General features: G+C 40.5%; 2 protein-coding genes and 1 long non-coding RNA gene across 11 annotated transcripts; all 3 read right to left on the bottom strand.

The window, feature by feature from the left end:
* Window positions 1-111,344: 111,344 nt before the first annotated feature.
* Window positions 111,345-124,467, bottom strand: LOC306866003 (uncharacterized protein). 7 transcript variants are annotated; one of them, XM_079410938.1, is made up of 16 exons: window positions 124,337-124,467; window positions 123,573-123,612; window positions 117,500-117,692; window positions 116,834-116,952; window positions 116,638-116,703; window positions 116,406-116,450; window positions 116,264-116,318; window positions 115,570-115,716; window positions 115,397-115,444; window positions 115,076-115,181; window positions 114,704-114,799; window positions 114,306-114,424; window positions 113,712-113,872; window positions 113,025-113,041; window positions 111,925-112,019; window positions 111,378-111,570 (listed from the first exon to the last, which is right to left on the bottom strand). In XM_079410938.1, exons 8-16 carry the CDS (start codon window positions 115,685-115,687, stop codon window positions 111,461-111,463), a joined length of 870 nt encoding a protein of 289 aa, XP_079267064.1. In that variant the 5' UTR covers window positions 115,688-115,716; window positions 116,264-116,318; window positions 116,406-116,450; window positions 116,638-116,703; window positions 116,834-116,952; window positions 117,500-117,692; window positions 123,573-123,612; window positions 124,337-124,467; the 3' UTR covers window positions 111,378-111,460. The 7 variants fall into 7 exon arrangements, 3 of the variants coding, with proteins under 3 accessions (XP_079267064.1, XP_079267065.1, XP_079267063.1); XR_013783917.1 differs by having other exon boundaries at window positions 111,345-111,570; window positions 112,973-113,041; window positions 115,076-115,166; window positions 115,570-116,318; XR_013783918.1 differs by lacking the exon at window positions 124,337-124,467 and having other exon boundaries at window positions 111,345-111,570; window positions 112,973-113,041; window positions 115,076-115,166; window positions 123,573-124,155.
* A 4,101-nt stretch (window positions 124,468-128,568) lies between these two features.
* Window positions 128,569-133,886, bottom strand: LOC306865933. The gene is made up of 3 exons (XR_013783906.1): window positions 130,295-133,886; window positions 130,112-130,222; window positions 128,569-129,969 (listed from the first exon to the last, which is right to left on the bottom strand). It is a non-coding gene; the product is annotated as an uncharacterized lncRNA (long non-coding RNA).
* Window positions 133,887-165,688: 31,802 nt separating this feature from the next.
* On the bottom strand, window positions 165,689-280,665 carry LOC306866001 (cytolytic toxin-alpha-like). 3 transcript variants are annotated; one of them, XM_079410933.1, is made up of 8 exons: window positions 280,527-280,665; window positions 252,554-252,670; window positions 252,346-252,418; window positions 208,228-208,320; window positions 206,358-208,073; window positions 188,726-188,826; window positions 185,586-185,645; window positions 165,689-166,611 (listed from the first exon to the last, which is right to left on the bottom strand). In XM_079410933.1, exons 2-8 carry the CDS (start codon window positions 252,644-252,646, stop codon window positions 166,267-166,269), a joined length of 2,481 nt encoding a protein of 826 aa, XP_079267059.1. In that variant the 5' UTR covers window positions 252,647-252,670; window positions 280,527-280,665; the 3' UTR covers window positions 165,689-166,266. The 3 variants fall into 3 exon arrangements, with proteins under 3 accessions (XP_079267059.1, XP_079267060.1, XP_079267061.1); XM_079410934.1 differs by lacking the exon at window positions 165,689-166,611 and adding an exon at window positions 170,281-170,695; XM_079410935.1 differs by lacking the exon at window positions 165,689-166,611 and adding an exon at window positions 174,191-174,342.
* Between the last annotated feature and the right edge of the window lie 7,693 nt (window positions 280,666-288,358).

Below are 288,358 nucleotides of genomic sequence, written 5' to 3'. Positions count from 1 at the left end.
ACTAAACCATATCAGTTCTCCCTCTGCCCATTGGTGCCGACAAGCAGAACTAAAAAGAGCGGCGGAACCAATGCAATGGTCCTTTAGATTCCCGGAACACCCAATGGAAGCTTGAGGACTTCCGCAGAGCCCACTGTCCGGTAACCTCAACTCAAGGAAAACAGTATTAACAAAAATACACAGAACAGCGAACTAAATGGTGTGCACTCCCAATTAGACGCGAAGCACTGTGATTATAATAAAGTGTGAAAATGACATCAAAATTTGTGTCCTATTTGAAAAACAAAATTAAAGTGATATAAAAGAAACATGTGTATAGGTCCATGTATGTGCATGAGAGAGAGACATTACCGCTTACTGATGTGTGGCCACACCATGGGCCATCACATACTCCCTCCCTTCGGAAATGTCACTGGCACAACGGGAAAGATAATCTGCAGTAAGATTCTCTTTGCCAGGGACATGTTGGATGGAGAAACGAAAGGGTTGCATGGCTAGGTACCAGCGAGTAATTCGGCTGTTGGCATCCTTCATTCTTTGGAGCCACTGTAAAGCTTTATGATCCGTTTCCAGTATGAATTCCCTTCCCAAGAGATAGTATTTCAGGGAGTCCAAAGCCCACTTGACGGCCAAGCATTCCTTTTCTACAATGGAATAACAGACTTCCCTGGGAAAGAGTTTACGACTAAGGAAAGCAACAGGGCGCCGAGCATTAGGACCTCCCTGCAACAGCACTGCTCCTAGGCCTCGGTCCGAAGCATCGGTTTGGAGAATGAAAGATTGATTGAAATCGGGATTATGTAAAACAGAATCCTTACTCAAAGCTGTTCTGATGTCCTGGAATGCTGCTTCCGCCTCATCTGTCCATCGGAGCTGATTGGGACTCCTTGAGCCCACCATATCAGTCAACACTGCAGCCCTGCTGGAGAAGTTGGGAATAAACTTGTGATAAAATCCAGCCATACCCAGAAAGGATCTTAGCCCCTTGCGAGTCCGTGGCTGTGGGCAGCCTTCAATGGCCCGAACCTTCTCTACCTGAGGCCTTATTACCCCCTTGCCAATGACAAACCCCAGGTATTCGGTCTCAGTCTTTGCAATAGCACACTTCCGTGAATTAACAGTCAGACCGGCTTGTTGAAGACGTTGCAGAACCTCCCAGATATGCTGCAAATGCTGTTCCCACGTGTCGCTGTAAATCACAATATCCTCCAAATAGGCAGCTGTAAAAGTCAGGCCTTTCAGTACTTGGTCCATGAGTCTTTGAAAGCTGGCCGGTGCCCCGTGCAGCCCAAAAGCCAGAACCTTAAAATGAAATAACCCCCATTGGGTTTTGAAAGCTGTCAGTTCTCTGGATTGCCGGGTCAACGGGATCTGCCAGTAACCCTTTGAAAGATCAATAGTGGTTAAAAACTTTGAGGCACCCAGACGATCCGTAAGGTCCCCAATCCGAGGAGTGGGATAAGCATCAAACTTAGTCACAGAATTAAGATAACGAAAGTCTATACAAAACCGTATGGTACCATCTTTTTTGGGCACCAGGACCACAGGGTGACACCACTCGCTTTTAGAGGGTTCTATGATCCCCAACCTCAGCATCAGATCAATTTCCCCTTTCAGTGACTCTTGAAGACGTTCTGGAACTCTGTAACTCATTCTCCTGACAACAGCATCGGGTTTCAACACAATGTCATGCTCTATTAACGTAGTGTAGCCAGGATACTCTGAAAAAACCCCAGGTAAACAAATATCTCTCACCTCCTGCTGATGCTGTAATGATAGGTGGCTCAGATCAACTTCTCCTAGAACAGGCTGGGGTAAGTATTGATCCTCCGATTCCTCCTCCTCCATCACTTGTTTAATCATCAAGCTTTGGGCCGGCTTATCGGAACGGGGGACCCATTGCTTAAGGAGATTAATGTGCAGGGCTCGTGTAGGGCGATTATGATCAGACATTGTTACTTCGTAAGTGGTAGCTCCCAATTTCCTTTTGACTTCATACGGACCCTGCCATTTTGCCAGCAGTTTACTTTCATGACTTGGCAGCATCACCAGTACCTTCTGACCCGGTTCAAACTGTCGCTCACGAGCAGATCGATCATACCATGTTTTCTGGCATGTTTGAGCCTCCGCCAAATGAGATTGAGCCAGTGCAGTCATCTTCTCCAAACGTTCTCGCATCTGCACCACATAAGACATCACATTTGTCGGTTCACCTCTGCTTGAGTCTCCCTCCCCCATCTCTCGAAGCAAAGCAAGAGGACCTCTCACTTCATGCCCATACAACAGTTCAAAAGGGGAGAAGCCAGTGGAGGATTGTGGTACTTCTCTATAGGCGAACAGCAGGTACGGGAGCCATTGATCCCAATCAGTGCCTGAGTCACAAACAAACTTGCATAGCATCTGCTTCAGGGTTTGGTTAAATCTTTCAGTAAGCCCGTCTGTCTGGGGATGATATGGAGTGGTTCTTAAACTCTTGATACCCAGCAACTTGTATACCTGTTTCAGGAGGGTTGACATGAAATTAGTTCCTTGATCTGTTAGAATCTCACTCGGAAACCCAACTCTGGAAAACAGCTGAACTAGAGAGGTGGCCACATACTTTGCCTTGATGGACTTTAACGGAAACACTTCCGGATACCTGGTAGCATAGTCTGTCACAACAAGCATATATCGGTTACCTGAACGACTTCTCTCCACAGGCCCAACAACATCCATCCCTAGTCTTTCAAATGGAGTGCCTATAAGTGGGAGCGGTTGGAGAGGGACCCGACACGGGCCTTGCATAGAAACCTTCTGACATTCTGGACAACTTTTACAATACTGGGTTACCTCTGAATTCAATCCGGGCCAATAGAAGTATTTCCTAATCCGGGCGATGGTTTTACATTTCCCCAGGTGGCCAGCCCAAGGAATCGAATTACCCAGAGCCAGAATAACTTCCCGGACACACTGTGGTACCACCAGTTGCATAACTGGCCCTAGCTGACGATAGAGTATCCCCTGTTGAATGCAGTATCTCTCTTTTATTTTACTGTCAGACATCTTTACATCCTCCCACTTTGCTCTCTCCATATAAGGGACAAGACTGGCATCCTCCTGTTGTAGCTGAGTAATGTTGACAGGCAACTCAAAGTCTGGGGAAAAGTCAGAGAATGCGTCAACATGCATTTTAGAAGCATTATATTGAATTTTTTCCAACCTTTTTTGTCGTCGAGACTTCCTGGGCTTAACAGAGCCACCAAGCTCCACATCAAAGAATGGTAGGGTACCAAGTAACTGTTCATTTTCCTCCTCCCTTCTTGCTTGGGCTCGAGTAACCACTGTGGTACATGTGGGTACCAACCGCAACAAGTCCCAGAGCACTGGCAGATCATGACCCAAAACTACAGGGAATGGTAGGTTGTCTGCTATGCCCACCTCCAAAAGATAGGTTTGCCCTCTCACCTTTCATGTATACCTCTGCAGCAGGTACCAGCTTTTCATCACCATGCACACAGCGAACAACCTTCTTGTCAGTAAACCGGAGGCAAGCTGGAGAAACAAATTTAGGATGCACTAAGGTCTGATCACTCCCCGTATCAATAAGGGCTGCCAACCTCCTTCCATTCACCTCCACAGTGGTCATCGGCGGTGCCCTCTCAGCTTCCCCTGATGAACCCATTTTACCCCTGGGCACATAACACAGGTGAGTAGTCTTGACTGCAACTTTAGGACACATGGGTTTCGTATGACCCTCCTGACCACACAGGTAGCAAATCGGCACTTTCCTATGACTCTTAGCAGCCGTTACAAAAGCAGGCCCTCCTCTTGGAGGCTTACCAGCACTAGGAACGTGTCTTTCAGACTGCTGGGGAAAATTTGACCTACGATCATCCCTACCGGACTTCCAACACCACGGCTGATTCCCCTTACGTGCTACCACAAATACATCCGCCAGTGTCGCCACACTGTCACAACAAGCATATGACACGCCACACATCACAGTGTCGTGTGAAGCAGACTGTGGATCATGCTCCCGCACCCAAACCTGGAGCTCAGGGGAAAGCATTCTCAGATATTGTTCAAGAATTATGACTTCACCAACTTAATCAACTGATTTACTTTTTGGCTGAATCCACTTTCCATATAATTCTTTTAGTCGCACATACAATTCTTTGGGACTCTCAAAGGGTTCAACATCAAGAGAACGAAACCTTTGTCTATAAGTTTCTCGATTAATGTCATATTTTCTTACAATAGCAGATTTAAGTTCCTCATAGTCAAGAGAGTCATCAACATCCATGTGAACATAAGCAGCTCTGGCCTTACCCGTCAGAAGGGGAATCAGCCGGAAGGCCCAATCCTCCTTTGGCCACCGGCAAGCTGCTGCAATTCTCTCAAAAGTGATTAAAAATTTTTCAATGTCATCAGAATCAGCTAACTTCTCCAGTTTAGGCTCTTTAAATTGACACTGACCTGCATCACGGACTTCAGAAATATCTTTCCGACTGGCAGTAGACTGAGACAGTGGCCGGCTAGGGACAGCTTCCTCCTCATCTGGGCCATCCAAAGTATCTTGAGCCATCAGCAATGGGTTATGGATCGGAGTTGTGCGAGCCTGCACCTCTAGCTGCAATAAACTAAACTGGTGTTGCAGGGTTTTAAACCGTCGTTCCTGCTGAGCATACTCTACATTCCTTTGGGCTTCCTGGGCATCCATTTTTGCCATATGTGCTCGAAACAACCCAGTCAAGTCAGTAAGAGTTGGCTCTCTACTTTCAGACTCCCTATCCACATCGCCAACATCCTGTGCCACTCCATCCTCCAACTCCTTTGTAACTTCTTCAGGTTGCTCTACTGTTCCAGTCTTTGGGGCTCCTTTCCGACCTCCCCGGTTCATGGCTCAACAACAACAAAAAAAATATATAGATTTTTTTTTTTTTCTTGGGAAACTATGCCCTTCTAGCTTCGATCCCACCGCTGCCACCACTTGTGAGGACCGGACTGAAGTAAAACGAAAGGCATAAAAAAGAATAAGTTTCCCAAAAATTAGATCACTTTAGTAAGTCCAAAACCAGTTCACATTTGGAAAGAAAACAAAAAAAAACTCTAAATTCACAAATAATCAAATCAAATAACTAAGCCTATTAACAGAATGGTCAAAACAAAACTAAACTTAAATAACCAAACACGTGCTACCCAAACGAACTGACTCCAAATAACACAACAGATCCACATTTATACAATTGGACTAGTCCATATTACACACAGAAGGGGGAAACAAAACCAACAATTTACAGAATACAACATTCAAACCATCCAACTACTTAAAAGCTTTACCGACAGATCAAATATACCGACAGATCAAATATACATTTTAACTAGATCCAAAATCAAATACCACTAAAGTAGTAAAGAATTAAACACAATCTTAAACTAAACCATATCAGTTCTCCCTCTGCCCATTGGTGCCGACAAGCAGAACTAAAAAGAGCGGCGGAACCAATGCAATGGTCCTTTAGATTCCCGGAACACCCAATGGAAGCTTGAGGACCTCCGCAGAGCCCACTGTCCGGTAACCTCAACTCAAGGAAAACAGTATTAACAAAAATACACAGAACAGCGAACTAAATGGTGTGCACTCCCAATTAGACGCGAAGCACTGTGATTATAATAAAGTGTGAAAATGACATCAAAATTTGTGTCCTATTTGAAAAACTAAATTAAAGTGATATAAAAGAAACATGTGTATAGGTCCATGTATGTGCATGAGAGAGAGACATTACCGCTTACTGATGTGTGGCCACACCATGGGCCATCACAGAAAGCTACAATCGATGCTGCGCTGCTCAGCGCATTGGGAACGCCTTTAGTCGTGACCAGCTGTGAATATTGTGTGTAACACGTCGATAGAATTGACCCGGAGGTAATATAGCCTCGGTCGATGACGTCATCGGCACGCACCCGCAACACGAGGCTATAAATAGATGAGCCACAGGTGCATCATCAGGTCTTTTGTCTTCAGACCATTCTGTGCATGTGTGCGTCGAAGAAACATTCTGGCAGGTTTGCAAATCTTTTTCTCTCACGTTACAACAAAGAGTTTAAAAAGTAAAAGAAGAGAAATGAGCCAACAAATCAGTAAGCGTTGTGTTCCTCCATGCTCCCGTCCCATGTCTGAGCTGGATACACACGATTACTGTTTTGTTTGTTTGGGGGAAGAGCACGCGGTTCTGGCTATAGAGAAAGGCGGGTGCGAGCATTGCGACCAGTTCACAGTTAAGATGCTTCGCTCCCGTCTGAACTATTTCCAGTCCGCACCCGCATTACCATCGTGGGGCTCTCGTATGGATCTGCATGACGAGCAAGAGATGGGTCCGTCCCTTTCGCTTGCTGCGTCATCAGATCCTAACATCCCTTCTCGTGATCTCGAAGCGCGCTCCGGTGCTTCTTCGGTTCAGGAGGGGTATGATATATCTCTTGGTTCTTCAGATCACGAGCAGCCAACCTCTGAGCATTCCTCTCGCGAAAAGAAATCTGTCGTATAACATCATCACTAGTAACTAAAAATCAAGTCAGAAATCTTGGGGTGATTCTGGAGACAGACCTTAGTTTCAGTAGTCATGTCAAAGCAATAACTAAATCAGCATACTATCATCTCAAAAATATTGCAAGAATTAGATGTTTTGTTTCCAATCAAGACTTGGAGAAACTTGTTCATGCCTTTATCACCAGCAGGGTGAATTACTGTAATGGTCTCCTCACCGGCCTTCCCAAGAAGACCATTAGACAACTGCAGCTCATCCAGAATGCTGCTCCCAGGATTCTGACTAGAACCAGAAAATCTGAGCATATCACACCAGTCCTCAGGTCCTTACACTGGCTTCCAGTTACATTTAGGATTGATTTTAAAGTACTTTTTCTCATGTATAAGTCATTCAATGGCCTAGGACCTAAATATATTGCTGATATGCTCACTGAATATAAACCTAACAGACCACTCAGATCATTAGGATCGAGTCAGTTAGAAATACCAAGGGTTCACACAAAACAAGGGGAGTCTGCGTTTAGCTATTATGCGGCCCGCAGTTGGAACCAGCTTCCAGAAGAGATCAGATGTGCTAAAACATTAGCCACATTTAAATCAAGACTCAAAACTCATCTATTTAGCTGTGCATTTGTTGAATGAGCACTGTGCTATATGTCCGAACTGACTGCAATAAATTTTATGTATAATCATTTTCTTTAAATTTATTTTAAATCATTTTCTATATCATTTTAAAATTCCTTGTTTTTATTATTTTTATTTCCATGTTTTTATTGATTTTAATGTCTATTTCACTTTCTTTTATGTAAAGCACTTTGAATTACCACTGTGTATGAAATGTGCTATATAAATAAACTTGCCTTGCCTTGCCTTGCCTTGACTAGTAAAGTAAAGCTTTCCAAGCTGCAGGTCAGGCTGGTGCTGCGCTGCATACTATGGCAGTGTTACAGGCATACCAGGCTGACCTGTTGAAGGATTTGAGTATGGGCAGTACCATCGACGAGGAAGCGTTCTCTGAGCTTCGTCGAGCCACAGATCTGTCTCTCCGTGCGACCAAGCAAACGGCTCGTGCCATCGGCCGTTCAATGAGTGCTTTAGTCAGCACGGAGAGGCACCTGTGGCTGAATCTGACAGGTATTAAAGAGAAAGATCGTTTGTTTCTGTTAGACTCCGGTCCTTCAAAAGCTAGGGAGGTTAAAAAGCAGAGCGTGCTCCCCCTTGTAGAGACTGGGGACAGGCTCGCCACGCTCAGCAACTTCCCAAGCCAGACCTCAGGACTATTATTAACAAGAAGCGGAAGTCCTGATGGTCTGGCGCCCAATCTGGTGGGGGTAGTCCCCTGCGGGATGGGGCGCGTTCAAGATCTCTTCGCCCCTTCCCGCTACCCTCACAAAACCACTCCATCCCCGCCACTTCTCGTGCTTCGGGGGGCAGCGGTTTCCAGCGAAATGTTAGATGTTCCGTTGTTTCCGGCTGTCATTCCGGACGCTAACATCCCCTCAAAAGGAAGTATTAAAATTAATACCACTCTCAGAGAGTCTGGCAGCATGGAAACTTCTGCCAGGCATTTCTGCGTGGGTATTAAGCAAGATAGGATACAGAATCCAATTTATTCGTCGTCCTCCGCGTTTCCACGGCGTGGTTTTCACTTCCGTGAAACCGGAGCTGATGCACGTACTGTCACAAGAGCTGCAAACTCTTCTGAGCAAAGAGGCCATAGAACATGTTCCTCTTCCAGAGAGAGAGTCGGGCTATTACAGCAGATACTTCCTGGTTCCCAAAAAGAATGGGGGGTGCGTCCAATCTTGGATCTTCGAGGCTTAAACCGTGCAGTCAAAGCGCTCGAGTTCAAGATGTTAACCGTCAAGACGGTCGTGACGCAAATTCAACATCACGATTGGTTCGTCACGATCGATCTGAAGGACGCATATTTTCGCATAGAAATATTGCCACAACACAGGAAATTTCGGGGCGAAGCGTACCAATTTCGGGTTATTCCATTCGGCCTAGCCTTGTCACCCCGCACATACACAAAATGCATGGATGCAGCACTGGCTCCATTATGACTCCAGGGCATTCGCATTTTGAATTACATCGATGATTGGTTAATATTAGCACAATCGCGAGAGATGGCGCTCCAACACAGAGACATCGTGTTAGCTCATCTAGTTTCTCTACTCAACACCAAGAAAAGTGTTCTTTCTCCTGCCCAGAGAACAACTTATCTCGGGATCATTTGGGATTCGATCACGATGCGGGCACAACTTTCTCCCGCTCGTATCGAGACCATTCGGCAGACCATGAGCAAAGTCAGGCTAGGCCAAGATCGCACTGTTCGTCAGTACCAAAAGATGTTAGGTTACATGGCTTCAGCATCCACGGTGATTCCTCTGGGGCTGTTGCACATGAGACCGTTTCAGTTGTGGCTGAAAGCCAGAGGATTTCATCCAAGAGCCAATCCTCAAAGGCAAATAAAAGTGACGCGATGTGGGCCCAGGACAAGTTCCTGTCACTCAGGGCAGTTTACATTCCAGGGCATTTGAATGTGGGAGCAGATTTACTGTCCAGGCAGACACTACCGACGGGGAAATGGAAACTCCACCCGGAAGTAGTGAAACAGATTTGGACCAAATTTTACAAAGCGGAGGTGGACCTCTTCGCCTCACTACAGACACATGGCCCAAGATGCGCCTGTATGCGTTTAATAACTTCCTTGAAGAGAATTGGGGATATGCAGGCTTTGTCTATCTCTCCATCCTGCTTAGACTTTGCCCCAGGAATGGTGAAAGTTATTTTGCATCCACATCCTGATTACCTGCCTAAGGTTCCATTTTCGGCTGTACATCCGGTCATTCTAGAGGCCTTCTGCCCTCCACCGTTTACAACGCCGGAGCAGGAGAAATCTCATAGACTGTGTCCAGTCCGTGCTCTTCAGGCTTACATCCATCGCACTAGCCAGTGGCGTAAGTCAGAGCAACTGTTCGTCTGTTATGGTGGTAGTAACAGAGGAGCAGCTGCCACCAAGCAGACCATGTCTCATTGGGTCAGGGATGCTATTGCTCTTGCTTATGAGGCGCGCTGTCAAGCTTCGCCTATAGGGCTCACTCCACCAGGGGGGTCGCCTCCTCTAGTGCTTTGGCAAGGGGTGCCCCCTTACAACAGGTTTGTGATGCTGCAGGTTGGTCCTCTCCGCACACATTCATAAGATTTTATAGTTTGGATGTTCGTGCCACTCCGGGCTCTCATGTCCTTGAGTCAACATCACAAGCTAATGTCTGAGGCCTTCTTGCGTTCTTGTGGGCACACCTGCACAACCGTGGGGTCCAGACATTTCCAAGCACGACGGCGTGGGTATTCTCGTTCCCATTGCGCTGAGCAGCGCAGCATCGATTGTAGCTTTCGAAAGGGAACGTTCCGGTTACTTAACTGTAACCTTGTTCCCTGAGAATGCTGTGCTGCTTTGCCGTGCTGAAGATGTCCCAGGACTGCTCTTCAGACAAAATATCCTGATGATGCACCTGTGGCTCATCTATTTATAGCCTCGTGTTGCGGGTGCGCGCCGATGACGTCAGCGACCGAGGCTATATTACCTCCGGGTCAATTCTATCGACGTGTTACACACAATATTCACAGCTGGTCACGACTAAAGGCGTTCCCAATGCGCTGAGCAGCGCAGCATCTTGTTCCGCTTTCTCAGGGAACAAGGTTACAGTTAAGTAACCAGAACGTTTTATGTGTAGTAAAAGCATGGCTAATTACAGTCAAACACAGAGAAAGCATTTTGTTACCCACAATCCATTTCAAAGTTCAAACATCAAGAAACATATTACAGACAATGAACAAGAACGCTTTATCCATCTGCAAATGATTTGATTTCAACCTCTTAGTTGAGTAAACTTGCTGGAAAACAGTTTCACACATTTAATCTCACTCAGTCTCTCTCTCTCTCTCTCTGATAATATGAGTGGTTGAGAGGTGGCTTCTTGAGTGTTGCTAGATGGTTGCTATGGTGTTCGGAGTGACCCTGGACCACAAAACCAGTCATGAGTCTCAATGTTTCGAAATTTAGATTTATAGATCATCTGAAAGCTGAATAAATAATCTTTCCATTGATGTATGGTTTGTTAAGATCAGACAATATTTGGCTGAGATGCAACTACCCTAATAGCACACATACGTCGGGCTGACGTCGACCCGATGTACAAAATTCCGTCGGCACGATGTCGCTCAGGGAGCGTTTGCTAATCGGCAATAGATCGCCGCGACGTCGGCCCTTGATCGGAAATGCCTTCCGGCCGATGCAGCTGTGGTTTATCTATGACTGTTGCAGTAAAACCATAGTAAGTACAAAATAACCGTTACTACAGCATTTGCAGTAAAACCATAGTTACAACATTTACCATGATTTCAAAAACTATGGTTACTATAGTCATAGTCACCACAGTTTTACTGAAGTATTACTGCAATATTACTATAGTAGAATATGCATCAAAACCATGATTTAAAAAAAACCCCACATGGTTACTATAATCATGCTTGCTACAGTTTTACTATAGTAAAACCATGGTTAAATACGTATAGAACTTTTCACAATACTTATCATTTCAAAGTAGGTTTACAGAATATGCATATTTCAAGGTTACAATTTAAAAATATCCTTTAATCAGCCAGAGGTGACTGAGACTCACTGGGAAGACCATCTTCTGGCAACAAAATAATCTCCATAGGACAGTAGTTCATAAAACAAGTCATGTGTTCAGTGCTGTCAGCATCTTCATGAGTTACAATAATACAACAGTTACATAAACACACAATAAAAAGCAGGCAAACAATAATTAAGCAGTTAAAATGTTTTAAATTGCATGATATAAATTCAAAAATATTTTCTGATAAAATCTTACTAAAGTCTCTATTTTTGTGTTCAGTTAAACACTATTCTTCAACATTATTAAAGGGTAAGTTCAACAATTTTCAGTCAATTTTGTTACAATGTTGGTAATATATGTAAAAGAACAATGTTCATTCTTTCTCTGAGATACCCAGTGTATTTGCCAGCAAAAAGTATGCAAAATAGCATTTTTTCATTTAGAAACAACAAAAAGAGTTTGTCATTTTGTCAAAACTCGTCATTTCATTTTGCGTCATCCTGTGGAGTGCTGCTTGCAAATAAAAGAGGGCATATAGATACACATAACTCAGAGAAAGAGTAAATATGGTTCATTTACAGATATTAGAGACGTTGCAATAATACAAAGTGGGTTGAAAATAGTCAAACTTACCCTTATAGACAATATAAGGATAGTATTTGTTTTGTGTGTCCAATGTTGTGTGTGTCCATGTACAGTTGCCGTCATCTGAAGTCTTTGTAAGCGTTGGTATCATCTGAAGTCTGTACAAGTGAGTTTGGATTCAGTCTGGAGCTGGTGTAATCTCTAATAATCTTGGGATGGGCATCCTGAGATAGAAACAGGAAATCAAAAGAAGAAAGTTTAGCATAGCTACTGTTCATATTATTTCAGACAAAAGATTATTTATTTCATCACGTATAACTGGAGTGCAAGGTTATTAGGTGTGTTGTGTGAATACTTGGCTAAAATATGTATTTTAATCTAATTTAAACTAAAAGAGTGTGTCCAAGCCCCAAATATTATCAGGAAGGCTATTTCAATGTAAAATGTATTGTGACATTGAAGTGTTTCATGTGATCCCTTAGTAATTGTATTATTTTGTCCTCATTATTTGAGGAACAGGCAGTCTCTTTAGAATGGACAACACATGCTACACAGTATCATTTAAGTGGGTGGAACATCATATTTGTAATTTACACTACTCTTAAATGTTTGAGGTCAGTAAGATTTTTATATGTCTTTGAAAGAAGTCTCTTCTGCTCACAAAGGCTGCATTTATTTGATCAAAATGAAGTAAAAATAGTAATATTGTGAAATATTACTATAATTTAACAACAGATTTCTATGTGAATGTAGCATGTCTGGACCCGTCACTCGTCGCACAATAACCACACAACCACTCAACAAGGAGATCCAGTGACTTTTAATCTGAGAGAAATGAAGAGAGATCATCAGTGGATCGACAGTGCATCGGCTTCTCTCACTCTGGTCACACACAGAGGTATTCACGGAGAGAAGCGATCAACCCACGCGCTCGTCAGCTTCACATATATCAGACTGACGATATCGCACGCACACACGCAAGGGGAAACTCAAGAAGTGTTCCACTAATGACGCTCCCTCAGGAAACCAAACATCCAAAGTAAAGTTTGGCTACATTAATACTTATAACTTGTGAATATTAACGGGAACAAAGTTTTGTGAAGATCATTAACTCACTCCTATTACAAAACACAATAGAATTACAACATAATATAATAAAAACAAATAATACAATATAAAAGAAAAAAACGATTTCTGTGATCTAAGCTAATTTGTATTATTCCAGTCTTCAGTGTCACACGATCCTTCAGAAATCAAACTGATATGCTGATTTGCTGCTAAAGAAACATTTCTGATTATTATCAGTCTTATCAGTTATCAAAAGTTAGAGCAAACATTTGTTTCAAATAAACACTGTACTGTTTTAAAACTTTATTCATCTTAGAATCCTGACAAAATGAAGCAGCACAGCTGTTTTCAACACTGATAATAATCAGAAATATTTCTTCAGAAGCAAATCAGTATATTAGAATGATATTTCTGAAGGATCAGTGACACTGAAGACTGGAGTAATGATGCTAAAAAATCAGCTCTATCAAGAGAATAACTGAGAAAGGAAAACCAACACCCAAACTGAATTTGCAAAGGCCAGCAAAGTTTTTATGCACCATTTCAAAGATTTCAGCTATGAGTGGCAACTAACAGCTAGCACCAAGCACAAGTTATTTTGTTGGCGTGTTTATTTTTTAATCCGAGTAAAGGGACATGGGATGATAGACCCAGGGACTTTAAATTTTATATGTTTATAGATTGACCGCTCAACAGTAACAACAATGGAGGACAACACATTGGAGAGATTCCTGCCAGCCCCTGGTGATAGGGTTGCGCCAAGGCACTACTGTGATAACAGCAACCACGTTAAGCAATCTAGAAAACTAAATCTTCTAGAAAAATTAAGGAAGAAAATGAAACTCGGACATGCCTCAAACTTCTCAGAGGACGCCGGTGAAGAGGAGGAATGTGGGAGCACTAGAAAGTCAATGATTGGAAACAAAAATGCTTACAAAGACACAAGACGGATTGAACTTGGATGGATACACAATGGAAAACAGGTTCGAACAAAATGTGGTGGTGGGACAAGAAAGCTGTCTGTTCCGAAAAATGCTGGTTATGATGATCTCATCAAGCTGGCAAAGGAGATTTTTTTTCCTCAAGGTCAGTCTAAGAAAGGTCCTGAAGAATGTTTCTCTTTCAAAATATTTGATTTTCAAGAGTGTGAAATGCCACATGATCTCTCTGTAGGAGAGCTGTACGAATCGGTTAAACTGGGAATGCTGAGATTTTACTTAGTATCATTTGATCTCGAAGAATCTGAAGCTTCTTCAGAGGATCTTCAAACTTCAGACACACCATCAGAAAAAAATGATGACTGCTACATAACAGGCGAGACCCATTTGTCAACTGATGATGAAATACAGTTTGGTCCAGTGGAGGATCCTGACTACACCTCTGATGATACTCTTTCCATAGAGGCACCTCAAGAAGAGATACCATCCCTGTCAAGAGAGGTAGCACATGTGGTAATAGATCTAGAAGAGATACCATCCCAGTCAAGAGAGGTACCACATGTGGTAACAGATCTAGAAAAGATACCATCCCAGTCAAGAGAGGTACCACATGTGGTAACAGATCTAGAAGAGATACCATCCCAGTCAAGAGAGGTAGCACATATAATAGCAAATTTTTGTTGATGAATGTGGCATTGATGCATCAGGTGTTGCCCGGGATGCATATTCAGGTTTTTGGGAAGCTTTTTTCCTGAATTGTGCAGATGGGGGAATTGAGTATGTCCCAGCACTTCAGCCTGAGTATGGAAAAGAAAAATGGGAGGCAGTAGGTAGAATTCTGCTAAAAGGATACCAGGATCATGGATTCTTTCCAGTAAAGCTGTCGTTGGCCTTTGCAGTCTGTCTCCTTCATGGGGAGAACAAAGTGATTGAACAAAGTCATGCTGATTGAATCTTTTCTGAGGTATGTACTGTAATTATATTGCCAAATGTACAATTGAATGGTGCAGCATGCTAAATGAGCCATTGAATAGTATGGCAGGTATTTACCACTATGTAGTGTAATTGATCTGTTTTATACATTGTTTTATTCAAGGTTTGTCATGCCATTTGAGAAAGACATCATCAGCTCTGTGCTGGAAGGAAGAGAGTATGACAGGGATGACCTTCTCGACATGTTTTCCAGAATGATGGAGATCCCATAAAGGACACTATCATACAGACTGCACACAAACAACTAAGACAGGAGCCAATGTATGCTCTTAAAATGATCCCAGATAGCACACATACGTCTGCAAGATGTCTGTTAAAGATCTCTTGATCTGGAAAGCATCTACTGTCTACAAACGGCTGACAGATGTCTTTAAGATGTCAGTTCTACGTACATTCTAAATCATAAACATCTTAAAGACATCTAATAGACATCTATTTGACATCTAAAAGGAAACGTCCTATAGACGTATTGCAGATGAGCAAACACCCTAAAAAATACGTCTTGCAGATGTAAATGCAGACGTCAAATAGATGTCTCCAAGATGTATGTGTGCTATCAGGGGGCTGCTAGTGCTCAGTGTACTTTAAAGAGTCTGCTTCCAACTGTGTCTGCAGTTTTAGCACTTTATGAATCCAAAATTCCAACAGCAAAAGGCATTATTGCATTGCTTAAACCAAATGAGAAACAACCTTCTCACAGCAAAACAATGCAGGTTTTAAAGCTGTTACCATGATAGCACACGTACATCTCCGAGACGTCTATTTCATGTCAGCATTTACATCTGCAAGACGTATTATTTAGGGTGTTTGCTCATCTGCAATACGTCTATAGGACGTTTCCTTTTAGATGTCAAATAGACGTCTATTAGATGTCTTTAAGATGCTTATGATTTAGAATGTATGTAAAACTGACATCTGAAAGACGTCTGCCAGACGTTTGTAGACAGCAGATGCTTTCCAGATCAAGAGATCTTTAACAGACATCTTGCAGACGTACATGTGCTATCTGGGTTAGATCACTTGACAAAGATAAACTGCACAAATTTCTGCGGTTTAGCACTGGGGCTGATGTTATCTGTGTTTCACACATTGATGTTGAGTTTACAGATGTCAGGGGTTTACAAAGGTGTCCAGTGGCACATACATATGGTCCACTGTTGTAGATACCCTGCACTTACAGTACCTACTCTGAATTTCGAAGAGAGTTTGGAAGTGTCTTAGATGCCAACTACTTGAAAATGGATCTATTGTAAAGCTGATAATAGCCTGTAAGGTAAAGTATGTCCAGCTAAACTACATTTTGAAGATGTTCTCTGTGTATGGCAGTGGTAAAAATAATCAGGCTTCCCTTCATATACTGCGTTCATTTGTATTGCCTGGGACAAACCTGAAGACATCATAGGTCAAACTGGACATTTCAGTTTTGAAAACCATACATTGTCATACATTTCTTTTTGTTGGCCTTACAGATTTAAGTATTAACTAATTATGAATCCCAGAAATTCATGTTACAGTCCCACTAGCTAAATTACACTTTGAAGATGTTCTCTGTGTATGGCAGTGGTGAAATAACCAGGCTTCTTTTCATACACTGTGTTCATTTGTATTTCCTGGGACAAACTTAAAGACATCATAGGTCTAATAAGACATTTCAGTTTTGGAAACCATACAGTCATACATTTCTTTTTTGTTGGCCTAACACATTTACGTGATACCTAAATACGAGTCCCGGAACTTCAGAGTCCCACTAGTGTTGTCATATGTATCAGTTGTGTTATTATAAGGCAGTTTTAGAATTTATTTGAACTAGAAATACAAATGGCCAACCTGCAATACAATTTAATCTTGTGTTATATGACCTCATGTCAGTACCTCTTGGTACGCATTCTCATGTCCTGTAACTATATTTGCAAGAACAAACCAGTCCCTGACTGAATGAGAAAAGTGTTCAGTGCTCACAGAGCATGTTGGTTAAATAAATTCTAAAGTAGGCTGTCATTCAAGCTGTCTTTTATTTTCTTATACTGTATGCATTATACATTGACAGATCTGTAAGTAAAGACTTTAAAACAAAAGTGATTTAAAATTTACAATTTACCATACCATGTCCAAGTGTTGTAAAATATGGCTACATAATCCTAGAATTGAAATCACAGGGTTCTACTCAACTAGATACAGTTTTTATACAACTTACAATTCTATAAAAATGATAAAATTTATTAACTTACCAGATTACACTACATGTCTTTTCTTCCAAAAACATTGTAAAGACAAATCACAAAACACATATTATCTCTTGCCTAAGCCTAATGTACAGGGCTCTGGCACTCTCTGCATCCTCTGGGACACTGAGATGAAGTTCGTCCATTATCAGACAACAAGTTCAAAAACTGTCATCACAAGGGTGCGTTGGTGTTACACACTCCTCTGGGCAGTTTAGAACATCAGCAGGGTCACACCGAAAGATATGATCTACTGACCCATAAAGATGAGGAGCCATGTACATTACGGCCGGTCGTCCATGCGGTGCAGTAATATTAAGTTGTGTTCGTATGCAGTGTGCATTCCACATCTGAGCAAAATCGTTGAGCTCCTCCTAAGAAAAGAACAGTCAAGAGACAAATATTGTTATAAGATATAGTTCATAAAGGTACTTGTTATAGACTATACAAATGCAAACAGAACAGTTTAGTACTGTCACTACAAAATAGTGTCTGGTTGGTAGCTGTAAGGCTTGTGAAACGAGTTTGGTGAATACAGACCTATTGTGCGTGTATTAATTAATTAATTAATTTATTTGGCTGGGATGTACTTGTCCTGACTATTAACTATTCGATAAGTATGCTATTAAAAAAGTTTAACTTACCTGCAGAATCGTCATGAAGCAAAACTGCACAAGTGATCGATCAAGGAAATCCCCAGTAAAGTCGCCATCTTCTTTCAGAGTTTGTGTCACGAATCCTGGCCACGCACTTCCGTTCACTCGCCACCAGAGGTCACTCGCTCACCACAGGGACTCATACACCACACCACCACTGGCACATCACATTGAACTACATTTCCCATCACCCACTGCACTGACAGCTGTTCGCACTGATCACGCGTACACCTGAGAACCATCTCACAATCACGATCACCAATCACACACACTATTTAAGCTTGGGACTTCCTCTGGCTCATCGCCGAGTATTGTTTAGCCTAGCTACTCTACCAAGCATGCCTAGTCTTTAGTTTACCTCGGTGTCTTCCCGTGTTCTGATTCCTGCCCGTGTTACCTGGATTATCTCTCTGCCTTGCCCAGTTGGATACTGCTTCCTGATCGTCGACCCACGCTTGATCTAACCAGTGGGGATTTCTTTAAGACTGCAAGGGAAGCTCGGCTTCCCCTATAATGTCAAAAAATTAATGGTCAAATATGTACTATTGTGTTAACATTTCATTGATTAAAAATGCGTTAGAACCATAGACTGTAAAAAAGGTTAGAACACGTTCATCTCAGAGACGAGTTCGTTCAGAATCAGCTACATATAACAGCTGACTCGATTTCCTTCTCATATATTCCCGTAGCGTCACAGTGTATTTCAATGCTGAAGCCCAGCGTCCATTGACTGCTATGGGGCTGCTTTGAACAGTTTTTTTCAGTGCTTCAAAACTAGACGGTCATTGGATAAATGCTGCGATTATGTCCCGCCCCCGGACGCTCAGCGTCTCTGGGGGTGAATGGAGGAGTGGGCGGGGCTGGACTCCGGGCTTCTGCGTGATGATTGGAGGGTCTGTCGAAAGACTGCATCTCCTTTTGATTGACAGCGATTTTGTCCTATAAGAAGTCATTGAAGCTATTCGAGCTCAGTCCCATAGCGGATTTTTGCAAGTGTAGTCGAAAGACAAACTGCTGCAACCTATTTCTTGGTATTTGCTTGGCGAAATTGCCAGTTTTCATCATAACAGGAGAAAGCTGTGTGATTACTTGGTGTTCCTTAACCCACCGGTGCGGGCTGTGTCGTTTTTTCTTTGACGCGAAACTAACTAAAATACTCCACGAGTTTTGATGCTGTTCTTCTGGACTTTCTATTCATTAAAAAAAAAAAAATCTTCTTAGCTCTTTTCAACAACAATAATAATAAGAATAATAATATTTTTTAGCAGCAAATCAGAATAGAATGATTTCTGAAGCATCATGTGACTGGAGTAATGATGCTAAAAGTCAGCTTTGAAAGACAGTTTTGATTGTTCCTAATAAAATGTTTAACTGCGCTCACAAGTGAATCTCAAGTTATTTTGTGTGATAGCTAAATATCACATAGCCTTCTCGCATAGACCCTTTTTACTCAAAAAGTGTCTAAGGAAATTTAAATCAATATATTGTTTTCTGTGAGCAAATAAACAAGATGATTTTCACGTTATTTTGAAGCAAAAATGCTAGGCTACAAGATGCAGTTCTCACAAATGTTCTGTATGTGATTTATGGCCTTATTTCAGTGACTTCAAAAATTTAGTTTTTCACTAACCACACATAAACGTTGCTTTCTCGAAAACAAAATCAAGTACATAAATGCTGCTAACATATTATTGTAGCCCAGTTTGTGCTGTTTACAGTGTTATTAGACTTTAGCCATTTATATATTTATAAGCAACTGAAAAAAGCACAAATGTCAGGGCATGTCAAAAAATCTCCAGGTCCCCAAAACACCCTCAGACCCCAGGGGGTTAAGACACGGAGCTGTTGTCATTAGTGGCAACAATTGGAGCTACATCTGCAGGTGTAAAAAGGAGCTTCTCCTGTTTAAAGTGGCTCAAGTCCTACACCCGTAACACAATGGGCCAAGACCGTTTAAGCAGCCTAGCTCTGCTGGCCATTGAGAGGACACTGGTCAAGTCACTGGAAAAGACGCCTAGTTGGTACGACAGCGTCACAGAGCATTTTCATGAAAAGGAATGTAGGGCAGAATTTACGTATAAATAAATGGACAATTTGTATGATGTAGGCCGAAAATGAGCTTCCCCTCTTTGAAAGACCAGCAGCCGCCACTGGTTCTAACCCATTGGTGTCGGCTGTATCGCCAGCGATACGAACTCGTTTTTTTTAAGATAAGTGCAAAAGACACTAAAAATGCTCTGTTGATTTTGGTCACACAAATAAGTGTTATACATCAATCGAAACTGTTAAGTGTCTACTTTTTTTTGAGTACACTCACGATTACAACAAAACTTTGTGGTTTTGGGGAAAAAATAAAACAAACAGGGTGCGCTCTCTGTCTTCTCCGTCTCTGCGATCTGTTTATAGTAACGCGTCACTAAAATGAAGTGTAACTCAGCGAATACTCAACACAGAAACATGAGAGTTATATCTATAGAAAGCCTAAAGTGTCTGCTTTTAACTGAAGTAAGTGTTGTCGAAAACAAATGTTCTGTGATAAAGTAATCCGTATGAAACCGACACGATGTTCAGTCTGTCCAGTCTAACTCATTATTTCTAATGTGATCCCGCCCCCTCGCGTTCACATGTAAATAACCACGTGACCCGCGCGCGCTTGGAGACGCCCAACAACATAAACAAACAGTCACGAGACTCTGTTCATCTCTGCTACTGTTCGTTTCTGGAAGAAGACGCGCTGAGTAAAGGCTGGATTTACCTCAGAATAAGAGCAAGAGTTCATCCAGAAGACATCGATTGATCTGATGAGTAAGTAATGCTTGTTTTTTGCATTAGTTAGCGTGTTATTGTGACAAACCTGAACGCGTTTAGTTGGGTTTTTCCCAAACGACAACATGATGAATGCTACGCATCTAAGAATGTTTAATGTTCACAAATAGATTTAATATCGTGCTAAACAATAACAATTAGTTTCTCAGATATAAAATATCCTTTTTTTAATGGTACAAAGTACATCCTTTTGTAGTTCACAGCATACGTGAGTCTATGGCTGCAGAATCATAACAGCTTCTATAAAATCATATATACTAGACTATATGACTTCAAAATGATAGTTGTTTTTCTCCCAAACTGTAATTCCAGACTACAGTGTTTGAATATGATGGAAAATTCATTGTATTTAAATTTATTACGGCACGATGATGTTTTCATGCTCTATATAAAACAATAAAAGTAATATGAGAGTACATTGTAACATGATGAATGCTACGAGTCTAAGTATGTTTACAACATGTTTATTATTAATAGTCTTCTCTGTTCAAAAATAGATTTAAATAACGTGCTAAACAATAATAAATAGTTTCTCAGATATAAAATATTTTTTATAGTACAAATTACATCCTTTTGTGGTTCACAGCATACATGAGTCTATGGCTGCAGAATCATAACAGCTACTATAAAATCATGCATACTAGGCTATATGACTACAAAATCATAGTTGTTTTTTTTTCTTTTTTTTCCCCAAACTGTTGTTTTCATGCTCTATATAAAACAATAAAAGTAATATGAGAGTACATTGTAACATGATGAATGCTATGAGTCTAAGTATGTTTACAACATGTTTATTATTAATAGTCTTCTCTGTTCAAAAATAGATTTTAATAACGTACTAAACAATAATTCGTTTCTCAGATATAAAATGTCTTTTTTTGTGTACGATAGTACAAAGCATGCATGAGTCTATGCTCACAAATGTTTTTTTTTTTTTTTTGGTTGTTTGTATTTTATTGAATCAGGTACCTGAACCACAGATGAATCCTGATGACTTTCTTCAAGATGTTTTCCTCTGAGAGCGCTGTACCAACATCAGATGGTCAACTACACTGATATTCTATGGTAAAACAAGATCCTTGACTACTGATTGTTTTTTTTCTTCTTCTTGAATCCATGGAAATAAGTAAATGTCAGGTACTTGTTTCACTTGTTGAACAGAATCTGTTGCAGGAATGACTCAAAGTCTGTTCACATCTCTGTGGTTAGATCAGTGTGCACAATAATGTGTCTTTGACCTTCATTATGTATGTTTTGATTATACTGTGTTGTAAATAAAATACAAATAATTTAAAAACCCCATTTTTTCAGTCTCCTCACACTCTCTGGCTTACCTGCCTCAGTCACAGTCACACTGATGGGCCATTAGCAGCTTTAGGGGAGGGTCCTTTGTCTCTCAGGTGAGAAGCACTTAATATTCAAGGCTATTACCACTCCCTCGCATATTGGCTTTCGATCACAAAACATGTATTTTAAAAATTTAAATCAATATATTGTTTTCTGTGAATGAGTAAGCTGAATGATTTTCACATAATTGTGAAGTAAATATTCTAGCCTAGAAGACTGATTACACAAAAGTCTTATTCAGGACGATTTAGTGTGGCTTTTATGGCCTTATTTCAGCTACATTTTTTCCCCCCAAAACTTACTAACCACGCATAATATTTGTTTTCTAACAAATGCAAACATGTACATCCACCTTGGTCACATATTATTGTAGCATAGTTTGTGCTGAATACAAAAAAAATACATGTTGCTCAATAGTATTTTATAAGTAGCTGAAATAAGCACAAATATCAGGGCATGTCAACACATCTCAAGGGCCCCAAAATTACCTCAGGCCCCAGAGTCACCAGAAATCACCAGAGGCCCCACAAGGACTACTCTTGTGTCTTGCCCTTGCCATACCTATTTGCTGTCTTCTGACCATGCCTGAATATGACCATGTTTTATAATAAAGCTCTGCAAATGGATCCGCACGCCTCACGTCTTGTTCGCCCCGTTACAGAATACTCGGCCACACGAGGATCCAGCAGCTTTTCTAAGGAACTCTGGCCAGGTATGGACACTACATGTTTTGTTTTGATGGAGGTGTTCTGCGATGGCATCAATCAACCCTTACGGTCTAGGCTTAGACTCAGTCAGTTTTTGGACTATGCATTATTGACTGTTGGCTCAACGCTCACTGTGGGGGTCGCGGAGGAACGAGACACCGCACCCAATTGTGTGTTCACAGCCGCGCTAGAGCACGCTCACAAAATGGCGGCCACAACCACACCCTGCAGCGTCATTGCTACCAGTCAAGAGCCAAGTCAAGCCACTGCTATTGTTAAAAAGCCAAGTCACATCACCGCTCTTCAACCAGAATCACACCACGTCTCAGCTCCTCAGCCAGAGTCTCTTCACGTCTCAGCTCCTCAGCCAGAGTCTCTTCACGTCTCAGCTCCTCAGCCAGAGTCTCTTCACGTCTCAGCTCCTCAGCCAGACTCTCTCCGCGCCTCAGCTCTCCAGCCAGAGCCTCGTCACGTCTCAGCTGAACAGCCAGAATCTGTTACACCCAGAGATTTAAGGTCAGTCCTTCGAGTTCCCTGTCTGGTGTCCAGCGTGAGGGATGCACCGCTGGTGTCTGCACGCGCAGCTTGTATCCCCAAATCCACTCACTTTGGCCCTCTTGTCCCTGAACTTATTCCCCTGTTCGAAGCACTTCCCATGATGAGGATTGCTTTGTGTTGCGTTTGGGCTGCGTACACCACCACAGAACTGTCCGCGGTGGCGACGTCCACTGTAATGTCTCCAGAGGTGGCGGCTGATGCTGCAGAACCTCAAGGAGTAGTAACACTCGCTGCTGTGCTCTCTGAAACAATGGCACTTGCTGCAGCTTCTTCAGAGGTGGTGGCACATGCTGCAGAACCTCCTGAAGCGGCGGTGCTAGTTTCAGCTCCTTGTATGGTGGTGGCGCCCAGTGATGTACTCTCAGTCTGCCATGTTGCGGTCAAAAAGACAGTTTCTGATCACTGCCTATCTCCTGGTGTTGCCACTGTAGAACCTCCAGAGGTGGCAGCGTTTGCTGCAGAACCTCCAGAGGTGTCAGTGGCGCTCTCCTGTGAATCCTTGTCCTGCCCTGTCACGGCTATGGAGGCCATCTGCGAACCCTTGTCCTGCCCTGTCACGGCTATGGAGGCCGTCTGCGAACCCTTGTCCTGTCCTGTCACGGCTATGGAGGCCGTCTGCGAATCCTTGTCCTGCCCTGACACAGCTATGGAGGCTGTCTATGAACCCTCGACCTGCCTTGCCACGACCCCTGAGACCATGAAGGCTCTCTCTGTGTTGTATGTCTCTGCTCTCACTGTGTTGTTTGTCCTTGTTCTCCTCAGATCCCAGATTCTGTCATGGTTTCCTGCCCAGTGTGCTTCCCTGCGGTGGTCTTCCGCTTCGGTCTGGTGGTCTGCTGCTCTCCCGTGGCGGTCTGTCACTCAGGTCTGGTGGTCTTCTGCTCGGGTCTGGGGATCTCCTGCTCTGCCCTGGTGGGCTCTGGCCTCGTCTGCCCCGCCCTGGTGGGCTCCAGTTCCATCGTCTCTGCCCTGGCTTGCACATGGACCTGGCCCTTCGTCCCTCCCCCTGTTCCGCCTCCAATCCACCGCCCTCCTGGATCACATGAGAGCGTCTGGAAGCCGCTCCTTGGGGGGGGGCTATGTCACGAATCCTGGCCACGCACTTCCGTTCACTCGCCACCAGAGGTCACTCGCTCACCACAGGGACTCATACACCACACCACCACTGGCACATCACATTGAACTACATTTTCCATCACTCACTGCACTGACAGCTGTTCGCACTGATCACGCGTACACCTGAGAACCATCTCACAATCACGATCACCAATCACACACACTATTTAAGCTTGGGACTTCCTCTGGCTCATCGCAGAGTATTGTTTAGCCTAGCTACTCTACCAAGCATTCCTAGTCTTTAGTTTACCTCGTTGTCTTCCCATGTTCTGATTCCTGCCCGTGTTACCTGGATTATCTCTCTGCATTGCCCACTTGGATACTGTTTGCTGATCGTCGACCCACGCTTGTTCTAAGGACTACTCTTGTGTCTTGCCCTTGCCATACCTATTTGCTGTCTTCTGACCATGACTGAATATGACCATGTTTTATAATAAAGCTCTGCAAATGGATCCGCACGCCTCACGTCTTGTTCGCCCTGTTACATTTTGAAAGAAATTCATCCAAAACTGAACATTTTCCTTGCGCAGTATACTCCACATGCTTTCAATCCTTTGGTTGTGATTACTCGAACCGTATATGAAACTGCGGTGGTAGGCGACGTTATCTGTAGCAGCACGTCGAAGGAACATCTGCATCTGTTCAACAGCGATGTTCTCTGTTCATCTAACACGTCAGTAAAGTCCTTCCTCCGGCAAAGCCTATTCTTCCTCAATATGGTTTGGAGGGTTCTAAAACACATTATTATGCCATGCTGATGGCTAAGAACTTCGAGAATCTCTCGGTATTGCAAACCCAAATAGAAATAAAAACCTACAATCCGATTTAGATCCATAACAGGTTAGCAATCTCTTTATCTCCACATACCTGATTTCTCTAGACCTACATAGGACCTCAAATGTTTGTCCTATATATTTGCCCGACGTAAATTAATAAGCGGCTATTGCAAGAATACAGTGCAAGCCAAGACTATAGAATAATGAGTTTCTGATCAGGCCAATAAAGGTCATAAAGCACAAGAGACCATCAACAATGAAATATCGGAAGTGCTAAGCCCAGTGGCGTAGCCAGAATTTTATTTTTTGGGCGGGCCTGGGCAAAAGTGAGCGGGCACTAGTCCAGTGGCGTTGCGCAAATCCGCGGCCCCCAACCGCGAACTCAAGGGTGGGTGAGTGGGGTGGCTGTTTATCACAATATTGTAAATATTTGTTTTAAACCAGGAAGGTGAGCCAATATCACACAAGCAACGTGCAAACTTTGCGCAAGAATTATGCGGTGAACCTCTTAATCTCAGTCGATTCACTAGAAATTGAAAGTGGGGGAGTGGCTATGGCGCGGAGCTGAACGGTCGCATTCTCGATCTCTCCGCAGGAATCGGCTAAATTTACTTATCCTGAGTTAAAAGCGAACACACTCCTTCATCAAACTTAAGTTTAGTACATCTGTAATCTAAGACATGTCGACCAAACAATCTAAATCCAATTTGGGCCACCAAAAAAAGGCTCAGAACAAAGCCGATCGGTTAGAAGAAACAGGAGAAGATGTTAGCACGCTAACCGCTGATGTACATGCTTCTGGAGCCGCGGGGATTTTAGAGGCTATTGCATCCCTGAAAAATGACTTCAGCTCCAAATTTGACGGAGTTCTGACCGCAATCAACGAGATTAAGTCAGACTTTAAAGACTTTTCAGGGAGATTGGAACAAGCAGAGAACCGTATTGGTGACATGGAAGATGATATTGCCAATGAGAAAACCAGAATCACGATACTGGAGAAACAGGTGTCTGAGCTCACCTCTAAGGTGGATGACTTGGAAAACAGGAGCCGTCGTTCAAATCTCAGACTGGTGAATCTTCCGGAGAAAGTTGAAAAGGGCGATGCAGCTGCTTTCCTGGAAAAATGGCTACCCGATGTCCTGGGATCTGAGACTTTTCCTGCCCCGCTGATTATCGAAAGAGCTCATAGACTACCAGGTGCGCCACAATCCTCTGCTCCGCGAGTCATGATACTGAAGTTTTTAAACTTCAGAGACAAGATCCGAGTCATGCAGGCAGCCAGAAAAAAGGGCAAGATCATGTATGAGGGCCACCATGTCATGCTTTTCCAAGACATCTCTACTGATCTGCACAGGAAAAGAAAGCGATTCGATGATGTGAAAAAAAGACTACGGGACTTGAAGATAGACTACGGCATAATTTATCCTGCCAAACTCAAGCTGCTCCACGGAGGGAAATCTCGCGTGTTTGATGATCCTGCAGGTGTGGAGTCGTTTATTAAAGAATTGGACACCTAGCAAGTTGACCACGACTGGCTAACGGGATTACACTGTGAGGACCTCTGACAGTGACGGGACTTTTTAACGGCAGCAGACGATGTGATCATTTATTCTGAACTTTGCTTTTTCCACCTAACGATACTAAGAAAAGGTAACTGTAACGATGCTTTGCCAGGCTGCACCCAACTGTCACTATACGCAGACGTGGTTTTAATCCCACACAGACAGATATGCGTTTGCATATATTGTATATTTTGTTCGTTCATTCTATTAAGCCGATTGTGAGCGGGGGTGGGGTTTAGTGTGTGACTTATCGGTTTATAACTGCTCCTCGTTGTTAGTGGATCAGTTGAGCGCCTAGCTCGCTCTTAATGCTACCAGGGAAGGTAAGCCGTCTCGTTTGGGGAGATAGTGCTGGGATTAAGTTTAGGGGTTATAAATGTATATTTATTTTGCAGTTCGGGTTAACGACATACACTCCAATTGTTTTAAGAACGAAATTACAGTTTACATCACTTCTTCCTACTGCATATGTGACCTGGTTGAAACTGTTTATGCTTGATTTTATTTTATGTCTTCTAATCTAAATTTGAAGTTTACATCCTGGAATGTTAGAGGTATGGGGAAGTTGGCTAAAATTAAGCAAGTCCTCAGTAGGGTTAGACAACTCAAATCATTAGTTGTATATCTCCAAGAAACCCATTTACTGTCAGATGAAGTGATAAAGATAAAAAGGAGACGGCTAGGGCAAGTAATATCAGCCTCCTACTTGACACATACCCGAGGGGTGATGATCCTGATCCATAAATTGATTCCCTTTAAAGTGGACAACATCATCCGTGACATAGGGGGTAGGTACCTGATTGTCCAGGGTACATTGATAAATGAGAAGATAAATATGATTAATGTATACGCCCCAAACGAAGACAATCCCAAATTCTTTGAAAATTTATTTTTATTAATTGCTTCTCTCCCAGGGAAGGCTATTATAGCAGGTGATTTCAACTGTACTTTAGATCCTAAATTGGATCGGTCAACTGAGATGGACTCCTCTCATATACAAAGTAGGAAGAAATTGTTACAGTATATAAATGATCTGAATTTGTGTGACCCCTGGAGGAGACTGAACCCAGATAAATTAGAATTCTCCTGTTATTCTCCCCGATTTAAGTCATACTCAAGAACAGATTTTTTCCTGATTTCCAACTCTATGTTCTCCTCTGTGATAGAATGTAACTATAATAGTATACTGCTGTCAGACCATTCCCCTACTTCACTTGTATATAGAGCCCAAGGGGTAGTTAAAGGGACTCTTAGATGGAGATTTCATCCCAGATGGCTTTCTGATTCGAACTTCTTGCAATTTTTAGATGCACAAATTGAGCTGTTCTTCAATAAAAATACAGATGAGACATCTGCTACTGTCAGATGGGAGGCCTTTAAGGCATATATAAGAGGCATGATCATATTTTACACTAGTTCAAAAACAAACAAACTCAAGTTGAAAATGAATGAGCTTGATCACAAAATTAGACAATTGGAAAGTGAGGCCTTTTTGGACAGCTCCACAAAAATAAAACAAGAATTAAAGCTACTTAAAGCCCAATACGAGGAAATTTCCACATAAAAAGCAGAAAACAGTTTAATCCGGCTCAAACAGAGTTTCTATGATTAAGGTGAAAAACCGGGGAGACTGTTAGCCTGGCGAATAAAGAAATTAGACGCAGATAGGGCAATTACTGCTATTCAAACTCAGAGTGGAGTAATAACAACAGACCCACAAGAAATTAATGATACTTTCACCACCTACTATAAAACATTATATTCATCCGAATCCCCGGAGAGCCTGGAAACACAATCTGAGTTCTTTGATGATCTTTATATTCCTCCCATATCAGAAGATTTTAAAGAACAATTGGATAAGAAACTAGATGCCTCAGAAATCGCTGACGCCATTACTAATATGAGAGGAGGTAAGGCCGCAGGCCCTGACGGTCTTCCAGTTGATATCTATAAGATATTTAAAGATAAATTAATTGAACCCCTTTTAGCTATGTACGATGAGGCCTTTCAGCAGGGTTGTCTTCCGGATTCCCTGAGGAGCGCGCTGATAACACTTACAGTTGTGGTCAGAATTATTGGAACCCTTGGTAAATATGATCAAAGAAGACTGTGAAAATTAACCTGCTTTGTTAATCCTTTTGATCTTTTATTTAAAAAATTCACAAAAAGCTAACCTTTTATTGGATAATAAGAATTTAAAATGGGGGGGGGGGTATCATTATGAAATAAATGTTTTTCTCAAACACACGTTGGACACAATTATTGGCACCCCTAGAAATTCTTAAGAGTAAAATATCTCTGAAGTATACTCCCATTCATATTCACAATTTTGAGCACTCTAGGGTGATTATGAACATGAAATTATCCAGCCATGGCTTCCTGTTTCACAGAAATATAAATAGGAGGGAAAACAAAGCCCAAATTCCCTTAATCATCCATCACAATGAGAAAAAACAAAGAATATATTTCTGATGTGCAGCAAAAGATAATTGAGCTTCACAAATTAGTGAAGAAGCTTTAAGAAAAGAGCTAGAGCAGTGAAAATCCCCATTTCCACCATCAGGGCAATAATTAAGCATTCCCAATCAACAGAAAATGTAATGAAACTGCCTGGAAGAGGACGTGTGTCTATATCGTCCTAATGCACGGTGAGAAGGAGCGTTTGAGTGGCTAAAGACTCTTCAAGGATCACAGCTGGAGAATTGCAGAAAATAGTTGAGTCTCGGGGTCAGAAAACCTTAAAAAAAAATTGTCAAACAGCCCCTACATCACCACCAGAAAAATTCTCTTCACTCATCCAAAAACAATCTCCAGCATATTCAGTTATCAGACAGGACTGGCACTTCAAATGGAACTGGCTTCTATGGTCAGATGAAACTAAAAAATGAGCTTTTTAGCAGCAAACACTCAAGATGGGTTTGGTGAACACAGGGATAAAAAGTACCCCATGTGTACAATGAAATATACTGCTGTATTTGTGATGTTGTGGGCCTATATTTCTGCTGGAAGTCCTGGACATCTTGTTCAGACACATGGCATCGTGGATTCTATCAAATACCAACAGATAAAAAATCAATAAGTGACTGATTCTATTAGAAATCTTATAATAGGCCATGTTTGGATCTTCCAACCGTACAATAATCCAAACACAAACCTCAAAAACAACACAAAAATGGGTCACTGAGCACAAAACCAAGCTTCTGCTGGCCATTCCAGTCCTCTGACCTGAACTCTGTAGAAAATGAGTGAGGTGAACTGAAGAGAAGAAGCACCAACATGGAGCTGTGAATCTAAAGGATCTGGAGTGATTCTGGATGAAGGAATGGTCTCTGATCTCTTGTCAGGTGTTCTCTAACCTCATCAGGCATTATAGGAGAAGATTTAGAGCTGTTAAACTGACAAATGGAGGTTTCAAAAAGTATTGAATAAAAAGGTGTCGTTAATTGTGACCAATGTGTATCAGAGAAAAACATTTATTTCATAATGATATTTCCCCCCATTTTAAATTCTTATTATCCAATGAAAGGTTAGCTTTTTGTGATTTTTTTAAATAAAAGATCAAAAGGATTAACAAAGCAGGTTAATTTTCACAGTCTTCTTTGATCATATTTACCAAGGGTTCCAATAATTCTGACCACAACTGTATATTGAAACCCAATAAGTCCCCTACCAATTGCACATCGTATAGACCTATTTCTCTGCTTAACACAGATGCTAAGATTATTGCTAAAGTAATGGCTAGAAGACTAGAACCAGTGCTCCCGACGGTGATCAACCCGGATCAGAATGGTTTTGTGAAAAACCGTCAAGCATTCCATAATGTCAGAAGGGTGCTGAATTTGATACACGCGAGGGAGGGAGCCCCTGACACTGCTATTCTGTCTTTAGATGCTGAAAAAGCATTCGACAGAGTGGAGTGGAGCTATTTATTCATTGTGCTATTTCGCCTTGGCTTTGGTAATTACTTTAGAAAATGGATTGAGACACTTTATACTGACCCAATGGCAGAGGTCTCCACCAACTATATAATATCATCTCCTTTCAAACTCACAAGAGGTACTCGTCAGGGGTGCCCTGTCTCGCCAATGTTATTTGTTTTGGCAATGGAACCGCTTGCAATAGCGGTGAGATCGCACCCCTCAATTTCAGGTATAAAAATATCAGATACAGAACATCGCATTGTAATGTATGCTGATGACACCCTCTTGCTTCTAACAGACCTAAGTAATTCAATTCTCAATCTGACTAATTTAATTGACACATTCGGGAAATTCTCAGGCTTTAATTGTGATGATTTAGGCTCACATTTAACAAAAACCCACCAATTCACATCTCAACAAATTAGAATACTTCATAAGATTATTCATAAGAATAAAAAAAAAAAACATTTTTAGTGAATTTTTGGACTTCTGGAAAGTATGTTCATTGTACTCAGTGCTTGGTAGGGGCTCCTCAGGTATAAAAGGAATGAATCAATCATCATTTCATCTGTGACTGAATGCTCTCCAAAAATGAGTGCCACTGTGAAAGCTGTAGTCAGACAAGTTGGAAAATATCCTTGGTCTTTGTATCCTTTACCCAAAATTCTTACAGTTGACTTCCAGTCTTCCTCCTGCCATTTTGGAGAGAGTGATGGCTCCCCTTCAGCTGCACGATCCAAAAATTCAGACCAGAAGCCTGAGTACACATCTCTGGACACACCATCTTCATCAGCTTCCATTTCATCTATGATACTGTACTTCAATTTGTACGTTATGAGCCATGGATCTTTAAACTGGCCAATCGTTTCATCCAAAAGAGTGATCCTATGCAATTTTATGGTTACATGCAGGACCTCATATTCAAAAGCTGAAGAGTTGACTGCATGAGCTGCATCATCCACTTGATCTGTGACAGGACTGAACGCCTCCTCTGTCAAACTCAAATCAATCATACTGACTGCATCGCTTGTAGATGGATAAATGAAGTTGGTGATTGCTAAGTCAGAGTCTTGTGTGACAGGCAAGTGCATTGGTTCATAGAGCAAAGTGTCATCCAGTTGGCTTACCATAGATTCACCTGTGTATGGGCCTATAATAACTTCAGATGACTGAGATATGGAGTCAGTTGAATCAACAGAAATGATAGGAGTTTCACATTGTTCTTCTGGTTTATGCATTTGTGCTTGTGTCTCAGTATCACTCACATTAAGTTCATCATCAGGTGGGATGCACTTTGTACTCAGGTAAAATCTTAGCATTCCCATTTTAAGTACTGTGTAGAGTTCTCCCACAGTAATCACATCTTCAAGCTCTGATTCTTGGAAATCAAAAACACCATGACTAAAGTTCTCCCATGGACCTTTTTTGGACACTCCTCTTGGGAAGAAAAGTTATTTTGCTTGACTTAAAATATCAGATTTCTTTGCATTTTTAGAGATATCAATGGTTCTAGTTCCTCCACCCGAGAGCTTCCTTACTAGTTTACCCTCGTGAAACCATCCTATCTCAATTTTTCTTGACTCAGCCATCTTGTTGTTCTTCAAGTGTCGTCTGCGTTTAGGTTCGAAGTGCTAAGAATTTTGAAGAATCTTCAACAGCTTCTGTTCTGTTGTTTATTCCCATCTTCTGTCTTAGCTTTTCAAGCAGAGTCTATCTTTATCAGCAAGAGCTGATAAAATGTAGAAACTGTAACTTGAATGCAATGTAAGTCGCTTTGGATAAAAGCGTCTGCTAAATGCATAAATGTAAATGTAAATGTAAATCTTGTAGCATGTTATTCACTCTTGTTGCCATTTTTCTTACAGAAGCTCCTTGCAGCAATCCTATCACCATAGATGGGAATGTACCTTGACAAGCTGTCATCATCAAGCTCTACTATAGTGGTAAGAGAGGAAGTAGTGTACGTTATGTCAAAAAATTTATGGCAATGTGTGTGGGGGCCATTGTTATGTGCTTTAAACTTTAAATGGTGAAATTGTGTTAAATGGGATAAAAGGAAGTTTTTATTAAAGTGTTTTCACATACATATCAAGAAAAAATATCAAACATGCATGTAAAACGTACAAAGACTGTTTTTTCCCTACAAGTCGAGACGTGCTAGTGTTGTTGAAACAGGAAAAACATAGAAAATAAAAAAAAGCATTAGCTACACTAGTTTTTTCTATCATTAGAATTTAAAACTAGTTTGTTTGACAAAGTTAAATGAAAACAAGAGTTGACCGCGTTTGTTCATCTAAAACAAAAGAGCATCGGACTCGTTAGTTAAAACAATAAGATGTATTTGTAAAAATCTATGTCATACTTTTTTAAAAAGTATGAGTTTATAACAGATACAAAGTTAAAGAAAATGGAGTTGACTTCTCTTACCGTGATGTGAAATAAAAATATCAGACCGTTAAAACAATAGTATAAGATACAATTTAAAACTAATTGCCACAACGGTAGAAAAGTTAAACATGTGTATCTTACGGCGATCGTTAAAACACCAGCATAAGATACTTGTCGAAATCTATCTTGTAGTCTATCATTAGCTACACTGACAGGAAGTTAAACAAAAAGAAAAAGCCCTGACCATCTTACATTGAAACACCTGTGCTCCGCGCTGTCAAAACTGACAAAACTGGTCAGCGCTGTAGGAAAACGTTGTTTAATTTAGTTCCTTTTACTTAGTTTTGTTATTTCTTTTTTCATTCATATATTTTTTAACCCTCAACACAATACACTGCAAATGCAAATACACACACACACACACACACACACACACACGCACACAAACACAAACACTCAACACAACTACACAAACATGCACATAAACAGCCATACAGTTAAATATTTAGACTTTTATGATGTCTCATACAAACCTTTTATAAATAAAAACTTTTAGAATCACGCTGGGTATCTTTACAAGGTGATGAAAAGCAGCATGATTAAACAATGATATAACTTTTGTTTTAACAAATAAGTTTTTAGATCTTTAAAACCTAAAACCATGATCCTCTAGAGCAAGGATTAGAAACAGTCAAACAATCCTCTGATTAACGCAAGACACTTACGGAGATTTTTCTTTATGAATTGGATTTAAATTAGATAAAGAAGGTTGGAATTAGATAGATAAATTAAAACACACACACACACACAAATCTGAGTATGCTAAATTTTAAATACGAGCAAAATCGTATATGTTGTTTTTACTTTTTGTTGTTATTTAAGAAATGTTTTCATTTTAATCTAGACTGTAGATAGTATGTGTACTGTAAAAGAACAAATACACATTTCACAAAACTTCTCAGTAAAATAATTACACCTACAGTTTTTAAACACATCGTGTGTCACTAAAGTAAGTCATGATGTCTATTGTCTTTAAATTAAACTTTAGTTCTATTCAATTTCTTTAAGATAGACTGATGATAATGCACCCAAGTGGTTCTCTCACATGAGTAGATAACTCTTTGGATGTCTTTGTGACAAACACATCATTTTTAATTCAGAAAAGTTTTTGAAATGTATGACTGAACTTTTCTCGTTTGACAGACCTACGTTTCAAATTATTCACCCGAGGTATTTAACAGCCAGAGGTAATACATGTTGTTTTCTAATGTTCATGGGAACCTTTATTGGTGTGAATTTCTCACCTAGAGCACAAGACTTGTACATTTTGACTCTTTGAGTCTTTTGTAGGTATCACGTCATTTGAAATGGTTTACTAAAAGATTAAAGCTTCAGCATCTGTGTTTTCAGCATAAAAGAGATGTACAAGGATGTTTCAACTATTATCGTCATTTTCTTTTTGAGCCTAATAAACTGGTAATGAATTTTATATGGCAAGTGATACAATGTACAGTTCTCATACTATGTGCTTAAATAGCTTTGCTAAAACATTTATGAGTATTTTTCCATGCCAACAGATTCTAAGAATAACAATCTTTTGTAAATGACATTTTTCTTACACCACTACTTTTAGTCATATCAAGATTTCAGATGACCGTTCACAATTTGTTTGTTGGACTGTGTATGTTTTTAGGTGAAGACGGCTCTTTGTGAGCTGTCATCATAATAGGAATCAATTAAAATCAAGAAATTAAGTAACAGTCTTTTCTCTTTGAGATATTTATTTTAGTCCAGCTTTGTGTCTGTCCACGATGTGCGAACACGTGAAGCATCAACACAAAAATTAAGTCTTGCTGTTTTAACCTTAAAACTATCACAACTGAAACAAATCAAACTATTGCACTGAAAGCTACACATTCATTTAAGTTTGAGCATGTTAAAATCTCCACTCTCTTGTAAAGAGTATCGATAAATTTCATCCATAACCTTTCATACATTCAAGAGACAAAATCACTAAGAAAGAGACTATAGCAAGACAAGAAAATGTTTATAATGCAGATAGAATTCAGAAAAACTGTTTCATAAACAATTGTTTATTAATCGCGGATTTGTAAACAATGTTTTTATCACTCCGCTGGATTTAGTCATCTTGCTCAGATAGCAGATGAAACAATTCACATTTCGTTTGTTTGTCTGTATTTGTTTTAAGACTCATCCACAAGTTCATGCTAATCCTTGAAAGTGTACATACTTATTCATTTAAGAACATTATTGAACATTTGACTGAACTTTTTATTTTGACAAACCTCCACTTCAAATTATTTCCCTTGAGGCGTTTGTCCACAGAATCTTTTTCAACACAACGACATTAAACATTAAAGAGTGTTATCGGTCACTATCGCCATCTTCTGTGACTCAAATAAAGCAACACGTGCTAAACATCTTTGTTTCTCCACTTCTGTCATATTTGTTAGATGTAATGCAAACAATATTTTGAGAACTATGATATTCCACGCTTTTGTAAAGGTTATAGAAAGAATTCAAACATAATTTTTTACATAGGAATTATCTTTGCGCAAAGCTGATTGACTAAAAAAATCATTGAATTACAAAATGCAAAACTGTATACACCATTTAAGAAAAATTGCTATAATGCATACAGAATATAGAAAGCCTCCTCTTGATCTATTGTGACTGACATTTTACTAAGTCAGACGATCGGGATTACGGATGACGCGGCTCGCATTTTGTTTGCTGGACTGTATATGTCATTACTAGACTGTACTGTAGGTGAGGCCCTCCCTCTGAGAACCATCAGCATTCGGTGTTTATAGAAATAAATGAAAATTAAGAAAAAAATATTGTGAGTGTTTGACTAAGTCGGTATTTCTTTTTTAGGACAATTATACATCTATTTGATGTGAGACTTCATTAAGGCGTGCTGTTTTACACTTACAGCTGCAACATATCTCACCATTATACTCAAAGCTACACATTCAGTAACGTCTGAAGTTGTAAGCGATCTTGAAAAGGCTACAGACGCAAAATATTAAAGTTTTTTTTTTTTGTGCTCCATATGTAACTCAAGAGTCCGAGTCACTAAGAAAATTATCTTACGAATACAGAGAACCCACTCATAATCATCTGGGTATATTTTTGTAAATGTTGTTTTAAATTACTTTTTTCTTATAACAAACAACTAATACTGAAATCCTCTCTTCTAAATATATTGATACCACTCTATACTTTTCATTGTTTTTAGATGAAGACTATTCTCAGAATCCGGGCAATCACGTTGCGAGTGTTTGGTGGAAAACATGCACAAATACATTGTAAGATAATAAAAGGATAATCCTTCTACAAGAGTTTGTTTAAACTGAGATTGTGATGTACTGCAGATCTTTTTCTGCTCTGTCTACAAAGCAGCCATGAGACGCAAGTGTCCCCCTATCTTACCGTTTCTCCGTTACATGTACATCTATGTCATTTAGAACACAAAGTTGCACATTACAAGTTGAAGATAGTGTGGAAACACTATTGTCTTTGTACGCGTGTCTAAACATGTCTTTAATGAATAAATCACAGATGTCATGTAGTTAATTCATTGAAAGGTGCGCGTTTTTGGCTGTTTTAGGCGGACTGCTCCAGCACACAGACACGTTTTAGGTATTCATCTGACCAAAAGGTTGTCTTCATAATTGATCCGCTTTTATTAAAACAATGCGGCGCGAAGTTACTGTATTCAACAGCACGGTCCCTTGAAATATTGTAGTATCTTTCCCAAAAGATATATCAATATATCGTTTTATATATTGTTTGTTAAGTGTTTACAAAGTTGTCATGCCTGTTGTTGAATTTTATAAAATGTTTCACCAAAGCTAAAGGACTGAAAATAGGTTTAGTATAAGTCCGCATTTCAGCTGTTAGCCTGAAAATGCAAGCGAACTGAGATTTCTTCACTGAGATAATCTACAGAATGTGAAACAAACTCAGTTACATTAGAGTTTTTAATGTGTTTGTGTTTTCTATCGTATGTTGAATATTGTTTGTTACTGTTTCACAGGTTTAACGCCTCATTATTTGAAGACTCATAGGCTACTGTATAAATCACAAAGTTTTCCACTGTAGTAGGTCGACTCTGAAACCAGACCAAAAAATAAATAAATTAGCTTGAGACTTCGTCGTAGCAGTATGAAAATTGTTGTTTTTATCTTTCTATGATTTGTTTATGTTGTTCTGAACCACGGTTTCATTTTTAACATCACAATGTGTGATTGTAAAAGTTTTCAAGTCAAGTCAGCTTTATTGTCAATTCTTCTACATGTACAGCACATACATACAGAGAATTGAAATTGCGTTACTCTCAGACCCTTGGTGCATACAGTTAACATTAAACACGTTCAGATACAGATAAATACAGTTTAAACATATGTACATACAACTATACAAATGAGGATATTGTAGAAAAAAATAAGAATTAGATCGATAAAGTGGCATAAGGCGCATGGCAGATAGAGTGCAAAACCAGTTAAATAAAAACAACACTGTGTAGATATATTTGTAGTGCAAAAGAGCTTATCAGTCTGAGGACATTGTAGAAAAATAAAAAAAGAGAGATAGATAAAGTGCATAAGGCACATGGCAGAATAGATGGAGTGCAAACCAGTTGAATGTACAAAAACAAAACTGTGCAGATTTGTTTTGTTATGAGTGTAGTGCAAGAAGAGCTTATCAGTCTGTTAAAGTGACAAGTCGAAGTGACTGTTCGGATAGTTTTTTGTCAGACTATCCGAAGAGGTCATTTGCAGTTAATGTTGGATGGGTAGTGATCAGCCAATGCTGCACAAGTGACAGGTGCCGGTCACAGTTTGTTGGTCGGTGGGGGGGGGGGGGGGTCACAGAGTCAGAGTTCCTAGTGTGTTGCTGTGTTAAATGGGGGTGAAAGAGGGGAGGGGGGGCAAGGACGGGAGGGAGTTCAGCTTCCTGACAGCCTGATGTATGAAGCTGTCCTTCAGTCTGCTGGTCCTCGCCTGGAGACTCCGCAGTCTCCTCCCTGATGGCAGCAGACTGAAGAAGCTGTGTGTCGGGTGGGTGGGATCACCTGCAATGCGGAGGGCTCTGCGGGTGAGACGGGTGTTGTAAATGTCCTGGAGGGAGGGGAGAGAGACACCAACGATCTTCTCAGCTGCTCTCACTATGCGCTGAAGTGACTTGCGGCAGGATGCGTTGCAAGCGCCATACCACACAGTGATGCAGCTAGTTAGGATGCTCTCGATGGTGCCTCTGTAGAAGGTGCACATGATGGGGGCCGGGGCTCTGGCTCTTCTGAGTTTGCGGAGGAAGTAGAGACTCTGCTGTGCTTTCTTGGCCAGTGCTACAGTGTTGTTAGTCCAGGAGAGGTCCTCAGAGATGTGCACACCCAGGAACTTGGTGCTGCTCACTCTCTCCACAGTCGCACCGTTGATGGTCAGAGGGGCATGCTGAGTGTGTACTCTCCTGAAGTCAACAACAATCTCCTTCATCTTCTTCACATTCAGAGAGAGATTGTTGTCACTGCACCACCCGGCCAGGCGGCTCACCTCGCTCCTGTAGTTTGTCTCATCTCTGTTGCTGATGAGACCCACCACAGTCGTGTCATCCGCAAACTAAATGAAAATGTTGGAGTTGTGTGATGGTGTGCAGTCGTGGGTCAGCAGAGTGAAGAGGAGGGGGCTCAGCACACATCCTTGGGGGGCCCCAGTGTTCAGTGTGATGGTGCTGGATGTGTTACTGCCGACCCGTACTGCTTGAGGTCTCCCGGTCAGGAAGTCCAACAGCCAGTTGCACAGAGAGGTATTGAGCCCCAGCTGGGCCAGTTTGTGAGTGAGCTGTTGAGGGATGATTGTGTTGAATGCTGAACTGAAGTCTATGAACAGCATCCTGACATATGTGTCTTTTTTCTCCAGATGTGTGAGGGCTGGGTGGAGGGCAGTGGTGATGGCATCATCGGTCGAGCGGTTGGACCTATATGCAAACTGGAAGGGGTCCAGGGAGGGGGGAGGACAGACTTGATGTGGTGCAAGACTAGCCGTTCAAAGCACTTCATGAGGATGGGAGTGAGTGCTATTGGACGGTAGTCATTGAAGCAGGATGGAGATGACTTCTTAGGGACTGGAATGATGGTGGTAGCTTTGAAGCATGTGGGGACAACAGCCTGATTTAATGAGATGTTGAAGATGTCTGTGAAGACCTCAGTGAGTTCCACTGCACAGTCTCTCAGTACACGCCCAGGAATGTTGTCAGGACCCGGAGCTTTGCGTGCGTTGATCCTGCTGAGGGATCTCCTCACACTGTCCGGGGACAGCGTCATCACCTGGTCGCCGGGAGGAGGTGGAGTCTTCTGTGCAGTGGTGCTGTTTTGTGCCTCAAAGCGAGCAAAGAAGGCATTCAGCTCGTTCAGCAGGGGGATGGTGTTGTCACAGGTCTGTGGTGGGGGCTTGTAATCCGTAATGGTCTGTATCCCCTGCCACAGGCTCCGCGTGTCTCTGCTGTCGCTGAAACGATGGGCTATCCTCCTGGAGTACTGTCTCTTGGCCCTAGCTGTCTTCAGGCCCTCCTCATCTCCAGCTCTAAAGGCAGCGTTCCGAGCCTTCAGAAGTCTGTAGACCTCCCCTGTCATCCACGGCTTCTGGTTGGCCCGGACAGTGATGGACTTTGTGACTGTTACATCATCAATGCACTTGGAGATGTAGGCAGTAACAGTCTCTGAGTACTCTTGGAGGTCTGTAGTGTTGTTGTATGTGGCAGCCTGTTTAAACATATTCCAGTCAGTGGTGTCAAAGCAGTCTTGAAGTGCCTCTGACGACCCTTCCGGCCACACTTGAATCGGTTTGTGAACTGGTTTGGTGACTTTAACGAGCGGTCTTTATGCAGGCATTAGCATGACAGTGATGTGGTCTGAGGCTCCGAGGTGGGGGAGGGGGAGGGCCTTGTAAGCTCCTCTCTGGGTGGTGTAAACAAAGTCCAGAGTGTTTTTTCCCCTTGTTGGAAAGTCTATGTGTTGGTGAATTTTTGGGAACACACTCTAAGTCTGCGTGGTTGAAATCCTCAGCCAAGATAAGAAAAGCATCTGGGTGGGCTGTCTGCTGCTCACTGGTGTGCTGGTACAGATCATTTAGTGCCTCACTCCTGTTGTTGTTGCTGGAGCTGGGAGGGATGTATACGGCTACGAGCAGTATAGCTGTATATTCCCTCGGTAGATAGAACGGCCGGCACTTAATAATCATAAACTCCACCAGGGGTGAGCAGTGTTTGCAGACCACAACAGCGTCGCGACACCATGCATCATTGATGTAAACACAGAGACCGCCGCCGCGGATCTTACCTCCCTCGACGAGAGCTCTGTCAGCTCGATAGCATGTTAGCTGGTCGAGCTGTATGGCGCAGTCCGGTACGCTGTTGTTAAGCCATGTTTCCGTAAACACAAAAACACAACAGTCTCTTACAGTCCTCTGAGCAGAGCGGAGTAGTCGGATGTAGTCCAGTTTATTGTCCAAAGAGCGTACATTCGCCAGTATGATGGTGGGGATAGCTGGATTGTGTGGGTTGGCCGCTAGCCTAGCTCGGATACCTCCGCGCTTACCCCTCTTCTGCTTCCTCTCACGCCGCTTGTAGCGCCTCCGCTGTGGGCGAGATGCAGTAGTGGGGGTCGGTGATGGAGTAGGCATTCGGAGCAGACCGAGGTCCCGCAGCTCTTCAGCGTGCGCGGAGTTTAACTCTAAAAATGTGGTTCTGCCGACATCGAGCAGAAACTCACGACTGTATGCGCGCTTAAAGACAGGTAGACGAGACGAAGATGTGCAAAAACATTGCGACTTACAAGACAAAAAACACGAAAACACCGATTTGTCGGGAGAGAGAGAAGCCGCTGCGACTGCGCGCGCCGCCATCTTAGGATCCAACATTACTGCTGTAATGTTAGCGAACTCTTTGTGTTCGTCAATATTTATGTGAATTTGCTTGATTAAATAAAATATTGCTTTAATCCGTCATCTTCACCTCGAGACATTTACGTTATATCATTAATGCTATCCTAGTTTATATCAGATATAAGATACAAGATCATTTCTTTATAACTATCTCCATCTACATTCGTACATTCTATTCAGCTACTCCCAAACTTTTTGTCTCAAAGCAGCGATGAGTCTGACTCTGATGTGTATGAGCAAAGAGACGTACTTGTGTTAAACACCATTTTTTTCCAATGATAGACGAACTGTTTCAGTTAAATTTGTTTAAACTGTTAAAGTTAAATTTGTTTAAACTGAATAATCAGTCTGTGTATTCAGTTTAATCGTGTATTCGGTATAACAAACCTGAACAATGATATTGAAATGTTTCTTTTTCTGCGTTTACTCATCCATCTATGTGTTCTTTGCTGTATGTTTAATTGTTTAATAATTGGCTATTGGATTAAGTTTTCCAAGCCACAATACATTACCGTTACTTGAAACAAACTACCGCGTCTTAACAAAAATCCTAATAAATGGCCAAGTTATCTCATAATCTTTAATCAAAATATCTCTCGGTGAAAACGACAGAATTCTCTTTGGTGACATATGCGAGGCTTTGCTGGTCAAAGCAAATTCCTAACCAGGCCCCTTAACCCTCCTCCGCTATTGAGTGCAACACCCCCGTCTCAACAACAACCAACCAACATCTGAAAAGTACAAGACCTTTCCCCCAACAATTTATTTCGCACGAATGTACAGAAGATCTACCGCTACTTCCTCGTGACTACAGCCACGCTGCATCTCTGTGAGCAAAGAGCGTCTGTCCTCATAAACTCTGCAGTTATCGCAGGCTTTCCTAGATCTTGACAGCATGGTCAACGGAGCTGCTGCAACATCAAAATATGAACTACATTGATCGACAGAATCAGCTTCAACAATCTAATTTGGCTGAGCCTGACACACTCTGCAATTTTCAGTTATCAGACGGATCTGAACCATAAACCGGAAATTGAAGCTGAAATTGAAATTCCAAAGGACCGTCGCGGATTAAAACTGTCAGTCCAGATTCTAGGAAACGGCAACGACGTTCTATATCAATAAAGGAAACAAAGTGTATCTCTTGGAGAAAATTGAATTCTGAAAAGAATGTCTGATGCTGCGCAAAAGCTGATGGAGCGTGACCGGAGTTCTGGAGCAGCTAAGGACGATCAGCTGAAGTGTGGTTGCCCCGCGGGGAAAACGTGTCATGTAATTGGCTTCATAAACACTACGTTCAAACCGCATTACCGAGGACAGATGATCAAACTGATGTAAACGGTCATCGAGCATGCTTGCGATCTGAATCATGATTGTACGGGGGATACCGAGCGTGTAAAAAATCTCAAGAATGAAATGGACGTTGTAAGAAGCCTGAAAAATAACCCATGGCCTGATTTGACTAGCATGTTTCTCACCAGCAGGGAAGTCTGCCTGTGTAATAGCCAGAAAGATTCTGGATGTAATGTCTGAATGTGAGGATGAAATGGATATTAATGAGGTTCTCTGTCTGTGTACGTGTGTAACAGATTTATGCACGTTGTTGGCTGCAAAAAATTGTGATTCTATAACGTGTGAAATTGTTGAATCGCTGGTTGATTTTATACTTGAACAAAACATGTTTGTCTGCAGAGATTTTCTTTTCTGGCTAGACCACCGGTTTAATGTCGTTACTACTGCTTGTTTGTAAATTTGATAATTTTCTTCACTACTTCAATTTATGATTGTATATTCTTCAATATATTGTTAAAAATAAAAGGTTGAATCAAAGTTATCCTTTACAAGTTTTTTATTTTTTTATTTCAATCAATTGAATAAAAAGAAAACGAGTAGCTGAACAGAATGTACGAATGTAGATGGAGATAGTTATAAAGAAACGATCTTGTATCTTATATCTGATATAAACTAGGATAGTATTAATAATATAACGTAAATGTCTCGAGGTGAAGATGACGGATTAAAGCAATATTTTATTTAATCAAGCAAATTCACATAAATATTGACGAACACAAAGAGTTTGCTAACATTACAGCAGTAATGTTTGCAAAAAAACAAGACACACACAAAACTTTTACAATCACACATTGTGATGTTAAAAATGAAACCGTGGTTCAGAACAACATAAACAAATCATAGAAAGATAAAAACAACAATTTTCATACTGCTACGACGAAGTCTCAAGCTAATTTATTTATTTTTTGGTCTGGTTTCAGAGTCGACCTACTACAGTGGAAAACTTTGTGATTTATACAGTAGCCTATGAGTCTTCAAATAATGAGGCGTTAAACCTGTGAAACAGTAACAAACAATATTCAACATACGATAGAAAACACAAACACATTAAAAACTCTGATGTAACTGAGTTTGTTTCACATTCTGTAGATTATCTCAGTGAAGAAATCTCAGTTCGCTTGCATTTTCAGGCTAACAGTTGAAACGCGGACTTATACTAAACCTATTTTCAGTCCTTTAGCTTTGGTGAAACATTTTATAAAATTCAACAACAGGCATGACAACTTTGTAAACACTTAACAAACAATATATAAAAAGATATATTGATATATCTTTTGGGAAAGATACTACAATATTTCAAGGGACCGTGCTGTTGAATACAGTAACTTCGCGCCGCATTGTTTTAATAAAAGCAGATCAATTATGAAGACAATCGTGACAAAACACAGCCGCTGTTGTGCGTGTTTCCCCAGGATCAAACCTTTTGGTCAGATGAATACCTAAAACGTGTCTGTGTGCTGGAGCAGTCCGCCTAAAACAGCCAAAAACGCGCACCTTTCAATGAATTAACTACATGACGTCTGTGATTTATTCATTAAAGACATGTTTAGACACGCGTACAAAGACAATAGTGTTTCCACACTATCTTCAACTTGTAATGTGCAACTTTGTGTTCTAAATGACATAGATGTACATGTAACGGAGAAGCGGTAAGATAGGGGGATGTTTGCGTCTCATGGCCGCTTTGTAGACAGAGCAGAAAAAGATCTGCAGTACATCACAATCTCAGTTTAAACAAACTCTTGTAGAAAGATTATCCTTTTATTATCTTACAACGTATTTGTTCATGTTTTCCACCAAACACTCGCGACGTGATTGCCCGGATTCTGAGAATAGTCTTCATCTAAAAACAATGAAAAGTATAGAGTGTATAATATATCAATATATTTAGAAGAGAGGATTTCAGTATTAGGTGTTTGTTATAAGAAAAAAGTAATTTAAAACAACATTTACAAAAATATACCCAGATGATCATGAGTGGGTTCTCTGTATTCGTAAGATAATTTTCTTAGTGACTCGGACTCTTGAGTTACATATGGAGCACAAAAAAAAAAAAAACCTTTAATATTTTGCGTCTGTAGCCTTTTCAAGATCGCTTACAACTTCAGACGTTACTGAATGTGTAGCTTTGAGTATAATGGTGAGATATGTTGCAGCTGTAAGTGTAAAATAGCACGCCTTAATGAAGTCTCACATCAAATAGATGTATAATTGTCCTAAAAAAGAAATACCGACTTAGTCAAACACTCACAATATTTTTTTCTTAATTTTCATTTATTTCTATAAACACCGAATGCTGATGGTTCTCAGAGGGAGGGCCTCACCTACAGTACAGTCTAGTAATGACATATACAGTCCAGCAAACAAAATGCGAGCCGCGTCATCCGTAATCCCGATCGTCTGACTTAGTAAAATGTCAGTCACAATAGATCAAGAGGAGGCTTTCTATATTCTGTATGCATTATAGCAATTTTTCTTAAATGGTGTATACAGTTTTGCATTTTGTAATTCAATGATTTTTTAGTCAATCAGCTTTGCGCAAAGATAATTCCTATGTAAAAACTATGTCTGAATTCTTTCTATAACCTTTACAAAAGCGTGGAATATCATAGTTCTCAAAATATTGTTTGCATTACATCTAACAAATATGACAGAAGTGGAGAAACAAAGATGTTTAGCACGTGTTGCTTTATTTGAGTCACAGAAGATGGCGATAGTGACCGATAACACTCTTTAATGTTTAATGTCGTTGTGTTGAAAAAGATTCTGTGGACAAACGCCTCAAGGGAAATAATTTGAAGTGGAGGTTTGTCAAAATAAAAAGTTCAGTCAAATGTTCAATAATGTTCTTAAATGAATAAGTATGTACACTTTCAAGGATTAGCATGAACTTGTGGATGAGTCTTAAAACAAATACAGACAAACAAACGAAATGTGAATTGTTTCATCTGCTATCTGAGCAAGATGACTAAATCCAGCGGAGTGATAAAAACATTGTTTACAAATCCGCGATTAATAAACAATTGTTTATGAAACAGTTTTTCTGAATTCTATCTGCATTATAAACATTTTCTTGTCTTGCTATAGTCTCTTTCTTAGTGATTTTGTCTCTTGAATGTATGAAAGGTTATGGATGAAATTTATCGATACTCTTTACAAGAGAGTGGAGATTTTAACATGCTCAAACTTAAATGAATGTGTAGCTTTCAGTGCAATAGTTTGATTTGTTTCAGTTGTGATAGTTTTAAGGTTAAAACAGCAAGACTTAATTTTTGTGTTGATGCTTCACGTGTTCGCACATCGTGGACAGACACAAAGCTGGACTAAAATAAATATCTCAAAGAGAAAAGACTGTTACTTAATTTCTTGATTTTAATTGATTCCTATTATGATGACAGCTCACAAAGAGCCGTCTTCACCTAAAAACATACACAGTCCAACAAACAAATTGTTAACGGTCATCTGAAATCTTGATATGACTAAAAGTAGTGGTGTAAGAAAAATGTCATTTACAAATGATTGTTATTCTTAGAATCTGTTGGCATGGAAAAATACTCATAAATGTTTTAGCAAAGCTATTTAAGCACATAGTATGAGAACTGTACATTGTATCACTTGCCATATAAAATTCATTACCAGTTTATTAGGCTCAAAAAGAAAATGACGATAATAGTTGAAACATCCTTGTACATCTCTTTTGTGCTGAAAACACAGATGCTGGTGCTTTAATCTTTTAGTAAACCATTTCAAATGACGTGATACCTACAAAAGAGTCAAAGAGTCAAAATGTACAAGTTTTGTGCTCTAGGTGAGAAATTCACACCAATAAAGGTTCCCATGAACATTAGAAAACAACATGTATTACCTCTGGCTGTTAAATACCTCGGGTGAATAATTTGAAACGTAGGTCTGTCAAACGAGAAAAGTTCAGTCATACATTTCAAAAACTTTTCTGAATTAAAAATGATGTGTTTGTCACAAAGACATCCAAAGAGTTATCTACTCATGTGAGAGAACCACTTGGGTGCATTATCATCAGTCTATCTTAAAGAAATTGAATAGAACTAAAGTTTAATTTAAAGACAATAGACATCATGACTTACTTTAGTGACACACGATGTGTTTAAAAACTGTAGGTGTAATTATTTTACTGAGAAGTTTTGTGAAATGTGTATTTGTTCTTTTACAGTACACATACTATCTACAGTCTAGATTAAAATGAAAACATTTCTTAAATAACAACAAAAAGTAAAAACAACATATACGATTTTGCTCGTATTTAAAATTTAGCATACTCAGATTTGTGTGTGTGTGTGTGTGTTTTAATTTATCTATCTAATTCCAACCTTCTTTATCTAATTTAAATCCAATTCATAAAGAAAAATCTCCGTAAGTGTCTTGCGTTAATCAGAGGATTGTTTGACTGCTTCTAATCCTTGCTCTAGAGGATCATGGTTTTAGGTTTTAAAGATCTAAAAACTTATTTGTTAAAACAAAAGTTATATCATTGTTTAATCATGCTGCTTTTCATCACCTTGTAAAGATACCCAGCGTGATTCTAAAAGTTTTTATTTATAAAAGGTTTGTATGAGACATCATAAAAGTCTAAATATTGAACTGTATGGCTGTTTATGTGCATGTTTGTGTAGTTGTGTTGAGTGTTTGTGTGCGTGTGTGTGTGTGTGTGTGTGTGTGTGTGTGTGTGTGTGTTTGCATTTGCAGTGTATTGTGTTGAGGGTTAAAAAATATATGAATGAAAAAAGAAATAACAAAACTAAGTAAAATGAACTAAATTAAACAACGTTTTCCTACAGCGCTGACCATCTTATTAAAACCATCATCTTTGGGGGTCCTCTATTTATTTAAGTTTGTGATTATCTTCTTTATCTCATCTCGTCTGAACAGTTTACGCTCAGTTTACCCACAGAGTTCACGCTCCCAGGTGCGAGTCATAAAATGGTTAACACAGATGTCCTTTGATCGTTGAACATCTTAGAAAGATGCTCTGTTTTGATCAATTAACTTTTTACCTCACGTTCTAACAAAGTTTACAACGCCAGATCCCCTCAAAAACTAAAAAAATGAGTTGAATCCCCAGAAACTTTAGATGTTTTACAACGGGCCTCTTGATCAGATAAGAATGTTTCACTGAACATACGGCCAGACGCACTGCACCCTTCTCATTTCACACCACTGCGTGAAAGAAAATATTTACATTTCGTAAGATTTTGTAGAAAGTTTAGTCATCTAATTATGACTGAAATCCAAAGACGACCGCCAAAACATTCGCTTTCATTCCAGTTTACGTGCACATACATACGTTTTAACTGATGTAGCGCACTAGAACTTTTAAGATTGACAAAATCAAAGGCCTATTAAAGGAATTAAGTGTGAATAACTAAATAAAATAAAATAAAACAACACTTTCCTGCAGGGTAGAGGTGGATGTTTAAAAGAAAACTTGTGTAACCTTTTTTTTTAAGTGAAAAAAAGCCTGGGTTATATAGCACGGCAGAAGTCTTAAGCTTGACAAAAATCAAAGGCCTATTAAAGGAATTATGGTACTTAAATAAAATAAGACAAAACAAACAACTTTTTTTCCCCCTGCGGGCATTTGTTTAAAAGAAAACTTGTGTAACCTAATTTTAAAGTGAAAAGCTTTAGGATGAATGCTGAAGGGTTTCGTTCATTAAGAAATGCTAAAAATTTATTAAAAACAACTTAAGTTCTAATGTTAAAACATTTGATCCTCTCTTATTTCACCACTTTTTATCCTGATATTTGCTCGTACAACCGATAGGTTAGCCTATAGTACAGTGTCACGGATTCTGCACATCTTCAAACCTTCTCTCGTTTCAATGCAGTGCTTGAGTTTAGACGTTGTACGTCTGTTTCAACTGATATCAAGTCTTACGGCAAGAAAATCAAAGAGGAGTCCAGTCTTGATTTTATGAAGCAGTATGAAACAAAAACGTTCGCTTTCATTCCAGTTAGATATTTGTGCACGCATTTGTGTATTTTAACTGATGTAGCACACTAGAAGTTAAGATTGACAGAAATCAAAGGCCTATTAAAGGAATTAAGTGCGAATAACTAAATAAAATAAAACAACATTTTCCTGTGTCCTAGAGGTGATTGTTTAGAAAAAAACTTCTATAGATTAACCTAATTTCAAAAGTGAAAAGCTTTAGGATGAATGGTGAATGCTTTCATCCATTAAGAAATGTAAAATATTTATTAAAAATAACTTTGTTCTAATGTTAAAACATTACTTTAATTCTTTTAACAATTAAATCTTCAGGCCGGTCTCTCCTGCGGCGTTAGAGGGCGGTTAGTGGGTGTGGTCTGACCGCAGCGCTCGTAAGCTCATTCTCAGTTTTGACAGCGCAGAGCACAGGTGTTTCAACGTAAGATGGTCAGGGCTTTTTCTTTTTGTTTAACTTCCTGTCAGTGTAGCTAATGATAGACTACAAGATAGATTTCGACAAGTATCTTATGCTGGTGTTTTAACGATCGCCGTAAGATACACATGTTTAACTTTTCTACCGTTGTGACAATTAGTTTTAAATTGTATCTTATACTATCTTATACTATTGTTTTAACGGTCTGATATTTTTATTTCACATCACGGTAAGATAAGTCAACTCTATTTTCTTTAACTTTGTATCTGTTATAAACCTAAATTAGACGGGGGGTGGGGGTGTACAAAACAGGTGTCCAAACAGGTGTCCAGTTATGGGTGGGGGGATGGAATTTAATGGCAATGGCAATAAATAATTTTTTTGACATAACGTACACTACTTCCTCTCTGTGGTATCATTTATCTGTTAAAAGACATTAAAGACATTAAATCTAAAAACAATAAGATTTAGTAGATCCACAAAAGGAAATGTATCATAGACAACATTAATAACTTAACATTATTATGAGTAAAGTAAAATAAAAGTATAATTAGTAATCAAATCAATAAAAAATACATGCAGCAAAAGATAAATTAAGGGGTGGGGGAGTAATACGAAGAATACATTCAAGATTAAATATTATTAAAAATGAACTACATTTGTTCGAGGAATGTATTCTTTCATCTATTTCCTGTTATTACTATGATTAGGTTTCATTATGTATTATTATGCATTTTTATGTCATGTTTTTGCTGTAGTTTGCAAATAAAAACAGTTCCAATTAAAGTCACAGCAGAACTGTACATGTATAAGCAACACACAGCAGTGTCTTTTAACTGAATAAATCCATGGTATTTAAATTCGGTAATCTATTCATGAAAAACAGTCATTTAGCTTTTTCCTGTAGTACCACATGAACAAATCTGTTTAATGAACGACTGAATCAATCACTCATTAAGACAGTGACATGCGGCCTCCTACTGGCGGCTTTAGTTTCATGAGTATCATTTCACTTAAAAATAATAATAATAATAATAATAATTTCAATTAACGGATTAATACCATTTAGAAATATTTAAAGTGAAGTGAAGTGACATTCAGCCAAGTATGGTGACCCATACTCGGAATTCGTGCTCTGCATTTAACCCATCCAACATGCACACACACAGCAGTGAACACACACACACACACACACACACACACAGCAGTGAACACACACACACACACACACACACACACAGCAGTGAACACACACACACACCGTGAACACACACACCGTGAACACACACACACAGCAGTGAATACACACACACACCGTGAACACACACACACCGTGAACATACACCCGGAGCAGTGGGCAGCCATTTTATGCTGCAGCGTCCGGGGAGCAGTTGGGGGTTCGGTGCCTTGCTCAAGGGCAACTCAGTCGTGGTATTGAGGGTGGAGAGAGCGCTGTACATTCACTCCCCCCACCTACAATTCCTGCCGGCCCGAGACTCGAACCCGCAACCTTCAGATTACAAGTCCGACTCTCTAACCATTAGGCCACGACTTCCCGCGTGTAATTTAATCTTTATCACTATTTATTTATTCATTTTATTATATAAATGTATTGTAGTAGGCTACTAGTTACACAAGATATGAACTGGCAAACACATTTATTAAAAGTATACATTGCGTGCAACGAACATATTGTAGTTTTTTAAATCATATTCTTAGTTAATGTAGGCTACTGTGTAGGCCACAGGTGTCAGCACTGCAGAGTCTAGTTCCAACCTTGCTCCACTACGCATAAAGTTTTCAAATTCAAATAAGCCTGGAGGACGTGATTAGATGGATCAGGTGCGTATAATTAGGGTTTAATCTAAACTCTGCAGGGCTGTGGCTCTCCAGGAAATGATGTTTTACACCCCTGATCCAAACCTGTTTAAGTTTGCATTAGCGGATTCAGTAACTTACCTTGTCCAGCTGCATTTTTTGAATATCTTCCTCTGAAACCCCACGATTTAGAAGAAAACTCCGAAATTCCATATTGACGTTATTACAGTTGACTTGACTGATAACTGTTGATTTTAATGGGCCGCCTTCATAAATGGCTGAATTAGGCTTAATGTTACGTTGTCACGTCACATACAAAATACATTGTTTTAACGAGAAAAGATGTCGTTATTACGACATAATTGGATGAAAAAATATGTAATAAATTAAATATTATTAAATATTATGACTTAATATCTCTAAATAACGAGTTAATATCTCTAAATAACGACTTATTAACTCGTTATTTTGAGATATTAAGTTGAAATAATGACTTAATATCTCGAAATAACGAGCTATTATGTCGAAATAATGAGTTAATATGTCAAAATAATGAGAAGTTTATTATGACTTATATCCCCCCGCCCCACCCCACCCACAGTTCTTTTTTTTTTTTTTTTCACCTTGCGGTTCAGGGCTTCGGTAATGAAACAGCATAGGACAAGTCCAATTTTTATTTGTCAACTACCCATATACACACGAACATTTGATTAAAAGCCCAAAGTTTTGTAAACAAGAGCTCAGTCTATGGAGTTAGCCTACCTGAAAACTGCTAAAGCCTGGCTCACACTACAGGATTTTTAGCCCGATTTAGCCCCTCCTGAGAATCGGAGGAAAAATCTTGTGGAGCACCTCGATCGGTCCCGATGTTGTCCCGGCGTGGATTGTCTGGTAATGTGAGGCGTTCACAGATCGAACCTTGTACCTCCCGATCTGCTCGCACACAAATCAGGGCCTCCCCGATCATATCAAACATGTTTGGTGGAATAATCTCCCCCCCCCTTTCCAGAATGCTGGTTCCTTGTCAATCTTCAAGCAACAACTGAAAACTCATCTCTTTCGGCACTACTTGACTTCATCCTAAGAAAAAAAACAAAAAAAACAAAACAAAAATCTTTCTCTCCTTCCCTTGCTAGCTTGTACTTATTTGAACAATGACTGAGACTTGGTGTTATGAGCACTTCCTCTGTCTGTTTGCCTCTTCAAGTTGAATCGCTTTTTGTATTCCCCAATTGTAAGTCGCTTTGGATAAAAGCGTCTGCCAAATGACTAAATGTAAATGAAATGTAAATGTTTGATATTTAGGATTTAAATCGGGATGATGACAGCTGATTACGTCATGTGCTTTCACAATAGCCAATTCGCATCCGCAAAACAGCTGCTGCACAGGTCTGCTGGATAAACGGCTTCTTGAAGTTTAGTAGCAACACTGTATAATGTGTCAAAACCGTATCACAGCCATGAGGAGAAAGAAGCGCCGGGTGAAATCGTCTCAGTTTTGAACGTACTGGGTGAGGGCAGAAAGCTGCTAGCACACTAGATAACATATGTAAACATTGCTGACGAGCTGCTGCATCTGGCATGATAATCTTAATAATATTTTGTAGTGTGTGATGCGCCACGATATTCAAATCTTATAGTGTGTGCCTGTTTAAGATTTGAGGGAAGAAAATCTGCGAAGATTCTCCTTGTGTGTGTGTGCTGCAGCCAGATTTCATAATCGCTTAGGATTTTAAAACTCCTGTAGTGTGAGCCAGGCATAATATGCTAACAGACTTGTTCGAAGACACTAAACCATTTCTATAAAATAAATATTTAATTGAAACCTGTCAATAAGAAGTAAGAAACACGTCAGGAACGTTTGTATGTAATATTTGTGTGATGTTAGGGACTAAATTTACCTGAAAACAGTGAAACCCGCAGCGAGAGAGAGTTTACTGCTTGCCAGTAGTTGTGTTGACGCCCCGTTTCCATAGCAACTCTGCTCCCCGCTCGCGCAGAGCTCAACGCACACACAGCATTCACACAAACAAACACCTAGCATTAAAACATTAAATTAATAAATTACAGTCTCGTTCAATTAATATTCAATAATGAATTTAAAACTCAATTTGGAGTTCAAAAAGCAACAGAAACAATAGCTCACCGTATAGAGATGTTAATCCCGTGGCAGAAACAGAGAAGCAAATAGAGACATAATTAGCGTAGCTGCTGTTCCATCTATGCAAAAATGATTTGTTCAACCCAAGCTAAAGAATAATAATAATGTACATTTGATCAGATATAACTGCAGTACAAGATTATAAGATGGTGAATGCTAAAGAGATGTGTCTTTAATCTAGATTTAAACAGAAAGAGTGTGTCTGAACCCCGAACGTTATCAGGAAGGCCAGAGTTTGGGAGCCAAATGTGAAAAAGTGAAGTGAAGTGACATTCAGCCAAGTATGGTGACCCATACTCGGAATTCGTGCTCTGCATTTAACCCATCCAACGTGCACACACACAGCAGTGAACACACACACACACACACAGCAGTGAACACACACACACACACACACAGCAGTGAACACACACACACACACACACACACACACACACACACACAGCAGTGAACACACACACACACACACAGCAGTGAACACACACACACACACACACACACACACACACACACAGCAGTGAACACACACACACACACACAGCAGTGAACACACACACACACACACACACACACACACACAGCGAACACACACACACACAGCAGTGAACACACACACACCGTGAACATACACCCGGAGCAGTGGGCAGCCATTTTATGCTCTCTAGCCGCTGCATTTTGGACTATCTGTAGCTTGTTTATTGAAGATACAGGACAACCACCTAGCAGTGCATTACAATAGTCCAGTCTAGAGGTCATGAATGCATGAACTAGCTTTTCTGCATCAGAAACAGGTAGCATGTTCCAAAGCTTGGCAATGTTTCTAAGATGGAAGAATGCTGTTTTTGTAACATGGGAAATATGATTTTCAAAGGACAAGTTGCTGTCTAATATAACTTAAAAATATAGATTTTTGACTTTAGAGGACGTGACAGTGCATCCATCTAGTTGTAAAATTGTAAATTGTAATTCAAGAGATTCTGTGTACTGTTTTTTGGTCCAATAAGTAATATCTCTGTCTTATCTGTATTTAATAGGAGGAAATTATTGGTCACATTTTTTACAAAATCTATTAGCTTAGATACTTTAGAAGATTCATCAGGTTTTGTTGAGATATATAGTTGAGTATCATCAGCATAACAATGAAAACTAATCCCGTATTTTCTAATAATATTACCAAGGGGCAAAATGTATATTATAAAATAGCAGAGGACAGATCCTTGTGGTACGCCATACTTTACTGGTGATAATTGTGATGACTCTCCATTTAAATGAACAAAGTGGTAGCGATCGGACAGGTAGGATCTAAACCATCTTAAAGCCTGCCCTTGAATACCAGTATAGTTTTGTAATCGATCTATGAGTGTGTCATGGTCTATAGTGTTGAACGCAGCACTAAGATCAAGTAATACTAGCAATGAAATGCAGCCTTGATCTGAAGCAAGAAGCAAGTCATTTGTAATTTTAACAAGTGCAGATTCTGTACTATGGTGAGGCCTGAAACCTGACTGAAATTCTTCATAGAGATAATTTTTTTGCAAGAAGGAGCACAATTGAGCAGACACAACTTTTTCTAAATTTTTAGACATAAACGGAAGATTTGAAATGGGTCTGTAATTTGCCAGTTCATTAGAATCTAGTTGTGGTTTCTTAATAAGAGGCTTAATAACCGCCAGCTTGAATGGTTTTGGGACGTGACCTAAAGATAAAGATGAGTTAATAATATTGAGAAGCGGTTCTGCTGCTACAGGTAATAACTCTTTCAGTAGTTTAGTGGGTACAGGATCTAATAAACACGTTGTTGATTTAGATGCACTGATAAGTTTATTTAGCTCTTCCTGACCTATAGTTGTAAAGCACTGCAGTTTTTCTTTGGGTGCGATGAATGAAGCTGAAATACTAGACGCAGTAGAATCTACATCTGTTATTGTATTTCTGATGTTATCTATTTTATCAGTAAAGAAATTCATAAAAGTCATTACTGTTAAACTGTGAGGGAATATTTAGATCGGGTGGCGTCTATTTATTTGTTAATCTAGCCACTGTGCTAAATAAGAACCTTGGATTGTTTTGGTTATTATCTATGAGTTTGCGGATATGCTCTGCCCTGGCAGCTTTAAGAGCCTGTCTATAGCTGGACATACTGTTTTTCCACGCAATTCTAAAAACTTCCAAGTTAGTTTTTCTCCATTTGCGCTCAAGATTACGAGTTTCTTTCTTGAGAGAATGGGTATAACTGTTGTACCATGGCGCAGTACGTTTTTCTCTAACCTTTTTCAATTTGAGGTGGGCAACAGCTTCTAATGTATTAGAGAAGATAGTACCCATGTTGCTAGTCATTTCGTCTAGTTCATGTGTATTTATGGGTACACAGAGCAGTTGAGATAAATCAGGCAGGTTATTTGTGAATCTGTCTTTGGTGGCTGGAACAATAGTTCTGCCCGGACGATAACACGGAGCCATATAATTAATATCAGCAATACGCAGCATGCGCGATACAAGGAAATGATCAGTAACATCATCACTTTGAGGTATGATATCTATATCGGTAAGATCAATTCCATGTGATATAATTAAATCTAGCGTGTGATTAAAACGATGAGTGGGCCCGGTGACGTTTTGCTTGACTCCAAAAGAGTTCATTAGGTCAGTAAACGAAAGTCCTAACGCATCATTTGTATTATCAACGTGAATGTTAAAATCTCCGACAATAAGCAGTTTATCAACATTAACCAATAGATCTGAGAGGAAATCTGCAGATTCTTTTAGGAAATCTGTATATGGCCCTGGCGGTCTATACACAGTAGCCAGAGCAAGAGATAGGAGAGATTTCATTTGCATATCTAACAGTGTAACATTAAGCAGAAGTATTTCGAATGAGTTGAACCTTCTGTATCCTGTTTTCTGAGTAACATTGAGAATATCACTATATATTGTTGCCACACCGCCGCCACGACCAGTCTGACGGGGCTCATGTTTATAACAGTAGCTTTGTGGAGTAGACTCATTTAGACCAATATATTCATTTGGTTTAAGCCAAGTTTCAGTCAGGCAGAGTACATCAAAATTATTATCTGTGATCATTTCATTTACAATAACTGCTTTGGGTGCGAGTGATCTAATATTTAGGAGCCCAAGCTTTAAAAATTGTTTTTGATAATTTATTTTGCGTTTTTCTGGTTTAATCATGATCAGATTTTTTCTAGATCCTGCATTAAATTTATATTTTGACCTTGCTATTCTGGGAACAGACACAGTCAGTATAGATTGGACAATGCAAGTACTTCTATCTTTTAAGTGGGTAGAACAAAAGTCATCATAGCAGTTATTTGAGAATTGTCTTACTACTCAGATGGAGCGTAGCATCCTGGAGATGTTGTCCGACAGGAGTTCCACTCCAACTCGATCAAGGATGTAAGGTCCGCCCACTGGTCCAACGACGGCAGCCAATGGCACGGCAGAAGGGTTCTTGCGTGATGCTGTCTTTCCTTTTACGCATCATAATAACATAAAAATAAATATACTTTCTCATAGGTATTACCTCCTTAATTCATCTGACTCCAAAAATTAACTCAAGGTGTATCACGCCGGCCGATGTACATGTATCCCATAATCACAAACTCGTCGGTCTATTCATTAGTCAGAGGTTATGGCTAATACTATTTAATAGGTCTCCTATGCTCACCATTCTTTTAATAGTAGTTCTGTTTAGCCCCCTACAGTCACCTATGTACAACTTAGTTAAAGCTCAAACAGTAATCCGAGGTTATGCTAATACTATTTTGTCTAGCCCCCAATAATTATATAACTATGTACAACTTAATTTTAGCCGAGACCATAATCAGTGGTTATGCTAGTAGTATGAAATATATTATCTCATTAGTATTTTTACCTAGCCCCCGATAGTTAGGATAACTACGTACAACTTAATTAAAGCTCAAACCATAATCAGAGGTTATGCTAGTATTATTTCGTCTAGCCCCCAATAGTTATATAACTACGTACAATTTAATTAAAACTGAGACAGTAACCAGCGGTTATGACCAGTATTATAACTAGCCCCCCATAGTTAACGCAACTGAGTACAATTTAACTAAAGTCAAACACTTATTAACCCTAGACGCAGATTTGCAGCGACATACATCTTCACATACTTTACTTGTAAATTACTTGTAGAGTAATGAGAATAAATTCAAACAATTTATTCCTCAGGTAATCAAGATAATAATTCATAGTTCAATTTAAACGTTAGACACACATTGATCAATCATATAAAGCATTCAATAATACTGAAAGGAGAGAAATATTACCTGAGAACAAAAGGCTACACACAGCAAGTATGTGGGAGATCTGTCTACAGATTCCTTGAGCTCTTTGTCACTCTCCCTTAAATATCCAGAACAACCCCGAAGTTACCAAATGGTCACTTCTGGGGGTTTCAAGTAAATAACTTTGATTTCTGCGGGAAGCTGCACTTCATTTACATACAGGAGGTAATTTGTGTGAAAGACCTGGGAGGATTCTGTGATCAATATTCAAGGCTATTACTGTTAAGAGAATGAGACCCCTTTACCAGACACACAGGTGCCTTTCAAATGACATCACACATGCATTGTTATAAACTCTAATTAAGAAAGATGGATATTTGTGATCTCTGCAGTCCTGTATTTAAATGGAAATGAGGTGAGAGAGGGGGAGAGTGAGTAGAGGAAGTGGAGGTGGAGAGTCATGTATCAGGTGTGGAACTTTTGCCTCTCTCAGTTGGGTGTGTTGTCTTAGGCTTGCGAGACGGAGTTCAGGTGTTGGTTCACATAAGGGTTCTTTGTCTTTTCAGGCTGTGGTCTCTTCCAGACAAATGGCATCAATAATCTTACATGGAAAAGCCTAGGACGCTCCCAGAAAAGATTCCAATTATTAACAAAAAGCAGTTTCTGTTCTTTACACCATGACAATAACCATTAGTTTAAAGCAAACAGTCTACAGAACCTTTCGTGTCCTCGTCGATACGTGGGAAGCGATCCTGACATGATGATCGTTGTCGCGGGCGATGTGCTGCATACCGTCTCGATCAGGCTCCTGAAGTCCCTCTTCAGTGACTCCATCTGCCGCAGCTTGGTGTCGTTAACCCCCGCGTGCAGCACGACAGCGCCGATGCTCTCGTCGCCCTTCAGGATCGTGGGTATTATTGTGTAATTTAGTAGTAAAATATAGAAATGTTATTGTCTTATTAACATTACTAAAAAGAGAATGTAAAATCATGGAAGCAATCAATATATTGGATAATGTGTTAAATTAGTCTAAAACTGAATATCTGAATATAGACTGTGAGTTTACATGAGCAGTAGTGGAAAATTCCAGGACAAAATGTCAGGTGAGGACATCAAGGACATTGAGAAGAATGAAATCACCTCCAACCAATGGGAGGCCATATATTTTAAAAAGGGCAGCTTCAGCAATATTCCACCATTAGATAACGGACTAGGAGGGCTGCAAAATAATGGTGGCAGGCCAAATAAGATATGGCCAATAAAAAAAATAGAAAGTGCCAACCTTGATACATTGTTGATAGTTAGAGTGTATAAAATGTGGCATCTGAACAAACAAAGACGAGGGAGACGGTGGATGTGGCGGCTGTCTTTCTCGGCTTTGTTACTCTGTAATAAAGTCTTCCTTTGGCACCTGAAACTCTGCTGTTTTGAGCCTCTCTGACTGCAATGACTGCGACCCAGATGAACAACAACCTCTGTGGGCCACGACATAGACTTGGCATCACGAACAGGATTGGACTGGGGCCTGGCGTCCTGGAGGGCCGTTGCGGGCGAGGGGCCTGGTTAACACGCAAACTAATCAGAAATTAAAGGCGCCTAAGGTAAGCAATTTTTGCTTATATATATTGGATATAAGATTGTTTGCGTGGGTGACTAGGGTAGCGCCTGTCATGGTAATCAAGGAAAGGGGCTCACCAATCAACGAATTTAAGAATGTTTAACATAAAATAAGTGAGTATAGATTGAGTTTCAGATGTCAAAGGATACGCCCATTAGTAGAGTAGAAGAAAAACACAAGAGGTGTTAAGTAGATTAGAAAACCCGTAGGGACGGGTATTGAAGTAGTAGGTGTCCAAGAAGGGCACAAAACCCGTAGGGACGGGTATTGAAGTAGTAGGTGTCCAAGAAGGGCACAAAACCCGTAGGGACAGGTATTGAAGTAGTAGGTGTCCAAGAAGGGCACAAAACCCGTAGGGACGGGTATTGAAGTAGTAGATGTCCAAGAAGGGCATAAAACCCGTAGGGACGGGTGTCTGCAGATTTAACTGTTAGTCTTTGTTTGTTATCTGTGAGTGTTGATACACTGAAGCTTTGAATGTTTGCTTGAATCACTAACCCTGCTAGCAATATTGTGCTGTTATTGCTGGAAACATATAAATATGTAAATACTCTTTGGTAGAACTAGAAAGAAAGAACCAGTGTAAATAATTGTAAATGTGTTGAGGAAGACAGTATACTGAATGGAGTATGTTAATGGAATTATAAGAGTTGAAAGAACAAAAAATACTCCAAGAAATTGGCTGTGTCGATTGTTTGGACATTCTCCAAAGTGTCAACGCTGTGACCCAAACCGTGAAATTTGTTATTACAAAAGAAAGAAGAATTGGTTGTTTCTTGTAAAAAGAGAAGAGACAGATTGAGCGTTTGACTTCTCTCTGTTGAGCGAGTGAAACAGAAGGAGAGAAAAGGTGGGGGCCGGCTGTGTGCATGTGTGATATGTGGGAGTTGTATGAGCTTATTGTGTGTGAAAAGATACATGAACTGACTGTGTGTGTGTATGTGCTCGAGCAGAGTGTAAGGCTGTGTGAAAGTAGTGGAAAGGGAAGCAAGGAGAGCGAAGGAGGGAGGAATAAAAGGGAGATTTGCCATTATTTTGTGCCTGTCTCATCCAAAATAGAATGAAACGAACAGAGAAAAAGGGAAAACCAAATGAATGGGACCGTGAAAGAGAAAAACAATTTCAGGAGGTTTTGATTCAAACAAAAGGGATCCACAACCATTTTTGGTTAGAATCAAGTTTTGTTGATTTGGATGGGCAGGTACAAAAGTTGACAGAATTCAAGAAAAAAAAAATTCTTAGAAAATTGATTAAAATTACAAATTTGAGAGAAAAATCAATTGAATGGCCAGGAATACCTTGGGAAGATGTGGTGTACAAACATATAACAATTCGACAAGTGACAACTAATTTGTTTGGGCTTTGTGCTCCAACATCTTCCCAATTGGAAAATACATTAAGTGTAATTGATATCCCAGTCGAACCAGTTGTGGCACCCTATCTTAAGACCAACTGTACAAGCCAGTGGGCAGTGCTCGAAAGAGGTATTACAGTTCTTGGTGATGTCCATCTTAGAGTGTCGGCTGACACAAGAGAAGTAAATTGGACATCTAGAGTTCTGTTCACATTACAAGAGACAGGAAATGCACAGCCACTCCGTGTGACTGGCAGAACCTTGAGACGTTTACTGCTGACAATTGAGCAAAAATGTCAGCCTCAGTATACACAGCATGTGTGGGTGGAAATTCATTAGGATCAGGAAATCGCAGTTTGAAATGTTAAGAACGATAGTCAATTAATTTTGAGATAAGAAAAGATAAGAAAGAAAAGTAAAATGACAGAGGTTGAAGTAAAGAGGGAAAAGAAAAGGGGAAAAAGGGGTAGAAAACTTCTAACAATGCAGGAAAAAAATTTATTGATTGATTATATGGAACCCTTAAACCCAATGTGGTGTACAAGAGACGAATTGAGCATCAGTATATTCAAGATAAAAGAGTTTTGTATAGAATTAATGCCATCTCTCACTTACTCAATTTGGGCAGGAGGACTGATGGCTACAGGTCACAAATTTCATGAGAAGAGACTGTGGAGTTTTGAAGCTTTCGGCTTGGGGGAAAGCATCATTTGGACAAAAAACAATCTTCAGATAAAAGAACCAAAAGGCCTTGTGTTACCCTTTAAATTATTAACCAGAAAACACATTGTGATTATTTTGAAATATCTGAGACAAACCAACCAGATTCTATAAATAAGGTGATAAGTCCTCAACCCAGTAAAAGTCCAGGTGTAATCAGGGGTCGGACACTTTTAGTGGTCCTCGTCTGATGAGCTTGGTGAAGACTAGCTATTAAATTTAAATCACTGGGATTAGAGAGGTAAATCACCTAATAAGAAGAGAAATAATTAAATTAAAACAATTTACCAAGAAAATTGATAATTGAAATTTCACAATGTCTACTTCAGTAGAGGCATTGGCCTCTGAGAATCCAGTAAGTAAAGAAACAATAAGGGAGCTCTCAAAGAGATGGGCAGAGAGAACAAATAAATTTGCTACTAAGTGGCCGATGGAGGGAACATTTAATGTGGCTATGTGTAGAGAAATGGAGGTTTTGATTAAAAATCACAAGACCAATAATAAATCCAAAAAGGGAAATGACAAAAGAGAACAAGAATTAGGGGTGTTGACTTTATTTAAACAACATGGGATCAAATTATTAAAATTGGAGAGGGAAAATAAAAAGAATGAAGTAAAAGAAGAAAGACCACCTCCGTATGCTCCTAGCTGTGACCAGGTTGTTAACCAGATGCCTTTATTACAGGGAAAAATAGATATAAAGGGACCCATAGAATTTGAGCGGTATGTACATGACACGAATCCAGAAGAAGAAATAAAAGAGCAGAGCTGCACAGAACCATTTCCATTAGACAATAGGGAGGGAAAACATGCTCACAGGGCCGTGGAGGGGCTGGAGCCACAGGAGGAGGGGTGGTGGACATCCACATCATTGCCACAATCCAGACGAGAGAAAGAGAAAACAACCTACAGAGAGGAGCCAAGGATTGAAAGAAGGGGGACCAGGAACTACAAAGAGAAAAAGAAATCAGGTGAGCCTCTCACACATCGTCATCTTTCAGCAATGCTAGAAGAATTGGAAGAATGCCACAGACAAGTGACATCAGCTGGTAGAGGCAGGGAGAGCTGTGAAGAAGAAGAGTCTGATGAATCATCTGAAGGAGGAGTGCCCTCTGCTGACTCAATCCAGGAAGAACTGGCACAGATGGAGGAAAGATGCAACAGGACAAGAGAAAAAAATTCAAGCAAGCTATCGACATGACAAGAGAAGAATATGACCAAGTAGAGAGATCACTACAACAAGACCTGGATGAATTGCTGCACCTTCAATCAATGCAACCTCACTCAAGTCTACATTACCCTGTCCAGCGGAAGCAGTACAAGCAAGTAGCTGGGACACGGATCATGCAAGATATAGAGCCTTCATGTAACCAACTTCAAGAACAAAGACAGAGAAAAGAAGAAGAATACAGATCAACAAGAACAGCAAGAGGAGCTGAGAATGCTGAAGCAAGGTATGAGTGTCCTATCCTCATCAAACAAGGGCATGCTCAATACATACCTTGGGCAGGACAAGACTTCGCCTCTTTAGTCTCGCGCCTCCCAGATATCCATGAAGGAGCTGGAAAATGGATCAAAACAGTGGAAGGAGAAACAACAGGAAAGCTTTTGGCCCTAGGTGACATCAAAGCCTTGCTTGCAAAGTGCCTAGGAGCCTCCAAGATGAATGACATCCTCAAGCAGTCTGGCCTTCTTCATGCAGTGGACAGGCCTGGAGCAGATGGAATTTCTTTTGACAAACATCGACATGACATTTGGAGGGTACTGAGAGCTGAATACCCGATGCAAACTGACCCAAGCTGCCTGAAGGGGGAGCCAATGGGGGAAGCTGAGAACCCCACCACTTACATCCAGAAACAACTGAGACGATGGAAAGTCAAGTCAAGTCACCTTTATTTATATAGCGCTTTTAACAATGTACAATGAAGGCAAGGCAAGTTTATTTATATAGCACATTTCATACACAGTGGTAATTCAAAGTGCTTTACATAAAAGAAAGTGAAATAGACATTAAAATCAATAAAAACATGGAAATAAAAATAACAAAAACAAGGAATTTTAAAATGATATAGAAAATGATTTAAAATAAATTTAAAGAAAATGATTGTACATAAAATTTATTGCAGTCAGTTCGGACGTATAGCACAGTGCTCATTCAACAAATGCACAGTTAAACAGATGAGTTTTGAGTCTTGATTTAAATGTGGCTAATGTTTTAGCACATCTGATCTCTTCTGGAAGCTGGTTCCAACTGCGGGTTGCATAATAGCTAAAAGCAGACTCCCCTTGTTTTGTGTGAACCCTTGGTATTTCTAACTGACTCGATCCTAATGATCTGAGTGGTCTGTTTGGTTTATATTCAGTGAGCATATCAGCAATATATTTAGGTCCTAGGCCATTGAGTGACTTATAAACGAGTAAAAGTACTTTAAAATCAATCCTAAATGTAACTGGAAGCCAGTGTAAGGACCTGAGGACTGGTGTGATATGCTCAGATTTTCTGGTTCTAGTCAGAATCCTGGCAGCAGTGTTCTGGATGAGCTGCAGTTGTCTAATGGTCTTCTTGGGAAGGCCGGTGAGGAGACCATTACAGTAATCCACCCTGCTGGTGATTGGAAACAAAACATCTAATTCTTGCAATATTTTTGAGATTATATTATGCTGATTTAGTTACTGCTTTGACATGACTACTAAAACTAAGGTCTGTCTCCAGAATCACCCCAAGATTTCTGACTTGATTTTTAGTTGTTTGACCCCTAGAGTCAAGGTATGCATTCACCTTGAGAACTTCATCTTTGTTTCCAAATGCAATGATTTCAGTTTTCTCCTTGTTTAACTGAAGAAAGTTCTGGCACATCCAACTGTTAATTTCATCAATGCATTGGCAGAGGGAGTCAATGGGGCTGTAGTCATTTGGAGATAAGGCTAGGTAAATCTGGGTATCATCAAAAGAAGAAGAACTGGAAAGAGATCCTGAGCAAGATAGAGTACTGACAGCACTCTTCAGAACTGCAATTGTGGAAGCTATGCCTGTAACAGTAAAACTGAAACTGGAAGATGTGGTAGGTCTGAATTCAAAGTCACACAAAGAATTCAGAGACCATGTGGTTCATGCTGTGGAACAATACAGAAAGCAAGAATTAAAGATGAGACACTAAGAAAAAGAGCTGCAAAGAAAACTGACTCAGATGCAACTTGAAGAACTACTCAACAAGAAGAAAAAGATTCAACCAGTACAAAAAGAAGATGCCTCAGCTGTTATGGCGCCTGTCAATACTTCAGTGCCTGTCAATCCACCAACACCAATGAATGTGGCTGCACCAGCAAATCAGATTGTGACAGCACAGGCGCCACCTGCTGGGCCAAGCAATGTACCACAAGGACAACCATCAGTGGTCATATATCTCAAGCCAGAGCAAGCAAACAACCTGAACTGGAACAAACAACAACAAGGAGGACGTGGCAGAGGCACGTTCAACAACAATCAACAGAAACCAGGAATATGTTGGGGGTGCAATCAGCCTGGGCACCTCAGAAACGAGTGTCACATCAATCCTTGGCCACAAAACCTGCCACTGACACCAGGAGTGAATTATGGACAACAACCAGTGCAGACATAAGCTCAGGGCCCTGTCAACCCGTGGCGTGGTCCTGATCAAGGTTACTAGGGCTGCCCAGAGAATCCTGAGGGGAGGAATCAGCTTCCAATGATATCTTCTGATGCCGATCAAGAACCAATGTTGCAAGTTAATATCGAAGGATAGCCAATAACTCATGCTTGACATAGGGCCTCATATTCCTGTTTAAATCCAAGATATGCCTCGCACCTCCCCATGTCTGGAAAATATATAAAGACAGTAAGATTCTCGGGGGTAACTCAGCTACTTCCTATGACGGCCCCTGTGAGCATAAGCTTAGAAGATACTGAAATAAGATTACCAATTTTAGTTTCAGAATATACACCTGTCAATTTGTTAGGTAGGGATGCTATATGTAAATTCAGAATGCAAATATGGTGTACTCCAGATGGAATTTATATAAATGATAGGGCAGTGAGACAAATGAATCTTACAGAATTACAACAAACACAAGAGCCATGTGCTAACATATATTGGTTAGGAGAGTTGAAAGAAGATGTAGAAAAAACACTTAGCAAATGGGGAAGATACATAAGAGAACAACTTTGTGCACCAAGTCTACCAAAAACTGAATTTCATTGTACTATGAAGTATGATGAAAGCAAAGACCCAGATTTTGAAAAAAGATGGTTAAAAGACACAAAAGGACTAACAATCTCTATGATGTCAAAATATATAGTGATAGGACCAAAAGGCGCAGCTCTGCAGATAGATAGAGAAAAATTCATTGATGAATGGTTTGAGGTATCCAATTCAGTTCCCCATGTTACTTTATATGTAAATAAAGATTGTGTTTCTAAAGACTTAGGCCCCATGATGCAAGAAGCAGAAAAAAGCGAATGCGAAGCTACAGAGAATCCTCTAATATTTCAATCAGCAGATAACATGTATCTTAAGATTTTATGTGCTACTCCAATGATGGAAATTCCGAGAATGGTTGTAAATACAAAAAATAAATCAAAAGTTGAGGAACATCAAACAAAGCAGACTGAATTAATAAAAGAAATGGAGAAACAAGTGCCATTAGAATTATGGTCACAACATGATACAGATGTAGGGTTAGTAAAATCAGCTAATCCAATAAGAATAACACTTAGACCTGGAGCTAAAATACCCAGAAAAATACAGTACCCTCTGAAGCCAGAAGCAATAGAGGGAGTAAGAAAGACAATTGAGGGATTAATGACAGCAGGAGTGCTAATTGAAACTAATAGCCATAGTAGCACTCCAATATTCCCAGTAGCTAAAGCAGATAAATCAAAATGGCGTCTGGTGCATGATCTGAGAGCAGTGAATGAGATCGTGGAGGACTGGCCTGTTGAAGTTCCAAATCCACATACGCTGCTCACCAATGTTCCATCTACTGCTAATTATTATACTGTGATTGATCTCTGTTCTGCCTTTTTCAGTGTTCCCTTATCAGAAGAAAGCAGACCATTGTTTGCATTCACCTACCAAGGTAAAACATTTACATACACGAGAATGCCACAAGGCTTCAAATATTCGCCTCACATATTCAATCAAGTGTTGAAAGCGGATCTAGAAGACCTCAGACTTGATAGTACATTGATACAATACGTGGATGATTTATTGATTTCTTCTATGACTTTGGAACAGTGCCATATAGATTCAATTAAGGTTCTTACTAAATTAGCTAAGGGGGGGGGGGCATAAGCCATATCACCTAGTCAATTAGAGGGCATTAGCAAAGTGCCCCAACCTCAAACAGTAGGGCAAATTATGACTTTTTTGGGGATGACAGGTTTTAGTACAGATTGGATTGAAGACTATGCCATTAAGACAGCCCCATTAAGAGCCTTAATGAAACAGATGGGTCATCAAAATCTTAGGGCACCACTGACATGGACTACGGATGCATTAATAGCATTTGAATCATTGAAAGGAGAATTACAGACTGCACCTGCATTAGCAACGCCCACCTATGACAAACCATTTCATTTGTACGTTGCAAAAAGAAAAGATGGATATGCATCTGCAGTACTGATGCAAGAAACTTGTAGTGGAAGGAAAAAACAACCCATTGCCTATTATAGCACAAAATTAGACAATGTGACTGAGGGATATCCACCATGTTACCAGCAAGGGTTAGCGGCAGTATACTTTGCATATGAAAAAGCCTCTACAATAACTATGGGATATCCAGACTTAATCTATACACACCATAAAATAGTAGAACTGCTGGAACAAGGCAAATTTGTTCTTACCCCTTCCAGATGTATGGCATATTCAACATTACTGACCTTCCCAGATGTAACAATAAAGAGATGCACAACAGTCAATCTAGCTAACCTCATTCCCTTACAAGATGAGGGCATACCTCATGAATGTGTAGCTGACTCTCTAGCGTTCACTATATTAAGACCAGACTTAGAGTCAATACCACTCACTGAAGCACAGGTTGATTACTTTGTAGATGGATCATGTTTCAGAGACCATTTGGGTAATCATGCTGGATTTGCAATTGTCAGGTGTAACAACGATGAATTTATTCCAGTGGTGGTGCAGCATTGTAAACAACCATGCTCAGCACAACTGGCAGAGTTGAAAGCTCTCACTGAAGCCTGTAAATTAGCTAAAAATCTCACTGTGAATATTTACACAGATTCTGCATATGTACATGGTGTATGCCATCTTTTTGGAGCAGTTTGTAAACAAAGGGGATTCAAGAAAAGTGATGGCACACCAATCCACCATGGTGACCAGATAATTGACTTAACCTGTTAACCTTCACTGCCATTTGTGGCCTCGCAGGTGAAAATAACCTACCTAAATTAAAATGGTAACAGTTTGTGACAAAGTGTGCTTACACAAACAAATTAGGTATCTTTGGAAAGAAGAGACTCTGGGCTTTACTATCTATCATCCAGAGTTGATAATGCTCAAAAAGATAAAAAGTTATAGGTACTGACGTGCCTTGAAAAATATTTTTCCACACTGAATGTTTTTTTATTTCATATACAAATACATGAAATAAGTCCTGGAGCAATCCAGAAAAGTAATGGATCGAAAGCCACATGTCTCATGAGTTCATATTTCAAATTTGAAGAAGATACCATGAAAAATGAGATTCCTGCAATATTTTTTCTGAAACTATTTATAGTGCCCCCCACCCCCCTGTTTGAGGAAAAATAACCACCAAATGGATTGCAGAATTATACAAGCTATTTTAGTCATTATACATGTTCCTGCATAGTTTTTCAATTATAAAATAATAGACAGATTTATTTGAGCACTAAAAAATACAAAAATAATTATTTGAGTAATAAAAAGGAAAAAAAAAATAGAAAAAAATGCTTTGTATATAGTATGTATACTGAAGTATTCTTCGTTATTCGTTATTACAATGATAAATATCACTGCCAGACGTGAAGTGATATTGCCAGACATGGTCATAGAGTCAGTAAACACACGCTGATGTGCTTCCATTCAGATGATGATCATACAGATGGGCCATATAATCAATAATAGCTGATCAATGAATCACAATGATAGCCGTCATAGAGTCGCTAATAAACACGCTGATGTGCGTCCATACATATTATAATCATGCAGACACGGCCACATTCCCCACACAATACACACACACACATATAAAAAATGTAGAAGAAAAAAAAAACAGTTTTTTTATGGATAAAGCAGATCGCTAAGTTACACCCCGCTCAGATGACAGCGTGCGTGTCACAGCGTGCGTCATGGCTGGCTGGAGGGAGCGCCAAATTCAAATAATCTATATTCCGCTTTTCTGAGACTTTTTTTTCCCGTAGACGGTCTCATTATGTTTGTAAAACCGTATGCTGTAACATCGTTTTGTTTTTTTACCACCAAGACGCTGTTTTTGAGCCTAATTTATTCCATAACGGACGCGAACAATAACTCTCTGAAGAAATGAAACGTAAACAAAGGAATATTCATCCTTATTACAGCGTTATTGTTTCGCTGGACTAAAAGTGCTCGCTGGGATGTTGTTCTGTGGAGCCTTACCTCTCTAACTAAACTGGGATTTCAGCAGTGGACGCGTTTGTGGCTCGTTATTACAATGATAAAGGTACGTACTGCTTTTTTACTCTGCGTGTTTGGATGTGTACTGCTTACACAAATGTAGCAAATTTGTGCCACTAATTCCTTATAAGCTTTCCATCGAAAAACAGCGATCTGTCGTCGATGCTTGAGGCTTAGACCCTCAGAATGATATATAGTTTGACAAGATTAACTTTGTCCCGTTTCATTTATTCTATTAAAAAACAATGACACATGCAAACAAAGAGCGTTCAGTGCGAGGTCGCTCTGGTGAACGCTAACAGGTTAATATCAGCCATGATGTATCCCAAGAAATTGGCCATCATCAAATGTCAAGCACACAAAAAGGGCAATGATTTTGTGATTAGGGGCAATAATGAAGCAGATAAATATGCTAGACAAGCGTCTGGTTGCACTACAGCAATAATGGCTCCTTCTGTTCTAATTCAGCCTCAGCCCCAATTAGCAGATGTAGCACGAATGCAACAACAAGCTACTCCATAAGAACTTTATGTGTGGCAACAAAGAGGAGCAACAAGAGATGCGAATGTGCTTTGGCGTTCACACGAAGGACAGATGATAGCTCCTACACCATTGCTTACAATCCTGATCTCTGACGCGCATGGTTTTGACCATTGCGCGAGGGGGGGAAGTGATTAGAAAGGTAAAGCGCCAAGGTTTTTGGTCTCCATATTTACAGGCAATGGTGGATGAGTATCTGTCTGAATGTGATGTTTGTGCCCAAAATAATGTAAGAAGAGGAACATCAGCTCCAATTGGCCATATACCAGTCCCAGAAGGTCTGTTTAAACATCTGGTTATGGACTATGCAGACATGATAAAAACCGTCAGAGGTAAAAGATATTTACTGGTGATAATTGACAGATTTAGCAGATGGGTGGAAGCAGTTCCGTCAGCAGATCAAGGAGCCCAAACAGTGATTAAATTCCTAACTACAGAAGTAATCCCCAGATTTGGAATACCATCCCAAATTAGTTCAGACAATGGATCAGCCTTTATTCAAAGAACAGTAAAGACAGTAATACAGCAGTTAAGGATAAAACAACGACTAGGGTGCATTTACCATCCACAATCTCAAGGCTTGGTTGAACGGGCAAACGGGACTCTTAAGGCAAAATTGAACAAAATGTGCGCAGACACAAAGTTGAATTGGGTAAATGCGTTGCCTTTGGCGTTAATGAGTTATCGTATGCAAACAAATAGGATAACAAACCTGACTCCACGTGAAATGTTGACAGGTAGACCAATGGCAGTCCCATATTTGAGGGGTCCATATGAAGGACCGCCTCTCAAACAGTTACAAATGGAATTAAAAGCATATATGAAACAACTAACAAGAATTCATGAAGCCATTCATACACAAGAGCAGAAAAGAGGTCCAAGAGAGGAAGATGAAACACCTGGTGCTATTCAACCTGGAGATCAGGTATATTTGAGGGTCTTTAGGCGAAAATGGAATGAACCAAGAAGGGAAGGTCCATATACAGTTGAAAGAGCAACTCCAACAGCAGTACAGGTAGAAGGTAGTACAACTTTGTATCATTTAAATCACTGCACTAGAGTACCCAGACTGAGACCCAGAAGACGAGAAGAACAGATAGAAGGAAATGAGCAAGTAGGAGAAGGAAATGAGCAAGTAGAACCTCCTGCGTCCTGAAGTTTATGAGTCTGTGGAGGGAGAAGATAGTAATGTTGATGAACCTCATTTCAGGGAAACAGAGCGCGCTGAGGCAGCGGCACTGACTGAAGATGGGGTGTGGCCTCCAGAAGTGGAAGGTGAAGGTCAGGGTGAAACTGATCCTGATCTTGGTGCTGATATATCTGTTGCAGAGATTGCCCAAGACTCGGGGCAATCTGCAGGACCATTTGAAGCACAGCCATCAACTAGTGCCCAATCCAGATATCAGCCTGACGAATTCCTCACACTCGATCCAGACACCATCGCTGAACTATTCTCTTAAAGTGACTGATCAGATACCAGGTATTTATGCAAGCGAACATGCTAGAAAGAGGTCAGCAAGGTGGACTTACAATAATGAGAATGACACCCTAATGTATGAAATAGAATCAAATCTACGAAAAGAGGGATTGTTGGAAGCAGCTCGTCATAATGAATGGTTTAAATGGGTAGAATATACTACAAAAGGAGCAGAAATGTCTAGCTGTGTTCTTTACTCCTCATCCCCCCTCAAAAAGTTAACAGTTGTACCAAGTCCCTATGATTACATGCACTGTGGTAGATTTTACACCCAATATTGCAAAGGTAACGATAGTGATCTCATGTATTGCCCAGCAGAATGTTTGACTATGCTGGGAAATAAAGATTTATACAGTTATTTTAAACAAACAAGGTGGGGGAATGAATGCAGACGAATGAACATCAGAATTGCTGAAGGAAAGAGAGAGACTCCATTAGCTTATGACATTGATTACACCTTAGACTTTGAATGTTTTAACAGGACACAAGGGAAACAGGATATGGAAAAATTCAAGGGAAACTGTGCAGTTGTATGGCACTTAGACAGAGCAATGTTTCGAGATCCAAATGTACTCAAAAACGATGACATAATGTATGCTACATGAACGAACATGACAATCATAAAGCTGAAAGATAATTGTTCAGAGACTACCATTCACTTTCCCATTAGCAATTTCATGTATAGCCAAACGGAGGCAGTGGCAGATTACTATTGGGTGTGTGGAGGGAAGAAGTTGCACTCCGTACTTCCTAAAGATTTGAAGGGTATCTGTACTAGAGTAAGATTGATGCAAGGAATAACAATAATTGAAGAAGACATGGATGGGGTAAAGGACTCCCAACTAAAAAGAAATAGGGTAAAAAGAGCTTACAAAACAGACCCAAATGTGTATTTGGATGCAATTGGCCAACCTAGAGGGATACCAGAAAAATTTAAAGCAAGAAATGAGATAAAATCTGGTTTTGATTCTATATTCGTATGGACAACCCCAAATAAGAACGCAGAATGGATTAATTATATTTTCTACAATCAGCAGAGATTCATCAGTTACACTGATGATGCCTTAAGGACTTTAGGAGAGCAATTGGAACCCACAAGTAAAATGTCTTGGCAAAACAGACAAGCTCTGAATTGGCTCTTACCCGAAAAAGGAGGAGTTTGTGTAATGTTTGGTTCTGACTGTTGTACCTATATCCCAAATAATACAGCACCGGATGGACCATTCACCCAAGCAATGGAGAAACTGAAAAATCTGAGAGAGGAAGTGACCAAGAATGCTGGAGCAGATAAGCAGATTGGAGACTGGTTAAATTCAAATTTTGGGTCTTAGGGGGAGTGGTTGATTAGAGTGGGTATCAAAATAGCCATTGCTATTGTTGTGTTTCCTATACTGTTCTGTTGTGTTGTGCCTTTCATCAGATCCATGCTGGCCGATGCTGCAGCCAAACAGATGCTTAACATATCGATAAAACCAACTGGAATTGACATTGGGTATACCCACGAACACACTGTGGGACCTGGACTGGACGAATTGGATGACTTTGACCTGGACGATGCTGTGTAAAACCTTCCTGAATAACAACGGAGTGGTAGGGAAGGGGTGCCTTTTAATTTTTTATAATTTTTTATTTTAATCTTTCATAGAAATATTAGCGAATTTGGATAGTGTTGTAAGAGAACTGTTGTGTGTGTGTCATGTGTTCCTGCCTCTTGTGCCCATATTTGGTTTGTTTCCTGTTCTCGTTTCATGTAATCAGTAGTTTATTCGGTTCCAGGTGTGTTTGAGTTAATTTACCTGTGTATTTATAGTCCTGTCTGTGTTGTGCCATTTTGTCTGGTCTACTCGTTACTTCCCGGTGTTTGATGTCTGTGTCTGCCTTGCCTTGTCCTGCCCTGACCTTGATGTCTTTAAGTAAAGTATTATTTGAGTTTACATCCTCGTATGCGTGTTCCTTGTTCCTCCCTCGTGTGTACACCGTGACAAGTGTAAGGAAAAAGGTAGGGGTACCATGTATTTTTCTTTGGCATATGCCCCTTCCTGAAGTCATTCACTCCTTATATCATTTATTTTGAAATTATTAATTTACTAACCTTAAATGTATAATGTGATTAATGAAAGAAAAAGGGGATGATAAGGGTCTTAAGCAGGTCATTGTCCATGTTATGAGATACTGCAACCAGAAAAAGGGCATGATAAAGGAAGATTATGTATTTTTTTCTATTTAGTTCATTATATATGATTACGTTGATTAAAATTTCATTGATTACTATAACGATGATTGCTTTATACACTGGAAAATGTCATCAGAAAGAAAGAAGGAAAGAAAGGATCGACGAGCACTTCAGTGCTTTGCAACATGAGTAGATTCAACTGGAGGTTTAAAAACCCATCATCTACTCCAACACCAGAGAGGGCTGGAGAAAGCTCCTCTGGCAACGAGGGATAACATCACCAGATAGTGCTCTAGGCTACCGGACATGCCTAGAGTTCCTCTGGCTACATGGGACAAACCAGTGTTTTATTTTTAATTAGATGTGTTAATTAATCATTCATATATTCTACATAACCATGATACCCATGGGCAAGGCTCGAACATTTTGTGCACACGCTTTCATACACAATGATGATTGAATTATTGACCCCCAAAAGAGTGTATAGATAGGAAGACAGATTCTTTTACTCTTCTCTAGTCAAGGGTGAGGAGAGATGTTTGGGTCTGGCTTCCTCTGGAGTGCAGTATCATGAAGAAACCAATTGTTAAGAAGTAATGAGGGACCATTATTGGTTCATAGAAAGAATAGAAGGATGGGTGGACTTATGTAATTGCACTCCGGGTGAAGGAGTTGATGTTGAGACTTAGTAAAGTCTCAAAGGGGGGAATATATTGTGTAATTTAGTAGTAAAATATAGAAATGTTATTGTCTTATTAACATTACTAAAAAGAGAATGTAAAATCATGGAAGCAATCAATATATTGGATAATGTGTTAAATTAGTCTAAAACTGAATATCTGAATATAGACTGTGAGTTTACATGAGCAGTAGTGGAAAATTCCAGGACAAAATGTCAGGTGAGGACATCAAGGACATTGAGAAGAATGAAATCACCTCCAAACAATGGGAGTCCATATATTTTAAAAAGGGCAGCTTCAGCAATATTCCACCATTAGATAACGGACTAGGAGGGCTGCAAAATAATGGTGGCAGGCCAAATAAGATATGGCCAATAAAAAAAATAGAAAGCGCCAACCTTGATACATTGTTGATAGTTAGAGTGTATAAAATGTGGCATCTGAACAAACAAGACGAGGGAGACGGTGGATGTGGCGGCGGTCTTTCTCGGCTTTGTTACTATGTAATAAAGTCTTCCTTTGGCATCTGAAACTCTGCTGTTTTGAGCCTCTCTGACTGCAATGACTGCGACCCAGATGAACAACAACCTCTGTGGACCACGACAGTATCTGCGCAGAAACATCGAGAACACGAGCACCGGGGAAACAGTGAGTGTGCACTTTACCTTCAGCTAACGTAGCACGGACATGCCGGATGATGGAGTCTCCGACGATCACAGCGTCGCGTTCCGTCTCGCAGAGGGGAGTGACGTGGTTCCGGGTGGAGATCTCGAAGACCGGAGGGGGAGAGGTCGTCGCCTGGGGCCTAGCTCTCGTCTTCCGCTGATGGTGCACCCAGGGTCCGTGGCGTCCTGGTGCCGGAGTGAAGGACATCTGGGAAGGTCGCGTCCTGGGTGCACAGGGTCTGTGCAGAGAAACGCACGGAGTAGAGGTGGTGGGAGTGTTAGCAGCGTGCTGTATACTTACCCCGGACTTGTGAGTGTCAGCCCGGGATTTTTCCAGCTCGGCTCTCCGCTCTCTCAGCTGGGCCTGCTTCTCCACCAGGTCGTGGATCTGCTTCTCCACTGCCTCCAGCTCCAGCTGCACCGAATGCAGCTCGAATGTTTCCTCACCTGCACTCAAAGGTAGACACAAATCCGCCATTTAAGCAAGTAACAGTGAAACAGTGGTAATGTGTGTGAATAGAGTATTAGTGGCAGCCACGCTGCCAATGCTAACGGGCTATAAGCTAATAGCAGACTCGAGAAATCTAAATAAAACTAGTGATAACAAGGCGCTCTGATTGGTTTTGTTTTAGAATGCTATAGGGGACATATTCACACGTTATAGAAACGAAAATGATAGTGTATAAAATTGTTTTTAAGATAGAAAATAGACAATAAAGAATCTACTTGACGGAGCTCAAACTCAAAACACGCAGTCACAAGTCAGCGCATGCGCAGTATTTTTCAGCAGCCTGTAAAAGAGAGAAAAACACTGTGAAAAAGCAGTTAGGTCTTCTCTATTACTGTCACAGGAATAACAATAATATAAAATTGTTATTATTATTATTATTATTCTATTTTAATTTGTTTGGCTTGTAAAATACCAGTGTGAATGTAATTTAGACTAAGACAGTACGCCATAACTAAAAAGAGGGTTGAGTACCCTTTAAAGTACAGGCACAAGTCCATTCACTGACTTTTCTCCTGACTTAAGTTTTCTTAGGAACATGGGCTGGAGTTTTTAATTTTGAACTCTCAAAGTGCATTATGTAGAAGTAATTAATTTTAAAATGTACAAAATTTGTCTTCATTTGTCTTTATAAATATTGTAATAAATATTGTATCGTGGACTTCTGAGAGTTGTCATGAACTGTTTTTAGCAGCAAATCAGAATCAGAATCAGAATCAGAAAGAGCTTTATTGCCAAGTGTGTTTGCACACACAAGGAATTTGTCTTGGTGTTAGGAGCTTCCAGTACAGAAAGTACAACATAGTGCAGACAACATATAATTAAGGTGATAAAGAACACTAATGAAGAGAATATACAATAATTAAGGATAACAATAGTAATAAAAATAAAAATATACAGAAAAGAGACTTGGCCATAGACAGAACTGTGAATGTGCATGTGTCCTATGTACAGATGAAGGTTTGATGGGTTATTTATAGATGTACAGTACCGGGGTGTGTTATGTGTTGTTCAGGTGGGATACGGCCTGGGGGAAAAAACTGTTCTTGTGTCTGGCTGTTCTGGTGCTCAGTGATCTGTAGCGCCGGCCAGAGGGCAACAGTACAAAGAGAGAGTGAGCTGGGTGTGAGGGGTCCAGAGTGACTTTCTTAGCCCTTTTCCTCACTCTGGAGGTGTAAAGTTCTTGGAGGCTGGGCAGAGGGGCACCGATAATTCTCTCAGCAGTCCTAACTGTCCGTTGTAGTCTTCTGATGTCTGTTTTGGTAGCTGAACCAAACCAAACAGTTATAGAAGAACATAGGACAGACTCGATGATTGCAGAGTAGAACTGTTTCAGCAGCTCTTGAGGCAGGTTGAACTTCCTTAGCTGGCGGAGGAAATACAGCCTCTGCTGGGCCTTTTTCGCAATAGAGTCAATGTGATTGTCCCACTTCAGGTCCTGAGAGATGGTGGTGCCCAGGAATCTGAATGACTCTACTGAAGTCACAGTGCTGTTCATGATGGTGAGTGGGGGGAGAGCAGGGGGGTTTCTCCTGAAGTCCACTATCATCTCCACAGTTTTGAGCGTGTTCAGCTCCAGGTTGTTAAGACTGCACCAGACAGCCAGCTGCTCAACTTCCTGTCTGTAAGCAGACTCGTCACCGTCCTTGATGAGGCCTATGACTGTAGTGTCGTCCGCAAACTTCAGGAGCTTGACAGAGGGGTCCTTTGATGTGCAGTCATTCGTGTAGAGGGAGAAGAGCAGTGGGGAGAGAACGCAACCCTGAGGGGCGCCAGTGCTGATGGTGAGAGTCCTGGATGTGAGTTTGCCCAGCCTCACTAGCTGCTGCCTGTCTGTCAGGAAGCTGGTGATCCACTGACAGATGGAGGAGGGCACAGAGAGCTGTCTCAGTTTGTCTGAGAGAAGGTCAGGTATGATGGTATTGAAGGCCGAGCTGAAGTCCACAAATAAGATCCTTGCATAATTCCCAGGTTTGTCGAGGTGTTGCAGGATGTAATGCAGTCCCATATTGACAGCGTCATCCACAGACCTGTTTGCTCTATAGGCAAACTGAAGAGGATCCAGCAAGGGTCTAGTGATGTCCTTCAGGTAGGCCAGGACCAGTCTCTCAAGTGACTTCATGACCACAGACGTGAGTGCGACAGGTCTGTAGTCATTAAGTCCAGTGATTTTGGGCTTTTTGGGGACGGGAATGATGGTGGAGCGTTTGAAGCAGCAGGGAACTTCACACAGCTCCAGAGATCTGTTGAAGATTTGTGTAAAGATGGGGGCCAATTGGTCAGCACAGACTTTTAGACAGGCAGGTGAAATACCGTCTGGTCCTGAAGCTTTCCTAGATTTCTGTTTTCTGAAGACCCGGTTCACATCCTCTACACAGACTTTAAACGCAGGTAGAATGGTGGGGGAGGGAGTAAGGGGGGTTGCAGGGGGGGAAGGTGAATGTGTGAAGTGCAGATCAGAGCGGGTGCTGGGTGTCAGTCTGGCCTTTTCAAATCTGCAGTAGAACACATTGAGATCGTCAGCCAGTTGTTGATTCTCCACAGACTGTGGGGGTGGTGTCTTGTACATGGTGATGTTCCTCAGACCAGTCCATACCGACGCCGGATCGTTGGCTGAAAGTTCTTTTTTCAACTTCTCAGAGTAGTTCTTTTTAGCCACTCTGATCTCCTTTGTTAGTCTGTTCCTGGCCTGGTTATACAAGATTTTATCCCCACTTCTGTAAGCGTCCTCTTTGGCCTGACGAAGTTGTTTGAGTTTCCCAGTAAACCACGGTTTATCATTATTGAATGATAAGAATGTCCTGGTGGGGATGCATATATCCTCACAGAAACTGATATATGATGTTACAGTCTCTGTGAGTTCATCCAGATCGGTGGCAGCGGCTTCAAAAACACTCCAATCAGTGAGGTCAAAACAAGCTTTTAAATCTTGCTCTGCTTCATTAGTCCATCTCTTAACAGTTCTTAATACAGGCTTAGAAGATCTGAGTTTTTGCCTATAGGTCGGTATGAGATGAACCAAACAGTGATCAGAGAGCCCCAGAGCTGCCCGTGGGACAGAGTGATATGCATCTTTAATTATTGTGTAACAATGATCCAATATATTACTGTCTCTGGTGGGACATGTAACGTGCTGTCTGTATTTTGGCAGTTCGCGGGAGAGATTTGCTTTATTAAAATCTCCAAGAATGATTAAAAAAGAGTCCGGGTACCTTTGCTCTGTTTCAGATATTTGTTCAGCCAGCTGTTGCATCGCGGCGCTCACGCACGCGTCCGGAGGCACGTACACATTCACGAGAATGAAGGATGAAAACTCGCGGGGTGAATAGAACGGCTTACAGTTTATGAAGAAGGCCTCCAAATTAGGAGAACACATCTTCTTCAGAGTTGTTACATCTGAACACCAACCTTCATTTATGTAGAAACATAGTCCACCACCTCTCGTTTTCCCCGTTAGCTCTGTGATGCGGTCTGATCTGAACAGCTGATATCCAGGCAAATGAAGCATGTTATCCGGGATGTTTTCACTCAGCCAGGTTTCAGTGAAGCACAATGCAGCAGAGTTTGTAAAGTCCTTATTTGTGTGGGTGAGGAGAAGTAGTTCATCCATTTTGTTAGGAAGGGATCGGAGATTCGCTAGATGAATGCTTGGGAGCGCAGTTCGGAAGCCGCGTTCGCGGAGTTTAACCAGCGCGCTTCCCTCTTTTCCGTCTGAGCGCGCGTTTGACTAGGACCGCTGCCCCTCCGACCAAAACATCCAACAAAGCGTCTGAATAATCAAAAACCGGAAAAAAATTGTCCGGTGTGTGTTGCCTTATGTCCAGTAGTTCGTCTCTGGTAAAACTGACAGTAGGAGAATGACTAAACACAGAACAAACAAACAAAAACAACAAAAGTACGGGAGCGTTCCACACCACAGCAGCCATACTCGGCGCCATCTTGAGTAGGAACCATTTTAAATCATCACATTAAAATGATTTCTGAAGGATTACGTGACATTGAGACTGGAGTAATGATGCTGAAATTTCAGCTTTATCATCACAGTAATAAATTACTACCCTAAGTTGTCAGTTAAAACATATACTTACAAAACCAAAGATGTGCTCTGTTCTGTTAAATAAGCCTTTGGTTTGTATTTAGCAGCTGTTGAGACACAAGCAGAGGGGCGAAAAATAAGAAACATGACAATGTGAATGAGCCTCTAAAAGGTATCATACCATCAACATTACTTAAGCAATTAAAGTAAATAATCAAACTGTCTAATATACAGTCAAAACATACTTACAAAGCCCAAAATCCGCTCTGTTCTGTGGCTCTGAAAAATGCCTTTGGAGTGTATTTAGCAGCTGTTGAGAGTGAGACACAAGTAAAGGGGAGAAAAAGAAGAAACATGACATTATGAGTGGGATATTACACGTCTGTAGGAATAATTTTTAATTTATCTTTATTGACTAATCAGTATTGCAAATCAGAAATGTAGGATGACTACTATTGATCATTTACAAAAATCAGTCACGCAGACATAACGGCATTTAACGGCATTTAACAGCAGCAACATAACAGTGTACGGCGAAGACGGGTTGTTAGATAGCACGGAAAAAGACAGAAAGACAGTTTATGTGAGAAGAAAATGTATATTTACTGAAAAAGTCAATCCGAATAATTTATGACAATTTATTGTTAAAGCGACCGTTAAGAGAAAAACAAAGTGTCCCCCTCAGTTCCCTTATCTACTTCGATTTTATTATTATCCTCTCTTTATATTTTGTTGTCTTGTTTTGTTGAGGGGTTATGTATTTATTTATATTTTACTGAATCTAAATCAAACAGTTAAGTAAAAAGACCTTTACTTCAAGGAAAATTTACAGTAATGTAGTAGCCTTTGTGTGGTCCACTCGGAAGTGAGTCCAGCTGTGTGCGCGGTGGGCACAGACCCCAGCTTATATACCCACTGCCAGGTTCGCGTGCCATGCCCACGAAATCTGGCGGGCTTTGCACGTGACTAATTTGTGACCAAAAATAAATAAGTAAATATAATTTATTTATTTTGAAACCGTAACGTACATTTATGTAATGCATTATAGTGCTACTAATTGTGTTAAATTACTAGACAAAAAAAACAAAAAACAACTGTGACGGGGTTCCCTAATTAACTGGTGTATATTGTAATCAACTTTGTGCACACTGCCCTCCAAAAAGTTTGGAAACGCCCTAGAAAAGTGGGGTCTTGGACAATATTGGCATGAATCCTTTTTTAATTTGTGACAATTTTGCACTGATAAGGGACAACACAAACTACGAAAACATAGCGTATTTTATTACATAAACAGTTTATACTTAGAAAAAAACTTACATTTTCGATTAATCAAAATTTAGCAGCTATTACAGCTCTGCATAATCTGTGCATCTGAGCTGTCAGTTTATTCAAACATTGACTTTGAATTGGCAATCAATTGTTGAAGCTACAGTATTAAGGTGTCCTGACCCAAAAATCTTTTAAAAACCTGGGCCAAGTTTAAATCAGTAACCAGGCATCACAGCTGTCAAAGGGGCATGTCTTACTTTGACGTCTATATATTGCCATTATTATGTTTTATTGCTGGTCTTCAATAATAATGTCAAGTTACTTTAATGTATTTGCACCAAAAAATGATAAGGATTTATGCTGATATTGTCCAAAACCACACTTTGCCAGGGGTGTTTCCAAACTTTTGGAGGACAGTGTATATTAATTACTGTGTGTGTGAGTGTGTTTTGAACATTACACCTGTTCTTGAACCATGCAGTGTGTTACCAAGTCATGAGCACAGAAAATTAAACATATCAATTCATAGATTATGCAGTATAATTAACTGAAAAAGCTAAAGTGTCACATTGAGGATGGGTATAGATAATTTTTACTGATAACATTATTTATCAATAATTATCACTGTTATTGATACAGCACCCCATAATTTGGTGCAAATACTAAAATAAAGACATGATAAAAAGATATGAAACAATTCAGTAGATAATTCATTATTACTTATTTGCCAAAATAAGTTAAATTGTTTCCTGAGTGTCCTATATGAGGCACCTGCTACAGATGTCTGGAGATGATGTGCTTTAATACTGCTTCACTATCAGAAGATAAACCTAAACAATTACAATCACCAAAGAACCATAGTTCTTGAGCTTCTCAGAATATAAAAGAAATAAAGAAAACATTCATAAAGGGTAAAGATCTGTCAAATGTTGAAGTCCTGGCAACTAAGGTTCACAAAGTAGGAACTAAAGGTTTTTTCCAACTTGAGAACTATAGTCACCAAGAATTATTTACTACACAGTTATGGTCTGTGATATTGGTACAGATTCTATGTCAGCATCACTTGGCCTCCGAGTGTAGTTTGGGCTCCTCATCAAAGTATCCTATAAATGTTGTGTCTTGAGCATATCCAGTCTGTTTTTCTTCATTAGTAACATGCATTTATATAGGAGTTGAATTTTATCTTTAGCTTCAGCATTCTTTTATCATGTAAAAATACGAATATGCAATATGGAGCATGAATCTATCAAAATGGTTCTCTTTATAATTTTTTCTAGCTGACTGATGAACGTTGAATGTTATGCTGAGGTAAATGTATTGATACATTGTTTACAATCTTTACACGTTTTTCACAGTTTGAACCCTGAATGAGCGATTACATGAGAGATTTCAGTAGGCTCTTTTATAAAATAGCCTACCTTTTGATGTTCATTCATGTTCATTTTGTACTATAGTAGTAATTGTAGTATTTTTTTATTTAATGCCATGTCAGCATCTTAGGCTATTTTCATAGCAAAAACTTTCATACTAAAGAGAAAGATACTGGTTCATGTGCCACTTGAAATAAGGCACTAAAGCAATCACTCGTGCCGCATTAAGGAGAACCAAAACCATATTTATTGTTTGAATTTGGCAAAATTTTAAACCTGACAAACTAGGCTACTTTCTTTATTAAAACATAACAAAGCACAGTCTGGAGCCCTGTATCTAGCTATGGGTAACTGATTTGTGAAATCCAACCTTGTGGATTACCTGTCTCTCCTCCTGAGCCTTTAGTTGTGTCGGTCCAGGAAAGTTGCTTATATGTCTGGATACTGCTGCACAAATCTTTCAACCATGAGAAATGCAGTTCCAGCATGTCTTCAAATCCAGGACAACAGAATGGTCAGGATGATCTGAAACATATAACCAACTGAAATCATCTTAAATGTATTTAGTCTTGCCTGAGTGATGCTGAAACAACCAGGTTTAGTTTTTCACCCAGGATTCACTGCATCCTATGGAACGGTCTTCATAATGAATGATCTCTTGATCCTGGATCCTTGCTGCCATCCCCTGGACCTTTTTCACAGGTTTCTCAGCAGCGGAAGTCGTCATAGTTGGGTTCACTTGAAGAACAGTGAATGAGAGTACCACAAATATATTTTTGCATTCCCATTTGCTCAAATAGCAAAATAAAAACTCTATGATAGTGTTTTCATGACTTTCAATAAAAGGAAAAGAAATTGATAAAGTCTGATAATGGCAGTCAGAAGGGCAAATTATAACAAATTTACCGTCCCTCCCAGAGACGCTGTATTAGAAACACCCTTGCATTAGCGTAATTTTTTTTTTGTAATTTGATGCAAAAGGTAATATAATACAAAGAATAGTGTTATAAATGTACATACATTAAAAAAAAAAAAAAAATACACATGAAAAACTTAAGGATTTACGATGCTGATGACCGTTAAACGTGTCATCACAGTCTTGTGAAAAGGGTCCCTTGGAGATGATTTGGGTGATGTGGTTGTGTCTAAATGAAGCAATGTTACAAAAATACTGATAGCAGCACCATTGATCCTGTAGCTTATATCAATTTTTTAGTACTGAAAAAGTGAGGAACCAAAACAGTACCAGTTCTTGAAACCCCTCTCTTGTAAATATTGCAGCTGCCCAGACTGTCTCTCCACCTGCTTAAAAAAAAGAAGAAGAAAGTTTGAAGTTTTACAGCAATGAAACTACAAACATTTAAACTACTGGGTGGTAGCAGATGAGCATCTTTTCTTATAAGAAACTCAGTGAATCATTGACTCAATTGGTGGTAGCCAGGACCTAAAAAAAGAACAATTTATTCATTAAAGATTTGTTCAAACTAAAGTATCAGATCTAGTTGTTAATGAAACGTCACTAGCATAAAAAAACGTCATGTAAAAAAAATACAATTAACTCAATAACGAGCAGATGACACAATTTACAGGCCTGTCTCTTGAAGGAGAAAGGTGCAAATTATTAATCCCACATAAACTGAACGTAATTTCGGCAACCTCTGTCTAATTAAACAGTGCTACAGCGGTTTATTCAATGTTATGGCTAGTTAGCATGAGCTCCGTCAAGCGGAAGTGGACGGCAGTCAAACAAACTACGGTTGAAGTTTAAAGTGAATACTGTATATAGTTTATCGTGTTAAATTTCAAATAACTACATCTATGATCTTCTAAAAGTCATATTTGACGATTCCACCTTTGAAATAAGAGGTTATTTTGACAGCTGATGCAATATAGACATGATCTGCGCGTCGGTAGTATTTTTTATTTATTTTTTTTTTACCTCAAGCCAAAACTTATATATATATAGACCCTTCACAGCCGCTGTATAAAACACATTCTGACAAGAAATAAACTAGTATTAGATTATATATAATAGACTGTTCACAGCCGCCGTATAAAACACATTCTGACAAGAACTAAACTAGTGTTAGATTATATATATAGACTGTTCACAGCCGCTGTATAAAACACATTCTGACAAGAACTAAAATGGTGTTAGATTATATATATATATATATATATATATATATATATATATATATATATTGTGACGAGTCGGCTGCCTCCCCCCTGTCCATCATCACCACCCCGTCCCGTATTCGCCGCCCTTCACCAGGCTCCCGACGGGAGTGGGTGTGTGAGAGAGGAGGGGCGCTGAACACCTAGGGCTGGCGGCGTGTGATGAGGCGCACCTGATGTGAATAGAGCCTCATCACCGCCGCCGTTTAAACGCCGAGCGCGCCTCTCCTCGAGAGACCGGTCTCTTCCCCGTGCATGCACGCTGGTGTCCTCGTGGGTCCAGGAAGGGTGCGTCGAGCAGGACTGCCGCACCCGTTAGGCGGCTGACGGGCCAGGATGCCGGGCCGTCGAGTCCCCCAGAAGCGCCGGGAACCAAGGAGATGGAAGGAGCCGCGCACGAGACGCCGCCGCCACTCGCTCCCGGCCCCGAGAGGGGAGCGCGTGCGGCCACCGGACTCCGCCCCTTCCCTGGACCCTTCCCTGATGAACACTACCCTCCTTCACTAGCCCCGCGGCACAGCGAGGACACCAGGTTCCCTGTTTATTTGGACACTTTTCCCCTTGGACACTTTATTTTATCCCTTTTTATTGTTTAATAAAAACCTCTCCGAGGCTTGACGCCACGCCCACTGTGTCTGTTGTTTGCTCCTCCCGCCACAATATATATATATAGACCCTTCACAGCCGCTGTATAAAACACATTCTGACAAGAACTAAAATGGTGTTAGATTATATATATATATATATATATATATATAGACCCTTCACAGCCGCTGTATAAAACACATTCTGACAAGAACTAAAATGGTGTTAGATTATATATATATACAGGTCCTTTTCAAAAAATTAGCATATTGTGATAAAGTTCATTATTTTCTGTAATGTACTGATAAACATTAGACTTTCATATATTTTAAATTCATTACAACACAACTGAAGTAGTTCAAGCCTTTTATTGTTTTAATATTGATGATTTTGGCATACAGCTCATGAAAACCCAAAATTCCTATCTCAAAAAATTAGCATATCATGAAAAGGTTCTCTAAACGAGCTATTAACCTAATCATCTGAATCAACTAATTAACTCTAAACACCTGCAAAAGATTCCTGAGGCTTTTAAAAACTCCCAGCCTGGTTCATTACTCAAAACCGCAATCATGGGTAAGACTGCCGACCTGACTGCTGTCCAGAAGGCCATCATTGACACCCTCAAGCAAGAGGGTAAGACACAGAAAGAAATTTCTGAACGAATAGGCTGTTCCCAGAGTGCTGTATCAAGGCACCTCAGTGGGAAGTCTGTGGGAAGGAAAAAGTGTGGCAGAAAACGCAGCACAACGAGAAGAGGTGACCGGACCCTGAGGAAGATTGTGGAGAAGGACCGATTCCAGACCTTGGGGGACCTGCGGAAGCAGTGGACTGAGTCTGGAGTAGAAACATCCAGAGCCACCGTGTACAGGCGTGTCCAGGAAATGGGCTACAGGTGCCGCATTCCCCAGGTCAAGCCTACAGAGAAGCAGCACTGGACTGTTGCTCAGTGGTCCAAAGTACTTTTTTCGGATGAAAGCAAATTTTGCATGTCATTCGGAAATCAAGGTGCCAGAGTCTGGAGGAAGACTGGGGAGAGGGAAATGCCAAAATGCCTGAAGTCCAGTGTCAAGTACCCACAGTCAGTGATGGTCTGGGGTGCCATGTCAGCTGCTGGTGTTGGTCCACTGTGTTTTATCAAGGGCAGGGTCAATGCAGCTAGCTATCAGGAGATTTTGGAGCACTTCATGCTTCCATCTGCTGAAAAGCTTTATGGAGATGAAGATTTCATTTTTCAGCACGAACTGGCACCTGCTCACAGTGCCAAAACCACTGGTAAATGGTTTACTGACCATGGTATTACTGTGCTCAATTGGCCTGCCAACTCTCCTGACCTGAACCCCATAGAGAATCTGTGGGATATTGTGAAGAGAAAGTTGAGAGACGCAAGACCCAACACTCTGGATGAGCTTAAGGCCGCTATCGAAGCATCCTGGGCCTCCATAACACCTCAGCAGTGCCACAGGCTGATTGCCTCCATGCCACGCCGCATTGAAGCAGTCATTTCTGCAAAAGGATTCCCGACCAAGTATTGAGTGCATAACTGAACATAATTATTTGAAGGTTGACTTTTTTTGTATTAAAAACACTTTTCTTTTATTGGTCGGATGAAATATGCTAATTTTTTGAGATAGGAATTTTGGGTTTTCATGAGCTGTATGCCAAAATCATCAATATTAAAACAATAAAAGGCTTGAACTACTTCAGTTGTGTTGTAATGAATCTAAAATATATGAAAGTCTAATGTTTATCAGTACATTACAGAAAATAATGAACTTTATCACAATATGCTAATTTTTTGAAAAGGACCTGTATATGTATATATATATATATATATATATATATATATATATAGACCCTTCACAGCCGCTGTATAAAACACATTCTGACAAGAAATAAACTAGTATTAGATTATATATAATAGACTGTTCACAGCCGCCGAATAAAACACATTCTGACAAGAACTAAACTAGTATTAGATTATATATAATAGACTGTTCACAGCCGCCGTATAAAACACATTCTGACAAGAACTAAACTAGTGTTAGATTATATCTAATAGACCGTTCACAGCTGCTGTATAAAACACATTCTGACAAGAACTAACCTAATGTGTTACAGAAGCAGATGGTACACTCAGGATATAAAAAGGTAAGGTTTATTTGACAGATGAGCAATAGCAGGAGAAAGTAGCGGTGAGTATCTGATGCAGAGATGTTGGATGATGAGATGAGAATGTTACTGAACCGTGGTGTTTTCTGGCAGAAGCTTGTGGATGAACGGGAACCACACACCTCGAGGCTTCATCGCAAAGCTCCAGGGAGGACAAACAGGGATCCAGGACAAAGATGGACACAACACTTGGAGAGAACACAAGAGGTAAGTTCACAGGCAGGTAAGTAACAGGTAGGTCGTTGATATACCATTCAGGAGTCCACTTCATACGAACGAGACCGGACGTTTGACTGTGTTGAGGTGTGTGGTTATATGGAGTGTCTTGATGAGGTAATGATGATGTGCAGGTGTGCTAATTAGAACTCGGGTGAGGGTGCTCGTTGTGATTGGCTGGGGTGAGAGCCTGGTCGATCTGTGACATTACCCCCCTCTCCACGGCCCGCTCCAGAGGGCCAAAAGCCCCGACGTCGTGGTGGCCTACCCCTTCCTCTGGGAGCTGGACAGTCAGGATGGGTCGCATAGAATTCCTCCAGTATTGGGAGAGGGGGTTCCTCACTCGGACCAGGCTCTGTGGAGGGAGAAACAGGAGAGTGGTAAGGTTTCAGGAGTGACACATGAAACATGGAATTGATACGATACTGTGGGGATAACTGCAACTGAAAGGTGACTGGGTTGACTTGTTTTAAAATGGTGAAGGGACCAACATATCTTGGACTCAGCTTCTTGCAGGGCAGGTGCAGCTTGATGTCCCTCGTTGACAGCCAGACCTTCTGTCCCGGTTGGTACTGCGGGGCTTCGGACCTGCGAAGGTCCGCTGTCATTTTGCGCCTGCGTACTGCTCGCTGGAACTGATGGTGAGCATCGTCCCAGACCCTCTCGCTCTCCCGGAACCAGTAATCCACTGCAGGCACTTCCGAAGGTTCCCCTGACCAAGGGAATAAGGGTGGCTGGTAGCCGAGCACGCACTGGAAGGGAGTGAGTCCAGTAGCAGCTTGACGTAATGAGTTCTGGGCGTACTCGACCCAGCCAATGAACTGGTTCCAGGAGTCCTGGTGGCTGTGGCAGAAGGTTCGCAGGAAGCGGCCGATCTCCTGGATCTTCCTCTCCGTCTGCCCGTTGGTCTGAGGATGGTAACCTGACGACAGACTCACGGTCACATCTAGGAGTTTAAAGAAGCCCCTCCATACTCTGGAGACAAATTGTGAACCACGATCCGACACAATGTCTTCGGGAATGCCAAAATACCTGAATACATGATTGAAGAGAAGTTCCGCCGTCTCCATGGCAGTGGGCAGACCCTTACGGGGAAGCAGTCAACAGGACTTGGAGAATCTATCCACAATCACTAAAATACAAGTGTTTCCGTCCGATGCTGGTAGGTCTGTGACGAAGTCTACTCCCAGATGTGACCATGGACGATTGGGAACGGGCAGCGGGAGGAGTTTGCCTGCTGGTAAGTGGCGAGGGCTTTTGGACATTGCACACTGAACGAACGCATCCCTGAACGAACCTTCTCACATCCTGGCCATGCTGGGCCACCAGTATCGATCTTTCAAAAAGCGGGAGGGTACTGTTGGTCCCTGGGTGGCCAGTGCCCAGAGAATCGTGAGCAGAGCGGATGATGTAAGTGCGTTGTAGTCTGGGAATGTATTGTTTACCAGGAGGGCAGCCCGGCGGAGTGGCTGTGGAGGCATTGGCAGGAGTGGCCGGTTCTGAGTTCCACTCGATGTGGCAGGTGAAGATCTTGTCTGGGATGATAGTTTCAGGAACTTTGTCAAAATCTTCAGGAGCATGAATACGGGACAGTGCATCTGCCTTGGTGTTTCTGGATCCTGGACAGTACGAGATTGAAAAATTGAAACGGGTGAAGAAGAGGGCCCAACATGCCTGACGGGGGTTAAGTCGTTTGGCCTCTCTTAGGTACTGCAGATTCTTATGATCTGTTAGGACGGTGAAAGGATGCTGAGCACCCTCCAGCCAATGCCTCCATTCCTCGAGGGCGAGCTTGATAGCCAAGAGTTCCCGATTGCCGATGTCATAATTCTTTTCCGCCGGGCTGAACTTTTTGGAAAAGAAGGCACATGGATGGAGTTTGGCTGGGTTCCCCTGCTGCTGAGAGAGCAGGGCTCCTATTCCTGAGGTGGAGGCGTCGACCTTGTGGTGGCTTCTGTCTTTTTTACGAAGAATCACTCTCAAAGTCTTGGGGTTTCAATGCCAGAAAATAGACTTTATTACAAAAAGAATAAAGTCGAGAAGTCTTCTGCAGAGAGGTTCTCCAGAATGTATTCTGTGTCCTCTTTAAATAGTTTTTCCTCTAGGCATGTTCAATACATTTCATACATGTGCGTTTTACCTTTTTTAGGCTGTGTTTTCCTTACATATACAATTTGATTTCTCCCTAGGGAGAAGGGGCTCCTATACGTGTTATGGTAAGGAAAGAGGCCCCCTTTGTACTTTTACAGATGTTTCCTATCTCGAAGATCTGCACATTCCATTCGTGCAGGCTTCCGACACACACATGATTATAATGGAAGAATAACTTGATACATAAATGGCTAAATTCACATTAATTATACTTGATTAATTAATCTTTTGACTAATAAAAATCTTCTTCAACCTCCACAATGAAGGGTTTCTGGGGATCAGGATGTATGAGGATAGGAGCGTGGGTAAAGGCTTCCTTCAACCTCTCGAAAGCCTCCGTGGCAGCTGGAGTCCAGGACAGAGACTTGGGCCTATTTCTGAGCAGGTTGGTGAGGGGACTGGCTATGGTGCTGTAATCCTGGATGAATATTCTATAAAAGTTGGCAAAGCCTAAGAATCTCTGGAGCTCTTTGATAGTGGAGGGTACGGCCAGGTTCGGATGGCCTCCACCTTCCCCTCGTCCATTCGGATGCCACCACTATCGATGATATAACCCAGGAAATGTATGAAGGGTTGATGGAATGAGCATTTCTCTGCTTTGAGGAATAGATGAAATTTCCTGAGTTGTTGTAGGACCTCCGCAACGTGGTGGCGATGTTCAGCCAAGCTCCGGGAGTAGATGAGGATATCATTGATGTAAACTAGGATGAACCTCTGGAGATACTCCCGCAGCACCTCGTGCATAAAATCCTGGAATACGGAGGGGGCATTGACAAGGCCATACGGCATTAGATCTGATAGATCTGATTACTTTTAATTTCTTCTAGAAGAAAACAAACATAACCCCAGGTATTTATTCAATACAGTCACTAAATTAACAAAAAATAAAGCATCAACAGGTGTTGGCATTTCCCAAAAGCACAGCAGTAATGACTTTATGAACTACTTTACTTCCAAGATCAATACTATCAGAGATAAAATTGTAACCATGCTGCCGTCAGCTACAGTATCACATCAGATGCACTATAGATCCCCTGAGGAACAATTCCACTCATTCTCTACTATAGGAGAGGAAGAATTGTATAAATTTATTAAATCATCTAAACATGTATGTTAGACCCTATTCATCTAAACTACTAAAAGAGCTGCTTCCAGAAGTCATAGATCCTCTTTTGGCTATTATTAATTCATCACTGTCATTAGGATATGTCCCCAAAACCTTCAAAGTGGCTGTTATTAAGCCTCTCATTAAAAAAACACAACTTGACCCCAAAGATTTAGTTAATTACAGACTTATATCAAATCTCCCTTTTCTGTCAAAGATACTAGAAAAGGTAGTATCCTCGCAATTATATTCCTTCTTAGAGAAAAATAGTATTTGTGAGGAATTTCAGTCAGGATTTAGACCGTATCATAGTACTGGGACTGCTCTCATTAGAGTTACAAATGACCTGCTTCTATCATCTGATTGTGGTTGTATCTCTTTATTAGTTCTACTGGATCTTAGCACTGCGTTTGACACTATCGACCACAACATTCTTTTAAATAGACTAGAACACTTTGTTGGCATTAGTGGAAGTGCCTTAGCATGGTTCAAATCGTACTTATCTGAACGCCATCAGTTTGTAGCAGTGAATGAAGAGGTATCATATCGATCACAAGTGCAGTACGGAGTACCTCAAGGCTCAGTACTAGGGCCGTTACTTTTCACGCTTTACATGTTACCCTTGGGAGATATTATCAGGAGACATGGTGTTAGCTTTCACTGTTATGCTGATGATACTCAGCTCTATATTTCTTCGCGGCCTGGTGAAACAAACCAAATTGAGAAACTAACGGAATGCATAGTCGATATAAAAAACTGGATGATGAGTAACTTCTTACTGCCAAATTCTGAAAAAACAGAGGTGTTAATTATCGGACCTAAAAACCCCACATGTAATAACCTAGAACAATATCTAACACCTGACGGCTGCTCTGTCAATTCTTCTTCATCAGCTAGGAACCTAGGTGTGCTGTTTGATAGCACTCTTTCATTTGAAAGCCATGTTTCTAGCATCTGTAAAACTGCATTTTTCCATCTCAAAAACATATCTAAATTGCGACCTATGCTCTCAACGTCAAATGCAGAAATACTAATTCATGCGTTTATGACCTCAAGGTTAGACTATTGTAATGCTTTATTGGGTGGTTGTTCTGCATGCTTGATCAACAAACTACAGTTGGTCCAAAATGCAGCAGCTAGAGTCCTTACTAGAACCAGGAAGTATGACCATATTAGCCCGGTTCTATCAACACTGCACTGGCTTCCCATCAAACATCATATAGATTTTAAAATCTTGTTAATTACTTATAAAGCCCTGAATGGCTTGGCTCCTCAGTACTTGAGCGAGCTCTTATCATATTATAGTCCTCCACGTCTGCTGCGTTCTCAAGACTCTGGCCGTTTGATAATACCTAGAATATCAAAATCGACTGCTGGTGGCAGATCCTTTTCCTATTTAGCACCCAAACTTTGGAATAATCTACCTAATACTGTTCGGGAGGCAGACACACTCTGTCAGTTTAAATCTAGATTAAAGGCACATTTCTTTAACTTGCCTTACACATAACACACTAATACACTTTTATTATTCAAATCCGTTAAAGGATTGTTAGGCTGCATTATTTAGATCAACCGGAACCAGGAACACTCCCCATAACACATGATGTACTCGTTACATCATAAGAAGAATGGCATCTACGCTTATATTTGTCTATTTCTATTCTGTTTCTCAGTCCGTGTCCGGATCAGATGGTGGATCAGCAACCAGGGACGACCTCTACAGCCCTGAACGTCAGCGGAGACCAGGGAACCGAGATGAGCACCAGAGACAGATCCCCAGTGAGGACCCCAACACTTAGACAGCCATTGGGAAAGACCACTGGAACCAGTTGAGCCCTTACAATCTGACTTTTCTGCAGTTGGAATTGAACTGCTGGTTCGTTTGGCCAGAGGAGGACTGGCCCGCTGACTGAGCCTGGTTTCTCCCAAGGTTTTTTTCTCCATTCTGTCACCGATGGAGTTTTGGTTCCTTGCCGCTGTCGCCTCTGGCTTGCTTAGTTGGGGACACTTCATTTCCAGCAATATCGTCGACCTGATTGCAAAGACACTATTTAAACTAATCTGAGCTGGATGATGACATCACTGAATTCAATAATGAATTGCCTTTAACTGAAAATCTTTCTTTTTTTTATAATCTTTCATTTTACATTATTGACATACTATTTTCCTTTTTTGATACTGTGCAGTTGCTTTGACACAATTTACATTGTTAAAAGAGCTATATAAATAAAGGTGACTTGACTTCACTAGATATTCGTAGTGGCCGGTGGGTTTAACGAAGGCTGTCTTTCACTCGTCCCCCTCGCGTATCCGGATGAGGTTGTACGTGCTGCGGAGGTCTAGCTTCGTGAATATGGTGGCACCACGAAGATGTTCCAGGGCTGCTGGGAAGAGAGGAAGGGGGTAATGAAACTTCACAGTGATTTTGTTAAGAGCCCGGTAGTCAATGCAAGGCCGCAAGCCTCCGTCCTTCTTGGCCACAAAGAAAAAACTCGAAGCAGCAGGGGAGGTAGATGGATGGATGTAACCTTGCTTTAAAGCCTCGTCGACATACTCCTCCATGGCCTTCTGCTCTGGAAGTGACAATGGGTAGATTCTACCCTTGGGCACTGGCTTACCTGGCATGTATTCGTGTATTCACATACCTTCATGTATCCGTATACCTTCATGTATTCGTTTAGCAGACGCTTATAGCCTATGAATATTTTTGCAAATGAGAAGAAAAACACTTTCGCAAATGGACTGGGACCAATAATGTGGTAAATAATAAACAAATAATCTTTGTTTTCCAACCGCGGATACATAGCCTACTTATAAATCATCTAATATAAGTCAAACATTAATCAATAACTGTATTTAAATAATAATAATTACGAAATATATATACTTCATATTCTTATGTTGACCCAGGGACTTCATTCCTTATAGTTCATCTAATATAAGACAAACGATAATCAATCACTTTATTTTAATAATGTTATTAATAATAATAATGATATATCTTATGTTGACCCAGGGACTTCATTCCTTATAGTTCATCTAATATAAGACAAACGATAATCAATCACTTTATTTTAATAATGTTATTAATAATAATAATGATATATCTTGAGTTGACCCAGGGACTTTCCTTGCAGTTCATCTAATATAAGACAAATGATAATCAATCACTTTATTTTAATAATGTTATCATTAATAATAATAATAATAATAAAATAATAATATATCTTATGTTGACCCAGGGACTTCTTTCCCTACAGGTCATCTAACAGAAGACAAATGATAATCAATAGCTTTATTTTAATAATTATAATAATAAAAATAATGAAATATCTTATGTTGACCCAGGGACTTAATTCCTTATAGTTTATCTAATATAAGACAAACAATAATCAATCGCTTTATTTTAATAATAATAATAATGTATCTTGAGTTGACCCAGGGACTTCATTCCTTATAGTTCATCTAATACAAGACAAATGATAATCAATCACTTTATTTTAATAATGTTATTAATAATAATAATGATATATCTTGAGTTGACCCAAGGGCTTCATATTCTTATGTTGACCCAGGGACTTCATTCCTTATAGTTCATCTAATATAAGACAAACAATAATCAATCGCTTTATTTTAATAATAATAATGAAATGTCTTGAGTTGACCCAGGGACTTCATTCATTATAGATCATGTAATATAAGACAAAAGATAATAAATCGCTTTATTTTAATAATGTTATTAATAATAATAATGATGAAATATCTTATGTTGACCCAGGGACTTCATTCCTTACAGTTCATATAATAAAAGACAAAAAAATAATCAAATCGCTTTATTTTAATAATAATAATAATGAAATATCTTGAGTTGACCTAGGGACTTCATTCCCTACAGTTCATCTCATATGAGACAAACGATAATCAGTCGCTTTATTTTAATAATGTTATTAATAATAATAATGAAATTTCTTGTGCTGACCCAAGGTGTTCTTTCCCTCTCTCATTTGAAGATGATCACTGGTTGAAACCAATTAAAATTTCTACCATTAATTTTCTTCTTTGTACAGATAGTGCTCATCTATGGAGAAAGATAAAGGGTAAATATTAATTAAAATATTCTCTGTACAAGAAATGTGACTTATTGTAACATTTGTACAAAACTGTGTTTTTGTATTTTTTCCTTTGAGGTCCTCTGGTGTGCCTTTGTTGACAGAAGAGTCACTTCTGTCAACAAAGACAATGGAACATTAGACAATGGAATTTGGCTGGATGGCATTGTCATGGACATTGTATTGAGGTAATTCTTTTGAAGCATCATAAAACTGCAAATCATAATATTCTCAGCAATAATGTTCTACTAAATCTTTCTAGGTCTGTTCTTGATGAATTAGGACATCATAAAAGGAGGAAAACTTTGATCTACCCAGTGCATTTTTACACAAAATTAAAAAACAGGTAGGAGTTACTGATATTTTAAGAAGGATCAATAAATTCATAAAAGGGTTCAGTAAATTCATTTGAATTCATCTCTTTCTATATTTGTAGAAACTCATGATGTAGTTTCTAGCCTTGCATGGCCTTTGAAGAAGCCATGAACTGTCATAGTTATATTGTATTATTGAAAAATTATTGTAACCACATGATTAATCTTGTCATCTATTCAATTACAGTGGATTTTCTGGTGTCATCAATTGGACAAAACATGAGGACATTTTTCAAAGGACTATCTTTTGATAGTTGAGAATTATCTTGGGTGGGAACATTACATTATTTAATTACTGATTGTTAATCATTACACATCTCTCTGGAAGCCTCAAATATGACTGGTCAATCTCAACTTCTAGCTGACTGTTGATTCTCAGTAACAACACCTATAGGGGTGTATTATGCAATTACAAATTTAATGCACTTTTCATATTACATATTAGATGTCCATGTAAATGTTTATAATAAAGTAAGAGATAGTGCCCCTTAAAAAATAGCACTGTCTATGGCACACATTCAGTTATCAAAACTTATCTTACTTATATTTTCTGTTCATGATTTTTTTCAGAAACCACTGGAGACTCATGATTGTGTGCTTCCCTGGAAATGAAGAAGAAGAACACATCAAAAGGGGGCGAAAACTGGTGCTAAGAAGGATGTAGATACCCCGGTAGGAGGGGATGTTCTCGCAACCTTGCGTAACGTTCCCTTAAAGTCCTGTAAAGGTGATGAAAGTCCCAAACCTTAACATTAGGGACGTTCCTAAAACGTTCCTACATGGTCCTGTGTTGGTCACATAATAACGTTCCCAATATGACTTAAGGGGAACGTCCCGTATTGGTTATTCTATGGTCACATAGCAACGTTACAAAGAGAACATTCGGGACATTAACAGAACGTTCCCACATGGTCCTCTGTTGGTCACATAATAACGTTCCCAATATGACTTAAGGGGAACGTCCTGTATTGGTTATTCTATGGTCATCTAGCAACGTTACAAAGAGAACATTTGGGACATTAACAGAACGTTCCCACATGGTCCTCTGTTGGTCACATAATAACGTTCCCAATATGACTTAAGGGGAACGTCCCGTATTGGTTATTCTATGGTCATCTAGCAACGTTACAAGTAGAACATTTGGGACTTTAACAGAACGTTCCCACATGGTCCTCTGTTGGTCACATAATAACGTTCCCAATATGACTTAAGGGGAACGTCCCGTATTGGTTATTCTATGGTCATCTAGCCACGTTACAAATAGAACATTTGGGACTTTAACAGAACGTTCCCACATGGTCCTCTGTTGGTCACATAATAACGTTCCCAATATGACTTAAGGGGGACATTCTGTATTGGTTATTCTTACTTACTTACTTTACTTTTGTCATTTAGCAGACGCTTTTGTCCAAAGCGACTTACAAATAAGAAAAAGTAACTAAAACTAAAAAGTTACAACTCTATAAATACTATCTAACCACATATTTAAGAAAATAAAGAAATTAAATAAAATTGACACATGCATATATCAACATTTCAATAATAAACATATAAATGAAAAAATTAAATAAAAAGCAATACTACTATCCCTTGCCGGTGTCCCTGCCCGGTGGAGTCGCACGGTAGAGTCGATGGTCTTTACACTCTTTGGTCTTCACACTAAGAGGGCTTCACACGACGACTGCCGCGACCGCTGCCGCGGTATAATAACCTTTTTTATACCAATCCAACAAATCATAATTTCAATTCAGCTGAACCCACTTTCCTGTTTATCAACTACAAATGGCCAAGCAAGTGCACACACTGACAAGATACGCGATACAGTACGAGACCAAACGCGATTTCAGCAACTCTCATCCCAGTAAACCGTTATTCTATGGTCATCTAGCAACGTTACAAAGAAAACATTAACGTTAACAGAATTTTCCCATACAGTTCCCTTTTACTTAGATGGCGACATTCGGAACTGCGCTGGATGCAACATACACCTTGCAGAATCTGCAGAATGTTATGTCAAAAGTTTACATATTTGATTCTTAATATGTTGTTACCAGAATGATCCACAGCTGTGCCTTTTTCATTTTGTTTTTGTTTGTTTAGTGATATTTACTCACTTGTTGGTCCTGAACAGTTAAACAGCCTGCTGTTCTTCAGAAAAATCCTTCAGGTCCCACAAATTCTTTGGTTTTTCTAAATTTTGTCTTCTGGAAAACTTGACAATTTTGTCCGAATTTTGTCTTCTGGAAAAGGGCAGTACGCCTAAAAAAAAAAAAAAAAAAAAAAAATGTTTAGGCAAAATAAAAAAATAAAAAACATGGACACATCTTAATTTTTTTTACACACCTGGATCTTAATGCATGGTTTTTTCTTCTGGAGCATCAGTGAGCGTTTGATCCTTCTGTAATAGCTGCATATGAGTCCCTCAGTTGTCCTCAGCGTGGAAAGATGGATCTCAAAATCACACAGTCATTGTTGGAAAGGGTTCAAATACACAAAAAATGCTGGAAAACCAAAGAATTTGTGGGACCAGATAGAATTTTTATGAAGAAAAGCAGGCAGTTTAATTGTTCAGAACAAATTTGGGATCCATGAACAACTATCTCTAAACAAACAAACAAACAAACAAACAAACAAACAAAAAAACAGATGTGGATCATAACAACACAGTAGGGTATGTAAATGTTTGAACAGAGCATTTTTATAAATTCTACTATTATTTTCTCTTGTGAACTATATGTAAACGTCTTTTATGTGAAATATCTTATTCAGGTCAGTACTGAAAAAAATACATGCTTTTTTTAACGATCCCTCTTATTTTGGTAAAAATAATCAACATTCTGAAAGGTGTATAAAGTTTTGACCTCAACTGCATCTTCCTAACCCATTTATATACATGCAGTTATTTCAGCCAAGTTCTCATGAAAATAATAATAATATTAATAATAATAATAAATCAATCAAATAGTATATCTGTCATTTCCCTATATTTGTGGAACGTTGGATACCTATAGCATTTTCAAACTGTAACAAAGGTCATGTGCGGCGTACGCACCAATAGCGGCAGCGGAGGGGCGGGGCATCTATCCCAGCATCCGTTGATCCAGACTGAGGACATTTGGCGGCTTTTTTTCCCGGCTAGCAGCAGTTTCTATGGTGAGTATAAGTATTTTTTTGATTTGATTTATTAGACAGTAAAAATAAATAAATGCATAACATGAAGTCATCACAATGACATTATACATTAATCAGAACTGTCGAGGATAACACAAGAAAGTTAAAAACTTATTTCCATTGTGGTCCTCGTTGTAGTCTAGATAAAGATGGTCAGGCAAGCTATAGATGACTAAGGTACCCTGTACATTCAACCACATCCAATACATACATATATATACAAAATACATACACTTCAATAATAAATATTCCTTAAGATTATTAGCATTTATTAGCATTTAGCAACCATTCACCACATGCTCTATTAAAACAATGATCTGACTGGCTTAACTTAATCTCAACTGGGAGTTTATTCCATTCCATTGCTGCCGTGTACAAGAAGGTGTTTTGCCCAGAACAGCTCTTAAATCTACAAGGAACTATGTCTGTGGCACTACCTCTAGTTGAATAGCTATGAGAGTTCCTAATAAGCTTAAAATAATCTTTAAAATACTTTGGCTCATTCCTATACAAAATCTTTCGTGTCAATCTCAGTTTCAACTGTCTCACCCTGTTTTCAATTGTCAACCATTTTAATTTCTTACGTTCAGGAGAGCCAACATGGTTCCTATTGTTAAGATTTAAAATCAACCTGACTAATTTATTCTGTGCCGTTTGGAGTTGAACTTTTATCCTCTTTGGGGTGCTGCTGTACCATGTAGTACAGGCATAATCGAAGTGTGGCTGAATTAAAGCATTTGCTAACATTTTTAAAGTTTCTTTATTTAGAAACTGAGCCTTACGTGCCAGGAATTTAATTCTTTGGTTCACTTTTATAATAACCCTTTGACCCATACTTTCTCCACTCACAGAACTATCCAAATCACAGCCTAAATATTTTACACAATTTTTAGCTTCAATCTGGGTGCCACCCACACAAATTTTGAGCTCAGGAGTCCTACTCAACTTTATTTTTGAACCAAATAGAATAGATTCGGTTTTCCCCAGATGCAAAGACAATTTGTTCTCTATCAGCCATTCACTTATGTTCTTTAACTCCTCACTTAAATGGTTCTCAATAACTTCTTTATCCTTATGGGAGTACACCAAGGCTGAATTATCCGCATAGAGAAAAAGATTACAATTGCAAACAGATTTCATATCATTTATATACAAGAGAAACAACAATGGGCCCAGGACACTACCCTGAGGCACCCCACACGTTATTTCTCTAGCCTCAGACAGAATGCTGTTAATATCAACTCTTTGATACCTCTCAGTCAAGTATGATCGAATCCATTCACATTCCATACTGTTAAAACCTAGAGCTTTTAGTTTAATCAGCAAGATCTGATGGTCAACGGTATCAAATGCTTTCTGGAGGTCTAACAAAACCATGCCACAAAGTTTACCCAAATCGATCTCACTTCTTAAATAATCTGTCAAATATAATAAACACGTATCCGTAGAATAAGATGTTCTAAAACCAGATTGCAATTCATAAAATAAATTAGAATTACTAATATAATTATTTATTTGCTCTTGTACAATTCTCTCCAAAACTTTTGATACAACCACCAAAATCGAAACTGGTTTATAATTACCCTCTTCTAATTTGCTCCCTTTTTTATATAACGGAACAACCCTAGCAAGCTTCAAATCTTTCGGAACTCTACCCAACATAATCGAAAGATTAAAAATATGAGTGAGATATGGAGAAATATATTCTGCAGCATCTTTTAAAAATCTGGCAGGAATTTCATCTAGACCCATTGCTTTTGAACACTTAAGTTCATTCAATAACTTTAATACCTCGTCCTGTGAAACCATAGAAAGGCCAAAAGAGTCTGCTACCACTCCAAGCTTAGAATAATAATTAATCATGACCTCACCATCATATAACCCAGGTTTTCTAGGTAGCTTTTCAACTAAATGTCCAGCAATAGAAGTAAAAAAGGAGTTAAATTTATCCGCAACCTTTAATTGATCAGAAGAGAGCTCCCCATTGATGTTAAGGCAAATATTTTTTGTCTTTGTCTTAAACCTATTACTGTACCCAATTTGTTTCAACGACTGCCAAAGTTTCTTTGGATTACCTTTATGCTCAGTTAATTTATCACGAAAAAAGTCCTTTTTACACATTTGAATCATCTTTTGCACTATATTTTTTAACTTCTTATAATTATCCAAGTCATACTGCTCTTTACTCTTCCTAAATACAGAAAAGGCTTTATTTCTCTTACTAATTGCTTCTAAAATATCACCATTCATCCAAGGTTCTGACCTCAGTTTTACTCTAATAGTTTTTATCGGAGCAACTTTATCTACTGCCTCTAAGAACATATTTTTAAACTGCCCCCATGCTTCATCAACATCTGAACATAACACTAAAGACCAATTCAGTGAATTCAAACACTCAATAAAAACCTCACGACTATATTTTTTCAATGACCTGATCTTAATTGTGTTTTGTTTCTTCAATACAACTTTATACTTTTTCCTTGTACAATAAATTAATGAGTGGTCACTCATAGTACAATTTACAACCCCACTCTGAGAAATCATAGATTGCTCAGATACCAAAATGAGATCAATGACCGTTTGACTCATTTTAGCCACACGTGTGGGCTCTTGAATTAATTGCTGTAAATCAAAAACCTGGCAAAACCTATTTAAGGCTTTGTACATCCCATGCTCCTTGTTAGAAACATCAGTATTAAAATCACCTATCATTATAACCTCATCCTTAAAATCACTACAGGAGACAAAAGATTCTTCCAACAACTGATAGAAATTATTCTGATCAGGAGGTCTATACAGAGCCCCCATTAATATAGGCTTACTTTTAATTAACTGTGCATCAAACCACACAGCTTCAATAAGATCGTGATTTAAATCCATTCTACGATTAAAACAAATATCAGCCCTAATATAAACACACACTCCACCCCCATTACGATTTCTATCTTTTCTTAAAACAACATAATTTTCAATTTCAATTTCTGTATCACTAATCGAGGCGTCCAGCCAGGTCTCTGAAAAGCACACAATCCCAACTTTACTATTACACATGTGGCAGGGTGAAAGAAACACGCAACAAGGGTGGCTCAAAATAAATACCCCGGAGGGTGGATTTATTAACACAGAGGGGTGTTAGGTGCAAAAAGGTGGCTGAGGTGCTGTGGTGCTCTTCTTGGTGCGCTTTCTTCCCAGGGTGGTGCAGCTGTGCGGTGCTTGTGGCAGGGCAGGATCGCTCACTCGCTGGGATCTGCAAAATTAGAAGAGGACGGCACATTAGTTCTCAGCTTGTAGGGAGATGTCTCTCAACCAGACTCCTAGCCACGCACGGCTTATCTGGCCGCGGGCTGACGAGCTTCAGGTGTGAGCGATCCAGCCGTGATGAGCCGGAGCAGGTGTTTCTCCTTTGTCTCCAGGGCAACGCTGATGAGTAATCGGGACGCTCGTCACACACATCATCAATCTTATCTCATCTAATTTGGAAAAAAGACTGCGAACATTGAGGTGCATAATGTGTAGACCTTTAGTAAAACTAAAGTCCAGGAACGGAGACTCTGCCTGCAGCCCTTCCAGCACGGAAGCGTCCATATGAGTTTGTGCAAACCTCTCTGTGTGTCCCCTGCCCCCCCCCCCCCCCCCCCCCCCCGGGGTTCTACTGAGCCGTCCATCGTTGCTCCCACTGAAAGGCGATCTCCGATCTCCACGTGCTTGCCGGCTTGTTGTTCCAACTTTTCATCTAACTCCGTAACCACACACCTGCCGTCCAACGCACCCTCCATGTCCACCGTCGTAAAATCTCAGATTCCCCGAAGAGATTGATTTTCAGGCCCAGGGCACTGATGAATATCTCCCGATAACAAAAGGCAGAGAGATATTATCAACTTATCTCTTCTGCGTTCTCTTTGAACAATGCCATGCGCGTGTTTGTTTGTTGAGGAGTACCTCCAAGAATTTGCGAGGCTCACATTTCGTCCATAACAAAAAAGCTTGCAACTGCCAAGCGGTTTTTGGTCATATTCCCATTTACCAACTTGCGCATTAAAAAATGGGTGGTTTAAAAAGTTGCAAACAAAGGAGTATATCAAAAGGGCTACAAGAGCACCTGTAGCACCTGTAAAGCTTGCCGCCATCTTAGTCCTTAGTACCTATTAGGGATGCATACTAAAAGTATGTCTTCTAATTTGATTATCTATCAAGTAAAGTTATTTTAATAAGCACTTCTTGTAAAACGCTATTTTTCCAATAATGAAGCAAACGTTGAAGTTAATGAAGGTAATGTTGTGACCACACTTTGCGAAACCAAAGTCAGCATTAAGTTATCAACATTATCTCGTGAGAATTCGTGTCTATTTTTCGTAAAATGTGGTTCTACAAAATTTATATTTATTTGTGTTTGTATAGACAATGAAACATTTTAACAGCAAGTTAAACTAATTCTGTCGTCCTGACAAAACGTAAATTATGTATGAACAACTTAACCGTCTTACAAATAAATCCATATGAATATGCAATCGTGGCATTAACATGTATTATATTGTATTTTTCATACCAAGGCATGTTTCTAACTGTGTTTAATAAGTGAAGTTTGTTCATTTAACGTTACATAAAATGATAAAATGTCTGTTCTCTGAGATTTCTGCTGCCAACTCGTTTCGAATAGAGTTCAACAAGACTAGATATAGTCTGTTTATAAACACTTACAATTAATGGCATTTTCTGCAATCGTTTAATCATTGCATGTATTTAGTTTGCCGTACGTGGGACACCAAAGGCCTTTTCTCTGATATGCAGTGACTGACAATTGAACACGCACCAAAACGCAAAATAATTTCAAAAGTAATTAATTTTATTAGTGCGCTGTAATCCAAATCTTATAAAACTGCGTGGATTTGAAGCATCTTCCTCGCAGCGGCCGTTAGCATACAAATTCAGAAATTCCTTCAAGAATCTTAACATGCAAGGCAGTAAAATCAATTCTCCAAAAAAAGAGAAAATGTTTTACTACGGTTAATTTTAGTAATAGTTCATGTGATTGCACTTGTCTGTCTGTCATGTTTTTATTTATAGCCTGCTGTACATATTTTAAGAAAATATGGCTTTAAAGGTAGGAGTGGGATTTGCAGCTCAAAATAAATTTTGGTCTATTCTAATGCATTTCTTATTTTTTATATTCGCTGTAAAATGGGTAAGTTTAGATTTGGGGGTAGGTTAAGGGGTCTACAAATCGAAATGTTATGTTTTAAATGTTTTAACACATTAATCAAATTTTGAAAATGTATGCGTTGTCCTTGGAAGCGTTACTAGCTAATACCTATGTATGAACAATGAGATTGAGCTTAAACAAAAGATGTTGGATCAGAATTTTGTTTCTTTTTTAGTCATTTTTCCTATAATGTAAGCCTTTTACAGTTGTCTTTTTTTGTGCCCGTTTTGTCCCCTTTGATAAGCAATGAACACTTATTTTGTACTACAGTGAATGCAATGCTCTAACAAAGTCTATACTATTCCCTTTGCTGTGCTTCCCAGACCCTGCCTTGTACACTGCCCTCATGCAAGCTGTGATGTCATCTCAGAAGGTAGGCTTGACTTGAAAAAAATATTGTTTTCAAAATTACAGCAGCATATTGCTGACAGGCCAGAAAAATGGTGTTATAACAAGAGATTTTGACATTATTAGGAGGATATATTGATTTATAACTGTTGTGTTAAATCCAAGCATGAAGTATTGAAATAATCAAATTGTGTAGCCTATATTGTGTATTTAAGGATTAGTTCACCTCAGACTTAAAATATCCTGATAATTTACTCACCCCCATGTTATCCAAGATGTTCATACATTCTTTCTTCAGTTGAAAAGAAAATAAGGTTTTTATTATTTCAGTGTAGGCCAATGAGTTGAAGGTCCAAACTGCAGTTTCAATGCAGCACTAAAGGGCTCTAGATGATCCCAGCCAAGGAATAAGTGTCTTATCTAATAAAATGATTTGGTCATCCTGATCAATTTTGTCCAATAAAACAATGTTTATTTTAAAGGCAATGAAAACAAATAGGGAAAGTAGGCTATGCTCTTGTAACATTACAATCTAAAAACGAAAATACTTTTTAAAGCAGAAGTTCAATTCACTAAATTAAAAAAGTTATATAAACACAGGAACACAGATTAATTGCGTTACATTTAGATGACCCCATTACTGGTATCTGCTATCATAAAATACACTTACTTGTAGGGGATAAATTATACATATGAGTCCCTAGGGGTGGGCAATATGATCAAAATCATATTCTCCTATTAATTAAGGATAAGACAGCGTGTTTGTGAGTGTGAATACAATTTTGAGCTACAGGCAAAAAAAAAAAAGTGAACAAAATTTTGATTTTAGACGAATTTCAGGTTTCCACAAAAATTAGTTCATACAGCCCTCCTCTAGCGATACCAATGCTCCAAATAGTAATTGAACATCTAAATTTATTTTAACAGAAACAGTAGAAGAGCTTTTATTTTAAAGGAAAACTCCGGCTTCAGTGAAAAGCTAACAAAAACATGTCTCACTACAAATATAGTGAAATGCTGTAATCATCTGCCGCAAAAATAAAGCCCAACTGGTGGCCGTTGCATTACCAAATGTGCGCTAAAATCACTGCACATGCCATAAACAAGTTGACTGCCTTTGTTCACTGTGACACTGTATTGTACTGTCATGATGAGTGTATATTGTAGAAATATTCCATACTAAATAGTGACTAAACACAATCCATTAATAGCCTAAATGTTAACCAGGAGTCCCTCTCATTTATAATCGCAACATCATCTGATAAAATCAACATGCATCTACACTAAAGAGCGGCTCTGTGGTGGTTTGGCACACCCGTACTTAATATTTATTTTTATATGTTGCATAGATCCAATTTTTGAGCTTGTTGGGAGGCAGCAGCATTGGGGATGCAGTGAGAAGAATCCTCTGGAAACTAGCGACCAATGAGGCCTGGTCAAATTACAGCTTGAAAGGAAGAAAAGGAAAGCTGCCCTTCATGGGGACATCTCTCCACCATATTGTTTTAAGTAAGCTTTTCAAAGCCTCTCTCTCTTACTTATTCATGCAACTTTTAAAAGCAAATTATAAACCATGTCTGTACAAATACACTGCTGCAATGTTTAACTTTTTAAAAACATAATTTAATCACCATTTCACATGGATGAATTAGCATTTCAATCAACGAGAATAATTAGATTTCATAGAATGTTGTCCTGTACATTGCATAGACCTATTTGAGAATTTCACATTTATTATGGTACCTTTTTTTCTAGGTGCTTGTGCCAGCCAATTTCCAAAAATCACCGAAATTGAAATTGATGCATGTATTGGGGAAACCCTTAAACATGCACCTCACCGTGCCAAGGTGGTCATAACACCTGTAAGTTGTTTTATTCACTGAGCTATTATTAACCCTACATGCATACACGCACACAGCAGGTAAAATGATTATTGAACACATCATCATTTTTCTCAGTAAATATATTTCTAAAGGTGCTGTTGACTTGAATTTTCACCAGATGTTGGTAACAACCCGAGTAATCTATAATCCATACATACACATATAGTATAATAAAACAAAACAAATAAGTTCAGAAATTAAGTTATGTGTAATAAAATGTAATGACACAGAAAAAGTATTGAACACATGTTGGACACCAGCTGAAATCTACCAGTAATTAGAAAGAAATCCTGCCCCTCGTCAGTGGAAATTAATATTAGCTGCTTCAGTCCCAACACCTACAGTACCAGGATGATGAAGATGAAACAAGGGTGACAATGTTCCCAAACACAGCCAAGGAAACTCTCGACTGGTTTCAGAGAAAGAAAATAAAGCTGCTGGAATGGCCAGCCAATCACCTGACTTGAATCCAATATAAAATAAGAACTAAAGATCAGAGTTCATAGAAGAGGCCACAAAACCTTGATGATCTGAAGACTGTTTGTGTGGAATGGGCCAAAATCACACCTGAGCAATGAATGCTACTAGTTTCTCCTACAGGAGGCGTTTTGAAGCTGTCATTACCAACAAAGGCTTTTGTACAAAGTATTAAATAAATTTCAGTAGTTCAATACTTTTTCCCTGTGTCAATTAATTTGGGTTGTTATTGACATCTGGTAAAAATTTCATGTCAACAGCACCTTTAGATACACACTGAGGATCGAAGGCCTTTGAGCCGAAACGTTTGTGCCCTTGTCCCATTGGTGATAAAGGTAGAATGAAAAGAAAAGACTGTTTCATGTGAGTGCGGATCATGGTTTTGTATTATCAGTGATTTAATGGATTAACGCACCTCAACGAAAGATCAAGCGACAGAAGAGCTCAAAACAACTTTTGTGGAACAGCACCTTTAGAAAAATATTTACTGAGAAAAATTGTGTATTCAGTACTTATTTTACCCACTGTGTGTGTGTGTGTGTGTGTGTGTGTGTGTGTGTATATATATATATGAATATATTAATATTTTATATTATCTCTAGAATAACATAACTGTTTGATTTATCCCTTCACTTATTTACTTAGTACATACAGTGGTGCTGGAAAGTTTGTGAACCCTTCAACTTTTCTAAATCGCTGCATAAACCTACCTAAAACATTATTAATTTTTTTTTTTTTTTTTAATTCAAGATTAGATTCAACTTTATTGCCATTGTGCAGAGTACAAGTACAGGGCCAATGAAATGCAGTTAGCATTCAACCAGAAGTGCAAATAACAAAGTATAATAAATAAAAAAATTAATTGTGTATATTAAGCTTTATAACATATAGTACAAGTTATGAGGTAGAAGGGTAGAGACCAGCTCAATGCAAATGACTGTAAATACAACATAAGGTGCAAAGGAAGTATAAACTGAATTTGCATTACACAGTGAGTATAAATAGAAGGCGCATTATACAGTGAGGAATGAAAATAGCATGTTTAATATATGGCCAGTGACCATAACAGTGCAATTATTTTGTCTGCTTGTTTGTTTTAAAGTACACAAAAACAAATCCAACCAAATAAAGGAGACAGAAATATATACTTTCTCATTTATTGAGAAAAAAAATTATTTGCTATATATCTGGCAAAACTATGTGAATCTTTGCTTTCAGTATCTGATGTGACCGCCAATAACTGCAGCTTAACTTTTCTTGTAACTGCTGATCAGTCCTGCACAACATCTTTTAGCCCATTTCTCATACAGAACCACTTTAACTCTGTGATGTTGGTGGTTTTCCTCCTATGAACTGCTTGCTAAGGTCCTTCCACTGCATTTTAATTGGATTTAGGTCTGACTCTGAAGTTGCAATTCCAAAACATTAACTTTGTTGTTCTTTAATCAGTAGAGCTACTTGTGTGCTTGGGTCGTTTTCTTGCTGCATGATCCATTTTCTCCTCTTGAAACTCAGTTCTTGGACAAATGTCCTGACATTATCCTTTATAATTTGTTGTTATAATTCATAATGAATTGTTCCATCAATGATAGCAAGTTGTCCTGGCCTGGATGTAGCAAAACAGGCCCACGCCATGATACTACCATCACCATGTTTCACAGGTGGGATAAGATTCTTATGCTGGAATGCAGTGTTTTTTCTTTTCCAAACAAAATGCTTCTCATTTAAACCAGATAGTCCTCTTTTGGTGTCATCCGTCCACACAACATTTCTCCAATATCCCTCTGGTTTGTCCACATGATCTTTAGCAAACTGCAGACCACCAATTTACATTTAGTCATTTGGCAGACGCTTTTATCCAAAGCGACTTACAATTGGGGAATACAAAAAGCGATTAATCTTGAAGAGGCAGTCAGACAGAGGAAGTGCTCATAACACCAAGTCTCAGTCATTGTTCAAATAAGTACAAGCTAGTAGGTGGAGAGAAAGATAGAGGGAAAGGTTTTTTTTTTTTTTTTGATTTTCTTTTTGGAGAGCAGAGTTGGCAACACTTTATTTTAAGGTGTCACGTTACATAATAACAATAAATTATGCATAATTGCATGCAAGTAACCCTAAACCAACCCTAATCCTAACCTGAACCAATCCTAACCTGAACCATATAGTAAGTACATGTAGTTAATTAATATTACTCAGTACTTAAACGCACTGATGGTTGTTCAGTGTTCACTTGATGGTGTACTCATAAACTCTAACATTAGCCAGTGTGAGAAAGGCCTTTAGTTGTTTGTAATGTGGTGAATGCCAGTTCGCGGGAAAGTTGCAACTTGGGAGGTTAATTGAGTGATACCGCTGTGTATATAAGGGGCATCCCCCTGAATTGAGGTATGCCACGTTATTGTCACTGCATCACTGTTTGCTTCCGGAATCCCGCCGCTCTGAGTCTGAGGTAGGTGTGCGCTTGGTGTTTAGTTCATGGTCTGTATGTGTATCGTGGATCTAACCAGGTTTTGTGCAGCTCTGTGGAGGTTATCTGACCGCCTAAGAGGGTTGGTTTCCCCAGCGATCCTGTTATATTGCCTGTTTGGAAAGAAAACCACTGCAGATATATGTTGAGTGACGACTGCTCCTCTACTTGGTGCGTAACGTAATTGTATTAGTGTGGGTACTTGATATGAATGAGTTGGTGGCGCTTTTGTATGACGTGCTCTTTTTCCGTTCAGTGATCAGTATAAGGGATTGGTTTGCTGGATATTTTATGAAGTCCAGTTGAGGGTATGTAAAATGATTTATATCCCTACGGGCATTCAAAAAGGTATGCATTTTTAATTTGCCTTTTTGGTGTATTTTAGCCTCGCAAGGGTGACATGCTCTGTGACGTGGCCTAGCTCCGACATTGCTGTTTTGCTTTGGTTTTTCTTATTGTTTACTTTCACTGTTTTTGTGGAAACGTATTCCATTGGTGTTTTTGCCTGTTTGATGTTTCTGTGTTTCTGATTGGAGTTTAATTTTTTTGAATTGTGTGTGTGTGTGTGAATTATTTTTTGTAATAACAATTGCTATTATTAGTGGTAGTTTGTTAATTTAGAGATTTATTTTGTATTTTTCTTGTCTTGATGTGTTGATTTTGTTATTGATGTTATTGAAGTCCATTTAATTCAGTGTTTTGTAGTCATATCGACTCTGGCTGTAATTATTATTTTTTTCCTCTTTTCCTTTAGGAGCGGGGTGAGCCAGAGTGGGCGGGCTGGCGTAGAAGCTCTCCCTTTTTGTCCAAAGTGTGGGGTGTAGGTTTTTGCTTGCAGTGTAATTCCACCAGAGTGTGTGGATGTTTGTGAGATTTAATTCACCAAGGGCTGGTTCACCATGGGTTATTGTAATGCCCAGTGCTTCGCCTGCCCACTCTTCGGGGTACCCCAGCTCAGTTAGTAGATCTTTCTGATTTGATTTAATTGATTGTGATTGTCTTTCTTTATTGTTGCGATTCTGGGTCACTTGTCGTCATTTTATTGTGTTCTTCGCCCTGGTTTCAATTTTATTTCTGATTTAATAAAATTTCATTGCTCTGTATCCACGCCTCTTCGTATTTGGTCATTTGTGGGAGTGAACAAGCTTGCGTGCTTTTCTTTGCTTAGTATTTCCCCAGGTGTTTCGCCAGGGGTGGCGTAGTCGCTATTAGTGATAACTCTGTAATCTGAACACCTACATCTTTTATGCCACAGTAAGTTACCCCGGGGTCCTTTGCAACCTCACAGACTATTATACCTCTTGCTTTCGGACTGATCTTTGTTGGTTGACCACTCCTGGGGAGGGTAACAGTGGTCTTGAATATACTCCATTTGTACAAAAATCTGTCTGACTGTGGATTTGGGAAGTGCAAACTGATTAGAGATGGTTTTATAACCTTTTCCAGCCTAACTCTTTTTCTGAGGTCCTCAAGGATCTCATTTGTTCATGCCATGATTCACTTCTACAAACTTGATCAGCCTTTAATAGATCCCTCTTCTTTAAGTAAAACAGGGCAGACACGGACACCTTTTAGTCATCACAGTGTTTGAAAACACCTCTGAACAGATGGACTAATTTCACCTTTAAATTAACTACTAGTTGTAGACATTCACATACTTTTGCCAGTCACAGATATTTAAAATTAGATAAATTCTTTGAATAAATAAATGAGAAAGCATATATTTTCATTGCATTTCTCTGATTGGATTCTCTTTGTCAACTTTCCGGACTTTTTTGGTTTTACTTAAAAATTGTCCAAGATCCCTGACCTCTGCCTTTATGAAAGACAAGATCTACCTATTGAAGAATTGATAGAAATATACATCCCAGATTGTACTTCCAATTTGAGGCCTTTGATTTAGTATATTACTTAGTGATGTACTGATCATAGCTGATTCAAAATCAGATTTTCTTTTCTTTTCTTTTCTTTTTTTTTTTTTTACCTAACAAATTGGCTGATTCTGACACATTTTTTTAAAGAAAATGTATTGGCTATTTAATTATAACAAACAAACTGGCCTTAAAAAATGCCTGTAGCCATTTGAAATTAGAGGCAACCACTGCATTTTAATCATGATCCAAACAAAGATGATACACATATTTTGCACAAGCAGTTGTTTTTCATTTGAATGTGATTGTATAATTTCAGGATTTAAAACAAAAACAGAATGGTCTGACTTTAGGTTTTAGGTTTTATTCTCTTTTGGCTCTCAGCGAAGGCGGTCGCATTTTTTCTCTCCCTCCCTTCCCTATCTTTCCCTGCTTGCCTCTTCGTCTCGTGTCGTCTCACCTGAGAGACTCTTTCTGCACTGCACTCCAAACTGAAAAATATGGATTTGATCAACTGGTCTCTCAACGAAATTGACACCATCTCGATGAGAAGCCTGGGATCGGGGAACCTGACTGCCCTGACGGAACGTTCGCAGCTGGCTACACGATGGACGCAGGTAGTGTGTCTGGCAGCTCTTTCCGTGGAGGACATTGAAGACATCTACCTATTCGGAACCACGATAACGGGTTTTCTGCTGATTGGATTAGGCTTTGCTCTGTTATTTTTAGAATTCAGGAGACGGAACAGCTGTCCAAAGCCTCAAGGCTGCCCGTCATTAAGTAGTGGGCAGAGCGGTCAGCACTGTCGGAGACTATTAACCGCAATATGTATACCATCACGGAGAAGCTCACGGTTAAAGGAAAATTGATGATTTGGAGACCAGAAATGGACTAAGAGAGTAGCTGTGAAATTGGAATGCGGCTACTCGCCCCAAGACCAAACAATCTTATCTTCTTTGGCTCTCCTAACCAGCGCAACCTCGGACAAGGTCGAAGCTGGAAAATTTCCCCAGGAAGAGCACTGCAGTTAGACTCTCTTGCGTTCCTCCCCCCTTCCAGACACCTGCTGTTGTTGACTCGGTTGGGGTCCTGATCAAGGCTGTCTCCATGGCAACCTGCTGTGTCGCTTTCACAATCTGCGGACTGAGGCAACTTGATTCGAATGCCAGCGTGCCAACTTCCCAGGCCACACATACATTCACACACACATACAGATACGCACTCACCTCCCAAACCCCCATCCAATGCCTTCGCCGCTTCGTACCGCCATTCTGATAGGCGGGTCTGACCGGCGCCGGAAATGGCTGCAGGACTTGTCGGAACTGGATTAACCCCCCCCCCGGCCCCCATCCCCCGTTGCAAGTCTGTTACTATGTGCTTTTTGTTGCTGGGGTGTTTTTTCTGTTCTCACACTGTACTCTCATAAGAATATAGTCTGTGAATTATTTTTTTTCTCCCCCCTCTCCTCATGTCAAGCTGCATCTTTTCTATAATACCTACATTTCACTGCTGGTTATACTCTGTATGATTATGTATGTGACAAATAAAATTAAAATTAAAATTACTTACTTACATATCTGCATGAAACAAAAACAGCAGGCCTGAATGAGGCTCAAATTCACTCTCTAACAGCAGATAGAACTTATGAACCAGCCATGATATAGCGTTTCCTTGGTTACTGCTGTAAACAAAGCAGATAAATGTAATGCCTTTTTGTACTTATTTTACCATTATTTTTGAGATCTGCTGGGACAGTGATAAAGATCTACCCAGCTGGCATTTTAACGTAGAGTCAGCGTTGAATCAACGTCAGGTGTCAGTGTTGGATAACCGTTGGATTTTGTTTAGATTTTGCAAATCTAATCAACGTTGAAATAGCAACGTCATTCCAACGTCACGTTTCTCAACATAGGTGAATTTGCCAACATTGATTTTAGTTTAGATTTTGCAAATCCAATCAACGTTAAAATTTCAATGTCACTAAAGTCCTGCTTTTTAACAGTTTATTTTGTTAAACTGTTTTCACTAAAGTATTGATGTTTTCAACAGCAAGAACAAACACCTTGAAATGGATACATAAACACTAAGTCTGTGGACACGCAGAGTCAGGTAGGACGAAGCCAATTGGTAAAAGCAAGACCAGGAAGAAGATTAATAAAGACATTTCACTGATGATGAAAGAAACATGCTTTATTACGGCAAGTGTGCCAACATTTCACTCAAACACGTGTCGAACTAGAAGAACGGCCCAAACATTGGGCCACATTGAACACGGCTGGTTAGCTTTCATTTCTTTCTGCCACCGCCACCCATCCTCTCTGGTGCATATTTGAAATATTTGGCCATGTGTTCATTTATTTTTGTTGTTGATGTATCAAAAGAGCTGAACACCACGTCTGAGAAAAAAATAAATAAAAAATCAGTATTAGCAAACGCTAACCTGTCAAATATTTTGCAAATATCAACTTGTAGCATTGCCAATGTTTCAACTATATAAATTAGTATTTATCAACATGCAAGGTCATTGATAATCATGTGCTTGGGTGAGCAACAAAAGGCAGTTGGTAGTAACCAGTACTGCCGGTAGAGAAGTTAGTCTAGAGCCCAGAATGGAGTATTATATATAATATTACAGTATGCTCTGTAGAGTCCTCCAACTAAAATGATTTCTTATGAATTATTATTCTGCTTACTATATTCTATATTATTTAAAACATTGTTACAAAACTACTATGTTAAAGCAAACTCACCACAGATGATCTTATAAAGACGGGTCTTCATAAAGGACACCTTCCCACTCCTTCCTCTGAGGCTCATTATAGCCATCATTTTATTTGTCATAGTTCTGCCATGGTAAAACATTTATATTAGAGTATTATATTGCAATCAAGATCATTATGAAAATGTAGCGCATGGCAGTATATGACAGGGAACATCACTATGGGGTGTAACGGTTCACAAAATTCACGGTTCGGTTCAAAACGATAACACTTCACAGTTCGGTTAATAATATTGGTTACATATCGGTTTTCGATACAGCAAAAAGAAATGCCAGAGAAATGTCCTTGATTTTTTTTTTCATTCTTTTTTTATTAAAACTAACATCATAAAGTATGATATTTTTTTTACTTTGAGCAATGATGGAGCTATAATTGACTCTTAGGAGCATGTAAAACAAAACAGCTCCTTGTAAAAAATGAAATGTAATATTTTTTTACTTATAAATGTTTATTTTAGTTCAGATTAGCATTTGAGGGCAGCAATGTTATTCATAATGTATAAATAAAACCGAAGTAACGTTACTTGAAAGCATTGTAGCCTACTATTCCTGCCAAACTTCCAAAGTTACTGTTAGTTTTACTACAGTAAATCCATGGCACAATGTTTCTTCCTGGTTTCCACGTCAGCACTGTTTGATCCATTAATAACGAAGAAATGTGACTCTCACTAGATCTCGCAACGATGTTATTACTTCAGTGGCGAATTCAAATGAGAGTGGTTTCTTTACCTCTTAGCGCTGTGTAGTACAAGATCGGCTCGCGCTGCTTTGGTCCAAACTGATAAACGGTCCGTCACGAGTAGCTCAGTTTCGTTCCACTTACATTACGTTTGCCATTTGATGTTATGGTCGCGCCAGTGTCTCTTACATTATGAGCGAGCTCGCGACGCGCTTATTTGAAATAACTGTTCGGTTTGAAAATGCGTACCTAACACCGAACCGAAAGCCAACGGTTCAATACGAATACACGGACCGTTACACCCCAACTATAAACTAATGCAAAAACGGAACAAAGATACTTAAGCAGCCATTGACTTCTTCACATGGTCTGCAGCATCAACCCCTCCTAACCTCTTCAGATGTTTACTCTAAAAAGGAACAACAAGAAATTAAAACCAGAAAAAGTGGTCAGTAGAGCCCAGACTTAAAGCAGGCACATGAGGACAAGGTCACCAAGGTGAAAGGTATAGTTCACTTTGAAATAAAATTGTTATGTTTTAGCAAGTGAAACCACTGCGGAAACAAAGACACCTACATCTGGGATGCCCTTGAGGTAAGCTAAAACAAAATTTTATTTCAAAGTGAACTACAAGCCAATTGTCATAATGGAACTGCCAGCACTTTACAAATGTAACTTATTGCTTTTTTTTTTTTTTTTTATAGCACTTGTCCTGCTACATTACTACTACAGTGGTACATTAGCTGCTACTAGCATAACACACACCTCAGAAGAGCATGAAGCCAGAGGCACTTCCTGCTGTAAAAACATTACCCGGATCAAAACATACTGTGCACGCTCTATAGGCCACTCTTTATAGGCCGCTCTTTGTCTTTTCTGTCTCTGCTGTTGTCTCTTCATCAAAATGTGAAATGCCCCATGAAGCTATACTTATTAGATCAGTTTGAGTGTTTGTCTTGCACCCAATCAGGGAGAGGCATAATATCTCTGTGAATCTTTCCATGTACATTAGAGTTGTGAAACCATGTTTCACTAGCCTGATACTCAGACCCCAATACCACCTGAGGGTTAAAACTTACCAGTTCTGCTCCCTCATTAATGTCCTCCAGGCGATTCTCTAAAGCTTTGAGCTCTTCTAAAGTGTTTGCAGGATTTAATTCATATGCTGTTCCAGCAGAGGTGGCAATGTGAATTCTATCCTTGATATCAACAAGGAGCTGAAGAACTCTCTTCTGAAATTCTAGTCAAAAAAGAAGCGACCAATTATTATTTTTATAATGTAGTGAGTACGCTCTACACAACAAAATCAGTTTTCATTTGCCCAATAAAGAAAAATGCACTGCAAAAACTCAATTTTACCAAGAATATTTGTGATATTTCTAGTCAAATGTCTAATTTCTATTCAAAATAAATCTATACACTTAAAATAAGACCCCTTAAAAGTAACTTGTATTTAATAGACAATTTTCACTTGAACACAAATTCACAAAATAAATAGGAGCAATTTTTTTGCTTGTAAAAAAAACATACATGTGTTACCATGTGCTCATGTGAAAAATCAGCAAAGTGTCATATTGAACTGTTGAGTCTGATTCAACTAAAACTTTGGGGACAGCTAGGGACACTGGAAGACTCCTAATTATTCGTCAGCAAAATTAAGAGAATAACTTTACTTTTTTCAGACATCGGGAAGTCTTCCCTCCTCAATTTGTTTGACCCTGAGGAACCCTCACGCCGTCTCTGAGAAAGGGATCTGGACAGACTCTCTTGGCCAGGCCTACGGCTGAATGATCTGGTTTAAAAATAAATAGTAATAAATGGAAATTGCTACAGCAGGTTTTGCAAATGAAGTATAATTCTGAGTAGTGGGAATTATCATTTTGGGTCGCAATTTCTATTTACAAAAAAATAAAAATAATAATAATAATAATAATAATATGAACATGACATTTGTTGAGGTCTGTGCCAAACGTTTTCTTACATCTGGAAGATGTGTAGTTCAGACTGCTGCTTTACAGTGCTTTATTTATACTGTCAATATTGTACTTTTGATCATATTTAAATTAAATACCTCCGTCCATGAGTGGAAGACCCTGAGGAACCCCTACGCCGTCTCTGAGAAAGGGATCTGGACAGACTCTCTTGGCCAGGCCTAGGGCTGAATGATCTGGTTTAAAAATAAATAGTAATAAATGGAAATTGCTACAGCAGGTATTGCAAACGAAGTATAATTCTAAGTAGTGAGAATTATTGTGTTGCAATTTTATTTTTACTGGATCAGTACATCAAACATTTTCTTACATTTGGAAGTGCTAAAGCACTCAATCAGTGCATCTGGTTTGTCCAGTTTAATTGTGATGTCCATACCAAATAAAATCTAATAATAACAGTGCTTTGTTTATACTGACAATATTGCACTTTTGATCATATTTAAATTAAATACCTTCGAGCATTAGAAAGAGACTCAGAGGGACTGCTGCTACCACTGTGTGCCAAGGATTGAGGTCTTGAGGGGATGTCCATTTGGGTTCTTTCTGTGTTTTTAGACACTGGGAGTGGTTAATGCGTCAATAATTCAAAATTACTTTACACGTATTTGGTTAGTCAACATAAGAAACATTAACAGTTTAAATTAACATAAAAGACAATTGAAAATTATATTTTGTGGCATTCAATTCAAGTTGTAACCTTTCAGTTCTGGCATACTAAACTTCAAAATATTTCATCCAATCAAAGACAAAATTGGTTTCACACAACCACCTACCAAACTGTGCATCTGTCATTTTGGGAGGAGTTGGAAGAACAAAGTCATCTGTAATAAGTGACAGTCATTAAAAAACAAACCACTTAACTAGTACCTGTAGTGACTAATTGGCCCGATACTGACATAGCCACGGTGGTGATTCAAATGCTACAATGTGCTCTTGATGTGCATACCTTTTGTTAGCCGTTTCTTGGCTTGATTCTCATTACTTGTATTTGCAGGATGCAGGATGTGGCGTCTTTTCATTGTGTTCGTAGTTGTGCCATATTTACCAGACTGTGCATTGTTCATTTTGGGAGGAGTTGGAAGAACAAAGTCATCTGTAATAAATAGTCAACAGTCATAAAGTACTTTCAAAACTGTAGTGACTAATTGGTGGCGGTGATTAAAATGCTACAATGATGTGTTCTTAATGTGCATAACGTTTGTTATTCTTTTCTTGGCTTGATTCTCATTACTTGTATTTGCCAAATGTGGCTTCTTTTTGTTGTGTTAGTAGTTGTGCAATATTTACCGAATAGTGTGACTTTGTGAGTTTACAGTAAGAACCATTACATCTCTACTATGATTCATACTGAGCCCACCCCCATCTTCATATGACATGATTGTGTGACATGACCCACCACCAAGGTGTCACTGCCCCCTTTTGACCCCTTTTTCATTCCAACAAACACTTTTGTTATTACAAACTCTAAAAATACAATGAAAGCAAAACAGATAAATTTGACCACCGCACACTAAAAAAAAAATAACTTTACTGAATCTTTGTTCTGAGTGAACAACAATCAGAGGGAGCTACAGGCGAAACGTGTTAAAGATTCTGTAAATTTTTCAGCATGCGGTGGTTTATTTCACTGTTTTACTTACCTGCACCTGACGATCACACTTGCTGTGCACAAGGAGATCCTTTTGTTGGTTTACTCTAAAAATACAATGTTACAATGATGTAGCCCTTGGGGCCATGTAGACATTGCCTTCAGTGCATTGGTTCCTGTAAATTAACACCTACCTTCACAAGGAATAAATGTTTGAATCTTCTTGGTAGCCTTTTCACCTAAAATTAGTAATAAGCATTCTGTAAGACAATAGTCATCTTTCAAACAAATAGGCATACCTGTGTTGACTGTCTTAGTTTGAATTGACATTAATTGAATTAAAAAAGGTTAGAAAACCCTACTCCAACCTCATTGTTGTGACAGAGGTATGAAAATAAATGAAAACCTATTTTTTTTATTACATACCTGTACTCTTTATCATAAGACCTGGAGAAGATTCTTTTTGACTGTCTACATTGACAGATGGTTCATCTTAAAGGAAAAAGTCAATAAATATTTGATAGACAATTACAAATGTAATATTCTGCAACACTGAAAAAAAAAAAAAAAAAAAAAAGTCTTACAAATGATCAAATTAGTAAAAGTGCACTAGGGTACATACCAATTTGGTAGTCGGATACTTTTTTTTTTTGGGCCTCCTCTTCGTCGGTAACTCCTCTTCTGAGCCACTCAATTCAGCAGTTGTAGTAAAATCATACTTCTCGCATTCATTCTTGTCATCTGAAAGTACATACAGCAATGGTAAAATGCATACAAATGAGTAAGTCTTAATATACAAAAGCAACTAGGCAAAAATGCAGGTTTGGCTATTATAAAATACTTGTTTAATTTCTATAAGCGGATATCATCTTGCATGCCAACAATAAACAGGCTATTGAATGACTATTGCATGATACGATTTTGTGAGGAAGGGGCATGCAGGACTAAATAAGCTTTTTGCTTCCTCCTCTCAAATATATTTTGTTGTTTTTTTCTGGATGAGACCGTTTGTGTTGTGCTTCTGCTTTAGTTACTTTTAATTGTATAGCTATTTGTTGTTGTTTGAGATAAAACCAAAAAATAAGAGTCTCACCAAAATAAACAAGTAAAACTGACATTATAGCAGGCTAGAAATTACCAAACATACATAAGAGACAGATAGATACACTTAAATGTTCATGTAAAATAGAAAAAATGAGAAATGTCCATAGGTATGCGTTGACGATTTGAAATTTGCCTTATGTTCATATACTGTATGACAAAAGTCTTTGCCTTACAAAACACATACCTGACTGAATCTTAATTTTTATTAACGGGAATTTTGTCCATGACTCTTCTGGCTCTTTGCAGGCCTTCAACGCTCTCGCAGCTCCTTGTGTAGGCCACAATACACCACCATTCTTAACCCAACATGATGGTATCACTTCCTCCATCTCCATGGTCTCCTCTCTCCACACCGCTCTGGTCCACATTGTTCTGGTCTATAGAAAAAACAAATGAGACAACTCCGAACAATGCTATCCAAAAGTTAAAGTGAATGACCATCATTTGTAACTAAAAACTTCTAACATTAAAAGATGAACAGCTATTAGTGGACTCTCATCTTCTTGTCACTTATCCTAGGCTGGTTAGTTCCTTTCACAGCCATGAAGCAATGGCATAAATACGTAGCCACTTTTGTATGGTAGACAAACTGCCTTGTGCTTCAGTTTTTTCTCCTCAATCAGCTCTCGTTTTTGGTTCTCTCTTTCATTACGCAGTACAGCAATGTTAATCAGTTTTGAATCGCATGGACTGGTGAAAAAACTGTCCAAAGTGTTGAGACTGTACATCACACACACATGTCTTTTCCGGCCTTCTTTCCTTTACCAAGGCAAAGGCATGTCCCAAAAAAAAACAGGAGTCCTTCTTCTTAGTTGACACAAATGTCCCATGTGCTGCTGGTGAGATAGGAATTTTTGCATTGTCCATTTCTGCTATCCTCTTCGATAGTTGTGCAATTGGGTTTTTTGCATTTCTGACACACTTTTTTAGTTTTTGCAGGTGGTTTTCAAACTGAAAGGCAGAGATGTCATTCAAAGATGTTTCAAAGTGCCTTGCATCTTCAGACAAGTGGATCAGGGCATGGACATTATAGGATGGAAAGATTGGGCTGTAGAGCTTGGTAGATGTTCTATAAAAATATACTTAAAGCTCTTCAGCATAGCCAATGGATGACATCCGTGTAATGCCATTGGAGTCCAACAGTATGGACATGGCAACTGACAGTGTCAAAAAGTGATGGTAAAAATTGTCTTGCAGAATGCCTCGGAGAACAACCGGTCCAGTATAGATTAAAAACTGCCTGAATTCCGTCGCTTTCCATCTGTCCAGATCAGTTAGACTTCGTGGCTGTCGGGCAAATTCTCTTGGCAGCTTTCCACTGAGGGACAAGAGTTTTGCTGAAATTTCTCCAATTTGACTTGAAGACAGCCTACACTGTCTAGGTCCCCGTTTTATTTTTTATTTTTATTTTACCTTTATTTTACCAGGAAAGTCCCATTGAGATACAAAATCTCTTCTTCCAGGGAGTCCTGGCCAAAAATGGCAGCACAAAAAGTTTCACAATAAAACAATTTCAAAAACATAAAACAAACAAAATCATTTGCCCTATATCCAGCTGATTACAAATATGTAATTTACTTATAGCAAGTACATGTTTCCTTCAGAGTAGACCATAAAAGGTTTTTTAAAATATTTACAGAGGGAAGTGATTCCAGCATAATAATACTCTGCAGCTTGTTCCATAATGAAGGAGCAAAATAAGAGAAGGCAGTTTTGCCTAACTCAGAATGTACTCTTGGAACATTTAAAAGAAGTTTAGCAGAGGATCTAGTACTGTAGTTACAAGTGTAAAAAGATAAAAGACTGCAAATATAAGTAGGTAATTTCCCCAACAATGCCTTGACAATAAACAGCAACATGTGCACTTTCCTTCTTTGAAACAAAGAGGACCATCCCACCAGTTCATACAATATACAATGATGGGTGCGTGAAGAGGCACTCGTCACAAAACGTAAAGCAGCATGATATACATAGTCCAACTTTTTAAGTGAAGATAAACTTGCATGCATATAGATCACATCACCATAATCTAATACTGAAAGGAAACAACTCTGTATAATTCTCTTTCTTGCTTTAAAAGGAAAACATTTCTTTAAACGAAAAAGAAAACCCAACTTTAATCTAAGCTTTTTTAAAAGTTTTTCGATATGTATCTGAAATCCTAGTTTGTCATCCAACCATATACCCAAGTATTTATAACAATTTACTCTTTCAATAGATTCTCCTAGTAAAGTTAAAATAGGACGAACTGTTTCAGTGCGACGAGTGAAAAGCATGTATTTTGTTTTCTTTGAGTTTAAAACCAGTTTTAAGTTGGATAATGATAATTGCAATAACTGAAAAGATTCTTGCAAGAGCTCAATGGCTTGATTCACCGAATGTGCTACTGTATATATAATTGTGTCATCAGCATATAAATGAATTCTAGCTGAGGTTATCCCACAACCAATGTCATTAATATAAATAGAAAATAAAACTGGGGCTAAAATCGAACCCTGTGGAACACCTTTTATTATTTTTAATTCATTTGAAATAAAGTTTTCGACTGAGACACATTGAGATCTTTCTGTTAGATAATTATTGAACCAATTTAGAGTCATTTCACTAAAACCTATACAACTTAATCTCTGTAATAAAAGTTTATGATCTACAGAGTCAAATGCTTTAGAAAGATCTACAAATAATGCTGCACAATGTTGTTTACTATCTAGATATTTAACAATATCATTTGTAACCAGCATAGCGGCTGTAATAGTACTATGACCTGATCTAAAGCCTGACTGAAATTCATTTAATATTTTATTTTCGGTTAGAAACAATTTCATTTGATCATTGACAAAAGATTCAAATACTTTTGCCAACACCGATAACCTACTAATTGGCCGATAATTATCCAAAACTGATGGATCACCAGCTTTTAACAAAGGTAAGACTGATGCGGATTTCCATGCACGAGGAATAACATTTGAGGTTAAACTCAAGTTAAAAATAGATGTAATGGGCTCTGTTATAAGATGTGCAGAAATTTTTAAAAAATAAGGTTCTATTTTATCCGGCCCTGCTGATTTTTTTATATCCAAATTAGATAGAACTTTATGAACTTGAGTAGCTAAAATAGGAATAAAATTAAACTGCTGGCTCTGAGTAATATAACATGAAGTGGCTTCCACATTTTCTTGTTTCCTTAAATTACTACAATTGTGGGTCTCTCCCCCCGAAATAAAATGTTTATTAAAAGCATTTACAATATTCTCTTTATCCTTAATTATATTCTCATTTAATTTTAAATAATCGGGTAGACTGGTAAAAGTTTTTTGACCAGAAACTGATTTAGTCAGTTTCCAGAAAGAAGATGGATCATTAATATTCTCATTTATCATATTTAAATAATAATCACACTTAGATCTTTTTACTAATTTTGTGCAATTATTTCTTAGTGTTCTATAATTTATCCAGTCCATTTGACTATTAGTTTTCTTTGCTTTAGCCCATGCAGCATCTCTTTTTTTTATAAGTGAAGATATGGCTTCTTTAAACCAGGGATTATCTCTATTTCGCACTCTAAATCTTTTAAAAGGTGCATGTTTATCACATATAGTCAAAAAAGTACTTTTAAAAAAATCCCAGGCTAAATCAACATCAGGTATCTGTGAAACATTATATAAATCACTATTATAGATATCTTGCAAAAAAGCTTGCTGATTAAAATATTTAAATTGCCTTTTCAAAATAAGGCAAGGTTTACCCTTTGAAGTCCTGCAGTTTCTCACGCAAACCACAGGACAATGATCACTAATATCGTTGCAAAAAACACCCACTGCAGAAAATCTATGAGGAGCATTAGTTAAAATAACATCAAGTAACGTGGATTTAGCAGAATTTTTATGATTTAACCGGGTGGGAAGATGGATCAATTGCTCCAAGCAAAAAGAGTCACAAATACTTTTGAAGGGATCAGATACATGAGAAAACCAGTCCCAGTTTAAGTCCCTAAGTAAAATCATCTCTGAATTAGTCCAGTTATGAAAAAAGTCCGTAAGTGAAGTGATGGCTTCACATGAAGCCGAGGGTGGACGATAACATCCGACGACGATAATATCAGGACCATTTAAAAAGTGTAATTTAATTGCCAAAAGTTCAAAACATTTTGGTTTACTGATGGACAGAATACAAGTGCAGTTTAACTTAGACTTAATATAAACTGCAACTCCACCACCCTTCTTAATACGGTCCGATCTAAAAACATGGTAACCCTCAATATGTATCATAGAGTCCAAGACTGATTTGTTTAACCATGTTTCCGAAAGAACAATTATGTCGGCGTTCGTTGAATCAGCCCATATTCTTATGAAGTCAATTTTATTCACCAGACTACGGACGTTAAGATGAAAAAAACGCAAACCATTACTGGACTTAAATTCATCAGGAGTTTGAAGCTGTGCTGGGCCTGGATTAGGATGGATATTGCCCGAAGTTAATAGCAAAAGGAAAACGAACCAGTTTCTCCTCGCTGAGCCGGCTGACGAACCGTCACTGCAGATAGATATCGCATAGGGAGACAACTTTCTGTTTCCCCAAGCCCACAGGCACCGCAACCCTCTCGGTTCAACTCTCTGGATGAAGAGCGTCCGATACACGGTGCACATCTCATACTTCTGAATCCTCGTAATAATAACTCCACCAACCGGTTCCGGGGAAGTCGCCGCCCTCGGGATAATAATCCACAAATACGGCACAGATTCATCTCTTCTGTCTTCCGCGATAAAAGGCCCACTGTCCATGGGAATCCTCAGCGCCAGACAACCAAGTAGGTAAACAAGTGCAGGATATGTCCACATTTTAAAAGTAGTTTTAAGATAAAGTTGAATAATAAAATTATATATATATATATATAATGTATATAGGGACCAACACAAACTTCTAAATCAGCCGAAAACAAACAGAGCACAACACAGACTTTTCACGCACGCCACACACAAGCGTTTTAGAAAGTTCAGCAATCGTCTGACAACCCCTAGGCAGACAACATGCATATAGTCTAGCACAAACGGTTGTATGCACTGCAAGCCTGCAGCGATCAGGGGTGAGCAACCAGTTTGGTGGATGGGATATGCCTGTTTAATGAAGTCATCTTCTGTTCTTGCATCAATCTTCTCCTGCGACTGGTAGTTGAATACAACTCTGTGACTTACATAATGTCCTTCAATGGTGCACCGCTCACAGCTGCTGTAGGCATTGTGGGACTTGATGCATTTTAGGAATGCTCTCGCTGGGGCATCACAAATAAAAGCATTCACTTTTACATTTAATGTTCCATTTTGGAACTCAACCCCATGTTGTTGGAGTGCCTTCAGTTCTGTTAAAAAACTAGACGTGTAATCAGTAACGCTGTTTGGCTTTGCAGTTCCACAAAATAATGCAACGATAAACGGCTCAAACTTTTTCACACTACAAAGAATAGGCCACATTTGTACATTGGATGATTTAAACAATGGCACACCATCTACACTGAAATTTAGCAGCAACTCATTTTCTGATGAAAAGAAATCGGGATACTGCGAGCACATTTTCAAAAGTCCCATCTCCACACCGAAGTAAAGGAATTTGCCACCACATAGATCCCTGACTTCTATTTCAGGTGGAGTTCCTAAAAGGGTTCTGGCATCTTTTGGCAGCCGGTGGCCATGTTTACGTAACACCAAGAGCAGCTCATCAACCGATGTGCGCGTTGCCTTATTTTTTACAGCCCATTTTGCCAAATCACTTCTTAGATCACTTGATTCCTCCTCAGACAAAGTTCCAATTTCTGAATCACTTTCACCATCACTGTCTGGCGGGTGATGATCATCTCGATACTCGTCTTCTCCTGTATCAGACAGCTCGTGTGTCTGCATGTCTGTTGGACTATCAGCAAAAGAGAGGCCAGGATTCTCATTCTCATTTGAGGGACCTGGATTCTCATCTGAATCACTAGACTCCACCAATGCCCGTAATTGTGCATTTTGTCGTCTCCATTTTTTGTGATACATCTGGGAGTGAAAATATAAAAACTAAATAATTTAAGCAAATGTTTTAAAGAAAATCATTCAATTTAAAAAAATAAAAAAACGTAAGATCAAGCTGTGCTCATCATTTTTTTAATAATATCTTCCACATCAACCTGTATTCAAATTTTACAAAAATGTAAATGATTTTAGTTTTATAACAGTTACTTTCAGATTCAGATTGATGGTTGGGTTAGGTATGGGACAACTCACCTTTGAAGGAGACTTTCAGGTCGTGTACTTCATAAAATATCTGTAAAGAGGAAGAAGAATGAAATCTCAACATTATTTTTGAAGTTTGTGTATGAAAAGTGTCTCAATGTGCCACGTTCAACTAACAGAGACATCCCTAACACCCTAGCACACACACTCCCTAGCACACAGAACAAACCGCCGGTTAAACTAGTCTGCCCGTACACACACACCGATGGTTTGGTTAAGGTTAAGCTAGCACACAACGGCGGTTCGCGGATAAACGTTAACGTCTGCCCGTACAACGGCGGTTCGCGGTCAAAGTAGTCTGCCCGCTCTGTACACACACACACACCGATGGTTGGTTAACGTTAAGCTAGCACACAACGGCGGTTCGCGGTTAAACGTTAACGTCTGCCCGTACAACGGCGGTTCGCGGTCAAAGTAACGTTAGTCTGCCCGCTCCATACACACACACGCACCGCGTTAGCACACAATTAACGGCGGTTCGCTTTAAAAGTTAACGTTAACGTTAGTCTGCCTGTACACAGAACGGCGGTTCGCAGTCAAACTAGTCTAAGTTACCCGCATACCCACACACAACGGCGCTTCGCGGTTAAATTAACCACTTCCCACATGCACGTGCAAACACACACACAGAACGGCGGTTAAACGTCTGCCCATACACACAATATTAATAAACACAATACGTATTAATATGTGGGCCAGAGTCAGAAACTCTCAAAATGTATTAAGGAATTTTCTAGTTATGAAATGTGGCTTACCGTTTGAGCTGTTACCGCCAGATTCCGTTCAAAACGGTCCAGTGTCAGAGAATCTTCTAGCCTGAAGATGAAGACGCAGACCCACTTCATGCATGCGCAATTGTCTGGAACCGTCAGAGCCAATAGAATCCAGTTCTAGTCACCGCCTTTAATTGTGTGATGGACAACCGTCGTCCTCCAATCAAGTCCTTGTATTGCTCTCAGTAAAAAAGGGCCTTTTTTATGCTTTTATATTGTCAACAACAGTATGTGCCATATCTCATATAACAAAAATAATTCACATGCCTCAACAAGAAGAACATTAAAAAAAATAGATATACATTATAAAAATTCCATAGGATTACAATGCAATTTATATTTTAGGTCAGCACCATTCATTATATTTTATTTATATTATGTTAAAATGTTAAAGGAGCATTAATTACTTTAATTGCTTTACTATTTTTAGATTTTGACATCACATCTACATACATTTTAATTTCAAGCACCATAAAAAGAGAGCTTTACCTTGCATTTATGAATGTGAAATTTACATAGAAATAAAATAAAATTTATAATAAAAATGTTTATATTGTTTATGCAATGCAATATTGCAATGAAAATCTTCACATTATTCCAAAAATACTAGGTATATTGGCAAGACCAAAAATGAGAAATTGTTTCAGTGGAGCATTCACAGAAAGAGCTTTGTAAATCAATATCAATTTTAAATTTGTGTAGGAATAACTTTGTAGGATAAACTAACCTTATGGGGAGGAATTTTTGAGGTAATGACCAAACGTGAGTCCAATTTACATTATTAAAGAAATTGTTCCAGTAGAAATTATAATCTCTCTTAAAAAATTTGTTAGGCTTTAACCCAGAGAAACAGATATTGCCGACAGAGGTATGTTCAGATCTAGGAGGGCAGACAGAGAGTGTGGATGATACACTGCTTTTGAACAGCATCTGTACACCTGCAGGTATTGCCTTAAAGCACCTTAGACTTATTTTAATAGTTCAGTTCTAACCATAACCCTAACCTAAACCCTAACCATAGTACTGAGTCTGCAAATGTATATTCCCTTCATTATTAAATAACTGATTCACTAACAACCCATCTTGATCTTTCACCGTTGTATCATATTCATGCATCAACACTTTTTCAACAGTTAATTGATCAGCATTGTTTGGATGTTGGAACAACGTTATTTTTCTACTGATATATTTAAACAAAATGTTTCAAAGTCATGGTTGTAAAAATAATGTTGATTTGACGTACAACTCAAATTTTATTTATATTTCTATGTTGAATCCATAGTTAGTTAACAACGCAATTTCAACCATTTAGTGTTCAACGTTGTTTTGACGTTGAATTAATGTTTTTGCATAAACTGACATTATTTCAACCACATTTAAACGTTTAAGGTCAGTCGAATGCCAGCTGGGTACCATCTCGATCGACAGGTTGGTGACCACTGTTCTAAAGGGTTTGCAGACTTTCAAGCACCACTGTATATACCTAAGTGTAATTAAAAGCCATTAAAAAGCAATTGAAGTGATTGATAAATATTGTTATTTATGCTTTTTTTTCAGGCAGCAGAAGAACAACTTGGGGCACCTCCTGAAGATGGAGACAGTGATTGATACACACACACGCATTGTATATAATTAATCTAAATTGTTATACTGTTACTGTTTACCGTTGTTTTGACAAATGTTGATGAGGTGGAAGTTTTCATGGCAATAAAGCCAGTTTGAATTAAATTGAATTGATTGAGCTTTCTCTGCCCCCTCTCTCTCTCACCCACCCTTCCTATGCCATGCCTTTATGACCACGTTATATTATATTATATTTTAATGCTAGACTCTCAGTCTGAGGAAGTGAATGACAGCATGGATGTGTTCCAAAACATTCGAAGGTTGGTTCTGTTGTATATTGGCCCACATTTTTATTCCCAAAATTTCATGTTTTAAGCATGCATGACTTTCTTCATTGAAATGGTTACCTGGGATAAGTCATTACCATACAGTGACAATTATAAGTATAGTGGCTTTTGAAAAAGGACCACATGACAAGTTGTGATGAAAAGTTGCAAACTAAGTAGCAGTCATTACCCATGTATTATATTCTAAGCCTTCTCAAACCATACATCAAGTTTGTAACAGTAAGAGCGTAAAATTAAAATTTAATTTGACATCAGCAAGCTTGAATATTCGATAATGATCAGTGAATAATCTTAGTTTCCTAGCTGTCCTGTTATTGTTATAAAGTAACACCTGTCCTGTTAAAGTGATAAAAAATTTCCTTCTGTTTGGCTAAACAGAGAATTAGATTGTAGTCCACAGATACTTTTATTAGTCTAGGGCAGTCACAGAGATAGATGTAATTTCAGGACTGTTCATTCTCCATTTAAAATAATTAAGCATTATAGTGACAATTGTTATTGACCGTAATCTAAGAAGGGCAATCTTCAAAAATGACAATGTTCTCATGTTGTGTTTATAGATTAATAGATCAATTATAGGTTTTTCATTTTAGGGCAAACTCCCCCTTTTAGATATGAGTAAGCATAATGTTGCAAAACTAGGACGAGATATGCTTTAACAAAAAGTTCACTAAAACGTGGCTGTCATACAAATTAACATTTAATAAGGTTTTTTTTTCTCTTTCAGTTACTTGACAGAAATGTGGAAACACAAGAAAAACGCCCCGGATATTTTCTGCAGAATCCATGCCAGCCCTGAACATGAAGGTACCTGGACAGCAAGGAAACACCTCTGAGTGCGGCATTTTTGTGTTACTCTATGCCGAGCACTTTCTGAAGGTAAGTTCTGAAAGTAAAATGTATTGGTAGATGTTGACTAGCACTTAGGGGTCTTTGTTTCCTATAATGGGACTGTGCATGTCACTAAAAGAAAAAAAAATTATTTATGTTTCAATTCCTTCCTCTAGGATCCTCCTAAAGAACTAAGCGATGAGTTTGACTGTACATCCTGGTTTACACTGGCCGATGCATTTTCAAGGCGTGCACAGATCAGGGACAAAATGCGTAGTAGTTTAGAAGGTGTAATTTGTTTATTTTTTAACGAACATTAAATAATCCTGATGAAATTAATTCAGTTATATATCTAAAATGATGTGTCATTATTTTCTTAATTTTAGGAAGTTATTTTAAATACAGCATAGGGTGCACGAGCATAACTTTCTGTTTTGATATGGCAGATGATATGTATTTAACTTGTGCTACATTAATCTTGTAATACTGCTGATTGACTATGAGTTTTGCTTATGCAGCACACGGAAGTGAAGCAGAGGAAAACAAAGCAGAAGAAAGAGAAAGTGAAGAAGATCAAAAGGTTGTTGAGAGAGGGCAGGAGGAAAACATAGCCAAGAAAATAAAAATAGAAGGCAGAGAGGAAGATAACATACCTGAGGAAAGAGAAGATGACAAAACAGCTCAGGGAAGAAAATACAGTTCTGGGAAGGCTGTCAGTGCCAGGCACCAAAAGAAAGTACACAGTCTCCCAAGATGAGCTAAAGAGAAGGATGATGGCAGAAAACATGTCAAACAATATGTTAAGAAGCCTGATTAGGGTTTGTATATGCTCTGTGTAAAACATTTAGCTATTTGCTTTACTTTTAATTTAGAATAAAACATTTATAAAACCGTAACATATTTGTTTTACCCAAAGGTTCGTAAAGAAGATCTCCCCAAGGAGCTCAGAGAACAGCAACCGATGAAAGCCAAGACAAAAATAAGCATGTTCTCCGCTCTCAGTGAAGGGGAGGCCACAGATTTAGCCCAGGAGCTGGGAGCCATGCTTGGGCGACATGTTAACCTAGACACAATTGCAAGTGTTCCCAGTGCTGAGGCAGACGTTGCAAAGTAAGTTGCTTTCTGCATATGCTTTTTTAAACTTGCACTGAAAAATGTTACACTTTGAACCAAATCAAAACAAAACAAAAAAAACCCCACATTTTTACAGCCAATTTTCTTTTTTCTTTTCACAAATTATATTTACAATTTAAGATTGTAAATTTAACTAGAGACAAACTAAACAATTTGGCTGTAACAAATTAGAGTAATTGTTTTACGTTAGTCCAACTATCATGTTTTCAGTGTGCTTCTTGCTTACAAATCTGTTCATTTATATTTACAGGAATGCACGCTGCACTCTCCAGTGCTTGCTGAGGGAGAAACTGGGAAAGGAATCCCCTTTTAGTCTGCTCACTCATATATTTGGTCCACAAATTTTAGATATTGACATCTCATTTTTAATCAGTCAGTTCAAGTAGTGGTACCCTCAGCCAGAGCACAAAGACCAATGAATGTTAAATTGTAACTAAAACTGTCATCTCAGTTAAGTAATGTTACATTGATTTGATTTAAATATATCACATATCACTGTTAGCAAACACAGACAGCAGAGTAATGTTAAACTTTCATGGTTTACTTAGCTTAATGTACAATTGAAAATGGCATAAAAAAATTCTGATTTGTTTTAAAACAGTACATGTAAAAATATATATAGTAAAATAAAAATAAATAAAAACATCAGCCTTTTTCACTTAATTTATTATATGCACACATACATGTAGCAAGTTAATTTTAAATGTATATTACATTACATTATTACAGTGCCTTCGCTGTTTGTTTTTTCATATATACATTCATTTTTAGAATTTGGTTAGTTGTCTTTTGAAATTCTTTCTATACTTTAGTTTTTGCTCATGTTTTTTGCTCTGTGTGGAAACAATGGTCTTATCTTTCTTGTCAAATCTGTAGTTACTGCTGTAAATGCCGTTCCAGTCATGCTGGCATTTGTTACACTGTCATGCAGGTTTTCAATTTGCTGGCTAATGTGCTGAGGAATTTTCTGCAACTTCTGCAGTCTCCAGTATTTCATTTAACGTCTGCACATCAGTTTTTGAGTGGTTTGCTGCAGTGTTCACATTTAACTGCATTGACGTTTCTTCTTGCGACAGAGTAGGTACATCTCTTGCTAATATGACATCAAATAATTCACATGCCAGTAGAAGGCAAGCACATTTCTCATTGTAAGAGTATGTACAGCAGGTACACTGAAATGTCGTAGCAGAAGTGTGGTAAATCCTCTCATTGCATAAACTTTGTACATCTACCTCTTTTGTGTCAAGGCACAGAATGGAGTAAAGCTTATTTTGCTTAATTACACTAGCATGTGCGTTCATTCGATAATCCAAAGCAGGAAACTTGTGAAAATCATGTTCACTCTGCAAATCAGTAAGTACAAGGTGTTTACAGCAATGTCCTCTGATTCCTATTGGTCAGCTACAAAAACTTTCAGATGGACAAACTTTGTAGGATAGACCAGGGGTTTGTTCTGATGAAAACTGATATTTTAGGCGATGGAAAAATCTAATTGGACAAGCAAAGAAAAACTATAAAGCTTTTAATGTGATTGTGTTAGTTTGATTTTTTTTAAATGATAACTACATTTCAAATATTACCTTTCAACAAAATTGTTTGTATCGGAATCGGCATGGTTGTAGCACCGTCCAAAGTCAGACCATGTATGTCCTATTTCCAGCCAGTGATCCTTGAAGTATGAGCAAAGAGCTGGGAAATCTTCAAATCTCTTGAGGAACTGCTCAGCAGTTGACTTAAAAACTTGATGTTATTTTAACAAAATAAAAAAAAATAATTAGTGATTTAATATTACATTAAAATGATCAGATGTTTGCTTTAAAATAATTACATAATAGTAAAAGTAGAATTAAGTAAGCAAAACTGAATTGTTAATTTTACGCACTGTTGCACAAAGCTTCATCTTTCTGATGAAGGAAATTATTTTTGTTCTAACATCAGTATTTGATGGTCCACTGACTCCAGAGTCTGTCTTTGAAAGCCAACGAACAACAGCCTGATAACACAGACATCAAATAATTTTGGTACATTTTTAAAATATAATTATGAAAATTGTATATATACATACTTGCATAACATGATACCAGCACAGCAAGATATCCGACTCTGGGAAGACTTTCCGCAAGGCATTTATCTCACACATATCCTTGTCCACCATGAAGCACCTAGAGGAAACAACATAGCATACCAGAAGAGTGAAAACACACACCCACACACTGCATTTCAAAAGTATGGGATCAGTAAGATTTTAAATATTTTTAAAAGAAGTCTCTTATGCTCACCAAGAGTGCATTTATTTAATTAAACATAGGAAGAAAAGAAAAAAACAGTAATCTTGTAAGTAATAATGAAATATTTCAATTACAATTCAAAATAACTGTTTTCTATTTGAATATATTTGAGAATGTAATTTATTCCTGTGTTGGCAAAGCTGAATGTTCAGCATAATAACTCCAATCTTCAGTGTCGCATGATCTTTCAGAAATCATTTTAATATGCAGATTATAAAAGATTAGTTCCAGTCAAACACGGCTATGACCGCTTCACCCAGCGGTTCTGTGTATCACTGCACAACACCTTAAGTTGTCATTGAAACTGTTCACTGAAGCTTATATTTCCTGCATCTATATAGCATTTTCCTTCAGGTCAGTCCTATGTTTATAATAAAATCAAATGATGTTTTATTAACAAATTTCGGGAGGAGCACGCGCAGATAATTAACACGGCCAATTCACCATCAGCAATCACTCAGTCTATCCTATCAGCCGAGAGAGAACTTCTATAAATAGACCAAGCCATCTTACCTTCATTCTCTCTACAGTTTTTAGCATTCGGTTTTGCTCCTTTGCTATCATATCACAGACGCATCTTTTTCTGGAGAATGAAAAACCTGGACCGGAGATTTTCGTATCACATCGCAATCTGCAAGCTCTAGGCTCACTCCCTTTCCGTCAGTCACCACCGCCGAGCACCAGGCTTCATCGCAGCAGGTGCTCTGCTAGACCAGCCACATGCTCTCCACAATGCCGAGGTTTAACCTCGCCTCAACCGACATCCTCGTCTCATTCGGCCATTCCAATATATCCTCCGATCGGAGTCTGTATTTAAGCCTGAAGCAAACGCTGATTTATTCTGACGAATCATTCTCGCAGAGGGCAAACAAAGCGGATACGTGCGATCCGTTCGTTACACTGCAAATCAGCCAACCTCACTCCTAAATCCACTCCAGGCGCAAAGGCGGCCAATAGATCGAGCAAAGCCCCGATCTTGCCCCACTCTCCACCATCATCGTCCCGTACAAGACCCGGCTCTCCTAGAACATTGGGTCGCAGTGGCAGGCCTCAAACGAGCAAAACCTTTTCGGCTCTTTTCTCCGCAGTTCTTCCGGCCGCAGTGCCGTATGTAGCCGGACCTCCAGCTCTCTTAGCAGTCAGCGCGAGGCTGCCTCCGGTAGCGGCGCAGGCCATGTTGCAAACAAACTTTTGTGTGAAGGCAAGTCTTTTGTTGCTAAAAAATCGTCAAACAATGTGATAACATTATGGACGTGATGTCATTTCAGTAACCATGACGCAACTGCGCAGATCACGCAAGGAAATTATTCATTTTCTGTATTAATTTTCACCAGCATTTTACATTTATTTTAAATTGCACGTTACTCCGATAGACGGATAAGGTGTAAAAGATTGTCTGAACTTAATTCTTAGGAAATCATAATGCCTAAATGAACAATTATAGGTGCAAACTAACAGCTAAGGTGTATCATAAAGAACCATTCATGCCATTATTGAACAATGCAACCCACCTTGCATGTGTCGTGCATACGACTAGGCACCCCTCTTCAAGTCTCTACCAACTGATGTACAGCTTGCCTGGCCAGCTGCTCCAATACTTTCTTCTTTTCATGTGGTTAAGAGGAAAAACATGTACTTTCATAATTTTAAAACTTTTTAAAAAGTTGTTAAAAGCCGCCATATTTTCTCCTGCTACATCTAACCCCTCTTTCTTTTTCTCCAGCTCCCACAGCACACGCTAGCTTGAGTCTGCCTCCGCTAGCTGCACAGGCTCTCCAGCTATTTTTCTCAGAATATCACAAGCCTCCACGGCCTACAGCTGCAGAAGCTGAAACGAGCACAAAGTTGCTTATGCTGGCAACACATGCCCTCACATCTCAGTCCTTTCCTCCCGTTACTCCAAATCCTTTTCCTTTTCAGCGGTCTCCAGCTCCCACAGCACACGCTAGCTTGAGTCTGCCTCCGCTAGCTGCGCAGGCTGCACAGGCTCTCCAGCTATTTTTCTCAGAATATCACAAGCCTCCACGGCCTACAGCTGCAGAAGCTGAAACGAGCACAAAGTTGCTTATGCCGGCAACACATGCCCTCACATCTCAGTCCTTTCCTCCCGTTACTCCAAATCCTTTTCCTTTTCAGTGGTCTCCAGCTCCCACAGCACACGCTAGCTTGATTCTGCCTCCACAGGCCGCGCAGGCTTTTCAGGATGTCAAAAAACCCCACTCCTGTGGTCTACAATAGCTGAAGGAAGCGTGAGGCTGCCTCCGCGTGCCCTCACATCTCGGGCTTTTCTAATGACCCCTTTTTCTTTTCAGTTGCCTCCAGCTCCCATGGCAGACACTAGCCCAGAGGCCTATTGAAAAGTAAGGCTGCCTCTGCTGCAGGGTTGTGAAATAAATTAGGATTTTGAATATTTGTCGAGTTCAAAATAAAAATCCTCATTCGAATACAAACGATGCATTCGAATTTTAGGCGTGTGAGGCAGCCTTATCAGTGGCACACAGAATGCATATCTTGCACATTTTCTAGAGTGACCTTACTTTCAGACTCGCATCTCGCACGAGAGAAGCATGTTTAGAAAGCCATGTAAATGTCTAATTGGCTCTCGTCTCCTTATATCAAACCATGCATACATGATACTGCTGGTTCACAATTGTTTAAGCAACTTGATTTATATTCGGTTCATAAAGATTATGCACCTTTTCACAGATAGTCATGTTGTTTTATTGCTTTAATAAACGTGCATTAGTAATATTTTGCTCTATGCACCTTCCCGTGGCCTAAGGAGAGAAGCCAAAAGCTTTTCCCCCTAACTGAAATTATGCCTTTCAAATTTGAATAGAACTCGAATATTGATAATATTTAGGTGGGAAATTCAATTTTTTCTTTCAGCCATTTCTGACAGCCCTACTCTGCCGTCAGGTGTGTCCCATGCTCCTTTCCCCCATAGCTCCCTACTTCTTTCAAATAACATTGTCTTTTTTCAGATCAAGTTCCGGCTCCCCTCGAGATTCAAGACGCAGCAGGCCATCAGCAAGCATGGGTTACGTCCCAGACTCGGCCGCTCCTCACACTGCATTGCCTCTCTCCTTTTCTCAATAAATCACTGCGGCGCCTTCAACTACAGCGCCTCATGCAATGCCGCTGGTTTAGCTTCCCAAACTCCTATCCTTCGCACTCCCTTCCTTCTATCAACGGCAGGCAGCCCCTGCTACAGACATCCAAGTAGGGCATCATCAGCCGGCAATGCAAGCTTACTGGCCTTCTCCCTCATTTCCTTGTACCTCTTCCTACATGCTTCCCTAAGCACCAAAGGCTAATCCGTGCGTGAGGCTGCCTCCGCAAACGGTTTCGGCCCCTCCCTATCTTCCTTTTAACCCTTCTCTGCAATCTAAACCCCCGTACACTTCATTTACTCACTGCAGTCCCACTACCTACCCCACTGAATGTTGCAGCTCCAGAACCACCCCGTATGCCAATACCATCAAGTCTCAGATTCTCACAGAAATTATAAGTGCTGGCTCCGGAGGCGGACCCATCGCCAACTCGCATCCCTATAACACATCCTTCAAACCTCTCCTCGACACGTTACTAAGTTCCTTCCTCCAAGCAGGTTCACCCAGTACCATCCATTCATATCCAAGCTCTCGGTCAACGGTCATCGGACGCCTTCAAGAGCTATATCAGGACCAATAATTTTCACAAGGAAGCCATCTAACTCGGATCAGTTTAGTGAAATTTGATACTGCCACTGCAGTGCCCTGCCCATTTAATACCACCGCTGCGGTGCCCCGCGTAATTCAATACTGCCAGTGCCACCGCAGTGCCCTGATCATTCGATAATGCTGCTGCAGTGCCCCATTCGATAATGCTGCCGCAGTGCCCCGTATAATCTGATCCTGCCGCCGCAGTGTCCCGCTAAGGGGGCAGTCGTGGCCTAATGGATAGAGAGTTGGACTTGTAACCCGAAGGTCGTGGGTTCGAGTCTCAGGTCCGGCAACCACGACTGAGGTGAGACCCTTGAGCAAGGCACCGAACCCCTCAACTGCTCCCCGGGCGCCGCATTGATGGCTGCCCGCTGCTCCAGGTGTACCTGGATGGGTTAAATGCAGAGAACGTCCCTTTCCCCTTCCCCTGGGGAAGTCGTGGCCTAATGGTTAGAGAGTCGGACTTGTAATCCGAAGGTTGCGGGTTCGAGTCTCCGGCCGGCAGGAATTGTAGGTGGGGGGAGTGAATGTCCAGCGCTTTCTCCACCCTCAATACCACGACTGAGGTGCCCTTGAGCAAGGCACCGAACCCCCAACTGCTCCCCGGGCGCTGCAGCATAAATGGCTGCCCACTGCTCCGGGTGTGTGTTCACGGTGTGTGTGTGTTCACTGCTGTGTGTGTGCACGTTGGATGGGTTAAATGCAGAGCACGAATTCTGAGTATGGGTCACCATACTTGGCTGAATGTCACTTCACTCACTTCACTAATTTGATCCTGCCACCGCAGTGCCCTGCTCAATTCGATATTGCTGTTGCAGTGCCCGGATCATTCGATACCGCCGCAGCAGTGCCCGCTTCTGCAGAATCCACATTCTCTTTTCAGATGCCGCAGCAGTGCCCTGCTCATTCGAGACCGCCGCAGCAGTGCCTGCTTCTGCAGAAGCCACATTCTCTTTTCAGATGCCGCAGCAGCGCCCCGCTCATTCGATATCGCCACTGCAGTGCCCTGCTCAACTCATTCGATACTGCCGCTGCAGTGCTCTGCTCAATTTGATACTGCTGTTGCAGTGCCCTGCCCATTCGAAACTGCCGCCGCAGTGCCTCACTTAATTCGGTACTACCGCTGCAGTGCCCTGCCCAATTTGATATTGGCGTTGCAGTGCCTGGCTCATTTGATACTGCCGTCGCAGTGCCCGCTTCCACAGAAGCCACATTCTCTTTTCAGGTGCCGTAGCAGCGCCCTGCTCATTCGATACCGCCGCAGCAGTGCCTGCTTCCGCAGAAGCCACATTCTCTTTTCAGACGCCGCAGCAGCGCCTGCTTCCGCAGAAGCCACACTCCTTTTCAGACGCCGCAGCAGTGCCTGCTTCCGCAGAAACCACATTCTCTTTTCAGACGCCGCACCAGTGCCCGTTTCTGCAAAGCCACATTCTCTTTTCAGATGCCGCAGCAGTGCCTGCTTCCGCAGAAACCACATTCCCTTTCAGATGCCACAGCAGTGCCCGCTTCCGTAGAAGCCACATTCCCTTGCAGATGCCACAGCAGTGCCCGCTTCCGCAGAAGCCACATTCCTTTTCAGACGCCGCAGCAGCGCATGCTTCCGCAGAAGCCACATTCCTTTTCAGACGCCGCAGCAGTGCCTGCTTCCGCAGAAGCCACATTCCCTTGCAGATGCCACAGCAGTGCCCGCTTCCGCAGAAGCCACATTCCTTTTCAGACGCCGCAGCAGTGCCCGCTTCCGCAGAAGCCACATTCTTTTTCAGATGCCGCAGCAGTGCCCGCTTCCGCAGAAGCCACATTCTCTTTTCAGATGCCGCAGCAGTGCCTGCTTCCGCAGAAGCCACATTCTCTTTTCAGATGCCGCAGCAGTGCCTGCTTCCGCAGAAGCCACATTCTCTTTCAAAATACTACAAGCAGTGCCCTATTCATTCGATACCGCCGCAGCAGTGCCTGTTTCCGCAGTAGCCACATTCTCTTTCAGATGCCACAGCAGTGCCCGCTTCCGCGGAAGCCACATTCTCTTTCAGATGCCACAGCAGTGCCCGCTTCCGCAGAAGCCACATTCCTTTTCAGACGCCGCAGCAGTGCCCGTTCCGCAGAAGCCACATTCTCTTTTCAGATGCCGCAGCAGTGCCCGCTTCCGCAGAAGCCACATTCCTTTTCAGACGCCACAGCAGTGCCCGCTTCCGCGGAAGCCACATTCTCTTTCAGATGCCACGGCAGTGCCCGCTTCCGCAGAAGCCACATTCTCTTTCAGATGCATTCTCTTTCCAGATGCGGCAGCAGAGCCGCTTCCACAGAAGCCACATTCTCTTTCAGATGCCACAGCAGTGCCCGCTTCCGCGGAAGCCACATTCTCTTTCAGATGCATTCTCTTTCCAGATACCACCGCAACAATTCCACTCCAAGCGACATCCAGCGCCTCTCCATCCTGAAGCCTTGCAAATTTCGGGGGGTTATCAACGCCCCACTTCGGCTGCTGTCCCGCGCTAATCGCATCTTTGGGGGGAGCGCTCTGGGTCCGGGCTAAATGCCGAGCTCGGACCCCTCTCCCCGGACAGGGGGAGTGCCCCGGGTTCGGGAGTAATTTACAGAGCTCGGAGCCCTCTCCCCGGACAGCACGCCAAATACGCATAAACCTTGACTCTGTTCATTATACGCAAGGGCGAACTCGTGAAGTGATGTTTTATTAACAAATTTCGGGAGGAGCACGCGCAGATAATTAACACGGCCAATTCACCATCAGCAATCACTCAGTCTATCCTATCAGCCGAGAGAGAACTTCTATAAATAGACCAAGCCATCTTACCTTCATTCTCTCTACAGTTTTTAGCATCCCACCTCCACCCCAACTCCTCACCATCAGCCCGCTCCTACCCCAGCGTGGGGAGGAGCTCGGGGGGAGCGCCCCGGGTTCGGGAGTAATTTACAGAGCTCGGAGCCCTCTCCCCGGACAGCACGCCAAATACGCATAAACCTTGACTCTGTTCATTATACGCAAGGGCGAACTCGTGAAATAAAAACTGTTTAAATATGCAATATCCTTTCTGTTGCTGTTCACGGTCAGGGACTGTTTTTCTTTTTTTTTCTTTACAGTGGAAGGAAGGCTTTTAGTGATTTTACTTAATCAATATATATATATATATATATAATTGTTTGAATATTTGTATATATGGAATAAAGGTGTGTTCATGTCACCTCTTAATTCTTGAAATTTCAAGATCCCAGCTTGTAAAAAGCATTCACGTCCTCTTACAGCTTGTTATTACAGCTTGTAGGCTGGGAGTTTTCTAAGCGTTATGGCTTGTAACACATGAACGCTGCACTGCACGCAGAACGTCTCGGTTACGTAAGTAACCCTCGTTCCCTGATGGAGGGAACAGAGACGTTATGTCGTGACGACATTAGGGGATTCACCTGGGAGCCCCAATCACCTCTGATAAGAGAAAACACCAATTAAATTTGGCTAGTGGATGTTGCACACCTGAGCCACTCCCGTACATTCGGGTATAAAAGGGCGACAGGTGCAACCACTCATTAGGTTTTCCGCTGAGGAGCCGAGAACGTGTCCCTGGCAACCAGCGATGATTCAGGATTGTGGCAGGGGGACATAACGTCTCCGTTCCCTCCATCAGGGAATGAGACATTCCCCCTCTGTCGGTCACTACGAGTTATGTCGTGACGACATTAGGGGTCTATGGAAGATGGCACAACCTGAACCCCATCACAACCTTGTGGCATGCAGATGTTGACAAGCTAGCGCATGTCAGACAAATGCCATGCTGAAGGTCGCAAGCTTCCCATCACCTCAGCGCAAATTCGCTAACCTCGGTGCCTGTAGGGACCACTGAGTACATTGCTGCAGTGGATAGCCAAGCCGCTGTTCCTTTCCCCAAGAAGTCGGAAGGGATTCCGACCTTCCATGAAAGATAGCTTCAAGTCTTTCCTATTTGTTGTTACAGCTTGGCAGTAACGACAGGGAAGCGAGCCTTCCGAAGAAGGGCGCTACGGAGGCCACATCCTGCCCGAAGGGAGGTAACATGTGGAGACACTGATATGGACTGGCCCAGGCCTGGGGCAGTACTACATACGATTGGACCCTGGGGCAGATCCTACCTAGGAGTAGGGGATAGCCAAGCCACTGTTCCTTTCCCCAAGAAGTCGGAAGGGATTCCGACCTTCCATGAAAGATAGCTTCAAGTCTTTCCTATTTGTTGTTACAGCTTGGCAGTAACGACAGGGAAGCGAGCCTTCCGAAGAAGGGTGCTACGGAGGCCACATCCTGCCCGAAGGGAGGTAACATGTGGAGACACTGATATGGACTGGCCCAGGCCTGGGGCAGTACTACATACGACTGGACCCTGGGGCAGATCCTACCTAGGAGTAGGGAGGAGGGCTGCCAGCAGGGTCTGACAGAGCTCTGTCAAAGGGAAGACACGGGTTTACCGAGAGGGGGTGCTGGAGGAACTCCACCAGGATTCGCCGTCCGGGGAAATGAACTGGAGGAGAAAGCAGGCGCTCGTATCCCCTGGTGAAGGGGAATGGCGCAGCAAGCGTGACACCGGCCCGCTCTTCCCGCCACTTACCTGTTACCCAACACACGGGAAGAAACTGGCTCAATGCGGAGACTGTAAAATCTTGCGAAGGTGTTCGGTGTCACACAAGGCACTCTTCGCTTACCGAAAATGCTTGGAGGTCCCCGACCCTCTTGATGGAAGTGAGCACGGTCAGGAGCGCTGTCTTAAGAGACAGGAACTTCAGCTCAATTGAATCCAGCGGCTCGAAGGGATCCCTCTGAAGTCCAGCCAGGACGATAGAGAGATCCCAGGAGGGCACCAAGGGTGACCTAGGAGGATTTAACCTCCTGGCACCCCTCAGGAACCTCACGATGAGATCGTGCTTTCCCAGGTACCGGCCGTCCACTGCATCGTGATGGGCCGCAATAGCAGCCACATACACTTTCAAGGTGGAGGGCGACAGCCTGCGCTCCAACCTCTCTTGCAGGAAAAAAAGCACTACTCCAATCGTGCATCTTCGGGGGTCCTCTCGACGAGAAGAACACTAGTCTGCGAACAGACTCCACTTCAGTGCATAGGCTTGCCTAGTTGAAGGAGCTCTAGCCTGAGTGATGGTGTCCAAGTCTGCCGCGTCCCGTCCAGGAGCCACACATGGAGGTTCCACAGGTCTGGACGCGGGTGCCATATGGTGCCGAGCCCCTGATAAAGAAGGTCCTTCCTCAGAGGGATGCGCCAAGGAGAGGCTGTCGCGAGGAGCATGAGTTCCGGAAACCAGCTCCGGGTGGGCCAATACGGCGCAACCAACAGGACCTGCTCCTCGTCCTCCCTGACCTTGCACAGTGTCTGTGCGAGCAGGCTCACTGGGGGAAATGGATACTTGCGCAGAGCCCGAGGCCAGCTGTGTGCCAGTGCGTCCGTGCCGAGGGGAGCCTCGGTCAGGGAATAATACAGCTGGCAGTGGGAGGACTCGAGGGAAGCAAACAGGTCTACCTTGGCTTCCCCGAACAGACTCCAAATCAGCTGGACCGTCTCGGGATGGAGTCGCCATTCTCCAGGGAACGTGAGCTGTCGTGAGAGCGCGTCGGCTTCACAATTGAGCTCCACCGGAATGTGGATGGCACGCAGCGATTTGAGCTGTGTCTGACTCCAGAGGAGGAGATGGCGGGCGAGCTGTGATATGCGGCGTGATCGTAGACCTTCCTGACGGTTGATGTACGAAACAGCCGCAGTGCTGTCCGTACGGACCAACACGTGCTGGCCTACCAGCAGTGGCCGGAACTGCCTTAAGGCCAGATGCACTGCCAGCAGCTCTAGGCAGTTGATGTGCCAAAGCAGACGAGGCCCCGTCCAAAGCCCCAAGGCTGCCTGCCCGTTGCATGTATCGCCCCAGCCCGTGCTGGAGGCATCTGTTGTGACAACAACATGCCGTGACACTTGTCCTAAGGGCACCCCGGCCCGTAGAAACGCAAGGTCCGACCAGGGGCTGAAAGAGCGGCGACACGACTGCGTGATGGTCACACGATGTGTTCCACGGCGCCATGCCCATCTCGGGACCCGTGAGTGTAACCAGTGCTGAAGTGGTCTCATATGAAGCAATCCGAGCGGCGTGACTGCGGCTACGGATGCCATATGCCCCAGGAGCTTCTGAAACTGTTTCAGCGGAACCACTGTCCTGCCTCTGAAGGAACTCAGGCAGTTCAGCACTGATTGGGCGCGCTCGTCCGTGAGATGTGCCGTCATACTCACGGAGTCTAACTCCACACCGAGAAAAGAGATTCTCTGCACAGGGGAGAGCTTGCTGTTTTCCCAGTTGACCCGAAGCCCCAACTGGCTGAGGTGCCGGAGCACCAGGTCCCTGTGACCACACAACTGTTCTCGCGACCGGGCCAGGATGAGCCAATCGTCGAGATAGTTGAGGATCCTGATGCCCACTTCCCGTAACAGGGCAAGGGCGCCCTCCGCAACCTTCGTGAAGACACGGGGGGACAGGGAGAGCCCAAAGGGGAGGACCCTGTACTGCCATGCCCGCCCCTCGAACGCAAACCGCAGGAACGGTCTGTGTCGAGGAAGGATCGAGACATGAAAGTAAGTGTCCTTTAGGTCGATCGCTGCAAACCAATCGTCAGACTGGACGCACTTGATGATGCGTTTCTGCGTCAACATCTTGAACGGAAGCTTGTGCAGGGCCCGATTCAAGACTCGTAGATCCAGGATTGGCCGAAGGCCACCGCCTTTCTTGGGCACGATGTAGAAAGGGCTGTAAAACCCCTGCCTCATTTCGGCTGGAGGGACTGGCTCGATTGCATCCTTTGCCAGAAGGACAGCAATCTCCTCGCGCAAGACAGGTGCGTATCGGACTGCCACCGAAGTCTCGAGGACGACACTGAACTTGGGAGGTCGCCTGGCAAACTGAATCGCATAGCCGAGTCGAATTGTGCAGATGAGCCAGCGAGACGGGCTGGGTAGCGCAAGCCATGACCCCAGATACCGTGCAAGTGGCACCAAAGGAACAATCGACGTGCAGCGAGGGGGAGTAAGGCTGGATGGAACAGAAGGTGGTGTGTTCTGTTTCATCCTCGCAGAACTCCCTAAGTCCCCGGGGGGACTGGCTAGAGGTGCGTGGGGACTTGCAGGACTTGGCTTGGTGTACTTGCAGGATCGCCATGGCATGCAAGGCAGAGGCAGCCTGGCCCGCAGCACTGTAAGCCTTGGCCGCAAGAACGGCTGTCAGCTTACAGGCTTTAGACGGGAGAAGCGGGCGATTCCTCCAAGTGGCGGAGTTTTGCGGGCATAAGTGCACCGCAACCACTCTCTCCACCTGGGGAATGTCCACGTACCCCCTAGCCGCCCCGCCATCGAGGGTAGTGAGGACGGAGGAGGGAGACGAGCGGCTTCTGGTCGTGAAAGGGGCCGTCCACAACTTCGTCAGCTCCTCATGCACCACCGGGAAGAAAGGCACCGGGGCATAGCGCGGACGTGAGTCACGTCCCGCCCTGATAAACCAATCGTCCAGCCGCGAAGGCTCGGGACTGGGCGGTCTATTGACCTCCAGCCCGATACTCACGGCTGCCCGAGCAAGCATGGCCGTCAACTCCGGGTCCGGATCGGCAGTGGCGACAACACCCGAGGGGGGCAGCCCTGCCGACCCTTCATCCTTGGAGGACGAAAGCCCATCCCCCGATGCTGCGGTCGACATCTGATCCTCGGCTGGCGCACCGAATGAAATGCTGGCAGTCCCGTGGGACGAACCAGCAAGATCACTCGGGAACCGGACGGGACAACTGCCGCGTGAGGAGTAAGAGGTCCATGGGCACGTGTCCAGTGGAGAAGCTCTTACTGTCACCCTCAGAGAGCCAGAGAGACCGGGACGGGTGGCGGCAGAGGGTGCCAATTTTTTCAAGAAAGAAAGGCGAGATCGCAGCGTTGCCATGTTCATGCGCCCGCAACAGGCGCATGAATCATCCACGAACGCACCTTCAGCGTGCTGAATGCCCAGACACTGGAGACAACGCTCGTGTCCGCGTAGCGACCGTAACCAAGAGAACACGGACGGAACGGCATCTTTAAAAAGACGCGAACCGTCCGTGATTTGCTTATTAGAAATTCGCTCTTTTAGGTGAAGTGCCCAGGGGAATCGCTGTTGTAGGGACACCGCTGTCTGCACCGTAACGCCACCAAAGAACGACCAGAGGCAGCAAGGCTTCGTGGAGATCAGGAGAGTTCTCATCCACTCGGCTCCGAAGCAAAAATCTAACGAGTGGTTGCACCTGTCGCCCTTTTATACCCGTATGTACGGGAGTGGCTCAGGTGTGCAAAATCCACTAGCCAAATTTAATTGGCGTTTTCTCTTATCAGAGGTGATTGGGGCTCCCAGGTGAATCCCCTAATGTCATCACGACATAACTCGTAGTGACCGACAGAGGGGGAACCAGTGTAAACAGCTTCGCTTTCAGTAGTACTAGTAGTAAAATGTAGATAAGCAGTTATTTCGTAATATTTATGTTTTAAAAAAATCTTGTAATTGACTTTTGCCAATGTAGAGTAATGTGAACATAATTGAAAAGGCATGTAGCACAAAGTTGAAACACATAATTCCCAGTTTAAGGAGTGAACAGTTCCGAAAATAACGTAACGTGTTGTCATCTCAAGATTTCAGGAATTACGAGGTAACTTGAATACAGCATAAACATGCTTAACAACGCCCCTTAGCTGTTATAAATTCATTGTAAACCACAGCTTCTTGGGGCTTATTGCTTTAAAATAAATGTTTTTGAGCAGCAAATCAGCTTATTAAAATGATTTCTGAAGGATCATGTGACACTGAAGACTGGAGTAACATTGCTGAAAATTCAGCTTTGATCATAGGAATAAATTAGAGTTTAAACATATTCAAATAGAAAACAGTCTCTGGTATCTGGGACCAGACCAATGATTCTACTACAAGTATGTCGATTTAAAAAAAACAAAAAAATAAATAAATAAAATATACCTTGGGGCAGCAGGACACACTCTCCTTAATTGCTGTAAAGCTATCTCTAGAGTTGCCTCTTTCTCATTGCTTGTCACTATAAAAGCGACTGGAACTCCATGGCCATAGTCATCTCTTATAGCCAGGGTATAAAGTGGAAAATTATATTGGTTGACACAATGTCAAGTCAAGTCAAGTCACCTTTATTTATATAGCGCTTTTAACAATGTAAATTGTTGCAAAGCAACTGCACAGTATAAAAAAAAGGAAAATAGTTTGTCAATAATGTAAAATGAAAGATTATAAAAAAGAAAGATTTTCAGTAAAAGGCAATTCATTATTGAATTCAGTGATGTCATCATCCAGCTCAGATTAGTTTAAATGGTGTCTTTGCAATCAGGTTGACGATGTCGCTGGAAATGAAGTGTCCCCAACTAAGCAAGCCAGAGGCGACAGCGGCAAGGAACCAAAACTCCATCGGTGACAGAATGGAGAAAAAAACCTTGGGAGAAACCAGGCTCAGTCGGGGGGCCAGTTCTCCTCTGGCCAAACGAACCAGCAGTTCAATTCCAACTATTTAACTATTTAAAAGAATGTTGTGGTCGATAGTGTCGAACGCAGCGCTAAGATCCAGTAGAACTAATAAAGAATTACAACCACGATCAGATGATAGAAGCAGGTCATTTGTAACTCTAATGAGAGCAGTCTCAGTACTATGATATGGTCTAAATCCTGACTGGAATTTCTCACAAATACTATTTTTCTCCAAGAAGGAATATAATTGCGAGGATACTACCTTTTCTAGTATCTTTGACAGAAAAGGGAGATTTGATATCGGTCTGTAATTAACTAAATCTTTGGGGTCAAGTTGTGTTTTTTTAACGAGAGGCTTAATAACAGCCACTTTGAAGGTTTTGGGGACATATCCTAACGACAGTGATGAATTAATAGCCAAAAGAGGATCTATGACTTCTGGAAGCAGCTCTTTTAGTAGTTTAGATGGAATAGGGTCTAACATACATGTTCTTAGTTTAGATGATTTAATAAATTTATACAATTCTTCCTCTCCTATAGTAGAGAATGAGTGGAATTGTTCCTCAGGGGATCTATAGTGCGCTATCTGATGTGATACTGTAGCTGATGGCTGCATGGTTACAATTTTATCTCTGATAGTATCGATCTTGGAAGTAAAGTAGTTCATAAAGTCATTGCTGCTGTGCTTTTGGGAAATGCCAACACCTGTTGATGCTTTATTTTTCGTTAATTTAGTGACTGTATTGAATAAATACCTAGTTTCTGTTACATCATCAAGCTTTTCTGCGCTGTTGGATATGCTGAGGAATTGAGATAAATCAGGAAGATTACTTACAAAGCAGTCTTTTGTGGTTGAAGTGATGGTTCTACCATACTTGTAACAAGGAGTAGAATATACAGTTTTAGCTATATAGAGTTTACACAATACTAGAAAATGATCTGAGATAGCATCACTTTGCTGCAGAATTTCAACACCACTAACATCAATTCCATGTGACAGTATTAAATCTAGAGTATGATTTCGACAATGAGTAGGTCCTGAAACATGTTGTCTAACCCCAATAGAGAAAAAAAAACAACATTGTCCTTCAGGTGACCAGTCAATAATTTGGCTGAACTAACAGCATCATCTTTATCCAGATGGCTTCGGCGTACCAAGCATGTGTGTATATTTTCAATGTCCTTTGGAGTGACAAAGTACTGACGGGTTGTTCAAGTCAGTGTGTCCGCGAGATCTGGACCATTTGTGCGCTTCCAGTAGAATGATATCTGGCTTAACACCCAATGAGATCCATTCTTCAATTTGTTTGATTAAATCAGGACACACTGTTTGAAAGTGTCCTTGTTCAACAGTTGCATTGTGCCCATTGTGCTCTTTGCTGGTTCGTTGTACAATGACTTTGTGACTCAGCCAATCATTTTTAACCTTAAATGATGTGTAAGTCTTGTAACTTCCATCAACGGGATTCCCTGACCGGATACTGTAGAAGAGGTAGTATTCTTTATCCTTATCCTTTTGACTTGCAGAATTTGTGTTTCTAAAGTTTGTCAACGTTTTAAGTTTTTCTTTAATGAATGTCTCATGATTTTCTTCTTTATTCAGGACATGCACATCAACTGTAATATTTGTTTTTTCCTCTTTGTCTTTCTTCCCGCAACACTATTTTCTTAATACAATCCTCCATTGTGCTTTACATTCTGGGGAGAAAAACATTTATTAACATTTATTATTGTTGCCTTAGGAAGAAGCTCTTAGTGAAAAATAATAGGTTAATAATAATAATAATAATATAGATGCAAGCAGCAATGACGGGGGCCAAGCACATCAGCGGCAAAACAAGGAGCTAAGCATAGCACGGAGCATCAGACCAACTGCAGAAATGAGTAATTGACGCCATCTTAAGATTATTGTAGTCCAAATGGCTGAAAAATCATTTAAAACTACTAGTAATACGATTGAATGACTTTTCACTTTTGACCAACAGGTGTCACCGTCATCAAATCGATGTAGTGTGTTCTGTGTGAGGTGACAATGACATATTGACACCAAACATTGTGTGTGCCAAAGCATTGCAGAGATACGGCCTCAAGTGTCACTTTGGCATCTTGTCTCAAATTCGTTGTTGTGGTATGTGAAAACGGTTTTGTCTATCAACACGAAATCCATAACTTTTTGTCTGCATAGTCTGAAGATGATATGATTCGATTTTGGTGAAAATCGGACCAACGGGCTAGGAGGAGATCGAAAATGTAGGTTTTCAACATAAATCAAAATGGCGGACAGGAAGTTCGACTTACTATGACATAATTGGTATGCATGTTGTCAGCATGACCCAACGAATAATTTGAGACCAGGGGGCTGTTCCATAAAAGACGCTAAGAAAAGCGGGGATTAAAGTCCTAAACCTGACTTGAAATAACCTAACAAATCAATCGGGACTAAAGCGGTTCCATAAACGACAATTCAAGTTCACGCAATCTGACTAATGCTATCCAGGTTCAGTGAGTCAGGATAATGTGACGTACACGCTTATTCTGAAGCAGCCCTTAATGTCGATCATGGATCAAATCGATCCACCATAGCAAACAGCGAATATTTGTGCTGTTTACCGCATTTGAAACATTGTGTTTTCCTCAGTGCATAACTGATACGTCACAGGTAAATTTTTTACATCTGTAAATGTCAGAAAGCCATGCAAATATATCCATTTAGCTGTCAGGAGTGGGCGAGGCTTATGCGAGAGAACGAGCGCTGCGGCGCGCATGCGCGCTACACAGACAGAGCAGAATAGAATACTAGCGCAAGAATTCTGAATAAAATATACATTCTGCTAAAATATTTGTTGTTGGACATTAAATGTGACACATAGAATTTTCCTACACATAAGTGTATTTTTATGATAGCAGCAACTGTTAATCACTAGCTCAAATGAGTTAAATGTGTGTTCCTCTTATCAGTTAAAATGTACTCTGATTTCTATTATAAATTTACATTTTTAATTCAGTGATTTTAACTTTTGATTGTGTTTTTATGCTTTAATGCTTTAAAGAGCCGTTTTAGATTGTAATGTTTTAATGTTCTAATAACCATAAAAGGTACAGCTGTCATAAATTCAGAGAGAAAGGCTGCATGGCTAGAAACTTCTGATCAACTGCATGAACAAGTAGCAACTATGTTAAAATGTCATTCGCCTACATTTTGGGCACAATAAATTAAATATAGTTGGTTGTAGCCTATTTTTTATTTATTTGATTATTTAAGGTGTATTTTCTGTATACTTTTATTTTTGGACCGATAATAAATTAAACTGACTGTATGTGAGAGAGTCAGTGGTAATATCGATGCGTTCCTATTGGTCCGTGTTAGAGGAGCTCAGCTTAGCCTGACAGTTAGCCTGCTCCGGACCAGGTTAGTTTGCCAGCATAAGTTGCCGGGGTAACTGAGTTTGAACTTTTTTAAGTTTGATTTATGAAACCGAATCTACCAAAAATAAGCCTGACTAACCGAAATAAGCCTGGTTTATACTCTAATCTTGGTTTATGGAGCAGCCCCCAGTTTCATTACAATAGGCTAATGCAATCAAAAGTTATTAGCATTTTTGTAAATTTCATTATTAATAATTAATGAATGGTTTATTACTCTTGACCAATAGGTGGCGCTGTTACCAAACTGACGTGGCGTGGTCAGTGTGAGGTCACAATGTCACATACAAATTTTGGTGTGTATATGTCAAAGTTTCGCTGAGATGCAGCCTTAGATGCAGCATCTTACCAGCAAATTTGTTGACGCGCTAAAGGAAAACGGTTTCGTATATCGACACAAAATCCATAACTTTTTGTCACCATGGTTGGAAGATGGTCAAATTTGGTGAAAATCGGACTAACGGTCTAGGAGGAGTTCGAAAAAGTAGGCTTTCAATGTGAATAAAAATGGCGGACAGGAAGTTCATCCAATTATAGAAAAATTGGTATCAATGTTCTCGGCATGAACCAAGGAATCTATCAACATGAGTTTTATTACAATAGGCTAATGTAAGCATAAGTTCTGTCAGGTCCATTAAGTCAAGAACAAACAGACAATAAAAATAAATTTAAGAATTTTTATTGAATAGATTGCAAACAGGTTGATGTTCCTGAATTGAAATTTGGCGGTATGGCTCTGTTCAGGGAGTCCTCTGACCTGTAATGAGCACCATGAAATAGCAGAGAGTCAGAGGACAGCAGCAGCATTAGGGAACGTTCACACAGTTTAAGGCTGTGAGAGCTAAAATATCCCCCCTGTGAACAGAGCAGGCAACATGACATAAAGCAAAATGCCACGTTATGCATAAGGAGGAGCTGGGGAGGTGGCGGGCAGCAGTAGCGAGCAGCAAGCATGTATGAGCAAACTGAATGTGCTTTAAGTAGGGCGCCTTGTTTGAGCTTGGCCATTGAGCAGCGAGGGGAGTTACCCAGCTAATGCAGCTCAGCTGGAGCAGATCAGCTGACGGGACAGTGTTGAAGCAATAGCATTAGCAGCGTCTTGACTACCTGGCCTGCCAGAACTGACGCTGACGCTCGATTTCTGTCATGTCCATTAAGTCAAGAACACACAGACAATAAAAATAAATTTAAGAATTTTTATTGAATAGATTGCAAACAGGTTGATGTTCCTGAATTGAAATTTGGCGGTATGGCTCTGTTCAGGGAGTCCTCTGACCTTTCATGAGCACCATGAAATAGCAGAGAGTCAGAGGACAGCAGCAGCATTAGGGAACGTTCACACAGTTTAGGGCTGTGAGAGCTAAAATATCCCCCCAAAACAAACCACACCTGGCAATCCTCTGAGATACAGAGGATGATTTATTTTAACAATTTATATGCTTAGTAATCTTATGAATATATACGGATAATTTGCAATGTGTTATAATCATTACGTTATTTGACTAGATGAGCTATTCCCCCCCCAAAACAGAAATTGAGTGTCTCGAACGGTGTCGTCTGAGCCGCCCTAATTTAGCGATTTATATTAGGCTATAGTAAAAATTATTAATTAATTACTGAAATGACTATTCAAGACCGCAATAGCTAAAAACATGCTGTTACCTAGAATTATCTGTCTTGAACGGTTTTGACGGTCTACAGTGTGCGCTATGACTAAGCCACCTTCTGAGAACGAGCTGAAGGAATTAAACAGCTGGTAGCGCATCCAGGGGAGTTATACTGAGCAGAGCGCGAGCAAAGTAATGATCAAATGCGTTTATTAGTGAAACAAATCAGAGACTTGAGCTCATGGCTTTCTGGGCGTCAAGAATAGCCCGAACGTCGGGACGGAGGTATCGTTCGTAAGCAGCAGAAGACCACCGCCCCATAGCTTTAAGGGTTAAAACCGGAGCAGATGCTGCCGCTGTTGTTGCTGCGCCGATGCGCAGAGAATGAGCAGTATAGCGGTCCGGGGGCAGTCCACAGAAATGGCAAAGGAGGCGTAGGTGACAAGAAAACCAGGTTCTGGACATGGTTTTCCCTGCCTGCGTGACGAACAGCGGCTCCTGCGGATCAGCACTGGGGCGGTACCTCAAATAGGACAACATGGAAATCACAGGACAAAACGCAGTGTTAGACTCAGAGATGTACACGATTACGCCTTTAGAATTTTTATCAGTTTTGGAATGTTTTAAAAATAATGTGAAATGGTGATCATGAATTGAGACATCAGAAATTGTTAGATTGAGATTTGGGTCAAATGAACAAGTGCGTGAAGAAATTTCACCACCCCTTAGAAAACCAAAAAAGGCTGTGAGAATGACTGTTTCTAATAACTGATCGGTGTACTGCCCAAAACACCCATCCCGTAATTTTGATATGATTTGTTTAACCAAAGGTAGAGTAAAAGGAAGACGTTTATCATTGCCTTGAGGAGATTGTCTTTTGATCCCGTTCAGCAAAAGGCGAATGGAAGGATTTCCCAAAATACTGGAAGCAGATGGATCCAGGCAGCGCATATGGAATTGAATGCCAGCGACCGTACTTTTGATTGAAGAAGGCTGCAGTTTTCGATCCTCGAAGCAGTGGACTATAAACGCACTAATATATGATATATTGACAGGCAGAGCAGCTACAGATAAAGAAGCACAAAAACTGATGAAATAAGACCATGCAGAGTCATACGATTTTAATGTAGAACTAGCCAAACCCCCTCGCATGTACTGCGCAGCAGAATGCATATAGGATCGAAGAGGGTTATTTAATCTAGAATGGTTTGGCTGAAAGGCGGGCATTCCAGGCTTGATTGTGCTGCAGCTGGACACAGGAGATGAAATTTCTGAAAATTGAAGCGAGACAAAGAATCGGCCACTTGGTTATTCAAACCGGGAATATGTTCTGCACGAAAATGATAGTTCCCCATAACTGACAGTCATGTAAGACGTCTCATGAACCTGTTGATAAACGGAACGGATGAACGCCTCTTATTAATTATATTAACCGCCGTTTCGTTGTCGCAGAAAAACATGATTTGTTTCCTAGCCCAGTGTTTACCCCACAGAATGCATGCAACTACGATCGGATACAATTCTAATAGGGCTGTCGAGGAATCACCGGCAGGTAAGGAACGCAATTCTTCCGGCCAGGCGGACGCAAACCATTCGTTTTTGAAAATTCCCCCGAACCCTATGGAAGATGCAGCATCAGTATACAGATTAAGAGCTAAAGATGATTCCATGAAATCATTAAGAAAAAAGGAAATACCATTCCATTTATCTAGAAGCAGAGACCAAAATTTTAGCTCAGATCTACATCCTGCGTCTAAAGTAACTATATCACTGAGAGCTTTTGCAGATTTAGAAAGGTCAAGAAGCCTGGAAATAAAAGATCTGCCTTGAGGAATTACTCTCATCGCGAAATTAAGGTGCCCCAAAAGAGAGAGCAAGTCCCTTTTTGAAAAAGATTTAGAATTTTTTGTGACTTTCATAACTTGTCTTATTCGAGCTAATTTCTCGAGGGGGAGTGAAGCTTGCATGCGATTTGAATCGAGAGAAATGCCTAAGAATTCGATGACTTTGACTGGACCCACGGTCTTTTCCTCCGAGAGAGGAACGCCTAATTCAGAAAAAGTGCGTTTAACCCTCTGAGCCCGACAAACGCGAATACGCGTTTTGGGGCAGATTTTCCTGACAAGGCAGAAATGAGCTTGAATTACTCTGCCATTTTTGATCGTTCAGATAAGAGCAATACACCATTCGAATCTGTAAGGGGTCTTCTTTTATTTGTATACACTCATAATAACAACTAAACGTTGTGCTTTTGAAGAATAAAGAAAACAAACAGGGTGCACTCTCTGTCTTCTCCGTCTCCGCGATCTGTTTTCAGAAATGCGTCACTAAAATGAAGTGTAACTCAGCAAATACTCAACACAGAAACATGAGAGTTATCTCTATAGAAAGCCTGAAGTGTCCACTTTCAAATGAAGTAAGTCTTATCGAAAACAAATATTCTGTGATGAAGTAATACGTATGAAACCAACACTATGTTCAGTCTGTCCCGTCTAACTCATTATTTTTAATGAGATCCCGCCCCCTCGCGTTCACATGCAAATAACCACGTGACCCGCGCGCGCGGAGCATAAACAAAGCGTCAGTGACGAGTTCATCGCTGCTACTGTTACTTTCTGGAAGAAGACGCGCTGAGTAAAGGCTGGATTTCCTCAAGAGTTTGATGAATAAGTAAGTAATGTTTATGTTTTGCATTAGTTAACGTGTTATTGTGACATAAACTTGAACACATTACTAGATGGGTTGTTCCCAAATTACAACACGATAAATGCTACGCATCTAAGAATGTTTAGACCATGTTTATTATTAGTAATATCTGTTCAAAAATATATTTTAATAGCGTGCTAAACGATAACAATTAGTTCTCAGATATAAAATATATTTTTTATAGTGCAAAGTTCATCCTTTTATAGTATAAAGCATGAGTGAGTCTACTGCAGAATCATATCCTCTATACTATAAAATAATACATGATGTTCAGGATGGCTATATAACTACAAAATCATAGTTGGGTTTTCCCCAAACTATAATTGTCACGGGGCTGACGAGACGTGAGACGTGCGGATCCATTTGCAAAGCTTTATTATGAAACATGGTCAAGACAGGCAGGGTCGAATAACCAGCAAACAGGTATGTTGAGGGCAAGACAGAAGAGTGGTCAGTAAACAGGCGTGGTCGACGATCGGCGTACAATATCCAAACAGGGCAAGGCAGAGAGAATAATCCAAGAACTCGGGCAGGAATCAAAACACAGGAAAACGGACTAGAAAACAGGAAAACGCTTGGTATGCAGACTAGGCTAACAATACTCGGCGGTGAGCAAGAGCAAGTCCCAGGCTTAAATAGAGTGATGGTGATTGTGAAATGGTGATCAGGTGTGGGCGAAATAGTGAACAGCTGTGCAAGTTGTCAGTGCAATGGATTGTGGGAAATTGAGTCCAGTGTGCTGTGTAGTGTAAAAGTCCATGTGGTGAGCGGGTGACCTCTGGTGGCGAGTAAACTGAAGTGCATGGCCAGGATTCGTAACATAGCGGCTTCTAGATGCTCCGATACAATCAAGGAGGGCGGTGGAGCGGAGGCGGAACAGGGGGAGGGATGGAGGGCCAGATCCCTGCGGAAGTGCAGAGGCCGGGGATCGAGGCAGAGCCGGCAGGGCAGGAAACCAGGGTGGAGCCAGATGGCACAGGAGCCCACCAGGGCGGAGCAGGCGGAACAGGAGCCCACCAGGGCGGAGCAGGCGGAACAAGCGAGACCAGAGCCCACCAGGGCGGAACAGGCGAGACCGGAGCCCACCAGAGCGGAGCAGGCGAGACCGGAGCCCACCAGGGCGGAGCAGTGGACCACCATGGCGGAGCAGATGACCACCAGACCCGAGCAGAGGACCACCACAGGGAGGCAGACAGGGCAGGAACCCATGACAGAGACTGGGATCTGGGGAGAACAAGGACAGAAAACACAGAGAGAGCAGAGACAGACAACACGGAGAGAGCCTTCATGGTCTCAGGAGCCGTGGCAGGGCAGGACGGGACCAGAGCGCACATGGGTGGAGCAGGAGACCCCCAGAGCCAGACAGCTGACCACCACCGCAGAGCAGACAGAGCCAGAGCCCACCAGTGTGGAGTAGACAGGGCAGAGGATCTCCACGGTAGAGCGGACTGGTCAGGAAGCCATGGCAGGATCAGGGATCTGGGGAGAACAGAGACAGACACCACAGGGAGAGTCCCCATGGTCACAGGAGCCGTGACCGGGCAGGTCGAAGGTTCATGGATGGTCTCTATGGCTGTGGCAGGACAGGACGAAGCTTCACAGACGGCCTCCATGGCCGTGACAGGGCAGGGCGTGAGTTCACAGACGGCCTCCTTGGCCGTGACAGGGCAGGGCGTGAGTTCACAGACGGCCTCCTTGGCCGTGACAGGGCAGGGCGTGAGTTCACAGGCGGCCTCTTTGGGGCGCTCCGGAGGAGCGGGCGCTTGAGGGCGCTCCGGGGGAGCGGACGCTTGAGGGCGCTCCGGAGGAGCGGACACTTGAGGGCGCTCCGGAGGAGCGGACACTTGAGGCTCGGGAACAGCACTCCTGGCCGTGACTTGAGAACTGGATTCTCGGGATTCGGGATCGGCACTCCTGGCCGTGACATGAGAACTGGATTCTCGGGATTCAGGAGTAGGTGCCACCACTTCGGGAGGTTCTGCAGCAGAAGCCGCCACCTCTGGAGCAGACTCGTGAACAGGAGAGGCCTCATGAGCACAGTGTGCAGCCCACACACTCAAAATGGCGACCGCCATAACGGGAAGCACTGAGGTCAGGGGAACGGTCTCTGTAACAGCCAGGGTTGAGGCCCTGGGAATGCCAGCTACTCGCACCGACATCAGTGGTGGGTCCATCATACTGGATATCAGAACTCGAAGGACTGACCTTGAATCTGTGGTAACAGCCTCTGGCAGTTCGGTGGAGACGTGCTGTGACTCTGGCTGGAGCACTGAGACGTGCTGTGACTCTGGCTGGAGCACTGAGACGTGAGCAGACTCTGGCTGGAGCACTGAGACGTGAGCAGACTCTGGCTTGGCAGGCATGACGTGAGCAGACTCTGGCTTGGCAGGCATGACGTGAGCAGACTCTGGCTTGGCAGGCATGACGTGAGCAGACTCTGGCTTGGCAGGCATGACGTGAGCAGACTCTGGCTTGGCATAGGCTGGGACTCGACTTGGCTCTTTGACATAGGCTGGGACTCGACTTGGCTCTTTGACATAGGCTGGGACTCGACTTGGCTCTTTGACATAGGCTGGGACTCGACTTGGCTCTTTGACATAGGCTGGGACTCGACTTGGCTCTTTGACATAGGCTGGGACTCGACTTGGCTCTTTGACATAGGCTGGGACTCGACTTGGCTCTCTACAAGCAGCAGTGACGCTATGAGGTGGTGTTATGGTTGCCATTTTGTGAGCGTGCTCTAGCGCAGCTGTAATCAAACAATTGGGTGCGGTGTCTTTTTCCTCCGCGACCCCCACAATGAATGTTGAACCAACAGTACACAGAACATACTCCAGAAAATGACTCAGTGATAAATGAGGAGCCTTATTAATTATTTTAGCTTTCAATGGCTGATTAAGTCCATCGCAAAAAAAATCTATTAGCATACAATCCGGTAAATCTGAGCCATTAGCCAAAGCCAAATATTCAGCGATGTAACGCTCTAGTGATCGTGTACCCTGCTTAATGGCCAATAATAGGATAGCTGCATCCATACCTGACCGATGTTCGTCGGAAAAGCTGCTGGGTCCTTGTTGGGCCGAGTATTCTGTCACGGGGCTGACGAGACGTGAGACGTGCGGATCCATTTGCAAAGCTTTATTATGAAACATGGTCAAGACAGGCAGGGTCGAATAACCAGCAAACAGGTATGTTGAGGGCAAGACAGAAGAGTGGTCAGTAAACAGGCGTGGTCGACGATCGGCGTACAATATCCAAACAGGGCAAGGCAGAGAGAATAATCCAAGAACTCGGGCAGGAATCAAAACACAGGAAAACTGACTAGAAAACACTTGGTATGCAGACTAGGCTAACAATACTCGGCGGTGAGCAAGAGCAAGTCCCAGGCTTAAATAGAGTGATGGTGATTGTGAAATGGTGATCAGGTGTGGGCGAAATAGTGAACAGCTGTGCAAGTCGTCAGTGCAATGGATTGTGGGAAATTGAGTCCAGTGTGCTGTGTAGTGTAAAAGTCCATGTGGTGAGCGGGTGACCTCTGGTGGCGAGTAAACTGAAGTGCATGGCCAGGATTCGTAACAATAATTCCTGACTAAAATGTTTGAAATCCAGTAAAACATTTTGAATATGATGGGCAATTCATTGTATTTAAATTTCTTACGGCGCAAGTATGTTTTCATGCTCTTTATAAAACAATAAAAGTAATATAGAGTACACATGATGAATGCTATGAGTCTAAGTATGTTTAGAACATGTTTATGATTAATAGCCTACTCTGTTCAAAAATAGAGTATAATTGCATGCTAAACAATAATTAGTTTCTCAAAAATAAAATGTCTCTTTTTTTTTTACGATAATACAAAGCATGAATGAGTCTATGACTACAAAACCTATATAAATATATATATATAGATGCTCCTGATATAAACATGCTCACAAATGTTTTTTCTCTTTTTTTGGTTATTTGTATTTTATTGAATCAGAGATCTGCACCACAGATGAATCCTGCTGACTTTCAGTCTCTTCCAACTGTTTTCCTCGCTGCAGCAACATCAGAAGTTCATGATTTATCTGTTTCACTTGTTGAACAGAATCTGTTGCAGGAACGAGTCAAAGTCTCTTCACATCTCTGTGGTTAGATCAGTGCACAATAATGTGTCTTTGACCTTTATTATGTATGTTTTGATTATACTGTGTTGTAAATAAAATACAAATCATTTAAAAAACCCATTTTTTCAGTCTCCTCACACTCTGTCTTACCTGCCTCAGTCACAGTCACACTGATGGGCCATTAGCAGCTTTAGGGGAGGGCCCTTTGTCTCTCAGGTGAGAATCACTTAATATTCAAGCCCATTACCACTCCCTCGCATATTGGCTTTAGATCACAAAACATGTCTTTAAACATTTAAATCAATGTATTGTTTTCTGTGAATGAGTAAGCTGAATAATTTTCACATAATTGTGAAGTAAATATTCTAGCCTACAAGATCTGGTTCTCAAAAGTCTTGTGATCAGTTGTTCTGTATGTGTTTTATGGTCTTATTTCAGTGACTTCAAAATTTTAGTTTTTCACTAACCACGCATAAACGTTGTTTTCTCAAAAACACAATCATGTACACAAATGCTGCTAACATAACATTGTAGCCCAGTTTGTGCTGTTTACAGTGTTATTAGACTTTAGCCATTTATATTTTTATAAGCAACTGAAAAAAGCACAAATGTCAGGGCATGTCGAAAGTTCTCCAGGCCCCCAAAACACCCTCAGGGCCCAGAGGGTTAAGAGTCGAGATAGAGAAGTCTGATTTTTCGGAAGGAAAATCTACCAGGAGAAAATCATCTAAAAGATGAAGGACGAAGGATAATTTCTCGTTATTAAGAAGAATCCAGCACAAAGCCTCAGACAAGGTATCGAATATTTTTGGACTGCTACGACAGCCAAAAGTGAGTCTAACCGCAAAATACAATTTTTTCCTCCACTGAACGCCGAACAAATGCCACTGTGAGGGATGCAATGGCATAACTTTAAAAGCATCGGAAATGTCTGCCTTTGCAAGCCAAGCTCCGCGTCCTGCCTTTTTTATGAAATTGATGGCATCATCGACAGTGTTGTAAAACAGAGAAAATGGGGCTAAAGGAATAAGGCTATTGATGCTGTCAGCCAAACCATTGTGGGGAGCAGAAAGGTCGATAATTAAACGTTTTTTACCCGAATATTTTCGAGTGGCTACACCTATAGGACTTACCCTAAAAATCGGGAAAGGAGAATTATCAAATGGGCCTATCATGAATCCTTTCTTAACCTCTTTCTCGAGTAAGGTATCCACAGTTTATGGCTCCTGAGACGCGGACAATAGGTTATGGCAATGAAAAGACACGGCAGGAAAATGCAGCCGGCCAGCAAAAAACCCCTGAACAAGACCAGTCAGTAAATAATCCACGAAACAGCGGTCAGGATGCTTTCTCAACGCCTGTCCCAGCTTGGGGACGTTAATGGGAGTTGATGGTTTTATTTCTTTCGCTCCATTTTTATGAAGCGGGTTCTCCTCGGGCACACAGACTTTGGGTGGACGTTCCCACAGTAGCTACAAACATGAAAATATTTGCAATTATGCATCCTACAAATATTCTCATTGAAATTAAAGCAAATAGGAGTGCCAAAGTTATTCACCTGGGGGCCAGATTTATGGCTCGGGCCGGGATGTGACATGGAAGAAATAGGCTTAGATTTAGAGCATAAATTAGTAGAATGCGAGAGAGAGCCGCAAACGGAGCAGGACAGGATTTGGTGACCTGTGAAGTGTCTACTTATGAGCGCGAGATCGACCACGGACCAGTCTAGTCTCTGATTAAAGCGTTGAATGAACATAGCTGCCTTTGCAGAAAAAGACTTGTGATACTCGTAGAACAGAACCCCACCGTAAGAGAGAGCTAGATCAGAAATTATGGCCAGATAGGTATCTAGTTCGGCTCTGCGCGCTGGTTGGACCTCACAAATTACATCCCTATAAACTCCAAATGCGGTACAGAACTCGGGAAAAGTTAGAATTTTTGAAAGTCTAGGGTCCCCATCTTTTAGCTCGACCTGTACGTCACCACAGTCTACTATACGCCGTTCACATAGCTCGGAGCCCAGCAAGAGTTTAACGAGGTTAATGTCATTACCTGCCAATATCTGACCCCTCAGCTGATGGGAGATGGCAGCAGCTGGTGGGAAAAAAGGCGAGCCAGTGGAAAGAGGTACGGCTGTTGCTAGGGTCCTTTTAGGTACAAATTCCGTGGTGACGTCATCAACTTGAGGCTGGCGCGGATCGGAGACAGCAGCGGTGGTTGAAGCCGGGGTGGATGTCGATTGAGCAGAGACGGGGGTCGAGGAAGGTCTAGAAGGGGAGCCGTCTTCCAGTGTTGATATCCTAGCGGACATGTCGAGGAGAGAAGATTGAATATCAGAAAGTGCCATAAGCACTGGATCATCTGCTGAAAAAGCACTTGGACCCGGACGAACAGAGCAGCTGGCCCGTTTTTGCGCTGGGGCTTTGCTGGCCGTCTCTGGATTTTTGCGCTTCGAGGTGTGCTTTTTTCCGGAGGACTGGGGAGGAGGCACCTGCGGAGATTCAACTGGGATAATTAGAGAATCGCAGAGGAGGACAAGTAGGTCCTCGTGAGAGGCGCCACGCGGAGGCTGAATGTCATTTGTAAATAGGGTTTCCAGTATTTTTGCCACGGGCCAATCGCCGATGCATGGTTGGGACGAGGATTTATTCGCCAACCGCCGAGAACTCCTACGAACGGTAGCGTTAACTTCCGGGCAGGCATCCTGCCCCTGGTCCGGTTGGAGTGGTGATGGCCGGTTTCCTCAGAAGAGTCTTGCCATTCTTCCTCGACAGCGGCGGAAGTCATAGACAATAGGGTGAGTAGAATCAGTACTTTTACGGTTAACAACATGAGTGATTTTACCAACGTACAGATCAGCAGTAGCGAGCAGCAAGCATGTATGAGCAAACTGAATGTGCTTTAAATAGGGCGCCTTGTTTGAGCTTGGCCATTGAGCAGCGAGGGGAGTTACCCAGCTAATGCAGCTCAGCTGGAGCAGATCAGCTGACGGGACAGTGTTGAAGCAATAGCATTAGCAGCGTCTTGACTACCTGGCCTGCCAGAATTGACGCTGACGCTCGATTTATTAGCATTTTTATAAATTTCATTATAACCTTTTACCAGAAGGTGGCGCTGTCTCCAAACTTTTTGAGAACCATAAGGGCATGGTGCCGAAGATGCATACAGTTTCGTAACGATTCGTTAATGCGTTTGTAAAATATAGCATTTTACTACAAAATTCAACATGGCCGACGTCCAAAATGGCTGACATGGGAAAATTGGATATGGCTGGACTCGGCATGATGCACCGAATCTAAATAAACTATTTTTTATGATTTTTGGCCAAATCATTCACAAGTTATAAGCAAAAATATGCATTTTTCATATTATGATTATGATACAACTTTATGATGTTCCCAGGCCAACATTAAACTGAAAATGTTCTACAGGTCCTTCTCAAAAAATTAGCATATTGTGATAAAGTTCATTATTTTCTGTAATGTACTGATAAACATTAGACTTTCATATATTTTAGATTCATTACAACACAACTGAAGTAGTTCAAGCCTTTTATTGTTTTAATATTGATGATTTTGGCATACAGCTCATGAAAAAAATTCAAAAAAAAAATCTCAAAAAATTTGCATATTTCATCCGACCAATAAAAGAAAAGTGTTTTTAATACAAAAAAAGTCAACCTTCAAATAATTATGTTCAGTTATGCACTCAATACTTGGTCGGGAATCCTTTTGCAGAAATGACTGCTTCAATGCGGCGTGGCATGGAGGCAATCAGCCTGTGGCACTGCTGAGGTGTTATGGAGGCCCAGGATGCTTCGATAGCGGCCTTAAGCTCATCCAGAGTGTTGGGTCTTGCGTCTCTCAACTTTCTCTTCACAATATCCCACAGATTCTCTATTGGGTTCAGGTCAGGAGAGTTGGCAGGCCAATTGAGCACAGTAATACCATGGTCAGTAAACCATTTACCAGTGGTTTTGGCACTGTGAGCAGGTGCCAGGTCGTGCTGAAAAATGAAATCTTCATCTCCATAAAGCTTTTCAGCAGATGGAAGCATGAAGTGCTCCAAAATCTCCTGATAGCTAGCTGCATTGACCCTGCCCTTGATAAAACACAGTGGACCAACACCAGCATCACTGACTGTGGGTACTTGACACTGGACTTCAGGCATTTTGGCATTTCCCTCTCCCCAGTCTTTCTCCAGACTCTGGCACCTTGATTTCCGAATGACATGCAAAATTTGCTTTCATCCGAAAAAAGTGCTTTGGACCACTGAGCAACAGTCCAGTGCTGCTTCTCTGTAGCCCAGGTCAGGCGCTTCTGCCGCTGTTTCTGGTTCAAAAGTGGCTTGACCTGGGGAATGCGGCACCTGTAGCCCATTTCCTGCACACGCCTGTACACGGTGGCTCTGGATGTTTCTACTCCAGACTCAGTCCACTGCTTCCGCAGGTCCCCCAAGGTCTGGAATCGGTCCTTCTCCACAATCTTCCTCAGGGTCCGGTCACCTCTTCTCGTTGTGCTGCGTTTTCTGCCACACTTTTTCCTTCCCACAGACTTCCCACTGAGGTGCCTTGATACAGCACTCTGGGAACAGCCTATTCGTTCAGAAATTTCTTTCTGTGTCTTACCCTCTTGCTTGAGGGTGTCAATGATGGCCTTCTGGACAGCAGTCAGGTCGGCAGACTTACCCATGATTGCGGTTTTGAGTAATGAACCAGGCTGGGAGTTTTTAAAAGCCTCAGGAATCTTTTGCAGGTGTTTAGAGTTAATTAGTTGATTCAGATGATTAGGTTAATAGCTCGTTTAGAGAACCTTTTCATGATATGCTAATTTTTTGAGATAGGAATTTTGGGTTTTCATGAGCTGTATGCCAAAATCATCAATATTAAAACAATAAAAGGCTTGAACTACTTCAGTTGTGTTGTAATGAATCTAAAATATATGAAAGTCTAATGTTTATCAGTACATTACAGAAAATAATGAACTTTATCACAATATGCTAATTTTTTGAGAAGGACCTGTACATAAATTAATCTCCTGCCCACTTTCCTCTTTCATTTTGTGGCTTATGGTTCAAAAGTTATTAGCATTTCAAAATCGAATTTTTGGACAAGTGGTGGCGCTAGAGAGTTTGAGTTAGAGACTCCAAATTTGCTGTGGTTACTATTGACACTATCATCTGTCAGTGTGCCAAATTTCACAACTTTCCCGCAATCGGTTCTATGGGCTGCCATTGACTTTTGGGAGAAGCAACGGAAGAAACGGAAGAAGAATAAGAACGCTAACGATTTCAATAGGGGCCAAGCACCGAAGGTGCGTATAGGTTTCAATAGGTACCATCACACATTTCGGTGCTTGGCCCCTAAATATAGCTGCAAGCAGCAATGACGGGGCCAAGCACATCAGTGGCAAAACGAGGAGCTAAGCATTGCACGGATCATCAGAAAAACTGCAGAAATGAGTAATTGAAGCAATTTTAAGAATATACTTCTATAACTTATATAACTATATATTGCCTCCATGGTCTGTAGATGATCTGAGCCAATTTTGGTGAGAATCGGCCAAATCGTCTAGGACGAGTTCGACAAAGTAGGTTTTACGAACAATTGAAGATAGCGAAAAAACTAAGCCTTACAATTTTTGGATTTTTTGAATTTTGGACTTGGCTTGAGCCAAGGATTCAGAGGAAAAAAACAATTTTCACTTTGTGGCTTACGGTTCAAAAGTTATTAGCATTTCAAAATCAAATTTTTGGACAAGTGGTGGCGCTAGAGAGTTTGAGTTAGAGACTCCAAATTTGCTGTCGTTACTATTGACACTATCACCTATCAGTGTGCCAAATTTTACAACTTTCCCGCTATCGGTTCTATGGGCTACCATTGACTTTCGGCAGAAGAAACGGAAGAAGAATAAGAACACTAACGATTACAATAGGTGCCTATGCACCTTCGGTGCTTGGCCCCTAATAAAATAAAGTGATTCATTTCTGTTTGTCTCATATGAGATGAACTGTAGGGAATGAAGTCCCTGGGTCAACTCAAAATATTTAATTAATAATAATAATAATAATAATAATATAATAAAGCAATTTAATTACTGTTTGTCTTGTATTAGATTAACTACACGGACTGAAGTCCCTGGGTAAACATAATATATTTCATTATTATTAACATTATTAAAATAAAGCTATTGATTATCATTTGTCTTATATTAGATGAACTGTAGGGAAATAAGTCCCTGGGTCAACATAAGATATTATTATTATTAATAATAATAACAACATTATTCAAATAAAGCAATTGATTATTGTCTGTCTTATATTAGATGAACTATAAGGAATGAAGTCCCTGGGTCAACTCAAGATATTTCGTAATTATTATTATTTAAATACAGTTATTGATTAATGTTCCCCACGGGGGGAAGTCGTGGCCTAATGGTTAGAGAGTCGGACTCGTAATCGAAAGGTTGCGAGTTCGAGCCCCTGGCCGGCAGGGATTGTAGGTGGGGGGAGTGAATGTCCAGCGCTCTCTCCACCCTCAATACCACGACTGAGGTGCCCTTGAGCAAGGCACCGAACCCCCAACTGCTCCCCGGGCGCTGCAGCATGGCTGCCCACTGCTCCGGGTGTATGTTCACGGTGTGTGTGTGTGTGTGCATTTGTTCACTACTCACTGCTGTGTGTGTGCACTTGGATGGGTTAAACGCAGAGCACCAATTTCGAGTATGGGTCACCATACTTGACAATACGTCACGACTTTACTTTACTTTGACGACTTTATGTTTGACTTATATTAGATGATTTATAAGTAGGCTATGTCTCCGCGGTTGGAAAACAAAGATTATTTGTTTATTATTTACCGCATTATTGGTCCCAATCGATTTGCGAAAGTGTTTTGCTTCTCATTTGCAAAAATATTCATAGGCTATAAGCGTCTGCTAAACGAATACATGAAAAAAGTGTTATAAATCATGAGATGAAATGATCCGACGATGGGATCACGGGGGAAGGTCTACACTGGGTCCGGCGGCAAAACGATCGCAGGCGCCTTCCTGTCCCATAGGAAAGGGGTTCGGCGATTTACGCCATTTATGACCAATTTAGCTAATGCTTAGTTATGAATCCAGTGAAATTAATACATTATGCTGAGCAGGGACGGACACATCTGAAATGCACATTTTAAATAAAATGCACTTACCTCTGTGAGATGGAGGAAGGGAGAAACTCAAAAAGTGGCGCTCAATCTAGATGATGTCACGTGATTAATCTGATTGGTTGATCAATTTTACTCTAAGCACCTCCCAGGAACGCGTCTAACTCAGCAGAATCAGGACGTGTGTCAGTGTGTACTCCCTCCAGAACCAATAGGGTGATGTTTTCCTCATGCAGTTGCCCAAACCTAATATGAACCCGACAGCACTATATCGAACGGTGGTTCGTCCAATGGGTTTCCCGGTTATCGAATGGATCTGGCAGATCGTTTGTTTGGCAACGGTCGGGAGATTGAGTTGGCGGCAGAGGCTCCCGGAGATGATGTTACTGGCAGAACCGGAATCTTGAAGGGCTTGCACTGGAATGGAGATATTAGAGGCAGTAAACAAGACTTCAGCCATGAGTGGCTTCAAATTCTGAGAGATGGGTTGAATGGCACTCACCAAGAGTTGCGGTGGGTGAACGGGGCAGGTCAATCTGATATGCCCACCTTTTCCACAGTACAGGCAAAGCCCTTCTTTCAGTTGTCTCTGCCGCTCGTGATCGGTAAGGTGGATACCATCCGTTTGCATGGGTTCTGGGTTGGGTTCTGGAAGGAGGCTAACCTCTGGGTGGCGAATGGGAGGAGTACAACGGGCTAGTGATGGTTGGTCGGTGAAACAGGATTGCATGCGTGTGGGAACGTGGATGGATTGCTGAATGAACTTCTCCAATCCACAGGAATCATCCAAGTTAGCTAGTTGCAACCGCAATCTGGGCTCTAAACCTTGATGGTAGGTGGTGAGTAGGGCTCTCTCGTTCCACCCACTAGCCGCCGCCAGGGTCCTAAAGTGCAGGGTATAATCATGGATGGAATTGGCACCCTGGCGGAGATGATAGAGCTGATCACTAATGGCTGGATCCCCATCTACTCGCCCGAACACTTCATGAAAGTGGGTGGTGAAACTTTGATAAGAATGAGTTACTGGACCTGACTGAGAGAAAATTGTTTCAGCCCACTGTAGTTCCTTACCGGAGAGTAGTGATACTATAAAGGCGATTTTATATTTTTCAGAAGGGTACAGATGCGGTTGCATGTCGATATTCAATGCGCATTGTAGAAGGAACCCGTTGCACTCCTCCACCACACCTTGGGACTGTAGATCATGGGCGGAGAAGAAGCCGTGGTTCCGGTGACTGGGGTGATTGGAGATGCTGGCGCAAGAACTCGTCGGAGGTGATCCACAAGCTCCTAAAATGGATCCGGATTGCTCATCTGAACCTTCGGTGTGGGTCCGGTCTTCTGTTACAGAAGCAGACGGTACACTCGGGACATAAAAAGGTAAGGTTTATTTGACAGATGAGCAATGGCAGGAGAAAGTAGCGGTGAGTATCTGATGCAGAGATGTTGGATGATGAGATGAGAATGTTACTGAACCGTGGTGTTTTCTGGCAGGAGCTCGTGGATGAACGGGAACCACACACCTCGACGCTTCGTCACGAAGCTCCAGGGAGAACAAACAGGGATCCAGGACATGGATGGACACAACACTCGGAGAGAACACAAGAGGTAAGTTCACAGGCAGGTAAGTAACAGGTAGGTTGCTGATATACCATTCAGGAGTCCACTTGACTGTGGTGAGGTGTGTGGTTATATGGAGTGTCTTTGATGAGGTAATGATGATGTGCAGGTGTGCTAATTAGCACTCGGGTGAGGGTGCTCGTTGTGATTGGCTGGGGTGAGAGCCTGGTCGATCTGTGACAGTTAAATCGTTGGACATATTTGATCTGTGAGCTGAACAGTTGCAAATAAGTAGTTTATATAACATTACAACAGATTATATACTATATTATTGCTATTAACATTATATTTAGTCGGACTGCAACGTCTTAATACATGCTCAAAATCAAAAAAGCTACTTCAGCAACGATATTACATGAATTAACAGTTACACATTAACATTGACATATATGATGCAAACATACACAGCCCAAGCACAATTTCAACCATCCAACACATAAAAATGCTGATGCCCCATTGTGACATTAGATAATTCAACATTAACATATTAGTCGGATATAACAAATTGTAAATGAAAAAATAAATAAATAAATAAGTTAGATCATTGGAATAATTTAAGCTTTAGCATTAAATTGTGACGAAAAACAACTCTCTAACACGTGAACTTGACATGAAGTTACCTATTCGGAATTTCCGAAATTAAATCAACAAAACTACACAAATTGCATCAAAATACAACCTGTGCAGTAATATAGCACATTTATTCACATAAAATATTAAAACTGTGTTTTAGTACGTTACTTAAAAGAGCTTACCTGTCGGTTGGAGCTAAAAGAAAATGGCGACCACAAAACTCCTGTCCTTTTCAGATCTTCGCAGGGGGTAGATTGAGGGGCGGAGCTTAACAGAGTAAAGTTAACTCTGCAGAATTTAACTCTGATCACCAACACTAAGGGGTGTCTTTCAGTATTTGTTGTTGAGTTAACTCCTTAAGAGTAAAGATAGGATAACTGCTTGATTAACACTGATGATTTTACTGTGCTATGAACTTAAAATGAGATGTTTAATGAGCACTTCCTCCTCTCAGTTTCGTCTTATTGTCAGTGTTCATTTTGCTTAATATTTGCAAATATCATGCACATGTTACATCACAAATGTAAATCTGTAATTTGTGGCCTGTGTCAACATTTTATGTAGTAAAATTGCAGTTTGTGCCGAATATCAGAACCATTAATGCAAGGGGGGGGGGGTCTCCGGTCTACGTGCCCCCGGTCCGCAATTTCTATCGTGGGAAGCCAACACCCACCCCCTGGTGAACATGAAGAAAAAAAAAACATTTCAATAACAACGCATATGAAAACACAGTAATGATGCATATGCTCATGTCAGGCCAAATCAAGTTAAGCACTTTATTGTCAATTATACATGTAAATCAAGTTTATTTTACTTCCACAAAGTATGAAACAGAATATAAGATAAAGAAAATGAAAATAAAGATTGACACAAACGATAATAAAATGGAAAGCAGTTTTGAATATTCCATTACTGCAATCACTGTTTATACATTTACATTTATGCATTTAGCTGACGCTTTTATCCAAAGCGACTTACAATTGCTATATATGTCAGAGGTCGCACGCCTCTGGAGCAACTAGGGGTTAAGTGTCTTGCTCAGGGACACATTGGTGTCTCACAGTGGATTCGAACCCGGGTCTCTCACACCAAAGGCATGTGTCTTATCCACTGCGCCATCACCACCAAATTATACCACCACCAAATTATAGATTGCCTTATATATGTAACTTTGTATTACTGGAGATCCTATGGTTTCATTTATCTGAATAACAAACATTATAACAACCTGATTAGTATTAGAGAGCAAGTAAAATATTAAAGATTGTTCTAGATATTGTACAAATTTAGTAAATGTTTAGAATATTTTGAGTTGAATTGGATAGTGTAGCTGAAGGCATCTAAATGAAGTAGAAGCCCAGATTATCAATTTCATTTGCAAATCTCACTGCAATCCCATAACACTTTCCAGATCTCACATTAACCTTCACAGGAGCCCCCAAATGTCTACATTTGATGGAGAATGTTCTTCTTTCACCAGTGCTTTTTTCAGCCACAAATTCCAACCCACGGACTTTGTCCAAATTATTATTTGGCCATATTGTTGCAGAGGCAATTTTATCATTGTCAAGTAGAAATTCTTTAAATTTTGATTTACCAAAACGACCTGTGTCACCAACACTGAATATCTGACCATTGTTGAAAATCACCTCCATTCCTTTGAACTTGGCAATCACTGAAGGGCTCTGCAGTGGCACAGAAAATGCAGAAAATGTTATTTCAGAAACAGAAATATATATGTATATACTTAAAATAATAATTATTGTATTATCTTATACATTAAGGATAATAAACAAATGGGGAAAAACATGTTTGAATTTTTATTCACTTTATTTTATTCATGTTATATCAAGAAGACATGAACAGTCGAAGTCACTGGATTTTTTTCATTAACCATTCCATTATTTAGAGGTGTAGCAAATTAGCTCAAAGTGAGATGAACATAATTTATCATAACGGGTTGTTATCAATTATATATTCATCTTCAGGAATTAACTGTAGCATTAATAGTACAATACAATGATTTGTTCGTCCGTAGTACGGACAGTTTCAATCGTCTATTGACTGTAAGGAAAATAATTTCCTTCCAATTGTAAGTCACTTTGGATAAAAGCGTCTGCCAAATGACTAAATGTAAATGTAAATGTATTTCTCTGGTCATGAAAAATAATTTCCTTATTAATACATCGCTCATTAGCATGTAACAAAACTGGAACGTTAAAGTGACCTCGTTCTGTGTGTCGCAGACACAGACAACTAAGTGTGAATACATATGGATGTTTATTAAACGAAACTACAGGGAACATGTAACATTGGACAAAACACAAACATACACACATTAAACATAGATGCCAACGGAAGGAAGCCATGGAGAGAGAGAGAGAGAGAGAGAGAGAGAGAGAGCGCTCGCGCGCGCGAGAGAGATTGATTTTGATTTTTCAAAAAAACATTTATTACAGACATATTTAAAAATATAAAACATTAAAATGTAAATCACATCATATTTATAAAAAATGAGAAAAGTACATTTCATTTTCCATAACAGAACACAATGCCCCTCTATGACACCATATATTTTCAAACACTTCTAGACAGTTCGTAGCTTTATAAAAATAAAAATCAATTAACAGTCTAGATTTAATCATAGCTGTGTTACGGGGCTGACGAGACGTGAGACGTGCGGATCCATGTGCAAAGCTTTATTAAAAAGCAGGGTCAGACAGTGGCAAACAGGTATGGCAGAGGCAAGACAGAGCAATCCGGGGCGCAAGCGTGGGTCGATGATCGGCGAACAGTATCCAAAGGGGCAAGGCAGAGAGATAATCCAGAGACAAGAGCAATAATCCAAACAGGGAGCGAACAGAGTCCAAACGGCAGAGGCAAAGGGTAAATCCAGGAAACAAGATCAGGGTCAAACACGGCAGGAAAACAAGGCAAGACTAAGGCTAAGACAATGACTATGGCTCTGTAGAGTTGCTATCGCTATGCGAGTGATAAACGCTAACAATACTCGGCCCCCGAGCAAGAGCAAGTCCCAGGCTTAAATAGTGTGTGATAATGAGCATCAGGTGTGTGTGATGTGTGAATGGTGACAGCTGTGATCTGTGCAATGCATTGTGGGAACTGAAGTCCAGTGTGCTGTGTAGTGTGAGGGTCAATGTGGTGAACAGGTGACCTCTGGTGGTGATTGTCCGGAAGAGCATGGACCAGATTCGTGACATAGCCCCTCCCCAAGGAGCGGCTTCCAGACGCTCCTAAATAATCCAGGAGGGCGGTGGAGCGGAGGAGGAACAGGGGGAGGGACGGAGGGCCAGGTCCTTGAGGAAGTGGGAAGACCGGGGATTGGGGCAGAGCAGGACCTCCAACCGGAACCGGAGACCAGGACAGAGTAAGAGTCCACCAAGGCGGAGTAGACGGAGCGGGAACCCACCATGGCGGCGCAGACGACCACCAGACCAGAGCAGAAGACCACCACGGCAGGGCAGAGGACCACCAGACCTGAGCAGAAGACCCTAGCCAGGAAGCAGACTGGGCAGGAAACCACGGCAGGGTCTGAGATCTGGGGGAAACAGAGACAGACAACACAGGGAGAGCAGAGACAGACAATACAGGGAGAGCATTCATGATCTCAGGGGGCGTGGCAGGGCAGGATTCATAGACAGCGTTCTTTGCCGTGACAGGACAGGGCGATAGCTCACAGGCGGCCTCCTTGGCCGTGACAGGACAGACAGTGAGTTCGGGAACGGCCTCCATGACCGTGACGGAGCAGACAGTGAGTTCAGGAACAGCCTCCGTGGCCGTGACAAGGCAGACCGTGAGCTCAGGAACGGCCTCCATGGCCGTGACCTGAGAACTGGATTCTCGGGATTCGGGATCGGCACTCCTGGCCGTGAATTGAGAACTAGATTCTCGGGGGCGCTCTGAAAGCGCGGATTCAGAGGGGTGCTCTTTTAGCGCAGAGCTGGACGGACCCAGCGGAGACTAAGGAGAGCTGGGCGAGACCAGCGGGAGCTCAGGTGGGCTGGACGGGACCAACGGGAGCTCAGGTGGGCTGGGCGAGACCAGCGGGAGCTCAGGTGGGCTGGGCGAGACCAGCGGGAGCTCAGGTGGGCTGGGCGAGACCAACGGGGACGAAGGAGAGCTGGACGAGACCAGCGGGGACGAAGGAGAGCTGGACGAGACCAGCGGGAGCTCAGGTGGGCTGGACGAGACCAGCGGGAGCTCAGGTGGGCTGGACGGGACCAGCAGGAACTCAGGTGGGCTTGCCTTGGCCGCAATCGGCGGCAGGTTTGAGAAACTAGGGGTAGACTCGTGGACTGAAGAGGCCTCAGGAGCACAGTGTGCAGCCTACACACTCAAAATGGCGACCGCCATAACGGGAAGTACTGAGGTCAGGGGAACAGTCACTGTAACAGCCAGGGTTGAGGCCCTGGGAATGCCAGCTGCTCGCACCGATATCAGTGGTGGGTCCCTTATGCTGGAAACCAGACAGGGAACTCGAAGGACTGACCTTAAATCCGTGGTAACAGCCTCTGGCAGTTCGGCGGAGGCGTGAAGAGACTCTGGCTGGAGCACTGAGACGTGGGCAGACTCTGGCTTGACAGCGACGACGTGAGCAGACTCTGGCTGGACAGCGACGACGTGAGCAGACTCTGGCTGGACAGCGGAGACGTGAGCAGACTCTGGCTGGACCGCGGAGACGTGAGCAGACTCTGGCTGGACCGCGGAGACGTGAGCAGATTCTGGCTGGACAGCGGAGACGTGAGCAGACTCTGGCTGGACAGCGGAGACGTGAGCAGACTCTGGCTGGACAGCGGAGACGTGAGCGTGCTCTGGTGTGGACGCCATTAGATGAGTGAGTGCGGTGTCGGGTTCCTCCGCGACACCCACAGTGAACGGAGAGCCCACACACAGCAAGGCATAGTCCATGAACTGTGCAAGTGACGAACGCGGACCCTCTCTAAAGAGTTTCGCTCTGAGAGGTCTATTAAGGCCATCACCAAACAGATCAATTAAAAAACAGTCTGGCAAATCAGAGTCATTGGCTAAATTTAAAAACTCCTCGATACACTCCTCCAGCGATCGGGTACCCTGCTTGAAACGCAGCAAACGAAAAGCTGTGTCCATGCCATCCTCCTGATCCTCTGAAAAGCTGCTGGATCCTCTTGTGGCCGAGTATTCTGTTACGGGGCTGACGAGACGTGAGACGTGCAGATCCATGTGCAAAGCTTTATTAAAAAACATGGTCAGAAAACAGGCAGGGTCAGACAGTGGCAAACAGGTATGGCAGAGGCAAGACAGAGCAATCCGGGGCGCAAGCGTGGGTCGATGATCGGCGAACAGTATCCAAAGGGGCAAGGCAGAGAGATAATCCAGAGACGAGAGCAATAATCCAAACAGGGAGCGAACAGAGTCCAAACGGCAGAGGCAAAGGGTAAATCCAGGAAACAAGAGCAGGGTCAAACACGGCAGGAAAACAAGGCAAGACTAAGGCTAAGACAATGACTATGGCTCTGTAGAGTTGCTATCGCTATGCGAGTGATAAACGCTAACAATACTCGGCCCCGAGCAAGAGCAAGTCCCAGGCTTAAATAGTGTGTGATAATGAGCATCAGGTGTGTGTGATGTGTGAATGGTGACAGCTGTGATCTGTGCAATGCATTGTGGGAACTGAAGTCCAGTGTGCTGTGTAGTGTGAGGGTCAATGTGGTGAACAGGTGACCTCTGGTGGTGATTGTCCGGAAGAGCATGGACCAGATTCGTGACAAGCTGCAAACATCATTACAACATTATAAACACCTTCTTGTTCAACTTTTTTCTTTCTGCTAACATATATTGCCATTTTTGCTTTGCCTATAATAAAATTTATCAATTGGCATTCAAATTGTCTTTTTCTGGTATATTTAAAACCAAAAATGAAAACTGGTACAATACATTTTTCATCAAAACAGATCAAAATATTCTTCAACAAATCAAATAAAGGCTTAAGTCTTGAGCAATTCATAAACATATGAAAAACAGTTTCTCTTTGAGAACAAAAAGGGCACTTTTGACTAACATTTGGATTTAAGATAGAAATAAAAGAATTAACAGCAATTATACCATGTATAATTCTCCACTGTAAATCTCCAATTCTTTTTGTTAATGGTGGCTTGTAAAGTGCCCTCCACTCTGGTTTTACATCTTTATCAACTTCAAAAAAGGTGCGCCAAGGTGAATCAACTCTCTCATGTAAACCTTTTTTGTTGAAAACTTTTACACAAGAATTGTACATTTGTTTTCCCACCACTTCATATAAATCCATATCTGATACATTTTCCAAAAAAACTCCCGAATATTCCCCTATATTTGGGGACAAAAAACACTTTGGAAAGGCATCTTTAGCACAAGTTTCTCAGCAAAACAATTTTCAAGCATGTTCAACTCTTTTACTGTAAATACAGATTGCAAATTCTGAATTTTTTTTTCAACAATTCGAACTGATTTAATACCTAATGAAGCACTCACATTTTCCACATTTTTAAAACAGGGACCAGTCACATTAATTAAACGCCCCAGTGTTACAATCTTGGATTTAATAAAAGAACCATTTAATAGTCCACATGTATCTGAAATGTCCAGACGAGCACCGTAAATTATGGGTTCTTCTAATAACCAAAAAAGAGAATCTGTACTCTCAGTTCTCTTCACTTTAAAAAGGTCCCATATTTTAAACAGATTTCTATAAAAAACAGGAAGCTTCGATATATTAATTCTTTTTGGATCCATCAAAAATAAATGCTTACTTAAACAGAGTTCATCAACGGATTTAAGTATAACACAGGCCACTGATTTCCAAGCCAAATTCTCCGAACTGGTAAGCAATCGTTGTATGAATTGTAGCCGAAAGGCCGCAGTGCTGCTTTGCACATGTATAAGTCCTTGACCCCCTTCTTCTTTTTTTAAATACAGAATGTTGTGTGGTATCCAGTGTAACTTGTCCCAAAAAAAGTCCAATAAAACAGACTGGATTTTTCCGAGTAAATAAGCAGGTGGATCAATGCAAGCCATCCGGTACCACAAAGAGGAAGCCACCAAATTATTGATAACCAAAGTACGTCCTCTCTATGATAAATTTGCTACAATCCATTTCCATTTTCCAAGTCGGCTCTTAAGCTTTTCAACAGTTCCCATCCAATTCTTTTGAACTATTGTTTCATTACCTAAATATACTCCCAGATATCTCAAACCATCTCTTGTCCAACATAAACCCTCTGGAAGATTTGGTGGTGCTCTATTTTTCCACTCTCCCGTCAAAACTGCCTCACTTTTATTCCAATTAATTCTTGCAGAAGAAATTAAACCAAAATCCTTCAATGTCTTTAGTAATAAATCTACATCATTTTGTTTATTAATCATTATAATTACATCATCTGCATATGCAGACAGACACAAAGAAATCTTACAATTTGGTAAAGGCACCCCTTCTAAAACTCTCCTTAAAACACTTAAAAGTGGTTCAATTGCGAGAGTATATAATAACCCTGACAGAGAACAACCCTGTCTTACCCCACGACATACTTTAAAAGGAGCACACAAGCCACCATTAATCTTCAGAATACTCTCAATATCACAATATAAGACTTTAACATAAGATAAAAATTCAAGGTTAAAACCAAACGCCTGAAGAGTCTTCCACAAATAGTTGTGTTCTACACGATCAAAGGCTTTCTCTTGATCTAAGGAAATCAAGCCTATATCAAGACCAAACATGTTAGATACTTCAAACAAATCTCTAATTAAATGAATGTTATCAAAAATTGACCTACCAGGCACGCAATACGACTGTTCAAGATGAATGACCTCATCTAAAACTTCACCCAAACGGGTAGCTAGCACTTTAGATAGCAGCTTATAATCACAACACAATAAGGACACAGGTCTCCAATTTTTAATATCATTCAAATTAAGCACTACTAACAAATCTTCTCCAATAACAGACCAAAAACTTTTGTAAAACTCAACCGGGATTCCATCTAACCCAGGAACTTTACCATTATCTATTCCCTGAAGAGCTTTAAACAATTCTTCCAAGCCAATAGGCTTTGAAAGTGTTAAATTAGCTTTATTAGACATTTTTGGTAAATTTTCAAAAAAAGTCTCTTCTATGTCTTTATCTTCTTTATATTCAGATTTGTAAAGTTTTTCATAAAAACTAACTGCTCTTTCTCTTATTTCCTTAGAATCCGACAACAAAGATCCAGACTCAGAAAGTAATGAATGGATAAAACGTTTCTGGCCATTCTTTTTTTCCAAACTGAAATTTTTTTTTGACAGTACATCCATCTGTTCTACTATTTTAAAACACGATCTGGCCAGCGCACCCTGTGCCTTCATCTCTTGTAGGTCAGATAAAGCAGTTTTCTTTAAAAAAAGAGAGTCGATATACGCTTGATTCCCACTTAATTGTGCCATCTCTTGAAAATTAAAAATTTCAGTTTCTAAAACTCTTATAGACTTAACTGTCTCTTTTGTGATATTTTGAGTATACTGTTGACAAAAAATCTTGATCTGAGTCTTGCCAAAATCCCACCAACTCTGCAGAGAAGAAAAAGAAACCTTTTCATTTCTAAAATTTTCCCCAAAAAAAGTCTCTTTAAAATAAGCATCATTCATCAAAGCAGTGTTAAAGTGCCAATACGCACTCTTTGGTGACACAGCATTAAAGAAAACACTACATATAACTAAACTGTGGTCTGAAAAACCTACTGGGTATATTTTACAACTCTTAAAAACACTGTGATGGTGCTTGAAACTGTAAAATCTATCCAGTCTTGCTAAAGACAATAAATTTTCATGTGCATGAGCCCATGTATATTGCCTTACATTTCCATTTAAACTTCTCCAGACATCAGAAAGGTCATTTCTTTCAATTATTTCACAAAGCCGCCTACGAGAAGGCATATGTGGTTCTATATGATTACGATCAATATTTTGCTCGACACAATTAAAATCTCCACCAAGAAATAAATATTCTTCGCTATTGCATTTATCTAGAGTTGAGCATAAAATATCTAAAAAAGCTACTCTCTCTATTGGTAAAGTGGGGGCATATACACAAATAAACACCAGAACATATTTTTCAAAAAGGGCTTGAATTTTCAAAAGTCTCCCTTTCACTATTTCCTCCATTTTAAAAGAGCATGGGGTAAAGTTATTTGCAAACAGGATGGCAACTCCTCCACTACGTGAAGTTTTATGACTTAGAAATATATGACCGTTCCATTCTTTTATCCAATCTGTAACATTTTTCTCATCACTGTGTGTTTCTTGTAAAAAGAGAACATCCAGTTGTTTCTGTTTCATTGTTTCATACACTTGCATTCTCTTTACATCACCTCTGGCTCCGTTCACATTTAAAGATGCTATACGGATATCTGTCATGTGCAAAGAAAAAAAGGAAACAGCAAAAAACATTAAACCATACAGAAACACACAGCCGCTCAAGATAAAAGAGTTATGCCACTTTGTCATCATTATTATTCAACTGATTTTGTATTTTTGAAACAAATGTTTTCAGTCGGTATACTTCTTTATCCAGAAAACAGCCTTCACTCATTAAATTCTTAGTGCTTTCCACAAACCGTTTCAGATCTGGGAAAAAATCAGCGATCTGTACCCCTCTCTGATTTTTTGTTACTTTTAAAAACTTCTTAATTTCTTCAGCACTGTAATCAATACATTTCCATTCACTTTGTGAGCAACTTGAAGCACTAGAATCAGACAATTCACTTTCACTTTCAAAATTATCTGTATCATTCTTCTGCTCTTTTCTTGCTTGTTTCGATTCTTCTTCTCTGTTTTTCTTTTTTCCTTTTTAAAGGAGTTTTGAAGACAACTTGATCCATGTCAACTTCACACAAATTTACATTGTCTGATAAAGACTCTATATCAGATAAACAATTCAGTGAACTATTTTGTGTGTCCATCAATTCTATCACAATAACTTCTTTAAGCAAGCTCACGTTCGACTTTGTTTGATCTTTATCAGTACAACCATTATTCTCCATGACTTCAATCATGGTTTGAACAGTTTCAACTGTTTGTTCACAAGGCACTTTATTAGTTTTGCCCTTGACACTCTGTGCTGAATTCACAGGTACTGGCACAGATGTTCCATCAACGCTTTCCGCGTCTTGCACCACCCTCTCGTCTATCGTATCTTGCCTTATACGTGTACCCCCATTTTCCGGACAGGCACGAGCCAAATGGCCAGTTTTTCCACATCCGAAACACTTCATTATATCATTGGATACATAGACAGTATAGTCGAAATGATCAAATCTGAATTTCAGATTTAAATTCAGTTCTGTTCTGTTCTCACTCAAAATCATGTAAGTGAATCTTTTAAAAGACACCACATGTTTGATCAATTCAGATTTACTCCCGATCGCAATCTTTTTCACTGGAGCAACCAACTTTCCGAAACGCGATAATTCCTTAACCAAGATTTCATCTTTAATAAAAGGGGGGATGTTTGACAGAATAACTTTTCTAGCAGGAGTTGATAGAGAAAGCAAAGGTGTAAACAGGCCATGAATTACAACCCCTCTTTCCACTACATTGTTTGCATTCTCTACAGTGTTCAAAAAACAAACAACTGCATTACTCATCCTTGACGCTGCTAGAATACTTTTGTGTCCAACAACCTCTCCGATTGCCAATATGCAATCTTCCACACTTGCAGCGGCCGCCACTTTGACCCCGTGGCGCCGCGTTAGTGAACCGAGCTATCAACACCTTGGGCCGCCATGCCCTCGGCGATACACTATCAACCAACGGTCGAAACACTATTTTGTTTTATCCACTCAATGCAGGTTAAACACCAGAAATAGCGATATTCAACCAAAAAAAAGCCACAGCGGGCAAAAAGAACTAAACTCGCTCGAACTCACCACACGCTCTCTACACTCACACACCAGACGCCCACGCATGCGCGCGAGAGAGAGAGAGAGAGAGAGAGAGCGAGCGCTTGCGCGCAAGAGAGAAAGCATAATGGCACATTGATTTGCACATGAGCTAAACACAACCTGTTAGAACCATCAAAGAATTACATCACCTTAATCAAAAATGGTCGAAGCCTAGAAGCGCATCTAAACAGTTAACAAGCGGTTACTTGCACAGGTTTGTTGATGCTGAGTAAAGTGTTCTGCTGCATGTATAATGCGTAGATTCTTGATGAATTCCTTTAGGAGTGAAAGCTTCGTCATTCCAGCCACGGGTTGATTGGTCCGAAGTTAAATCGTCAAAGTTACTGAGCTCAAAACTGCCAGAAGCTCGGACTTCCCGCGAAGGTAAAGATAAGACGTCGTCTTTTTGGTGTGGGAGAAGTTTTATCTGACCCTGTTACACCCATTTTTTTGGTCAGTTTTACCAATAACAAGGCACATAGTTTCAGCGGGAAAGTGTCTCTTTGTCTCACTTGACACCTCATTTGCATGTTTTATGATTGTTCTGCTCGATCGTGATGGTCAAATGGCAGGTGGATCATGAAGGTCAGATGGCAGGTGGATCAGACAGGACAGATGACAGGTGGTTTCTAATTTTCCTCAGGCTTTGGATCCTCAGCTTGGGTGTTAACCTTAGTCACGTTCAGCATTGTCTCCGCCAGGGTCGCTCTTCTCCAGTGATTCCGTTCGAAGGTCTGAGGAAGTGCAGCCGTGCACCTGTTCATAGACCTTTGCACCACGTTGACTCTCAGGACTGGATGTGGGTCTGAGGTGGTGTTACCTGTCTCTGTCAGTCGCATGAGCTTCCATTTCTGGATATCTTGGCCTTCTGCAGCGTTCGGTCAAACTGGGTGACGTTTTAACCAGCTTGTCAAGGTCTTTAAGAGTCGTCTCATGTGCAGTTTCAGGATCTGCATGGAGAGCTTTCTTCTTTTGTTAGAAGGGAAGAGTTCTGTGATGAGGGCTGGCAATGCTTTGTTTGTGGCCATTCACTTCTTCCATTATGTAGTAATTCTTGGATGGGGGACCCCTTTCTCCTCAGCGGTGGTGATGCTGATGAGGGCTCCACTTTTCTTGGCTCTAATTACTTTTCAGGTGGTCTTCCAGAGCATTTATTTTAAGGTCAGTTTTGGCGTTCTCTAGTAGCTGTTCTGCAGACTATAGATGTCTTCTCATGTCTTTCTGGGAAGCCTTTAGCTCTTGTCGGTCATGTTTAGCAACTACAAGGGCTTCTTGGAGCTGTTCAATTTTTCCTTTGGTTCCTGTTTCACTCAATCTGGTACCTTGAGTTTATCCTGGGTTTTCACTTTGAGCTTGTCTGTGCAGCGTGAGATGTGCAATAGCTCCCTCAGGAACTCAGTGGTCTGACGCCTGAAATCATCCTGGACTTTCACTGCCAGCTTGTCTTCGTAGCTTTGGGCATGTGTCAGCTCCTTCTGACGATGGGTGCTGTGCTCGTCGCTTACTGTCAGCTGGGCTGTGAAGGTGTAGCTTAGGGAACTGATGGCCTTGTTTAGCTCCCCGTGGTGGTGATTCTGGGTTGGGTCGTGTGTCAGGAGTCTCTTCCGAATCGTGACTATTACTCAGAATATTAAAAGTTCAATGGTCTTGTGAGTGAGACTACACTCAAAAAAATGATTCGGTCTAGATTTGCATTTTATGTAATTCAATTGCATAACAAATTTCCATCTATTTAGATTACATAATTTTAACATATAACAAATCAATAAACTTAATGTGATTCATATGCATCAGTCATACGTGAATGAAACAGGTAAGATTTATGTAATAATTCACAGCAATGTCCGCACACTGCTCAGTGTTCATGTGTTTCCACACTACAGAGTGTTCAAGTAGAATTGAAGCAGTGTTGGAGTTAAGAAGATAATTATGTGATGATTGATCATTAATGATGAACAGCTGCTGTTATCAAGAAGAATCACTGAAGGAAAGAGAAACACAAGAGCTACAACTGACTTCAGCCACAGCCGAAGATGAAATCAACTGAAATAAAGAAGACATTAAATGCTTTAAGATCTGATTAAACAACTCCACAAACAGCATCAGATTGACCAGACTGATTATATTTCTGTCAGACTTCTAGAGAAGCTCTTATTGAGCATTAACAGAGGTTTAGATGCTTTATTGTTTTGTTTGAAATCACTATCAAAGAGACCAGTGTTTCCTTTTGTTGGGTTCTTGACTTGACATTTTGGTGTTAATTTGACACTGGCTGCTTTAATTGTGTGTTTATATAAAGCACGTTAAGCTTAACCAGCAAAGACAAGTGAAAAAGAGTTGTGGGAAAACAATCCACTGGCTTTGTTTCAAATCAAATATCTGATTATGTGGATATTGTATTGCTTTAGATTTGTTAATAGCCTTGTATCTTGCAGTATTGTAAAAACAGATAATTTACAAGTCACTTTGTGCACAGGAAATTTTCATCTGCAGCAACACAAAGACCACAGACATCAAGAATCAGTGTATGATTCTCAACAATGGTGACAGACAACAAAATGCTTCATGTTGCAATGAACTATTCTGGTAATTCGCAATAAGAGCTTCTCTAGAAGTCTGACAGAAATAAAGTCAGTCTGGTTGGTAATGTGAAGCTGATAAAGCTGTTTGTGGAGTTGTTTAATCAGATCTTAAAGCATTTAATGTCTTCTTTATTTCAGTTGATTTCATCCTTGGCTGTGGCTGAAGTCAGTTTTTGTTCTTGTGTTTCTCTTTCCTTCAGTGATTCTTCTTGATAACAGCAGCTGTTCATCATTAATGATCAATCATCATTTAATTATCTTCTTAACTCCAACCCTGCTTCAATTCTACTTGAACACTCTAGTGTGGAAACACATGAACACTGAGCAGTGTGGGGACTTTGCTGTGAATTATTACATAAACCTTATTTGTTTCATTCACGTGTAAATGAATCACATTAAGTTTACTGATTTGTTTTATGTTAAAACTATGTAATCTAAATGGATGGAAATTTGTTGTGCAATTGAATTACATAAAATGCAAATTTAGACCGAATAATTTTTTTGAGTGTATATTCAAGCATTGATTTAAAAAAAGAATGCATAATGCATTAGCTTATACTAGGGTTTTAGCGGTACATAACATTTGCGGTTCGGTATGTAGCTCTATTTTTTTAAGCCATGGTTTGGTACAATTTTGGTAAAATTAGGGGGAAGAAATGTGTAGCGTACGCTTAAGATCATTGATGGGTGTTTACACTTTATGGCTTAAGAGACCCTTTTAGCCTTTTGACATTTGCATATAACTCACAGACCTGGCCCCACATTATACCTTTATATGGGTGCTAAATTGCCAATGGTTGTCCCCCCTCTATCAAGAAGAGGCTAAACAGATCAACTCTGTTCTCTACATCAGACTTAAAACACATTCCAAAGAGAACTAAATGACCCTCAGTAGCAGGCACCAACGGCCTGGCTGAGCAGTGGACTACCTCCACGATTACAACACACATAACACACATGCATAGAGACATTTCCTTTATTTAGACTATAATCAATCAGTTACAAATGTATCTGGTATATGCATGTGTTGTTTGTATGTTTCCTTAGTATATTAGCCTACTTACCACTCGTTATCTGTATTAGTTAAGCTCTAAATGCTCATATTCAGGAGTATGAATGTATCTCTGGTTTAATATCTTCTAGATGTTTCTTTCTTGATATCAAAATGATCTGCTCTTTATTCATAAAACAATAATGTACACTATGTGATCATGAAGATGCTTCTAGGCTTCGACCCCTTTTAATTAAGGTGATGTTATTCTCTGATGGTTCTTGACAGGTTGTGGTTAGCTGATGTGTAAATCCTGCCATTACACTCTACTCTCTTGCGTGCGAGCGCTCTTTCTCTCTCTCTCTCTCTCTCTCTCTCTCTCTCTCTCTCTCCAAGCGTTCCTTGCGTTGGCATCTGTTTAATGTATGTATATTTGTGTCCAGTTCGATGTTGCATGTTCCCCTGTAGTGTAGTTTAATAAACATCCATATGTATTCACGCTTGGTTGTCTGTGTCTCCTGCTCACAGAACGAGGTCACTTTAATGTTCCGGTTTTATTACATGCTCTGTGAGCAATGCATTAATAAGGAAATTATTTTTTGTGGCCAGAGAAATAATTCTCCTTAGAGTCAATAGACAATTAAAACTGTCCGTACTGCGGACAAACAAATCATTCTGTTGTACTATTAATGCAAAAGTTAATTACAGAAGATGAAAATATTTGATAACAACCTGTTATGATTAACTATGTTCATCTTACTTTGAGCTAATTTGCTACAGATGGTGGAGAATTTAGGGCAACATTTTAAACCTGGTTCTGTGAGCAGACTCAGTAACAATGGTGTGTTTCTTATGTGTGTTTATCCAAACCAAGACTACTATCGAACCATGTCTTTTTGTGAATGAATGTGTAGGCTATACATGCCCACTTTCCGTGCTTTAACAGTTCTCGAGTTTCTCACTGAGAAACCAGCCACTATTAATGCCTTAAGTTAAATGCAGTTTATAAATTTGACCCTATAAAAGGATGAAACCTTTTATAATGAGTCTTAATGCTATTTTGAGCGAAGAAACCCTCTTTTGGGCGTGAAGAAGATAGCAAGCGATGTTCTTCACTTATCTTTAAATTAAGGCCTTAAATTATGTATAGCTATATTGATGCCGTTGGTGTTCCAATGCCATACAACTAGACTATTACTCCCGTGGGTTTAACCATTAGCGTAGCTAACTAATGCGTGCCCCCTCGCCCAATCACGGAGCAAAATGAATCTTACTGCAGGTCAGTATCGGATTAATGATAACTGGGAGTCTTAAAATCTTGATCACGTAATTGTTGCAACAACCGCATAAGTCCTATATATCTGACGAAGAAATCCCAGATCGGCATCGCGTATAAATAGTTTTATATTAAGGTTATCTGATCCTGGGTGAAGAATCCCCACTTTAACTTTTGAACAGCATAAGCCCCATATCTGACTAGTAAATCTCAGATCGGCAGTGCGTATAGAGTTTTAGATTAAATCTATATAATATTCGGCGAAGAAAATCCCAATTTTCGGGTTTTTGTTTTAAACTGCGTAAGTCTCTCCTGAACAGATAAAATCTCTTCAGGACAGTGGCTTAAGTTTTAGCTGTGTGATGAGAAGGAAAAAATCTCACTACAGTATTGGGTACTTCATCTGTTTATTGTCGCGTATCATTGCATTCATATTAATCCATTGATGTGATGCAATTGATGGTCAATTTAATGGTGTAATGCTTTGCCGTTGTCTGTGAAGTGAACGCACTGTGTAAGATATGAATGAAGTGTGAACGACAGGTCATGACTGGCTGAGCGCGAAATTCCCATGCATATTTACATCCGACTCACGTGCTTCGCGCACACCGGCTGTTAAGTGTGCATCAGTTTCTTAGCAACGTCTGACCCCGGAAGGCCATAGCGAGCCCTTCTGGTTCAAACTCAAGACAGTGGACACGTCACAGACTAATGTAAACAGACCACTGCATGTAGCCGAAGCTACCACACGAACAGCCCTACATGGATAGAAGCTAAAGCCCCTTTCCTCAGCTGTTAGCTGTTAGCATCCGACTAACACTTAGAGACAGTATGTGTATAGTGTAACAGTTCCCTTCCTCCCTCTACAGTTTCTTTCTGTTCCATCTTCTGTTGGGCTATCAATTACTTTGGTCTCCCCATATGCTTTGGTTTATTTGTGTATTTTATTTTACTGTGTTATTTGCAGCAATTATTTATTTATTTTATTTGGGCTTATTTTATTTAATCTACTCCAGTCTGTTGTTAAGTCTAGCTACACCTATTGAGCAAAACTGAATTTACTTAGATTCTAAATCTATTTAAAACAATTTCCCCTTTACTTTCCTAAGCAATTAGGACATTTTAACTTTGTTTCTAATTTTCAATTTTATTTTGTTACCCTTTTCTTCTCCTTCCCCTATAGGCATAGGTAATGCTAACCACTGCGGTGCACAATGAGCTCTCAAATCTATTAGTGGCCCACCATCACACGTCTGATTCCCTTGCTCATTGGCATCAAGCTGCTTCATGTATCCTAGACGCTTAATCTTTCTGTTGTGCCCTCTCAATGTTCCCTGTTAGGTAGCATGCCCCCTGGTGCTTGGGCAGTGAGTTGATGAGTCATCCATGGGGAATTCTCGGTGTACTGGAGGGTGCCTCGGATACCTCTGACCCTGTACTCCGGGAGGCAACACGCAACACAACATCTATGACAGACCGGAAGTTGGCAGTGGGGTACCTCAAGTGTATCAACCATACTGACTGACACATAAAGGCAATTTTGGTTAATTACCCTGTGAAGTTATATGGTGGTCCATCCTTTTGAGAGGAGCGAACTCATCCAGAGCTTGAGGCCCAAAAGGGGTCCGTGTAACTTGGCACCCACAGGCGAAACCCAATTTTGGCAGTGCCAGCTAGTCGTTGACCCTTCCTCACTTGAGTGATGTAACATTGTACCAAAAGTCATTGCTGTTTGAGTGGTTGCCACCGGGTGCCATGGGTGCGAGTGATCAGGAGCACCTGCAGTTGCATGCTCGGGAGAGTCAAGGGAGATGTCCCAACCATTGGAGTTCAAGATATAGCCATACACTCAAAATTAACCTTGAAGAAGACTAGAGAGCCTCTCTGCTTTAACATGCTTGGTCTGTCCAGCTATCTCTCTCATCACCTCCCTAGGAAGTACAACCCCCGGAGAGCCCCCGCTCTGCAGTCCTTGTCACAGCCTGTAGAAGTGGTAATAAGCCCTTGATTTCCCACTATCCCTTTCTAGGTTTGAGCTTTGATTTGTTTTATTAATTTTGGTTTTGTTTGTTTTGGTTGTTTTTGTGTGCCTGGAGACCGAACCTGTCTGAAAAATCAGAAAATACTTGGAAATAACATTGATAAACCGAATAGCCTAAGTCATTAAATGACCCCCTAGGTTATCACCCATCAACAGTGTTACTCATTGTTTTTGGGGGCTCACTCACACCAATTATCCTCTCCTGCCTTATCAGCCATGATATTTAAGCGTTTAGTTTGCGTCACTAACTGATCACACCAGTTAACCACGCAACACATAGCCCAAATATTTTAGCTAACTAAATCTGTACGGACTTACATTGGCTTTTTGTGCTTTTCCCTCTCCACCTGTGTTCCACCTGTGTCCAGAACATCCAGCCCTGCCACCCACCTGATCAGCCAAAGGCTTGGCTAAGCACCACAACAGACACCCTCTGGTCTGGGACCACTCCTGATCTACAGCACCTGAGTGAAACAGCTTAATGACAACCTGAACTGGCAGACAGACCATGATCAAACCAAGGCTACAGCCACAGAGAGCCAGCCAGGATCATCGGTGCTCTTGCCTACATCCGCATCATCCATTTAACGCTGAGCGAAAGATGCTTTAACCACAAGGAGGCCCGGAGGACCGGGAGCGTGTGCAGAACTGCCAGACCAGCTGGACCAGAAAGTGACAAGCGGATGAAATGGACAAGGAGCTACAAGAGGAAGTAGAAAGTTTCAGGATGCCTCTACAAAACTAACACAGACACTGAGCGCAGAGAGCAGCTGGAATAGAAGCCAGAGAGGCTCCAACAGGCTGAAGCTCTCTTAAGTAATGGCCCAGGCAAACTGAAACAATGCCTGTGAATGCCACCTGCAAGCAGCCCGAGCTGAAATCCAAGTCCCTGTTCAGCAACGAGGCAACTTCAAACACCAGTCAGGTAAAGTCAAACAAGCCAAGGTGAACTCAATGTCACAAATGAACTGAAATATGCTTGCAGACCACAAGGTGAACAGAAAGGGAAAACACAACACAGAATTTCCCCTGACAAGCAGGCCCAGGCCCCCCAGCCAAGAGCCCGCACCTGCGGTGGGGGGTTTGGGGGGTGGTGGGCGAGAGCCCACTGTTCACACTTCACCAGCCAGCAACCACAGGGGGGTGGGGCGGGGGCCCTTCCAGAGGATCACTGCAGACGCACACACTGTGCGGCCCCACTGACCCCAACAAGCTGGCCAGAGACAATACAACTGTCAACGTAAATACTGCAGAAGGCCACCACTCTTGCCTGCCTGCAAAACATGAACTTTTATGCTTGAACTTGCCCAATGTGACCACACGAGACAGACTATCTGCTCAGCATCGCCTCCAGCTTTGTGGCACACAACATCCTGTACCAGCAGTCTGAAACTGTCAAAGCGGATTACAAAAAACTACAAGAAGCCTGCTACAGCCAGCTCTAAGTCTACGGCAAATAACAGAACAGGTCACAAAGGAGGAAGGCTTCAACTCAAGAACCTTTCCTCCTCCCAAAATCCGCATCACATTGTGAGTCACCACCCAAGCGCCATGGCTTTCACCCGTACAATGACCACCTGACATCTGCAGAACTCAGCCCATAGGGCCTACAGAGAACACAGCGCTGTCTCCATAGAGACGGTTAAAATCCTGCCTATCTCTGCACAGTACCCAGAACTGACTCTGGAGAGCACACAGCGATCCTTAGGACATAAAAGGAACTGATCCTGAGAGTGGCCTCCCCAGCAGGGCAAACAGGATATACCAGACTATCAGACTCCTTTTAAATATGAGTGGCATGAGAAACCAACAACCTTCCAAGAAAGCGCTCCTACTACACAGTAAACTCCCCAGAGTAAAATTAACTCTATTCAGAGAACAGTAGGTCCTTCTCTAAATAGAGAGAGGGACCAAATGTTCTCTGGATCTCTAAATAGAGAGAGGGACCAACTGTTCTCTGAATAGAGTTAATTTTACTCTGGGGAGTTTACTGTGTAAGAGAAACGCCCAGATCTTTACAAACAGACTCTTACCACAGAAACATCCATCCTAACGCCAGATGGTCATGGCACCCAGACAGCACATCAGCAGACGGCTAACCACCCACGACAAAATACACACACAGCTAACTCCCCTGTACTTGACCATCAGCTCCATGAGACCCCAATTAATTAAGGTGATGTGATTCTCTGATGGTTCTTAAGAGGTTGTGTTTAGCTGATGTGTAAATCCTGCCATTACACTCTACTCTCTTGTGTGCGAGCGCTCTATCTCTCTCTCTCTCTCTCTCTCTCTCTCTTTCTCTCTCCATGCCTTCTTTGCGTTGGCATCTATGTTTAATGTGTGTATGTTTGTGTTTAGTTCAATGTTGCATCCATATGTAAACATCCATATGTATTCACGCTTGGTTGTCTGTGTCTGCTGCTCACAGAACGAGGTCACTTTAACGTTCCGGTTTTGTTACATACTCTGTGAGCGATGTATTAATAAGGAAATTATTTTTCGTGGCCAGAGAAATAATTATCCTTAGAGTCAATAGACAATTAAAACTGTCCGTACTGCGGACAAACAAATCATTCTGTTGTACCATTAATGCAACAGTTAATTACAGAAGATGAAAATATTTGATAACAACCTGTTATGATTAACTATGTTCATCTTACTTTGAGCTAATTTGCTACACATGTAAAACAAAATTGCTTGTCTTTTATTAAAAAATAATAAAAATAAAAAACCTTAAAACCTTTTAAAATCCATAGGGATAATGTCTTAATATAGCACTTTTAGCTTGTCATGTGTGATCAGGGTGAGCTGACTTACTTGTAACATATCGTGATTCCAATATGTAATTCCAGTGGACATAACACGTGTAAACTCATCCTGCAAATGAACAAAAATATCACATATTACAAACACAACCAGTAATGGAACATCTCACTCTTCAAATGCAAAAAACAAAACAAAACAAAAAACGCTACAACAACATTATTTCTAGAGGTGGCTGATATATTAAATATTACTGGTGGTTATAATATCGATTATATACATTAAATATTACAAGATTGGATCTTTGAATTTTGTTCAGTAGCATTAAACAGAATTTTAAATCGTTTAATTAAAAATACAATATTTTATTTTCAAGTTATTTTCACTTCCCTAATGTTCCAAGTTTTTTTTGATGCAATGACTACCTCTTTTGTCAGAATTGAGAAGGAAAATACTGACCTTTCAGTTTAGATTTTTTTAATCTTTTCCATTTGCAAGTAATATATTCCCACTTGTGCTTTTACAGATCCCCTCTAATCATCATATATTTAACAGGTGTTTAATCTATTTTTAAAGACCAGTGTCAGTGAAGATGGTGTGATCAGGAAATCTGGTGTTTGTGGGAAATCTGAAGGAAAATCTCCCAGCATTTTACTACGATGTTGCCCTGATGATTGAGGTAATTCACCTCTTAGGTGATGCAGATATGGTCAAAAGTTTACATACACCTTGCTGAATAAACTGCTTCATCAGAGCAAAAATTGCCATTTTTAAATGATTCTATCCTCTTACTGCTTAAATTATTAACATTTTGCAGATACTGCAAGGTGTATATAAACTTTGGACTGCAACCGTGTCTAGTGCTTTCACTCAACTGAACCATTTATAATGACTGGATATGTTTTATAACAATTGTTCATCTTTCTTTCCGCAAGGAATTTTTTTCTGACTTTCCTGCCTCTTTGGAACATTTCCGTTCACAGAGACTGTGGAGAGATGGTGCGCAGCTTCATGACATTTGAAGTTTACTGCTGATGGAGAGCTTCTGGGACACTGACAAACACCACTTCCCAGCAAGTTCATTTGCAGTGTTTTATTTTTTATTAGTTACTTTATTTATTTAGTCAAACTTTCATTCACTAATGCTGGAGTAAGATTTTAGAAGAAACCTTTCGGTTCTGTTTAATGTTGGTGCTAGTAAAGGTTTGAGAATTTATGGCCTGGTTTCACAGACAGGGCTTAGACTAAACCAAGATTAGGCCATAGTTCAATTAGGACATTTTGGTGATTTTCATTAACATGCCTTAGAAAGAACACTACTGGTGTGCATCTTGAGGCAAAACAAAGTCACTGATATTTTTAAAGTTCAGTCAGTGCAAGTTTCTTTCAGAATTCAGTTATTACTGAACTGTGAAAAAAAATTCTAAAACAAATGCCACTGTAGTACTTAAATACTGGGAAAGACGAAAAGCTATATTAGTTCAGGCTTTTAGACATGAACACTTATCATACGATGCTCAACAGTGGTGACACTAATTTTTCATACTGCAGTGCATGATGGGAGTTTTTACTATGGTGTTACCCAGCATGCATTTCAGCATGAAGCATTTTGTTAATTGTCACCATTGTTGAGATTCATATGCTGGTTCTTGATGTCTGCATGTGTCTAATTAGAGTCGGAGTATGCGGTATGTACAGTACGTTTAAAATTAATTCATTATAACTATTAGATCAGTATTTTACTTGCATGCTGTAGTTTCACATGGTTGGTTCGTTACCTAAACATGTAAACAAAATAAAAAGCTGTTTTGAATACAATCAGGCCAAAACCTGATGATTATTTAATCCCATAAAAGCAGCCAATAGATGCACGCTGTAGAGTACTGAGCTCTCTGCTACACAACAGCACATGCAGAGTTACAGAAAAAGATCTAACACAGATGTCAAGGGTCAAGAGCCCAACTAAAGCAAACACTTACCTCCATGAGGGTGGCATCATTTTAACCAATAAAACATCAACATCTGTGATTCTCAATAACAGCAGGTGTTCATCACTAATGCACAATCATCATTTAATTAGTCACTTAATTATCTCATTAACGTTAACTCTTTGAGGACTTGGGATTTGACTCGAGACTTGCTTGTGTATTGAAAGGAATGACTTGGTTCCTCCTCTGGTGAAATCAGCTGCTGAGCTCATGGGTGGAATAAACATATGGCAGGACTTTTACTTTCTGACCCCTGAAAGTATTCTGACAAATTCTTAACTCGTGGCCATGATATAGTCCTACATATGCTATAGCACATTAAATGAAGTCAGATATTATTGCACTTTTCACAGTACACGAAGCAGACATACTTTAACATTGAGCATTTTTAGCTGGGAGATGTTGATAAAAATTATCCACTGTTTGAGATTTAGCTGTGTTGTATAATGAATATTTATATGTAGCCCATATTCATTATTTTAGGATCGGTAGATAAGCACAAACTTAAGAAATTATTATAATTCACTGTAGTTCAGTAAGACATGGGACAAACCAGCAAATGGTTTTATTTTAGAGAACAACTGCTGTGACAAATAAGACAATAATACCAAATCAATAATACCAAATCAGCCAATCAGTGTGAACTGGGATTTTATGTGTGAATAATGGGAATAAGAACCTTTATATTTAAACCTTAAAATTTACTTTTTTTTTTTTCTTTGGCATATAGGCCTATATCAAATGTTTTTGTTTACTACAGCTGTTATTAAATGTGACCAATCAAATATTATTACTAATGTGTTTTAGTGCATATTTAAGCAATAAATGTTCATATATTTTCTCTGTAACATTTTTATTTCTACTTTTATATATTTTATCTTATTCTTGTATAGTTCCTGTAAATAGTGTATAATAGTGTAATTTCTTTATAATGGTGTATACTTTGTGTGTTGTACACTTTTCTGGCATATACTTCCTTTTGTCGTTGTCCTGTTCTACCTGCTTTATGTTAGTGCCTTATATTGTATATGTTCTTACTTTGCCCATTGAGCACTGGCCTCAGATAATGCATTTTGTTTGATTGAACATTATTTGCTGTACAGTTGGAATGACAATAAAGTACACTTTGACATTGATCACTATTATCATCACTAGTACGTTCATTCAATACCTTTACTTCAGTACCATTTTGGTTACTCTACCCACCTCTTCTTCATAAAAAATAGTGATTTTCTTCATGGTGCTGATGGAAGGTGTTATAATGCTGGTTTTATAGCCTCCGCCACCACCCACTAACAGAGGTTTTTCTGATAAAGGAATTAAGAGGAAAAAACATTGGATACATAAATACAGCAATATAATACAGTTTGTCATTGGCAGTTTGGTTGACAATTGCATTTTAAAGTAGAATATATACTTAAAGTTTAAAATCCAGTCACTGTCTCATTCTTGGGTAGAAATATAAATTTAATCTGCTGTAGGATAGTTATAGAGTTTTGCTTGTTTGACAATCCAAACAATAGCTGCGTTTACATGGACCAAACTAATCCAAATTGCATAAGATTAGTAGCAAAGTCATAACAAAAAGAAAAAAGGTCATGTCTAAAGACTTTAGTTTACTTTACAAAGACGGTGATCCAAGATGGCGCTTTCACACCTGCACGGTTGGTTGGGCTCCGTGTTTGTTGTGATATTTTTTAAATTGTTTAATTTTTCTTTTATTATTACAAGATTTTTTCTAGATTTTTTAAAGACAGAAAAAAAACACCAAAACTTATTTTTTCAAACAGTCAACCATGCAAAAGTTATCTGGGATCCTACAGTGAAACCTAGAGGAATCTTTGGAGGACATTTGAATATTAGAAGTCTTATTTTGAAATGTGACAAAATTTGAATTTTGTTAACTGGATCTAATCTTGATTTCTTATGTTTAAGTGAAACATGGTTACATGATAATATTCTAACTAATATGGTTGATATTCCAGGATATATGTGTTATAGAAAAGATAGAGTTACAAGTAGAGGTGGTGATGTATTAATATACATTAAGGAGTCTTTTAAATCTACAGAAATTCCATTGCCTGAAAATGTGTCAATGGAATCTTTGTGTATAAATGTTTCTCTTTCTCCACGTATGGAATTTAATATTGTAGTATTGTATAACCCCTTCAGGATGTTCGGTTACGTTTTATGATAATATAGAATAATTATTTAAGTGTTTTAAACGTAACTGTGAAGTACTTGTTTTTGGAGATTTTAATATAAATTGGTTAGACAAGCGTTGCAGAAAAAAACTTAAGGATCTGTCTTCAAAATATGATTATCAACAGATGATCAGTGGACCTACTCGTATTAGTCGGAAAACACAAACATTAATAGATTTAGTATTTTCCAATAAACCTGAACGTATAACAAAAACGTATAATTTAGTTTGTGGTTTGTCTGATCATAATATAGTATTAACTGTTAGAAAACTTTTTAAAAAACGATCGTAAAGTATCATAATAACCATAATGGATCAGTAAAATTTGGGATTCCTCGTAAAGATCAGGCTGAATTTGAGAAGGAATTAATGGCAATAAGTTGGAATGAAGTCTTACAACATAATCAAGTAAATAAATGTTGTGACGAATTTATGATTAATATTAGTCGTATTGTAGATAAATTTATTAAACGTCGGAAGAAATCATATAGAAAAATACAGCTCCCATGGATAAACGATACGATACGTCAATTAATGAAACAAAGAGATCATGCCTTAAAGATTTTTCATAAAACTAGACAGGAAATAGACTTTCAGCTGTTTAAAGGACTGAGAAATCGAGTAACTAAGGAATTTCATATTTTAAAATCAAATTATTATATTCACATATTATCTGAAGCTAAGGGAAATGGTAATATAATATGGAAACAAATTAATAGTTTAATAAAACCAAAAAGTAAAGCTGAGGATAAATATATTCTTAAAGTTGGAGATGAAATTGTTCATGACTCAAAAAGAATTGCAAATATATTTAATGATTTCTTTATTCAATCAGTAAAAGATCTTGCATCTAATTTTTTAAAAATTGAAGTTGATGGACAGTATATAGATGTGGATCAAGATGCAAATCAATTTGAAAATATGGAGGATAATGTTAAATTATTTGATATTCAGGAAGTGGATCAATCTGTAATTAGGAGAATTATTAATTAATTAAATACTACATATTCTAAAGATATATATAATCTTGACACTGTCTTTTTAAAAAAAACTGGAAGTGTTTTAGTCAAGCCCCTTACTCATCTAATCAATCTCTCTATCAGAACCGGGCAGTTTCCTGATAGTTGGAAAAAAGCATTGGTAAAGCCTATTTTCAAATCCGGGAATACAGATGACATGGTTAATTATAGACCAATTAGCCTTCTTCCAGTTCTGTCCAAAGTGCTGGAAAAGGTTGTATCAGAACAATTTTTGCATCACTTGGAGAATAATAATCTTTTACACCCTTTACAATTTGGTTTTAGACATAATTATTCTACAGAAACAGCTACTTGCTTATTATTAGAAAATATTAAGCGGTCACTTGATAAAGGATGTAAAGTTGGTGCAGTCTTCCTGGATTTGAAAAAGGCATTTGATACCATAAACCATAATATTTTGATGTCAAAAATGACAAAGTATAATATATCAAAGCAATCTTTGTTATGGTTTGATTCGTATTTAAAGGGTCGTGAACAAAGTGTTATCATTAATAATGTTAAGTCAGCTCCTCATAATATCAATATAGGAATTCCTCAGGGAACAATTTTGGGTCCAATTCTTTTTAGTATTTATATTAATGATCTTCCAGAAATATGCCCTAATGCAAGTATTCAAATGTATGCTGATGACACGGTCATTTATGTATCTGGTAGGAATTGTGTGGAAATTGAAGAAAAATTATCAAGAAATTTGGAGAAAGTGTCAGCTTGGCTTGATGCCTCTTTTTTAACCCTAAATACTAAGAAGACAAAGTCCATATGTTTCTCAATAACAAAATTATCGGTAACAGAGTCATTAAACATTAGAATTAAAGACGAGATTATAGAACAAGTATCAGAAGAAAAATATCTTGGTATGATTTTAGATTCTCAGTTAAATTTTAAAAGTCATGTTAAAAAGTTTTGTAAAACAATTAAGGCAAATCTTGCCAGCTTTAGAATAATAAGAAATTGTCTAACATATGACCATGCTTTTTTGTTTTTGAATTCGATGATATTATCACATATGGTATATGGATTATCTATTTGGTCTCAGACAAATCAATGCATAACTAATCAGGTTGAATGCCTCTATAATAGAGCCTTGAAAGTTTTAGATAGAAAGCAAATAAGATACCATCACTGTCAGATCCTTAGTAAATTTAAGATTTTGAGCTTTGCTCACTTTGTCTTTTTTCATTATGTAAAGCTTGTGTTTAAATGTTTAAATGGACTTGCTCCTATGTCTTTATGTAATTTTTTTGTGAGATTACAGGGAAGCAGTAGATCCACTAGAGCGGCTTCTAGTGGAAATTGTAGAGTTACACATTGTAAAACATCATTTGCTCAGACTGCTCTCTCAGTGAAAGGTGTGAAATTTTTTAATTCGTTGCCTGATTATTTAAAATCTACTGTAAATTATAATTATTTTAAAAAAGCCACAAAATCTTGGTTGATACATCAACAAACCTGTAGTCATGTTTAGGGTATTAGTATTATAAATTTGTGTACTACTTGTTTTTTCTTGTAATTGTAATTTATAAAAGCCCTTCTAGGGACAAGTGTTGCGAATTAGCTTTGGCTATAAGCACTATGGTACGTGCATGGGATGACTGTTGTTTCAGTTCCATCTAGTGATGGGAAGTTCGGATCATTTTACCGACTCGGACCTTTGAGTCTCGTTCAGCAAAATGAACGAATCTTTTTTCGAGTCATTTCGTTCATTTTAGCAAAATATAATTCAAATGTTATGTGTTACTTTCCAAACACATCTACTACTTATGCAAACGTTTATCCCACTACAAACAATACAAAACTATGCTATAAGAAACAGAAAATATTACTTAATTGTTTACCTGGGTCTTTAGTCTATGATTAGCCCACCACCTCTTATCTGACAAGTGTTCGTTCATCACGTGACAGCCCCATACGCTTAACCAATGCAGCGTGAGCCGGAAAGAGAATTGATTAGTTCGTCTATATCGAGTCTCGGGTTTGAGTCGTTCGTTCATCACGTGACAGCCCCATACGCTTAACCAATGCAGCCTGAGCCGGAAAGAGAATTGATTAGTTCTTCTATATCGAGTCTCGGGTTTGAGTCGTTCGTTCATCACGTGACAGCCCCATACACTTAACCAATGCAGCGTGAGCCGGAAAGAGAATTGATTAGTTCTTCTATATCGAGTCTCGGGTTTGAGTCGTTCGTTCATCACGTGACAGCCCCATACGCTTAACCAATGCAGCCTGAGCCGGAAAGAGAATTGATTAGTTCGTCTATATTGAGTCTCGGGTTTGAGTCGTTCGTTCTTCACGTGACAGCCCCATACGCTTAACCAATGCAGCGTGAGCCGGAAAGAGAATTGATTAGTTCGTCTATATCGAGTCTCGGGTTTGAGTCGTTCGTTCATCACGTGACAGCCCCATACGCTTAACCAATGCAGCCTGAGCCGGAAAGAGAATTGATTAGTTCTTCTATATCGAGTCTCGGGTTTGAGTCGTTCGTTCATCACGTGACAGCCCCATACACTTAACCAATGCAGCGTGAGCCGGAAAGAGAATTGATTAGTTCTTCTATATCGAGTCTCGGGTTTGAGTCGTTCGTTCATCACGTGACAGCCCCATACGCTTAACCAATGCAGCCTGAGCCGGAAAGAGAATTGATTAGTTCGTCTATATTGAGTCTCGGGTTTGAGTCGTTCGTTCTTCACGTGACAGCCCCATACGCTTAACCAATGCAGCCTGAGCCGGAAAGAGAATTGATTAGTTCTTCTATATCGAGTCTCGGGTTTGAGTTGTTCGTTCATCACGTGACAGTCCCATACGCTTAACCAATGCAGCCTGAGCCGGAAAGAGAATTGATTAGTTCTTCTATATCGAGTCTCGGGTTTGAGTCGTTCGTTCATCACGTGACAGCTCCATACGCTTAACCAATGCAGCCTGAGCCGGAAAGAGAATTGATTAGTTCTTCTATATCGAGTCTCGGGTTTGAGTCGTTCGTTCATCACGTGACAGCCCCATATGCTTAACCAATGCAGCCTGAGCCGGAAAGAGAATTGATTAGTTCTTCTATATCGAGTCTCGGGTTTGAGTCGTTCGTTCATCACGTGACAGCCCCATACACTTAACCAATGCAGCGTGAGCCGGAAAGAGAATTGATTAGTTCTTCTATATCGAGTCTCGGGTTTGAGTCGTTCGTTCATCACGTGACAGCTCCATACGCTTAACCAATGCAGCCTGAGCCGGAAAGAGAATTGATTAGTTCTTCGATTGAGTCTCGGGTTTGAGTCGTTCGTTCTTTTGTCACTGTGGTGGTTTCCCTTCTTTCTGAAGAATCACGCTCAGAGCCTTGTGGGGTTTTGATGCCAGAAAATAGACTTTATTATAACAAGACAATAAAGCCGAGGAATTCTTCTGCAGAACAACCCTCTCGATGTTTTCTGAGTTTCTCTTTATATAGTCTAGTTTCTAGGCGTGTTCAGAACATTTCATACATGTGCATATTTCCTTTTTTGGCAATATTTATACATATGTTCTTCCCCTAGAGAGAAGGGGCTCCTAGACATGTTTAAGGAAAGAAGCCTTCTTTGTATTCCCACATATGTTTTCCATCATAAGGGTCTGAACCTTCCATCCATGCGAGCCCTTAACACACAGGCATATGCTTATATTGGAAATATAGCTTAATACACAAGTGGTTAAATTCACATTAATTATACTTGGTTAACTCATATTTTGACTAATAAAAATCTTCTACATATTCCCCCTTTGAGACTTATTAAGTCTCACATTTGCTTATTTTCACCCAGAATGCTACTTCATAATTCAGCCTCATCAGTTAACATTAACTAGCAACTAAATAAGTCACACAGTCTTATTACTAATGACTAGATTATGCAGCAGCATTCTGGCGGAGCAACAGGACCAAACCTCTCCCCCCACACTTGACTAGGGAGGAGTAAAAGATCCCATCTCCGTAACCCCTTATCTAATATAAAACAATGTTAAAAGCATGAGCATGTAATTGGTTCAGCACTTGCCTATGGTTGTCATAGTTATGTATAAAAGACAATAGAATTGAACATCAAAACATAAAAGTTGTAACATCACAATAACATAGTTGATCTTCAGCTCAGTATCGGGCCACCCTTGGGCTGAGGTTAGACTAGCTGTTACACCCAGGGTAAGGTTCATCTTTATACCTCTTCGTCGTTGTCATCGGAGTTACTGGAACTATCATCCGACGTTAGCTCATTTAAGTTTAGTTTGTTTAGCCATCCTTCATAATATTCATCCAGGTTCTTTTCTGTAATCATTCGACCATTATTTGGGACTTTTATCACTTCCATTTGCTTAACAGTAGCATTAACAATTAATGTTCGTAATATGGGTAATACACAACAAAATAACAATCCTCCTATTAATATGGCAACTCCTAAAAACATTCCCAGTTTAGCAAACCATGCTCCCCATGCTCCAAATTTCAGATCAAACCAATCCCAAATTTGTTTGTCTCTTCCGGCATTCGCTGTAACTTCAGCTCTTAATTTTTTAATTTTAATCATAACTTCGCTGAAAGCCCCCCCAGGTGCAGTATTGTTTGGTATAAAAGTGCAACATTGATCGCCAAACATGACACAAACTCCTCCTTTGTCTGCTAAAAGCCAATTAAGAGCTTGTCTGTTTTGCCATGTCATTCTACTAGTTGCATGCACTTGGTCTCCTAATAAGGTTAATGCGTCATCAGTATAATTGATAAATCTTTGTTGATTATAATAAATATAATTAATCCATTCGGTATTTTTGTTAGGTGTGATCCAAACAAATATTGACTCAAAACCTACTTTTATTTCATCTCTTGCCTTAAATTCATTGGGAATTCCTCTCGGTTGTCCAATTGAGTCTAAATATACATTGGGGTCTGGCTCATAACCTCTTCTAATTCTGTTGTCTTCTTTGTTTGTGCTTAGTTCTGTTTTCCATTGGGCCATGTTAATTTCTTGAAGTAATCGTACTCTAACACATATACCTTTCCATCCAATTGGTAAAGAAGGCAATAATAGCTCACCTCCACAGATCCAAAAGAAATCTGCTATTATTAATGATTGGTCCTCATATATTTCTATAGAAGGTAAAGCTATAGTTTGATTCTCACATTTTTCTGGTATTATTTTACTTCCCTTATTTGTTCCGAATGCTAAAAGTTCTGGAGCTCTAGAAGGAATTCCTGATTTCCAAGAATTTTTCTTATCTATATACCAACTAACAGCACATTTTCCCTTGAACCTGCCCACATCTTGTGTTCCTTTGGGTTTATGAAAACATTCATATTCTTGTTTATAATCTATGCTATACCATTTAGGAATCTCTACTTTCTGTTTTTCAATTTTCATATTTTGACTGACATCTGAATACTGACACCAAGATCCCCAGAGTGGTCTAACAAAATAATCTGTTAATTTAGAATTTCCTAACAACCCTAAACATTCAGCAAAACAATATGGTCTGGTAAAATCGGTTAAATGACAAAAGTTTCTCCCAAATTTTGCACATTTTTGATAATCATATGGATTTGGTACGGCTATCACTTTGTTTAACGGAGATTTGGAGCACAGCAAGCAATTTTCTTTCCCTGTTTCTCTAGCAGTAAAGGTTGCCCATCGGTACCACTCATTATTTTGGGCTGTGTCCCATAATTCGTCATTTTGACTAATGTCATCACCTTGGATATCATGTTCAACGTTTCTACGATATTTGTTTATCATTTGTTCTGTTGAGTTGATATCATTATCACTGTTGTTCAAAGGTTGAAAAGTTAATTGAAGGGAAGTCAGGTTGCTCTCCGTTGGTTGAGTTTGAACTTGCATTATTAAGTTCATTAGCCATATGATGGTTGTCAGTCTTATTCTCTCTCCTCTCCTGTTCATCTGACAGGAGGATGTGCGCTCCTTGTGAATCTTTTGAGTTTTCATCAGTTTGCACTTCATCTTGTGCCTCTGGTTTCTCTTTGTCGCTTTCTCCAGAATAGTCTGCTTGTATGTTGCTTTCTTTTTCCAACCTCCTCTTGGGAACTCTAGTACAGTGGTTTAGATGATACCAGGTTGTGCTTCCCTCCACTTGGACTGCCGTTGGAGTAGCTCTCACCACTTTGTAGGGTCCCTCTCTCCTGGGCTCATTCCATTTTCTCCGGAATACCCTCAAATATACTTGGTCACCCGGAACAACTGGTGATGTTGTCTCTGTTTCCTCTCTGGGCTCCTTTCTTTTTTCCTGTAAATAGATAGCTTTATGTATGGCAGTTAATTTCCTCATATACGAGCGAAGTTCCATTTGTAATTGCTCTAGAGGCGGTCCTTTGTAGGGACCTCTACAATAGGGCACAGGCATGGGTCGACCCGTAAGCATTTCATGCGGTGTTAAGTGTGTGTTTCTGTTAGTTTGCATGCGATAACTCATTAATGCAAGAGGTAATGCATCAAGCCAGTTAAGTTTAGTACTTTCACATATTTTGTTAATTTTGGCCTTGATAGTTCCATTAAGCCGTTCGACGCTCCCTTGTGATTGTGGATGGTAAATGCACCCTAGTCTCTGCTTTATTCTTAATTGTTGCAATACTTGTTTTACAGTTTTTTGAATGAATGCCGACCCATTATCTGAACTTATTTCTGACGGTATCCCAAACCTAGGAATTACTTCTCTTGTTAAAAATTTAATTACTGTTCCGGCTCCCTGATCTGCTGATGGCACTGCCTCCACCCACCTGCTAAATCTGTCTATGATCACAAGCATGTATCTTTTGCCTTGTACTCTCTTTATCATATCCACGTAGTCCATTACCAAATGTTTAAATGGCCCTTCTGGTATTGGTATATGGCCTATGGGTGTCGCTATTCCCTTCCTTACATTGTATTTGGCACAAACTTCACATGTAGACAAAAATTCATCCACCATTGCATGTAAATAAGGAGAACAATACCCTTGCTGTTTAATTTTCCTTATTACTTCCCCCTTTGCGCAATGGTCAAAACCATGCGCATCTGCAATGAGAATATTCAAAAGTGAAGTTGGTGCAACAATTTGTCCTTCATGTGAACGCCAGAGCTCTTGTGAGTCTTTTGTAGCTCCTCTGTGGTGCCACATGGATTGTTCATAAGGGCCTGCTTGTTGTTGAATTCGAATTATATCATCCAATTGAGGTTGAGGTTCTATAAGTACTACAGGTGCTAATACTGGTACCAGACATCCTGAAGCTTTTTTAGCCTCCAAATCTGCTGCATTGTTTCCCTTAATGACATAATCATGTCCCTTTTTATGAGCCTGACATTTTATTACTGCTAGTCTTTTTGGTAACATCATAGCAGAGATTAATTGACCTATTTGTTCACCGTGTTGGATGGGAGTCCCATCACTCTTTTTAAAACCTCGTTGTTTCCACACTGCTCCAAATAGATGACATACACCATGAGCATATGCTGAATCTGTAAAAATATTGGCTGTTTGTTCTTTTGCTAACTGACATGCAGTTGTAAGAGCTTTTAATTCTGCTAATTGAGCAGAACAAGGTTGTACACAATGTTGTGATATCACAGGTACAAATTCTTCTTTGTCCCTCTTCACTACTGAATATCCTGTATGATTGCCTTCATGGTCTCTAAAGCTAGAACCATCTACAAAGTAAGTTACTTCTGCTTCAAGGATAGGTGTTGATTCAAGATCTGGTCGTAATCTTGTAAATGCTAATGAGTCATTTACACAATCATGGGGTTTTCCTTCAAAAGCCAAAGGAATTAATTCAGCTGGATTAACAGTTTGACATCGTTTAATAGTAACATCGGGATATGTGAGTAGGGATGAATAGGCCAGAATTCGAGCTTGAGTCAGAACAAATTTCCCTTGTTCTATTAACTCAACAATTTTGTGATGTGTATAAATAGTTACTGGGTACCCCATGGTAATTGTGGATGCTTTTTCATAAGCATAATATACTGCTGCCAGGCCTTGCTGGTAACATGGTGGGTAACCCTGTGCTACATTATCCAACTTTGTACTGTAATAAGCTATTGGCTGTTTTTTTCTTCCACTACAAGTCTCTTGCATCAGTACAGCTGCTGCATAACCATCAGCTCTATTTGCCACATACAAATGAAAATCTTTAGAGTAGTCAGCCATTCCCAATGTAGGGGCTTGTTGTAGTTCTTTTTTTATAGTCTCAAATGCTAATAAGGCATCTGTGTTCCATTGTAATGGATTACTTAAATGCTGCAGTCCTGCTTGTTTCATGATTTCTCTCAATGGCCCTGTCTTCACTGCATAGTCTTCTATCCAGTCGGCACTAAAGCCAGTCATTCCTAGGAAAGTCATAATTTGTCCTACTGTTTGAGGCAGTGGTGTTTTACTTATGCCTTCTAATTGAGCTGGCGCAATAGCTCGCGTGCCAAATGCAATCAATCTTCCCAAGTATTCAACTTGAGGCTGGCAATACTGTAATTTGTTTTTGGACACTTTATGACCTCCTTGTGCTAATTTCTTCAAAACCTGTATAGAATCTTGATGACATTGTTCTAGTGATGTAGAACAAATAATCAAATCATCCATATATTGTAAAAGTGTACTGTCTATCATAAGACCTTCCAAATCTGCTTTTAGAATTTGATTAAATAAATGGGCCGAATGTTTATACCCTTGTGGGATTCTGGTATAAGTAAATTGTTTACCAGCATATGTAAATGCAAATAAATATCTACTCTCTTCTGCTAATGGAACACTGAAGTAGGCCGAACAGAGATCAATTACTGTAAAGTACTTTGCTTCAGGAGGGACATTCGTTAGCAGCGTGTGTGGGTTTGGTACCTCAGCTGGCATATCTTCTACGATTTCATTGATTGCTCTTAAGTCATGCACGAGACGCCATCTGTTTTTGTCTGCTTTTATCACAGGCATAATTGGAGTGTTACAATAACTAGTTGTTTCTATTAATACTCCTGCTTTCACTAACCCTTCAATAGTGTTTTTTATACCTGCTTCAGCATCAGGACGCAAAGGGTATTGCGATTTTCTGGGCAGACGTGCATCTGGCTTAAGTTGTACTCTCACTGGGTTTGCTGATTTTATTAATCCTATATCTGAGTCGTGTTGAGACCATAGTTCAGTTGGTACCTGTTGTTCTACTTCTTTAAATAATTCAGTGTCAGGAGTGTCTATCAATTCAGATGTTGCAGACATCTGCGTCAGCTTCTTGTGACTAATAACTACTTCCTGAGGTATTCCCAACAAACTAGTTGCACACAAAATTTTGATGTAATTTTTATCAGCTGAGTGAGATATCAACGGATGTTCTGTTGGTTCCCATTTGCTTTGTTCTGCTTCTTTCATCATTGGTCCTAAATCTTTTGCTTCCCAATTTTTTCCTACATATACTGCAATATGTGGGATAGAATCAGTTACATTGAACCATTTTTTCACAAATTCACAATCTGGAATATTTAAAGCTGCTCCCTGTTTACCTATTATTATGTACTGTGAGACTATTTCAATTTGTTGTCCTTTTGTTTCTTCTTGCCATTTTTGTTCTACTTTTTCATCTCTTTCAGGATCAAACATCATTGTGCAATGAAATTCAGATTTTGGTATCTGTGCTTCTGGTAACTGAGCTTCGATAAACTTTCCCCATTTATTGACTGTTTGTCTCACATCCTGTTCTATTTGTCCTATCCAATAAACATTTGCTTTTGGTTCTACAACCATCATCTGAGTCTCTACTCCAATTGTGTCTATATAGACTCCTTCTGGAGAACACCAAATATGTAGCCCCAATTTACATAATGCATCTCTCCCTAACAAATTAACAGGAGTCTGATTTGACACAAGAATGGGCATTGTTATGCTTTTATTTTTGGTTTGTAGACACACTGGGGCTGTCATTGGAATTAGCTGTGTTTGTCCCGAGAATCCTATTGTCTTTGCAAATTTTCCAGACAAGGGGAGATGTGAGGCATAATTTGTATTTACACAGGTAAAAACAGCGCCTGTGTCCAACATAACAGGTGTGTCTTTTCCCTCTATCTTAATTTGCAGAATAGGCTCTTGATCAGCTTTAGTTGTTAAAATTGGAAGCTGACCTTCCCCTTTAGGATTCTCTGGGCACCCTTAATAGCCTTGGTTGGGACCTCCCCAAGGGTTTACTGGGCCCTGTAATGGACCACGGGTGGGCTGCTGCCAACTCCCCCCCCTTCCACCCCGAGGTGGCTGTTGCCATGGATTGGTAGGACAATCAATTCTGTTATGTCCGAATTGCTCACATCCCCAGCACACTCCTGGAGGACCAGTGTACGGCTTGCCTCTTCCTCTCTGTCCTCTTTGTACTGGTTTTCTTTTCCATCCCATTGTCTCTGGTTGTTGAGTATAGACATTAATGATGGGTACAGGAGTGTGATGTGCATTTGGAGGGACCGCTGCAGATGGGCTCGGCTGAATAGCTGTTTGAGGAGTATTTACTAGAGACATCAATGACATTTGTTCAGATTCTTCCTTCTTTATTGGTGCTTGAATCTTTTTCTTGTTCTTTTTTGTCAGTTCTTCAAGTTGTAACTGAGTTAATTTTCTCTGTAGCTCTTTCTCTTGGGTCTTGAGCCTCTGTTCATTTTTTCTATGCTGCTCTACTGCATGGGACACATGGTCACAGAACTCTTTGTGTGTTTTAGAGTTTAAGCCAACCACGTCCTCTAGCCTGCTCTTTACAGCTTGTGGCATGGCATCAATCACAGCATTTCTAAACAGTGTAGCCATTAATGGGTCTCCTTCTGGATTCCCTTCAGTCTCTTGTTTCCATCTTTTTAGATGTCTTTGTACATATGAGGTCGGATTTTCTGCTTCCCCCAGCTGTTCTCCCTTTAATGATTTAGGGTCTAGTCTGATCGGGTACTCTGCTCGCAGTGCTTGCCATACTGCTGGACGGAATGCATCAAAAACAGTTCCATCCATGTAATGAGAGTCCACAGCTCTGTTTAGATTAGATGCTTGAAGAATTTCTTCCATCTTTGCCCCTCCCATTATTCTTGCCAGAAGTGCTTTAATGTCCCCCACAGCTAAAAGTTTGCCCATAGTTTCTTCTTCGAACACCTTAATCCACTTTCCAGCCCCCTCATGAATATCTGGGAGGCGAGTGACCAGCCCCTCGAGGTCCTGTGTGGCCCAGGGGACATACTGTCCCTGTGCACCCTTGATTAAAATTGGAAATTGTGCTGCCAGTGGTCTCAGAGCCCCTCTTTCTCTGCTCCATTTTCCTTTATCAAATGACTCCTCATCTTCATTCACATCCTCACTGCTGTCAAACAGCTTATTTCTCCCTCTATTCACTTTAGTTACCTCTTGAATCTTTTTTCCTGATTCTTTAATTTTCTCCTCTATTTCTTCTTCCATAACCTTTGCTTGTGCTCCCATTTCCCAATCCTTTCTCCTCATCTCTTCTAACACGTCCTCATATTCTGTTTTGCCTTCCTGGTTTGTTTTCATCATTTCTAATGCTATGCGTGCCTGTCTATAACAATCCATCGGTAAATATCCTTCACTCTCTTTTCCCTGTCGCCTCTTTGTCTTTATATCTGGTTCTTCTTTTTCTTCCAATTCTACTTGCCCTTCCATCTGCATTTCTCCTAACACTTCTACCGTACCCTTAAGGATAGGTAGCTGTCCCTTTGGGGGCAGATATGGGGGAGGTTTTGAAAACAACATTTCCTTTTTCCTTGTTTCTTTGTCTGCCTCCTTAAGCATCCTCCTTGCCTGTTTTATACTTTTTAATGCATCATTCCCTTCCTTTTTAAACATGGCTAACACTTCGTTCTCTTTTTCCCTTTTTGCTTCTCTCGTTTCTCTTTTTTTACTGCTACTTTTAGTTTTATAGTTTTTTATCAGAGTTTCCATTTCCTCACACAATGCTACATCAAATGTCCCTTCCTTTGGCCATTTTGTCATCATATTCTTAGTTCTCTTCTGCCATTTGTTTGAGACCTTATTTATCAATTCTTTACACAATGGATATTTTAATCCTAATAATTCCACCGGAGTGGCTGCCATACTTTTCTATAATTTTACAATCCAATAGTTAAGATTCTATATATATATATTTTTTATAGCTAATTAACTTACTATTTTTCCCACTTAATCTAACTATTTTATCCAATACTCTCCTCTTTATTTTGTGACCTGCATCCCTAAACTTAGTTTTTTTTTTATTCTTTCTGATGCATGTACACTTTCTGTATGAGTTAATAGTTTCAGCTCTATTATATATTCACTCAATATCAAAAACTACTAAAAATAATATTTATTTTTATTTTTCCTTCAATTCTTTTGTTCACCCTTGCAGGTTGATTTTTATTTGATTTTATTTGATTTTTTAATTTTTTACATAATGCCTAGATCTTACTTCTGCTGCTTTGATTTCAGAAATGTTCACTTTTTCAATCACACAGAACTCTAAAACGTACAAACATATAAAAGATCTTTATTGATACAAATGTTTCCTAATCACATTCACTCCTTCTAGTCCCTTTATTTCTCAGGGTTCAGTCTTTCATTCAGTGTCCCTTTATTTATATAGGGTTCATTGTTTAATTATATGCCCCTTTATTTTTTATAGGGTTCATTATTTAATTCTATGCCCCTTTATTTTTATAGGGTTCATGCAGTCAACCATTCCTCTCAGGCACGCACCAGCCTCGTCCCCCTCAAGGGAATTTCCAGAAGGGGGGCGCAGCTCCTGCACACCCAATACGGAATTTATTTATTTTTCATTCAACCTCAATCATTCACTCAGACACAAACATAGACACAGACACAGACAAAACTACACTTCGCTCCTCTTGAACGACCTGCGTCTGAACTGCTCACTTTTTTTTCTGATGCACTTCCTCAACACAGAAAAAACAGCTCCCTGCAGGATTTTTGCCTTATCTTAAGGACTTTGCGCGCTTTTCTCTACTTTATCTGCTTAACGTTTAATGTTATCTTCAAGGCCCATTAACAATAAACACAGATTATTACATGCAATTAGTTATTCTGGAATCAAAACCCCTTTTTTTTCTTTGTTCTTTAAATTTGAAGAGCAATTCTTAAGTGACCTTACCACCAAGGGCAGCCTAGCAAACAACACAAACCAATTATATAAGCAAAACTGCTTACCTGGTAGTGGCCACTCAATTTGTGTTGTTTGTCAAGCAAAGCCCAGCGTGGTCCTTCACCTTCTGCTCCTTTCAAATCCTGTTCGTGACGCCAATTGTGGTGGTTTCCCTTCTTTCTGAAGAATCACGCTCAGAGCCTTGTGGGGTTTTGATGCCAGAAAATAGACTTTATTATAACAAGACAATAAAGCCGAGGAATTCTTCTGCAGAACAACCCTCTCGATGTTTTCTGAGTTTCTCTTTATATAGTCTAGTTTCTAGGCGTGTTCAGAACATTTCATACATGTGCATATTTCCTTTTTTGGCAATATTTATACATATGTTCTTCCCCTAGAGAGAAGGGGCTCCTAGACATGTTTAAGGAAAGAAGCCTTCTTTGTATTCCCACATATGTTTTCCATCATAAGGGTCTGAACCTTCCATCCATGCGAGCCCTTAACACACAGGCATATGCTTATATTGGAAATATAGCTTAATACACAAGTGGTTAAATTCACATTAATTATACTTGGTTAACTCATATTTTGACTAATAAAAATCTTCTACATCACGTGACCACTTGCCGGATCAGTACATATCAAATAGGCTACCATAAAGTAAAACTGTATTTTTTGTATGTTGGATCATATTTAAGAATTATCATAAAATTATGAAAAAATTTGTGTAATAAGCATTTTCCTAGAAATAAAAATGGTCTGTTCATTTTTTTGAATGCAAACATGCCTTAAAGCATGTTCTAAAATATAGCCACAGTGTTATTTTAAAGCTTATTTATTTTTTATTTATTTAAAAAAGGCCTAGCTTATTGTGCTAATATATATATATATATATATATATATATATATACTTTTTTTTTTCATTGTTTAAATTAATTTGGGATTAGTTATTCTCTTAGCTAGAAAGCTTTTTTTTGGCACAAAAGTGTTATTTATTTTAAAGCTTATTTATTTTATTTATTATTAAAAAAAGCCTAGCTTGTTGTGCAGTATTTTGTTTGAGTTTTTTAAGGCTCTGTGGCTTTAGTATATTTTAATTTTCTTGTATTTTTTATTTAAATAGTTTAAATTAATTTTGGAATAGTTATCCTCTTTGCTATAGCTTTTTCTGGCACAAAAATAAACAATAAAAAACAATTCAGGAGTGTGTACCGAGTGTTAATGTCTAAAGTGTCATATGTTACAAAAGTATAGTAAGTAACACTATAGTCCAATCTAAAGGGTTAACTCAAAAGACATAAATACAACAAGGTATTGTATTTTATGAAGATTAGACTAAAAAAATAAAATAAAAAAGCATAACAAGTCAAGTCTGCTTTATTGTCAATTCTTCCACATGTACAGTACATACATACAGAGAACTGAAATTGCGTTACTCTCAGACCCTTGGTGCATACAGTTAACATTAAATACAGTTTAAACATATGCACATACAACTACACAGATATACAAATGAGGACGTTTGTAGACAAATAAAGAAAGAGATAAAGTGGCATAAGGCACATGGCAGAATAGATAGAGTGCAAACCAGTTAAATAAAACAAAACTGTGCAGATATATGTGTAGTGCAAGAAGAGGTTAACCAACTCGTTATTATCTTTTTTTACCACATGGTGTTATGGAAAAGAACCATGTGACAGAAATGAAAAGCAATAATTTGAGACCAGAAAAGCATCACATAACTGTAAGAGTAAATAATAATACTAATAATTCTAATAATAATAATAATGACTATGCACCCGTTTGTAAGGAAGGTTGTAAATTAACTAATTTCTCTGTCCAAAACTGTCACGTCACGTGACAAAAGAACGAACGACTCATACCCGAGACTCGATATAGACAAACTAATCAATTCTCTTTCCGGCTCAGGCTGCATTGGTTAAGCGTATGGGGCTGTCACGTGATGAACGAACGACTCAAACCCGAGACTCGATATATACGAACTAATCAATTCTCTTTCCGGATCAGGCTGGATTGGTTAAGCGTATGGGGCTGTCACGTGAAGAACGAACGACTCAAACCCGAGAATGCTGTGCAATGCGCATGCGCGACTGAACAAATCACTCCCCGAGACGACTCGTTCTTCCCGAGTCACATTAAAGATTCGTTCAAAATGAACGAATCGTTCAAGAACGACCGATCACTAGTTCCATCTATGTTTATTGTATCTGTCCCTAACAAATAAAATAAAAATAAATAAATAAATGTCCCCATATCACACAGAATGTAAACAACCAATTCTGATTGAAATTGTATTTGATTGAACAGGGTGGAATAAATATAGGCAGTACCGCACATAGCTTCATGTGCACATTGTCCCATAATCAGGACCCAAAAATAGATTAAAATAATGATTGTAAATGTAAATGTTGCTACTGACTGTGTGAATGTAGAAAATATCAATGAAAAAAGATTAACGCATCAAAATGTGTAGAACATAATTACCTGTAGAGGGATTAGGACTGATAGCGTCACTGGCTTCACTCATTCCCACTTTATCCACTGCCCTACACCGGACTGTGTACTGCTTTATATATGCCAATCCAGTCAGAATGACGTCTTTATCAGTTGTTTCGATGCTGATCCACTGTTCATCGCTACCCTCTGGACCTGATTTTAGCTCCTTGTATTCCACTATGTACTTCAGTGTTTTTCCAGTTGGGGAGTCATGCAGTTTCAGGGCCAGAGTTTGGACCTTGACATCTCTCACTGGTGGAAGCGGCTTGGAAACAAGCTGGTACTTTGTGTCTGTCAGTTTTCCTTTTTCATAAAGATAGATGGAGGAGCCTAGACTGGATGCATCGGAGATGGCAGAGATAATGAAGCGGATTCTCTTGTTTTTTTTATTGGCCTCTGAAAAACTTCTGAAACGGGATATGTCTTCTCTCATATTTGTGATGACATTAGGATCACTGAACCACTTTTTGACAGATGGCACTGTAACATTGTTTTCCGCATCTATCTCTTTAAACTTGTCAGATTTTAGAAATTCCTTCAGGGTTGAAAGATACGGGTCTTCATACTGCAGAGAGGTGAAAGTCAAGCTCACCACAAAATCAGTATTAGGATCAAGGAGTATGGACTTAAGACGGTCTGAGTCTTCAATTTTGATGCCCTTCAGTATGTTAGTGAAAGACGTCAAGAAGTTAAGTTCAGACTTTGCATCATTTAACCACTGACTAAGCTTGCCAACATTAAATGGGGAGCTCCTATGGATCCTCAGGATGTCTTCCAGTGACTTCTCCTCCATTCCTCCTTCTCGAATTGCAGGCAAGACCCTGCCGAATGCTTTCAGGAGCATTGACTTGTAAATGGTAAATGAGCTCTGAAATGAACGCACCCTCTCTTTGATGTCACCGAAAGCATTTGCTACTGTGCTTTTGGACAGGTCATTGCATGTTCTCGCTGCCTCCCACAGTCCCTCCATTATATCTTCAGCTCTGGAAACTACGCTTGTGCTGATTTCTCTCTCTAGCCGAGCTGCTCTTGTATCCAGAAGATTAAGGGGATACAGCCAGACTTTGATCGGAACCATATTCTGAGGATTCTCCTTCACCAGAGTTGGGAGCTCCTTGAACAGATTCAGGGCCTCCATGTAGGTGGTGGGGTTCTGCTTAAGGCTAATGTCACCATGAAATGTGCAGGTGATCTTCTCAGCTGTTTTCTTTTCAGCATCTGTCATTTTTAAAGCTGCTTTTCCCTCAATGGAAAATAAAGGGATCTTATTGACCATGAGATTCAGTTTTCCCTCAACGTCCTGTTTGTTTTCCTCTTCTGAAATTGTCTGATCAAACACCATGATGGCCTGAGCTCCGTACTGTACCGCCGTGACCACATGAGTTGCAGTTTTCTGGTCAAACACCTGAGGGTAGGTGATCTTGCCCAGGTGGGTCATAGTAAGTTGTTCAAATCTGGAGGTTTCACTGTAATACATTGCTACTCGGGACTGTTGGTTTGAGGATTTAGTGTCCCGCAGGAACTTGGCAGATCCTCCCACCTCCACGAGCCCACCCAAGAAGCTTGCCTTCAGGGAAACACTAACATCCAGGAGACTGGCCTTACTAGACAGAGAGTCAGAGGTGCGGAACTTCAAATCTGTCAGTGGCTGTGGACGACTGTCCAAATTTTTACTCAAGGATTTCTTATCCCACAGAGTAACACCTGAAATGAGAAGTGGTTTTAACAGTTATGTATGAGGAAGTGATTTTAAAGGTTTTAAAGTGTTGCTACAAAGCGACTCGTTTAGCATGTTGACTAGATTTAACATTTGGTGAAGAAGGAATATATAAGTCTGTTTTGTTTGTTCGTACAGCACCTGGAATGAAGGAATCCTTGCGGGAGTCATACAGCATACCAGGAAACAGAGGTCTTCCTAAGGCTGCCATTTCAGTGGGCTGTGATTCCAATACTATAGAGTAAAGAAAACAAAATGTGATATTTATGTCAACTGAATTATTTATATTTATTTTATAACTGCAGTGCATGACTATTTGCTGCTCCGGGTGTGTCTCCACAGTTTTGAGATGCACCCGGCTGCAGCCTGCAGATCGAGGCGGGCCTGCACCTGGGGCGGGGCTGCACGTGTCGCCCCGCCCACAATGCTTCTCATTGGTTATTGGCAAAGTAATGACGTAGATCGAGGCGGGGCTATATGTGGGGCGGGGCTACACATCTCGTCCCACCTACAACTGTTCTCATTGGTTAGTGGCGTCAAGTCATTACGTCAATTCTAGCGGTTTTTCATTTACGTTCTTCTTGGCTGCATGGTGAGTACAGGCGAGCTACGTCTCTTGTCTAATTTGTTTAATTACAATTTTTAATTCTGAAGTGCCGTTAAGTGTGTTGTTAAAGGAAATGTAAAGTAGTTTCAAAATAAAATCGCATAACTTTACTCACTCAGCCATGTCACGCAAGGTGTAAAGGTCTGCTTTTAAATAACCAGGTCTGCGTTTCCCAAAAGCATGGCATAATGCTGCCTTCACGTTCTATTGGAAATTTAATAATTCTTACTATTGAAGTTGTAATTACGAGCTCATCGCATTAATGTTTTGGAATGGGAGGGCGTTCATATGCAATGTTTACGAGAGCACTTGAAGGCAGCATTAGAAAGTTAGTGTGTGGTTTTAGTGGGATTATGAATTTGATAGTGTTCCCAAAATAACCTTAAAAATAAATACAGTGGCAAAACTGAACCAGCAAAAGTAATATAGGACAAGTTCATATTAACAATGGCTATACAAATTTATTGTTTTTCTGTGAATAAAATTATTAATTGTTAATTATTTAGATTTTATTATAATTATATCTAAATTATATCTAATACTGATTCTCTGTATTTCCTTCTGTTTGCAGATCCTTGTCATTGTCATCCCCACCCCTCCATCTCTCCTCTTTTTTGGTTGTTCCTCAATTTATAACCCAAAGGCTCTTTTAAGAGCCATTACCCCTTGCAAAAATGCACAAAACGGTGTTAAGCAAGGGGGAATGTGAGCAGTATTTAAAAAGCTGCACTAGTGAGTGCCCATTCTGCAGGTACTCCAGTATGCCAGAACTGATGTATTATCACATCAAAAATCACTTTCAGTGGGCAGTTCAACATCATGGTGAGTTTAACTGTCTTTTGCTTATCTCACTTTAGTTAAAGTATAATATGGTGCTGAACCAGCCAGCAATGCACTGTGCATGCTTCGGATTTAATTTCTTGTGAATTTGTAGAAGAATATTTAATTTTAAGGTTCAGGTAAACTTAATTTTCTGCATTCTGGGCATTGACCATGGGTCTTTGTTGCTGAAATCACAAAAAAATGTGCTTGCACATGGATGGTGCTGATGAAAATTCTGTCTTGCGATTGTCCACTGTCCAGAGCAAAATGCAAACAAGTGAAGGTTAAATTTAGGCAATTTTCAATAAACTTATTTTCTTTTGTTTGCCCCTTCAGATTTCACCATTTTAAAATGTAGTTTAAAATGTCGGGCAAAGTCCCACTTTCACTGCTGCTATTGTTCAGCGACTGTAATGACTCGGGCAAATTTGCTGAAGCACTTTGCCACACATGCTTCACCACCAACCCAGCCTCGGTCTTCCTCGGTCCAGCAGACGCCGCCTCGGTCTTCCTCGGTCCAGCAGACGCCACCTCAGTCCTCCTCTGTCCAGCATACACCGCCCCAGTCCTCCTCGGTCCAGCAGATGCAGCCCCAGTCCTCCTCGGTCCAGCAGATGCTGCCCCAGTCCTCCTCGGTCCATCAGACGCCGCCCCAGTCCTCCTCGGTCCATCAGAAGCAGCCCCAGTCCTCCTCGGTCCAGCAGACGCAGCCCCAGTCCTCCTCGGTCCAGCAGACGCAGCCCCAGTCCTCCTCGGTCCAGCAGATGCTGCCCCAGTCCTCCTCAGTCCATCAGACGCCGCCCCAGTCCTCCTCGGTCCAGCAGACGCCGCCCCAGTCCTCCTCGGTCCATCAGACGCCGCCCCAGTCCTCCTCGGTCCATCAGACGCCGCCCCAGTACTCCTCGGTCCATCAGACGCCGCCCCAGTCCTCCTCGGTCCATCAGACGCCGCCCCAGTACTCCTCGGTCCAGCAGACACTACCTCAGTCACCTGGCATCCTCCTAAAATGCTCAGCTCCCAAAAAGAGGACTGTCACTTGCAGCCAATGTGATTTGACATTACTGGCCAAAAATCTACGAACTCACATTAGAAGGCATCACACTGAAAAAGAAAATGCAATTACTCCTGAGAGGCACTTTCAATCTCAGTGCATTGATGAAAAAATTGGCATTTTTGCTGTTGAAAAGGCTTTTCTTGGTCAAGCAACACCCATACATGTGATAAAAAATACTTGGGGTCCAAACTATCGGTCAGCATGTGAACTCGACCAGTGTATTTTAAATGCAGAGTTTGCCCATAACTCTGGGATACTGCCCTTTGAGTGTTGCCATGTCAAATCGCTGTCTTTTTGTAAATTAGCTGACAACCCCAATGTTGCACTGACAGAGAACAGTCTCTCTCAGCTGGTGCAGCAGAAGTGGTTTGGAGAGGGAAGAAAAGCCCAGCTGTTAAAGTTGCAGCAAGAGGCAAATACTGCAGAGACACCTTTGTCTTTTCATGTCACTGTTGGAGGTCCATCAACAAAGCATTTCATTTCTGTATTTGAACCAACAATGTCCTATTACAGCAGGATGGGAAGAGTCATGGTGGCTTATAATAAAAAGAAAAATAACTGGCATTGTCCTTGTGCCCGGCCTCGCCAATCATGCATCCACAAAGCTACGGCAAAGTGGCATCTTTTTCAGATAATGCCACAACTCTTCAAGAGAGTCAAGAGTTCAGAGGAGGTTTTCAACTCTGTTCATACATGCAATGATGATGCCAGCTGTCAGGATGTTTCATATCCCCCCAACTCTCCTACTGTTAAAAGGATGATGAAATATATGCTGGAAAATAAGAAAATTCCAGTTGACATTCCACAGACCATTCTGCAAAAGTCAAAACATGGAAAGGCTTTCAATACGTTCCCAAAACATCTTGTGCCTGAGGAAGCTGAATGCAGAATATGCAAGGAAGTTTTGAGTGAGCCAATGATGATAACTTGCCAGGCGAAGATTGTTACATTCCATGGAGTGATTCAGGGTATTGCTTTGATAAATATTTTTAATGTTGCTTTGATAGATATTTACTTTGTCAGTAAATAATCTTTGTTTTCTCAGGTGTATCTACTTACTACAAGCTGTGTAATAAATGCAACCTCACATACAGATACCAAGAATGGAGTGACGGTTTGCACAACTTCAATGATAATGTAATCCTCTCGCTACATTTGTGTGTGGTTTTGCGAAGTGCACTACAGGTATAATATTAGAAAAGGAAACCAGCTGTTTTACTTTTAACTTTTTTTTTTAAACACTTAACGTATTATTAGTGCTAATGGCTCGGATAAGACATGCATTTGAGACTGGCTTGGGCTTTAAATGAGTAGAACTTCTTTTGTAGGATGAGGGCTCTTGTTTTTATTTTATTTTAACTATTTCCCCCCCTTATTTCTGTTGTTCCTCAAGAATCACACAGCTGTAGGTAGGGTTGTGCAGATAATTGAAGCCACAGAAGGAGAGTCCTTGCCCAAAGGTGACCTAATCATGCAGGCGTATCTTCACTTTGAGGCTTTATCTGATCTGGACTACATTTACTCCTGTGTGTCCTGTGGATACAATCCTTGTACTGTAATTATGGACCTTCATAAAAAAGGAGTGTTCAGCATCCCAGGTAAGTATAAAGTTATTGTAGTTGCATTGGTTCCTATTATAATTTTGTTTTGGTTTAAATTATATTCGGTCTGAATATTCACATATTTAAGTTTCTTTATATCACAGTGAGTGAAATTCAGTCTCCACCTGCGACTTATGATGGTCATGTTGACATAGAGGAATTTTGGGATGCAGTGGCAATGGACATGATAAGCAGAGGGTTTTACCCAAGTAAGTTATGATTCTGATTTGTGTGTCACTGCATGATAATGTGATTTGATATTATGATATGGCTTAGTGTAATTAATTCATTAAATAATTTAAATGATTCATTTATTGTAATTAAATTTTCGCTGTAATATTTGCAACAAATTTCCAAAAGTCCCAAATATACAAAAATTATCACATGAAGATGCATTTACTAGAGAAGCAAAATGACTTGTATTCTCTTTAAAATAAGTTACTTTTTCTTATCTTACTAGCAAATATTTAGCTTGTTTTAAGCATAAATGCACCTAATTTGGTATTTGTTTTAGAAAACAAGACTTGTCATTTTGCTTTTCTACTAAATGACTTGATGTAAGCTAAAAAAATACTCAGTGAGGAGATTTTATACATATACAGTATATTGTATATATAACAATAAAACGGTGAATTGCAATATTTAGCTTTTCCAATATCATGCATTGCTAGTTGCATTTTTTGTGGTTAGCGTGTTGCAATAAATGGCTGTATTTTTCTCCTCAAGGTGGCAAAGAAAACCCATTTACAGTTTCACCAAGTTACCACAACTGGTCCCCATGGATAGGTCCAAAAACAAGGGAATCGGCAATGGTATTAAACACAGAGAGTGCAAAGGTTCAATCCTCAACTGATGGGAGTGATGTTGATGTGCCTTTTACTGAGGAAAGGCTTGGTGATGAGCTGCTCCACCTTAAGGTAAATAGTAAATTTTTTACAATTTAGTTTTTTTGGGTTTTGGTTTACCACATGAAGCTATTATTACACTGTTGGCTACATAGCACAGTGGTATGTATAGGGTCTCTTCATATTATAATTTTATGTTAATGTATTTTGCTTAACCTACTCCCATATGTGGATATTTGATCAGATTCAAGATTTGAAAAAGCTGTGTCGACAGTGTGGGGTTGATGTTGTTGGTTCCAAAATGGATCTCATTCTCAGACTTCGTGATAAAATGTCAAACAGAGTGACGTACAACAAGGTGTTTGAACAGGTGTGGGGTGCTTCTGGTAAGTTAAGTTTTTTGTTACTTAATGAACTTAACATTATAGTACTATAAAATAAACACTAATGAAATATAATGGCAAACAGCCTAAAACAGCAATAAGTCATATCTCTATAATTTCAAATGTATTGTTGGAATGGTTTCACTGTCTTTTCAGAAAATGTAGGCCTAAGTTTTCATTCAAATTTTTTGTGTGCTTTTAGGTGGCCTGGGTGTGATAATGTGTCCTTGTGGTATTGTGTATTCTATTAAATTTAACTTGAGAGCAGAGAGTCCCCGTGACTTTGCTGACCTTTTATTGTCTTGGAAACACTTTCCCAATATTACAATTTATGATTACCCTAGAGGATTAGTGGCACACACAAATAAACGTATGCCACTTCGCCCACCCTTCCATCCCTTTGAGGGCAGAGTGCAAGACCCTTTCTCTGAAAACATACAAAAAGCAAAGGAAGGGAAGCTAAAAGTTCATCTTCCCTGGCTGGCTCACAGGAAACAAAATGTGGATCCTGACTGTCACCCATTGACGGGTTCCTCTGAACATTATTGCCTGTGTGATGTTTTTCACCAAAACAATAGTAAAGATGAGAGAGATGTGTTGCGCACTATTGGTCTTGTACCAGAGCTGGCTGGAAAGATCAATAGTCAGTGTGCAGAGCAACTGTTTTCTGAAGTAAAGAGAAACAATTACTTCATGAATATGTTAAGACCATCTGCGCACATATTTCTTGCTCGAAACATCCTTCACCACCGGAACCTCGCACGGAACAGGAAGAAGTTGGATCAGTTCAAGAAATTGCTCAGTGGCAATCATAATTTGCAATTGGATTCCAATGGAAAGGCCATATTTGGTAATGTTTAAATATTCTATTAATGTGCTGCATGCGAGTAGGTCATTCCATTCTATTAATTGTACTAACTATAGCTTTATAACACATGCATAGGAGCAGAACCAAATGTGGGACCACATTTTTCAGAGACAACCCAAACTTTGAATACAACTCTGAATGAGAAAGAAATGCATACAGGTTGAAGTTGTTCTTTAACTCCTTTAACTCATTGAAGTTTGTGTGATTTTTGCTTAAATTTAAGTGATTTGTTTGTATCTTTTACTTGTGTACAGCTGTCCAGTCGCAGTGTGATCCTAAATGTTGTCCAAATCCTGTGGTAACAAGCCTGAACCTAGTTAAAGCAAGCAAAACATTTTGGGGAGCCATGCCAAATGAGGGGCAACAGCAGTTGGTAAGTTCATTTTAGGGATTCTATCTTTACAAAATACTGTTCATCAACCTGAGCATTTATGTATCTTTATCTGAATATTAGCTCAACAATGCTTTGGATGTCGAAAAGTGCAAAGACGAGCCATTGGCAACTGTATATAACACTACGCTAAAACGATCAGACCTGTGCTGTCTGGGACTGGAAAATGACATTGAGGGAACGGTACACAGTTCAAAGACATTATGTTTGAATATAGCAATTAATGGTGAATGTTGTTTATATTGATTTTCTATTTTATTTTAACGCAGGTTCTCAACTGTTGCCTGAAATTGGTAGAGACCATAGCAAAATCACAGGTGAAATATTCTATATTTTGTGCTCAAATTACTTAAGCCGCTTAAAGGGATACACCCAAAATGAATATTCTTTCATTTACTTACTCTCTAAAGCTGTCTGTGCAGCCTAGATATCCATCATTATGAATGTTAAATACTCACCCTCAAGTTGTTCCAAACCAGAATGAGTTTTGGGGGGTACTATGGAATTATATACAGGTAAAGTCATAGGCCAAAATTTTCATTTTTGGGTGAATATCCTTTTAAGCTGCTCCTTGGCTGGAATATACTTACTTTTGTAGATGTGCTTACAGTGGCCAAATACTCTCAGCTGTTGTTGTATTTATTATTTAAAATTCTCAGTTTTGCCTTAGGTTAGATTAAAGTATGTTCAATTTTCCATACAGAATGTGAATGTTTTTTCGGCCAATTCATATCAAACTGCAACATGGCCAAACAGGACACTTGAAGAACACCTTCTACACCTGCCTGTATGTATTATAGTCAGCTCAGTTTAATATGAAACCCAGACACACCGTTTCCAAATTTTGGTGATGTCAAATATTATTTGTTTTCAAGCTGGATGAAAAGATTGACTGGTTTATCTTCCCAACATGGATACCAGGACATTGGATGGTTTGTGTAAGTAATTCTGAATCTGTTGTTTATCTGGGATAACTTATGTCTGCATAATTTTGAGATACTTTTTGATCTATAAACCGCAGTCATCTTTGTGTGTGTGTGTGTATATATATATATATATATATATATATATATATATATATATATATATATATATATTGTGACATATCAACAGATTATGAACCCAGGAGAGCGTGACATTTTTTTCCTTGATCCTCTGCACGGCCAAACATTCAGTCAGGAAGAATACATGCTCATCTACAGGTTTTATAGTGCACTGTTCGGAGTTCAGAGATTGTGGTCGTTCCTAACCACATTTTGATAAGATTGTGGTCTTTCCTAACCACATTTTGATAAGATTGTGGTCGTTCCTAACCACATTTTGATAAGATTGTGGTCGTTCCTAACCACATTTTGATAAAAATGTGGCTGTTATTAACCACATGTAGGTTTATCAGCTAGTGATTTGTTCATCTGACTTTATTTTTAGGAGGCTTATTTAAATGGTTTTGGAGTTAGGATCAAATTATTTTTACAGATCACTTTTTTGTAAACTGTCAATGAAAATGTTTATATAATACTCATGGGAAGTTCAGGTTCTGCCCCACATTTCAGTTCTCTTGTATTGTTTTGTTTGCTGTAGTGCAGTAACTGTTTTTCAAGTTATGTTCTTTTGTCATCACAGAAACATTGCACAAATCTTGTCTCCTGGGCCTTGGCATGAATACTGTGTCAACGATATTACGGTACCAATATTCATTTAAATTAATAACTGTAAAAGCATTGGAAATTGTTTTTCTTTTCAAAGTAGCTTGACAGTGTGCATGACAACATCAACAGGGCCTTCCACTACAACATCTCAGCAACAGCTGTGGTGTCTTTATCCTGATGGTAAGTTTATAAAGCTGATGTGTTGCTTGCTAGATGTTTATCCAGTATATGTATCTTAACAAATGTATTTGTAATGTTTACCATTTCAGTATTCACTGAGCTTTGTGACTGCAGGGGCTTTTGATTTTACAGAGGTAAGTGAAATATGCAATGGCAAACCCCTATAATATTAAAATGTAACTGAGTATTTATGTTTATTTTAGCTTGACGTGCCTTGCATCAGAAGGTGGTGGTGTCTGCTGCTTTTGGAGAATTTCCCCTTGAGGTTTGTTTTCTTTCTTTTTTTTTATTTTATATTTTTGAACTTACACTCTAATTTTTGGTGTGCAGTCACAATCGCATTATAAAATCCATCGAAGCTTCAATGATCAATGACTTAACTTTTCCTTTGAGTTTGAGAGAATGTTTTATTACATAATATAAAATAATTGCATTACACACCTGTCCTGTACTACTTTTCACTGCAGGTCTGATGGAGAAAGACGGGCAACAAAAAGACAAATGAGGCATACTGAAAAGAATGTATGATACATTTAATTAGACTTTTTCTTCTCTTACATATATAGACTGACTTGTATTCTCTGCTATACTTTTAGGCACAAAAGGCAAGCATGACTGCTGAGTTGCAACTTTTGGATGTACGATGTCTTTTTTCTTTTGGGCTGGAATACTGTAATATTCCATTCAAGCAAATGGATTAATCATTTTATAAATACTTTCCAGTTACCCATGGAGGCCTTGGAGATGATTCTCCTTGAAGTAGTGCTACAGGATGGAGATGCTGCCTACATGAATCTGTCTCTTACATGCAGTTGCTTTAGGGCAATTGTAAACAAGGCCCGGTTCCGACAGAAGGCACACTATGCATGGCTTGACAGTAAGTGTGTTAAAGTTTAAATTTGTGCAATGAAGTATGCATAAGGTTGGCTTTAAGTAATCTTGCTTCTTGTTTTTTCTAAAGCACTGGCATGGTTAACATAATCTTAGATGTGCATATGAAAGAGTTCTGTTTTGTGTGTGTTTTTGGATACAGGTGTTGTGAACTGGGGAGCATGGAGTGAAGCATCAAAGGCTGAATTGCGGGTGCCTTTTGAAATTAAAGAGTGTAGCACATGTAAAACCTTGTTCAAATCCTGCTCAGGTTTTTACGGTAATGGGAAGCGTGGTTACCTGAGAGGATTCTACGACAGCATAGAGGACCCTGACTGCTGTTTCATGTGCCAGTAAAGTGTAAATAAAGAAGGAAGGTTTAATGATTAAAGGAAATTAAGTAAAAAAGATGTTATATACAGATGTACAAATTTCACCTTTCTTTTTTAGAATTAAACTGTTTCATACCTAAATAAATAAGGAAATAATTGTCTTGGCATGTTATTCATATACAAACAATGCTGGTATTTTTACCATAAGCTTTTCATTATAAAGTAAATCCATAAATTATTAATTTGGTTAACAATATGGTTCATTAGTTAACATGAACTAATAATGAACTGCACTTATACAGTTAACTAACATGAACAAACAATAAACTACTGTATTTTCAATAACTAATGTAAACGAAGATTAGTAAATACAATAACAATTGTATTGCTCATGGTTATAGTTCATGTTAGTTAATACATTACTGTTTAATGAACCTTATTGTAAAGTGTTACCATTAATTTTAATAACATCTTTATTATACAATATTTCACTTTTATTTAAATGTTAATAACACATGTAACAGTAAAGCATATACTGAAATTAAAATAAAAAACGACCATAAATAACTTGTAAGTGGTAAATGACCAATACACATGAATAGAAATAACTTAAACTTAAGTTGTAAATAAACTATATTCGTTGACATTGCGACTGCAATGTGACAAGTCAAAAGCAGTAACGTTAATTGGATTCTTGCTTGGAAATGTATATAATGAAATGTTTTCCAAAGATTAACAAATTTGCAATGTATTGTTTAATACTATATAAATTTACCAGGTATAAGTAATTAACGGGTTCACAGGTTTGTTTTATATAATTATGTATTGCTACCAATTATGTTTCAACCGCATTTCCTGTTTACCGCGGCGTCGACGTCATTACTTTGCCACTAACCAATGAGAAGCATTATGGGCGGGGCGACACGTGCAGCCCCGCCCCAGGCGCAGCCCCGCCTCGATCTACGTCATTACTTTGCCAATAACCAATGAGAAGCATTATGGGCGGGGCGACACGTGCAGCCCCGCCCCAGGTGCAGCCCCGCCTCGATCTGCAGGCTGCAGCCGGGTGTACTTGACAGTTTTGCTACAAAGCTCTTAATAGTTCGCTGTTCCTGTGTAGTTCGGTAGTTCGATTGTTCGATTGCTTCAGTCTGTTCCTGTCTGTTGTGCTGCTGAGAGATTGGCGATTGTAGCTCCGCTTTTTTTACTGAATCTTTACCTTACTTTCACTCTCTGTTGTTTAAAGTGATAATATATAACTTAATTCCCACCATATTTCTGGTATTATCTATCAAACTAATCCAACTAATTTGATTGTTCGCTTTTTAGAACCGCGAGTGCAGCGCATCAGCTGGTTAGCTTGTTATTCGCGGTTCCATTCGCGTTTCTATTCGCGCCTATTATTGTTTTCTTTTTTTCTTTTTTTCGCTGTTTTCATTTCTCTCTCGTTCCGTTTTTAACAACAGTGGTAAGTGGTAAGTTAAGTTGGTATCATTCATCAGTCACGGTGAGTAATGGCTTCTTCTCCTGCTATTGTTGTTTGAACTTCATGTCACATGTATAGTTTATCTGTCTCTGGCGGCGATGAGGGATTCACATGTGATAAATGCAGGGAATTAGTTAGGCTGACAGAGAAGGTTTCAGAATTAGAGACATGCATGCAAACTTTAATTGAGGACAGTAAGAATGTGAGGGCTGTAGATACTGCTTGGGATGCGACTAGCTCAGGGATTTCTGTACATTGTTCGGTTCCGGTAGAGCCCGTGCAGCAGGGCAGCTGGGTGACTGTGAGGCGGCCTAATCACGGGTCAAAACACTGCTCTTCAGTTCCGATCACATTTACATTTATTCATTTAGCTGACGCTTTTATCCAAAGCGACTTACAATTGCTATATATGTCAGAGGTCGCACACCTCTGGAGCAACTAGGGGGTTAAGTGTCTTGCTCAGGGACGCATTGGTGTCTCACAGTGGATTCGAACCCTGGTCTCTCACACCAAAGGCATGTGTCTTATCCACTGCGCCATCACCACCCCCCAGAACATCAAACAGGTTCTCCCCACTCAGTGACACACCCACTGAGAAACCTGATGAAAGTGCTCTAGTTATTGGCGATTCTATTGTACGGAATGTGAAAATAGAGACACCAGCCACCATAGTCAATTGTTTACCGGGAGCCAGAGCTCCTGACATCTTGTCAAATTTGAAAGTGCTGGCTAATGCTAAACGTAAATTCAGTAAGATTGTTATCCACGTCGGCGCTAATGATGTTCGGCTTCGCCAGTCGGGGAGCACTAAAAATAATGTTAAAGAGGTGTGTGAACTTTCAAGTACGATGTCAGACACTGTAATATGCTCTGGTCCGCTCCCTAACCGGGGTGATGAGATTCATAGCAGACTGTCATCACTCAATGGCTGGATGTCTAAGTGGTGCCCGCAGAATAACATAGGTTTCATAGACAATTGGACGAGTTTTTGGGGCAGACCTGATCTGTTGAAAAGAGATGGTGTTCATCCCTCCTGGGGCGGTGCTGCCCTTCTCTCTAGAAATATGGCACATAGTCTTAGAGTTTGTACTTGACTAACTGGAGCCCAGGTCAGGAAGCAGACAGACTGTCTGCTGGCTGTCTCACGTCACAGAAGTCAGTTAATTCTCAGCACATAGAGACTCCTTCACCTAGATATTACACTATAGAGACTGTGTCTGTTCCCCGAACTAGAAAATACAGAAAACGTCCAAACCAAATTAAGAGTAACAATTTAATTGTTGTTCAACAAATAAAAAATGTTTACTATACAGAGAAACAGTTGATAAAGCTTGGCTTACTGAATATCAGGTCCCTTTCTACAAAAACACTATTTGTAAATGATGTGATCAATGATAACAATCTAGATTTGCTCTGTTTGACAGAAACATGGCTAAAAACCTGATGACTACATTGCTTTAAATGAGTTGAAGATATAAAAAAAAAAAGTTGCAATAGCTCAGGCTTTTAGACATGAACATTTATCATATGATCCTCAACAGTGGTGACAATAATTATTCATACTGCAGTACATGGAATTTTTTTTACTGTCCTGGCATACAGCATGCATTGCAGCATGAAGCATTTGTTGATTGTCACCATTGTTGAAATTCATATGCTGGTTCTTGATGTCTGTGTATCTACATAATTCAGATGTTTGACATTTTTTATGCATTATATGGACTTAAAATCATTGACAAAAACTATTAGAGCAGCATTTTGTTTGGATGCTTAAAACTTTACATGTAGTCAAATCAGCTCACGATGACTGTCTTATCATACAAACAGTTAATATGTGTTTATTGTATAGCACTGATCTATCTGCTTTACAAAACCACATGCACTGCTACAGAGAGAGATCTAACACAAGAGTCAAGGGTCAAGAGCCCAACTAAAGCAAACACTGATCTCCATGATGGTGGCATAATTTTAACCAATAAAATATCAACATCTGATCCTCTGTAATTCTCAGTAAGAGCTTCTGTAGACATGTGACAGAAATAAAGTCAGTGTGGTTAGTAATGAGTGAAGCTGGTGATGCTGTTTGTGGAGTGGTTTAATCCTCCTCTGCTGAGATCTTCAGAGATTTAGGTCTGGTTTCACAAACAGGTTTTAGCTTAAGCCAGGACTAGGCCTTAGTTAAATTGAGATATTTAACCAGCTTTTACAAAAATGCCTTAGAAGAAAACATTACAGGTGTGCATCTTGACAGAACAGTGACCCTGACATATTTAAAGATAAGTCAGAGCAAGATATTTTGAGTTGAGACAGCTCAAACATGCATTTTAGTCTGGGACTAGCTTAAGCCTTTGTCTGTGAAACCGGGGGTATATGCCTTATTTTATTTCAGTTGATTTAATCTGTGGCTGAAGTCAGTTGTAGTTCTTGTGTTTGTCTTTTCTTCAGTGATTCTGCTTGTTAACAGCAGGTGTTCATAACTGCTCTATCATCAATTAATTAGTCACTTAATTTGCTCATTAACTTTAACTCTGCTTCAGTGTTAATTTAATTCTATTTAGAGTGGGACCAAATGTTCTCTGTCTAGAGTTAATTTTACTCTGGGGAGTTTACTGTGTGGGCAGAAAGGTTTGAGATGATAAACAGGCAACAGTAACTCAAATAACCATTCATTGCAGCCAAGGTAAGCAGAATACCATCTCTGAACGAACAACACGTCAAACCTTGAAGCAGATGGGCTACAGCAGCAGAAGACCACACCGGGTGCCGCTCCTGTCAGCTAAGAGCATGAAGCTGAGACTACAATTCACACAAGCTCACCAAAATTGAACAATTGGTCTGATGAGTCTCGATGATAGGGTCAGAATTTGGCATAAACAACATGAAAGCACTGATCCATCCTGCCTTGTGCCTTGTGTTATAGTGTGGGGGATATTTTCTTGGCACACTTTGGGCCCCTTAGTACTAATTGAGTATCCTTTAAATGCCACAGCCTATCTGAGTATTGTTGCTGACCATGTCCATCCCTTTATAATCACAGTGTCAGCAGGACAATGCACTATGTCACAAAGCTCAAATTATCTCAAACTGGTTTCTTGAACATGACAATGAGTTCAATCTACTCCAGTGGCCTCAACAGTCACATGATCTGAATCCAATTTAGGACCTTTGTGATGTGGTGGAATGGCAGATTTCGCATCATGGATGTGCAGCTGACAATTCTGCAGCAGCTGCGTGATGCTATCGTTTCAATATGGACCATAATCTCTGAGGAATATTTCCATCACCTTGTTGAATCCATGCCACAAAAAATTAAGGTGGTTCTGAAGGCAAAAGGGGTCCAACCCGGTACACACACACACACACACACACACACACATATATATATATATATATATATATATACATAGAAGATATTAAACAATTCCTGTTCCATTGTTTTAACCTTATTTTAATCTCTCACCAAAGCAACACCGTTCAAAATATTCTATAGGCATTTGCAATTTAGCATTCTCATTGTCTTGCCTTCACGCTGACTGATATTGGTAGCGATTTCATAATTCTTCTGGGAGGAGTACTTAAAACTTCAGGGCCTGATTTTTTTTTAAAATCCACGTTCAAACGAATGACTTCCTGTTGATCCGGCGCTAATGAGTATGAATTATGAAGTTGTCTGACTCGGTGAGAACAATCTATATCTCACTTTTGGTGATTTCCCCGCCCATTCCTGAGGCTCTGTCCATGTCTACTAGATGATAACTCTGATGTGCGTGTTAAGATTTATCCAGTTTTAAGAATGCTAAGGGCCTCAGAAACACCCAAATAAAACATTAAACTTTGATGAATTGCTATGGCAATAGTATTAAAAATAACAAGAATTATTTTAAAGCTCTATATCTATTGCATTTTGGCATTATTCTGGTGTGATTAAAGTGAATTGGGTACAAAATTTTTTTACAGCTTTTTAAAAGTGACTCAATTCCTGTTGGTGGCGCTATGACTTTGACTCACAAAAGTCACATCAATGTGATCGGCCTCCTATAACGAATCAAACAATGTATGAAGATGTTATAAAACACATCCTGTTTCCCTTTTCCCTCCATAAATTAGTTTCCTCACCACAGCCAAACTGTTCGAGATATCAAACATCCACTGGCAATTTAGCATTCTCAATGTCTTGGCTTCATGCTTATTAAAGTTTGGAGTTGATCAGATGAATCGCCAGGAGGAGTATATCAAATTCCAGAGCATGCGTTTTTCAAACTGCCTAGAATAGTTCACTCCCTGATTGGCTGGTGTATAGCTATGCATAAAAGTTGTTCAGCTTGGTGGGATCTATAGCAGGGGTATCAAACTCAGTTCCTGGAGGGCCGCAGCCCTGCAGAGTTTAGTTCCAACCCTGCACAACACACATACCTTGTCCTTTTCAAATAAGCCTTAATGACTTGATTAGCTGGATCAGGTGTGTTTAATTAGGGTTGCGTCTAAACTGTGCAGGGCTGTGGCCCTCCAGGAACTGAGTTTGACACCCCTGGTCCATGGGAAAGAAAGTAAAAGTCCTGCCATATGTTTATTCCACCCATGAACTCAGCAGCTGATCTCACCAGAGGAGGAACCCTTTCATTCCTTTCAAGTCACGGGCAAGTCTCAAGTCAAATCCCAAGTCCTCAAAGAGTTAATGTTACTGAGATAATTAAGTGACTAATTGATGATTGTAAATTAATGATGAACACCTGCTGTTATTGAGAATCACAGAGGATCAGATGTTGATGTTTTATTGGTTAAAATGATGCCACCATCATGGAGATCAGTGTTTGCTTTAGTTGGGCTCTTGACCCTTTTAATAATTTAAAACAATTTGCTTTTAAAAAAAATTGCAATATTGGTTCACAACAAACATTTGTGAAATTGCTGAATAAAAGCTTGAGACAATAAAACAGTTCACACGTTCTGCTTTTAAACCACTTAAATGAATATCATTAAAATGTTTTTCTTGACGTTCAGCTAAATACTGAATTGCACCAGCTCAAGCTTTTAGACATGAACACTTATTATATGATCCTCAACAGTGATGACAATAATTATTCATGCTGCAGTGCATGATGGGATTTTTTACTATGGTGTTACCCAGCATGCACTGCAGCATGAATCATTTTGTTGATTGTCACCATTGTTGAGATTCATATGGTGGTTCTTGATGTCTGTGTGTGTCTAATTAGAATAATAGTTGAAATATGTAGCTGCATTACATACAGTAGATTTAAAATTGATTTATTATAACCATTAAAACAACATTTTTCTTTGCATGCTATACTTTCACAGGGTTGAATATTCAAAATTTAAACGTCATTGAAATAAAAAATCATTTTGGATGTAATCAGGCCGGTGCCTGATGATTATGTCATCATATAAAAGCAACTAATAGCTGCTCACTACACAGCACTTTTCGCTCTGCTTTATGACAACGCATGCATCCCTACACAGAGAAATCTAACACAGGAGTCAAGGGTCAAGAGCCCAACTAAAACAAAAAAAATCTCTAATGCACAATCATCATTTAATTAGTCACTTAATTATCTCATTAACTTTAACTCTTTGAGGACTTGGGATTTGACTCGAGACTTGCTTGTGTCTTGAAAGGAATGACTTGGTTCCTCCTCTGGTGAGATCAGCTGCTGAGTTCATGGGTGGAATAAACACATGGCAGGACTTTTACTTTCTGACTCCTGGACTAACCAACTCTGCAGGTGATTTATTCATCTCGTGCTGCAGTAGGAGGGTCTTGTACCTTTGCTAGTGGGCAGGGCTTAATTTGTGCTGGAGCAAGCCGGGTCTGGCACCTCCGAAATCCGATCCGGCACTTCATTTTGGCAGACCCCCCTCCTCACTCGCTAATGAAAGACGTTCGTGCTGACCTATAGCGTGCATATATTTCATGAAAACTATTCTATTATGAGCACGCTTGCCACACACATACGTTTGAAATAACAAACTTCAGCGCGCAAAAGACACAACATTTAATGGTCCCTAATAGGCTGCTCTCACAAGAACGAATGCACGGATCCATACTGTTACACATGCGTTTTCTTTCTCAACTGTTTACATTTAGGAATCTACTGTCCTTATGAGGATACCCACCAGGATGGCCATTTTGACATAATTTTGTGTGCATTTGGCCTCTTAAGCTCAACAAACTATGAAAAATAACTCAATATAAACTTGCAAGGCTGCCTTATACGTGCACACTTTGGATGCGACTGAGCGCACAGAACACAGCGCAGGAGTACCGAATGGCTTAAAAATACTTAAAAAGATGTGCAAATTATACATTTTTGTGACAATACAACAATGACCCAATTAGTCAAGTGACAGTTCTATCAACTGTCCTGAAATGCAAGCGAAAGTCTTGGATCAGCATGCAGCAGCTCGTTGTAGTGCAGATGAGATGTGCTGATGTGAAGCTGCTTTGAGAGAGTGAAAGAGAGAAGACTGTATTGAATCACTCACGCTGTTTTCAAATGACTGATTTAATCTGATAGTTTGTGTCACAAGTCCGGGGTACGTATACAGCACCTGCTAACACTCCCACCACCTCTACTCCGTGTGTTTCTCTGCACAGACCCTGTGCACCCAGGACGCGATCTTCCCAGATGTCTTTCACTCCGGCGCCGGGACGCCACGGACCCTGGGTGTGCCATCAGCGGAAGACGCGAGCCAAGCCCCGGGCGACGACCTCTCCCCCTCCGCCGCCTCCGGTCTTCGAGATCTCCACCCGGAACTGCTTTGCTCCCCTCCACGAGATGGAACGCGACACTGTGATCGTCGGAGACTCCATCGTCCGGCACGTCCGTGCTACGTTAGCTGAAGGTAAAGTGCACACTCACTGTTTCTCCGGTGCTCGTGTTCTCGATGTTTCTGCGCAGATACCCGCAATCCTGAAGGGCGATGAGAGCATCGGTGCTGTCGTGCTGCCGGTGCTGTCGTGCCTAAATATTAGATCACTCGCACCCAAAGCAGTTATTGTAAATGAAATGATCACAGATGGCTGAGTAAGGGTGATTGAGATGGCTGAGTAAGGGTGATTGATGGCTGAGTAACGCGAGAACCCACGAGACCTGGTGTGTAATCTAAGATGGCGGCTCCCGTCAGCTAGACTGTAAACCTCCTTCTTTCTCTCGTCTTTTCATAAACTTCTTTCATCTCGTTTCAAAATTGGACTATACCATTTTACAACCTGGATTATCTCGAGGAGTATATTGACGCACACTACAACACACTCTGCTGCACCATGAACAGGGACAAACCAGATCACAACAAAAAAAGCAAAGGTAACCTCACTCCAATCTCCAAGAGACCTCGTCCCGATTCACCTTCCAGTCCAAGCAAAACACCATCCACATCACCTAAACCGCCGTGCTGCACTGAGGTAAGCGACATTCTACTCTCCATCGAAAATAAACTTTCCGGACTTGACATCAGGATCGCACTGATAGAAGTTATACACAAGGATTTCCAGGAATTGCGGCACAGTTTAGAATTCAGCCAAGAACAGATAGACACTCTCACTAAAGAAAATAACTTCTTAAAGGATTCAGTTCGCGCACTTACCACTCAACTCACCTCCGTCGCCGCAGAAAACAAAATCATGAAAGAAAACATTTTGGATTTGCAAACGCGCAGCATGAGGGACAATTTAGTCTTCACAGGCATCCCGGAACAAACTCCAGACGACCCCGAGAAATCAGTCAAGGACTTTATGATAAAACAACTCAAACTACCAGCCGAATCTGTACAGAACATCACCTTTCACCGTGTTCACCGTATCAGATCTCAAAACAACAACAATAGACCACGACCGATCATCGCAAAATTCGAACACTACAAACACAAAGAACTGGTTCAGAGACAAGGCAGACAACTTAAAGGCACAAACTATGGTCTCAATGAGCAGTACCCAAAAGACCGAAAACAGAAAATAAATGAAGGAAAAAGAGCAATCATTACATTGGACAAATTGTACATAGATGGACAACTATATCACGATAAGGACATTACTCCCTGGCTTTTCTGAACATTTCACTCCCGATAACTGTCATTAGGACAATCTCTCTCTCTCTCTCTCTCTCTCGCTCTCTGATATATAAGATGTGATCTTGTTTTTGCACCTAGGTCTCATGCCCCACTCCCATATTCCACCTTATGTTTGTATTTAATGGTTTTTGTTTTTTTAGTGCTGTCCTGCTGTGTACATTCTGTCTTTTATGTATCTGTAGTTTTTTCAGTTTGCCAACAACATTGCACTGTTTTACACACACACATGTACTGCTGTATCCTTTCAAATACATACACACACACACATGTATACATATACAGTTCTAACAGGCCCACACATTAATATTTATTTCGGTTCACTTTCTATTAAAACATGTCAACTATCAATTTTGTAACCTGGAATGTTCGTGGTCTTGGCTCTCAGACAAAGAGGATTAAAGTTTTGAATCATCTAAATAAACTACAAGCCGACATATGCCTTCTGCAAGAAACACATCTATCAGAATCTGATCATAACAAAATTAAATCATCAAAGTACAGTCATTTATTCTCGGCTCACTACAACACAAAACAGAGAGGTATTTAATGGTTTTTGTTTTTTTAGTGCTGTCCTGCTGTGTACATTCTGTCTTTTATGTATCTGTAGTTTTTTCAGTTTGCCAACAACATTGCACTGTTTTACACACACACATGTACTGCTGTATCCTTTCAAATACATACACACACATGTATACATATACAGTTCTAACAGGCCCACACATTAATATTTATTTCGGTTCACTTTCTATTAAAACATGTCAACTATAAATTTTGTAACCTGGAATGTTCGTGGTCTTGGCTCTCAGACAAAGAGGATTAAAGTTTTGAATCATCTAAATAAACTACAAGCCGACATATGCCTTCTGCAAGAAACACATCTATCAGAATCTGATCATAACAAAATTAAATCATCAAAGTACAGTCATTTATTCTCGGCTCACTACAACACAAAACAGAGAGGAGTTTGCATTCTAATAAGTAAAAAAATCTAATTTGTTCATAACACTACCATTATAGACCCAGAGGGACGTTTCATTATCATAAACATCTCAATTAATAATAGCCCAGTTACAATTGGCAATTTATACGGCCCAAACATAGATGACCCATCTTTCTTTCAGACATTTTTTTTCCACCATTTCAAACTTTTCCAGCTGTCCAGTCATAATAGCAGGTGATTTCAACACAGTTCTAGACCCTACAATAGATAGATTTAACAGTTCAGACAATACACGTATCTGGAAATCTGCAGAAACCATAAAACAGTTCATGAGTGATTTTGGTCTTGGCGATAGCTGGCGTACACCGCATCCTAACATTAAAGAATATTCTTTTTTCTCACCAGTCCACCGATCGTATTCCCGCATTGACTTCTTTCTCACCAGTAACTCTATCATATCAAATATTTCGGAATCATAGATCCATCCAATAGTTATTAGTGATCATGCCCCAGTAACATTAAAATGGAACATAAATAGTCCACATAAACCCATTACTAGATGGCGATTTAACACATCCCTTTTGAGAGACCATGACTTCGACAGTTATTTTAGAAGAGAGTGGGCATTCGTTCTAGAGACGAATGACTCCCCGGAATTATCTCCTTCTCTTCTGTGGGAAGCAGGGAAAGCAGTACTAAGAGGAAAAATCATTTCATTCTCCGTTCACAAAAAAAAAGAAAGAGAAGGAACAACAAGCAGAATTGGAACAAAAAATCAAAGAACTAGAAGACTCCAATATAAATAATCCAACAGAAAAAACACAGGACACATTAAGAAAATATAAATTTCAGTTAAAAGAATTCATCAATAAACATACCCAATTCTTAATACTAAGGCTAAGACAAGAAAACTTCCATCACAGTAACAAATCTGGTAAATACAGTCAGGTCCATAAATATTGGGACATCGACACAATTCTAACATTTTTGGCTCTATACACCACCACAATGGATTTCAAATGAAACGATCAAGATGTGCTTTAAAAGTTCAGCGGTCTCCAAAGCCGTAAGCAATTTGGGCAGTGGGATGAGGCGACAGGCTTTCGAAAAGCGATCCACCACAGTGAGAATGGTGCTATAGCCAGCAGAATTGGGAAGATCGGTGATGAAATCGATGGCTATGTGTGACCAAGGACGTTCGGGTATGGGGAGATGGTGAAAAAGGCCGGCAGGTAAGTGTCGTGAGGGTTTCTGGGTGTTACAGACTTGACAATGATTGATGTGAGAGATAGTGTCCTTTCTTAGGGTAGGCCACCAGAAACGATTCTGAAGCAACTGTACTGTCGCGTTGATGCCTGGGTGACCTGAACTGACGGCTGTGTGAACCAGTGCTATGGTCTTGTTGCGGAGAGTCTCAGGAAAGAATAACCTATTTTCGGGGCAGTCAGGAGGAATATCTTGGTCAGAATTAGCCTGTTCGATCTCTGAAATGATGTCCCACTGAATGGGTGCGATGATGACAGTTGGGGGAATAATATTCTCAGGCGGGTTGGGTTCTAAGATCTCAGCGAATTGCCGAGATAGTGCATCCGCCTTGACATTCTTCGTGCCGAGTCGATACGTGACTTTAAAATCAAATCGGGTAAAGAATAATGACCATCTGGCTTGTCTGGGATTGAGTCTGCGAGCAGTCTTTAGATATTCCAAGTTGTGATGGTCTGTAAGGACAGTAAATGGATGATTGGCCCCCTCCAACCAGTGCCGCCACTCCTCCAGTGCCGATTTCATGGCTAGTAACTCTCGATCCCCAACATCATAATTCCGTTCAGAAGGTGTTAGTTTGCGTGAATAGTAAGCACACGGGTACATCTTAGCGGGGGCCCCCTGACGTTGTGAGAGAATGGCACCAATCCCGATGTTGGAAGCATCCACTTCCACGATGAAGGGCAGATCGGGATCTGGGTGATGCAGGATGGGCGCTGTAGTAAAGCGATGCTTGAGCTGATCGAAAGCCTCCAAAGCGGCGGGAGTCCAGAGAAGCCGATGGGAGGTCCTTTTTGTCATTCTAGTGAGAGGAGCTGCAACTGAGCTGAATCCCTTGATGAAGCGACAATAGAAATTGGTGAAACCCAGGAAGCGTTGAAGTTCTTTGAGGTTCTTGGGACAGGGCCAGTTTACTACAGCATTAACCTTGCTGTCATCCATTGCAATACCCTCAGGACTGATAATGTAACCCAGAAAGGCGACTGAAGTGGTATGGAATTCACATTTCTCAAGTTTGGCGTACAATTGATGTTTGATGAGACGGCGGAGCACGGATCTGACCTGGTGAATGTGTTCCTCTAGAGTCTTGGAGTAAACGAGGATATCATCGATGTAGACTATGACGAATCTGTTGAGCATGTCCCTGAAGACGTCGTTGATAAATGATTGAAAGTTGGATGGACTGTTGACCAGGCCGAACGGCATAACCCGGTATTCATAGTGCCCTGTGGTTGTTGAGAAAGCGGTTTTCCACTCATCACCTGCTCTAACCCTGATAAGATTGTAGGCGCTCCGCAGATCTAATTTGGTAAAGAACCGAGCCTTTCTGAGTTGTTCCAGGGCTGAAGGCACAAGCGGAAGGGGGTAGCAAAATTTGACAGTTATCTCATTAAGGCCTCGGTAGTCGATACAAGGCCGGAGATCTCCTCCTTTCTTCTTTACAAAAAAGAACCCGGCCGAAGCTGGTGATGTGGAGGGTTGAATGAATCCCTTCGCAACCTCCTTCTGAATGTAGTGTTCCATGGCTTCCGATTCGGGTTGAGAGAGGGGGAAAATACGGCCCTTGGGAGGACTAGTGCCTGGCATTAATTCTATAGCGCAGTCAGAAGGTCTGTGAGGAAGCAGCTGGGAAGCTTTGGTCTCGCTAAAAGCCTCCCTGAGGTCATGATAAGTGTCTGGCAGTCCTTGGGTATCAGAGGTTGGTTCTGTCATCTCGACGACATGGACGGGAAGAGGATGGATTTGCGGCAGACAGTGCGTAAAACACATGGATCCCCAGCTCGTGATTTGTGAGTCCAGCCAGGATATGCTTGGGTTATGCTTGCGAAGCCACGGCAAGCCCAGAATGACGGGTGCGTGAAGGATTGATATGATGTAGAACTGAATGATTTCCTGATGAAGAGCTCCCATGACGAGTGTGAGGCGGGAGGTGAGATGAGTTATTCTCCCTGAGCCCAAAGGGCGCCCGTCTACCGCCTCGACTGCCAAGGAAGAGAGACAACGAATGAGTGGTATGCTGTTCTTATGGACAAAATCTACAGACATAAAATTCCTTGCGGCCCCTGAATCGATCATGGGTCAAATAGGTCAAACACAGGGTAGTCAAAACAATCAAAAACCGCTTGGAAATGTTCACCGGGGCAAAACAAGACTTCGCAGTGAGGCACCATGAGCTGGCTGGTTAAATAGCCCAGGTAATGAGCTGCAGGTGGGGCAGCAAGTGATCAGTGACAGGTACGGGGGAGAGAGGGGAAATGTAGTGAACTCTAATATTCGGGAGAAAGTTCCCTCTGATGACCCGAAGAGGGAGCCAGAGGGACGCTCTCTGCAACATTAATAGTAATGACTTTATGAATTTCTTTACTGATAAAATAGATAACATCAGAAATACAATAACAAATGTAGATTCTACTGCGTCTAGTATTTCAGCTTCATTCATCGCACCCAAAGAAAAACTGCAGTGCTTTACAACTATAGGACAGGAAGAGCTAAATAACCTTATCAGTGCATTTAAACCAACAACGTGTTTATTAGATCCTGTACCCACTAAACTACTGAAAGAGTTGTTACCTGTAGCAGAAGAACCGCTTCTCAATATTATTAACTCATCGTTATCTTTAGGTCACGTCCCAAAACCATTCAAGCTGGCGGTTATTAAGCCTCTTATTAAGAAACCACAACTAGATTCTAATGAACTGGCAAATTACAGACCCATTTCAAATCTTCCGTTTATGTCTAAAATTTTAGAGAAAGTTGTGTCTGCTCAATTGTGCTCCTTTTTGCAAAAAAATATCTATATGAAGAATTTCAGTCAGGTTTCAGGCCTCACCATAGTACAGAAACTGCACTTGTTAAAATTACAAATGACTTACTTCTTGCTTCAGATCAAGGCTGCATCTCATTGCTAGTATTACTTGATCTTAGTGCTGCGTTCGACACTATTGACCATGATATACTCCTAGATCAATTACAAAACTACACTGGTATTCAAGGGCAGGCTTTAAGATGGTTTAGATCCTACCTGTCCGATCGCTACCACTTTGTAAATTTAAGTGGGGAGTCATCTCAATTATCACCAGCAAAGTATGGAGTACCACAAGGATCTGTCCTAGGTCCACTGCTATTTTCAATATACATGTTGTCCCTTGGTAATATTATTAGAAAATATGGGATTAGTTTTCATTGTTATGCTGATGATACTCAATTATATATCTCAACAAGACCAGATGAAACTTCTAAACTATCTAAGCTAATAGATTGTGTAAAAAATGTAAAAGATTGGATGACCAATAATTTCCTCCTATTAAATTCAGATAAGACAGATTACTTACTGGACCAAAAAACAGAACACAGAATCTCTTGGATTACAATTTGCAACTAGACGGATGCACTGTCATGTCCTCTAAAGTAAAAAATCTGGGTGTTATATTAGACAGCAACTTGTCCTTTGAAAATAATATTTCCCATGTTACAAAAACAGCATTCTTCCATCTTAGAAACATTGCCAAGCTTCGAAACATGCTACCTGTTTCTGATGCAGAAAAGCTAGTTCATGCATTCATGACCTCTAGACTGGACTATTGTAATGCACTGCTAGGTGGTTGTCCTGCATCTTCAATAAACAAGCTACAGATAGTCCAAAATGCAGCGGCTAGAGTTCTTACCAGGTCAAGAAAATATGATCATATTATTCCAATTTTACACTCTCTGCACTGGCTACCTATTAAGTTCCGTATAATTTACAAAATACTATTACTTGCCTATTAGGCCCTAAATGGTTTAGCTCCTGCGTACCTAACTTGTCTTCTACCACGCTACAATCCAACCCGCTCCCTAAGGTCGCAAAACTCTGAACTTTTGGTTGTACCTAGGATAACAAAGTCCACTAAAGGAGGTAGAGCTTTTTCACATTTGGCTCCCAAACTCTGGAATAGCTTTCCTGATAACGTTCGGGATTCAGACACACTCTCTCTGTTTAAATCTAGATTAAAGACACATCTCTTTAGCTAAGCAGTCACGTAATGCATTTTATAATCTAGTACTGTACTGTATATCTGACCAAATGTACATTATTATTATTCATAATCATTTTTGCTTAGGTGGAACAGCAGCTATGCTAATTATGTCTCTATTTGTTTCTCCGTGGTAACTAGGAATTACAGAAGCTTCAGTCTGGATCCAACCATTAAATGATCTGAGATGACCTGAAGAAAGATGATGCCAACCCCTCAGAGGACTTCGGAGGATGCCAACGCTCAGACAACATACAGAATTACCCAATTTTGCCATAAGTTAAACATATTAAGGTTGTGCAATATATAAATATATTGTGGAAACTTAAATTCCTGTAGAGCTGCTTTGCAACGATTTGTATCGTAAAAAGCGCTATACAAATAAACTTGAATTGAATTGAATTGAATTGTGTGGATTTATTTACTCATCTAATCTACATGCTATATTGAATAAATGTTTGCAGGAATTTCCCTCATTATAAACTTAAAACCTGTGGGGATGACACCAGAAACACAAACCATCTATAATGCTTACAAGAAAGCATCACAATATATACAACCCCAATTCCAGAGAAGCTGGGACGTTTTGTAAAAATGCAATAAAATCAAGAATCTGTGATTTGTTCATTCTCTTTAACTTTTATTTAACTGACAAAAGCACGAAGAAAAGATTTCCAAAGTTGTCACTGACCAATGTAAATGTATTTTGTAAATATGAACAAATTTTGTTTTTGATGGCTGCAACACATTCCAAAAAAGTTGGGACAGAGGCAGAATAAAAGTGAAAAGGTTATAGAATATCCACTTTAAACTGTTTTGAAACAGTTCACAGTACAGGTGAATTGGTAATAGGTTAAGGTATCATGTTTGGGTATAAAAGGAGCATCTCAGTCTTTGCAAGCAAAGCTGGATCATGGGTCATCGCTTTGTGCCAAATTTCATGAGAGAAGTGTCAAACAAATCAAAAATCACATTTCGCAATGCAAAATTGCAAATAAGTTAGGTCTTTCACCAACTAACACATGTAATATTGTGAAGATATATTGAAGATTCAGGGAATCCAGAGAAATCACAGTACATGTAGGGCATTAGTCTCAAACTCAATTCCTGGAGGGCCACAGCTCTGCACAGTTTAGCTCCAACCCTAATTAAACACACCTGACCCAGCTAATCAAGCTTTTCAGGATCACTAGAAACGTCCTGTGATTTGGAGCTTGTTGGAGTTAAACTCTGCTGAGCTGAGCTGTGGCCCTCCAGGAATTGAGTTTGAGAACACCGATGTAGGGCAAGGCAGGAAACCTCAGTTGTATGTGCTTGACCTTTAAGCCCTCAGATGGCATTGCATAAGAAACTGTCATGCTGCAGTGTTAAATATAGCCACATGGGCCCACATCTGGCACATGCGGAAAGCTGATCTGGCCCACTTGTGGCGTGGAATGATGGAACTTGGGCGGACCGCTCCTGTTTGCCAGATCTGGGTCAAAAGCAGTCCATAGCAATGCCACGTGTCAGCCAAGAGCAAAGAAATAAACCACACTGGACCTTATCTGAGCCACAAAATATTCATCAATTATTTATAGAGTCCTCTCAGCTTGACTAAGATTGTTAACATGATAAATCACTGAAGGAAAGAAGAGAACAGAAAAAAGAGACAAACAGAAACTCAAGAACTACAACGGACCGCAGCCAGAGCCTTAGATGAATTCAGCTGAAGATAAAAGACATTAAATCTCTGAAGATCTCAGCAGAGGATTAAACAACTCCACAAGCATCATCACCAGCTTCACTTATTACTAACCAGACTGTCTTTATATCTGTTAGAGGTATACAGAAGTTCTTATTGAGAATTAAAAGAGGTTGAAATCTAATGTTTGTTTCATTTGAAATCATCAATCCATTAGCTGGGCTCTTATTATAATTATCAACTCGTTATAATTAGTGTGTCTTTGCCTGATGCTGTGTTTATCAAACACATTTGCATTAGCAAATAAACACAGAATGAGATCAGGTGGTAATCGTCAGCTATTGATGGTTCATAATGAAATGCCTGATTCACTCATGTCACTTGACATTAATGACACGTTCCAATAATACTGTTGTTGTATAAATCTGCAGTGGAAGATAAAAATTAGAGTAAAACCAATTAAAGATTAAAAAAAAAAAACACAATTGATGAAGACAATTAACACACTAAGTCATCATAAATCAACACATGAACCTCAACAATGGTGACAATAAAAAGTGGAATGCTGCAATGCATGCTGGGAGTTTTTTTTTACTCTGTACCCAGTACCACTTACACTTTTTATTTTCACCATTGTTGAGGTTCATGTGTTGATTTATGATGACTTTGTGTGTTAGTCAGCTTTAGCTTTTTGTGTGTGTGTTTTCTTTAAATCTTTAATTGGTTCTTCACTACTTTTGATCTGGGTAACAGTAAAAAAAATTGAAAAAAAACTCCCAGCATGCATCACAGCATGAATAAATTATGCAGCTGAGTGTTTTTTTTGTTGTTGTTTAATTCTAAGTTTGGTTTGTGTATTTATTTATTTTTTGTTGTTGTGTCTTGTAGTAGCTTTCTGTGATGTCCAGGATTTCTGGTTAATTCATGGATGATCTGATTAGCTGAATATTCTTTCACCATTGTTGAGATGTATATGCTGCTAGCTGATATGTGTGTGTGTGTCACTGCTGCATATGTTTTACATGATAATTGTGAAGCCATCAACATCAAACTATCATGTACTGCAAATGTGTCAAACACATAGCAGTCAAAGAAAAATAATAAGTTAAAATCTCTGCTAATGAAACACCAGTCACTATTATGGTGATTTCAAATGAACCCAGCGTTAGATTTAAACCCCTGTTAATTCTCAATAACAAAAAAAAAACAAAAAACTCTTCTGTACACCTCTAACAGAAATAAAGTCAGTCTGGTTAGTAATAAGTGAAGCTGGTGATGCTGTTTGTAGAGTTGTTTAATCCTCCTCTGCTGAGATCTTCAGAGATTTAATGTCTTTTATCTTCAGCAGAGTTTGTGTCTTTCCTGTAACTCAAATAGTAGAGCATGGTGCTAGCAACGCCAGGATCATGAGTTCAATTCCCAGGGAAAGCAAGAGCTGATTAAATGTAGAAAATGTAACTTGAATGCGATGTAAGTTGCTTTGGATAAAAGTGTCTGCTAAATGCATAAATGTAAATCTAAGGCTGTGGCTGCAGTCAGTTGTAGTTCTTGAGTTTCTGTTTGTCTCTTTTTTTCTGTTCTCTTCTTTCCTTCAGTGATTTATCTTGTTAACAATCTTAGTCAAGCTGAGAGGACTCTAAGAATAATATATGATGATTTTGTGGCTCAGATAAGGTCCAGTGTGGTTTATTTCTTTACTCTTGGCTGATATGTGGCATTGCTATGGCCTGCTTGTGGCCCAGATCTGGCAAACAGGAGCGGTCCACCCAAGTGTCATCATTCCATGCTACATGTGGTCCAGATCATCATTCCACATGTGCCAGATGTGGGCCGACATTATGTTGCTACACTGATAAAAATGATTTTGAGGTGCAGTAAATACTACAGAAAAACAAATGTAATTTCTACAGTAAATAATTTAGTAAATAATTTAGTTATAAACAAAGTAAATTCAATATTACTACTCAATTTAAGCTTGTAGAATTTAAAGTTTGAACTTATAAGTATATTTTACTTGGAATTGTTTGTTATTTTTAAGATTGTTTAAGTGAATATCAACATCACAATCCCGTTGTTCCCATCATTCACTTGAGCATGAATAATTAAGGTAATTTTATTTTTTTTTTTGCTGTCTTCAAGATGTATTTACACTGTTTTATGGTTGTTTTTGTTGTTAGGTTAAGTAATTTGCTGTTTTGTGACATCGGGAGTTTATTTTTTACTCAAAATGACCCATTCATATTCAAACTAGGGATGGGCGATATGGCCTAAAAAATTATCACGATAATTTCAGGTATTTATTGCGATAACGATACAAATGACGATTATATATATAAAATGAATTATTTTCTTCTGTAAAATAGCAGATTATGTTATGTTTAAGTTGTGTTCCAGTGACTGTGCTGAAAAACATCACACAACAATTACACAATAATAATTCAAATCAATTACAAGTTTAAAATGTAAACACAAATTCTGTATTTATTTATACTCTCATGGTGCAAACAGTGGCAAAAATAGTGCAAACAGCAAAAGTAACAATCACCAACCATGTCTTCTGTTGTGTTTCAAAATTACAACAGAGTACAACTGCAAATAAATACTGATAAATTAACAAACATGTTAAAGTAACCTGATAAAGTACATATGTACATATAATACGTATGTGGAACATGCTACCACCAATTAGGTAGTTAAATTTTCAACACTCTTGTCCCATGAAACAAATTGTAAAAATAGTGCAAACACTGTATCAAAAAGTAACGATCCCAACTATGTCTTCAGATAGTTTACAAAATAGTGCAAAACAAGATGATAAATTAAAAAACAAATCAATAAATTAAATTTAAATAAAAGTTTAATTAAACTGTAAACACTGATATACTCTTGCAAAATGTAGAAATGAGGCTGACATGAACATGTCTGGTAGTGCAAGTTGTATAACACACATACTGGTGTGATTCAGTAGCTTTCAAAAAGAGAACAGGGCTCACACCTTAAGATTTTTGGTCAAGAAGACCAACATATTCACTGTAGCTGGTTTCAGAAGAGTTAGCATGAGTTAGCACCTTTGGCATGTCACTACATTTCCAGCAGCGCTGAACACCCTCTCTGAGGGTGTACTAGTGGCGGGGATGCACAAGTACTTTTTCACCAAACGACTGATGTTAGGGAAATTCACCTCATGTACCTTCCACCATGTAAGGGGATTGCTTTCACCATCTGCAAGTGGCCCATGCAGGTAGTTGTTTAATTCAGCCTCAATTTTCTCTGTTTCAGAAAGGGTGGTCATCTCAGCAGCTGGTTTCTTCTTCTGCCTTTTAGACGCACTCTGAGCTTCTTTTGTTGATTCAGATGACGTTACAGGGGTAGCAGAGCCAGCATCACTTGGCATGACAGAAAGGGATTCCACCTCTCTGACTACTCTAGCTTTGATGACCAGGATCTCTTCTTGACTCATATACTGAGTGCGGAAGCGTGGATCAAGAATTGTTGCCATGTTCTGGGTGGGAATTTTCTTACCCCTAGGTCCACTTGTTGTTGGCGCCTGCGTTGTCTCGCGTATCTTCAGACATTCTTCATACTTAACAAGATGGCGCCGCTGTGTTCGGACGCCGTTCGGGTCGCTCCGCTGAGATTTTGCGTCAACTTTCTTTTTTACTTAGTTATACTTTCTCTTTTTACACATCTCACGTCGGCACTGATCACCTACAACATAGAAACACTTTTGGACATTGGAAACCGCTACACCAACCTGCTTCAGGACACTTTATCCACGAATCCTGCGTGGCCTCTGGAGATTCTTCGGAACGCGGAGATAAACAATTCCTCCTGAGGCGACGGATCAAGAAACACCGCGGGAAGCGCGCTGGAATTCGAGTCAGACTCAGGAAAAGGGCTCACAGTCCTCCTCTTCCAAGCATTCTCCTCGCTAATGTCCAATCCTTGGAGAATAAGATGGACGATCTTAGAGCCAGGATTAGTTTCCAACGGGACATAAGGGACTGTAACATCCTTTGTTTGTCAGAAACGTGGCTTTCGTCCTCAGTCCCGGACACTGCTGTAATGCCAAGTGATAACTTCTCTGTCTTTCGGACGGACAGAACAGCAGAGGCCGGTAAATCCAGGGGTGGAGGAGTATGTTTCATGATCAACAAGAAATGGTGTGATCCCAGGAATATCTCCATTCTGTCACGTTCCTGCTCGCCTCATCTGGAACATCTTTCCGTTATTTGCCGCCCATTTTATCTGCCTCGGGAGTTTTCATCGATCATTGTTACTGCTGTGTACATTCCACCACAGGCGGACACCGGCTTGGCTTTGTCTAAACTTCACGATGTGCTCAGCGGCTACATTAACAAACATCCTGACGCTGCCTTCATCATCGCGGGGGACTTTAACAAAGCCAACCTCAGGCAGGTCATGCCGAACTTCCATCAACACGTATCCTGTCCAACTAGAGGACCAAACACACTGGATCATTGCTACACTCAGTTCAAGGATGCCTACAAAGCCCGCTCACTACCGGCTTTTGGCAAATCGGACCATGCCGCCATTTTTCTAACACCGGGATACAAACAAAGGCTCGTTCAGGATCCTCCGGTGCAGAGAGTAGTGACGCGCTGGTCCTCCCACTCAGAGACTATGCTGCAGGCGGCGCTTGATGACGTCGACTGGGACATGTTCCAGGCGAGTTCCTCTGACGTCAGCGAGTTCACGGATGTAGCATTAAGCTTCGTAAACACGCTAACCGAGCAAGCTACAGAAACAATAACGATAAGGACATTCTCCAATCAGAAACCGTGGGTGGACAGAACAATCCGTGCCGCGGTTAACACACGCACTGCCGCTTACAATGAGGCTCTTCTGTCTGGGAATACGAGCGAGTACAAAGCATCGTGCTATGCTCTCCGTCGTGCAGTAAGAGCCGCTAAACACAGATACAGAGAGAGAATTGAGTCTCATTTCCAGCTCAACGACTCTCGACGGATGTGGCAGGGACTGAGGACCATCTGTGACTTCGGAAACAAATCCTCCGCAGAGGTGAGAGCAGATCCGTTGCTGGCCGATGAGTTAAACATCTTCTACGGCCGCTTCGATGGCAACGGCGGCGGCGCATCTCTGCCGACCAGCACGTCAGGAAGCAGCAGGCAGAGCAGCGATGATCCTGTAATCACCGTGTCGGAGGATGAGGTTCGGAGGGCACTAAAGAGAGTGAACGTCAGGAAAGCAGCCGGACCTGATGGGATAACCGGCCGTGTTCTGAGGTTCTGCGCTGATCAGATCGCTGGTTTGTTCACGTCTATCTATAATGAGTCTCTTGCTACCTCCGTGGTTCCCACCTCATTCAAAAAATCCATCATTATCCCTGTGCCAAAGAACAATAAACCCTCTTGCCTGAATGACTATCGCCCAGTTGCCCTCACATCTATAGTCATGAAGGTTTTTGAGAGACTTGTAAAGAGCCACATCTGCTCCTCCATCCCTGATACTCTGGACCCTCTTCAGTTTGCCTATCGCCCAAACAGATCCACGGACGATGCCATTTCTCACGTTCTCCACTCTTCCCTCACACACTTGGACAGCAACAATGGGAATTATGTAAGGCTGCTATTCATTGACTATAGCTCAGCTTTCAACACTATAGTCCCCATCAAGCTGGCATCTAAACTCACAGACCTCAGCCTAAACTCCTCACTCTGTGACTGGATTCAAGACTTCCCCACCGGCAGACCTCAAGTGGTGAAAGTTGGCCAGTTCACCTCAAACTCCATCACTCTGAACATAGGAGCCCCACAGGGCTGTGTCCTGAGTCCCCTGCTCTACTCTCTCTACACGCATGACTGCGTGTCCTCTCACAGCTCCACATCTATTGTCAAATTTGCTGATGATACTGTGGTTCTGGGCCTCATCTCCAACAACGATGAGACCGCATACTTGGATGAGGTAGAGAATCTCACATCATGGTGCCAGGACAACTGTCTCTCTCTGAATGTGAGCAAAACTAAAGAGCTGATCATGGACTTTAGGAAGAGACAGCAGCAGCCCTACACTCCTCTTATGATCAGTGGGACCCCTGTGGAGAGAGTGAGCAGCTTCAAGTACCTCGGTGTAAACATCTCCGAGAACCTGACTTGGACTACACACATCCAAACACAGGTCAAGAAAGCCAGGCAAAGACTGTACCATCTGCGACAGCTGAGGAAATTCAGGGTCTCACCAGCAATCCTGAAAACTTTCTATTCAGGGACCATAGAAAGTGTATTGACTCAGTGCATCTCAGTGTGGTATGGAAACAGCTCCAATCAGGACTGCAAAGCACTACAGAGAGTTGTGCGCTTAGCTGAGCGCATCTCAGGGTCTGCTCTCCCCTCTCTGCAGGACATCTACCTCAAACGCTGCAAAAATAGAGCTGTTAAAATCTTCAAGGACTCTAATCACCCTGGTAACCGTCTATTCACTTTGCTTCCATCTGGTAAGCGCTTCCGTAGCCTGATGGCAAAAACTGAGAGACTTAGGAGGAGCTTCTTCCCCCAGGCCATCAGGCTCCTAAACTCTAACTATGTGTCATAACATCACTTGACTCCATGTAAATATCACCATATCAATAAGCTATTCATAATTTTTCTCTACCTCATATTGCTGCTATTTAAATACCCTGTACAACTTTTTTGCACATTATTTTTGCACATTCCTCTTATTACTATTTAAGTCAACAACATACTGACCTGCACATTTATATTTATATTTTTTATCTTATCTTTTATTTTATTTTTTCTACTTTTCTTCTCTTAATATTTGTATACTTTATAATTGCACTGTCCTTGGAGCGGACCTGACCTACATTTCACTGCTGGTTATATTCTGTATAATTGTGTATGTGACAAATAAAACTCTTGAATCTTGAATACTCTGGATTGTGTTTGTGTTTCAGATGGTGGAAAAAATTGGACGTGTTTCCACTCTTTGTAACCACTGTTTTTCTGCAAACTTTGCATATTACGGTAGTTTGCTCCTCATCTTATTTTCTGTAACCAAACCAGTTCCAAATTGTGGAGGTAGCTCCTCGCTTAACAACAAGCTCCTCCTCAGCCTCACGTCCGCCTTCCGCCATGCTTGTTTTCACTCCGCACATGAACAGTGAATCGGGCGCGCACAAAACTACGTCATCAACTAGACTTATCGTTATTATCGTGAGGAGACAAATTTTTATCGTGAGGAGAATTTTCAACGGTATATCGCAAACGATAAGATATCGCCCGTCCCTAATTCAAACACTATTTACTATTTACTATTCACCGTCATTGTGTATCATGTGCCAAGAACTCAGGTCTCTATGTTCATTCAGTTAATAATTATATTGTGGCAACATATGATCTATAAAGAAATAAAGAGTGCTTTGTTTGCTTACGGATGTGTGCGTAACTTAACTACATGCTTTATTGGCATATTTTTTTCCCCTTAGTGGTGTTTGAGTAAAATTTACAAACTGTGACTGAGTGAAATATACTTGAGTATTCCAGGGTAAACTTAAAATAATTAAGTAGAAATTATTCATCAAACTCTGCCTGGCCATGTTAAATGTACTTAATTTCCTTTGCTAATTTTACGTAATTTAGTTAAGCAGATTTTACTTAATTCCGTTTTTAAAATTTACTTAAAAAATATGCATGCAAAAACTTAAAATAAAAGTTAAGTAAATTTAACTTCTTTTTTTTCAGTGTATTTGGGGAAGTTGATGTCTTTCATGGAAAGACCATGGTTATTTAATCAAGACAATGCCAGTTCTCATTCTGCATGTGCTACAACAGCGTGGTTTTGTAGACTCAGAGTGAATGTGTTAGACTGTCCAGTCCAGATCTGACTCCTATTGAAAATGTATGACCAGTCCCGAAAAGGTGAATCGGGTGTAGGGAAATTAGTCAATTTCAATGGGAATCGAATCCAAAGACTTAAAACTGATTCAAACTTGATAGTTTACACTTGATCAACTATTTCTCCAGCAAATGTTAAAATCAGTATATCTTAACAATTTTGATATTTATATTATTCCCTTCGCCAAAGGTCATAATACATGCTAGTGATAATTTATTAAGCTAGGTTACAAGATCTGGGCATGATTTTAGCTTTATGAACACAACACAAGACACTGCTTCCGGCTTTGCTACTGTTCGGACGCTCTTGCTTATTGCTCTGCGCTTTGCTCCCTATTTTTATACTTTTCTCAGATCGCTCTAAGATTTTAACTTCAGCAGATCTGCACAGTGCTCAAACAACACTTTTTGGAAAATGAAAGACTCTTTACCTCCCACTGCCAGCAGCTTACATTCCGGAGACGGAAAAACACAGCTGTCTACATTCAAACAGACGAGAGAAAATGCCTCTTGTGGAATCTATTGCTGCATGAACTGCCATAAACTTCTACAAAGGATTGTGGTTCTTGAAACAAAGATACTTGCTGGACTTCCGAAGCAGGTGGAAAAACACAGCAGATGGTCATCACGGACCCCCTCAGCATACAGCCGGTGAGTCCTGTGAATCTAGGGAATCTCATCAGTTTATACCAAGTGTATAGGAACAAGCCGAAACTGATCGACAGACTAATCGATGGCACAAACAGGGAGCAAGACCCAAAGGCACTCGAGACATCAGATTGTCACGAGTCTCTCGTATTGCTGCCGTAGCATCCTCTACCCCAGATACAGTTATGACAAGGCTTGCAAACATTGGTATTCTGCCACCCCCTATACATCTTGGGAACAGATTTGAAGCATTAATGAATGTGGGTGAGGAATCCCCAAATGTGACAAAACATGGATCGAATCAGCCAGCAGCTAACATTGCTACAAACAGACGCTCGAGGTCAAGCAGACAGCGGCTTTCAGCTCAGAGCGCAGCCAAGCCCAGGTCTCTGATAGTGGGTGACGCTCAGAGGGGGGTAGTAACGAGTTACATTTACTTGAGTACATTTTTTGGGTAACTAATACTTTTAGAGTATATTTTAAAATGGGTACTTTTACTCTTACTCAAGTATATTTTTAGAGAAAAAACGGTACTTTTACTTCGTTACTGTGGGCGACTCTCCTCTCGTTACTGTATCTTAATGCAATACAAGTTAAAAATGCTTCGGTTTATTCCAAACGCGCCGTCTACTTTTCTCTGGGCAATGAACGATGCCCGTTCGCAAATGATTCATTCTTTTGAGTCGATTCTGTTTAAAGGCTTTATTAAACCAGTTGGCAAACCAGTGAATCGGTTCGCGAATCAGTTTGAATGATTCGTTCAGTTCCCTGCCGCACGCGCTGAGTCTCTGAAGCGGTTCTCACTCAGATAACAGAGAGTTTAAGAACATCAAGAGCGCTGAAGACGTGGCTTTGGATCTACAGTCAGTTGAAAGCAAATCTGCAAAGGCTTGTTTGCTAGAGCTATATGAAGATCTTTATTAGATGAGCACCGCGTGTGCTGTCTACTGTTCCACAGGTATAGGCCACAATACCACTATGACATTACCAGTTTGTTGTACATGTACCTTACATTAAATACAATGTATAATTTATACATTAAATAAGCTGTCACAGAGTATGAAATGAACACCCGCGAAACCCGCGTTAGCTCTGCGCAGCGGCGCGCTGCCTGTTCTAGACACAATTAATATTCATATTTTTACAATATTTACGCTTGCAAAAATATAGGCTACATTTGTTTACATTTTGCAGAACAGAAGATCCGTCAATATGCATTTGTTTCGTTATGTTCAGAGCAGTCGTGTGAGGAGTTTTCAGAGGTTTCAGTGTCAGAGGTTATAGGATAATACATAATTAATTTACTTTAAAATATAATTTAATTCAGTGATGCAAATCAGAATTTTCCTCAGCTGTTACTCCAGTTTTCGGAGTCATTTGATCCTTCAGAAATCATTATAATATATCGATTTATTACCAGTGTTGGAAACAGTTTTGCTGCTTAATATTTTTTGGAACCTGTGATATTTTGTTGAGTATTCTTTGATGAATAGAAAGCTAAAAAGAGCAGAATAACTGATAATGAATCAACATGATTTCTGAAGGATTATGTGACTCTGAAGACTGGGGTAAAGGCTGATGAAAATTCTGATTTGAATCACTGAAATAAATTACATTAATATATATATATATATATATATATATATATATATATATATATATATATATTGAATGGCAGTGTGTGTGTGTATACTCTTCAGACTTGTTTCTCCCAGCAAGGGGAACTAATATGTTTTCACGGCTGCTTGGGCTAAATACATGGCTACAAAGAACCTGCAGTATAAAAGGAGTCAACTTCATCGAAAACTTCAGTCTTTTCTGGGGCCACAGACAACTGTATAAACTGGATGGCATCCACCCAAACAAACTTGGTGCAAGAGTGCTAAAGGATAATATCTATTTCTCCCTCCATCATCCTTGAGAGGTGTGTGCAAATCCACTCGGCCTGAATGGCACACACACACACCTAGACAGAATATGAGTGACCACAGGACTTCATATCAACTTTCGAGTCATCATGTGGTTGACATCCCACAAGGACACTGATAACACCACGCAGCCATAGCTACTCATACACTGTAAAAAAAAAGTTGACCTAACTCCAAAAAATAAGGTAACCTATCACACTCAACTTTTCAAGTTAACTCAACAAGCAACCAAAACTTAAAAACTTTAGTTCATTTAATGAATAAACTCAGTCTAGTGAGCGTTAAAAGATCTGTCACAGCAATCAAAAAATTTTTTAGTAATTAGGAACACTAATCTTTTTTTAAACAATCATCTTTCGTTTAGATTTAGATTTATTTTTAAAGTATTCTACATATCATGGATTGTATTTGCCTCTTAAAACTAAAAGCAAACATTCATGCTAATGAACAAATTTATTAACCAAGATTTAATGAGATGGAAATATACAGTACATCAGCACACGATTCTCAAACATGGTGAGGAGCAACAAATTTTAAATCACACTGTAAAACCCGACAAGTCACGGTAACTCAAACCGTTTGCGTAAACAAATTCCCCTTGGTTTAAACTATATAAGTTTTAAAACAGTTAATAATTAAGTGATTAATTAAGTGCTGTTTGAGAATTAGTCATGAACACCTGCTGTTAACAAACAGAATCACTGAAGAAAAGAGAAACACCATCGCCTTAGATTTTGAGAGATTTAATGCATTTTATTTCAGTTGATTTCATCTGATTAAACAACCCCACAAACCACATCACCAGCTCCACTTATTAATAACCAGACTGAGACATCTACAGAAGATCTTATTGAGAAGTAACTAAGGTTTAGATGTTGATTTATTGTTTCATTTGAAGTAACCAGAGATAAGTGTCTGCTTTAGTTGGGTTCTTGACCCTTGATCTTTGTGTTGGGTTTTTTTTTTTCTCTTTGCTCTTCCTTGAACATATTTGTTACAACTCAAAAGCCCAGAGAAAGTGATCAGTAGTTCATTGATATATATTTATAATGACAAGCATTTATTAGTGAACTAGTCTCACTGTGTGTCTAATCTCTGATTAAATGGATGTTGTACTGATTGTAGTGGAAGTGAATCTAAGAGCCAGAAGTTGTCACAGTCAGTGAATATAAAAACACTTTCAAAGCCGTTTGTTCACAAAAAGCTTTCTTCTACAGTAGTAAATAGACTCACAGAGACATCAAGAATCAGCTTATGAACCTCAACAATGGTGCCCATTAAAATAAAAATAAAAATCATGCAGCAATGCATGCTGGGAGCCACTGATGAGTTTTGTCCTATGCTAGTATCCAGCATGCATTGCAATATGATTATTAGTTTATTTTTATTTTTTTTATGGTCACCATTGTTGAGGTTCACAAGCTGTGATGTCTGTGTGAGTCTAGGTGCTCACATAGATCAAATCTTTTTATGGGCAAACTGTTTGGAAAAACTTTTATATTAATTGGCTGTCACAGAACCACTGGCTCTTAGAACCACTTTCACTACGATCAATACAACATCCATTTAATCCGATTAGACACACAATGAGTCTATGTTCTTTCTCAATGAGATCAGCTCACTAATAGACGACTGTCATTATAATCAAACAACAAACAATATTCTCTAGGCTTTTAAATTCCAACAAATATGTTTGAGGAACACTTGCTTACAACAGCCTAAGAAAAAAATGAAGTCAAGTCAAGTCAAGTCTGCTTTATTGTCAATTCTTCCACATGTACAGCACATACATGCAGAGAATTGAAATTGCGTTACCCTCAGACCCTTGGTGTAAACAGTTAACATTAAACACGTTCAAATACAGATAATACGGTTTAAACATTTGTACATACAACTCTATAGCTATACAAGTAAGGACATTGTAGAAAAAAAATAAAGAAATAGATAAAGTGGCATAAGGCGCATGGCAGTTAAATAAAAACAAAACTGTGCAGATATATTTGTAGTGCAAAAAGAGCTTATCAATCTGAGAACATTGTAGAAAAATACAAATAAAAAAAGATAGATAAAGTGACATAAGGCACATGGCAGAATAGATAGAGTGCAAACCAGTTAATTAAAACAAAAACTGTGCAGATATGTGTGTAGTGCAAACAGAGCTTGTCAGTCTGTTAAATTGACAGGAGAACAGTCTTTTTATGAGACTATCCGAGGAGGTAGTTTGCAGTCAATGCTGGATGAGGTAGTGATCAGTCCAATGCTGCACAAGTGAGAGGTGCTGGTCACAGTTTGTAAGTAGGTGGGGGTGGCTGGTCCTGGGGGTGTGGGGAGCCGGAGGGGGGGGGGGGGTCTCATAGTGTCAGAGTTCAGTGTTGTATGGGGTAAGAAGAGGGGAGGGGGGGCAGGGACGGGAGGGAGTTCAGCTTCCTGACAGCCTGATGTATGAAGCTGTCCTTCAGTCTGCTGGTCCTCGCCTGGAGACTCCGCAGTCTCCTCCCTGATGACAGCAGACTGAAGAAGCTGTGTGTCGGGTGGGTGGGATCACCTGCAATGCGGAGGGCTTTGCGGGTAAGACGGGTGCTGTAGATGTCCTGGAGGAGGGGAGAGAGACACCAATGATCTTCTCAGCTGCTCTCACTATTCGCTGAAGGGACTTGAGGCAGGATGCGTTGCAAGCGCCATACCACACAGTGATGCAGCTGGTTAGGATGCTCTCGATGGTGCCTCTGTAGAAGGTGCACATGATGGGGGTCGGGGCTCTGGCTCTTCTGAGTTTGCGGAGGAAGTAGAGACGCTGCTGTGCTTTCTTAGCCAGTGCTACAGTGTTGTTAGTCCAGGAGAGGTCCTCTGTGATGTGCACACCCAGGAACTTGGTGCTGCTCACTCTCTCCACAGTCGCACCGTTGATGGTCAGAGGGGCATGCTGAGTGTGTATTCTCCTGAAGTCAACAACAATCTCCTTCGTCTTCTCCACATTCAGAGAGAGATTGTTGTCACTGCACCACCCGGCCAGGCGGCTCACCTCGCTCCTGTAGTTTGTCTCATCTCTGTTGCTGATGAGACCCACCACAGTTGTGTCATCCGCAAACTTAATGATCAGGTTAGAGTTGTGTGACGGTGTGCAGTTGTGGGTCAGCAGAGTGAAGAGGAGGGGGCTCAGCACACATCCTTGGGGGGCCCCAGTGTTCAGTGTGATGGTGCTGGATGTGTTACTGCCAACCCGTACTGCTTGAGGTCTCCCAGTCAGGAAGTCCAACAGCCAGTTGCACAGAGAGGTGTTGAGCCCCAGCTGGACCAGTTTGTGTGTGAGCTGTTGAGGGATGATTGTGTTGAATGCTGAACTGAAGTCTATGAACAGCATCCTGACATATGAGTCTTTTTTGTCCAGATGTGTGAGGGCTGGGTGGAGGGCAGTGGCGATGGCATCATCGGTCGAGCGGTTGGACCTATATGCAAACTGGAAGGGGTCAAGTGAGGGGGGGAGGACAGACTTGATGTGGTGCATGACTAGCCGTTCAAAGCACTTCATGAGAATAGGAGTGAGTGCTATTGGACGGTAGTCATTGAAACAGGATGGAGATGACTTCTTCGGGACTGGAATGATGGTGGTAGCTTTGAAGCATGTGGGGACAACGGCCTGATTTAGCGAGATGTTGAAGATGTCTGTGAAGACGTCAATGAGTTCCACTGCACAGTCTCTCAGTACACGCCCAGGAATGTTGTCAGGACCCGGAGCTTTTCGTGCATTGATCCTGCTGAGGGACCTCCTCACGCTGTCCGGGGACAGCGTCATCACCTGGTCGCCGGGAGGAGGTGGAGTCTTCTGTGCAGTGGTGCTGTTTTGTGCCTCAAAGCGAGCAAAGAAGGCATTCAGCTCGTTCAGCAGGGGGATGGTGCTGTCACAGGTCTGTGGTGGGGGCTTGTAATCCGTAATGGTCTGTATCCCCTGCCACAGGCTCCGCGTGTCTCTGCTGTCGCTGAAACGATGGGCTATCCTCCTGGAGTACTGTCTCTTGGCCTCTCTGATGCCGCGGGATAGGTTGGCCCTAGCTGTCTTCAGGCCCTCCTCATCTCCAGCTCTAAAGGCAGCGTTCCGAGCCTTCAGCAGTCTGTAGACTTCCCCAGTCATCCACGGCTTCTGGTTGGCCCGGACAGTGATGGACTTTGTGACCGTTACATCATCAATGCACTTGGAGATGTAGGCAGTGACAGTCTCCGAGTACTCTTGGAGGTCTGTAGTGTTGTTGTATGTGGCAGCCTGTTTCAACATATTCCAGTCAGTGGTGTCAAAACAGTCCTGAAGTGCCTCTGACGACCCTTCCGGCCACACTTGAATCTGTTTGTGTATTGGTTTGATGACTTTGACGAGCGGTCTGTATGCAGGCATTAGCATGACAGTGATGTGGTCTGAGGCTCCGAGGTGGGGGAGGTGGAGGGCCTTGTAAGCTCCTCTCTGGGTAGTGTAAACAAAGTCCAGGGTATTTTTCCCCTTTGTTGGAAAGTCTATGTGTTGGTGAATTTTTGGGAACACACTCTTTAAGTCTGCGTGGTTGAAATCCCCAGCCAGGATAAGAAAAGCATCTGGGTGGGCTGTCTGCTGCTCACTGGTGTGCTGGTACACATCATTTAGCGCCTCACTCCTGATGTTGTTATTGGAGCTGGGAGGGATGTATACAGCAACTAGCAGTATGGCTGAATATTCCCTCGGTAGATAGAACGGCCGGCACTTAATAATCATTTTTTGCAGACCACAACAGCGTCGCGGCACCATGCATCATTGACGTAAACACAAAGCCCTCCGCCGCGGATCTTACCTCCCTCGACGAGAGCTCTGTCAGCTCGACAGCATGTTAGCTGGTCGAGCTGTATGGCGCAGTCCGGTACGCTGTTGTTAAGCCATGTTTCCGTAAACACAAAAACACAACAGTCTCTTACAGTCCTCTGAGTGGAGCGGAGTAGTCGGATGTAGTCCAGTTTATTGTCCAAAGAGCGTACGTTCGCCAGTACGATGGTGGGGATAGCTGGCTTGTGTGGATTGGCCGCTAGCCTAGCTCGGATACCTCCGCGCTTACCCCTCTTCTGCTTCCTCTCACGCCGCTTGTAGCGCCTCCGCTGTGGGCGAGATGCAGTAGTGGGGGTCGGTGATGTAGTAGGCTTTCGGAACAGACCGAGGTCCCGCAGCTCTTCGGCGTGTGCTGAGTTTAACTCAAAAAATGTGATTCTGCCGACATCGAGCAGAAACTCACGACTGTATGCGCGCTTACAGACAGGTAGACGAGACGAAGATGTGCAAGAACATTGCGACTTACAAGACAAAAAACACGAAAACACCGTTCTGTCGGGAGAGAGAGAAGCCGCTGCGATTGTGCGCGCCGCCATTTTACACAAGAGAAAATTAAAAAAACTTAAATGGGTTAAGTTTCATCAAACGGTTTCAGTTAGCTTAACTTGTCAGGTTTTTAAGGCAATCAGTTTACTCAAATGGTTAGAGTTACTTTAACTTGTTGGGTTTTACAGTGATATGAACTCTGATCCACATGACAGCCAACTAACAGTAACAACAGCAGCAGCAACATAAATTAAGCCAGTAAAATGTACAACAATGATCATATTTGAAAAGTTGGCAGAACATTTGGATGTTGTGACCAAATACTTGAGTATCTAAGTAAGGTAAACAAAACAACTTTTGCTAACAACATGTTTAGAGTATTTTTGTTTAATTCACACCAAAAATTAAAATGACTTCTAAAAATTCTTTGTTCAGGCTACTTTTTTTTACATTTAGTAGTTAGTAGAACTTTTCAAATCGAGTCATCTTAATTTTACATTGAACAACATTGCACAAGTTCCCAGCATGCACTGCAGCTTGAAAACATTTTATGTTAATTATTATTAAAATATTATCATTGTTTTATATTTTTCTGGCCTAATTTATTTTGCTGCTGCTGTTGTTACTGTCAGTTAGCTGTCATGTGGATATATTCATATTTTTACTGATATAAAATGTATTGATCCTCACCGTGTTTGAGAATCGTGTGCTGAGGTACTGTATATTTGCATCTCATGCCAACTTGTTAATATGTTTGTTCTGTAGCAAATCTTTGCCTTTAGTTTTAAGAGGCAAATGCTACTCATGTTATATAGAAAACTTAAAAAAAAAACATAAATTTAAAACAAAGGATTGTTAAAGATTAGTGTTGCTAATGTGTTTTTGGTTGATCTGACAGATCTTTTAACACTCAGTAGACTGACTTTATTCTTTAGATCAGGGGTATCAAACATTCCTGGAGGGCCGCAGCCCTGCATAGTTTTGTTTCAAACATACTATGCAGTTTTCAATTAAGCCTGAAGGACTTGATTAGTTGGATCAGGTGTGTTTAATTAGGGTTGCATCCAAACTCTGCAGGGCTCTGGCCCTCCAGGAACTGAGTTTGACACCCCTGCATTAGATGAACTAAAGTTTTTAAGTTGTCAGTTGCTAGTTGAGTTACCTTAAAAAGTTGATTGTGATAGGTTGCCTTTTTTTTGAGCTAGGTCAACTTTTTTTTTTTACAGTATGTGTTGTTACCAACATTCATTAAAATATCATCTTTTGCGTTCAACAGATGAAAGAAACTCATTCAGGTTTAGAACAACATGAAGGTGAGTAAATGGTGACAAAATTTTCATTTTTGGGTAAACTATCCCTATAACACAGCCTAAAACACATTTTGTATCACCATTCACATCTTACCTGGTGATCTTGCGTTTCTTGCATTTCCTGCATTCAGTGTCTGAACCTCATGAGGTTTTGGTTGCAGCAATTCCTAATTTGGAATAAATGGTTCATTAAATATTTTTCTCAAGAAACAAACAAACAAACAAAACAACAACAACAACAACAACTTATCATGATAACATTGTTATCCCTAATTTCATGAAATACATTTTTTTTCAATTACCTGTGGATACGCCACAGCTAGGGTTGCTAAGCATAGATATGTCCAGAAATAGATGCAGTTCAGCTGTTTCAGGTACATCAGAAGTACTGCCATCTTGGAAATGGTCAGCAAGCAGACCTGTTAGATTAGAAATCAAAGGAGAGGATTCCTCAGTGTCTAGAATAAACTGCTTGAGTATCTATCATATAATAAATGCACTGCCTGAGTGCTAGTCTTCAACATCCCAGCTAACAAAAACGAATTGTCAGAACATTTTGCTAACATTCCCCTTAAGTTATGAAAACGTTTTCAACATCCAGTTTTTTTTTTATGTATTAAGAACATTTCTTGTGGGGTTTCTGCAAATGTTACAGGAACATTCCATCCTACCATTTTGAAAATGTTATGAAAACGCTATTTCGGAATGTTTTGTACACATTCAAACCGTCCAGTTTTGTTTTTTTTATGTTTGAGGAACATTCTAATCTACCGTTGTCATAACATTATGAGAACCTTATATTTAAATGTTCTCTCTATGTTTGAAACACCCATATTTTATGTTATGAGAATTTTTTTTACTGATTATACAAACAGGACAAACATTCCCTTTGATCTTTTATACTTCTTATGACAACTTTATTTTTAATGTTATGTAAACGTTCAAAATGTCCAGGTTTTTTAATGTTTGAGGAACAATTTTTTCTCTGTTATGTGAATGTTACGAGAACATCCCAATCTAATATTTTCATAACTGTCTGGAGTGCTGGATGAGGCAAGGACTCAGTAATGCAGAAAATGGTATTTTATTAACTAAAACAAAACCAAAACAAACAACGAAAACTACCCCGTGGGGGAAAAACTCAGCTGGCAATTTGACAGGCTGGGCAGGAAAAGGCTGGGCAGGATCAGGTGTTTGTAGTCCTGGCACAGGACTACAAACACAAGGAGAATAAATAGGGAGCAAATCAGGAGGGTAATGAGGGAAAACAGGTGGGGCAACTGAACCAATAATGAGGTAACAAGTTGGGCGGGGTCAAGACAATGGACATGAGAGCACATGGAAACAAGACAAAAGTGCTCACACAAAACAAAAACAAGAAAATGGCCAGCAAAACAAATCACGGGGCATGTGCAAAACAAGACGAACACGCAGATGAGCATCTCCAAAGCTGAGCCCGATTTGATATTCATAACCAGTGATACTATACATTCAAGATACATATGAAGCACACAGCAAAAAATCCAGAGTGAAATAAACTCTCCTGGGAGTACATGTGAGACCACACTCAAGTGTGTGAAAGTGTTAAATTAAGAGTGTTAAAGTAACACTGAAGCAGAGTTAAAGTAATTAAGTGATTAATTGAGTGATGATTGACCATTATTGAAGACATCTGATGTTAACGAGCAGAATCACCAAAGAAGAAAATCACAATTATTATGTCACCATTATAGAGATCAGTGTTTTAGTTGTGCCCTTGACCCTTACATTTTTATAGTTAGATTTTGCTTAGCTGTTATAGCTGACTTATAACAGACAGACAAGAAAAGAAGAGAAAAAAGAGATCATGTGGCGTTTGTTATATTTTTACATAACAATCATTTGAATTGAATCATTGAACTCATTTAGAGCCTAAACCTGAAAGAGTTTGTCACACTGTCACACAGACACATATTGTAACCTATTCAGTATATTATAATGATTTGAGGTATATTTGAGTTTTAATAGGTTTTCATGTTGTCTTAGCCATTTTATTCATCTTAACCATTTTAATATGTGTATGTCTTTAAATGAGTCTGAGTCTGGGTCTACCTGTCATAGAAACTGTGCATTTGTTGAATGAGCACTGTGCTATATGTCCGAACTGACTGCAATGAATTTTATGTATAATCATTTTCATTAAATTTATTTTAAATCAATTTCTATATCATTTTAAAATTCCTTGTTGTTATTATTTTTATTTCCATGTTTTTATTGATTTTTAATGTATATTTCACTTTCTTTTATGCAAAGCACTTTGAATTACCACTGTGTATGAAATGTGCTATATAAATAAACTTGCCTTGCCTTGCCTTGTCATGTGACTGATCACATGACAGGAAATAGGAAGTGGACAGCATAAAGGAGGCAGCATGCAAATCAGTCGGGGTCATTCACCAAAGGCTGGATTGTGGAGTTTCCTTTGAGGATTTACCATTCCAGAATCTCACTTTATTGGATTATCACTCTCTTTGGATTGTATATACACCGGTGGACATTTCTCACATTCACATTCAGGCTTACAGCACGCTGGAATTCTTAAGGATTGTTTTAATGGTATGGAACTGAAAGACTCCGTGCTTTTAACAGCCTAGGATTTCTAGTTTTATTTGTGTTGCTTCCTTGTGAACATTGTAAATACATATTGATTTTCACTTTTAACATTGTTGTCTGACTTATCTTTTTAAACACTCAAAGCCCTCACACAGTATAATCTGACCCCATTTTAAATCCATGTAAATCAGCCGATAAAGCCGATCGTTACAAGTTAGATTTTCCATGTTGATTAACAGCCCTGTGATACAACAGTATCCACTAATTAAAAAGATTTTAAGTTATTCTGATAATTAAAAATTAACACTTCTTTCAGGCACACACATACATCAAGAATCAGTGTAGGAATCTCAACAACAGTGACAAACAGCATATTCAGAAAACAGATCCAACGGAGCAATGGATTAATTTTGATGGGTGGCACCCAGAATGCATTGCAATATGGTTTTTTGATTTTCACCGTTGTTGAGATTCACAGGTTGATTCTTTATGTTTGTGTGTCTAAATAAATCACCTTTTTCAAAGTATTTTGATCAAACAACTTTTAAGAAATACTTGTATTGAAAATGTGGAAAATCTTATGCTGAAAAGTCACAGCGCTGCTATAATCAGCAATAGAAATCTTACTCAGAGATTACACTCTCAAAATGAGCTCAGAAATTCAGATTAAAAAAAATGTTGCTTGCTTGTCTGTCTGGTATAACTCAGTTATAACAGCCAACTAACTTCTAACTTTATTCCTTGTGTATTTATGTGTAAACATACCTGGCCAATAAAGCTCATTCTGATTCTGATAACGTGAAAGCACGCAGCCAATAAAAACATGAACTGCATGCAACAACACAAGTAAAATGAGACAAGCACGTGGCCGAACATGAACTGCGTGTTACACAAAACACAACACAACTCACGTGAACAGAGAAGCGCACGGCCGGAGTGAACTCGAGACGGCACGCTCACACAACAAGACAGAACATGGAGCATGAATGTCCGAACCCCGACACGGAGCCAAAACTGACCCAGCTAGCAGGGAACGTTCTCAGAACTTTGGCTAACATTCCGTACAGGTTTGGTTGATGTTTTAGAGAAAACATTTGAATGTAATGTTCAAAAATTGTTTTAAGAATGTTTCTCATTTCAGATAATGTTCCTATAATGTTAAGTGTAAACAAAGCTGGAACATTTTACCTGCAACATTTTAAGGATGTTTTGTGGATGTTGTTCAGGTAACAGATTATACAATGTTCTCAGTAAAACATTGTAACAATGTTTCAAGATAACAAAGAAAGAACCTTCTCTCAGACACATTTGGAGAACGTTATAAGGATGTCATTGAGGCCTGAGATGGTGGAATGTTTTTATAAAACGTTCTTGTAATGTGACATAATAACAAAGCTAGAACATTTGACCTGCAACATTTTAAGAATGTTTTGAGGATATTGTTGAGGTAACAGATTATACAATGTTGTCAATAAAACATTGTAACAATGTTTCCGTCTTTCGGATGAGACGTTAAACCGAGGTCCTGACTCTCTGTGGTCATTAAAAATCCCATGGCACTTCTCGTAAAGAGTAGGGGTGTAACCCCGGTGTCCTGGCCAAATTCCCTCTACTGGCCCTTGTCTATCATGGCCTCCTAATAATCCCTATACACTTGATTGGCTCTATCACTCTCTCTCCTCTGCACCTGTAGCTGGTGTGTGGTGAGCGCACTGGTGCCGTTGTCCTGTGGCTGCCGTCGCATCATCCAAGTGGATGCTGCACACTGGTGGTGGTTGAGGAGAGACCCCCCCCATATGATTGTAAAGCGCTTTGGGTGTACAGCAATACACAATAAAGCGCTATATAAATGCATCATTCATTCATTCAAGATAACAAAGAAAGAACATTCTCTCAGCCACATTAGCAAAACATTATAAGAACATCATTGAGGCTTGAGGTGGTGGAATATTTTTTAAAAACATTCTTGTAATGTGACATAACAACAAAGCTAGAATATTTGACCTGCAACATTGTAAGGATGTTTTGAGGATGTTGTTGAGATAACAGATTATATAATGTGCTCAATAAAACATTGTTACAATGTTTCAAGATAACAAAGAAAGAACATTCTCAGCCACATCAGGAGAATGTTATAAGAACATCACTGAGGCCTGAGATGGTGTAATGTTTTTATAAAACGTTCTTGTAATGTGACATAATAACAAAGCTAGAATATTTGATCTGCAACATTGTAAGGATGTTTTGAGGATATTGTTGAGGTAACAGATTATACAATGTGCTCAATAAAACATTGTTACAATGTTTCAAGATAACACGTGAAGAACATTCTCTCAGACACATTAGCAAAACATTATAAGAACATCATTGAGGCTTGAGGTGGTGGAATATTTTTTTTTAAACATTCTTGTAATGTGACATAACAACAAAGCTAGAACATTTGACCTGCAACATTGTAAGGATGTTTTGAGGATGTTGTTGAGATAACATATTATACAATGTGCTCAATAAAACATTGTAACAATGTTTCAAGATAACATGTGAAGAACATTCTCTCAGACACATTTGGAGAACGTTATGAGGATGTCATTGAGGCTTGAGATGGAGTAATGTTTTTATAAAACATTCTTGTAATGTGACATAATAACAAAGCTAGAATATTTGACTTGCAACATTTTAAGAATGTTTTGAGGATATTGTTGAGGTAACAGATTATACAATGCTGTCAATAAAATATTGGCACAATGTTTCAAGATAACAAAGAAAGAACATTCTCTCAGCCACATCAGGAGAATGTTATAAAAACATCATTGAGGCCTGAGATGGTGTAATGTTTTTATAAAACGTTCTTGTAATGTGACATATTAACAAAGCTAGAATATTTGACTTGCAACATTTTAAGAATGTTTTGAGGATATTGTTGAGGTAGCAGATTATACAATGCTGTCAATAAAACTGTCACGAATCTGGTCCATGCTCTTCCGGACAATCACCACCAGATGTCACTCACTCACCACATTGACTCTCACACCACACTTCTCTGGACTGCAATTCCCATCATCCATTGCACAGATTACAGCTGTCACCATTCACTCATCACACTGAGCACACACATCTGATTCTCATTATTACACACACTATATAAGCCTGGGACTTGCTCTTGCTCGCTGCCGAGTATTGATCTGCATTTAGTGCTCTCCTAGCGCTAGCTGCTTTACCGTGCCTTTCCGTGTTTCTGTTCATTTCTGTAATTGTTAGCGTTTATCACTCGCATAGCGATAGCTACTCTACGGAACCCTAGTCCTAGTCTTGCCTAGGCTGTTTACCTGTGTTTTTGATACCTGCCTTTGTTTCCTGGATTTACCCCTTTGCCTTGCCGTTTGGACTCTGTTCGCTCCCCGTTTGGATTATTGCTCTCGTCTCTGGATTATCTCTCTGCCTTGCCCCTTTGGATACTGTTCGTTGATCGTTGACCCACGCTTGCTCCACGGACTGCTTTGTCTTGCCCTTGCCATACCTGTTTGCCACTATCTGACCCTGCCTGTTTACTGACCATGTTTTAGAATAAAGCTTTGCATATGGATCCGCACGTCTCACGTCTCGTCAGCCCCGTAACAGAATACTCAGCCACAAGAGGATCCAGCGGCTTTTCTAGTAGACATTGGCCAGGTATGGACACTGCACCACTGTTGTTAACCCTCGAGCAGGGTTTGAGACCGCTCGAGGAATACATACAAGAGTTTTTAGAACTCGCTTATTTTTCTGATCTGCCGGACTATGCACTAATAGACTTCTTTTGTGAGGGCATTAATCAGCCGCTCAAACGACAGTTAATCCGTGAGGGTCCCCGTGCATCACTCGCGCAGTTTATGGACTATGCTTTGCTGTGTGCGGGCTCTTCTTTTACTGTGGGTGTCGCGGAGGAACGTGACACTGCACTCACTCGCGAAATGGCGGCAACAACAACATCCCTGCATGTCATTGCTGCCAGGCCCGAGTCTGCTCACGTCACGCCTGTCAAGCCCGAGTCTGCTCACATCACGCCTGTCAAGCCAGAGTCTGCTCACGTCACGCCTGTCAAGCCAGAGTCTGCTCACGTCATGCCTGTCAAGCCAGAGTCTGCTCACGTCACACCACGTCTCAGCGCTCCAGCCAGAGTCACACCACGTACACCACGTCTCAGCGCTCCAGCCAGAGTCACACCACGCCTCCGCCGAACTGCCAGAGGCTGTTACCCCAGATTCAAGGTCAGTCCTTCGAGTTCTGATATCCAGTGTGATGGACCCACCACTGATGTCGGTGCGAGTAGCTGGCATTCCCAGGGCCTCAACCCTGGCTGTTACAGAGACTGTTCCCCTGACCTCAGTGCTTCCCGTTATGGCGGTCGCCATTTTGAGTGTGTGGGCTGCACACTGTGCTCCTGAGGCCTCTCCTGTCCACGAGTCTGTTCCTGAGGCCTCTTCTGTTCTCGAGTCTGCTCCAGTGCCTCCAGAGGTGGCAGCTTCCGCTGCAGAACCTCCCGAGGTGGTGGCACCCGTTCCTGAACTCACTGTCTGCCCTGTCACGGCCACAGAGGCCACTCCAGAACTTCCTGTAGCTCAAGTCACGGCCAGGAGTGCCGATCCCGTATTCCGAGGATCCAGTTTTCAAACTACGGCCAGGAGTGCTGATCTCGAACCCCGAGAATCTAGTTCTCAAGTCACGGCCAGGAGTGCCGATCCCGTATCCCGAGAATCCAGTTCTCAAGCAACGGCCAGGAGAGCCGATCCCGAATCCCGAGAATCCAGTTCTCAAGTCACAGCCAGGAGTGCCGTTCCTGTTCCTCAAGCGCCCGCTCCTCCAGAGCGCCCCCTAGCGCCCGCTCCTCCTGAGCGCCCCAAAGAGGCCGCTTGTGAACTCCCGCCCTGTCCTGTCACGGCCAAGGAGGCCGTCTGTGAACTCACGCCCTGTCCTGTCACGGCCAAGGAGGCCGTCTTTGAACTCACGCCCTGTCCTGTCACGGCCAAAGAGGCCGTCTGCGAATCCTCGTCCTGGCCAGTCACGGCTATGGAGGCCGTCTGTGAAGCTTCGTCCTGTCCTGCCACAGCCATAGAGACCGTCCATGAACTCTCGACCTGCTCGGTCACGGCTCCTGTGACCATGGGGACTCTCTCTGTGGTGTCTGTCACTGTTCTCCCCAGATCCCTGATCCTGTCATGGCTTCCTGACCAGTCCGCTCTGCCGTGGAGATACTCTGCCCTGTCTACGCCACACTGGTGGGCTCCGGCTCCGTCTACTCCGCCGTGGTGGTCAGTTGTCTGGCTCTGGGGGTCTCCTGCTCCGCCCAGGTGGACTCTGGTCCCGTCCTGCCCTGCAAAGAAGACTCTCCCAGTGTTGTCTGTCTCTTCTCTCTCTGTGTTGTCTGTCCTTGTTCTCCCCAGATCCCAGTCTCTGTCATGGGTTCCTGCCCTGTCTGCCTCCCTGTGGTGGTCTTCTGCTCGGGTCTGGTGGTTGTCTGCCCCGCTGTGGTGGTCTTCTGCTCCGGTCTGGTGGTCCTCTGCTCCGCTGTGGTCTTCTGCTCGGGTCTGGTGTTCCTCTGCTCCACCGTGGTGTTCCTCTGCTCCGGTCTGGTGGTCCTCTGCTCCGCTGTGGTCTTCTGCTCGGGTCTGGTGTTTGTCTGCCCCGCCGTGGTGGTCTTATGCTCGGGTCTGGTGGTCTTCTGCTCCGCCGTGGTGGTCTTCTGCTCCGTCCTGGTGGGCTCTGGTCTCGCCTGCTCCGCCCTGGTGGGCTCTGGTCTCGCCTGCTCCGCCCTGGTGGGCTCCCGTGCCATCTGCTCCACCCTGGTGGGCTCCCGTGCCGTCTGCTCCGCCCTGGTGGGCTCCCGTGCCGTCTGCTCCGCCCTGGTGGGCCTCTGCTCTGTCGGTCCTGACCTGGCCTCTGGCTCCGCCCTGGTTTCCTGCTCTGCCGGTTCTGCCTCTGTCCCCGGTCTTCCCACTTCCTCAAGGACCTGGCCCTCCGTTCCCACCCCCTGTTCCGCCTCCGCTCCACCGCCCTCCTGGACTATATAGGAGCGTATTGAAGCCGGAAGTATGCCCTTCCGGACAATCACCACCAGATGTCACTCACTCACCACATTGACTCTCACACCACACTTCTCTGGACTGCAATACCCATCATCCAGTGCACAGATCACAGCTGTCACCATTCACTCATCACACTGAGCACACACATCTGATTCTCATTATTACACACAATATAAGCCTGGGACTTGCTCTTGCTCGCTGCCGAGTATTGATCTGCATTTCAAATCAAATCAAATCACTTTTATTGTCACATCACCACAGCACGTGTGCCTTCGTGAGTGAAATTCTTGAGAGCGTGCTCCAGACACTGCAAAAACAATTTACATATAGACATTACCATACATACGTACAGACTTATACAGATGACAATGTGTAATATACACATACATATACTCAGTACACATAGTGTACTATTAGACAGACATACAGTTACCGATACACATTATACACAGTATGTAGTACACATTCTACGTTATATACACACAGTAATATGCGAAGATGCAGCAGATTATATATAAACCGGATGTGCAAATGTCATGGATGTGCATTGGATGGTATCCGGTGCTGGCAAAAAGATTGTTGTATTTGTGCAGTAGTGTACTGGTAGTCCAGTTTGAACTGTATGGGATTAAAGTGCAGTGCGTATACTGTAAGGTGGGATTATGCTGTAGGTATATTAGTTTTGACTGTTCATTAGCCTGATAGCCTGAGGAAAAAAGCTATCCCTCAGTCGGCTAGTGCGGGATCGGATGCTGCGGAGACGTCTTCCTGAGGGCAGCAGAGAGAGCAGTCTGTGGGACGGGTGGCTGGAGTCACTGATGATCCTCCGGGCTTTCTTTATACACCGCCTGGTGTAGATGTCCTGGAGGGAGGGAAGCTCACCTCCAACAATGTGACGGGCAGTTCGCACGACCCTTTGCAGAGCTTTGCGGTTGCCAGCAGTGCTGTTTCCAAACCAGGCGGTGATGCAGCCTGTCAGGATGCTCTCCACAGTGCAGGTGTAGAATGATCTGAGGATGCTGGGGCTCATTCCAAACTTCCTCAGCCGTCTCAGGAAGAAGAGGCGTTGGTGTGTCTTCTTCAGCACTGCATCTGTGTGAGCGGACCATGTGAGATCCTCAGTGATGTGAACACCGAGGAATTTGAAGCTGTTTACTCGCTCCACAGGTGTCATGTCGATGGTGATGGGTGTGTGTTCTCTGCTCTGTCTCCTGAAGTCCACCACCAGCTCCTTGGTCTTGTCGATGTTGAGTGAGAGGTGGTTCTCTTGACACCATTTAGTCAGGGTTCTCACCTCCTCTCTGTAGGCCGTCTCATCGTTGTCAGTGATCAGGCCTATCACCGTTGTGTCGTCAGCAAATTTGACGATGACGTTGGAGCTGTGTGTTGCTGTACAGTCGTGTGTGTACAGGGAGTACAGGAGTGGGCTGAGGACGCAGCCCTGAGGAGCACCAGTGTTGAGGGTCAGCGGGGATGAAGTGTTGTTGCCCATTCTGACCACCTGACATCTGCCTGTCAGGAAGTCCAGGATCCAGCTGCACAGAGATCCGTTTAGTCCCAGAGTCTGGAGCTTCTCAACCAGTGTGGCAGGCACTATGGTATTGAATGCTGAGCTGTAGTCCACAAACAGCATTCTCACATAGGTGTTCTTATTTTCCAGGTGGGAGAGAGCAGTGTGCAGGGTGAAGGCAATAGCATCGTCTGTGGAACGGTTTCTGCGATATGCAAATTGTAGGGGATCCAGTGAGTCAGGCAGCACAGAGCAGATGTAGTCTCTGATGAGTTTCTCAAAGCACTTGCTGAAGATGGGTGTCAGAGCAATGGGCCTCCAGTCATTCAAGCATGTGATTTTATTTTTCTTTGGTATGGGCACAATGGTGGATTTTTTGAAGCATGCGGGAACCACAGACAGAGAGAGGGAAAGGTTAAAAATGTCTGTGAAAACCCCGGCCAGTTGGAATGCGCATGCTCAGAGCACACGGCCTGGGATGCCATCGGGACCCACAGCCTTGCGGATGTTCACCCGTCGGAAGGATCGGGTTACATCTGCGACAGAAAAGGAAAGTGCGCTCGCCTCTTCTGCTACAGCCGCGGGAGCGCGCTCTGTGTGGGCGGTGTTGTGAGCCTCGAAACGAGCATAAAAGTTATTAAGTTCGTCCGGTACAGAGGCGGCAATGTTCACAGTAGCTGGTTTATTCCCTCTGAAATCTGTGATGTTGTTGATACCCTGCCACATGCTTCTTGCGTTGTTGGTTTTGAATTGTTCTTCAACTTTGTTTTTATATTGTCGTTTGGCAGCTTTGATTGATTTCCTGAGATCGTAACTGGCTTGTTTGCGATCGTCAGAGTTTCCGGATTTAAAGGCAGATGTCCGCGCTGACAAGGCTGCTCGAACATCGCTGTTAATCCACGGTTTTTGGTTGGGGTAGATGCGGATTGTTTTTGTCGGTACTACATCCTCTACACACTTCCTGATGAAACACGTTACAGTATCTGAGTACGCCTCTATGTCGTCATCAGACGCTGCCCGGAACATGTCCCAGTCCACGTGATCAAAACAGTCCTGTAGTATAGCGTCTGATTGGTCCGACCAGCATTGAATTGTCCTGAGGGCGGGTGCTTCTCGTTTCAGTTTCTGCCTATAAGCAGGCAGGAGCAGAACGGAAGTGTGGTCCGATTTGCCGAAAGGTGGGCGGGGGAGCGATTTGTAGGCGTCCCGGAATGGAGAGTAGCAGTGGTCCAGTACACGATCACCACGCGTGTTGATGGTGATGTGTTGAAAGTATTTTGGAGCTATTGTTCTGAAGTTGGCTTTGTTGAAGTCCCCCGTAACAATAAACGCTGCATCTGGGTACGCGGTTTCCTGCTCGCTTATATTCCCATACAGTTCCTTAAGTGCCTGGTCTGTGTTGGCTTGAGGGGGAATGTAAACAGCTGTGATTATGATCGCTGTAAATTCCCTCGGTAGCCAGAATGGTCGACACAGAAGCATATGAAATTCCAGATCAGGGGAGCAGGAGGATTTAATAGAGTGTAGGTTCCTTTCATCACACCACGAGTTGTTGATAAAGAAACAGACGCCCCCACCTCTGCTTTTCCCTGTGAGCTCTTTCGTTCTGTCCGAGCGGTGCACGGAGAACCCCGTGAGCTCGATGGCTGAGTCTGGAACCACTGCCGACATCCAGGTTTCTGTGAGGCAAATAATGCAGCAGTCCCTTGTTTCCCGTTGGTATGAGATGCGTGCCCGCAGTTCACAGAGTTTGTTGTCCAGTGACTGAACGTTAGCCAGCAAAATAGTTGGGAGAGGAGGTCGGAGGGGACGGCGTCTGAGTCTGACAAGGACGCCGGCTCTCTTCCCCCTTTTCCGGCGGCGTTTCTTCGGTCGCGATCGTGCAGCCCAGACAAAGGGCTCTGATGCGGTGTCTGTAAACAAGGCGCCGGCGTTCAGGAACTCAAAGTCCGGTTTGCGTTGCGCGACGAAGGAACCAATGTTTAAAAGCGTGTGTCTATCGTAGACAGTTATACTGACAACATCTAACACGTGAAACAACAAAATAACAAATAAAACATAAAAAACATAAGAAAAACTGCAGAGTTTTCTTGGAGCTCGCAACACGGCTGCCATGCTCGGCGCCATCTTGGTTCATTTAGTGCTCTCCTAGCGCTAGCTGCTTTACCGTGCCTTTCCGTGTTTCTGTTCATTTCTGTAATTGTTAGCGTTTATCACTCGCATAGCGATAGCTACTCTACGGAACCCTAGTCCTAGTCTTGCCTAGCCTGTTTACCTGTGTTTTTGATACCTGCCTTTGTTTCCTGGATTTACCCCTTTGCCTTGCCGTTTGGATTATTGCTCTCGTCTCTGGATTATCTCTCTGCCTTGCCCCTTAGGATACTGTTCGTTGATCGTTGACCCACGCTTGCTCCACGGACTGCTTTGTCTTGCCCTTGCCATACCTGTTTGCCACTATCTGACCCTGCCTGTTTACTGACCATGTTTTAGAATAAAGCTTTGCATATGGATCCGCACGTCTCACGTCTCGTCAGCCCCGTAACAAAAACATTGTAACAATTACCACATTAGCAAAACATAAGAACATCATTGAGGCTAGAGGTGGTGGAATATTTTTAAAAAACGTTCTTGTAATGTGACGTATTCACAAAGCTAGAACATTTGACCTGCAACATTTTAAGGATGTTGTTGAGGTAACCGATTATATAATGTCATCAATAAAACATTGGCACATTGTTTCAAGATGACAAAGGAAGAACATTCTCTTAGCCACATTAGGAGAACTTTATACAGTGCATCCGGAACGTTTTCACAGCGCTTTACTTTTTCCACATTTTGTTATGTTACAGCCTTATTCCAAAATGGATCAAATTCATTATTTTCCTCAATTCTACAAACAATACCACAATGACAACGTGAAAGAAGTTTTTGAAATCTTTGCAAATGTAAAAAAAAAATAAAAAGGTACATAAGTATTCACAGCCTTTTCTCAATACTTTGTTAAAGTACCTTTGCCACCAATTAAAGCCTCAAGTCTTTTTGAGCATGATGCTACAAGCTCGACACCTATTTTTGGACAGTTTCTCCCATTCTTCTTTGCAGGACCTCTCAAGCTCCATCAGGTTGGATGTGCACTGTTGGTGCACAGCCATTTTCAGATCTCTCTAGAGATGTTCAATCGGGTTCAAGTCTGGGCTCTGGTTGGGCCACTCAAGGAATTCACAGAGTTGTCCTGTAGCCACTCCTTTGTTATCTTGGCTGTGTGCTTAGGGTCGTTGTCCTGTTGGAAGATGAACCGTCGCCCCAGTCTTAGGTCCAGGTTTTCATCAAGGATGTCTCTGTACATTGCTGCATTCATCTTTCCCTCGATCCTGACTAGTTTCCCAGTTCCTGCTGCTGAAAAACATCCCCACAGCATGGTGCTGCCACCATGCTTCACTTTAGGGATGGTATTGGACAGGTGATGAGCGGTGCCTGGTTTCCTCCAGACATGACACTTGCCAAATAGTTCAACATTTGTTTCATCAGACAAGAGAATTTTGTTTCTCATGGTCTGAGAGTCCTTCAGGTGCCTTTTGGCAAACTCCAGGCAGGCCGTCATGTGCCTTTCACTGAGGAGTGGTTTCTGTCTGGCCACTCTACCATACAGGCCTGATTGGTGGAGTGTTGCAGAGATGGTTGTTCTTCTGGAAGGTTCTCATCTCTCCACAGAGAAACGCTGGAGTTCTCTCAGAGTGACCATCAGGTTCTTGGTCACCTCCCTGCCTAAAAGGCCCTTCTCCCCCGATCTTTCAGTTTGGCCAGGCAGCCCGCTCTAGCAATCCTGTCTACAGACAATTCCGTGGACTTCATTGCTTGGTTTGTGCTCTGACATGCACTGTTAACTGTGGGACCTTATATAGACAGGTGTGTGCCTTTCCAAATCATGTCCAATCAACTGAATTTACCACAGGTGGACTCCAATCAAGTTGTAGAAACATCTCAAGGAGGATCAGTGGAAACAGGAGGCACCTGAGCTCAATTTTGAGTGTCATGGCAAAGGCTGTGAATACTTATGTACATGTGATTTTTATTTTTTTATAAATTTGCAAAGATTTCAAACAAACTTCTTTCACGTTGTCATTATGGGGTATGTTTGTAGAATTTTTAGGAAAATAATGAATTTAATCAATTTTGGAATAAGGCCGTAACATAACAAAATGTGGAAAAAGTGAAGCGCTGTGAATACTTTCCCGATGCATTGTAAGGATGTCATTGAGGCCGGAGGTGATGGATTTTTTTTTTATAGAACTTTTCTTTAATGTGACGTATTAACAAAGCTAGAATATTTTATTTGCAAAATTCTGAGGATATTTTGAGGATGTTGTTGAGGTAATATACAATTTTCTCAATAAAACACTGGCACAATGTTTCAAGATAACAAAGGAATAACATTCCCTCAGCCACATTAGGAGAATGTTATAAGGATGTCATTGAGGCCGGAGGTGATGAAAAGTTTTTTATAAAACATTCTTGTAATGTGATGTAATAACAAAGCTGCAACATTTCACCTGCAACATTTTGAGGATGTTTTTTTGAGGTAACAGATTGTACAATGTTGTCAATAAAACATTGGCACAATGTTTCAAGACAACAAAGGAAGAGCATTCTCTCAGACACATTAGGAAAACTTTATAAGAACGTCATAGAGTGATGGAATGTTTTTTTAAATACGTTCTTGTAACATGTCGTAGTAATAAAGCTAGAACATTTTACCTGCAACATTTTGAGGATGTTTTGAGGATGTTGTTGAGGTAACAGTTTATACAATATTGTCAATAAAACATTAGAACAATGTTTTAAGATAACAAAGGAAGAACATTCTCTCAGCCACGTTAGAAAAACGTTATAAGTATGTAATTGAGGCCTGAGCTGGTGTAATATTTTTTTTTTATAAAACGTTTGGGAATGTTCTTGTGTTTACAAAGCTACACTCTAAAAATATGGTTCTTTAAAGGTTCTTTACAGCTAGAAACAGCTCTTTTTATAACCGTATTTTAACTGCTGAGACGGTTCTTTGCTTTAAAGTTTAGGGTTCTTTTTTCCCACCATTTGTTTTTCAAATCTGTAACTATCAAAGCTGCTACTGGTTTCTGGAGCTCAAGACAGACTTTCAACACACTCTTAAGAGGTAAATGATTAATTTCTTAAAATTTCTATACATTTTACCTTTCAAATTGTAACTAGTTTCATGCCAATCATGTCTTTTTCTCTTTTTAGTTGAACAGAAAATGTATGTGACCAGCTCTGTTCAGTTAAAGATACTTACTTTCTCTTCACTATGTAAATCGGCCTAACAGAAATGTTGAAATAATGATCCATTAATGATTTTAATTACTTTATGCATATACACCCAGTCATAAATAACATTTAAGTTATCCCAAGACCTTATATCAAAATTTCTTTTAACATTATAAAGGGCTCACATACTGGTCATTTTTTCTAATTGTTTTACATAAATAACTGGACACATTATAACTCTAAACTCAGCTGTGCATTTCAGAAGCTGTCACATCCTACCTACCATCATCATCATCATCAGCAAAGAGAAACATAAAGATGGACATTGTGAAGATATTTCACTTGAACTTGGTCTTCATTAATTCCATATTATGTTCAGTGTCAACTGATATTTATTAATGTTTCAGCTAATAACAGTTGTTTGAGCACTGTCATTTTCCCCTCACTTTTCCATAAAAAAAAATATTGACATATGCTGTTTGTTTGTTTATTTATTTATTTATTTATGTAAAACCTAAATAGAAGCCACAAGATATTATAAAATCAGGTAGATATAGGGGTGAAAATTAATATATAAAATAATGTAAATACAAATATTAATAATTTAAATATATTTACTGATATTAATTGGAAATAAATTGTAACACCAGGTCTTATAAAACTTGTCAAAGCACAGTTCTTTACGGAACCTTATTAAAAAAGAGTTCTATTTAGAACCAAAGAGGGTTCTGCTATTGTTAAAAGTCAAAGAACCCAATTTGGTTTAGTTTAGAACATTTTACTGGCAACATTTTGAGGATGTTGTTGAGAAAACAGATTATACAATGTTCGCAATAAAATATTGGCACAATGTTCCATAATAATAGAGGAAGAATATTCTCTCAGCCACATTAAGAAAATGTTATGAGGATATCACTGAGGCCTGAGATGACAAAATATTCTTGAAAAAAACTTGTAATGTGACGTGTTAACAAAGCTAGAACATTACACATGCAACATTTTGAGCATGTTTTGAGGATGTTGTTGAGATAAAAGGTTGTACAATGATCATTTATAAAACATTGGCACAATGTTCCATAATAACAAAGGAGGAACATTATCAAAGTAACATTTGTAAAATGTTTTAAGGACATTGTGAGGACTAAGACGACAAAATGTTTTTAATAAAACATACCTGTTAAGTGATGTTTTAACAAAAGTAGAACATTTTGCCTGAAACATTTTGAGGATGTTGAACAGAATGTAGAATGATCTTTTATAAATCATTGGCACAATTACAAAGGAGTCATAACAACATTCATAAAATGTTTTGAGGATATTATTGCCTGAGATGACAAAATCTCATGATATGTGTTAACAAAAGCTCACAATATTTGGTCTCGTATTGGTGGCTTGTTAAAACCAATAAATCCTAATGGAACGTGTCCCAAAACACACTACAGAAAACCATTTTTGTGATCAAATTCATCAAAGATGCATTAAAATGGCTTCTGCCTTGAGTGGTCAGCAGAAGTCAGCTGATTACAAAAGGAAGAACAAGTCTGGCATTTGGCTGCAGTTCTGAACTGTTGCAAATGTGTTTAGGGGAGACCGGGGAGTGTTGTAACATGGGGTTAGTTGAAACACTGTCAGTCTGACAAGTCAGAAAGGAGCTGTGGTGATGTCATCAATATCATACACTCCATTCACATTTTTAATGTTACAGGAGAAGTGGCATGTGAACGTGAGCAACATTATAGATTTTTTTTTCTTTCAGGAAAGAACGTTTTTTTTTTTTTTCCTTTTTTCATTAAGATTATTTTTTGCCTAGCAATCATTATGTTGTAGATACAATTATTTGACTTACAAAACGTAAAGTAGCTGTTTAGTTTAATTTGATACTTTGCATTCATGCTAACTTAAAACCCAAATGATAAAACAGTTAACTGTGTTATGACTGCTTGGGGTGGGGATAGTTGTAACAGTTCATTAAAAGTACTTATGAGCAACTAATAATTTCTATGCATAACTCCCTGTCATGTATGTAACCCACACATTAGACTATCATGTTTTAATAACATATTATGTATGTCTTTTTAATAACTAGGCAATAGATTAAAGGTTAACACTCATGTTTGGTACATATGAGTTTGAAAAATCATGCTTTAAACGTCTCTTCTAATCAATTCTTTGTCAAATGTATCAGTCTTGTTATAGAAATCATGTCCAAAAGTATACTTTGCAAGAGCGGGAAAATTCGGACCATGTGTCTTATATATGATTTATGATGGGGAAGTAACAGAGCAACACCCCTAACGAAAATCATTTCTAATTGGTCAAGACATCCATTGGGATGGGTCTGAAAGCCGAGTTTAAAAACTCAGGACACCATCAAATCTCACTCTTCCTGTTCAGTTGTTCTTATTCTTTTTGCCACCGCGTTTTAACGCTGCTTTTTAGTGCTACTTGAGCGTGCTCTGGCCTACATGTCAGCTGCTACTTAACACCACGATGAGAAGAAAACCACCTAGTTTCGTTACATCAGTTTATCATTTTACTTTAATTTCTTTTCTTCCCGTTGAGTTTCGTGTTCAAAAGTTAAGTTTGCTGCGAAGGCCAGCTCTGACTGCACCCGCTTCAAACTTCAACTAGCAACGGACTCAGACCATTCGTCAGTCAATGCCCAAGACTTCACTACGAAAGACCACTGAACTGTCTGCCAATCAGCAACCTGGGGAAACCCCTTTTCCGCAAGGACAACAACAAAAGGAAATCATGATTATGATAATGACATCAGAACTGGAAGTGAATGACATTGGAAGCAAGTCACAAAAAAAGTTAGACAAGGGAGCACCTGGCCTTGTGTGAAAAATAAGGTGGATAGGAACCTGTTAAAACAGCTTTCAACAGCTGATTTCATGACTCTTGCCACTAAGGTGGCCGTATAATTTCCATTCATTTTGTCTGCGACTGGGCATGATCTGCACTGGGCATGTTCAACAGTCTCCACTGTAAAAAATGATTGTGATTTTAACGGTAAAAGACTGTAAACATGCCACAGTAAAACCCTGTTAAATGATTAACAGGAAGTTTCCTTACTATATACGGTGAATAACTGTAATAGATCTAACTTTTATTTTCGAGAAAGTAGCCTCAGAGTCGACACTCATAGACTGTGTCTGAAACCACACCCTACACCCTCATTCACTAGTTCCTACATTAGTTCACTATATAGTCCACTAGACAGAGTGATTGAGAACATATGAGTGAATTCAGACACTGATGAACACCTGCTGTTAACAAACACAATCACTGAAGAAAAGAACAAGAAACAAAACTACAACTGACGTACAACCACAGCCTTAAATGAAATCAACTGAAATAAAACAGCAGAGGATGATTAAACAACACCACAAACAGCATCACCAGCTCCACTTATTACTAACCAGTTTGACTTCATTTCTGTCATATCTACAAATTAACAGAGGTTTATATTTTATTTCAAATGTTTTGTTTGACCTCACCATTTTGGTTATTGGTGTTTCCTTTAGTTATGCTCTTGACCCTTGACCTTTCAATGTCAGTTTCATTTTGGCTGTTATAGCTGTGTTTGTGAAATGTATTTGTTATGACAAGAAAAGTTAAGTGGTTTTGATTAACTGATCTCAGATCGTAAATGGGTGATTTGTAAATAATTTCATTTTAATGGTAGTAGTATTGCCATACAAGTCCACAAACTCATTCTTATCAAATTCATGTTAAGAAAAAAAACTCATGATACATTATGCACAAAGCCTTTAACACCACAACACTCTTTAGACAAACACAGACAGTAAGAATCAGCACACGAACCTCAACAATGGTGACTATTAATAATTATAAAAAAAAACAATTCATGCCTCAAAGCATGCTGGGTGCCAGTACAAAACTCTCAGCATGCATTGCAGCACGAATAAATTATGCAGCTGAAAGCTCTTACTATTTTCTTTATTTGCTTTTATTTTGGTGTTGTTTTGGTTGTGACTTTTCAGTAGACTGTTTTGTGATGTTCAGAGTTGAACCAATTTTTTTTTTTGTTATAATTTTTAAAAAAACATTTTTTATTATTTTTTATTGTCACCAGTTTGGAGATTCATAAACTGATTGTTGATGTCTGTGTGTGTTTAAGTTCTGCCATAGTTCTATACATTTATTTGTGCATATTGTGTTTAGAACCGTTTCACAACATTTGATTGCTGTAGTATCAGCGGTGCAACACTGTAGAAAAAAAGAGTTGACCTAACTCAAAAAAATAAGGCAACCTATCACAATAAACTTTTTAAGTTAACTCAAGCAACCGACAGCTTATAAACTTTAGTTCATCAATGAATAAAAGTCAGTCTACTGATTGTTAAGAGATCTGTCAGAGCAACCAAAGATTTTGTAGCAATTAGCAAAACTAATCTTTTTATAAAAGATCCTCTTTCTTAAGTTTTCTACATAACATGGGTAGAAATTGTCTCTTAAAACTAAAAACAAACGTTCATGTTAATCAACAAATGTATTAAACAAGTTTTAATGAGATGCAAATATACAGTACCTCAGCACACGATTCTCAAACATGGTGAGGATCAATACATTTTAAAATCACACTGTAAAACCCGACAAGTCACGGTAACTCAAACCGTTTGAGTAAACCGATTGCCTTAAAAACCCAAGTTAGGTTAAGTCAAACCGTCTGAGTTGAGATGAACCATGCAAGTTTTAAAACTTGCAGGCCCAGTTTCACAGACGGGGCTTAGCTTAAGCCAGGTCTAGGTCTTAGTTAAATTAAGATATTTAAGCAGCTTTTATGAAAATGCTTTAGAAGAGAACCTTACAGGTGTGCATCTAGAGACGGAACAATGGCACTGACATATTTTAAGATATGTCAGAGCAAGATATTTTCAATTGAGACAGCTCAAACAAGCATTTTAGTCTGGGACTAGCTTAAGCCTTGTCTGTGAAACCGGGGGGCAGTTAAGTAATTAAGTGATTAATTAAGTGCTGTTTGTGCATTAGTGATGAACACCTGCTGTTAACAACCAGAATCACTGAAGAAAAGAGAAACACCATCGCCTTAGATGAAATCAACTGAAATAAAATACATTAAATCTCAAGATCTAAACAAACAGCATCACCAGCTCCACTTATTAATAACCAGACTGAGACATCTACAGACGATCTTGTTGAGAATTAACTAAGGTTTAGATGTTGATTAATTGTTTCATTTGAAGTATCCATGTTATTGATCAGTGTCTGCTTTAGTTGGGCTCTTGACCCTTGATTTTTGTGTTAGTTTTTTTTTCATCTCTGGGTCTTGTAACCATGTGTTCTTCAAACATATTTGTTACAATTCAAAATGTCACAATCGTTTTGTCACAATCAGTGGTTGGTTATTATTTGATAATAATGATTGGTCTCTTTGAGAGTGAACATAGACTCATTGTGTGTCTAATTTCTGGTTAAATGGATGTTGTATTGATTATAGTGAAATTGATTCTAAGAGCCAGTAGTTTTGTGATAGTCAGTTAATAGAAAAGACTTTCCAAACTGTTTGTCCACAAAAAGTTTTCCTCTACGGCAGTAACCAGACTCACACAGACATCAAGAATCAACTTTTGAACCCCAACAATAGTGATCATTAAAAAAAAAAAATCATGCAGCAATGCATGCTGGGAGCCGCTAATGAGTTTTGTCCTATGCTAGTACCCAGCATGCATTGCAACATGATTATTAGTTTATTGTTTTAATGGTCACCATTGTTGAGGTTCACAAGCTGATTCTTGATGTCTGTGTGAGTCTATATTGTCATAAGCTGGCTCATGGCCTGTGGCAAAAATGAGGGGACACAAACAAGAAGTATAGGCCAAAAAAGGTTGTCTTTATTGTAAATCAAAACTATTAACTTTAAACAAAGAAAAGGAAAGGAGGTGTGGAAATGTCATAATGTAAGGTGTATGTAAACTGCATGGATGCGTGAATCCGTGTGTGTACATGACTGAGTGGAAAAACTAAGACATAACTATAAAGGAACAAACAAAACAGGATCATACCTGGAGGAGAAGAGAGAGAGAGCGGTTAGTGAAGCAGTTTAAATACCCTGAGCCCAGGTGGCTCCAATCACTAACGACGCTCCTCTGCCTGCAGGAGGAACCGCCCCTGCAAAGCAGAGGAGGGGCTGTGACAACCTGCTGACACATATTAAAACTTTTTTGTGGACAAACTGTTTGGGAAACGTTTTTTATTAACTGACTGTCACAGAGCCACTGGCTCTTAGAATCACTTTCACTATAATCAATATAACAGCCATTCAAGCAGAGATTAGACACACAATGAGATCACTTAACCAAAAGATGATTGTCATTACTAGCACATAACAACCAACTACTGACCATTTTCTTTTGAGTTGCAACAAATATGTTTGAGAAACACTTGCGTACAACAGCGGAAGAAAACAAACCAACTCAAGGGTCAAGAGACCAACTAAAGCAAACACTGATCTCAAAGATGGTTACTTCAAATTAAACAATAAATCATCATCTAAACCTTAGTTAATTATCAATAAGACCTTCTGTAGATGTCTGACAGAAATAAAGTCAGTCTGGTTATTAATAAGTGGAGCTGGTGATGCTGTTTGTGGGGTTGTTTAGATCTTGAGATTTAATGTATTTTATTTCAGTTGATTTCAGTTAGTTCTTGTGTTTCTCTTTCTGTCAGTGATTCTGGTTGTTAACAGCAGGTGTTCATCACTAATGCTCAATCAGCACTTAATTAATTACTTAATTACTTAGTGAACTCAGCTGAAATAAGTTCAGAGTACTCATAATTGTTATTTTTAAAAACTTAAATGGGTTAAGTTTCATCAAACGGTTTGAGTTAGCTTAACTTGTCGGGTTTTTAAGGCAATCAGTTTACTCAAATGGTTAGAGTTACTTTAACTTGTTGGGTTTTACAGTGATATGAACTCTGATCCACATGACATCCAACTAACAGTAACAACAGCAGCAGCAACATAAATTAAGCCAGTAAAATGTACAACAATGATCATATTTTTATAATAATTAACATAAAATGTTTTCAAGCTGCAATGCATGCTGGAAACTTGTGCAATGTTGTTCAATGTAAAATTGTTTGTTCAGATGACTCAATTTGAAAAGTTGGCAGAACATTTGGATGTTGTGAACAAATACTTGAGTATCTATGTAAGGTAAACAAAACAACTTTTGCTAACAACATGTTTAGAGTATTTTTGTTCAGTTCACACCAAACATTAAACTGACTTCTAAAAATTCTTTGTTCAGGCTACTTTTTTTTACATTTAGTAGTTAGTAGAACTTTTCAAATCGCGTCATCTTAAATAATTTTACATTGAACAACATTGCACAAGTTCCCAGCATGCACTGCAGCTTGAAAACATTTTATGTTAAATATTATTAAAATATTATCATTGTTTTATATTTTTCTGGCCTAATTTATTTTGCTGCTGCTGTTGTTACTGTCAGTTAGCTGTCATGTGGATATATTCATATTTTTACTGATATAAAATGTATTGATCCTCATCATGTTTGATAATCGTGTGCTGAGGTAATGTATATTTGCATCTCAGGGCGACTTGTTTAATACATTTGTTCATTAACATGAATGTTTGCTTTTAGTTTTAAGAGGCAAATACTACCCATAGTAAGATGAAATTTGAAAATAAATATAAATCTAAAAGAAAGAGTATTGTTAAAAAAAAAGTTAAGTGTTGCTAAAACTTTTTTGGTTTCTCTGACAGATCTTTTAACACTCAGTAGACTGACTTTTATTCATCAGATGAACTAAAATTTTTAAGTTGTCAGTTGCTAGTTGAGTTAACTTAAAAAGTTGAGTGTGTTAGGTTACCTTATTTTGAGTTAAGCCAACTTTTTTTTTTACTGTGAAGTTAAGTGCATTAACATATCACATATATAATAACAGATTAAACACTGGGTAAGATCAGTCAACTAGACTAGATCATGATGGTTCTAATATCAACATCATCTAATCATAGACTTAGCTGTGTTTATTAAGCACAGTTTCTAAAGCAAGAAAGTGCTTTAAAAACTTTACTTAACAAAGTTAATTAAAGCAAACAAATATAAACCAACTTTAAAAAGTCAAGGTTCAAAAGCACAACTGAAGCAACCACTGATCGCCAATATGGTGACTTCAAATGAAAACAACACCTAAAAGAGCTTTTGCACACATATGACAGAAATAAAGTCAAAGTGATTTGTAATAAGAAGCTGGTGATGCTGTTTGTGGAGTTGTTTAATCACCCTCTTCTGAGATCTTGAGAGATTTAATGAGTTTTATTTCAGTTGATTTAATCTTTGGCTGTAAATTTTGTTTCTCTTTCCTTCGGTGATTCTTCTTCTTAACAGCAGGTGTTCATCACTAAAGCTCAATCCTCATTTAATTAGTCACTTCACTCTCTCATTAACTTCAGTGTTACTTCAACACTCTGTAGTGTGGACATATAAGTGCTCTTTAAAACCGAGGGTTTTGCTGTGGGATTAAAGGGGTTAAATGTGTGAGATGAAAAAAAAATAATACACTATTGTAATTTTAACAGAATTTTAAAAAATACAGTAGATTACTGGCAACTACAGCTGCCGGTATTTCACTGTAAAATCAAGGGAAAAAACAGCAAAATACTGTAAAACCTAACAGTCAACTTCCTGTTGCGTTTTGTGGGTCACCATTGTGCTGGAGAGTAGAGCCTGTGTTTAAGTCAAGGACAGACAGAGAAGCACAGCCTTTATTTAAAGGCTGTAACTTTGTTGTTATTGATGCAGTGAGAATCGTTTTGTTAATTTTTATGACGTGTGTGCTAGTGATGGGATTTATGGCTCTTTGAGGGGATCCGGATCTTGGCGATCCGTTCCTTTCAAAGAGCCGTTCAAAAGAACGGCTCCTTTGTCTCTTTTTAAATATTTAGTCAGTTTTAAGAAGCCAGCTTGGGGGCATCTCAGTTTATCCTGGAAATAATCACTGGGAGGAATAATGAGGTGAGATTTGTAGTCAAATAATTAAAACTTAGATATCACACACCAATATCTGAGTTTGAATTATTCTGAAATATTGATTATTACCTCATGTGACGGCAGCGTGCACAAGTCATGGCTCTGCTCCTACCCAATGACAGAGGCATGCAGGGTTTTTTTCCACTGGAGTACTCACGTGAAGGATGCGTGCACAACTATCATCATGCTGTTAGGCAGTAGCACCCCTGCGCTGGGTGCGCCCCTCCCTCTATAACTGTTCTGTCTCGCGGAGGAGCTCATTTGTGTGCATCTGTGTGAAACACGCATAGGAAAAAAAGAACGACAGAACGAACGGCTCCCCCCCAGCCGCGACTCGGCTCCCATCGTTCATGTTTATGAGCCGTTCAAAAGAATCGGTTCGTTCGCGAACGTCACAACTCTAGTGTGTGCTGCTGTTTTCTGCAAGAGATTTGAGTTGAACTGATGCTTTTAATGACTTTGCATAAATTGGTAAGTTTTTCTTCATGTACTTAAGCAAATGGCAAATGGCAGTTCGACAATTTAAGTGCAATTGGTTTCTGCAAATAAAATGAGTTAACTGAAAATTTTGTATATTAACATTGTATCAGTTAATGAAATACGGTTTTTTCACTGTAAATTTAAACAGTTCTGTAAATACTAAAATGTTGCTACCGTATTTTTCACGGTAAAGTTCTGGCAACCACAGCTGCCGGTATTAGACTCAAAATGTTTTACAAATAGACACAGTCATCTACGTACCAGATAAATGCTATTCATGAGTTTTACTACTAACCACAAACAAGTGCTTTTCAATTTGAATCTGTAAAATTCGGAATTAAATGATTGTGCAGCAATTTGTGCAAATACAGACATGTTTAATGTGATCTCACAAGAACACAAGTATTTTTACATTAATTGTGGTTCTGCCACACGTGTTCCTTTCATTTTTATACATGATAAACCATATAATATTCACACATTAACAGCACTAAAATGTGTATATTGATGTATTGAAGGCAATATAAATTTACAAATTCCTTTCAATGAAAATTGTGGGCTTAATTTTATACAGTTGCAGCATCAATTATATTTTTTTATTAAATGCAGTTTAGTCATTTAATTAATATGAAATATTATTATTTCACTCAGTCTGCTGCAAACTCGTTTAAGATTATATAATGTTAAACAATACTACACTTTAAAATGAATAACGTCTTAAAATGAATAACGTCTAACCATTATTTATCATGTAATATTAATTTTATTTGCCATTGGAGACAAAAGGCTGTTTTCTCTGTTTAATCCTATACTGCGACTGACAATAGAAGCATAAAATACACCAAAATGCAACATCTTGACAAAAGACATCAATTTTATTCATTCATTGTAATCCAAACCATTACAAATATGATTGTTAAGAATAGATTTAAATTTAGCTCTTTATCCAGCAATTTAATTATTTATTCTCAGCAGCGACGGTCAACATCAGATTACGCTATTGTTTGATTTCAAATGTTGGCGTTTCAAACTACGACACGATTTATGCCAGTGATATCAAACGCTCAATGATTCTTGCTTGGAACATCACGTGATTATCAAATGTTCATTCTCTCGCATGATATGCTTGTGAAGCCATTGTGCTGCGAGTGTGAGTTTAAAATGTAAATGTGCTCGTTTACTGATTTTCATCTGCTCTGTACTGCATAGAAAACGTTGCTACTGGTACTGCTTTTGACATTTGCTCAATAAATTAATTATTGTGATTGCACTTGTCTCTCTTCTATGTTTTTCTTTAGAACTGTACATATTTTTAATAAATGATTTTGGGTAGGTTTACCGCTTTGTACTTACATTTAAAATGAATCATTTGATACAATGCACTTATTGTGTACATGCATATTTTGATATTGTGCTTATATTACAGTTTTTCTCGATTGCTAAGACACATTTCTTGAAAGCTGCTATCCTTTTCTCTAAACTGTGAACACAAAACCCAATTTTCAAGCTACATTCACAAAACCTCAGACTCTTCTTGCAAAACCAAACTTTCACCTCAAAACAGTTCAATCTGTGGTCAAAACTGAACTATGTTGTCAAATCGTGCCCCGAGTCAATCAAAATTATAAACACTACTGAACAGTCACTAAACACTACATAGAAAAATAGAAAACACAATGCTCAGGACATGAAGCTGGAGAAATAAATGTTTATTGTTCACTGTAGGCTAAATACATGTTGCAAAACAAAGAAAACCTGTGCATAGCACTTGTACAAAAAGACAAAACAGAAATCTTGTGCATTTACACGTAGCACTTGTAAAAACAAACAGAAATCTTATGCATTTGCCACTTGTGTACAGTAAGCCCATGTAAAAATAAAGTACAAAAATATACATGGAATACTAGGCCTACAAACAGTTAGACCAGCCCTCCATTACAATACTACAGTACATTGGTACAGTGATGTACTGAAACATATTTACTTACAGTATACTGTGGAAAATAAATAATTATTTTCTTACGTTCACTTGCATTGACGGTTTTTCAATCTAGAGGTCCAGTGGGGTTTTACGGATGGGCGAGACTTACCAGCTCTATAGTATGTCATACAGTAATTGCTGTCAACATTTACATACTGTACTATAATGTCAAAAAAAGGTAATTACCTGTTCTCTTCTTTAAATCTTCGGATTATGGTGGACACAGTGAATCTGACGTTTGGTTGTATCCTTTGTCCAGCCTCCCTCATGCTCATACCATGGACAAGAACATGGTCAATCACAGTAGCTCTGATTTCATCAGATATTACTGTTCTTTGTCTTCGCTGACCACCTCGACCTCCTCTCACATGAACTCTTCCTCTCAGATTTCTATCCATTGTAGGGCCTCACAAACCAGTGCTCTCTGAACTGGCTTACTGTATATGTTCCCTCACATCATTAGCCACAAGTGTGATCAGTTTTGAGTTGTTGTGTTCAAGTGGTGACACCTGTGCTTTAATTGTGTTTGACTTTTGTCACCTGTGCTCACCATTATGCAGCACGGGTGCATCACAATGAAAATGTGTTGGCAAGTTGTGTCTAAACAGGTGAAAAGTGCTTATGGTTTTGCCAAAAGAGTGATTGATTCAATCAGTGGGTTCAGGCAACTGAGCATTTGGTTCAGACAATAGGGTTTAGTGTTTTAGCAATTGAGAAAAACTGTAAAAAAAAAAAAAACTCTGCATGTAATTACATCTGTAAATAATTTCTGTAATTACATTTATAATTAAACTGTTGACCCATCCCCTACACCTTAACCCACCCTTAAACCTACCCAAACCACCAAACCTCTCCCTAAACTTATCTGTATCCAACCTCAATAGCAGCAAAAGTGATATGACCACAATAAGTACATTGCACTTATTTTTTGATCTAAGTACACAGTAGTTAAGGCCACCTGATATAAAGTGTGACCCAACATTTTTAGCAGTGCAATTACTACTATTACAGCCTATACCTTCATTCTTCAAATGCATATAATTTTGTTTATTGGTTAAATGTGGTTAATGTGATGTGATTTGATTTTTTTATCAAATGTAAGAGATTACACCTTAATAAAGCTGTTGATGAGAAGCAATAACTTTTAATGATTTATTGCTCGCTCAACATGAGTAAATGTAACAACATAAACTGGACAGTTTGAGTCAAGTCTTACCCTTTAAGGTATACTGAAATACTTAGGTTAATGCAATGGAAAGATCACATTAAGTGAAGTCGGTAAAACATATTTCATGTTCATAATGTTTTAAAATCACGTCCTACCTGGAGTCTCTGCGTCCTTGGTAAGTTAAGAGTTGACTGAGAAAATGTCTCATGAGAAGTGCATTTTAAGTGTATTCTCTAAAATAAGGAGGGAGTTAGGGGTGGTTATGTACCCCAGGTCGCTGCCTCTTTGAACTCAAAGTTCTCTCTGTACAGATTCAATAGTTTGGTTTGAGGTGCACAGAACAAGTTTAAAAATTGATCTGTTTATTACATTATTTTGCTGTTTCCAGTAAAAGAGTGTGTACACACAGTTCAGAGCAAAGGTTCTCCACTCTGGACCCCGAGATTAGCTCTGACTGTGATTAAACTCACACGAGAAAAGCTAGACCTGTTTTGCCAGGCTGCCTTGGAAAAAAAAAAAAAAAAAACTCAGAAGGACACAAGGACACAAAATGCATATTTTTGAGAATAAAAATGCATATTTTTGAGAATTACTGCTCCAGCACAGTTAACGTTGTGTTACAATCCCTGGTCTAGGTCAGAGTGTAACATAAATAACACAACCACGTCATCTTAACTGCTCATTTTATTTTTATTCTTTCCTTGTTTTCTTATTCGTTTTTGTTGCAATTGTATCCGCCTTTCTCGACTGAGATACACAAAAGAATATATTCAAAACATACAAAAACAAAATAATCGGAAGCAAAATCTTCAGGGGTGAGCTAATGCCAAAATAATAAACAAACAGAAACTAACTTCCCCACAAAAGAACTACCTTCCCTATAGATCAAAATAAAAGAAACAAAACATACAATCAAATTCCCTATCTCCTTATCTGACCAATAAACAGGAGAAAAAGTAACAGTCTAATGGCCTACAAAAGAAACAAGGCACGCACCCCCTACTGCTCCACAACACAGTTAAGAACACGAACAAACATGGTCAACAAGATATCAGTGTCCTAAAGATAAGGCTCACACAAGTCAATGAGGGAAAGCAACACTCGGGTGGAACAGAAAACACACTCTGTCGCAACCAGAGGTGGGTAGTCCAGGGGCCAAAGAGTAAAAGTCCTGCCATATGTTTATTCCACCCATGAACTCAGCAGCTGATCTCACCAGAGGAGGAACCAAGTCATTCCTTTCAAGACACAAGCAAGTCTCAAGTCAAATCCCAAGTCCTCAAAGAGTTCAAGTTAATGAGATAATTAAGTGACTAATTAAATGATGATTGTGCATTAGTGATGAACACCTACTGTTATTGAGAATCACAGAGGATCAGATGTTGATGTTTTATTGGTTATAAAGATACCACCATCATGGAGATCAGTGTTTGATAACTGACAAACAGATACAACACTGATCTCCATGATGGTGGCATCAATTTAACCAATGAAACATCAACATCTGATCCTCTGTGATTCTCAATAACAGCAGGTGTTCATCACTAATGCACAATCATCATTTAATTAGTCACTTAATTATCTCATTAACTTGAACTCTTTGAGGACTTGGGATTTGACTTGAGACTTGCTTGTGTCTTGAAAGGAATGACTTGGTTCCTCCTCTGGTGAAATCAGCTGCTGAGTTCATGGATGGAACAAAAACATGGCAGGACTTTTACTCTTTGGCTCCGGGACTACCCACCTCTGGTCGCAACCACATATTCACCAGCTAGCACAATATCACAACAAACAATCATGAGCAACCGATCAAAGAGGCAGAGAGCTCCCTCCAGTGGAATGCCTGGGAATTTATAGTCCAGGCCTATTCTCCGGTCCAACCACCAGCAGACTCCCATTATGTCCAGAACCAATCCTAAAAAGAAACGAGAGACAACAACAATAGAACCAGCATATAATGCATTAAGTCATAGACGTAACAGTTGTGAGACAGCACCACACAATGCACAATAAAGAAAACATAACATCAAACTTACTTTTTCATCATATTTATTTATTGTTCTCAGAACAGAATAATAAAGTTGTTAAATTCGCTAAAATTTACTAAACATAATAATTCATATAAAATACCGTGGAAATTGCAATAATTCGCAAGTGACAACTTCTCACTTTGAGCACACGAATGCGTGTCCTTTATTTTTTAGGTACAACACAGGAGAGAAACATGGCGCTCAACCGCGTCCCACGTCAACACGCCATTTAAAGGGACCGCGATCCCTGTAGTAATGAATAACACACTAAGAACAAAGTGCTGCATTTATAATCAACAGTATGTAGAACTACGCTTAATAACAAAGGTGAATTATGTATGCCACATTCACTACACACATCCCCCCAGAATTCACCATATCAGAAGAGAAAAAAAAAAAAAAACAGTCAATGGGGAGGTGGTCGTATCAGTCGGCCACAACGGCTGCGCTGTTCCGGAGGTCGAGGAGACCCCACTGCAGGCGGAGTGCCGTCATTACACGTGTGTGGGGCATGGAGTGGAGATGGCTTGGGAGTAAGGGGGGCAAGGGGTGGGCGCAGAGCAGGAGGTCGTCCGCGTCGTGGGGCTGAGCCAGGTCAATGGGCCTAGCCACGTCCAAGTGACTGCAATACGACCCGCAGCGGCTGCCCATAAACCAGCTCCGTGGATGAGGACTGAAGATCCTCCTTTGGTGCAGTCCTGATGCCCAGCATCACCCATGGGAGCTTGTCGACCCAGTTACCGTCTTTGAGGCTGGCACACAGGGCAGCCTTCATCGACCTATGAAAACGTTCACAGAGTCCGTTAGCCTGCGGGTGATATGCGGTTATGCGATGGAGTTTCACGCCGAGGCTCCGTGCGACGGCATTCCATAGCTCAGACGTAAACTGCGCGCCTCAGTCAGAGAATATGTCCGAAGGGGTGCCGAAACGGGCAACCCAGGTGCCAATAAATGCCCGTGTCATTTCGACGGATGCCACTGACGTCAGCGGCACAACCTCAGGCCAGCGGGTAGTCCTGTCAACCATGGTTAACAGATATGTGAAACCGTGAGAGGAAGGCAGAGGACCGACCAGGTCCACGTTGACATGGTCAAAATGCCTCAAAGGCACAGGGAACAACTCTAAGGGAGCTTTAGTGTGGCGGTGGACTTTGGCCCGTTGGCACTCAACACAGGTGTTAGCCCAGTCCCTAACGTCCTTCTTGAGGCCGTGCCAAACAAACTTCGCCGCAACCAGTCTCTGTGACGCTTTCGAACCTGGGTGGGAGAGACCATGGATGGCATCAAAAACTTGTTGTCTCCATCCCGAGGGAACAACCGGCCGAGGACTACCTGTGGAGATGTCACACAGGAGCGTGGAGCCGGCATCGCCAAAAACCATGTTCTCGATCTGCAGCCCTGTAGTCGAGGTCCTCAGGAGTTGAACATCCGGGTCTGTGGTCTGAGTCGCCGCCATGCGGTTGTAATCCAAACCCAGATGGACTGCCCCTACCACAGCCCGTGATAGGCAGTCCGCCATGCGGTTGTTCTTACCAGCAACGTGCTGCAAGTCCGTGGTGAACTCGGAAATGTAGGACAGATGCCGCTGTTGGCGGGCGGACCACGGCTCAGCCACTTTGGCCATGGCAGAAGTCAGCGGCTTGTGGTCCACAAAAGCAGTGAAGTGTCAGCCTTCCAGCAGGGAACGAAAGTGTCTGATGGCGAGGTAGAGAGCCAGCAGCTCCCGGTCGAAAGTGCTGTACTTCCGCTCACAGGGGCGCAGCTGACGGCTAAAGAAAGCCAGCGGCTGCCAGGCCCCGCCTACCCACTGCTCGTAGACAGCACCGACAGCGTAGTCTGAGGCGTCCGAGGTGATGCCGATAGGGGCTGCAGGAGAAGGATGCACCAGCATGGTGGCATTCGCTAGGGCTGCCTTAGTGGCAGCAAAAGCCTCGACTCTGCTCTCAGTCCAGTCCACAGCGAGCTTGGGTTTACCTTTCAAAGCCTCGTGCAAGGGCAGCATGAGCTGAGCGGCACGAGGGATTAAAATTCACCATGCAGAGGAATTCCTGCAGGGATTTGACAGTGAGCGGGCGTGGGAACTGTGTGACTGCCTCCACCTTTGATGGGAGAGGGACTGCCCCATCCTTAGTGACTCTGTGTCCTAAGAAGTCAATAGTGGAGAGACCGAACTGGCACTTGGCGGGGTTGACAATTAATCCGTGTTGGCTAAGCCGCTCAAAAAGTGTCTGAAGGTGCACCAGGTGCTGAGACTTGGACATTCTCGCTACAAGGATGTCATCCAAGTACACAAAAAGGAAAGGCAGCTCCCGCAAGACAGAGTCCATAAGGCGCTGAAAAGATTGGGTGGCGTTTTTCAGGCAGAAACTCAAATAGACCAAACGGCGTAATTACTGCCGTTTTAGGAATGTCCAGTGGGTGTACCGGCAGCTGATGATATCCCCGGACGAGATCCACCTTGGAAACAATCACCTTGCCAGCCAGGTGTGCTGAAAAGTCCTGTATGTTTGGGACAGGGTATCTGTCAGGTGCCGTTGCCTCATTAAGCCGCCGGTAGTCACCACACGGGCGCCAGCCGCCGCCAGGTTTGGGGACGATGTGGAGGGGTGATGCCCACGGGCTGTCGGATCGGCGTACTATGCCCAGGTGTTCCATGTTGGCAAACTCAGCCTTTGCCACTGTAAGCTTGGTTGGGTCGAGGCGCCGAGCTCGAGCGAAAGCAGGAGGACCAGTAGTGGCGAGATGGTGCTCCACACCATGCTTCACGGTAGATGCCGAAAAAGTGGGCTGAGTGAGGGCTGGGAACATGGCAAGCAGACGGTTGAAATCATCGGACGTTGAGAGCATGCTAGACAGTCGTATGTAAAGTAAAGTTGTGACGTATTGTCAAGTATGGTGACCCATACTCGAAATTGGTGCTCTGCGTTTAACCCATCCAAGTGCACACACACAACAGTGAGTAGTGAACAAATGCACACACACACACACCGTGAACACACACCCGGAGCAGTGGGCAGCCATTTATGCTGCGGCGCCCGGGGAGCAGTTGGGGGTTCGGTGCCTTGCTCAAGGGCACCTCAGTCGTGGTATTGAGGGTGGAGAGAGCGCTGGACATTCACTCCCCCCACCTACAATCCCTGCCGGCCGGGGACTCGAACCCGCAACCTTTCGATTACGAGTCCAATTCTCTAACCATTAGGCCACGACTTCCCCACGTATGGGGTTGGCCTCGCTGAGCGTGCACATATAAGAACAAAACGTGACGGCGTCAACCAGACGGCGGTTCTTTACATCCACCAACAGTCCATGTGCGCATAAAAAATCAGCGCCGAGGAGGGGGACAGCGACCTTTGCTGTAACAAAATCCCAGCCGAACTGCTGTCCTCCGAAACACAATTCGACATACCTCGTTCCATATGTGCGGATGGGGCTACCATTGGCAGCTTCCATAGGGGGGCCGTGGCTGTCAGTTACCATGTCCAAACGGGATGCAGGCAGGACGCTCCTTTGTGCCCCCGTGTCGCACAGAAAACGGCGTCCGGAGATGCTGTCGCGGATGAAAAGCAGCCTGCCTATGCGGCCGACGCTCATGGCCACTGCTGAGCGCCGGCCCTGACATTTCCCGAACCGCCGAAACTGCATGGTGAACGGCATTTGGTAGCCTTGGTTCCAAACTTTGCATGGTAGAAACACAAACCCGAAGGCTGTTGGGGGCCAGAAGGCTGCTGCCGACGAGAAGTGGTTGCCGCAACGAATGTGGAGTCGTCCCGCGTCGCCATAGCGACGTGCGCGTGGGAACAAACGCGGCCGCACAATGTTCCTGACTCGCCAGGAAAAATTTATCAGCCTCTTCAGCCAGGCTCCGACAGTCAGTGATTGTGGTGTTGGCCAATGCAGCTTGCACTTGAGAAGGCAGCTGACGCAGGAAAAGCTGGATGAAAAGAAAATCTGGTCTGTGCTCGCCCAGAAGATCCAGCATACGGTCCATGAGCTCGGACGGTTTGCTGTCACCCAGTCCGTGAAGTGAAAAAAGCCTGCTGGCTCTCTCAGCGTCTGACAGTTCAAACGTTTTTAACAGGTGGGCCTTGAGCGCTGTATACTTCTCAGTTGCCGGAAGATTTGTTAGAAGGCTCACCACTCTGGATGCCGTTGAATTTCCGAGAGCTGACACAACATAGTAGAATTTTGTTGTATCCGCGGTGATCTCACGCAACGCGAACTGCGCTTCAGTCTGGGCGAACCATGCCGATGCCGACGATTCCCAGAATTCGGGGAGTTTAAGGGTTTTTAGGTACAACACAGGAGAGAAACATGGCGCTCAACCGCGTCCCACGTCACCATGCCATTTAAAGGGACCGCAATCCCTGTAGTAATGAATAACACACTAAGAACAAAGTGCTGCGTTTATAATCAACAGTATGTAGAACTACGCTTAATAACAAAGGTGAATTATGTACGTCACATTCACTACAATACTATGATTTGTTTTTTTTGTTTTTTTTTAGCAGATCTGCTTTTACATACAGCTAAATGCAAAATGACAAATGCATACTGTGTAAACATTTACAAAGTCCAGTGTCTTGAAGAGTTTCTCTTCAGTACAAAACAGTGCTTTTAAGCTTAGCACTGCAAACATGTTTTGCTACACAAAGTTGAATGTTCAGCACAAAATCAGCAAAATATGAAAAAAAAAGAAAGGAAAAAACCCAAGATAAAAACACAAACGTACAAATTCTTAGTTCATATATGAATACTGGATCCGTTGAATTAATTGATTGATTCTCTTTAATTTATGTAATCAGTGAGATTGTTTCAGTTACATTTAAATAATGCAGTCGACTCATTAACATCATTTGAAATTATAATATTTTGTTGTGTTTTGTTTGGCTCTGGTGACACATTCAACATGTATAAAAGGATTAAATAAGTTTCAGTAAGACTTCACTTTAAAGCCTCAACTCAAATAAAATGTATGTAACTGTTTAACAATGTTTGCAGTGGGACACAAGAGGAGTTTTCTGAATATGCTGTGGCTTAAAAAAATAACTATATAATGCACCACATATAAACCATAAAAGCATCTTTTTTTAGAAGCTTCTTAAAATTGTATTCATACACTGTAATCCATATCCTCAGAATCCATGCGATTACTTTGTGTGAGGGAGAGACATATTCAGGTCTCTATTCAATGATCTCCATCCTTAGTCCACCATAATTGTCAAACCCTGCATTTGTTACACATTTTTCACTTCAAGAAGCATTACGACCAAGGTTTTAATTTAGTAATATAAAATGCTCTCTGGCTTCACAACAGATTGTGACACACCAAGATCCTTCATAATGTGGATTATAGGGTACAATTTTTAATGATTAACAACTTAACTTGTACTGTGCTCCTCAAACAAAACTATTGAATCCGTTCAAAGAGGACTTTGAGTTTAGCGACCCGGGGTACATAACCATCCCTAAATCCCTCCCTATTTTAGAGAATACACAGTAAAATCCTGAGTGTTAAATTAACACTGCTTGGAGCATATATGGTCCCACTCTAAAAGAGTGTTAAAGTAACACTGAAGCAGTGTTAAAGTAGGTAATTATGTGATTAATTGTTGCAAGGAGGGACTTTGAACAAATTGAAGAGTTTGAGAGAGGCTGGGCATAGAGGACCTACAATAATGTATAGTATTTGAAAAATAATGTGTTTTTTGAACATTAAAGCATGTCAACATATTCTGTTAGACCAAATACACAAAATAGTGATCTTTAAAAAAAGCATCATATGACCCCTTTAATTTAACACTCAGGATTTTACTGTGCAGATATTAACTTTAGTAGAGTTCATTTTCAGCACTTTTCTTACCAAAATAATAGTAATTAAGTGATTAATTAAGTGCTGATTGAGCATTAGTGATGAACACCTGCTGTTAACAAACAGAATCACTGAAGAAAAGAGGAAC

The sequence above is a fragment of the Barbus barbus genome (genome assembly GCF_936440315.1).
Source record: "Barbus barbus genome assembly, chromosome: 47".
Taxonomy (NCBI): domain Eukaryota; kingdom Metazoa; phylum Chordata; class Actinopteri; order Cypriniformes; family Cyprinidae; genus Barbus; species Barbus barbus.
This window is presented reverse-complemented; position numbering and strand designations above follow the sequence as displayed.

Excerpts from the sequence above, each read along its gene's own strand:
- LOC306866003 (XM_079410937.1), bottom strand. The coding sequence starts at position 123,344 with ATGTATCACAAAAAATGGAGACGACAAAATGCACAATTACGGGCATTG.
- LOC306866001 (XM_079410933.1), bottom strand. The coding sequence starts at position 252,646 with ATGGCAGTACTTCTGATGTACCTGAAACAGCTGAACTGCATCTATTTC. Across the intron at positions 252,419-252,553 it reads TAGCTGTGGCGTATCCACAG|GAATTGCTGCAACCAAAACC; the intron begins GTAATTGAAAAA and ends ATTCCAAATTAG. Across the intron at positions 208,074-208,227 it reads CAAGGATTCCTTCATTCCAG|GTGTTACTCTGTGGGATAAG; the intron begins GTGCTGTACGAA and ends TTCTCATTTCAG.